Below are 288,358 nucleotides of genomic sequence, written 5' to 3' on the forward strand. Positions count from 1 at the left end.
AGTCAAAGCCCTTGCCAGGGCTCAGGACATGTCAATGGAACTGTCCCTCCTCACGCTTTGACATTTCAATGAGCCAAAATAATCAAACTCATTAAAGTATTCGAGCAACGAGAAAAAAAACGTTTCGGGGTGTGTGCGTTTTTGTGCGCACTGTTGTTTGGTTTCAACTGTGTAGAAAATTTGGGATTAAACAGATTGGATATCTCCTTCAGCACCTCCGCTGTCATGAAATAGAGTAAAAGCGAAGCAGATATGCCGCTGACATGCAACGGTGTTTCTGTCATTTAGCTGTCCGAGCTTTTTACCACCGCGACAGATGGTGCGGTCAGCTTGAAAACAACGCTGAAGGACACAACACCCGAAACGTCAGAGCGTCCCCGCCTCCGTCTATATTGACTTAGTGAGACGACCTCACGCTGGGCTCGTCTTATAACACCCAGCATCAACTCAATACGGCGTGTGTCTCTATTCCCCAGACCTCAACCCCGCACAGCACCCTCTCATCACACAGCACAGCACCGCCTCTCGTTAGGTTTACAACATAACATTTCTCAACACAGCACATGACGTGCCTCTCCGAGGAGACGCAATCGCCACCATCCCCGCTGGCCTCGAGGATGCTTCTTGCTTCGCTGTGTCAATTGAAGTCAGCAAAAATGACGTCGATCTCAAATTATGCACAGCACCCACCGCAGTCACCTTCAGCTGTGACTGTTCAGGTTAATCTGCAGTGCAGTATTTTCAAAGGCACCACCCTTTAACAGTAGTTGTGCAGGTGAAGTGTAGCACACTCAAATCAAATCAATGCGTTTTTTGTGTTGATGCCGGCTGACCCGAGAGTTACGGTTCAAGGTTGACTTTGATATCTCTTCAGGGATATTCTGTGGCTCCTAAAACAAGACACACAATCTAACAAATCACAGAAAAAAAGTGACGCTGATCTCACTTTTAACCGGTAGATCACCACCACCACTAGCCTGCCATCAGCCATCCTACTGACCAATAATATCACCCCAGCCCAACTATTTAGTGATGGGGCTGTGTATCCTGCCATCATTCATCATTTCATTCAATCAGGGAAATATGTCTTTTTTGGGATTTTGTAGGTTTTCAAAAAACAAAAATTACGTGTTTTTTCTTGTTTCCGACTTGAAATGGGTAATTTAATAAACAAGACAAACTGCAGCTTGCACAAGGATTCAAAAAAAGTTTGTAAAGTATGTTTTTAAATTGAAACGTATGTTTAATTTTATTAAGGAATTAAAAAAAAAGAATAGTCTAAAAAGTTAATCAGAGACAATAACCTGGTTTGTCAGTGATAACAGATGGACTGTAGCCTGCAATGAATGTAGGTTGCAAGTGCACGTAGGCCTAAATAATTCCAGCATAAAAACTAAATAAAATAATTTTTCATCTGTGATCCTGCGATGCACTATGAATAGTGTGAGCGGAGACTATAGCTGTGTCCCAATTGAGCGGCCGCATACTTCGAACATCTGGCTATTGTTTATTTAACAGTTTTTCTTCTTTCCCTAAACCAGTCTAGATCCATCAAGAAACACACTGTGGAGATCACCCAGATAATGTCCCACTTAAAGAAGACGCCAGGGACTCTCTTGTTGCCCTAATTGACACTTTGTTTTAAACAAGTATAATTAAGTTAGCCTTCAGATGTGATCAGACACAGGTCATACTGCTTTGTATTTAACTAAACACCAACTTGAGCCCGACCCTTTTGGAACAACTAGCACTGCTAACAACCCTCATATTTATACAAAGAACATGACTCTGGGTCATTTATGAGAGGCCTATATTAGGTTGACTCAGTCTTTGTCTCGCATAGCCAGACCTGTCTCCACAGCGTTGAGTCAGCGATAAAGAAAGGTTTTGCTCCACACATTCTGGTATGGGGGAAAATACTCTTTGGTTGGTTTGTTTTCATTTTGAAACCGGACGCTGTAGACGGCAGCAGTCTCGGTCTCTGCGCGAAGCAGCTGACCTCCAGCAGCCTGGAGCAGAAGCTCCAACCGGCTCGGATCACCTAAACCTCACAGATGATGTCATCAGGTCAGTAAGATCTTGGGGACATCGTATAGCTGAGATAAAAAAAGAATCGTACTTCATCTTCAATGGACAAAATGTTGAAACGTGAAAGTTCTTTAGATTTAAATCCAAACCTTTATGAATGCAGCAAGCGCACTAGAGATCACGGACGTCACAACATGCGATTGAAGGGGCAGTCAAGCTGACAGACAAATGAGCAGTAAGCCTCGCTGCTAAATAATTCCTACTTCATCATCATCATCATCATCATCATGATCACAGTGTGCACAATTTGGTTGCATAGTAACGGCAGGTGTGACAAAGAGCTCAACCTCCAAAGAAACTCGGATAAAAGAATGAAAGCAGCACATTTAGATACAATAGAACAGGACATGAAAGTAACTGCACCTCTAGACTTGACAGATACCACTGCATCGAAATCACTGAATGGCTTAAAAATTCCAATTTCAAGAGAGCTTTTCCCTTTGTCACCTGCTTGATTTAAACTTAATAGTAGAAATCCGTTTTGTCTTGAGTGTGGAAGTGTGTGGAAGCGCACACTTTCGCCAACGGAACATTTTCTGATGAAACGTATGGAAAATGGCACCTCAGCGGAGCGCCACACTTTGAATATGAATAATGTTTTGATTTCCCCAGCACAACATGAACTGAAGGGGATTGCAGTGTAACTACTTCAGCATCCATTAGCTTCTCCACAACACAGAGTATCAATTTAGAAATGCTTCTTTACAGCAAAGTGATATTATGAAGCTCTACTGTTCGCGGAATGCTGAGTCTATTCTCAGCTAAAAATGTTACGTTCGTTTTAACAGGCCAGTTAAGGCATCCAAGTCTTTGTGTGGAAATGTATATTGACGTGTTTATCCAATTAAAGGCTGGATTGGTAATCTTCTCTAAATACATTTAAATCAAACGCTCTGACAAAAATAAGAAAAGAAATTCAGTATCTGTGGCTGTAATTAGCCCGACCACTCATTACCGCAAGCTGCTAGCTGGACAGCTGTGAGTAGTAACAATAGCCATGTTCATTGTTGACGTTTGCTATGACGTGTTGAAGTTCATCATGATAAATGTGGGGGAGTGGCTTCGGAGGGAGGCCTGAATGGACTGGCTGTCGGTATTGCCGACTTTCTTGCGAGATTTAGCGACTTTTATTCCAAAAGAGATGGCAGCGCTGGGTTTTTTCATTTGGATTATTTAAAACAATGAAAAAGATGGTAACGCAAGGCTGGGATTATTTTTTTAAACAGCATAGTCTTGCCAGTTTCTCAGGAGTAACAACCCAAGCTTTAAGTGTATGAGAATAAAAGAAACATACACAGTAAGATGTTACTGACCTCAAATCATATAACTGTGAAAATGAAGTCATTTGTATCCATCCCACTGACGTGCTTCATTTAAGAAAGCATCCGCTTCTTCAGTCCACTCTACTGGGTGCACTTTTTAGTTCCCTGAGGGACCTTCCAAACACATACCGTTCTGCTCAGATGAATATGTACAGGTGTGACCGTATGCACTTGCCTTGACCCCTAGACACGCTCAAAGACAGATAAGTCCATTTTTTTCCCCACGCGTGGAATGTATTGGTTTTCACTCCAGAGCCCTGTACGTCTCAGAGTATCCCTTCAGCGATAAAAGGAGTGAGCCGCAGCTGGTGGAGGGGAGTGCAGATATTAGTCTCCATCAGACCACTGAGACAATGCCACTTATGAAGACCTATGTTGTTTAATATACATCACCAGCTTCATCGCTGAAAACGGGTCTCAGAAAGCACGAGGCGGCGCCTCAGGCAGCTCAAGGCCGGGCTAACCAAGAGGCAAGAGGAGAAATCGGCCAAGTCTTTTGAGGCCACCTCTGCTGCAACTGCTGGGACGTAGAAATGCGTTATTCTGGTCCAAAAAGCAACAACTTATGAAAGAATCTCCCACCTCTTCTACATTGCATCCTTTAACACTATTCTACATCCTTTAACACATTGCATGTTTCCTAGTTAAGAAAAATGTTAGAACTATTTTTGTATGTTTTAAATCTGCCCTTGAAAGTCTTGTGAAAGGAGATCTCCCTCTTATTTCTCACAATCGCGTCTCAAGAAACGATGAATTGTTCATCAATCATTAAGTGTTTTAGCGTGCCACATTATGCACTTCTGGTAAAGTAGTTCAGAGATTTCATCTTTCTCCTCTCTTGTCAAAGCTCAATTAAATAACGCCTTCAAGTTGTAATCAGTAAAGAAAGGAAAAAAAAACAACATGTCCTCTGAGGCCTTTCATTCATCAATTTAGAAGCGACAAGCAATTATTTATTATGGTTAACCTGTTCTATTTCATCCTTACTGACCGCCAGAGGCAGTGCTTAACACTGGATGTATCCCGTCTCGCGCATGCGCAGGTCGAATATTTATATCAACAAAGTCACGTGTGACCTCGGATGACCACCGTCATCTATAAGTTCCGGTGTCATCCTGAGCTCAGTCCTTTTTTTCTTCTCGCGTCGCAGGTTAGCTACCATGGTAGCTTAAACAAGGATGTGTCTACGATCAAGACATATTAGAGCTCGTCGCTGTAGCCTTGTGACTACCGGTCGGAGTTGCGGTTCTCTCGCCCTCCAAAGGCTGCGACGAGCTGTCCCTCTTCGGAGGGAACGGTGTGTTCGCCGTTCGGACATCGAGCCCCGGACTGGTGAACGCCCCTATCATCGGTCGTCACCAGTCTGATAAGGGTCAGCTAAGTCGTGATGACAGCAATCGGTAAGATCGATTAACGTTGTTTTCTATAACAGTTGTTTGTTCCACGGTTGGCAGAGCGCTTCCGCTCTAGTAATCGAGTGGCGCGCTAACGAGAGCGTAGAATTACGCTGTCGGCCCGCCCTTCACAGTGTTACGGCTATCACAGTTAGCAGAGTGTTCCGGCTCAGGCAAACTTTGTGAGACACTAGTCCGCATTGGCGTTGTGTACATGGAGATTTAATCTTTACATCTGACGTAATTCGCAGTTAGCAGTGTCTTCACTCAGGCTAACTTGGATGCTAGCTGGGACTGCGTCCATCAACTTTGTAAACCTTACGGCTGTCACAGTTAACAGAGCGTCCTCGCTCAGGTTAACTCAGTGGGAGACTAGCTAAACAAAGCTGATACTGGGACTGCGTCCATCAACTTTGTATCCTTACGGCTGTCACAGTTAACAGAGCGTCCTCGCTCAGGTTAACTCAGTGGAAAACTAGCTAAACAAAGCTGATACTGGGGCTGTAGCCATCAACTTTGTATCCTTACAGCTGTCACAGTTAACAGAGCGTCCTCGCTCAGGTTAACTCAGTGGAAAACTAGCTAAACAAAAGCTGATACTGGGACTGCGTCCATCAACTTTGTATCCTTACGGCTGTCACAGTTAACAGAGCGTCCTCGCTCAGGTTAACTCAGTGGAAAACTAGCTAAACAAAGCTGATACTGGGGCTGTAGCCATCAACTTTGTATCCTTACAGCTGTCACAGTTAACAGAGCGTCCTCGCTCAGGTTAACTCAGTGGAAAACTAGCTAAACAAAGCTGATACTGGGGCTGTAGCCATCAACTTTGTATCCTTACGGCTGTCACAGTTAACAGAGCGTCCCCGCTCAGGTTAACTCAGTGGAAAACTAGCTAAACAAAGCTGATACTGGGGCTGTAGCCATCAACTTTGTATCCTTACAGCTGTCACAGTTAACAGAGCGTCCTCGCTCAGGTTAACTCAGTGGGAAACTAGCTAAACAAAAGCTGATACTGGGACTGCGTCCATCAACTTTGTATCCTTACGGCTGTCACAGTTAACAGAGCTGTCACAGTTAACAGAGCGTCCTCGCTCAGGTTAACTCAGTGGGAAACTAGCTAAACAAAGCTGGTACTGGGGCTGTGGCCATCAACTTTGTAGCATTACAACGATCACAGTTAGCGGAATGTGCTCGCTCAGGCTAACTCGGTGAATGCTAGTTATACTGAATCAACATTGAGGTTGTGCCCATTGATGGTTTTTACGCATTACGGCTGTCGAGTTCGCTCCGGCTAACTAGACTAAGCTAATACTCGGTGTGTCCATTGATTGTTGTAAACATTATGGACATATCGGTAGCGGATATCAGTTAGCAGAGTGCCCTCGCTCAGGCTAACTGGTAGCACACCAAGAGTTACAGCACCTGTCCAAGTGGAGAGTGTCCTCGCACTGTAAGGACTGTGGTTTTTTTTTTGTCCGTTTTCACAGTAGCAGAGTGCTCTCGCTCAAGCTAACTGGTGGGGCACCAATATCTGCAGCAACTATCCGAGTGAAGAGTGTCCTCGCTCCCCTCTCACTATGAGGACTGTTTTCCTGACCTGTTCCACAGTGGCAGAGTGCTCTCGCTCAAGCTAACTGGTGGGACACCAATATCTGCAGCAGCTGTCTTAGGGAAGAGTGTCCTCGCTCCCCTCTCACTGTAAGGACTGTGTTCTTTTTGTCAGTTTTTCACAGTAGCAGAGTGCTCTCGCTCAAGCTAACTGGTGGGACACCAATATCTGCAGCAACTAGCTTAGTGAAGAGTGTCCTCGCTCCCCTCTCACTATAAGGACTTGCCTGGCCTGTTTCCACAGTGGCAGAGTGCTCTCGCTCAAGCTAACTGGTGGGACACCAATATCTGCAGCAATTAGTTTAGTGAAGAGTGTCCTCGCCCCTCTCACTATAAGGACTTTGCCTGACCTGTTTCCACAGTGGCAGAGTGCTCTCGCTCAAGCTAACTGGTGGGACACCAATATCGGCAGCAACTATCTTAGTGAAGAGTGGCCTCGCTCCCCTCTCACTGTACGGACTGTGTTCTGTTTTGTCCGTTTTTTACGGTAACAGAGTGCTCTCGCTCAAGCTAACTGGGGGGACACTAATATCTGCAGCAACTATCTTAGTGAAGAGAGTGGGCTTAGAGAGTGCCCTCGCCCCTCTCACTATAAGGACTTTGCCTGACCTGTTTCCACAGTTGCAGAGTGCTCTCGCTCAGGCTAACTGGTGGGTCACCAATATCCGCAGCGGCTGGCTAAGGGAAGAGTGTCCGAAGGATCACTCGCCACTGACTGCCCCCTGCCTGTTCTCTTAACATTCAGCAGAGCGCTCCCGCTCGGACTGATTTGGAATTCCGCATAAACTAGTGGGACAAGGGTTCCACCAGAATCGCGGCCATGTTAAACTCTCCCGGCTGTAGGACCTGTATAGCTCCTCTTCAGCCGGAGGACGGCCCTGACCTCTTGCCCTAGCAGGGAGAACCCAGGCAGGACCTGCGGCATCACGCCTTGAGCAGTAAGGTCTGCTAGGCTGGCCGAAGTGGAACACCTGATGCGGGAGGGCTACCTCCCCCTGTCAGGGCAGCTGAATCCAGACCAACCTACCCTGGTCATTTGTATGGCGCTTGCACGCCGGGCATACACAGCAGCTGGAACATCCACCTGTGAGTGCCTTCTTCAGGCACCTTCCCGCCCTCACCACCTTTTCTGTTCCTCCCTCCGAGGAATATCTGAGGGAGTTGCGTGCATGGTGGAGACACCAGGGCTCTCTCCCGCCTTACATCAGACCATGCAGGAGGTGGCAAATCTGGCCTTGCACGTATGCCAGCCAGTTAGACGACTATGGCGTCCATCAGTTTCCCCTGAGGAGACTCTGAGGCCCGATGCCAGGTGCCCTCGACCCAATGTCGGGTCAAAGATGACCTGCTATCCAGGGCTTAGGACACAGCAGCGCTGTGCACCGTATCGACAACTCCCTCTCCCACCTCATGCTTTCCCTCGCAGATTCTCTGCAGCGGGCTACTTCGACGCTTCTGCTCAGTGATGCTTCATTGCAGGCGTTTGCGCTCATATCGAGGGAACGTGGATGTATGATGTCCACCCTGGTTCAGACTCGCCGCCAGGTTTGGCTGGCGCAGTCACCCCTATCTGAGACATGTAGGAGGACCCTCCATACTGTCCCAGTGGAGCCTGGTGAGCTGTTCGAGTCAGCTGCTGTACAGGCGCTTCAGCGGACTGTTAGAGCTAGCCAGACCTGGCAGCAGTTCTCTGGTCTTTGCAGGGACATGCCTGCACCCCCAGACCTAGGGGTCCCACTTTTGGCCCACAAGGCCGTTTCTCAGCCTCCAGCTTACCCTAGTAGCGCAACAGGCCTCGGCGTCCTGCTGAGAGGCCGGACCGCTACCTATACAACCCTACTTACGTCCCCGTCCCCCCCGGCAGGGGTGCCAGGAGATGTCTCCAGGCCGGCTGTCAGGGTTCTTTCTCCCATCAGCGGATTTCCAAGGGAGAGTGGTTCACGTCTATCGACGCCTGTTCCCATGGTGCATCACCACAACTTTCAGTCCTGGGTGCTTCCATTCGGACTCTCCCATCTCCCCATGGGTGTCCACAGTGTGTTACTGCTGTCCTTTCCCCCTGCAATCGCAGGGCGTGAACATACTGCCGTACTTAGACGACTGGCTGACCTAGGCGCCGTCCCGGCTTCAGGCGCCACAGGACACTGCTCGCCTTCTCTCACGTGGCCCGGTAGGCCTCAAGGTGAACATGGAGAGGAGCTACCTGAGCCCTTCTCAGAGCATAACCTTCATTAGGGTGGCCCTATGAGGGCCTGTCTGTCGCCCCAGTGCGGATGGCTGAACAGCCTTCACTTGGATGCCAAGTGGCACAGATACAGGGCAATAATATTATCGAAACAGTGTCTATTCATCTATTCACTATCCCCATGGAGGGAGTGCATATCTGGCGAACAGTGTCCCAGGAACCGAGCCCCAGGGGCTCGGTTCCATTCCACCAGGAGATTGTCACAACAGTTACCTGCCTCTCAAGGCGGGTGCAGGGTGACAGAACGGGACAGCCTGGGGGCAGTTGTCTGCTGAAAGACCGCAGGTCCAGGTTCTAGAGCTAGCGCTCGAGCACTTTCTTCCATGTTGAAGGGAAAGCATGTGCTTGTCCGGTGGACAGCACCTCTGCTGTGATTTCCCATGAACTATCGATGGGGCACCAGATCTGCAGAAGTTGCTACGGGGATCACCGTGGCCTTCTGACTTGGGAGGCCCCTCGCCTGACCAGCCTGTGGGCAATGTACCCACCAGGAGAATGGAACAAGGTTGTGGTTTTCCTGTTCCGTTACAAGCCTCCACCGGGAGAGTGGCGGCTGCATCCAGACGTGTCGACCCACTGCCCCCACTGGGTCTCCCTGACGGAGAGGACCAGCCCTCTGGGTCAAGATGCCCTGGCTCACACGTGGCCAGAGGATCTTCTTTATGCCTTTCCACCAGTCCCTCTGCTTTTGCTATAAGCTTGTCAGAGTTCTTCCCCGACAGGAGGGATCTCCTGTCACAACTAGAGGGTCGGATTTGGCGTTCCAATCCCTGCCGCCTTCAATTAGGGGTCACGGGAGGGCCCGACCGGATGCTGAGTGGCTGCATAGAACCAGTCTGACGGACTATTCTGAATGCCAGTGCGCGGTCTACCTGCCTGCAGTACAAGAAACAGGTGGAAGCTGTTCTCCGACTAGTGTGCGGCTCAGAACAAGGTCCCAGTACAGCGCCCCGTGCCTGCTGTACTGAGTTTCTACAGTCTCTCCTGGATAAGGGCCGGTCTCCCCTGCATGGGACCTACCCTTGGTACTGGACAGCTTATGCTTGTCCTTTTGAACCCCTGGCACAGGCGGAGCCTAGATGGCTATCAGCAAGACGGTTTTCTCCTTGCTGTCAATTCAGCTCAATGTGGGGGCGAGCTGCATGCCCTATCAGTGGAAGAATCATGTCTGAGGTGGAACTCAGATGGCTTGGGTGTCACTTTCTGGCCTAAGGCAGTGTTTCTCCCAAGGGGGTGGATACGTTCACATATAAACCGGCCTATCCAGCTGGCAAAGTTGACCCCCCCCTCCCCCATCGGGAGAGGAGAGGTCAAGGCTGCTGTGCCCAGTGTGGGCCCTCAGAGCTTATATGGAAGCCACCGCCTGCATAGTCAGTTATGGTGAGCCTAAGAAGGGCTGTGCTCCTTTTTAAGAGAAAAAAGGAGAAACGGCACCTGTCCCACTGGATAGTGGAGGCCATTGCCGATACATACAAGGCGAGCGGCTGCGCTCGGCCATCCGGGGTGAAGGGTCACTACCAAGAGTGTCTCCACACCGAGGGCAAGCCTGAGTGGTGTGCCTGTGGGGGATACATGTGCGGCGGCCTCAGGGGCATCACCGAGCACATTCACCAAACACTACAGAGTTAACGTTGCCGACCCTCACCCACTGGGGAGGGTTCTTGGCCAATTTTCTCTGCCGGAGCTATAAGGGGTAGTTACTGTGCTTCCTCGTGACTCTTTTGGTATAAGTCATCCAGTGTTAAGCACTGCCTCTGGCGGTCAGTAAGGATGAAATAGAACGAAAGTTACGAACGTAACTACGGTTCTATGAATCCTGGATGACCGCCAGAGTTCTTGGTCACTCGGAATCCCGTGAACTCGCGAGAAGATTCCATAGGACTGAGCTCAGGATGACACCGGAACTTATAGATGACGGTGGTCATCCGAGGTCACACGTGACTTTGTTGATATAAATATTCGACCTGCGCATGCGCGAGACGGGATACATCCAGTGTTAAGCACTGCCTCTGGCGGTCATCCAGGATTCATAGAACCGTAGTTACGTTCGTAACTTTCGTTTTTACTGCTGAATCAGTTTTATATTCTGGATATAGCCTTCAAGCGAATATTTTAGCTCCTTCCGTCTGCTGCTATCTCCAAAAGAAAGTACTTTACTTTAATCACCGCTCTGTGTGAGCAGGCCGGCACTAATCAAACTATTTGCACAACCTGTGGTGGCCACCAATGTTATGTGATTGGTTTTGGATTGAATATTTTGCACACACGCATGGACACACAACTTCAAATGTAATACGGGTGACGTATTTGACAAAAGCCGAGAACATACCAAAGGTGAATATGTTTTACATACATATATATATATATATATAAATATATATATATATATATAAATATATATATAAATATATATATATATAGCTTAAGTTCAGCTGCTGCAGACGAGCTGCTCGAGGAGGAGTGAGAGCATCTCAGAATACAAATTTGAAGTGTTCTTGTCGCCTAACATTACCTGGATACACAAAGGTTAATAAATACACACACACAAGTTAACCACACTGTTTCACACACAGTTCAAACAAGACATTTCATGTTGTCAACTCTGTTTGTATTGCCGCAGGCTTGACTTCCTCTTTTTCTGCATTTGCAGCACCAGTCTCTTAACAGCCTACACACAGCTGCCGCAAAGCAATGCCGACCTCCAAAAATGCTCAGATCATGGGTTTCTAAAAAATATGATGAGCTTGAATAAGGAGCCGTTCTCCCCTGTAGCGGGTCTGTCCAGCCTCACAAGGTTTTTTCAATTTAGCAAGCTTGACTGGAAATCCTGTTCGTGTGGGTCGCAGGACCCCCAGCTCCTTATCTGTCTGCGAGAACAGACAGCAACAAGCAAGTGTGAGATCTGCTCTCTCTGATCACTACATCAGCTACGTACCCCGCTAGCTCAATATCTATCAAACATGTTGTGCATTGCATAAATACAGCCAAGGAGCAAGGCAGCTGGATTTTATTTTTTTGTTACATTTGGCCTACACTAAATTTACCTTTTAAACACTTCACTGGTGTTTATAGTACAGTATAAATAACATTTTATTCCCCTTCAAGGCAGAGTAAAAGCCAAATAAATAAATGACACAACTATTCATTTATTCAATTGTTTGTTTGATTCTTGTAAGAGTACTTGCTAATGAATGTTTATTTGACTATGTAGCACACCGCTGTGATTTCATCGCGAGAATCATTTTGCAAAGATATATTAATATGTGTGTGTGTGTGCGTGTGTGTGGTGTGAACACAGTATAGACTTCTCTGCATTGCGCTGCCGTTGTCACTTTGCCAGGCGGCCTGTGATGCCTTCAAAATGTCAGGGAAATCAGTTGTTATCTTGTCTTGTTATCTGTTGGCGAGATGCTCCTAATGGTCTATATTTAGTCACTCTCTTATGATCCCCGCTTGGTGATTCTTCAACAGTGACACACCGCCTCCGATGACTCACTGAGCAACAGACACCAGATATTATTAATGTTTTTACAAAAATAGTTACCCAGAAATAACAGCAGCAGCAGCAGCAGTAACCCATGGTTACAGCGATGACGTCGCCGGGCACCATTAAACTCTTCCACACTTCGTTCCCAAATTCCAATTAATCCGAGGCGACAACCTGATGTGTCAGAATGAATTGTCACTGAAGTTTTTTCCATTTATAAAACAACAACAACCAAAAAAAACCAAACACATTTTCAATTCCTTTGCAGCCACCCAACCCTGGAAATATAAGTCAACATGTTTTCTTGTCCGGTGGGAGATGTGCCTGACTGGCGTCCCCGGCTCATTTGAGAAATGTTACATCATCAGAATGGTTCAGCCCTTGAACTCTCTTTTGGTAATCTTGGGTAATAAGCGTGGGGAGCAAAGAAAAGGTTTTCAGAGGAGAGAAGCGGGGCCGTAATGAACCGGCTTCCTGCGGGGTAATAAAGGTCTGTGTCTAATGCCAAGGGCAGCCAGGCAAGCACGGAGACCATTACAGCTGATCGGGCTGGCTTACAGCTACCCCCCCTCCCCCAACGCCCGCTTTCGACTGCAGACGCAATTATCTTGCAAGACTGCAGCCGATATTTCCTTCTGGTGCCAAAGGGGAAGACATGTTGGAAATGTTATTTTTGCTGTGCAAAAGAACAGGCAGTGAGTGCACTCACCCCGGAGCATTTCTCCAGGACAGCAGGACAGAGGCGAGAGGCTGAGCAGGCAGACTGAACACAAAGAGACGGCGTACTTACGCCGGAAGCACTGGGTCTTGCTTTTCTCAGGTTGCTCTTGTTAAATAAGAGCACTGCAAAACTGTCACAACTAGTCCACCGTTGCAGATAACGGCTCTGTGGACACTCTAAAACTGCAATCTAAATGCATGGTTTCACCCCCTCCTTATTGTTACAGGATGTAAAATGAATCCTCGAGGCACCGCGCATTTCCCAAGCTGACAAATCACGAAACAGGAAACGCACCCCAACTTCTAATTTCTGGAACTTCTTTTTTCAAGGGGAGTCGTACTGAGATCTTTCAGCACAGAAGAAGAAGCTCCACGAACTCCGCATTTAATTCGACTTTTGACGGCTCACATACGTAGATGCTGTGTCGTATCTCACACTATTTGGAAGTGAGTCGTAACTGGCTGCCTGCTCAATAAAACCGTCCGAGTTTGGCAACAACAAGAAAAACCGAGATTTAAATGTAAGTCGACCGACTCATGGTTAAACATGAACGCATACGTTACATAATGCCGAGAAATGTAAAGGAAGGTCACACGGTGAAGTGTGTAAAGCCGTCCACTTCCTGACCTTGCCTGCGGCTTTACAGCAACGGGAGAAAAATAAAAGTGGAAGCTGAATAAAAATGGCAGAGGTTGATTTTTGAGGGATTGCAACACACTATAGCACTATTTCCCCCAAAACCAAACTGACTGTGAACCTGTAAATATATCGCACATATATCATCGCGCTATTTATTACAGAAGCTGAGGACAACTTTACAACATCTGCAGAGACACACTCTCTGTGTTATCTTACAGCCACTGAAAAACACACTGCAAACTGACGCTTTTCATTCCACTCACTGTAAGTACCACTCACACTTATGAACAGCGGAGGAGAGGCTTCTAAGACTCGATCCAGTATTATGCACTTGTAAAACAAAACAAACAAAAGGGCTTTAAAAAGAGATTCCATCATGTGCTGATGCTTGTTAGAAATAGTAACGTGATATTTCATCTTTTATCAAACAACTCCTCATCTTCATAAAAGAGCACTTCGTTGTGTTTGCCTGCTGATGCTTAAGACCACACGTTGGAAGGATGGAAACAACTTTCCTCTAAAATAACTCAGAGTCAATAGCACGCTCGGTGAGTGCGAGCTCTTTGATTCTTCGTAATTAAATGAGTGGCTTGAGAATGCGAAAATTCTTTCCAGCAGTTACAACATCAAAGCTGCCATACAATTAGGCTGTCCCCCAAATATCATCTATCATCTATCTATTACCGTGCCAACACCATCAGCTGATTTTTTTCATGGTTTGGATTCAGTTTAGGGGATGCATTGAGCAAGATATCAGGAAGAGATCTTTTTGATTGAGATGACTATATTTAATGCGGTTCAATGCGGGCGAGCTGCACAGAGGGGCGCGTCACAAGAGAACAAACACAAGAAATCATGATTCATCTTGTGATAGCACAACTCTTTGTCCGTTTGTATTGCATTTTAAATGGCATCACCGGGAAAGCTATTCAGAGGACCAAAATAAAATTGGAGGATTCGTTAGACAAATGCAGGACGTGCATTTACACAACTATTTCTGACGTCTTGAGAGAAATTTACACCTAAAACAACATGTAGTTATTTACCTATATAATACTAAGAAAATGCAGTAAACGGTGTGGTTTATGGAGATTTTGTGGGGAGGAAGTGCAACCAGAGGAGTCGCCTCCTGATGGCCATTAGAAAGAATGCAAGTTTAAAACACTTCCGCATTGACTTCACTTTTCAGAACCGATGTTTGCCGCCTGGTGTATCTGAAGGGGGATGACCAAATGTACCAAATTTCATAGCAATCCATCCAACAGTCAACCTCATGATCAAGATGACCAAAGTCATAGGATTCATCCTCCATGAATGTGGCAAGATCAGATTTAGATGCTGATGAGCAGTTTGAAACCGTGTAATGCAGCCTCTGCCATCGGTGTATGAATGTGTGTGTGAATGGGTGAATGTTGACACATATTGTAAAGCGCTTTAAGTGGTCAGAAGTCTAGAAAGGCACTTTATAAATGCAAGTCCATTTCAGAAAAGTCAGGGGATCGCAAAAGTCATTGTGCTTCATCCTCTGGGTACCATGCATGTCTTTACAAAATTCCATTGCAATGCATCCAGTAGCTGTTGAAATAGACAGTCTGTCGAGTGACTGGCATACTGACATGAACATCCCTTGGGCCATTCAGCTAGCATGGCTAAAAACAGCTTTGGTCATTTTTTTAGGCCCTTAAAATGGGCTTTGTTTGTACGCTACGCAATATGTCAGGTGCCAATGTGGATGTTCAAAACCAGTTTTGCTTGCCATAATCATTCCTCCTGTTCGTATTGGGCTTTAAAATATACCTTTCTAATGAGCTTCCAGTGTAAGTGACGGGGGACAGAATCCGCAGAGCTCACTTTGTGCAAAACACTTTTGAATGTTTATCTGAAGGTAATAAGACGTCTCAGTGGAAACTGAACTTTAAGCGAATAAACGACACGATTAAAAAGTATATTTCAATTCCACGACAGAAGTAGTTCAGCGAGGTGAAGAGAATTCCACTATGTGATTAATGCGAAAATTGCTCCAATCCTCCCGTTTCACACAGTCATGCAGTGCAGTCACCAGTAACCGAGAACCGTTTCTGATCTCTGTCCACTCACAGTAATGATCTCCCTGTGGCACAAGGACTGTGAATAGCAGCCGGCTGTAATCCGCAGTTTGTATCCACGAGTGATGTGCCAGCTGCCTTCATATGCAAGGCGACATACAGTAGCTGCTGACTCAGCCTCGCACTGCATTAAACTAATTATGTAAATTCAGTGTCTTGAGTTAAGCACTCTTTATGAGTCATCAGCGGCTCATTCAAATATCCAGAGCCAACAGATTTAACAAATTCAATCATTGTAATTCATTTTTGCCCTGTGAGAGAACTGACGCCGCTGTGACCTATATGTGAGCGGGATACAGGTATTAATAAGTTAATACAGCGAAATGATAGTAAGACGTATTGACCAGGAGATACTGGCGCTGATTGAAACTATGCCGGCTCGAAACAACCGGGTTATGATGCAATGTAGGGTTTATAGATTGCGTCCGACACTGGTCATGCAATATCGACTCACCCCAATAAAAGCGTACGCCTCAAAGAAAGAAACAGAGAAGAGAAGAGGGCCGAGCTAAGCAGGCTGACCTGGAGGTAACTTCTTCCTGGGGTGATAACCCGAGAAAGATGTCCATTAATCTTCATGCTGGCACTGGGTGAGGGTTTACAAGCACCTAACGGTATCTCTTTTTTGAAAGTGTTTAACACAAGGTAGCTCATTCCTTCCTACCAAGCGTTTCAATGTATCCAAAGCTGATTACAGAAACACGCAACATCTCCTTTTACATTATCCGTGACAGCAGATTTATTGTGGTCTACTCGCTTGTTGCAGTAAAGTCTGTGTTGTCTGAGAGTCATCCTGTGTGCTCAGTAGATAAACTGGTCCAAACAAACTACTGTGCCCTCCTTTGGGATGACTGATATTATTGCCTCTCTTAATGACTCCGGTAGTCTGCTCTTAGTGCGTGATTAAAGCAATAAAGGAGCGTGAGTGGGTTTTCAGCAAGCTCTCACTCTCAACTCTTCAATTACGGAAGCTAAAACCATGATGCTCCACGTACCCCTCCGAGGTCAGTTTTGCACGTGCAGGGGCGCCTCTAGCGGCCGTGGCAATTAGGTCGGGAGTAAAATAGGAAGTCAGGTGAGGTTTGGGGTGATGGATGGGTCAAACAAACACATAACTTTCACCCAGGAGGCTGCTGTTTGTGTCCTGAGTGAAACGAAAAGACAACGCTGATTTATTCTTACTTTTGTAACATTGTTAACTTACGTACGGAACTTAACTTACATAACAAACAAACTTATTTTAACCCAAACCATGATTTTTCAGGTTGTGGAAGTCAGTTGTAGTGGCCTACAATTGTCTTAATCAGCGCTCAGTTGTACTCAGCTCCACCCTCTCGTGTCACTCCTGGTTGCAGAAGAAACTAAATGCGACACCCAAAAACCAAGATGGCAAACTCAAGGCTTCAAAACCGTAGTCCACAGACCAAAGGGTGATGTCACAGTGACTACGTGCACTTTTATAGACAGGCTGTGTTCTACTGAGATGGGAGACAAAATATAAAGTCCTCGTTCTAAGCAAAAATGTATTCCAAAGTTTGCTGATCTTAATATGAGGCAAAAGAAGTTGGTATATTCAAATTTTCAGTCTTTTTAGTACAAAATTCAACCTTGATTTATCTAACTCAGACTGCTGAAGCCTCATGTTAACTTCACATAAGCTTTGGAAAGTATTTGGATTGGACTTTTTGCGCCATCCCTTTAGGAATGATCTCGTAATGGCTACTGAGCAGGAAGAATGACTGCGGCAACCAAAAACTCTTTCATTGAGCATATGGGAACCTGACTGTTGTTTCAAGACAGACATGACAATTTAACCTATACTTTAATTCGCTAAAGCTGCTATAGTTTATATTTTTATTTTAAAATAATGTATCAAATTACAACGTGAATCTTTCCATCCATCCATCCATCTGTAGTACATGCTCTGATGTATCTTACAGGCGTACAGGGAGAACCTGATGTGATGCGCAGACTAAGCAGTGATTTCTGGCTCCACACAAGAACATGTCTCACATGAGCAGTGATGCGGTTTTATAGCTCCCCTGGCACAGAGCGGAACATTTAAAAGGCACGGCTCAAATGAGCTTAGCACACTTTATTACCCGTCTGCAAACAGCTTAAGTGTCAAGCAGCACATCCTTGAGTGTGTAATGTTCACAGGCATCCTGAAAAATGAAGGCAATTAGCCCAGAGAAGCGCACATAGGTGGTACATCACCAAACAATGCAAAGCTCTTAGTCAAACTGAAGGCTGAACCATTACTGCACCATCGCCTACTAAAACCTGCACATAACACAATTCTTAATGCCTGTGCATTCAGCACCTGAGCTGATATTATGGGATTTAAGTCATTTCTGTGTGGTGATGAGTTGATCAGAGTAGAAATGTATCCACTATGCTACTAATTATGTTAATTACTTACTGCAACACAATAATTGCAGCATCATTACTGGTCCAACGCCATCCCCACGATGTATGTAATTACAAGTGTTATCTAATTATAATTGTTACAGTGAAGACAAACAGGTGAAAGATTTGTGTATGTCTTTGCTAGGGCAAAATGAGGATCATTTTCACAACACATTTCACTCATCATTTCTTCTTATTGTATGTGTTGTTATTTGATTTCTCTCACTATGTGTCAGGATTAGGGTCGCAAAAGGTCGGCACATTTCAGGTCAATTTACGGGATTGTCCAAGGGAAGTTAAACACGGGAAGTTCTCACAACTTACCATACCTTTTTAATAGTGCACTTATTTTGAGGGAAATACACATACAAAAATCAATACCAGCTTTTATGACATGTTTGGGTTAAAAATATGTCCATTTAATTTAATTGTAACATGCACTGCATTCAGCGGCCAATCTTCCATCACATATTTGCTCCCATAGCTGTGCCTACGGTGTGTGTGTGATAGAATCTGAATTGTAAGTCGCTTTGGATAAAAGTGTCTGCTAAATGAATATATTTTATATTTTCATAATGTTTTTTATCGTGAACCAGCAGATAGTAGCCGAAAGCTAAGTTTAGAACTTGTTAACACCTTCTGCTGTTGCTAGCTAGCTGTGACCGTGTGAGATGTAGCTTGATTTAGCATGCTAATGGCGGAGCTTTAATCGATATACCATCGATTCTTTATTGTAAAACATTTCTTCGACAAATGAGTTGTTTACTTTAAGCCCTAAGCTCGCACAGTTTACAATATAAGCTCACATTTTTAAAGTACCCTGCCCTCATTCGTTAACTTGCTAGCTAGCTAGCTAGCTAGCTAGCTAGCTAACACCAAATGACATATTTCACATTGTATGTATTTGACAAATGAATGGATTTATTCGGCACATTAATGGATTATGTCTGCTTATGATATTGTAAAAGGTTTGTTTCTATCTGCATATGACATGGATACAGCATGAGCAAATATCCCCTATCTTTTCATATATTCCCATTTTTTTCCCATTAAATCCCATGGAAAGTTTCCACCTTGAGTAGTCTCGTAATTTTTTTTCACCACTTGCTACAGAACTTTATCACTTTCAAATAAACTGTAGTCACAACAGGTGCCACATTCAGGTCACGATAGTCTGCGATCAGTTGGAACTGATTTTGTTGAAGAAAGATAAATGGTACAAATATGAACGTGAGTTTGACGAATGCTGTGGGAAATAAAAATAGTTGCAGTACAATGTACCATGGGCGTCCTGCTGTCAATCAATCCATTCCAGTGCTGCTGCCTGAGTGATTAGGGAATGTCCAAGTTGCCTCGAGGCGAAACATATACCGAAGCAGTCACAGCTCTGGGAGTGTTTGTGCAGTTAGTATTTGTCTCTAACAAGCAACGGAGGTCCCTTTTCCCCTTTGACAGTCCAGCTCACTTTCAAGTGTAGCAACTCATAACGGTGGAACTGTAAATAACCTAATCATCTAAATGTAATAAAAATTCATAATGTAAGATTTAACATAATGTATGAAAGTCATGAGGGCATAACATAATAACAGTTTTGTGAATAATGTAAGATATTATTACATAACGAGAAAATTTGACATTATAAACTAAACTAAAAAATTGAATAATGTCATAAATTCAGTGTATAGTGTAATAAATTCAGTGTATAGTGTAATAACTAAAAAAAGGATACTCTACTTGTTTTCTTAAAGCTCTATAGTTTTACATGACACAAGGGGAGTCCTCAATTTATAGCAACTGGACGTTGTCTGTTTGGTTATCCAGTGACCTGCACAAATGAGATGCTTTACAGAGATGATGGGGGATTTAAAATACTGGATTATTCTCAGCATGTGAAATAATTGTTCCATACATAATTATTCTAGTTACTTTAATATGCCGTTTCATTAGTCTTGCTCGCTCTCGACCCTCCCGCGCAACTGCGGAGATGGAACAGACAGTGTCTGATTTTTCCGCTCTTTTGATTGGTCACTAGCGCGTGGGGAGGGTCGAGCGAGCGCTTGTCACAAATTTGCAGGTCCGCGCATGTGCCAAGCTCACAGGAAGAATGCTAGGCTTTGAAGAATGCTAGGCAGGAAGAATGCTAGGCTTTGAAGAATGCTAGGCAGGAAGAATGCTAGGCTTTGAACAATGCTAGGCAGGAAGAATGCTAGGCTTTGAGCAATGCTAGGCAGGAAGAATGCTAGGCTTTGAACAATGCTAGGCAGGAAGAATGCTAGGCTTTGAACAATGCTAGGCAGGAAGAATGCTAGGCTTTGAAGACAATTTTCATCGTGGTCAAACAGTAGAATTCCGTCAGGTGATGCCGTTGGGCTCAGAAATACTTTTCCCCTTAGACTTATATTGTGAAAGAGATGTCTGTAAATCAACGGATCTATTTTTAAAAAATTTTAGCCAAATTGATTTCTTTCATGTACGAACATTTATATAGCCCTTATTCAAATCATTAGGTCCTGAAAGCTGAACCCGGAGTGTTTTTCTGTCGTCCGTGAAGGAGCCGGAGAATGGGGGATTGGGAGGTTCAAAGGGATGCGAGGGCGCTTGCTCTATTTTCTATGCTTTACTTTTTTCTTTTTTTTTAAAGACTCCACTATTACACTATGCACTGAATTTACTACATTATTCACCTTTATTGTTTTCTGAGTTTATAGTGCAATAATATGCACACACCTGTGCTCATGGTTTCATACTTTATAAGCTTTTAATTATTACATTATATGCAGTTTTTACATTATGAGTTGCTAGGTGATAAAAAATGTTGTGACCAACACAACTTTCAGTTCAAACTGTAAAGGTCATGAAGATGTCTTCCAGCCTCAAGTGATCACTTCTAAGATTCACGATGGCATTTTCATGTAGGGCATGTTCACCCGCACCAGCAAGGACAGCGACTCACCGACTCAAAGGTGATTTGTCAGAGCAAATTGAGTTTCAGCTGAGACTCGGCCCACTTCTTTCGTTCTCACAGCCTACAAGGAGCAACATATTCAACAACTTAAAGGAACAGTGAGTAACATTTAGGGGGAAGATATTGAATATAATATTCATAACTATGTTTTAATCAGTGTCTAATCACCCGAAACTAAGACTCGCTATGTTTTCCTTAGCTTTGAAAAAGCCATTTAGCGGGTCCTCTTCCACGGAGTCCGCCATATTTTATGTATTATAATTATAATATTATACTATTTAGTTATATCTAAATTATAAATAACTTCTAATACTGATCTGATTTGTTTAAAAAAATTCTATATACGTTTTCAAAAACAATTATTTATTCATGTAGAAGAACAGAGTATTGATAAGAGTAGTTCTTCTAGTTGTACTAAAATCCTAAAGATACCTATCCCTACCCGTAGGCCACCGTAGTTCTCCAACACGCTTGGAAAGGGTGGGTTAAGTTGAGGGGTATTTAGTTGGTTGCAACCTGCCACAAACCACTAGATGCCACAAAAACTTACACACTGTTCCTTTAAGAGTCAGTTTGTTCATTTGAACGTATCTATTTAGGGAAAGGGTTTGATCACACACAAGGTACAGTCCCCCCTAAGCCCTAAGCACTGAACCCTCATACATTCTAATTAACATTAGTGTGCTCAGCAAAAATGTGAGAATGCTATAGGGGTGCAATGGAACTCTTTATAGAGTTGGGGCAGCGCTTTCTGACATCACATGAGGTGGCGAGAGACCCCCTTAACTACTCTACTGACTTCACAGTGGGACACATCCTGCCTCAATATTCCTCTAGACTAATTTGGAACACGTATCAGTACCGAACCATGTGGCTGTTAAAGGTGTTTGTTTGTCTTTTGCGTGTTACATCCTAATCACTGTAAAGAATATATCTTATATTTAAGATGTTTTAGATTTGTGTCTCTTAGCCTTGAGGCAGCCAATGATTTGCATTCAGTCTGTTTGGTACAACAGTTGACACGTGTTTGACAAGCGTAGATAATCCGTCACGGTGAACGGGATGACGCCATCTTTTCACGAAGCACGACAGCACCAGTCGTTTCACGAAGTTTACAGCGAGGTGACAAACCTCTCTGCATCCACCCACACACAAGGTACCATCGCAATCATAAACTACCCTCATAAATGATATTGCTTTTTCTTTGTTTAACTGGTGGAACTCGGTGGAGCAATTATTCTAACTCTATAGCACCGCAAAGAGAGGGCTCAATATTAAGCTTGTTTGTGGAGGAAAGTTTGTTAAATTAGTATTATTCTAGATAAGGTGATGAGTACAGTATAGTGCTTACTATTATTGTTACGTTTTGGATTTATTTTACACCGCTCGTGCCGATGAATTGATGATTATGAGTGTGTGGTACTCGAAGGATACGGATTCATAGTGAAGAGAAACATTTGCATTTTTCTCACAGGTATTAAGGGACAGTCTTCTCGTACTTATTCGCTAAAAATCGGCCTATTCGGCACTCGATTAGGTCGTCTTCTGTTCCGTGCGTGAACTCGTTCAGATGCTCTTCACATTATTTTTACTCCCATGCTCCCCAACCCCCCTAAAAAAACATTTCTTTACACTTACGATTTACAAAGGTCATGTTTTCAAGTTGCAAATTCTGGAAATTGAAAAAAAAAAATGAAACCCCTTTATATTGTAATCATGAAGACAAAGGTCAACTAACTTTAAGTCCTTATTTCAACCCAAACCATTATCCTTGCCGTAACACAACCAAGCCATTCTTGTGCCTAAACCTAACCAAACCTCAGCAACAGAGTTATACATTTGTTTATGGTTATTACGGTTATGGTTGCGCGATATCACTGTGTGAAAATTCTTGGTGTAGGTGAGCACCACATCGATTGCTTACTACAATTTGGATTTCTTTGCCACAATATGACATTATAAAAAAAAATGTAAGCACCAGACAAACACCGATGACGTCCTGGAAGGGAGACAAAACATATTCCACAAATCGAAACACCCTGGTGTGTGACTGGCACTAATTTAAGGACTATCTGATTTGTGATACAATATTCAATTAGTGTACTTCCCCAGTGCAGCCCTTCACAGGTCTGCGTCTCTTAACCGCTTGGCTGCAATCTCTGGAGCAGGGGTCTCAAACCCGCGGGCCAAATCCGGCCCGCCACGTCATTTTATGTGGCCCGCGAATCCGCCAGCAAAAAGAAAAGTTTAAAAAAATTGAATTAAAAAATAAATAATTTAAAGTTAGACTTGATAATAAAAAACCCCACAGTCGAAATTATGAGATAGAAAGTCAAAATGATGAGATACTTAAACACAGTCACAGAAGCAGCTCTTTGGCTGGTTACTGTACACTTGAAATGGAAATGTATTGTGAGTACATTGAAGACTTTAAACGTGGCTTTAAAACACATGAAATACTTCACGTGGGATTGTGCAAACACACCCTTGAAAGGATTTTAAGCATTGAACAAAGTTATTGTAATAACTTGTGTTTGATATTTGTCTTTGTTATTTTCTTTAATAGTTTGATCTTTGATAGAGTAATGTGGGTTTCTTAACCCTAAATTAAAATGATTTAAGTTGTAATAACAGAAATGTGCTTAAATATATGTTTACATTTATATAACTGCATCTGCAATATTTTTACACTTGAATAAACAATAATGAAATGCAGAGACAGTTATTTATCAATATGTTCGGAGTAGTTACATTTACACAGTCTTACATTTACAACCGGCCCTTTGAGGGCGACCGTGATGCTGATGTGGCCCAGAGTGGAGATGAGTTTGAGACCCCTGCTCTGGAGAGAGCCTCAAGAGCAGCAATGATGTGTGGGAAAAGTACCTTCAGTGGGCTTACTCAGCATCCAATAATGTAACGACGAGAGCTCACCTCCATGTCCGTTGTATCCTGTATAGACTCCTATTTATCAACATTCTGAAAAACGCCATGGGGGGGGGGGGGTTAAGTGTGTGAGAAAATCCCTGCTATTAAGCTGATGTAGGAGGGCAGTGATGGTCATTTAATTCTGCTTAAATGACCCATAAGGGATCCAAGTGTATAAGCCATCATCTTGTTATGACCACTCTTATCCTCGAAGTCCAAAAGTGCATTACTTTGAGTGGGGCTGAAATCTCTCCCTTCGCTCCACTCCTTTGGGTCGACGCGTGATTACGAATCCATTCAATCATGTATGATATTTGATTTTCCAAAGACGCAGTTTCCACCGTTTACTGAGATTCTTATTTCCGCCTCAGATCTGACGTGTTTACTCCATATCGAGTGCAGACGAGTGGTCTGGTTCGAGCTAAAATATACCTCCTTTTTTTCTATTTACCGGATGGAAAACATCTGAAAAGCCGATTACCAGTTCAGTGGAAAATGATGATCATTACAGGCAATCAAGATGGGCTTGTTTGCATATTGCAGATAAGTTAAGCAGCTGTAATTACAGCAATGGTCACAGGGGCTTTTCTGCAGAGATTACATGCTATGGAAGAGGATGATTCCAACGTGGTTTGATGCTACAACTGTCGAGGGGCCGGTTCTCTTCTAGTTTCCTCTCATGTAAGATGCAGAACTTTAAAAAAAAAGTCTGCTGTTCAACACAATTTTTCATTAGTTTTAATCATATTGATGGAACCACTGTTAATACAACCAGCTACCACTGCTGCAAATGAAAAGCAGCAAAGACGAAGGTCAGAAGCTAAGAGCGTCTCTGTGACAAGCGTTCAGATTTGACTTCAAAGTGTAGACTGTGTGTAAGAAGTGGACGTCGTCGCCGTGACGTCGTACAACACCCAAGGTAGCCACGACCTAAAACATACCGGTTTATCATCTATTTTACTTAATTTGACTATAGTATATATTATTTAGTATTTTATTTTGAAAGGAACCACAACTTACTAAATGAACATCATGCTTTATTGAAGAAGACTTGAAACTATGATTGAGACCATAAACTCATGTTTACAATGTTTACAGAGGGAATAAATCAAGAGAGAAGTGGAGTCATTTTCCCATAGACGTCTGTACAATCACACTTCTTTTCACAACCAATGGAGTCGCCCCCTAATGGCCATTCCAACGAATATGCAGGTTTAAGGAACACCTTGCGTTGGGTTCACTTTTCAGACCCGCAGGTTGCCGCCTGCTTCAATAGTACTCCAAATCCCACCAGGCCAAAGGTCAGCGTGCATTGCTCAATTCTGTTAGTGTTTTTGGATTTACTTTTTTCATAGTTTTCTTCCAAATGATTTATTTGAACACATCATGACTGGGAAGATGTGTGTGATGTTTGATGCTGGAATGAAGACGTGATCTTCAGCTCAATTTTGTAAAATATAGTCTCAATCAGACTTTGTGCCCAATTTGCAGCTAAAGGGCCTAGTTTTATGACATCTAGGTGTCTAAACTTTCTACATAAGTTATTGTTAGCGAGCAGATCTGTTTAACCTGTCATCCACCTCGACTGTATTGTTATTAGTTGGATTTTAAATCTGGGTCAAAGCTGTATTTTTCCACATTATTTGTGTTGCTAAATTACTTTCTTTTAAAATAAGTATTTTACATTATCTTTATCCATAAATGGATACGTCATTTATTTTAACCGATATTTATTATCATGGACAAATAGTGACAATGTGCTCCTGTCGCGTTGTCCATATTTCTAACAGCTCTGTGCATCGCTTTCGCTCATCATTCACTGCAAAGGATCGTCATGGACGTGCCCGAACACAACAGAAAACAACAGCATGTGCAATTTTGTATTCTTATCCTCTCATGCGTGAGAAGAAGTATTCATCATTGAAGGTTCTATCGACAGACTGTGTAAGTGGTAGGTGTTAAATATTGTGATCCATGAAATCCTTTCAAAAGTGGCCACGCTTCACACTAAAGCTTTTGTGCAAGCCGATTAATAGTTAGTGTATAAGTTCTTTAACTTATTAAAACTGCATGAGACCAGCATGCGATCTGTCAGATTCTGCGGTATATACAAAGCAAGCAGTTCCATGAGATGTGCTGCGTGCAAAGCAGCGAACCCAGCACCCATCATGGGGTAATTACCAAACTGGAAAATCTCCACATTCTGCAGCTGTCTAACGAACACCGGCTCTGTGCTTTTCATATTCACAGCAGCGCTTTCTCTCCTCATATTGCACTGCTTACATAGCGTGCTTCAAAAAGCCGAGAAGGTGCGATATCAAACCACGCAATCCACACCTGGACAACTTTCTGCATTGTGATGTAGCACTTTTGTCGAGGCTGATCACAATAAGCCCCTTGGCTCTGGGAACAGGATCAAAAAGACAACAACACAACATCATAAAATATGTATTTGTTGATCAAGCCAAATCAAATCGTGTGATGTTGAAAACAAAGCCTGTGATGTCAAGAAGCGAAATAAAAAACTATCAGGTTAACTCGCATCTTACAGGTCGAACGTAGGTCATCTACCATCACTTTGCCCAGTGACCCTCATTTACTCATTTCCCCCCAAACGAGCAGGTGTTGCGTCTTAAAAGACACCGGGTAAGTGTCAAAGCAAAGCGTGCATATTTAATCTTAATGCGCCATATGCTGGAGAAGGACAGCTAAAATCAAGCTAATTACCAGGCAGAGGGATGCAGACTGTGTCCACGGGCGTATCATCCCGAGGGCTTTGTTCTCTAACAGTGAGGGAATGAATCCTACTTGGGTAAATACATTGATGATCGTCTACCTTCCACGATGCTATCATACAAGGACAAAGTCCAGCACATATTAAATTTGATACATTTTTCATCTTTTCAAATATATCTTTGTTTCTAGAAAAAGCGAACACAAAAGGTGTAATTGGAGACAATTCTTTTTGCGTGCTGATAATTATAGGTCAGCGCAGAAAGCAAGACAATGCACAGGCAAAAACAAACAGAAAAGCCTCCACTTGTAGTACTAGTACAAGAGTCAGGTGGGATGGCTCACTGCGGGGGAGAGAGGGAGCGCAGCCTTCATCACGTCCAGCTTGACGGGGCTCGCTCGTGAGGGTTTCATTTGGCTTCCTTTTCATTTATTTTTTGGTACCATGTTGGCGCAGGCTTTTTACCCAGGTGCCTCGGCTTCCTCCAAAGGTGTGTGAGATGGGCCCAGATGTTAAATAAGTGGCAGAACACTGAAGACATTAGAAACGGTTTAAAGCATGGAACATGTTTTTGATTCCAAGTATCAGCAGGCCCCTTTTTCCACCCCACCCCCCAAAAAAAGAAACGGGAAATCAAAAAAGAAAAACGTTGTGTATGGGATGGGCTGCGGCCGTGACACGCTCTTTTATTTGCCGGGCCTCTCTCACAGCATGCCACTGGGCGAGATGCCTCACAAGCTGTTTGCAGGCAATTAAGAATATAACAGCTAATACTTTACTGTTGCTCTCGTTGCAGCTCTATCAGCAGCGATATCTGGGGGAAATAAGATGCTTACTGTGTGAGAAATGGCGTGTCCCGGCGGGCGAGCTTCCACAACCACCACAATAGTCGGAAAGATAAGCCAGCGCAGCTTTAATTAGTCCAACAGAGGGAACCTTCAAGGGCTGCATCAGAGCCAAGAGCTGAATAAATACTCATAAATCTACAATAGAGAGACGTTAATTCCTTTTATTGTGATCTGCCCTGAGCTGAAGCGCTCCTCTACCGGAGCTCTGCGGCGCATGAGAGCCTCTTTTTTGATAAGCCGGATACACCTATTCAATTTTGCTGATTAAAGTCATATCAGGCAGCGCTGAATGATTACGAATGATTTACTCTCTGGTGGCTGGATGCTGTTAGGCAGCCTGAAGAAGTCGAGGCTGCTCCTCTCCATCACTCTGGAAGCCCCAGCAGAAGAGCCTTCATAAAAAGCAAAGTCACACCCCCGCCCCTCCCCCCTTCCCCCCTGTTTCTCAGTTCACACAGCGTGTTTTTTCGTGTTTGACCCCAAACTGAACACCTAAAGTTACCTCCCAATGTCAGGAGGTCTCGTGCATATATTTTAAATCATAATTGCACAATTAACAAGCTATACAATCCTTTTTTCGACTGTATATGCACCATTTTCTACTGTATATGCACCATTCGATATTATGCGTTTTAAAATGTGAGTGTATGGCTTTCTTTCATGTGATGATTTTAATGTAAAGTGTCTTTGAGAATTATGAAAAGCGGTCAATAAATAAATTGTATTGTTATTATTATTATTATTCAGGACAGACGCAGCCAACAGTGTCGCTGTTTTCTGTTTCTCAGAATCAAGGAAGGATCCTTTCCACGACTGAATTTCAAGGATGCTACGTGATCGCATCCCGCTGATCCAGTGTCGAGCATCCTTCAAATTCCACCCAGGACAGAGTACGTCATTCAGAGGATTTTCAAGGATGCACGTGTGTGTGTATCCTCCGTGCTCCTAAAACACCCACAGTCCTGTGGCCACGATGTATTCCCTACATTCTGTTTCTGCACAGATTTGCCAATCCAGCGGCGACATCTTCAGTCATATTAGATCTTCAAGGCTCTAATTTAAAAGTATGTTCCGACTTACGCCGCGCAGCGACAGACTCGTCCAGCATGCTATTAACATACACAGCAACATATTTTCACATCTAACTTGGCGATTTGAGGCTTTGTTTTCGACCAAACCCCAGATGGTGATTGTTGAAAGTAGAAAGACTCGGCTTCTTTCCACATCTAACTCTGTGAATTAGGGCTTTATTTCAACCAAACCTGAGTCGGTGATTGTAACTAACCGAGACAGTTTTGATGAGTATTTTTATCCAGTATGAATGAAGTGTGTTTTACTAAATGGGAGGTAAAATTGCTGTTTTTTCGATGGAGTCTGGTGGCTTTGAAGAAAGCATATTTATTATTTTGACCGTTCATAAATTATATGACTTTAAGATGTGTATACAGACACAACAATACATGGACATCAGGCGGCAGGTGACATTTTGACCAAAATCCTACTCTAATATTTTTGATACAATAACTTTGAATTAGACCATTTTTGAAACCCTAAGTTAAAAATGAATATTCTATCATATCTAAGAGAACAAATATCAAAGCGTCCATGTTTCAGAGTGCTGTAGTCTTTAGTTCCTGTGAAGGATGATAGTGTTTGATGAATGTGCACCATTGCTCTCTACTGTTTAAAAAAAATGAAATAAAGAATCACACCAGTGGCATCAGACACACAGTACAAGGCAAATAAAATATATAATGTACATATTTTACAATCTGAAATGTATTCAAAGGCTTTAGATCAGTGGTTCTCAACTGGTCTGGCTGCGGGACCCACCATCACCCCTTAATGACAAGCCGGGACCCACGACCCAAATTATATATATATATATATTAGGGGTGTAACAATACGCGTATTCGTATTAAACCGTTCAGTACGGTTCGGTACGCATGACGAACCGAATACGTTTGAATAAAAAATTTCTAATAAATACATTTCTCTGGCATTTATAGTTTTCTACTCTACCGAAACGTACCGAACCGTGGCTCCACTGTATCGTACCGAACCCAACCATGAATTTTGTGAACCGTTACACCCCTAATATATATATATATATATATATATATATATAATTTGGGTATATCTATATTCAAGACGTCTAGTAGTAGTAACGTCTCTGTGTAGTAAACAACTGTCAAATCAAATAAAGAAAGTACACATCAATTATATTTTAACAAATATTATTCTCATTTTTCGAATTTAACTGGATGGATTATAAATAATACATAGAAATACATGAATACATGTTCTTCTCATTTCAAGTAAAATAACGGCTGGATAAAAAAATTAATTACTGAACGAAATTCAATTTAGAAAACTTATTTTCACTGAATTGCCCTGCAGCTTTAAATTCAGTTGATTCAGGGTGAAGTGAAAAAGCCACAATATTTTATTTTTCGCATCTTCTGAAAAGAGAAATTAGTGTTTGAAGAATTCACCTCTATGAGTCTGTCCAGTCAGAGTCTAATGACTCTGGTCTCTTTGGACATTTCTCTCTTTTGGAGATCGTTCTATGATTTGACTTTCACATCTCACACTACAACAGTCCTGCTCTGCTCTCTATGTCCTCATCTCTCCCCGTGTGTCACGGTGTGTGTACATCTCACTCAAATCAGGAAAGTTGTCAGAATACTCATATATATATTCACGTGATGTGATTCACAACGCATTGGTCGGTGTTTTTCCTGCACCGCTGAACAAGTCCCGTAAATGCTGGAATAATTCCGCTGCATAAAAAAAATGCCCTTCAAAATAAAATCACAACTTGTGAAACGGGTCCGTGACCCACTTTTGGGTCGCGACCCACCAGTTGAGAATCACTGCTTTAGATAATTGGAAGTAGTGGGTGCCTACAACCTTTAGGAAGGGCTAGAGGCTTCAAATGTGTTTACTTCACCAGCATATACTTCAAAAGCTGGAGAACCCCCCCCCCCACACACACACACACACACACACACACACACACTAGTATCAGGTTAATTCTTTCCGCACCACTGTCTCTGCTACCCAGTAAGCCAAAGGTAATGATAAACTCACAAGACCCGGTATGCAAATTAGTCCACATAAATAAAACATTTAAAAACTGCGCCGAGCATTTTAAGACGTGGCGAGCGCAAACAGAGCCAAAACGTAATGCATTAAAAATTCAAAGCGAGGCCATTATTATTTGGTTTTAGTGAAACCTGTTGTTCATGGACTAAATGCATTATCAAGTTGAACTCTACCCCACTGCCTCTGGAAGCTGACAGATAGGATTGCTGCTCGTTGCTCTTTTCTTGCACCCACACCAGATGTGATGGATGATTGGCTGAAGACGCCCTCGAGTACAAAAAACACACCTGATCTCTAATCGAGAAACCCTCAGACCCGGGAGTTTTGTTTGGCTTCCTCATCATTCTGTTAATATCTCAGTCAGATTCGTTGATGAGAAAGACGGCGATGATATGTTAGGAGGACTCTCCTATGGTGAGACATGAAAAGATATCACACGCTGTAATGATCACAAATCTGAGCGAGTGCGGTAGGCTTGTGCTTTCCAAGACGATATCCAAAGCATGCATATTTAATGAGCATCACCTGCTCTGAAACACTCCCAGCATCGGGAGCTGATGCCGCTGATGCTTGATTTCATGCTGAAGACAGGTCAGAAGTTTATACAGAGATTTCCAGCCACATCACAATGTTGGTAGAGGTCACCTGCGACGGTAAGTGGCATGAATGATGGCACCACGACTGACGCGTTTTCTGTTTTCTGGCAGCTGTATGTAAAGAACCGCATGAGTCGAGGATGCACCTTCATGTAACAACGTTCTCCTGCCTACAAAGCAATGTGCACAAGCACCCCTCGGGGAAAATAACGAATCAAACCTTGAGAATGAAGTGCACGAATAAAGGGATTACAGCCAATCGTGTCAACACATATCATTCCGAACAGATCCCTGTGTAGAATGTCAGGGGACCAGATCAATGCCTGCTGGCATAACTGGAGCAAGGTCGCGGGTGAACAGAGGGGAGGGCGATGAAAGAGATGAGACCTGGGGTGTAGCATCTAGGATAGAACAGCAGATATCAGGGCAGGGGTCACTGGAACTTGGTCTCAGTGCACTGATGGCTGCTTCTTAAGCCTGGGTTGTACTCCCAAATGGACTTGTACAGGGACAACTGCGGATGCCACGGACTCAAAGTAGTTCTGCTTATACTGTGCACTTGGAGGACGGACGCCTTACCACATGTGCAGAAGATTTCTAGGCACCGCACACAGCCTACGTGTACACCCTCTGATGACGAAGTTACCAAGGACACTTGCGTACTTGCAGACACTGGGAGCATAACTTTTGACTTCATGGTGATACAATGAAGTTAGTTTAAATCTATCCAGATGTTTTTTAAGGGACAACTTGCGGGTTTGAGAGATCCATTATCTCAAAAGTAACTCGGAGCCGCACATCCGGAGGACGGCACAGCCATAGCACCCCAATTGGGCCAATCTCAAGTGGGGTCAACTTGCCACATCTTAAGGCAGGGTCATTAAGCTGAAACTAATGTATTTCAGATGCATGTCATAGTGGTGTTTTTTGCTGTTTTAATGGGGAATAGACTACTTGTGTTCATCGTCCAAAACCAAGCACTGAAGATATAGAGAAACTCATTCAGTCTGTGTGGTTGAGGAACATCACCTGGGATACAGGTGTAGCATCCACTTTTACAAAGCCGGCAAGGAAAAGTGTCGAGACCAAGGTAGTACTGGTGAAAGAATTTGTTCTTAGGTCTCGGGGCTGTATTTGTCACAAGCCTTATGCTGCGTTCACACCGGTCGCGTTGATTTTTTGACGCACTGCAAAAAAGCGTCCAACGCACTGCACAATCGCGTCCAACGCGTCGCCGGTCGTGTTCACACCAAACGCCGCAAAATCTCGTAGCGCCGGAGAGGGGGCGTGGTTTATCGTCCTGGAAGCCGTTCACCTGGCCGCCATTTCTTTCCGCTGTCAACCGTGAAAGGAATAAGGACAATTGCTGCTTTGTACGTGTTGTGGAAGTCCCTCAAACATCGGAATGCCAAACGCCGTCATGTCTGGTTCATAATATTGTTCAGAGGAGCTCCGTGGATTGTATCGAGCTGTATTCACTGTCTAGCAAGCCACCGGTCGCTGTTTACTACAGCTGTAGGAACACAACATATACTGATTTGGCTGTGATTCAACGGCAATAAACCGACAAAAAGGGACTCCGAAATAACTACATAATGATGCCGATTTGTACTTGTCTTCTCCGACAAAAAGGGACTCCGAAATAACTACGTAATGATACCGATTTGTAGGCTACTTGTCTTCTCAATGGAGCTCTGATGGATCGGTGCTAGGCTATGCTAACATCATAGCAGCTCCACCAGCACTCAATAACGTCACGTAGACGTAAATACGGCAGCGTCTATTCATTGTTTGTATCGTATGGTTTACACACACACATGTATACGCATAGTTTGGTCCGGTCTCTATTGATATGAGGTATCGTAGAGCTCTGGGTGAACACAGACGGCTACAGGATTTATTTCCTGATTCAACAACGGCAGGAAGCCAGTGATGACAGGGGGAGCAACTCAACGCTGATAGGCTATCGCGCCACAGCGTCACGCGATTATGTCGCTGAAGTTGAAAAATTTCAACTCGCGCGTTGGCGATTTTGCGGCGTCCAACGCGTCCACCGCGTCCACCGCACTGCAATAACGCGTCCAACGCGTCCACCGCACTGCAATAACACGTCCAACACGCCGCGCCATCGCAAAATCGCGGCGCGCCAGTCTCATCGCGTCTGTGCATAGACTTTGTATGTAATCTCGACGCGCGTCAAAAAATCAACGCGACCGGTGTGAACGCAGCATTACCGCTGTATCAGCTACTAACAGGCCACCGCATGATGCTGAATGTCTCCGGTTGCCATCAGCAACAACAGAAAAATCCCAATCTGAACCCACCGTCAACCCACTCCTTCCCCCACGGCGGCAATCCTCTTTTTGAGTCGCAAACCACGCACTGAGTTCGACGTTGGTTTCAGTTTATTTAGGTAGACGTAGACAGATGCTAAACCAAATAACTTCAGGGATGAGGGTTGTCATTGTCAGTCACAGTCCCAACTAAAGAGCTTCTCGCTATCAGCAGCATGCCACTCTCCTCTCTATTTCCTCCACTCTCTTCGATGTCTGCCTTCTGACAGGCTCATATCAGTTAAGACCTGCCTTCTTGACGTTTGGCAACCACTCAACAGGAGAAATGACAACCTGTGACCATGATAATAGGATGTTCCAGAGCAAGGGTGACTCCAGGTGCTGACTGAGGAAAAGGCTGACAGTTGTGTGCATTAGAACATTGGTGGTGCACGATCACACAATCTTATACTCCTCTCGGGCACATGATAATGCGCAACAGGTCCATAGCGAAACCCTTGGCAACACAGGTAGTATAATAGCGAGGATTGAAAACATACATAGCGGCCAGGTTATTCTTAACAGTGGGTTCTTTTCTAAGTCTGTCTGCTTTTGTCCTGTAGGAAGCCACTACAGAGGCAGTGTTTAGTCACGCAGTGAAATCAGTTCTTCACGACCAGGGCCTTCCGCTTGTATTCTTTCTAATGGCCATCAGGGGCCTCGTGTTGCAAAAAGGAGTCAGATTGTATGTAAGTCTATGAGAATGATCCTACTTTTCACTTGATTAATTACATCAGTAAACATTGTAAACATGAGTTTATGGTCTCAATCGCACATTTCAAGACTTCTTCACGACAGCATGATGTTCATTTCGTAAATTATGGTCCCATTTAGAGTAAAATAGACCATAAGGAGGAGTATGCTTTAGGGCGGGGCTACCTTGTGACTGACAGGTCGCTACCGCGGCGTTGTCCGGTCTGGGAGTTGTCGGTGTTCTCGTCTTACAGCTTTAACCCTTTCACAGTGTGTTTTCAATTAATCTATGTGAAATAAATTGTAAAATTTTGGTCGCCTAAAAAAATTTTTTTTTTTACCGTTCAGTTATACATAGCTCCACCCTCTCACGTCACTTCTGGTTGCAAAAAAACAAGAAGGCAACAGTCAAAGTCAAAGATGGAGACGGCAAAAATCCAGCACTCAGGGCTTCAAAACCGTAGTCCACAAAGCAATGGGTGACAGCACGGTGATTACAGTCAATGTTCATAACTAATGGACAGGTGCCAGATGTCAGAAGTCAATGAAAGCTTGCCGTGGAGTCAAAAGTTCACCTCGCTAACCTCAGACAAGTGATGTGGGGAGAAGACCCGGTGCACGACACTCCAATGTGACAGTGCCGAGTATATCCAATGCTTTTCCCAAAGCAAGACTGAAAATTAGCTAAATGCATCCCCGATAGTTGTCTCCATACACTTAGCTCGAATCAACACTGAATCCATTTACTGCGGAGGTGACAGTTACTTTGTGAATCTCATACGTGCCGCAGTGAGCACTTTGTTTAATCTACCGTGCACACACACTCCCTTGAGGTTTCCGCAGTCGAGATTAGAACAGCAGGCACTTTCGGTGGGTATGGCCGGGCTGCATCGTGCACGCAATGGGAACAAACACTGCTCATATCCACTTGCAGCATGCAATCCCCTCACCAAAGGGAGCAGTTGGCCGTGTTCACATTGGAAATGCATCGTCAGCTGTTTAACACGGCATCAACACAATTGATCGTGCACCAATGATAAAGAAACAATACTAATATCGTGGGGGGAGAGCATAACTACTTCAGTGAACCTCAAAAGGGTCATGGGGCTCAGAGCCATGACGTTTCCAGGCAGGATTTTGTTGTTGCGGGTTCCATGGGGAGAGTTGAAAGGATTGAATGGTTTCATTTGGACCTGGTCAGTCGTGCAGCTTGAGCCCCAGAGTACATTAGAAAATAGCTGAAGTGACACTCTTAGACAGGGCAAGGAGCTGCTTTGAGTGCCGTGTCTGCCCTGTAGTGCTTTTAACATGCCCCGTGGGTCCTTTGGGTTCATTAAGCAGTGTGGGGGTTTGTGTCAGAAGTCTCTCCGAAACCCGCTGTGACATGGGGAAAACGCCCTTGACCACGAGAAAAAATTTAACGAAAAGAAAAGAGCTACAGGTAATGCCAGGAGGAAACCCTGAAGGACACTTTCTCTGTAAGCCATTAAGTGAAAAGGCAGCCACAATATAAGCCTTGGGGAAGAGGGGAGGCAGAGTCCAAAACAATATTTTAAAACTATATATATATATGGTATTTAAAATGTGTTGCAAAAGAGTACTTTTTCTTTTGTAAAATAAAAACTTACAATCCCGTCTTTGAACAGTTTTACTTCTGATTTTAGTCATAGTCACACAAAGATATTTCTTTTAATGGCAGATTTTCTACTTCGGAACAAAACTCAGCACTTTTTCTATTTTTTTTAGATCCCGGGCTGTTGCTTCTTGCAACCCCAGTGTGTTGTAATGTGATTTAAGGTGATGATATGCAGAGGCGCCATCCTCGTCTGGCAGACGGGTGCTGCAGTGCGGTATGAAAGTGCTCCCTACGGCAGTGAGCACGTGTTGCTCCATAGCTGCTTCCAACTTAGAATTCACCGGAGATAGACTTAAGTCCGCTGGCAACATACAGAACGTCGCTGCCTTAGATACAAATGCTCTGTTCAATATCCGGGCTGAAATATGAGGAGGTTCTCTGAATCTATTTTTGAAGTTTTTAAAAAAGGCAGTCTGTAAGTGCACCTGAACATGCACTGATAGAGGTTTCAGTGTAAGAAACGTTTTCACAGGAAATGAGAGGAGTCGGGAAAAATGAGATTTGATACATTATATCCTCCTTTCAAGAGTTACAAAGCTGATCTTAGCTTTCCGTAAATCAGACATGGAATTTCTGTCTTGACGAAGGCTGATGGACAGTTGAAACACCAGGGACAGCGATGGAAAGAAGTCCAAAACTGTCCAATAAAAACGACACAGCTCAGATATTATATCTATTCATTGTTATACTTTCCCTTCCTTTTTCTTTTTAGAGATACTATTCTGGCAGCATCTAAGACAAGCTTTCTACACTGCGAGCCGATGTCTGATGTGTCACCCAGTGCACTAATGTGCACACGCTCACACATTGGTCTGTCCAACCCACAGAGGAAATTGTGCATCTGGATCAATTACAACCGTTGATGGAGATGGAAGCAGTGAAGTGCACCATCCTCTCAATCCAATGCAGTAATCAGTCATCTAGGTTGTTTTTTTTAACTACAGAGGAGGAACTCCTTTAACAAACCATCCCCTTCAGTTTCTCATCACATGGCGGAAATAACAAAGCAGTTAAAGCACTGAACCAAGAATTCCAAACCAATGGTTGCAAATGAAATGACACATTTGAATTTGTTGAAAGTTGCACAGAGTAAAGGATACAGGATGTATACAGAGGCATACACTTTCCTTACTTCTGCACAAAATTGGATACATAAGAACCGGCTTCTTTCTTATAAACAGCTTTTAACATTTAAAAAAAAATAACAGCAAATGGAGCCACCACAAAAAGCACCTGCATAACAGGGAGGACGTCCTAGCCAAAACCAAGGGGCGGCCCAGGGTCAGAGGAGATGCAGGGTTTAGCTCTCGTCTTTGAATGACTCATGCATTGCTCGATAAATACTGCAATGTACATAAACAAGTGATATATGGTTACCTGCTGTTACAGCGATGCTGGTGTTGTTTTCACCTTGTGAGTCATCTCGGGCACCTACTGTAGCAGGAACTACCACAGAGTTGTTTTTGAGTACTTTGGAATGTGTTAGGTTGTCTGTCTGTCTGTCTCTGGACAGATTTGGTCATCGTGATAGCGTCTGAACTGTGCAAGATGTAGTGCAAAACTTTACAGGTGTGTAATTGAGTTTTTTTTTTTTAAGTTCCAAGAAGAGTGTGGCCTGAGAAAGGGCGCTGGATGTAGGGTGGAAGGAACATTTTTTTACTTCATTAATATTATTTATATTAAACTGCAACAATTATGTATTGAATGTCTATTGTTATTCTTTTATTTGTTGGGAATTAAATGCATTGGGTTGTATTACCTTTTGTAAATAAACGGTCACATTCTGGCATATACCGTAAAAAATCACGGTAAAACCCAGTTGTCCTATACTATCACATACGGCAAAATACCGTAAAAGTAAATTATGGTAGCTTCACCGTAAAAAAACAGTAAATTATTGGCATCCCTGCTGCCAGTAAGTTACCGTTATTTCACGGTGAAATTGTTTAGAGTGTACCCTTCCATGATGAAGTTATCATTTAAACTTAAAGCATTTAAAGCACATTGGTTATTACATAGCTGTGATTGTGGTGAATATTCTGCAAATCTTTGGGGGCTTAAGCCTCATAAGTCCGGCCCTCCGGCCGCTGGATGCCTGAAATCAATATTGGATGTTCAATTTTCACTCTGTTTCCTTCTGAGCTATAGCAAACTGGTAGCCAGGTGCCAGGCAGAACCTGGCAGATGCTGGAGTCAAATATATGACTGTCGGACAAGCGCAGTCACAACTCATCACTTTTCACTTCTCTGGGAGAGACAGGTCACCCTGTGGTTATGACACAAACATGAATCCTCCTAACTCGAATGAAGCCATCCCAAACCGCATCGCCCTGTCGGCGGAAAAGTGCTCTGAAACGGATAACAATGCTTCGATCCACGGAGGTTGTTTTTACTTTCCTCCCCCACAAAAGAGGCCAGAGAAATATCTGAAGGAAACAAGGCTGCGCAACAAAAACAAAGAAATGCGGGTGACTTTGCATCGATGCAGTCTGCATTTTTAGAACAATCTCCCGAGCTGTCTGCCTGTCTGAGCATTTGCAGATAATTGGCATGTAAAAAAAAAGAAGTGCAGTGTGGTTCATCCATCCTACACGTCTTCAACGCTTGGCCGAATGCTTTTTTATTTTATTTGTCCACACCCTCATATTGGAGTACTCTGCCAGAGGGGATTGGCCGGGGATTGGTGCCTTGTCCGTCAATTGATCAGGAGCCCGACTCCGGCTTAGTGCGCCCTTGCTGGAAACCTCAAATGAGGCACGGCACAAACGCATTCATCTTCATCAGAAGAGCACGGGGATAAAGTATCGGGGAGTGTTTTGTGCAGCAGACGCAGGGAGGTGATCGCTATCGCACAATATCTGTGTCCACAATGGAGCTACATTGTAGGCCCCGTCGCCCGTACCTAAGTAAGTGTTTGCTCGTGAGATGTGCCCACCATGTTTTACCATTTGCACTTAATTTTACTATTTTGAGTTGTATTTTGAATACATTGCGATTATGAAAACTCGACTCCCTCGAGTCGAATCCCTCTTTTCTGCTGCGTCTCTTTGAAAAATCACCACTCCTCGAGAAGTCTTACTGACCGCGGTGAAAACACGTTGGACCTTTACGTTTCTGGCCTATGTTGAAATTGGAGACGTTTGCACGCTGTGTACCGGTCAATACCAAGGAATAAAACAGCCCCGGCAGATGGAGAAGCCTGGATTTATTCTGGCCAGTGTAATTTATTAAACTGTTACCCATGCCCATTTATCATAATCAACCAAAGGGTAGCAGGGCCAAAAGAGCTATTTAGAGCACCGCAGAGTTATGCCACTGCTGAGTCTGTTATAAGTTTGAGGAAGATTATATCAGGCAAGATTGGACCTCGGGGTACCATTGTTGGCACGAAATGCATCATTCATTACTTGAGACCTATAGCTTACAAAATTCATCCACAGGTTTACGCCGAGAGTAGACGGTGAATGATGAAAATGAATTTGGCCCGGGCGAGCTTTGAGGTAGCATGGCATCCAGCGGGCCAGATGTGGAGAACATATGGAGGTTTAACACTGATTTTTAAGTAACTGGGTGTAGAAACAAAAAAAGCTGCTTTGCGAGCCACTGAACATTTCAGTTGCACGTCATTTTCGTTGCATCCACGCGCCTTGAAAAACACTTAAGTTCAACTAAGAAAAATAAAAACAAAGATACTTTTTATCCGTGGCCGTAACAATATTCTGCGGGTGCTATATAATTGGCAACTGCTTGCTCTGGGCAGACTTTGGATCCCTACACTATTGATTACAAGTAACACCAGATGCCAGAGTTGGATGAGCGATGAGTGGCGAGAGGATGGGACTGATGAGTGCGCCATGAGGGGGTTGTTTATCTTTTGGCCAGGGAGTAGTGTGAAGACTCTCAAAACCTCCAAAAATCCATCAGAAGCTCGCCTCCCGAACAGACTACATGTTCATTAAAGCACATCAGGCCTGCGAGCGCCTTCCCATCAGAGGCGCTGCTTGATACTTGAATCGATGCAATTATTAAACACTTCTCAATGGCTCTTACGTTGAGAACCGGGCACAATGAAATGCTTTGATGAACAGCATGCAGATGACACATTGTTTTATTCAGAAGGAAAAAAAATGGTCAATCATTTGTTAACAATGCCTTATGAAAGCCACACTCAGGAGCGCATTCACGGATTTCAAGGCCGTTGATTTCCAGCTTATTTTCCAGGCACGTCGGCCGATACCACACGCAGCCAACGGCCGCTGCTGTGCTGGTGCCTCTTTAGATCTTCGGTACTTGGGCGATGTTTTGCCCCACTTACACGAGGCAGCTTTGTGAATCTAAAAAGGCTCCACAATGAAAACTCGTGCTGCAGTGGGTAGCAAAGCCTTTCCTCTGGGTCTGAATTAGTGTTCTTGGACTTGTACCCGGAGTCCCCCGCAGCCAAGAGGAGCCCCAGAGAAGTTTTTTTTTTTTCCTCTTTTCTTCTTTTGCCGCCTAACAGCCAGCAGAGGGGGGTGTGCTCCAGTCAGGAGGAGCATGTGAGTGTCAGCTGGTGGGGGTTTTTCACAGCAGCCACACCTTGGAATGAGACCGCTTACTGACAAAACCACAAAATACATTGATTTCAACATAAACATTGATTACATTTGCAACATATCTACTTGTATAGAGAAATGGACAAATATCTGTTGTCTCAACATGAAACACACCACTTCTACTTGTGTCGCAGGTTATAATAAGGATAATTCAATATTACATTACAGTCATTGAGCAGACGCTTTTACCCAAAGCGACTTACAATTCACATTCTATACACCGTAGGCATAGTCTTGCTCAAGGACACATCTAGATGTAACTGGCGGAGCCGGGGATCAAACTGCTGATTCTCTGATTGAAGGACGGCCCTGCTCTCCACTTAGCCACAGTCGCTCACTTTAACTCTGATTAACTTTAAAAAGCTCATGACAGAGATGAGCACGCCTGGCAGCTTGAGGCTAAAATCAGTCCTCGCCAGTATCTGCGATAGACTTTCCCAAAGTGTTCTACATTTTTTTTTACTTGTAGGCCTACTAGCTGTCACTTAGGAAACAAAACTGGAAAAACACACTACCTCTGTAGATCCAAGTGAACCGTCTCCCTCCTGCTCAGTGCAAAGGGCTAATATTTAGAGGGGGGGTTAAATGAAAAAAAAAACAGGATAAAGAAAGCCCTTCTGCAGGGCTTTATGAAATAGTCGGAGATGAATTATGCACATCCACTGGCTTTTGATATCCATCCCACAGGGCCTTTTCTCTTTTCATTAAAGCTCCTATTTTTTCAAAAAAAAAAAATTTTTTTTCAGAGAAATGGCAAAATCCTTCAGTTCAAATCAGTGCAAGATTAAACAGCGTATTGTGCGTATGTTTTTTTTTCTGAGGCTGATAGCCGGGGGGCTGAACACCAGTCTAATTTGGTAAGGCCAACGTGTTGAAGTGGCACTTTTGATATTATCACATTGAAAAAAAGACAGACGGGACCTCGAATCCATGCAATCCCATTGTAAACTGTAGAGTGTCTGACCACCTCGGACGGTTGTCTGACGCGTAAAACAACCTGGTTGTATTGATGTTAAGCTAAACCCGCCTGCGTCATTGTTAAACGCTGGCGTACTACAACTGCAACTGACATACTACAAAGAGCCAGATAGGCCATACAGGCCGGGGGGATGGGTCAAACCAGTGCAAAAATATAACTTACATTTAAGTCACGTAACTAAGGACAGTTTGTCTTTTGTGACAAACTTCCTGTGAAGATGGACGTTTAACAAAAATTAAAAATAGGACACTATGCATGTCCAACATCCTTAACTGACACTATAGGGGTACCCAGATCATCATAGTTTGAAGCGTATAGGTGTGACGAGTTGGGAGTGGGACGATGTTGCGTAAAACTCGTAGTGGGGGACTATTGTGTCTGGGTCTCAAATCCAAACCGGCTGGACTGGAACAAATAAACGTGAATAGTCTGGCAAATTCACTCTGATGATAAGTGGCTTTAAATAAATTATCTAAATATATCCAATCATCAAACATTAGAAATAAGTCCACCCACGCATGTTTGAGGACTAATACTTTGTGACTCTATGGTCCAACCATAACTTCCTGATGAAATTAGAAACCGTCTCATTTAAATGCTCAATGCAGCAGCAGTTGAAACAGTCCTCAATTGAGACCTCGTTGCAAACAAAGTATTTTCAAAAGTCCTTCTTTGGACACAGACATTCTCAAACGCACAGTGGCCCTGCTTTCTCAATCATAATACACAACTAACTCATAATGAATTAATGGTGTTGGACTTCAATGGACCGGCGATGCCTTCGTCTCACATCTCTCACAAAAGCAGATATCCAGCTCCGGTTGCATCCATTACAGCCGTGCACGTGACACCTTGTGCACCGAGAAAAAAGAAAAGACGTCGGGTTGTAATAACGATGGGACGCGGGTGCTCATCCATATTAGAAGAGTATTTAATGAACTCAGACCGTGGAGAAGACACTCCTTCTGCTCCCAGCACTCCGCTTTAGCTCCCGTACTGAGTCTATGCGCGGGGGGGGGGGGGGGGGGGGGGGGCCGCACATATCTTTTTACCAGCGTCGCCTCGAAGACACAAAAGACGGCGCTGCAAACGGAGATGTGCTCTGATAGCGGGAGAAGCCAGTCTTGAAGTCGTTGTTGTTTCCGCAGCCGTGCCCGCCCGCGAGGCAGACAGGCACCGACCGGTCCTATGGGAGACTCCGCGGGGATGCGCACGGAGTGAAAAAAGAAAAGAAAGGCGAGCGGCATTGTGACTGATCTACCGGGGGAAAAAAGCATAGGGTCTCGCGCGGCGAGTCATGTTTGCGCCGGCCGGAGCATCGACGCGGCGGCATCAAAGTTGAAGGAGACGTACGTTGTTTTGTTTTATTCACCGGGGCTGCACAGTCGCGACGCGTTCACACCAGCGCCGACCTTTAACTTGCAACACCCGCCCCTCTCCTAAAAAAAAGAAAAAAGAGGAGGACGCGCTGTCCGCGGTGCTGAAACAGAGCGACTTGGCCCATCATATATATAGTGCGGGAGAGGAAGACACTCTCACTTCGCACACCTGCTTTACGGAGCTCCGTGGGTTTTATCCAGCAGCTTCAGCGAGGTAAGTCCGACATGATGCGTTTGCTTCGCTATTTCAGTCTTGTCTCTCCGAGATATCGTGTTACAGCCTTTAAAAAAAAGACTCCACTCTTATCTGCTCGGGTGTCTTTGTGTACTGCCTTTGAATGCCTACATGTGTTTTATTTTGAAAGTTTGATCATATATTGACTACAGCCACACAGATACGGTATCTGTCACTGTTGGGCTTATTAATGCTACAGTAAAAGTATTGCTAAAGTACCCCCAGATGTCACAGAGTGCCTGTTGATTTCTCTCTTGCATTAAGTATTTTACGTTGCAAAATTTTCTGTTAGTGTCCATTCCGGTTTTTACTTCCTGCTTTCAAACCTTTTCACACTAAAGTTTTGGAATAAATACGCTTCTCCTCTTCTCCCTATTTTACTTATTGATGCTGTGCATCACATTTACCCCAGGCCATGGGGGCCATTGCACAATGGAGCATGTTATTGCCTGTGTACACTGACTGTTGTTGCGGAGTTTTCTGCGGCTGTTAAATCTGTTTCGCTCTCACACACACACACATCAAGATGTGACAAAAGGGCAGATTCTGGTTCAACGTCGCTGTGTGCATCACGCGGCCCGTTATGTGTGTGTGTTTACATTGTGCACAGTAAAGAACTCCCAGCAGTGAGGGAGCCAGCGGTTCGTGCCTCTCACTTTGCCGCCTGCAGGTACCTCATAACTTCTCTATGGCACAGCTCCTCCGCTATAGTGGATCCGAAATATCTATTCACGTTTCGTGTCTTCTTTTTTTTTTAAACAGAAATTATGTAACTGATGACAAAGCCCAGTCACCATTCCACTGTGCTTAATGGCTTGTTATTCTAGTTCTGTTTAGCAAAGATCAGGGCGGAGTCTGTGTGTTCTGTTGTTTGACGATGTGTCAAAAATAATTGGTGTGTTTCGCTATAGATTAAAATAAGGCCGCTGCACGCCAGCCAGCTTCAAGCAGGCATTTCGGGTTATGCCACTTTAAAGCTGCGACTGATTTTCGCTCCCGCATCTCGAACACGACCTTAAGCTTCGTAGTTACTTTAAAAAACTCTGGATGCTTCCAGGGTGTTGTCTAAAGTAATCTGAATACAAACTGAATACAAAATGAAATGTAGCTAAATGAATATTCAATGGGACTAAGGAGTGCTACTATGAGCCACTAAACAGTGTTGTAGTACCTCGAGATCGGGCTTTTTGAAGGTCCTGGTTTCGTCTCGGACAAAGACGACTCAGGATTTTAATTCAAGACCGGTCAAGACCACAACTGTGTGAAATCACTGAATTTCCTGTGCATCATTACTGTGATTGCTCATAGACCAGAAAGGGAAATCCCCACAACAAGAAAATTCACCTCTAGAATGGCTTTTGATGATTCTATCAAGACATTTGATATACAGTAAATATGACAATGAAAGATGCGAATGATTAGGAACATTCATTTGTTTCCCGTAAGTGTTTTTATGGGAATGTTGATCTTTCAGATCAATTCGAGGAGTGCCTATTGTTTGCACGCTCCACACTTCCTATCCTCAGTGTGTCATACAGTGCGGGAATCGCAATGTCTGGGTCTCATCTTCATACACTCTGGTGTCGGTGGTCTGGACTACAACACAGCCACTAACGCAACATTCCCTACTTGTTTTCCTTGTGCTTTTTCCAACCTGCTATACACGCATGTTGGTGGTCTGTTAATAAAGAACCGTTTGTTTAGATCTCAGACGGTGTTCTAATTGCAAGTACTTGCTTTAATTCACCACCCGTGTCTAGCTGAGAGGGAGCGTGGGAGTCATCAAAGCAGAACAAGGCCTCTGTTAAAGGTGGGACACTTGTGGCTGAATGGCTGGAGTTGCGATTCCTTTCAAAAGGCACGACTTCATCTCAAAAGGCACGTTTTCTTTGGTCTTTTGTATTGAAATCACTGTGGTATTCAGTCAATGAAGTCTGTCAGCACCAAACTCTGTGGGAGCCTTAAGAGCCTGTCGCTACAAAAGACCTGTTTGCCCATTGGTGGCTCAAATCCATCCTCGTCTCTGACAGCTTATATTAAAGGATGAAATAAATAAATATATATATATATCGAGCGAGAGTTAGAGGATCTAACAATATTGCATGCAGCACTCTTGAAAAGATTTTGCTCGTATGTGTAAATCTATAACCCGAACCCAAGGACAGACAAGAAAATCCTGAAAATTCACGCAGAATAAAGGACAAAGACAAACCTTCCGCGAGATCATCAAATGAAGCTGTTGTTGCTAAGTGAGGTTGCTCAATTGCTTTTAATCAATTTATCGTGCCGTCTTCCTCTGTCCAAGAGGGACAGGGGTGGCACAGGTGTCATCGAAGCAGAATGGGGGGGGGCACACAGCGGAGCTTTGACGCGTACAAATTGTGCTTGAAGATGCTGCGCAGCGTCCCGAGGAGGCTCAAGAAGCTAGCGGGGGGAACCAGCGGAGCGTGGGGGACATTGCACTCCAGATGGCCCTGGGAGGCCAGGGGAAGAGAGCCGGCCAAGCCCAGCTGGGAGTGAGGGAAGCTGGACTGCCGGTGTGTGTGTATGAGTGTGTGTGTGTGTGTACGTGATTGTGTGAGGGAGGCGGGATGAGGGCAAACAGGAGAGACAGAGAAAAGAGGTATGTCTGTGCGTGCTGAAGGAGGGATTGGGAGAGAACATGAGAGCGAATGAAACAGGCGCCTCTGTGTGTGTGTGTGCATGGAAGTAGTGAAAGGGAAAGTGTGGGAGGGAGAAGAAATAAAAGAGAAGATGAAGGAGCCTGTGTGCTTGTGTGTGTGTGAATTCGAAGGACTGACGGGGTTTGGAGACGCAGCAAATGAAAGAGAGAAAGAAACAGGCGAATGGTGTGTCTGTGTGTGGGTGGGAGAGAAAATTAAACTGGAAGAAGCCTGCATGTGTGTGTTGTGTGTGTGTGTGTGTGTGTGTGTGTGTGTGTGTGTGTGTGTGTGTGTGTGTGTGTGTGTGTGTGTGTGTGTGTGTGTGTGTGTGTGTGTGTGCGCGTGTGTGTATGTGTGATTGCAGAGAAAGCATTACTGGGAAAGAAAAGGCAGGAGGGACCAAAAAACAAAAAAGGGGAAGAGAAAAAAAGGTAACGAGTGTGTGTGTGTCCCTGGAAAGGGTAGTGTATGAGGGATGGGAGAAAAAATGAAATGAAAGAAACCGGTCGGGTAGGATGCTTGTGTGTGTGTGTGTGTGTGTGTGTGAGCGGGGTGCACACATGTGTGGGCGTATTGCTGACAGTGGTATTCGCTGATAGCATTAAGGAGCAAACATCTGCCTTTGGGACTACAGATGAAAAGTAGCCTTTTGGCTAACTCTGCCGCATTTTGCATAAATGTTTTTATTAATGTGCACTGTCCCGTTCAAATAAACCAATAAATAAATGAAAGCTGCACAGGAAAAAATAACATGTAGAAAACAAGTAAAATGGGGTACTAACTGAAAGAGAAATAGTGGTGCGATGTACTCACGTGCTCACACAGGGGCCGCGCGACCGAGTATACGCGCTTTAATGGCGCACCGTTTCGGGGGCGCGCGGCCTCCCGCCGCAAGCTCGGATACTCACTCCCCGCTCCGATTGAGAAGACATGCGTCGTATGTGGGACACTTTTTCGAGTCTTTTTGTAGATGACGTTCTCGTACTAAAAAAGCGAAGCCACCTGAGAACGAGCACCGAGCTCGCCGCGGCTTCACAGAGATGACTGACGCCGCGACGTTTCCGTTTGAGGGAAGGCCGCTGGAGAGACGCCGGCGATAGGGAAGCGCGCTTGTTTCATTGCGCCACGTCTGCTCTCTGATGGAATGGAGCATGATCTGCACTTTGATCACGATGAATTATTCCTATCCCCTGCTATAAATATGGTCTGTCTTCAGCACACAATCTCTCGCTCTCTCTCTACGTAAACCAGGAATCTGTGCTCGCCTCAGAGTAGCGTTCTCCTGAGTGTGTCACTGTGGGCACACTAGTGCTGCCGCTCCGGTTGTCTTCCTCACACTGTGAAGGAACAAGAAGTCCGACCTCAGTGGTAACCTTTTGTTCTGGAGAAGACTGATGAGACTCAATCAAATACAGTGATAGCAACTATTTTGTGCAAAAAACGCCATCGGCCCCATATAAGAAACAATAAAATAACTCTGTCTTAAAGGACTGGGTTGGTGTTAAACTGTATTTTCCCCCATTTACAACAAATCCCATGAACAGACCAAAACCAAAAATATGTTGGCCTGTCCGTCACTTCTTTCTGACCTCCCCTCTCTGTCTGTGTTATACCCGGAGAAGGTGTACATCTCCGATACCTTCATTGAGAATGCGTTGATCAACATAAAAACAAGCACAACTGAACAACCGTGTTCGTGATACGTCTGCTTCCACGGTAACTGGCTGTTGCAATTCCATTCTGTTGCAGTCCAGCACCAGTTATCGTTCATAGAAACATTGTATAATGTGTGACCCGTCCGGTGAATCGCAATTACATTTTAATGTTAAAGCATTTTGACACAAGACAACACTTTGGGGTTAGCAACAATGTTGGATTTAGCTGATACAGAAGTTGTTCGAGTGAAGTTTCGAACTTCCTGGAGGGCATTCTTGGGAGTGGTTGTAGAGAAGCTGAGTGTACTGGTTGTATTATGCATGCAGAGTGTGGAGGAGGTCATAGTGCACAACAGTCATCTGGACAAATGAATAAAAAGACTCCCTGATTGTTGTAACTTTAAATGTGAGTATTTGTGGGCTGCAGCTGAACTTTTTATTTATTATTGGCCATTTTTGTTTCTTTGTCTGTGTTTTGTCCTCTTGTCAGGTTAGTTCTATCATAACCAGTTGAAGCACTGGCTGCAGAGTGCAAAAAAATGTATTTATTGCTGCGTGATGTTGGTCCATGTGTATTTATTTATTGACAATAAATGCAATTTGTGCAATGTAACACAGTACATTTCAGGTAACTTAATTTTTGCTTTCATCCGAATACATTTTTGACCAGTAAAATGCCATTAAGGTAACTAGTTTTACTTGAGTATACTATTCTAGTACTCTTTCCATCGCTGGTCGAGTGTCACAGCAGATGAGTTGAAAAAATTAGGACCTATTTTACATTTCCAGATGATAGATATACCCGAACCTGATAGAGAGCAACATTTTCTTTCACCTGGCCAAATATTCACGCTCTTTTAGCTCTGTTTTTGGTCTCTATCAACTCCTGGGGGGGGGGGGAGCTGCTCTGCAATATGTTCAGTAACTAGTCTCCAACTGTTTCTGTCTGCGGTTTGCTGTGCAGGTAGAGTACAATACGTGCAATACTCCATTTCTCATATTGTCTTGTTTGAACAGAGATCGTCTTTCTTAAAGTTTTTGTTCACAAAACCTGCGGATTTAAATCAAATTCAAACAAAGGAAATGTACTTTTTAACTATTTTTAACCTGTAATATTCATACAAGACATTAACTCTGAAGTTGTTCTCTCCGCCAGGAGGATCAAGCGATTGGTCGTGTGTGTGCGTTTGTCCGTGAGTGAGTGTGCACCTCTGTGTCTGTCCGTGGCTAATCTCCCAATCTGCTGCAGCAAACTGCTTCATATTTTTGGGTGGCCAGTTATGGCTGCATGATCGAGGACCTCTCGTGTTTGCAGCGGCTCACACTTTCTCAAAACACCTTTTATAGCCAGTTTTATATACTGCCATTGAGTGCCTGCTGACTTCTCACTCTCTACTGTTCACCGGACCCCTGTCGGTAGAGTGATAACACAACTGAGTGCATCTCTGCATCTCTACAGTGACATTCAATTTCCGAAAACAAATGGATGACTAAAACGTTTAGCAAACATTACTCAAACAGAAGTATATTGTGCATGTATTAGGGACTGCCATACTGTGGGTGTAGATTTCAACAATTTCATAGGCTCCTGTCCTTTTAAAAGTATAAAGGGTTAACCGGTGAGGTCTGAGCATAGTTGGTGTGTTTATTTTAACGAGGAGTGAAGGAGTGAGATACGGGGGATATCTGACCTGATGATGTGTCAACCCTCAGGCTATAGCACGCATTGACAAGCTAGCCACGGCAATAACATCTCTGAGAGGAATAAACAGCAGAAGTCTAGCAGTTGATGCTTAATGATTCCAAACATCACACAATTGCAAATCGAGTCAACGATTTCACATCTACATTTTAAGAATAAAGTGAGCTAATCTGTGTTAACAAGAATGAATCAGACAGGTATCATTTTTGACGTTGGCCTTGGATCAGGAGTTGACTTAGTCTGGGTAATTAAGACATATTTGTATGTAAAATTTGCCACAGCATGTCCACATGTTGTTGTTTTTTGCATCATTTTCATCACTGATTGTCTTTAATAATTATTATCTTTAATTGTTGTTGGACAACAATGGAGCTCTATTGCCCAGAGGCTTTGGCTACACAGACAACAAATGTAAGGAGGATTGCATTTATGCTGTTTCTAGTGTTTTAATGTTATTAGTTTACTATAAGAAAAACAGAATATCTCCAACCTTATCATGAATGGCCACACCAGGCGGCAACCTACTGGTGTGAAAAGTGAAGCCAATGTAGAAGTGCCTTCAACTTGCATTCTTTCTACTCTGATTGCATAAACAAGACTGATTGTATGGAAGTCTATGAGGAAATGACCCTACTTCTCACTTAATTTATTCCCTCAGCAGACATTGTAAACAGGAGTTTATGGTCTCCATCGCTAGTTTCAAGTCTCCTTCAATACACCATGATGTTCATTTAGTACTTCAAATAGACCATAAAGCAGGGTGTGCTTTAGTTTTAGTTTTGTTTCAGTTCATGAAAGTTAATTATAACCTTTCAGTCTCAGATGCAGCATTCAGTTGCATGAGCTCCACTCTCTTGTGTCTGGTTGCAAAAATAAAACAAGATAAGTGACGGGCAAAAACCAAGATGGTGACAGACAAAATGCCAAACTTGAGGCTTCAAAAGCAGTCTACGTCCACTTCTTATGTGCAGTCTATGGTCAGACTCAACACCAATACTTATTAATGACAATGAAAAGTATAATGTATTATCAGGGTTGCAATATTTTTCCTTTTTGATACACTGTGTAGATTTGGTGATGTTCGGGGTGTTATGACTCATTACCTTATTGAAATACAAAACTGGGGAACGGACCCATAATTCATTGGAACGCCATCAAACCGGACCGAGCCAGCTGAGCTGGCATTGACTTTTTTGTTAATACATCATCTCTGATTCTCAGAGCTGACTACAAGCTCCTGACTGGCACCTCTGATGTGTCAGAAACAAACCCACAGTACAATTCTTCAGAGAACATGGACGCAGTGACAAAGCGAGGCTCCGGGCTGTGCTTTAGGATCAGATCAACAGAGACCGCATCTACATCTTTGTATATCAATGCATCCCACGGGGACGTGGCGTGCGCCTTTTCTTAACATCGCTGCTTGTGCCCGAGAGCTGATTTTAAATCCGGGAAAAAATTCCCAGCTCCATTTCGCACAGCGGCCTTTTACACATCGTCTCACACGGCCTCGCCCACACAAAGTGTGGTGCTATCAACCCATCACCTCTAATGGGAACAAAAGGTCACCCCTTAATTATTCATTCGGGATGTCAAACAATGCTTGCAGGCTGTTACTTAGGGTGGGGAGGGGAGACCCGCTGAATAATTCAGGTTTCAGGATTCTCTTTCCCCCGGAAAAAAAAAAGAGCGGCGCGGTGGTTCAGGTGTTTATGAGAGTCTCATCTCCATGCAGGAGCCCTCTGTCATTCCCGGGCTGACCTTGGCTGTCACTGCGGCGGCAACATGGGTGGCACTGAAGGTGGCGGGGACTCGTGTTCCTCCCGTATCTGCAGGCCTCCTTCACACAGGGAGAGTGAGTAGGAAGGACTGCAGGGAGCAGGCTGCTCCTTCTCTGAGTACCCCCCCGGGTCTGTTTACAGTACACCGTGTGCCACGCTGCGCAGGGCTGGTGCCAGTGTATGATGCTCTTCTTTCTTTTTTTGAAAGCAGATCCTTCCTTTACAATGACTTCCTCTGCGTTTCACTCAAGGTGTTTCTGTTTTTGTTCACTTGCGATGTCGGCCGCTCTTAAGCTGCTTTCTTAAAATGTGAAATAGGGTGTGTTTATTGCAGCCGAAGAGGCAAAAGCACATATTAATACTATTAAAGTGCTTTAAACTGAAGAATGCTGTAATGTGAGTCACTTCCCTGGAAGGATTAGAAGGGAGGATTCTGAGTAAGGAGAGAAAGTGGAAATGTTAATCCTGTTATGCGAGAGGCAGGAGGGGAAAGAGAGGGACGGATGAGATGGAGAAAGTGTGTAAGAGAGTGAGCGTGAAAGGGAGAGACACCAACCTAATGCCAACGCTACCATCTGTGAACAATAACATGCATGCACAGATACAGTCAGCCTCTGTCAAGCAACGCGTGGTCAAGCAGCAGCAGCCGAGGAAATCAAACCAGAGGCACGTTTGTCATTGCAGACGCAATCAACAGAATGACCCTGATCTTCCCGTAGACACTATCTTACTGCCATGTGTACTGTAGCACTCGGCGGAGGACACCATTTTTTTTTTGCTGTGACTGCTCTGCACGTACAACTGAAATTCAGCAATCGATAGTCATGAATAGAGGCGCTGAAGTCTTCAGCTGCATTAAAGGATATTTCAACTGGATCTGAATAGGCTTCATAGAACTGTCATAGAAATGAAATAAATGTATTTTGAAGACGGTTATGAATGGGAGAGTGAGTAACCTGTTCATGGGAAATGACTGAGGATCAAACTAATAAACCCTTGAACTTTTGCTAAGTCCCGCCCCTGATAGCAGACTTGTCAATCACGGCGTAGCATCGGCCAGCTCTGCCCAGGGTCCGACTACTGTCCTGATGTTCTCCGTAGACTCTCATGCAATCGTTTCAGATGTTCTTCATTTTCAGGCTGGTTTTGTGGATTTGGAGCTGGTCATGGTTAAATGTTGCTGAATAGTGATAGTTGTGGCCCGGACAGGTCGTAAGGAAACACACGTTTATAAAATGTTCCGTTTCTAATTAAAACCTTTTGACTATCGTACCTCCAAATATGTGCTCGAGTAACTTATCACTATCTACTGCTTTAGCCATTCAGGTACTACTAACTAAGGACTCGTTCCACACTCATTCCTCGGTTAACTACTCACAGTTCTGTAAAGTGTTACCAGACCACAAGAGAGACGAGAGAAAAGTTATTATACCCATGCCTGGCTTGACAATAAACAGGCATTGCCACCTCTAACAGTAAATCATGGCTTCGATTAAATGTGCGTACTAGCAGTCTGTCTGTGTGCCTGACATACAGTATCGTTGTTGCCGTAGCATTCTAGTGAAGACAATCAAAAAGCAAGTGACAGATTGGATGAAAATACCACGACTATAAATCATGATCACTGAGTGAAAAAAAAAGGTGTGTGCCAAGTCCGAAGTTTCAAATTAACAGTTGAATTTTTTCCTGGCACCTGGACTTCAGTTCAGTTCAGGATCCAGGCTGATGAATTGGGCGAGTAAAAAGTTATTTGGGGACGCCGATGCTCAAGGGGTCGGCTTGTGATGCCGGTGTTTCTTTGAGAGACGCTGCCCTTATTGCCACCGTACAACGCGCGGAGCAGTGACAACGATCGTTTATCTCGGAGCTGGAAAAAAATGGTCTCATCGGGGTGTCTCTTTAATAAAGTGAGTAGAATTGCCCCCAACGAAACAGGAGGGGTGAGTAGCAGTCTTTTTCTTTCAGGCTGACAATGTGACTGGCTCAGGGTCAGGTGCCTGGAAAACCCAAAACCAAGGACACGATCTCGCTCCACCGCGGGGCTCCAAAAACGTTAACTCCTCTGGATCCACACACGAACAGGTGCCCGGGTGTTGGTCGGTTACACCAGAGTGTAGCTGCCCAAGTTAATAACACTATTTATTTTAATTCTAAGCTTGTCAGTAACGACTTGGCAACACACTGGATGCAGTAGTGAGGTTTTAATATGAACAGTGGGTGGGATAATGGTTCCCTCATAGAGCAATCTGGCAAAAATGGCAATTAGAGAATCCGCGCCAGTCCAAGTTTTGAATTTAAGAGCTTTAAAATTGGTATATGGAAAGTAGACAAATACAATGGGCTGCTGATCCATAGAGTTGGTGGTCAATGAGCAAGAAAAGAATTCATGAAATTTGGAAAGACATGGTGACTAAATGCATCCTATTCTTTCATCAATGCTCCTCATTATGCAACAATGGCAATAATCGAAACGGATTGAAGTGGTGTCAATAACCGCTCAAAATAAGAAGCCACTATGGGGTCTAATAGCCAAAAACAAACAGTTTGACATACAGGTTGGACTGTAAATAGCACATACACAGTGCCATTGCAAAAAAACTGGTATAATATTCTATATGTATATCATGCACTACATTCACTATTGAACTAATTCATTAAATCAGGTTTCATTATTGTGGGTAAATTATTTAAATTGAGATTAGATGGAAATTCCTTTTAAACCCGTTAATATCACATCTCTGGTCATATTGTGCACATATTTAACATATCAAATATAATAATATATCAAATCATCTTTTCTTCCAGTAAAGCAAAATATGACCTGTTCTTCTGTGAGCTAGTTACAAACCAATTTCAACCAATAATGTCATGACATCCATCCATCAATCAATGTAGAGCCGCATTGTAGCTAAACTCTAAGCCTGCCCAAATATTGTGTTTCACTGGGGAATATACACAGCACAGAAGCGAAATACGCTGTAATCTCTTTCACTGGGACTTAAAACAAACAAAGAAGTTCCTAACAAACAATAATTATTTGTCACTTTAGGTCTTGTGTAATTTACCGTTAAGCTGTTGATCATTCAATCCCTGACTTTCCCTCTTTAGCAGAGTCAATACAAACACATCTACCTTGATTAGTATTTGATGTTTATTGTTAAGTGATCAATTTTGCGCCCCACCATAATTACATCCCCCCTCGTGAAAGAAAATGAATCCTGCTTTTTTTTCTTCTTATTTTTTTGGTTGTCTGCGTCTCCATATGATTAAACAAGAACCAGAGGCAGTGGGTCGCTCATTCAATTAGCATTTCATTTACAACATTTAATTACCCACAATCTCTGCCCCCTTTGACCCTGCAGGGAGCCTCGTATGACTAATGAGTGCACTTACCTGATTTCCTTGCCTGGGAAATCCCATCAGTGTATATTTCCAATCACCTGCTCACAGGAAGGAAGGCAGAATATATATGGTGACTGAAGATTAAAGGATTTATTTCTTTTTGGTGGACTTGTATGTATTTACCAGGGAAGAGGTTTCAAGCCTTGTATTGAAGGCTTCCAGCTGTTCACCTTTCTCCAGCCAGACACTTTGATCTTCCAAAAGCCCCGTGTTGCCACAAGTTGTCCAAATTCGTCCTGTGCACCTGTTGATCAATACGTGCATGGTGTTGGCACAGGCTCAAAAATGTGCTCTGGGCGATCTAGGTTGTAGTTACCTCAATCATGCAAAACAGGTCTGAAACTTTTCAGTCACCTCTATTGTCTCCCTTTAGAGTGCATGTATACTCCCTTAATAAGACCTTACATATAGGTCTTGAAACAGGCTGTCTCTAGCATTTGCACCGAATGATGCAATTAAAACTTCACCGCCATGCTTTCTTGCTTTTGGTTAGCTTGCAAACGGCTGACAGAGAAATTGCAAGCTTCTCAATTTTGCTTCATTGTGGAATGCTTCTCCTCCTTCAATTTTTAAGCTACAGAAACCGTTCAACTATTAAAATGTTCAGCTCTTTCACCAGAGGTCTGCTATGACTTTTTTTTATTTCTAACCTTTAAACTTTTTGAATTATTAAGCTTTTCAGCTCTCTCTCACAAATTATTTTTTCTCTCTCTCTCTCTCTCTCTGTTATGAATAAAACTCATGTTGAGGAGAAAACTCAGGTGAACAGACTTAGGTCGAGGCGTTTAGCTCAATTCAAGCAATAAGGCTTATTTGTAACAGAAGTATTATGTCCAGCAGTTAAACGTGCACGGACCTAGAAAGTTCACTCTGTAGGAGCGAATGAAAAGCTAAAAGGCGCTTAGACAGAGTGCGCATGCGGTGTTAAAGGTTCTTCTGATGGAAGCCTATTGGTTGAATACAAAGTAGGAGGTGGATCTGTTTTTTAGCATTCAGATGACCTGATGGAGCTCTTGCCAACTTCACCCACACTGGCTCAGTTCCGGGACCGCCTTCTCTGGAATGTCAGTGTGTCTGCATATTGTTAACACTTAAGGTGCCGGAAAAAGGGTGCAGTTCTAAGCTATTTCGAAGTCTCTGTGTGAATAGATAAAGAGAACTCTTCTCCTACTCTAAGATGGCAGTTTCTGCCCTAATCTGGTGGTTTAAGCAAGTGTTTCTTTCAGGGCCACTGTATCTGTTTCTATCGTGCGAACAGGCGACGGAATGCCCTGCTTGCAGTTTTTGACCTACTTACAGTGACCTCACAACTCCGCAATATAAGCTTACAAGTATAGCTCATATTATTTAACATTGAATGAATATATTTTTATTTACATCTCTCACAAATTCTTTCTTCTCTCTCTCTCGCTCACAAATTCTTTCTTCTCTCTCTCTCTCACAAATTCTTTCTTCTCTCTCTCTCTCACAAATTCTTTCTTCTCTCTCTCTCACACAAATTCTTTCTTCTCTCTCTCTCTCTCTCACAAATTCTTTCTTCTCTCTCTCTCACAAATTCTTTCTTCTCTCTCTCTCTCACAAATTATTTCTTCTCTCTCTCTCTCTCCTCACAAATGACTGAAGATTAAAGGATTTATTTCTTTTTGGTGGACTTGTATGTATTTACCAGGGAAGAGGTTTCAAGCCTTGTATTGAAGGCTTCCAGCTGTTCACCTTTCTCCAGCCAGACACTTTGATCTTCCAAAAGCCCCGTGTTGCCACAAGTTGTCCAAATTCGTCCTGTGCACCTGTTGATCAATACGTGCATGGTGTTGGCACAGTCTCAAAAATGTGCTCTGGGCGATCTAGGTTGTAGTTACCTCAATCATGCAAAACAGGTCTGAAACTTTTCAGTCACCTCTATTGTCTCCCTTTAGAGTGCATGTATACTCCCTTAATAAGACCTTACATATAGGTCTTGAAACAGGCTGTCTCTAGCATTTGCACCGAATGATGCAATTAAAACTTCACCACCATGCTTTCTTGCTTTTGGTTAGCTTGCAAACGGCTGACAGAGAAATTGCAAGCTTCTCAATTTTGCTTCATTGTGGAATGCTTCTCCTCCTTCAATTTTTAAGCTACAGAAACCGTTCAACTATTAAAATGTTCAGCTCTTTCACCAGAGGTCTGCTATGACTTTTTATATTTCTAACCTTTAAACTTTTTGAATTATTAAGCTTTTCAGCTCTCTCTCTCACAAATTATTTTCTCTCTCTCTCTCTCTCTCTCTCTCTCTCTCTGTTATGAATAAAACTCATGTTGAGGAGAAAACTCAGGTGAACAGACTTAGGTCGAGGCGTTTAGCTCAATTCAAGCAATAAGGCTTATTTGTAACAGAAGTATTATGTCCAGCAGTTAAACGTGCACGGACCTAGAAAGTTCACTCTGTAGGAGCGAATGAAAAGCTAAAAGGCGCTTAGACAGAGTGCGCATGCGGTGTTAAAGGTTCTTCTGATGGAAGCCTATTGGTTGAATACAAAGTAGGAGGTGGATCTGTTTTTTAGCATTCAGATGACCTGATAGAGCTCTTGCCAACTTCACCCACACTGGCTCAGTTCCGGGACCGCCTTCTCTGGAATGTCAGTGTGTCTCCATATTGTTAACACTTAAGGTGCCGGAAAAAGGGTGCAGTTCTAAGCTATTTCGAAGTCTCTGTGTGAATAGATAAAGAGAACTCTTCTCCTACTCTAAGATGGCAGTTTCTGCCCTAATCTGGTGGTTTAAGCAAGTGTTTCTTTCAGGGCCACTGTATCTGTTTCTATCGTGCGAACAGGCGACGGAATGCCCTGCTTGCAGTTTTTGACCTACTTACAGTGACCTCACAACTCCGCAATATAAGCTTACAAGTATAGCTCATATTATTTAACATTGAATGAATATATTTTTATTTACATTTCTCACAAATTCTTTCTTCTCTCTCTCTCTCTCTCTCACAAATTCTTTCTTCTCTCTCTCTCTCTCACAAATTCTTTCTTCTCTCTCTCTCACACAAATTCTTTCTTCTCTCTCTCTCTCAAAACTTCTTTCTTCTCTCTCTCTCTCACAAATTCTTTCTTCTCTCTCTCTCACAAATTCTTTCTTCTCTCTCTCTCTCACAAATTATTTCTTCTCTCTCTCTCTCTCCTCACAAATGACTGAAGATTAAAGGATTTATTTATTTTTGGTGGACTTGTATGTATTTACCAGGGAAGAGGTTTCAAGCCTTGTATTGAAGGCTTCCAGCTGTTCACCTTTCTCCAGCCAGACACTTTGATCTTCCAAAAGCCCCGTGTTGCCACAAGTTGTCCAAATTCGTCCTGTGCACCTGTTGATCAATACGTGCATGGTGTTGGCACAGGCTCAAAAATTTGCTCTGGGCTAGGTTGTAGTTACCTCAATCATGCAAAACAGGTCTGAAACTTTTCAGTCACCTCTATTGTCTCCCTTTAGAGTGCATGTATACTGCCTTAATAAGACCTTACATATAGGTCTTGAAACAGGCTGTCTCTAGCATTTGCACCGAATGATGCAATTAAAACTTCACCGCCATGCTTTCTTGCTTTTGGTTAGCTTGCAAACGGCTGACAGAGAAATTGCAAGCTTCTCAATTTTGCTTCATTGTGGAATGCTTCTCCTCCTTCAATTTTTAAGCTACAGAAGCCGTTCAACTATTAAAATGTTCAGCTCTTTCACCAGAGGTCTGCTATGACTTTTTATATTTCTAACCTTTAAACTTTTTGAATTATTAAGCTTTTCAGCTCTCTCTCACAAATTATTTTCTCTCTCTCTCTCACACAAATTCTTTCTTCTCTCTCTCTCTCTCTCTCTCTCTCTCACAAATTCTTTCTTCTCTCTCTCTCTCTCTCTCTCTCCTCACAAATTCTTTCCTGGACATTTAGCTATCTGCACATTATGAACTCTGGTGAATCAGTGTCAATTACTGATTATCTAGTTCACAATGGGGTTTCCTAAGCTGTGAAGAGTGTGTAGATGTTACATTTTACTTATTTAGCAGCTGACTAGCTAGCTAGCTAATGTTAGCTTGCTATTTACACCATGTTTTCATGCTAACGCTACACTGGTTACAGAAGTTGAGCGCAATAGTCGCCGTTTGGTCACTATTGTCAGAGTGTTAGTTTGACATATTGGGCGTCTGCTTTGACGTGCCAGAGCCTGCTAGCTGGCCTCGACATACGTGATTGGTCAGTGGGCTGTCGTGAACGAGCAGCGGGAGCTGCCGTGAGCCCCTCCGCCGCTCCAAAGCACACACAGGCGGGTACTCTCACAGAAGCCTCGCGCAGCACTCCCAGCTGCAGTCAGAGCAGAGAGGGACGCACACTCGGCGTATTCTCTGCAGTTAGTGTAATTATAGGTGTTGCCTTCATTTTTACACGAAACAAATAATAACCGTAGCTGTTTCAGCTGCAGGACAGCAGTGAAGGCCCAGGTAAAAAATGCACGGCCCGCCAGTCCTTAAACCAGGAGGAGAGCAGACGGCCGCTCCGGAGAAAGGAGGCGCTCGGTTTTTCCCTGGCTGACTTTGAGTATATACGGCCGTGACGGTTCGTCTCCGCAGCTGGTGGAGGCGGGGGGGAACGCAGGCTGTGTAATAAAGCTATCAGCGCATTACGAAATCTGATGAATCTGTGTGAAAGTTGTTACATTTTACTCATTTAGCGGGTGGCTAGACAGCTAGCTAAATTGGACGTGAGTGAGGCGAAGAGACCGCAGGGTGTAATTCTAGTCTCATTTGTGACAAACAGGAATGTCATCAAACTCAGCGCCCCGTATTGCTTTTTTCCATGCTACTGTAGCTGTGTTATAGTTGTCGAGGCCGCATCAACGTTTTCGTCATACGGAGGTGAGCATGGTTTGATCCCTCAGCCCCTTGCCCATCTTTTTTTTTTAATGATGCAGTGGGTGTACTTAGGCTCAGACCTGAGGGTGAAGTTACACTTGAAACAAAAATCATGGAGTTCATTACACTGTAGATGAATATATATGTTTGTCGGCTCCTTCAGTGACTTTTTGTTCTTTACTTTGCTCTCTTACAATTGGCATGCAAATAATGACCACCAACTAGAGTCACGTAGAGGAAACTACCACACATTGTAAACTTAATGGTCTCGGCATTAAAGTCTGTTGAAATCCACAACACTTATGCAACACAGTTAAAAATAAGTGAACCTGCCCACAGTTGTCTAATGACCTTCTGTTTACTTTGACAACAGTGGGCAGTATGGATCAACTGTAGGCAGAATGTGTTGCAGTATTTGTGGCCAAGTTCATTTTTCATCCCAATTTCCAACCAGAAGCACGCTCTGTGAAAGTGGCTTGCTGCCAGGTTGAAGAACTGTGTCTATCAGATTGGGAGAAACAGAATAAAAAGTTTGACATGAGCCATTATTTTTCATCCATGCTGTTTCTTGGAGAACTTAGCCAGCGGAATGAATTTCTTGCGCCTTGTTATGACGCACACCTGCTGCTCAGCGCATTAAGCAGTCGAATATTATTCTCTCGACATAAGTGCTTTGCTTTCAATATTAATGAAGGCTGGCTTTTAATATTTAAGATTAAGGATTGCGGTGTTAGTGTCCGAGTGTAAGTAAGCTCAGTGTTGATGTCTTCAAAATGACTGTGATAAGTAAACCCTTGTCCGTGCTGTTTAATATAAATAATGATCCATTTATGCAGCCATTAAAAATACACAACAGCATTCCGTTGCTGTTGATCAGCTCCTAATTAGATGTGAGTCAATTATGCTTTGGCAAAGTAAGCCTGGTATCAAAGCAGGTATTACACAGGGTTCAGCTGGGCGACATGGTGGGCCCATAGCCTGTGACGTCACCCATAGGTTTCTGAAGAGCTGTTGTGAAGTTCGAAGTAAGATGGTGCTCCGGCCATCACCATCTTAGCAGTGATGACACAGCCTGAATTCCCGGCTAATCTAAAAATGGGCAAAGAAGTGGTGCTGCCTAACTTTAAGCCTTAACATAATTAAAACATGTGAGTTGTATAAAAATTCAGCCCAAGTACAGTTGTCGTGAACGGGGATATTACCTGTACCAGGCTGTAAACGTGTTTATTTAAGCTGTAAAGTTGGGCATTTTAAGATGGGGGTCTATGGGGATTGACTCGTTTTTGGAGCCAGCCTCTAGTGGCCATCTAAGGAATGCAGTTTTCTGCACTTGCATTGGCTTCATTTCTCAGCAATTGTCACTTGGGCAAAACGTAAACACTCATTAAAAATAACTCTACTTTACTTTTACTGTAGTAGAGTCAACATCTTTATTTTCTGACCTTATCCAATCAAGGAACATTTTCTTGGTGAGGAAATGCTAAATATATTTACTAGCTGCACACTAGCTGTTAGCTGAGCCGTCGCCATGTTGAGAGCCGTGTGGAAGCAGTCTTAGATGTGCTCTGAATTTAGAATTTAGCCCCTTTAACTAACTACTTGCATCAACATAACTGAGTTTTTTTGTGCCAAAATCTAACCAAACCGTATCCCTAGCATTGCCAGATCATAAAACGGATTAATTTTCGACAGTGATGTATAACGTTTTAAAGACACAGACAAATTAAGTTGTTGTGCTAGATCAGAAAAAGCTTCTATGTGTCTTTTGATCTGGCGGACATGGACAAAAAAACAATGTTGTTTGATTTGGAGGGCTTTTTGGGCAGGCAGCAATTTGTTAAAATATATTTGCTGTTGTAAACTTGGCACACACAAACGTGTTTTCTTGGAGACGGGGTTGTCCTACAGAGAGTGAAGGCTCGCTTTAAGCACAGCCTTGCCTCCTCATTCATTCAGGTATACTGTACAGCCGATGTCCACAGCTGGGAGCTGCCCAAACGCTGACGCTCTTGGCATGTGAACAGTTACTCAGGGGTTTTCGTGGAGCATTACTCATTCCCTTTCCCTAGCCAAACTTTCCCAGTTGCTTCAGAAAATCAAACCGACACCTTCTTGATCACTACGGTGCTGTTGCTACCTGCCTGCTTGTTGTATGCTCTGTGATCCTCGCTCATGTTTGAACCTCTGACTTCACAAAAACCGGCGGTGGGCTCAGCACTGGTGTGGTGATGACAACGCGTCAGCAGAAGCTCCACTGTAGACTTCAGTGTTCAATACTTTACAGACATGTCAGCCAAATTGACAGGCATTTGTTTCAGTAGAACCCAAGATCAAACAGAAACCAGAAAGGCAGCGCATTTTAAAGAGTTTTGAAACAGCGTGCTTCATGGTCGGAGGAGTACATGTCCAAGCTCGGCAGGACGTTGGTTGGCGAATATTGCATAGCCTTAGTACGAAGCTGAAGAGAGCAAGTTACCGCAGACTTCCTGCGAGCGGAAATTTATACTCGGGGAGACGCGGCACTTCTTCCAACTTTACTCACTGAAAAATGTGTCAATCAACACCCGCTTCGGCACCCGCCTTGCTGAGACTCTGACGCTTCGAAGGCGGGTTCAATGACTGAGATCGACCAATAGGCTGACTTGGAGCCCCATAGACACACATGAACTGAGAAAATCCTATAAATGACAGCCAGAAACATACTCTGATGATGTTAGGAATCTCAAAATGACCACCCTCTCCACCACCTCCTGCAGGGACAGCGGAGCACTTTCTCCAACAGACTGATCCAGCTCCGCTTTCACAAGGAAAGATACAGGAGAACATTCCTGCCCACTGCTATAACACTTTACAATAAAACAGCTCTGGCCAGATCATCCTCCACATAACTACACACCGCTACACTGTTGTTTGCTTCATTGTATATACTGTGCATTTTTGTTTTATCTTATATATTCTATATTCTGATATTTAATTTTACACACTCTGTTATTCTATTGTATATATTGTGCATTTTTTAATACTTAATATTTTGGTTACTCTGTTACTTTGCTTTTTGGTGTGTCTTGCTGCTGTAACATACAAATTTCCCCCTATCTATCTGTCTATCTAGATGCTTTTCGGCCTCTTGAACAAGCAGTGTGTAGATCTTTTTCTGAGTCCCACTATTAAACATTTGTTAAAAATATCCTACTGTAACATCGCAACATGCAATATCATGTAGTTTAAAGAACAACAAAAAAACATCCATGCAAAAGTTTGCCTGCATCCATAATCTTTGATGTGATCCGCCGAGTTTTCATGTGTTGTGAAACAGTCTCTCATCCGAGAAACAGAAGGGAGGCTCTACAACTTGGAACAGAGGGATCATACCACTTTAACTGGTTTGGCCTTGATTTCCTCTGAAGACTCACTTTGTATTCACATCAACCACTTCAATATCTTTTTATTCCTCTTGCAGTGAAAAAACTCCCCTCTTGTTTATTGACAAAAAAAATCTAACTTTGATCCTTGGCTCATCTTTTATTTGATCCCTTGTCACACCGTCATATGTGATGACACAGTCGCCATCTAACAGTGTCTGGGAAGAGGTGCATAAAATAGATTGTAATCTGAAAGGGACGGTTCAGATCTTTAGCCGTGCTGGCACCATGGTCCAGAATTAAATATCTCAGCAACTACTGACTGGACTCCTGTTGTACAGACATTTGGGGTCCAGAGGACGAACACCACTGATTTTGGTGTACCCTTGACTTTTACTCCTGCACCACCAGGAGGCTGACATTTATGTGCTTTAGTGAAATATCTCAATAACTAATGAACGGATTGTCATGGAACCCGGTTTGGATATCCACGGTTCCCCATGATGTTAAATTCAAATGATTTAATGTTACGCCCCTTTTCATCTCGCCCAACCGGCAGGTCAAAGTTTTTACTCATAACGGTACAGTGAAAAGTTACATTTTTTTGTACTTTCACTTTTTTCAAAAATGTTTTTAACTCATACTATTACTTGAAAAACACATGATAAAAAAAATCACGTCAGAATCGAACAAAAGAAAATGAGATCCGCCCACACGGAGAACCATACCACTTTCTCACAATATTCTGACTTCTCAGAGAACACTGATGTGTGTTCTGAATGTGCGGGAGGTTCTCAACATCAGCAGGGATCTTGCTGAAACACTTCTGAGCTATTAACGTTTTATGAATCAATCAAAATGAATGAATGCAACACAGGTGCCACATGCACATTTAACGATGTTACTTCCCCTTACAAAAGACATAATAGAGGACGGAAGAGTAAAGCACGTAGAGGAGAGCCTTTCCCCCATTATATTCCATAATTAAGTACTAAAGAACTTTATTGATAACGGCCGGTCCGATTAATTAACAAAAAAAAATTGAAATAAACTACTGCAGTGGGCCAATGTCAATATTACAAAATAAGTTATGCATAATTAGTCTCACATATCACTTTATATATATATCGTACACTAATATATATAGTATATATATAGATATACATATATATATCTATATATATATATATATAGATATATATATATATATATACATGATATATTATTTCTGTATTTTCTGGTTAATTGGAAGGCAGGTCATAATTGCCAAATCTGTTGTATGCACTTCTGTCTGTTTGGACCTGTTTATTTAGGCCAAGTTATAATATAATTTATATAACATCATTAATGTATTACTTATCCGAATCTCCAAGATAACTTGTAGTGCAGTGGAGTAAGAGTACTGCATAAAGTAGCATAATGTAGAAAATACTCAAGTAAAGTAGCTTAAAAGTAGCAACTAAAGAGTAAATGTATTTCACTTTCAACCTCATGTCTTTAAAAGATGAATTAAGCCGTGTCATGCTTTAGTAGCGTATACATATGTACGATTTTGTCCTGCTTGAGATCTGCCTGTGACACTATTCTTCATAGATTTTGAATGAATGAATGAATGAATTTTATTTATATAGCGCTTTTCACAGACAGTACTATCACAAAGTGCTTAACAGAGCAGACATTTAAAAGCATAAAAAACACAATGTGACCCTAGGGTCAATAAATTATCTACACAAAGAAAATAAAAAAATTAAATAAAAAATAATAAAAAATGTAAAACATATTTTAAGAGCAGGTCTAGGACATGGGTTTACTTTTACACAAACGCCAGCCTAAACAGGTGGGTTTTGAGCTGGCTTTTAAAAGTATCCACAGTATCTGCGAGGCGTAGAGTTGCAGGCAGAGCATTCCAGAGCCTCGGGGCCACTGCCTCAAAGGCTCGGTCACCACGGCTCTTAAATCGTGTGCGTGGGACTGACAGAAGACCTAGAGCGTTTGACCTGAGAGTGCGGGCGGGTGAATAGGGGCGAAGTAGATCAGCTACATAAACCGGAGCCTGACCGTGAAGTGCTCTGTAAGTGATGGTGAGAATTTTGAAGTGTATCCGAGATGCTACAGGAAGCCAGTGGAGAGATCGGAGTACGGGGGTGATGTGAGACCGTCGATTTGTCCTGGTGAGTAATCTGGCGGCAGCATTTTGGATGACCTGCAGACGGTTAAGAGCAGATACACTGAGTGATGTGAAAAGTGAGTTGCAGTAGTCAATGCGTGAAGAGATAAATGTGTGTATGATCATTTCTAATTCAGGTGTTGATAATACAGATCTCAGTTTACTGATATTTCTTAGATGGAAGAAACATGACTTATTTTGCCAACCTAATCTCTTCTTCAAAGAAAAATCCCAAGATTCTGTTTGACAAAATTAGAGGAATTGTTTCACCACCTGTCTCCACTGTACCATGCTATTCTGTTGACGATTGCAACAAATTCCTGATCTATTTTAATGATAAGGTAACAGGTATTAGGTCTGGCATTCGGCCTGGGATCTGTTCGGCTACTTGTAGCTCCTCGCAATCTCCTGCTGTTATGGGCTCTTTCCAGCCTATCAGGTCCACGTTGTTGGTCCTGCAGGCGGCCTGGAGCCAGGTGTGGAGGCTGAGGACTCTGCTGAGCCGCTGTGATCCACGGCCGAGTGTTGGACTTGGACCACTGATAAAAACAGACAGTCCACAGCTGTTTAAAAAACTTAAAAGATATGTAAAATCCATCTTGGTCAACTCGGACTGGTGGAGGGCTGTGTCGTTAATTCCCACATGAACGATAATTCGCCGAATGGAAGACGGGAGGGCGCGCAGCAGGCCAGGCAGTGTCAGCAGGATGTCTGGAGCCGTTGCTCCGGGGAAGCAGTGTGTCTCCGCGTTGAAGAAACGGGTGTTCCTGATTATTGAGTCCCCGACTATCAGCGTCGTCGGGGCGAAGAGGGGACGAGGCGGCAACACTGCGCGTGCAATACGCGTGGATGGAGGCGAGGATTCAACCAGTGGTGGCGGAGCAGACAAGCAAGGACTGAGAGAACGGGCGACCGAAGCTCGCCGCGGTGCTGGTGTAAAGCACGGTATGGAGCAGCGTGTCCTGGGGCGAGAGGAGGGCTCAGGAATGACTGGCGTAGGGATGTCGGGGGACCCGGGGCTGTGGGTCCCCCGAGGCGGCAGCTAGGATGATGTAGGAAGCTGGGAGTCCGTAGTCAGAGGAGGGAACTCGTGCAGGGCAAGGGCGTCAAATCCATTCTTCAGCTGGACATCGAAGCCATGGGGTGTAGGAGATGTGCGTCTCCCTCTCCGGCTGCCGCGAGCACAGACCAGGGACCAGGGCTCGTGATGTGATGGAGTAGAGCTGACCAGGGCATTAAGCTTAGCTCCGAGCCGTAGCCAGGAGGCCTCAGGAGCTGCGACCGGAGGAGGTGCCGCGGCAGCAGGACTGGAAGCGATGGACTCATGCACGCGGTCGCTGGCTGTGTCAGTCTGTGATGGACCGAAAATGATGGTGTCCATGAGGCTCTCGGCATACTGGATCCTGTAGAGCGTGGATATTCTTCCCTCCAACTCTGTGATTTTATCCACCAGGCGGGCGCAGCTGACACAGTCGGATGGAGGGGTGAGTGAAGCCATAGCAGATCAATGCAAAAACAGTTCTAGTTATAAAAAAAGTTCTAAAAAAGTTCTAGTACGTGTTGGCTGACATCGTACTATTAGTAGATCAATTAAAACTAGAAAAAAGAGGGTGAAACAGACACTACGCACGTACTTGTTAGGCAAGTACAGCTTTCCGCCATCCGACCCGCCTTCCTCAGTGACTCCATGACTTCAGCTTTGGTGTGGTTGTAGAGTATCGCTGTGTTCGTAAAAAACGTAAAGATGAATGTTGTCTCTCAGTTCCAAAGTGTGCAACATCGCGCGAAAGCTCTGATTTTCAATGACTGAGTAGGGGCGCACATCCATGTCTAAAAAAGTTTCAATCTACTTGGTGATTCACTTCGCCATTTCCCGAGTCTGGCAGAAGAAGAAAGGCTTCCATTCGTTGGCTTTTAAGCAAGGGGGTGTTGGCCGGATCGTATCCATAATTGGCTGCAAAACTCGGCAAGTGTTTTGTTCAGAATGTAAACGAGACGCACGTGTATTACGTCTGTTGCGTTCAGGGGCAGCGGTAAGGCACGGACAGCCCGGTGTCACAGAATTGTTACAGAAGATCATAACGTTGAGAACTGAGCTTTAGATTTCCGATTATTGAGTTTTCTGCATTGAGTCATAATCGTTCAAGAGAGAATCACGATGCATCTAAGAATCGATCCCCCCCCCCCCCCTACGCCTGATGTGCATTCCATTCGTGTTATCACACTGACATTTAGCTCAAAGCCCTTCTGTCCTATACAGCCTCAAGGAGCTGCTATAGCGTGGCTGCAGACTCTCAAGAGTTGTTGAAGACATTCGGGTTTTTTCCGCGAAGGCATCTAAAGAATGACAATCACATGGAACACGGCGGCGGCAGGACAGGCGGACAATACAGGAAGGGCACCCTCATTGTATAGCCAGACACCACCATCAGTGCGAGCTAATGAACTGATCCGGAGCAGCAGACTTGGCGCGTACCGTGTCAGTGATTTTTGGAGAGCAGTGCAGTCGTCCGGGTCACGGTTACCAGCTGACTCAACAGAACACAAGTTGAGAAGGCTGCTGAGTACAGCTTTAAAATAAAGAGGGCGGTGTATTGTGCAAAAACAGAAAAAAACAACAACCTGCAATTGTGGCTCGTGTGAGCCGAAACGTGGAACGTGGCTGCTACCCTGCTTGGGATGAGTCCGGCCTTGAGGCGGACAGAGTGAAAAGGCAAATGGGAGCAAACGCCAGATGATGGGGGGGTCGTCACAGCTGTCCAGTCATTGCAGGGGCTTTTCTCCCGCTTACTTGAGCAATCACCAAACCACCTAACGACCCGGCTCCAGCGCCGCCAAAGCAAACAGAAGCTGTAGCCTGGTAGCGCTCGAGCCCACTTAATGAGGCTGGGCAGGAGAATTCCATGATAGTAATAATAAGCTTGTTTCTCTTTTTTTTTTTTAAACAGTCTGTTAGTCTGTCTAGTCTCCTCTGAGCGAGGAGGTACATACAAAACACTGACCAGGAGCAACATTGCAAGATGGTGAAATCAAATTTTGTATTGATTTTTTTCTCAGCGGTGTATTCAGCATGTCTTTTAACTCCCGCCAGCAACCAGACGTCAATAAAGAAGCTGTTACATTGTGAATATTTGTAGATGCTCTTAACTGTGAATGACATCTTTATTTCCGTCAACTCCTCCTTTGGTTGTTTCTTTTAAACATATTTGGTATTTTTGTTGTGCTTTAGCACATTTTGATGCAACTTGAATCTCGTCAATTGTCCTTTCACCACCAACGTCTGTGATGTAATGAAAAGGGTTTCAGACTGAGACGATGCCCGGCGTTCAAAGGTCGCACATGCACCGCAGTCTTAATCCAAAATGCTGACCTGAAAACTAAACTGCAGCAGACTTTGCAGCAGACAGAAGGATCATATCGATCCCAGCACCAGCTAATCAACGGCCGCGTCATGTCAAACCGCCCTTTAACAAAATGCCGACCGCCTGCTCCCTTAACTCCACGAGAAATTCTCGTCTCATGAAAGCAAATGCGTAGGAACCACAAAGTCCTGTACATTTGAGTTGAGATGAGCTGGCAAAATTGCTCAGTTGCAGGCACAAAACAACTTTCAAAAATCTTTTTGTCTCTTTTTTTCATGTTGTATAGTTTTACAGCATGTACTTACTTCATTATTTGCTGTCTAATTATTTGTTTTGGGATGCATTGGGTGTGAACTGGCACAGAACATTCTCTCTGCCTGTTCAAAATGAGGAACTTAGACTAACGGGAACGTGTTCTTCTGGCAATAAGACTGGCTAGTCTAGTTTAATAAAAAGAATTTAAAAAGCTGTGTTCCTCTTCCCCTAATCTTGTGAACCTTGGGCTTCTCCCGTTTAATTATACATTTTTAAATGTATTCATTTCGCACCAGATTTTCTCCAGTTGAGGGGAATGAGAATGAATATAAGCTACAAAATGTGACTTTTCACGATTGGTTGCCATTGTTTTTCATTTGTTATGGTCTGCCGAGCCGGAGAGGACTGTGTGGCAGTCTTCACTGCTATTTATTAAAGGACAAATAAATATTATACTAAACGTTATCGAAATACAAAATCAAAATGTCTCGAGTAGACAGTCACTGAATGGAACTGAGGTTCAAAGACTGAGACATATTGTTCTCTCAGTCCGTTGGCTCACTGAGTAAAACAGAAATACCATTAAAAACAATATTCCTTTGAAGTGCATTTCACCACAAATAAAATCAGCTTTTCAAACATCTGTTTTTTTTCCTGTGTCGTGGATCCTGCGTTGAACATACAGACTTTAAAGGGAGAGATATAATACACTCCCATTTCTCACGGATTCACCGCAGTCCACAAAATACATGTAAAAGATGAAACCCAACATGAAACTGAACGACTTTGAAATAACAAATAGGCTGGCAGCGGGGGTCTATGTCTTTTTACACTCAACTATTATTACTACTTTTTTGTCTGTATGTTTTATGTGCAGGCGTTGCATAAGAAAACAAAGTAAACGTTTTACAGATGGCGGGCATCAGAGACGGGGTTTACAGGGTTTCCAGCAGTAATACTAAAGCGTAGGGCTGGCGGTGATGGAGAAAATCAAATATCACAAAATCTTTCACCAAATACCTTGATTTTCCATGTTAAGATGACATTGTAGAGGTGAGATTTATGATGAGTAAGTTGGATGAGGGCAAATAATAGAACAGCTACAACAGACTGATAATTTCATCATTTGACTGTAATGCAGCCTTTAAAACCCGGAGAAGACCAGACTTGTGCCATATCACGATATCCAAAGTCTAAGACTGTGTCGAGGCTCATGTCATGATATCGATCACATCGATATATATCGCCCAGCCCTACTACAGTGTAAATGTTCTTTAAACTTGTTGCACGTTGGTACTGTGTCTCATCAAATTATCAATTCCTGGGATGCCCCATTAGTGTTACCTTGGTATGTACCGTGGTATCGGAACGCAGTGGAAGCCTCCGTGTGTGCTAGCTGTATCACCGCCATCTTGTTAGGATCCGAAACTAATACGAGTGTCCATGAGCAAGTAATTAGTGCTGAATTTATAGTTTCAACTCCAATTTGTTATCAAAGTCCAGACAAAAGAGGAACTGCATCGAAAGAGGGTAAGGTTGTTTTTCTGAAAAAATCTATCTCAATTTGTAACATAACTGACTAGTTTTGGTTTGAGAGATGAGAGAATAGCTTTAACACTCAACCAAGAGAGACTGAGATTATTGTCACGCAAAGGTATAAATATATATATATATTTTTAAATCAATATATTTCTCATATTTTTTCGGGAAAGTGATGGATGTGGCAGCGTTCTTTAGTCGTGTCACTTTTATAAGGCGATCCTGTGTTCACACCCTGAGACTCAACAACGGACAAACCGCAGAGGCAGAAACACAAAAGCAGCAAAGAAATGACGGGAAGAAATATGCCACAAAATCTCAGTTTGCAGGACAGAATCTGTTTTAAGTTTGTTTCTGCATCAGGACACATTTATTTGAAGGTTTTAATCCACAGGGATTTGGGAACAAAACTTTGAATTTAATCAGAAATTGTTCTTACTGGGCAAAGTTTAGAAACGCTTTCTTTGCTAGTTGGTGGAGACATGTACAGTATATGAACAGCACATCCGTATAAAGTGCCATCATTTTAATTTCCATTATTCTTTGATGTGCAATCTTTTAGGAGCTGCTACTCTTTTGCTGTTCAACTTAACAGCAGTTTACAACAAAGTTGACCGGCTCGAGTCCTTGAAGTGGTTCACCTTCTCTGAGATAAACTGAAAAAGATTGTCTGATGGTGATCATCTCTGACTCTCCTGGTAAAGTACGGAGTGCCCCAGGGGTCTATACTAGGACCAATCTTATTCTTGCTGTACTTTTTGTTCTTTTTTTTAATCATTATTTTGAGAATAACAGTCGCAGGATTATCCAATCTGCTTGTATTACTCAAGACTTATTTATCCATTAATTGCGACCCTGTCTCCTTAACCCGATCTCATGGCAAGGTGTATAAGTAGCACGACATTTCCCTCCATTTCAGAGTTTCTTGAGAGTGCATTTTAGGCTTTTCACATGTCATTTATATATATTTACGTTTATATATATATATATACGTACTTAACAGCACATGCTCACAGTGGAACAGTCGCAGTTATGGTTAGGCAACAAAACCACTTAGTTATGTTTTGGAAAAACATTATGGCTGGGCTTAAAATAATCAACAACTATCATGGCCTTCGAAAATGCATGAATATGAAAACAATTCACAGATGTTATTTGTATGTTGCATTCATTTTAATGTTTCAAATAATTGTTTGTTTGTGTTATATTGGTTTATACAGTATGTATAAATTATTCTGTCAACTTTTGTTCACGCGATTGCCTCTGTATGCTTGTCAATGAGATCTTGAATTCCACTTTTCCGTCTGTTTGCTTAATTTGCATTAAAAGCGCAAACGGACGAATAAGTCAAATGTCCACAGCGGCCCAACAGTAAGGAGGCTTGTGTGACGCACACTGAGTTTAACAGAATAAAGGAACCCAATATCTTGTACAAAACTAACGTGATGAAACTGTGGGTGAGACCTGGAAAAAGATCAAATGGAAGTGAAACCGTGGAATGATTTCCTGAGATACGGTTACGTTCTTTGGTTTTGTGCTGTCAGTATGAATGACACTGGGATGTAAAAGGTCGAACTCTGTTGAGTAAACAGAATGAAAGGATGGCCTCTTTAAACATTTCAGCTTCCCATCTTGCACTCAATGCTTTCACGAGGAAAGTTGTCGGAGGAAAACCGAGGGAACCGGATGGAAATCTCTTCCGTCCTCATTCATTTCATTTCTAAAAAATACGTAAACAAACATAAACTTTATGAAAAAGGCCGTCCTCTCGTAGCGTATAGTGTGAACCTGTAGCAGTAGCACCTGAGACGTCGTCGTGTCAGGTCGGCCAGAGAGAGCAGACTCCTGGTTACCACCTAAATTGGCACGGCAACTGCACCACGTGCACAGCCGGCATAAACAACCCAATTTACATCGACATGGTTGAAATGCATGCATACGTTCCCACGGAGCCGTTTCTTGTACAAACAAATAATGATGAGTTTTGCATAAAAGGCATTCTTGTCTCCGACTCTTTTTTCAGTTTCCCTGCATCAACTTTGCCCCATCTCTGTTGTTCGGAACGTGAAGATTAGAGAAGGAACAGAAAATGTGAAATATCTCGTCAGCCGGTATAAATCAAACAACACTTGTTATTAACTCCACTGAGCACATAGGGTACCAGGCCCTCGTTATGCAACAACCTGCATGGTTTCCCTTCAGAGCGATGTAAAAAAACATTCACAGGGGATTGAAAAGTTGTCAATGCAAAGCTGCGTGGATGGGTTTCGGGGTGGCCTAATGGTTTGACATCTCCATGACTAGTTTGATCCTCACAAAATGCAGAGTGCTGTTATGTTGCTCATTTCAATATGGGTTCCACTGCTCTGTCAGCCGAATTATTGTCTGTTCAATGGGGAAGTGTCATTTTAATGATATCCTACAGTGGCAGCCATTGACTGCATGCAACGAGCTTGAATTTATAGTGCAGGACAGGTTGTTGAGGACTAAATTGTCTCGTTATATACAAAGACAATTCTGACATTTGTATAGATTTGATAAAAACACTACAGAGACTGCCGTAACCTGAAATAACCGCTAAAGTTTCAGTGAGTTTGGAAGCATAACAACTTGTCTCTCTCTCAAAAAAAAAAAAAAGGTTGTCCCACCAAACCTGGCCTACTTGAAATGATGGTGGATCATCTGACTGGCATCAACATAACTGTCTTTTGAAGGCCATTGCGGTGCCAGTGGTATCATATGAATAATGAAATTGCAATAAATATCGTTGATACCTAACATGGCATGCTATCTTCCTAGAAAAGCGGCAAAATATTGTTTTGAAAATCGTCTTTCGCGAGGTCTGCAAGACCTCAGGGCCAAATGATTGCATCTGTAATAGGTAACCAGGTTACAGTTACCTGGTTGAGACTGTAATGCATCAGCAAACCCTGTTGAACTCCTGCTGTGGCTGTCTGCATTGATTAAAAGCCCAAAGTCATTAAATGCTTACCCAGAATGACTAGTTTTTAAAAACCTGTGGCGTATACGACATAAAAAAAGTATCCTCCATCATCCTCTCCTCACTTGTCTCTCTTAAAACACAAATACATTCATCCGCGCTTATTTTTGGCCGCTCTCCTCCGTGTTGTCTTTTTAATGTCTTTTGTGTCATCGTTTGTTACCTTGAGTATGCGGATGTTATAAGTCCTTCTGGATTTCTGGGTATTTGTTCTTCATGCCAGAAATCACGGCATGAAACATCTGCAGCCTATTTATAGCTTCTGGTTTTAGCAGAGGGTTAAATGTCAAAGTCAAGTTCTTGACATCGCTGAATCGGAGCCAATTTCATTTCCTGCACTGACAACCCATGCTTGGGTAGTCGCCGAACTCTATTTACATATTAACTTGAAGACAGATGCTACACGGTCTTTCTGCTGTGAGTCGGTCTGCGTTCATGCTAGTCCAACTGGATCTACGAGTCGGTCTGCTTTCATTCTAGTCCAACTGGAACTGTGTTTACCAAAACAACATCCTTACAAACACGACAGACTTCTTTATTTGGAGGAATTAGGCTTTGGCTAATCTCGTTTCTGTCTTGTTGCTGAGCAGCTTGAGTCAGACTTCACAGGTTTTCCCCTCTACTATAAATAGACAGAAGTGTTGGGTTTCAGTAAATAACAAACGCTCTTTTATCATGTCCTTCAGTGTCTACAACCTAAATTGAACCTGCTGTGAATGCGCACATTGAAACCCGGCTCGAAGCTGTGGAGTAAATACTATAATTAAGTTCATAATGATGGGATTCTATCTATTCAAGACAATATTGGATGATTTATTTTTTCCTGCTTTGATCTGAGACGACTGAGTTTGGACGGTCAATTTCATTGACAAAAGCCCCCATTTACAGGAACCAGTCCAGAGCAGCTATTTACCTACACTTACAGGCATTGGAGGAATAATTCAGATCATATTTAGCAGATCATATCCGCAAAGCCAGCCTTATTGTTTGTCCCAGGTCATCCATTTTAGATGGCTCCTCCCATCTCTATCTACAGACTACCTACATCACACTGATTCGCTCACTCCACATTTTCTTTTGTCTCGCTTCCCCTCCCTCTTCCCATTTCCCCTCCTTCCTTTGATTCTCTTCTCCAGAACTAATTACATCAGCAACTGACCGCGCCGCATCATGCTGGGGATGAAGTGGAAGATGGTGACGGACTCCCTGTGTGGACGGAGAAGGAGGCTGCCCTGCTACCTCTGGTTGCTCCTGCTGGCCGCCGCCGGAAGTCTGGTCCTCTTCATCCACCTGCAGGACCTGTCGGAGATCCTGCAGCAAGGCCCAGGTTGGTCTCGACAAAGTCGTCATTATTATTATCGTCAGTAATATTTTGACCTCTTTCCTTTTACATGAATGGTCTCAAAAGTATTTTTTACTTTGTCTGAACCTCTACGGTGTTGCCTTGCAATAACTTTTTACGTCACTAAGTATTACATTTATTGTCCCACACAATATTTCACGTTTCACAAAACGTTTTGCATCACCGCTGATCAATAGAGGAAAGCTGAGCTATATGACGATAACAGACGGAGCTAGTTCACGGAGCTAGTTGAGCTAGCTAGGGTGATGTGGCTGATCGAGACAGGCTGCAAACATCGGTTGCTAATGGTCGTGTCCACCGGGATCCATCCACTTACCAAATGAGTCAAAACCGTTCTCCTCATGAAGGGTGCCCGATGTGCTTCTGCTTGGCGCTCAGCATTATGGAGATTGGGGTTTAAGCAGCCGTGATGCTGGAGTGTCCTGAGCATGTAAAACTAAGCCGCTACAAGTCTCAGAAACAAGAGATCAGCCGCTTGCTTACGTGCCTCTTTTTGGCTCGTACTACACTCCTCCACCTAAGCGGGGGAAGGATTAGCTGCATGTTGCCGCGTTTGTCGGACGAGCCCCTCACTCACTTCACTTCACCTCGTCTTGAGTTCAGAAACTACAAGAAACACAATGAGGTTCACGTGAAAGGGCACTCTATCTGTCCATGTTCTCACCTATTCCAAATCAGTATGCTGGTGGCCTTGGAGCTGGCACTTCTGCTCACGTTACTCCTTCAGCTACAGTGGCGACAACTCTTCCAAGTCACCCTGCGTGAACACTTTTACTCGGCCGTGCATCAGAGAGCTCGTCATGTGTCATCGTGTGTGAAAACAAACTGTACAGTACGCTACTGCACGCAGTATAAACCTCTCTGTTGCACGTTCGTGAGCACTTTACATTTCTTTACAGTCAGTAATTAGAAAGTGGTGCTTTGACATTTAACATGCGCTATTCGGAACAGTCGTCTCCGTCAAGCCTCACCATGTGACATCCTGTAGTAGTTTGACTATGACGGGCAATCAGCGGAGGTGGGTTGTAACGAGATAGTTACTCCATTACATGTGCTCTTAGTCAGTATTTAGAGGAAATAGTACTTGTCAGAGTAGTTTTACTGCGGCATACTTTTTAAAGTGCTACTTGAGTATATTTTTAGCTTAAAAATCATTACTTTTACTCATGTTTAATTTGGATACATCCATCGTACTACTTTTATTTATTAATTATTTGAAGCATTCATAATCCGTGAAGAGGCAGCTGGTCCCAGGTCTGCTGGCGCCCTGTTGTCAGATGCCAGCCGCGCCTCCACAGGACTTTGTTCAAAGCAAGTTTCTGAACCGAGTCTTTAAATTCCGCTTCCTCTCACTCCCAAACACACGCACACAAAAAGAAAAACTGTAAAAGACTTGGAGACCCAGGACCACTATTCGTTTGTAACAAATAATTATTTGGTTCAAAATTGTCAATTGTTGAAAAGTCCTTGTTTTTCAGAATGATGTTGTTTCCCTATTTGGCTTCATTTTGTGTCACTGATACTTTAAATTAACACACGCATTATTTGATCACAGCGTTCGATAAAATAATGCGTGTGTGTATATATAAAAATAAATAAGCTATATAAATTCTGAAAATGAAATAGATAGCGACGGTTCATTGACGATTTCTTGCTCTTTTGATTACTTGCCATTGTTCAAGCGTGTAGTGCACGACGTGTCTTAGGATAAGTTTTGCAGCCGAAGCACATTCTTTTCTCTGTTTTATCTCGTCTGCCATATCGCTACTTGAATATCGGAGTAAGAATTCTAGTTTGCTAAATCATGCATGAGGCTGTGTGTGCTGTATACAGAACACAGTGGCCACACAGTCTTCCCAAGCCCCCCCCCCCTTGCTAAAGCGAGATGAGCAAGCAGTAACTTTGCCTTAAGCTATGGAGCTTCACCCTAGCAGAAGCTCATATCTAATAGAGCTGAGTTATAATACAATGGGTGTCAGCTTTTATCTGCCTCCTTCTCCTTCTCCAACTCTTTATTTGGCTCGCAGTGTGCTTGAGAGCTTTGTATCCCGCGGTTGATATGGCCTGCACTATGGTAGCTGAGAAACCCCCCCCCCCCCCCCCCCCCCCCAGATCTTTCCGAGGGAATTGTTTAAGAACAATTGGAGGAACAGCAGGGAGAAGAAACACCTGAAGAACAAGCAGTTTGGATAAATTGTCTGCACAAATTTACACCTCCGGGCCTTTTTTTCAGATGGGTACGGCAGTGAGGGTCGGCCCGCGTGTCACCTCCCACACCTCAACGCGGAGCGAGCCGTAAAGGGCGGCGAGGTTGTTGTGATAATAACGTGCCATTTGTTAAGTGCATTCAACAATAGCAGCCTATATTATCCTAAGTGCATACAGTTTAGTATTGCTGGCCTCCGCTGGCTCCGGCCCTGTGGTTGGAACCGGGCTCACACTACACACGAAACACACACTTTTTTTTTTTTTTAAACCTCATCTTGTGTTTTATTTAAATTGGTGTAAATACATTTTTTGTCGTACACAACAGTGTCATCTGTCTTCTGAGAGAGATGTTACACAAACCTTGAGCTGTGTTCGTCTATAGAAACTGTTTCCTGCTCTTCATGCACCCTGTTTTGTGTTTATTTTTCCCAACGTGTGTTCTGCAATTTTCGAATAAATAAATAAATTGGTTGCTCAACAGCGCAGCCTTCACAGGAGGAGCGTGTTGAAACATATTAGTTTAAAGGACAAAACAGAACTCGTCTGATGGCTCTCAGCGGAGAGCTTTACATACTCTGAATCTTAGGTCTTGTCCGTTAGTTATCCGTGTTGCAATTTGCAATTAAAAAGTGCTTTCCACAAAAGTGCACGGTTTGGCAATTTCTCAAACCGGTTGCCAATGGCAACTCAGCAACCCTTACCGTCGAGCCCAGGTGTGAACACAAAAATGAACTTCTGTGATTACAAGTCTCAGCAAATGCTGAAATGCAGATGCACATCACAGTGGAAGATTCCAGACAGCTGTGATTGGAGATAATATTCTCATAGAAGTATAAGAAGTGTTTCCTCATCGTGGCAGATTGTCCGAGCGGACCGGGCAACATATTGACATTCATTCAATATCGTGATATGAGACTTGATATTGTTTCAGATTTTGCATATCGTAACACAGCATTTGTGTTGTCTTTTCCTGGTTTTAAAGGCTGCGTTACAGTAAAATTATGCAATTTTCGGAACTTGCCCAACTTGTATTATCTGCTTTTACCCACTTAGTCATTAAATCCACATCGATGATAATTATTTTTCAAAAATCTCATTGTGTGAATATTTTGTAAATAATTGTGATATTAGATTTTCTCCATATCCAGCCTATCGCCTATTTTTCAAAGCAGAAATTCTTATTTAAAATCTTTAAAAACAGGTAGAATAGTAATGGATCAAATGAATGTGTAGCAGGTAAAAAATAATATACTTTGGACTAACATTCACCGAGCTCTGCAGCTGCTCGATGAGCAACCGTTTGCTAAGAAGGTCGTCATAATGCATCATGTAACTTAAGGTTTCTTGACTTTCTGTGTTTTCATTGTTCAATAGATGGTGTTAAAAGCAGAGAGCATGCCAGACACTTTTTGCTTTTCTTTCATGTCTATTCAGACTTAACTGACTGACTCAATGAATGAAGTTTGGAACTACGACAACGCTTCCTCCCTTTTGAATACCATGTTACACTTAGTCCCATGATACAGTCCAGTCAAATCGAGTTACTACGACTGCTGTAAGACGTAGCGGGAGGAGAATGAAAAGGTCCATATTGAGTGATGCAATATTTAGGCAGCATGCCATACGGCGAGCTGGCAGCTGCAGAGGAAGCGCGGTGTTCAATAAATCACTGAAGAATATATAGTATGAACTGTCGGAGGCATGCAGACAAAACATTGCACATGGAGGAGAGGTTGGCAGTTGGGAAATGCTGGGGAAAGCAAAGCGATGGAGATAAACAACATCTTTAAATGCACTGAGGGTTTTTTTGGGGGAGGGGGGCTGTGATCAAGCCATGGTTGTCCTATTTTCAAATACAGTTAATATAATTGAATCATGTAGCTCCCCCCTTCCGACTCCCCCTCCCCTCCACCTCTGTCCCAGGAAGCGTGCATATTGTTTCATGCTCGAAGGTAAAATTTGATCTCTCCGTCAGAGGTCCAGTAATCCCTTAAGCCTTGTCTGTTTGCAAAGTCCAATTTAGCCGTCTCTTAATGTAATTAAATTGTGCTGATGACCCTCGGAGCGGTGGAGCGGCACCGTATTTTCAAATGCAAATCCTCCACTGGATGTTTGTGACCGGGGGAGGGGGGGGGGGGGGGGGAACCCCTGCTTTTTTCCATTCTTTCATTTGTGTGCACAAAGCTCCTTTAACAAAGCCTGTTTCTGTTGTTCTGGCATCTATTCCTCCCAGAGCAGGATGATCATTGGAAAGCAATTCTTGGCAAAGCCAACTCCATCACAGTGGGTTTTTTTTTTCTTTTAACCAACCGTAAGTCCAATTTGCTCCCCGAAAACAAGAGGTATTACGCTCTTGAGCAAAAAAAAACACACCTCAAGTGACATTTTAAATCAGTGCAAGCTGAGCTTTTCCATCCTGCTCAGTGTTTGGGATCACATGACATCTGGCATAGGGCAACGGGCATCCCAGCAAGCATTATAGCGACCGCGGTTCCACATTCAGCTCTGCTTTCCCATGCTCATCCCAGGGAGCAGAGGGAAGCTCACCACGTGGCCTCTGGGATCCCCTGAGAAGGTAAAAAAAATAGAAAAACAAGACCATTCTCATGCGTGGGTATCAGGTGCCTGCGTCACCGTCTCTCTAGCTTCTTCCACTCTTGGGCCATGTCAATTGGATTTAAAACGGAGCCGCTCCGAGGCAAATGCAAGGTCATGTGGTTTCCCATTAACATTAATGTCCGGGGTTATGCCACTGGAGCCCTGCAACATAATCTGTTTTCCCTGCCATCTGATCCTCGCTCGCCAATGGCTCCTGTATGCCAATCTATACAAATAGATTTTATTTTTCATGTTCCTGCTCCAGCAGAGGTCAGTGTGTAAAAATACTCAGAAAAAGAAATGAAAAAGAGATGTTTTTCAACCAAGTGTTGGTTGAAAAACCATACCACATTGGAAGGTTTATTTTTCAGTTTATTTTTCGATATTGTCGGAGACCGGAGTCCAATTTGGAATGGGTGTTCAGCCGCAAATCACATTACTGCAGAGCTCTCCGCCGAACTGTTCCTTGCTCCCGAAAAAACCCAACTTCAAAACAGCTGTTCTTGCTCTACCCAGAAAACCATGAAATATGAAACGCAGATCCAAAAGCCGCCATACAGTACGAGAGGAAGGATGAGAGGTTGATTGAAAAAAAAAAAAAATGGTGATGTTGCTTTCAACTCGGCAGAGACGAAGATGCATCTTTTGAACCGCCGACAAGCAGACAGGGTTAGGACCCCAACCATAACGCCCTTTCCCACAACGCCACGCTGGGTAACATTTAAAAAACTCCAAAGGAAATAAAACAGAACAAGGCCAGTGGGGCAGGGCGGATCCAACAGCGAGGCAGATTTTTTGAAAATGTCTTTGAAGACCGTAATCACAGACGCTGCCTCTCCACGCTGTCAGTCAGTCCCGTGCTCCCACTGCAAGAACCCCAGCTGTTGCTCGATACACTATCTGAGGCTGTGAACACAAAAGGGGGTTCATCTTTAGGACGACAGTTTGAGATAAACACAGACAGTTGGGAAATCATAGACAGAACTACAAAGGCAAGAGTTCACGGTGGCATTCCTGAGCTGAATTCCAATTTTCTGCCCGTATCTGATCGTTTTGGATGACTGACCGTATCTATCTTGGGAGGGAGCCCCTGTACACAACAGCAATACAAACTAATTGTGATTTCCCCCCCAAAAAAAGACATCTGTAAAGATGTCACATCTGCTTTTGTGCTTTTCCAACTTAAATTGATTATCAGTTTGAGTGGGGCTTTGAGTTCTGACTGACCAGAGGCCCTGAAATGCCAACCGAGACGCAGCAACAATGCAGGTATTGTAGCCACGTTCCTCTGTAATTATTACGAACGGGTCGGTCTCGGCAGCACACAGCCATGCGGAGACTGATTAAATTCAGCACTTGCTCGATATTCTTGCTCGATATGACAATGTCCTGGCTGTCAGTGTCCCCAGTCGCTCTGCTATCAGCAGATTCTTCAGGCAGCAAGCGGCGTCCCGGTCCCACAGGAGCACCAATTAATCAGGACCGGACTGGTTATCAGAGACTGCTTAATAACGGCAACATGACTCGACTCACATGGAGCCAAAATGGACAACTCTGCTTTGTCCAACAAATGGTTTATGTTCGTTTCCTTTGTCTTATAAGCCCCAAAATGGTGAGATTTCTTAATGAATGAAGAAATGCAGCACAGAGAGTTGGATATATTGGTACTGTTGCTGGATAAAGTCTTCAGTCTATAATACATATATCATTGTACTGTATTGTTTAGGTATACTTTAAAAAAGCCATAGATTGTATATGCCGTCACGGTGATGTCACGGCAACCAAAAGTGACAAGAGAGTACAACCAAATTCTGAAAAAAGACATTTTTACTTTTTACTTTTTTTTGTAATGAAAACACACTGTGAGAGAGTTTGAATTCACTTTTCAGAACTGGAGGTTGCCAGCTGCCTTTTTGATTCTGCATCTGTTGAATTGTGTTATCTGCTGTTGAAAATTGGAAGCACCCAAGCACAAATTAAAATACAGTTAATTAATTTAGGCTTAATTTAATCTTGTGACAAAAGATACTATGTCCTACATCTCCCCATGGTAAAGTAGACAGACCAAAGTGATTAAGCAGACTGACCGTACAGGTAATCTCTTACCTTTCCTCTAATAATATGCACTCTCAGCCAATAGGAATGTTTACTTGTGTTTATAGAGTATTATGCCAAACCAATTGTTTCTGTAGGCTGAAATGTTGGTAGCAATATTTGAGCTTTCTGTAAAGTTGGTAGGGATCATCTACTCCAGTGATTTTCAACCTTTTTTGAGCCGCGGCACACTTTTTACATTTACAAAATCCTGGGGCACACCACCAACCAAAATGACACAAAAAGACACTAACACAGTACATATAATACATATAGTTAATAATATAGTTTCTAAATGTATTTGTACTCACTTAGTGTGAAACCTGGGCCTGTTTCGATGAACACAACATGGATATCCTGGCAGGAATGGTAGAAAGACACACACGAAGCTCTTCCTCAACAGCTCTCAGTCTCTCTCTGTTTTTAGTTTTTATCGCTGTCAAGCTTGAGAAGCTCAGCTCACACAGATATGTGGTTGAAAACGGGAGCAATGTCAAAATAGCTTTGTTGGCCAGAATGGGGAACTCCTTGGCAACAGCTAACCAAAAACTGTCCAAAGGAAGATTAGCAAAGTTTAGCTTTAAACCACGATCTTGTTTCAGTTCAATGAGTTCCTCTTGCTCCTTTAAAGTCATGTCCTTTCCAGCAACGGATGCTGAGCTGTATGGGTCCCTAACCCAGTCAAGGCATTCTGTGAAGGCTGAAGAGAAATAAAATGACAACTTCTCCTCCAGAGTTTTCAAATGTTTGCCAATCACCTCGCACATTGCAGCAGTGTTGCCATCCTGCAGTTTCTCGGTGAGTGGGAACATCTCAAGGTTGCCACGCTGCACATGTTGTTGCCAGAGCTGCACCTTTAAACGGAATCCGTTTATTTTGTCAGTGCTTGTAAGCAGGTTTTCATTTCGGCCTTGCATCCGTGTTCAGTTCATTCAGATGATGAAATATATCAGCCAGGTATGCCAGCTTTGCACACCACTGATCACTTGCAAGCAGCTTTGAGAAATCGGGCCTCTCGTCTGTCAGAAACACTTTAAGTTCCTCTCGGCGCTCATACACACGGGCCAGCACTTTGCCGCGCGACAGCCACCGGACCTCCGTGTGGAGCAATAACAATTTATGTTCCGCTCCCATTTCCTCACACAGAGTCGCAAATAAGCGAGATTTCAAAGGTCGCGTCTTCACAAAGTTCACTAAGCGCACAACATCATCCAACACAGGACCTAGATCTGCTGGTAAGGTCTTTGCAACGAGGGCCTCACGGTGCAAAAAACAGTGCGTAACAGTAACAGCTGGGTTTCTTTCTTTGACCCTACTTACGAAGCCTTTGATGCACCCGACCATGGCTGCGGCTCCATCAGTGCAGACACCTGTGCAGTTTTCCCACGTAAGCCCGCTTTTGTCAAGATATTCCGACGTGACCCGAAATATTTCATCTCCTGTTGATTTTTCTGGCAGTGCCTTGCAAAATAGGAAGTTTTCTCTAATGGCTTCTCCATCCACAAAACGCACGTTGGCCAAGAGCTGACAATGTCCACTAATATCCGTCGACTCATCAAGTTGCAAGGCAAATTTCTTACTGATGCGCATCTTTTCCAAAACAACAGTTTCTATGTCCGCAGACATGTCATCAATCATTCACAATGGCTTTACAAGCTGGCAGTATTAATGTTTCTGCCACGGTGTGGGACTTTTTTGTTTTAGCTACGAGTTCAGCAACAAGGTAGCTAGCTTTGAGGGCTCTCTCATTTACCTTTGTGGTTTTTCTCAAAACAGTTGCCTGTTTCTCATTGTTTGTACGTAAGCGTACAAAATAGTCCATCGACTTGTTTTGAACGGAAGGGTGTTTCGTTTGGAGATGGCGTTTAAGCTTGCTTGGCACTATGGCGCTATTGGATAGCTTCTCACCACACACCAAGCACAGCGGACTCGGTGCCGTTGCATCCCCGGTGAACGTAAATCCAAATGAAAGATAGCTTTCGCTGTATTGCCTCGAGCTCACCGTCTTGTCTTTTTTCTTTTGTCGACCACTCATACTTGGGCCTTCATCTGGGTCAGAATTTTGTCCAGGGCCCTGTTCGGCATTTGCATTTTCCCTTCTCAAAAACTTCTCCATCACTGTCACCTTTTTGTTTTTCATCACTGTCACTTGCTCGTCTTGCTTTGATCCCAAACTGTCACTGTCACGTGTCGCGCAGCACTAACTCTATTGTCTTTACAGGTATTTAAATCCCTCTGCTGCCACCCACTGCCATAGAAGAGTATTACATTATCTGCGACACTTTATTACAGCACAGACACCCGACAATGGTTAATTAGGTGATATTAGAAAATTTCCCACGGCACACCTGACGATCTCTCGCGGCACACCGGTTGAAAATCACTGATCTACTCTGCCTGTCTGCAGTCTGACATGAAGAAACTTTGTGTGTAGAATTCATCACACCAGGCAGCTCTGAAGCTGTATGATTTGTACAGTGTTTCTGCCTCAGTATGAGTCTGTTCATATCAAACATAGCGTACCTTTCAGAAAGCTTGGCTTCACCACTGCAAACACATCAGAAAAGCGAAGGAAAAAAAAGTCTTAAAGTATTCCCAACTAAAAAAAAAAGAAGATGTAAGTTTGATATTTGCAGCCATCTTCCAGTAGGTGCCGTAGACAGGAGGAGACATGCAAAGAGAGAGTGGGAGGACAGAGGGAGGTTATATAACCACAGTTCTCACCAAGGAGACATCTCGTGGCTTCAAAAGCAGAAAGCAGTGATAATAAACGCTGATGTCCAAGGCTGTCGTCCTCCCATGATGGAAAGATTACGCAAGATGGGTTATTGTTAGCACAAAAAAAAATGCTTATTTCATTACAGGTCAATTAGTATGTGAGAGTTAAGTGTCTCTCTGAGACACCCACGGCTCGAATCTACGATCAAAAGATATAGCCTGCTTCTACAGTCGAGTGAACTCATCATTGTGAACACTATGATGAGTTTTAGCAGTGCCTATCTGCACCTTTGAATGTTCTCCTTTATTTAATTATCTGTTCATAGACTAATGCCTTTGTGATTTCTGCGGCAAAATAATTCAAACGGCCTAAATGAGTCTCTCTACTGTGCCGTGAATGGACTGCCGCAGAAGAGCTTGGACCAAAAGCAGCTTTACGACCAGGTGGAAATGCAACAGAAGAAATTTCGAGTTTTCTTTACAGAACCGCTGCTTCTGGGACAGCGCCGATTCTTATGAAACATCTACACAGTCGTCTGTGTAGCTCGTTTGTCTGTGGCACGGTGTTTTCGTAGTAACTTCTGCCACAAGAGAAAAAGCTTCCTTATGATCGGTATAAGATACAGTATTGTTCAATTACCGCACCATTCTCCGCCCCTATTATGGCCGGGGGTATTATTCTGGGAGGGATTCCACATTATTGTTCACCATAAAGGACGAGCCGGGCCTTAGGAGCTGCGAGCCGTCTCTCCAGACTGAAGCCGGCGCGGCCATTATCAAATCAGACTTGAACCCATCCCCTCTCTGCCGGAGAGAGACGTGTTGAATGGATATCATTGTGCACTGCTGAGGCTTCCATCACTGTAATCCCTCTACAAAGTGCAGCCACTCTTAGAGGAAGATGAAAAGAGCAGGAGGGAGAGAGTGGCCTATTCGCAGCGTGCGTGTCACTGCAGAGGGCACACGGAGGGAAGTCGGTGGAATTCAGTGGCCCGAGCCGACGGCTCCTCGGCCCTACCCCGACCAGAAAAGAACAAAAGATTAAGCCCTCCTGCTATCCAGAGTGATAACAAGCTGTCAACTTCGAAAATGTAATCTGCTGACTCCGGGAGGAAGTGGCTGTGTCAGTGGAGTGGGGCCGCCCAGCTGATGCTTATCTCCCGAATGGCGTGCCGCTGGCAGATATACAAAAGCCACCTCAGTCTGCCACCAAACAAAGAGGTCGGAATCCATACCGCGCCAATTTCGAGACATATTTATACACGTATATATCCCCTCCAGACCTCGCCTCTCTCTCTCTCGCTCTCTGATGCAGGCCACAAATAAAAGGTGATGGGAATGATAAACGACATGAATGGAAGCCAAACAGACTGGAGATAATGAGGCATTGCCCCCGACAATGCTGACAAGTGATGGGAGGCTCCCCTCTGTCAACCTGTCTCCCGAGCCCTTCCACTCAGTCCGGGGCTTGGATTGTTAAACGAAAAAAAAAAAGCCATATTGCTGCCAGCACCAACTCCTAATGCACACTTCAGTGGACAGTGAGGCTGCGGTGTGGGAGCTGTCACCAAACTGCAGCCAGTGAATCAATCCAACCCGGGCATTATCCAGCCTTTTAACTAGGGGATCGCCATCCAGCTAATTCCCCCCGCACCCTCACTATCTCTCTGTCACCCCTCACCCCTTCCCCCGTTTGTTTCTCCCAAATGTTATAACTCCGAAATTGTTTTCAAATTACCCAACAGAGCTGCCAGATGGCTTTTAAAACATCATATTTGCTATTAATATTGACAAGACAGGTTTTTTTTGTATGTTCATGGGTTTTTTTGTGTCTCTAATAGCGTAAAGAATCCAATTTTATGGTCCATACAAAAAGTCACTTACAGTCTCAGTAGTTATGGCAGAGAAAGGGAATTAGTCACACAGGAGCTATTTCAGGCTGTTTACAATTTGATTTCAGACCAGAGCCAGAGGGTTTTCCCTTGTGGACTTGGGGCTATTGAGCCTGAAACACCAGTCATATGACATGAAACTCTTAGTTGTTTTCCGTGCAACCAACCGAGAGAGAAATGACTTTGACCAGCTGCTATTTTGGATACCCCAGAGTCACTCTGTGCCCAGAAGTACTGATTTATAATGGTGAAAAAAACCAAGACAACGGAACGAAGTTGTGAACATTTCTTTCCAACAGCAAATGGCGATACAGGAAGTACAAACAATGTATTACAGGTAGTTTAATTGTATGCATCATTTTGTGTGTTTCCCAACGAAATAATTCAACAAAACAGAGTCTACAGCCATGCTAGCGGCTTTGTGAGACTGTTTTGCTGTCAACAACATGCTAACGTGCTCACAATGACAATACTAACTTGCTGATGCGAAGCAGGTAGAATGTTTACCATGTTAACGCCTAACTTTTTTGTGTTAACATGCGTTAATTTGCTCATCAGAACTAAATGCAAAGTACAGACGTACGCGTATGGGAATCTTACAACTTGTGCAGGTATTTATGTCACAAAACCAAATGTTGGACACATTGACATTTTGATCTGATGATGGCGCTAGATGAAATGTCAGGGGGGCTTGTTTTTAGGAATGACTTCACTGGATACCATGAATGTCCAACAAATTTAATGGCAGTCAATTCTGTAGTTTTCAAATAATTTCAAAAACAACAACAAAATGTGTAAAAGTGAACAAAGTCGGCATAATTTATCCTCTGGGGACCATGAATGTCAACACCAAATTTCATGGCAGTCCATCCAATAGTTGTTGATAAGTTTCATTCTTGTAGAGGTACTCACAGACAGGCTGACATTGCTGTCCTACTTTTGCATATTCTTATGGTAATTTAAAATCGGACAAATGAAAAGTACTGAGTATTTTCAAGAACTTTAGTGCAAAATAATCAGATTAACGTAATTGTGTATCACATTATCTGATATATGTTTTCATTACGATATGATTCCATTTAAAGACGACAAATTATCGTCTTGAATTGAGGACATTTCAGTCATTTGGGAAATGGTACCAGTTTGATCAGTGTTGGGGATTAGGGTGGAGGGCCTCCCTTTTGTTTAGAGTACTTCTAACAACTCCTGCCTTGAGGTGTAATCCAGATCCCTTTGGCTGATCAAACAGTGACAGTGGTTGGAAACTATCTATGAGGTTGGCTTTGAACAAAAAAAGTAAATTTCCTGCCCTGTGGCTGGGTTACTGGTTTGGTAATGACCAGTGGCGGCTGGTGGAAAATGTTCTAGGTAGGGCCATCCTATTAATTTCAGCAAACATCCCAGTATGATTTAATGCAAAAAAAATGTAAGTATCAAACACGCATTATTACTTGGCAGTTCAACATTTAACATTTATTCCAACACAAAAAAAATCAGTAAATAACACTTATATAATATAATATAACATGTTCATTTATTGAGATGCCCCTATGGACCTTGTTATAGGAGGTAAAGATCAGGAGAAGTAAACATGAAGTGTAATTATGAATACTGATGTTAAATTAAGCTATGATGAGTTGTCACTGTTAATTTAACATCTATATTACATGTTGATGCCTCCATGACCAAGTTAAGCAGATGAGACTGAGGACAGCTATGTAGAATAAAAGATGTTCACTTTGTCTAATATGTAGCTTGACAGAGTTCTCATGTGTGTCCTGGTGTTCTCATGTTTCCTTACCTCCTCATCCCTCACTCCCGTAACTGTCCGTGCTGGATCCGTCCCCGTTGTTTTAAAAAGCTAAATAAATTATTAGCATGACGTCATCCAGCTAGCCAAACCTGTCTGGTGTACAGCTAGTACAGAAGCTCCGCATGTACTGCTTCCCTTTCCCACGAGTCTGCTGTCTGATTGTGAGGTCAGGCTGATCTGATATCAGCTCTTTGGCTGCAGAATCTCCGCCAAAGTTCTCCTCTCAAACGGGACTTGGAGGAGGAGTGCTCGCGCTGGCGCGGGCACCTGTAGAGACTTCTCCTGACGAGAACGCGCAGCTATGGGCCAGATCGTTCTGGCCCCAAGCTGAATCTATTTGAGGGCGCTGATTGGCTAAATTGTATGTCACTCATTTATATCTTGAATCAGCAATTGGCTAAACTGCTTCATAGACTCTTTTGGGCCAAAACGATTAGGCCCCCCAAGCTGTCAAGTTTTGTCTTGTTCCATTTTTTTTCTTCTTCAAATACATGCATCCTGGTGGTAGATTGACAGTGCACGGATACTTTTATTCAGCACCATCCAGCTTCCCTTTTAGCAGTGGTGTATAAAGTACTCAAAAGCCATACTTGAGTAAAAGTAAAGATACCTTTCTGGAAAACTACTCCAGTAAAAGTAAAAAGTCACCTATTAGAATACTACTTGAGTAAAAGTCTTAAAGTATCTGATATTTATTGTACTTAAGTACAAAAGTACTTTAGTATCAAAAGTAATTTTCTTCCTCAGCTCACTAACTCGCTAGCGATCCACTGGTGTTGGTCTTCGTCACCACCGTAGTTTGTTGCGGGAGTAGCAGGTGCTTCCATTTCTGCTTCCATCATGAAATCAGTCATCGTAGAGTGGAATTATACTCAGGTAGTCGCCCGCTAGCTTATAGCATGTAGCATCCTGGGCTTTGAGAGCACTTGTTTGCAATTGCGCATTAACGTGATTAACCAATGATTTAACTTGCTGCTAGGACCACTGATTCACCAAACCTGCTTGCTTGCAGTCTGTGTTCCACCACAGTCCCCAACGCTGCTCTCGTGATTCATTTTTTTCTCAAGATAGATTTGATTTTGTAGCGAGTAACGAAGGTTTCAGGGGAAATGTATCGGAATCAAAGTATCAGTTTTCTTTGCAAAATGTAGTGAAGTAAAAGTAAAAAGTCAACAGAAATATAAGTAGTAAAGTAAAGTACAGATACCCAAAAAAACTACTTAAGTACAGTAACGAAGTATTTCTACTTCGTTACTATACACCACTGCCTTTTAGGCACAATGAACGGAACGATTCTATCACTTCTCCAGTTTGGAGAAGTGATAGAATAAAACGTCGGGAAAAGTAAACGCTCTCTTCTCCTTAAAGAGAAGAGAGCGCTGCAGAGTTTTGTTGCGCTGGATGGATCCCAGAGGGATTGTTTGGATCTACATAAAAAATGTATTCTTCTAAATAAATACCATAGGGAGAAACAAGCTAAATTCAGCAGGTGACTTAAACCGGGGTAATGCTCGCCATTGTAATGCTTTGGACAGCTGAACATTACTATGTCTCAGGCATGTATGAATGAATTTATAGCGTAGTGTAGAATTTAATCCACTGATGCAGTGTATTGTACATTATCAGGTTGTGTTGTGCCGTCATCCTGAAGTAATCACTTTAAACTATAGTATTTTTTTGCGATAAAGATTGACGTTTGAAATTTTGCACTTGAAATAGCTTTTCTTGGCCGAGCTACTGAAAAGGAGATAATCCTCAACAGATGATCTAAACTCACATCCCTTTGTAATCAGCACCACTCTTTTCTTCTCGGTCTCCGCCGGCCGTTGCTTTTCTCTCTGACGAGCATGCAGAGGACATTAGCGGACGTCTCCCGTAAATTAATTCAGCTGTGACTTTGGAATCAAGTACCATACTGTATGATTACTTTCCCTACAGTATACATAGGTAGCACACCCAGTGGGGCACTTTGCTTCAGATCCCAGCCATTACATGGCGCAGTACATCTTCCCACCTCATCTCAGCTCCAAAGCGTTGTCCTTTTTTTAGCCAATGGCTTTCAGCAAATCCAATGAGAGGCCATTAACGTCAGTCCTGAGGACGTGGCACAACAACCTCAACCTCGTTTGTGACTCGATTGCCGCTGTCAGACGATGACCACATCTTTGATGTGGAGACTTTCATGAAAAGGAAAAAAGGAGTGCTTAATTCTCCGTTGACAGCCTGCATTCTTGGAAGTAAGCAATGTGTTTAAACTTGACGCAAAAATGAACCTCCATAACACTGGTCATCATTACTTGATCACGTCTGACATTTTTTTGAGGTAAAGAGAAATGGAGACATTTGTCGAGGGTTTTTTTGCGTTTTTATTCCTCTTTTTTTTCCTTTTTTCTTTTTGCCGTATACGCTACTGCATTTTAACACAGCTTTCACAGAAAATTGAAAAGCTTTCAGGCAGTTTGCAGCCTGTTTCCCTGAGTCAGAGGCATTTTTGCTCATTGTGTTTTATTGCATTAGATTGAGCCCATAACAGGTACAGGCCATTAAATTACTCCAAGACAAATTGAGCTGTTCACTACCCATTTCCAATTTTCTCAGAGGTTGGCACCAAAGAGAATTGGACACAGATCCCCGATATTTATGTGCTGATATCTCGGTAAGTCTTTGAGACATTTTGTCTTCCTCTACCATAAATCACAGGGCGGATTGTTTTATGAGTACTGGCTTAGGTAAGGCACAGGCCAAAAGACTTAACCTCCATATATATACAGGACTGTAAATGCTACTGTATCACAATGGGGGGATTTTGTCCACCTCCACTGGAACTGATACACTCACTGTAGCGTGTCTCACTGGCCCCGTATCTTCAGACAGTCCAGGCACAGAACCTCTCACGCCTCCATCTATTGATTATGAATCAGGCCACATTTCACGACAGAACATTTCCTCTTTGTTGCCAATTTCATTGTGGGTGTTTATGTGCAAAGAGGATTCCGGAGGTTCCATACCAAAAAACGGTAGGAGCGCTGTTAAGAAATAAGGCCACTTCAATAGAGGGATTTGCAGAGCCCACTCGGAGGTAGGAGGGAGCCTTTCAAAGCTGCCCTTTTTCTAAGGCTGTTTACCGCACTGTACTCCACACAGCGGCTGGTACCACTCAGCATGTTTCCCTACAGCCAGCAGAACCAACACTGCATTCAAAAACGTACGGCTCCATCAAAGACATGCCAAAGCCTGCTGCGTCTATTTATTGTTGACTGCTAAAATGAAAGAACAATAAAAGCTCCACAAAGCCCCCTTCGTTCTGACCAATAAGACTATTCACTTATTTATTTTAAACCGGAATGCAATCCACGCAGGGTGTGAAATACGTCTTTTCAGTTTTTACTTCCCGGTGGTTCGAAAAAAGATAACAAGTGCCTTTTCTTGACGTGATACCGTGGAAAATTAAAGATTCTGCGAACAGATCGATGTGGGCTTAAAGCTGACAAATACGTGCCCGGCTCTGTCTGTCCCATCATGGTACGGCTGACCCATCTATCAATTGAGTGTCAATCCTTCCTCCCAACAGAGGCACAGAGGGATGTGAGGCAGCATTAATTATGAGCCTTCAAGCTCCAAGGGACAGTTAATCTTTGTCATTTTGCTCCTGGAGACATTTGGATCTGCCACCAAGACTGGAGCCGGGTCAAAGCTCTTGACCCCTCGACGGCGAATAAGAATTCCACTCACGCGCGTGGAAGAAACCTATTCTGCTTTTTTGTAAATTTTCCACATACATCACCCTCCAGGCTATTTAAGTCTGGGCAGCAATGACTTCTTACACTGAAGTTTCCGTGATTTAAAGAAAAAAATTGATTTTATACGAACTCTGCGAAACTGAACTGAGCTATAGTTATTTTATTTCCAGCTTATTAAGAATCATGTTTCCAACTGAAGACACGGTTGGCCCAACATATCATTAATTGCACCGTTATGTCATTTTTATTATTATTTTGACAATTGAACGGATATTTCCATTCGTGAAAATCGTGCTTAAGAATTGAATTATTCCATTATTATCTAGCTAATTATCGCCACTTCTTCGATTGAATTTGTTAAGTCACAGCAACTAAATTGCCAGTCTAGTTGGACAGAATGAGTCTCCCCCTTCCTCTACCGATGCCACAGCAACACACGGAGGCTAGCGGGGGCCATCCCAGCCCAGGTGTACAGAGCTGATTGATTCTTACAGGCGAGCCAGGCAACAAAAGCACCACAGAAATTAAAAAAAAAGAAATAATTAAAAAAAAGCAGAGAGGAGGGAACATTTTGACAGAATTGGGGCATCGGCTCGATCATACCTTCTCAGTGCCCTTTTTGTGTGTGTTTAATATCTTCGGAGCAAGACAGGTTTCACCGCAATAAAAACGATGACGATAATATATACAAGCTTTTTTTTCATTTCTCAACTGCGCAGGTAGAGTCCAGCTATGCACACGAGGCAGGCCTTCACGGGGTGCACGTGTACGTCGTCTCCGCGCTGACAGCAGGCTGAGGGAGCAAAACCGTCTGTGTTAACAGCCTAAGCTGCACTGCAGTATGCAGGGTCACGGGCACAGGCGTAGGAAATATAAACAGGAGGTTCCAGCGCTGCTTAAGCTGTTAATTCTCTAAATGCCCTCACACAGGTTATATTCAAATACATGCCCCCCACGCTCCATCTTAGGCTTTGACAACGTGCCGCACCTCCTAAGATGCTGAATGGCGCTCTCGAGAGTATGCCGCCTAGACAGGCGGAGAGAAAGAGGGCCGACTCTCGAGCTGCTACAAAGATTTATGAGGCTCCCGTGGTCGGTGTCAGTTTCAGGGCATCCCTGCATGGAGACGAGCGTGGGATGTTTGAGGAAAGGGACCTGCAGCGCTGCGTCTACCGGTATGAGCTCGGTCCCTCTCATCTTTAAAAAAACAGGAAGATGCGGGGTTGGGGAGAGAGGCGGATCCTAGTGTTGGCAGTGAGGGTGTGCATGTGTGTATCTTTATGGGGGGGGGTTGATGGAGTGGTACTGTGCAGAGCTGGAACGAGGAGGGATGTGTTGACTGTGTAAAGTTCAAAGACGTCGTCAGCTTCATTTGTGGCGTCAGAGCGACTCGGCTCGGGGAAGAGCCCCAACAGCTGCTCCATCCGGACACCTAGCTTCTGCCGCTGTCGTTTCCAACGCCCCCAAGGAGGAGCACGGTGAGCTTACTACCACGCTGACAGACGCGGATGACACATGATGAATGGTTGTGTGGAGGGATTAGAGACTAAACATAATTCCTGCTTTAGTTCGGTTGGTGCATTGTACTTTATATCCAACTTTTGTATTTATTTGGCACATATTTGGCTACCTTCTGGTGGATGCCATTCAGCAGTTTAATCGCTAACTCTTTCACAAAAGCTTTTAGATTGTTTTTTTTCGAAGTATCTGGTATCTGTACTGTACAGATCTTTCCTGGAAAAATCCTGTGCCGCACAGAATTTCAATTATGTTTACAGATACAGTGGCAGATGCTTCATACGGTGAAGTAAAACACAGTAATGATGAGAAATGCCCTCCTCTATTATTTACATAAAACACATATTGTGTGGGCGGCTTCAACATTAGCCAAAAGAAAACTTCTTGATACTCAAGGATCAACATATGTTTCCAGGCTTGATCAAACAACAATAAATGTGTCAGCAGGCAGCAATTATATGTTGTCATTTACTTGCGGCTGCCAATTGTAATGCATATACTGTAATGACAAATAGGTATCACGTTGTATGTATGTTTGGGACAAGCTGTCAGTCCAGGACCATCACAGTATGATTGCTGGAAAATTGGTGCAAGCCGTGACCGCTCATCACCAAAAGTGTCACCAAAATTGACCTTACCCTTTGCTAAGCCCCGCCTCCCGCTGCTACTCCATCAAGATGTCAGAGCTACTGTGGAGCCCACACCGTCACTAATGGCACCCCCTGAATAAATATGATCAGTTTTTTTCCGGAAAAACAAAAAAGAAAATTCAGAGAGAAGCGGACAGAAGAGTCTAATGTGCGTTTGAAGGATATATCCAGCATGTCAAACTGATCCAGCAGTGAAAACAAGTTAAAAAGATAAAAATAGAAGCTAAAGATTACAGGTCACAGTGTAAAAGTGAACCACCACATCACCCGGAGATCGAGAAAAGAGCATCGAATTACTCACGCTAGTTCACTGAAATGCTAAAGTACTCCGCTACAGCTCCTGTCATGTTTGGAGTGACTCCATGCCAATCACCACATCAGAGAGATGATTACCAAGTTCAAATTTGAACAGCCGAGTAGGTAGGCTTTCCTGTTTACACTCTCTTTTAATTGGGGGCGTGGTGCCGTTCTGTAATACAGGTGACGACCGCGGGATAAGATATGCAAAGAGGCCTCCATTCTGGCTTCTCTGACAAATCACCTTGTGGAAGTAAAAGGCCTGAAGTAATGGAGTCATTATTTGTAAAAGTTATTCTTGACATATCCACTGACATTTTGCAAGTTTTAAAAATAAACCGTTTTTGAGAGATTTATTTTTGCTGAAAACTACATAATACATTGCATTGCAAGTGAGGCAAAATGTCCTATTAATTAAATACAAACAACAATGTTTAATTGCAATGCTTCAAAAGTAACTTGATGAATGCGTTGCTAAGAATGAATCAATACGAAACGTATAAAATGTATTTCATCACCTCACTCGGGCGCCACCTGAACAATACAGCACTTTATATTATTGAGCCCTACCTCATCCTATTCGTCACTGTCGACGGGGAGACAAAGCTATCTGCAACAGAGGATTGATCCTCTTGGTTCTCTGGCTTCTCCGTTTCAGTGTGATGCCAAAACATGAATACCTGGAGAAATAGCTGTCATTTGTTCACGTCTACATTTTTACAGAGAGATGAGAAGGCACTGCCTGTGGAACACAGTGGTCTGATAACACATTTCAACAATGTTGTTTTTTTGCCAGTGAAAAGCAGTCTTTGCAAATTACCGTTTAGTTTTCAGCGATTACATGAATTACCGTGTAGCGTAGCGACTCACGGTGTGATAATTGGACATGACAGATTGCTCTAGACCACTCAAGGGGCCCGGCTCCAGGTCCAGGACAGGAGGGCTCTGCAGCGGGTGCTTATCAGTGGTACCCATCGACCGGGCACCAGTGATATCGGTGAGGTGAGGTGCCTGCGCAGAGCCCAAAGGACATTAAAACCCACCCCGGCCACAGCCTGCTTACCCCGCCGCTGTGTCTTTAGTTGACTTCCTTGTTAATGACATTGTATGTGCAAAAAAAACCAATAAACTGCATATTGTTGTTTGCCGAGGACTGCCTTTTTGAAGCCTCGATTTCAGCATTTTCACCGTTGCCATCTTGGCTTTTTGCATCCAGAAGTGACACAAGAGGTTATAGTTCAGTACAACAAAACTCTGAAGTAGTCATTTTTAGGCAACCAAAATGTTTAAATTACATTTCATGAACTGAAAACAGTCTTCAGCCCAAAACACTGACAACTAGCCCCGCCTCAAAGCATACTCCACTTGATGGTCTATTTTACTTTAAATGGAACCATCATTTACTAAAACAGCATCATGCTGTATTGAAGAAGACTTGAAACTAGAGATTGAGACCATAAACTGTACTTCAACAAAGATCTGATTAAAACTGCACCTGCTCATTTAAAATGTTTACATTGCGTAAGAAGCAATAGAATGGGCTGCTCTACTTCAACGGTAGTCAGCAAAGCACTACACTGCCCACCATGTCATCCATCATCTGATGAGATGGACAATTTCAACTCCATTGTAAGTCAGATCATGGACAGCATTGCCCCCATCAGAGCTGAAGAGGCCACAAAACACAAAGGGGCTATTGGCCAATCTCCAACATTGAGTAACATCCTTGAAAAGGTTGCCAACAAACAACTGTGTGGACGCCGAACCCTCCTCAACCTGCGTGACGTGTGCCAGTCGGGTTTTAGAGTGAATCCACAGCACTGAAACGGCCCTTGTCAGAGTAGTCAATCATCCTAAAAACAACAGCGATGCAAACAAACGTTCTGTTCTAGTATTGTGTTGCCGCTTTCCCCGCTGTCGATCATGGCATTCTCCAAAATAGAAAAATCTAAAATAGCCACATTTATTTATCTCCATTCCATGATTCATTTTCTCCACAGTTAGTCACCGTCCTTTACATCAGGGTGGACGGGCACGCTGACCCAGCTTACATAAGTCCCATGTCTGACACAGTGTTTCTTCCTGGCAGCGGATGCGGGCGCTCCCCTGGTTCTCGTAGACATCTGCGCTGGCCAAAGTCCCGCGTCGTGTTCCTCCTCGTCTCATCTGTCCTCTTTTTATCCTCATGACACCGTTTTCTCTTGGCACCGAATACACACTCCGCCATCCAAGTGAAGTGAAAGTGCAAGTTCCTCCAGTTTTTAATGGGATCAAATCTTACTGTTCTTTTTTTCGCCCCAAAAAAACAACAGTAATTGTCTCAATCCGTACAGGTCTAAGGAGAGATGTCGGGCAGAGGGAGCGTGAAGAATGGGCTCATCTGAGTCTTCTCAGTGTAACCCCCCCCCCCCCCCCCCCCCCGGGGCCAGAGGGGTCAGCGGGCATCAATATCCCCCCTACCCCCCTTTAATTACTCACCTTATTAACACATGGCTCCTCTCACTCTATGGCGACCCGGCGGACGCCTCTCACAACACAACCTGATCGATTGGGCTCGCTCTTGTTCCGGCTGCTAACACTACTGGAGCAATCAGAGAGGACGGCCGGCCTGGAAGCGCGGGCCGCGTCAAGACAGTAGTCACTGCAGTCGCTAGAAGTACGTTTGCACAGTGAATTCTGTTCCTAACTTGGGACAAATACAATGTCTACACAATGTCTACAGGCTGATGTGATGTGAACACAAATACGTTCATTTCCTGTTGAAGATAATTCTCGGTTTCACTGGCGTCTCCACTTGGCTTCTTCGACTCGTACACAATAAAAAAAAACTGTCAAACTAAGTGGAAAGCAGAAAGCACATTTGTCCAGAACTGAGCGCAGGCACACACACACACATCCCTAATCCTAAAGTGGCAGATTGAACAGAAATAAAGTTTTGAATAATGCATAAACGCAAACCTCTTTCAGGGATCAGTAGCCTCTCTGCTGACCAGTGATAAATCACGGCCGCACTCAGTCCTTCTGAAGTTAGGAGGATGATAAGTAAGCAGAGCACAATGATAAATACTCATCCCTTCCATGGGAGACGGGGGGATTTCTGGATCCGCTTTGGTCTATCTTGACATCTGTGTTATTGATTCTTTCTTTTGTGCTGCTCTGGCTTAGGTTTTTAATTGGATCCATTCTCCTTCCTAGATTAGTACTATATGGATGCTTGAAATTATACTTTTGATTTATTTTCTTCCAGCAGCCTATTTTTGGTTTGTCTGTCTCTACGAAGCCGTATCTCAATGTGACGCAGAGGCACAGTTAACCCCGACGCTGTCTAAATCTGACCCAGAGGCTATAGCGGGCATAGTAGCATCTAATATTGGCACAGAGGCTTCTAATATAGTGACATATCACTTCCAGCCGGTTTGTTCCATTTATTTGATTCCTCTCCCTCGGAAAGAACCTATTGTGTTGGAGGCCTGGAGTTATTGCAGCCATTTGTTTGCTGGAGAGCGGCTTTATCGACAAGGCGCTGCAGTAGAATATGTTTTCTGAACACGACAGGCCGCTTCAGTCCTCTCCTCCGCTCTGTCGGAGGTTTGACGTGATTAATATTGTCATGGACAGTATTAATGAAAGTCTATTTTTAAACCCAAGACAAAAGCAGAGCTTTCGCTTGTGCAAAAAAAAAGAGCTTCAGCTTTGTGGCCCAATTAAGACATGATGAGTTTTTTCATGATTATTTTATGACTTTTGCACTAATTCCTCGAGTGTTCTCGTATTCTACTTTTGAAAGGGCACAGTGGTGAGACGTTCTTCCCGTGTGGCACCGCTTTGCCCTGATTCTCGGGCCGTTTGTGCTCTGCACATGTGATGATACGGTAGCGTCTGTCGGGATTAGCTGCTAATGCCTATACACCTATGTGTTGTTTCAGTAATCTGGACATTCATTCATGACTTGGCAAATAATTACGTGTTTGATTCATGCTGTCTGCTACGACACTGTAGTGAGTCTTCAGAGGCTTGATGAGGCGGAAATATAGAGAAATGTAATAAATACTATCCTGATGTCTGTAGTTGTGTGTGTGTGGTTCTAAAAGACAGCTCAACCCCTACTTTTACAATGTACAATTTAAATTACACACTATTACTACACTTACTATAATAGCAGCAACAGAGACCAGTAAAGCATGTTTATAAATGCTCATATGCAGACTTGGGTAGTATACGCACAGCAAAAGACAGTTTTAGGCCCTATGCATGATATTATCTGCTTTAAATCGACATACCGTAATGTATTCTGATAGCAGTTACTTGAAACTGAAAGTGAAAATGTTGCTTCAGAATTGGGAATTTACTAAGTTCACAGATATAAGATATATTAAAGGTGCTATCATAAAAGTAAACACAGTCGTGTTGAAGCTGGACACGATATTCAACTCGACATGACGTTAACAGACCATTTATCAGTTCCCCTCGGCCCGTGTCATCAGTGGCAGCCATCACTCTGTCACTCATCGTTACACATCATCATGTCCATCAGTCATTGGTGGCCATGATACTGGCATTCTTATTTACTTATTGCCTCCAATACCAGCATGACTATGATCAGTGCCTTTATGTGTCAGATATAGAGTGATTAAAACATCATAGCTCATTTGTTTAATCTGTACAAAAAGTCTTAAAACAACAAATCAGAGTTTTATGGGGGGGGGGGGGGGGGGGTTTATGTGCCGGACCAGTTGCCTGGCAACTGGAGAGAGCTCCAGGAAGTTACTCCAGGCGATATATTGCAAGCAGCTGTTTCACAATTAGATTTGCACATTGATTAAAAAAGATATTACGTGTTGATTGGTGGGATGTAGAGGCAAGCTTTATGCTCAGCTAACCATCTGTTGACTGCAGCCTTATATCTAATGGACGGATATGAGAGCAATATGGATCTCCTCATCCAACTCTGCACCGATAAGAATTTGAGAGGCTCCCCGAGTACCAAGGAAACGCATTTGGACATCTGACCTCTGACTGCACGCTGCAACAGCAACATGACGTCAATTAAGTCATTTGCGGTCCATGCATTTTTGTGTTCAAATTTACATATAGCCAAATTTGACTTTGAAGAAGCAGTACACTGCGATCCCCGGCTCACCGGCACGCGCTGAGCCGTGAGAGCGCCTGTGTATATTTTTAGTCCGTACAGCCGCCTCCGTACCAGTCGAACGGAGGCCGTCCTTTGGCATTGTGGTGGCGGCGCGCATGGCTTGTCAATTGTTAGGCTTCCGCCTTTGCTTTTGTGCTGCTTCATGAGCCTGATCGTGGAGAATCTTGTGAATTTTCCCTCATGAGAGTTTGACTGGGAGATTAGCCTGATATTGTGCTGTGACGGACAGACGAGCCTCCAGCACTTCATCATGTCTTAGCTTTCACCTTCTCAATTAATATCGGGCACCTATCTTGTATGTAAACTCGGTGAAGCGAGGGGGAAAAAAGCTATTTAAAAAAAACACACATTTGGTTAATGAGCGCTGAGTTTTTTGTTTTTTTCCCACAGCAGCACCGGGGAGCACGCACAGGAATAAATATGAACATCAGCATGCTCTGCTGCCGAGCGAAGAAGCTCCCTGTTTTTCGGCCGGTGGCGCCTCCATCCGCCATCGGATGTCTTGGGGGGAGTAAGAGAGAGGGAGTCATTATGAGGATCGTCTCCCCCAGCAGCGGGGTTGGGTCAGGAGTTGGATTAGCATTTTAATGAGAGGAGCACTGGAGAAGCGCGGCAGGGTGACCTATCAGGTGCCACTCGGAGTATGTAAATGATTAATTACAGGATCTCTCCGATGCGTCGGGATCGTCCACGTGTTGAGCAAACGAGGGGCCGGTCTGAACGCAAGTCCAGTATTCCACTGTATCACAGCAATGGAATGTGATGGTAATTAAGTGGGAATTAATGAGATTTCTCAAGGTAATATTTAAGAACACAGTCCGGTGAAAGCTGCTATTAAAGCACGCCACCGAGCCACGGGGGCCTGTTCGGCTCAAAGAAGACAGATTTTCATTGTTTCATCGCTTTTTAATGAAATCCTCATTATATGTATGTTGGCAACATCTTCTAGTCAGAGGTTTGATTTGCAGAAAAAATAAATAAAAAAAAGATGAGCAACCCTTGAGTTATGTGCAAATTAATGAAACCTTGATCGAGAACAAGCTGGTAAATGCATTACATACTGAAAGATGGTCTCTTAGTAACTCGAGTTCATTCTCTTCCTGTTAAAAAAAAAAAAAAGTAAAGCAAATGTGACATGACAGCAGTCTTACAATTTGTGGGCAATGATCATGATGCATATTACCCAGCCTCGGCTTTAAATATACCATTTAATTACATCCATTTGGAAATTAGTGCCGCCTTCCGATTAACCCTTTCCTGTGCAGGCAGGATTCCAGATTTGCATTTATAAAATGATCTAAAATATATTCTACAAGTTATTTTCTGTATATATACTGTACACCTATATATGTTTTTGTGAGATTATTATTTATACTATATAATGTATGACATTATTTATTATTACAAAGTCAAAAGACAAAAACAAAAGTGGAGTGTTAAACCGTGGTAACGCCAGCCATCTGCATTTTGTTGCTCCTACAGTAGTGTTATTACGGTAAGGAAAACAACTTCTATCTTTGACAAGCTTACACCAGAAACCAACCCTCACTACAAAGGCCCTCATACGCCTTGGTAGGTTTGCTCACCAGGTGTAGCCCTGATGCATTGTGGGTCCCCACTGGGGTTAGAAACGGGGCGTTCTCCTCACACAAGCTGTAATCTTCGGTGTAGGACGGAGAGCTGGACAGGTACTTTCAGGCCGGAGAGGAGGAGCATCACTGATGCAACCGAGCAGCAAGGTCATTTTGTTGATATGTGGTCCACGCAGTGTAATGTGAACCATTTAAAATGTCACGTACAGTAGATACAAGGATACACCTTTCTATTCTGTGTTCAGGGCAAAAGTACAACACTTCCCTCTGAGATGTGGAGTCGAAGTATTACTTACAATTATTATTAAAAACGGAAACACTCAAGTACCTGAAACTTGTAAATGTAGGCTACATCGTTCCATTCCGCCATTGAACCCTTCACACTGGTTAACCGCTGTTCTCACTCCGTTTCAGGCATGCTGCGCTAAATGCAGGAGTGAATTTCGAACACGAGCACTGCATACCTGTTCATTTCCCAAGATGCTAAATTACAAAACTATCTCAGTTTGAGATCATGTTTTTGTTTCTACAGCCAATTATCTCAATTATGCACACACACACACACTCACACCCGATCCAAGGCCGCCAGTGTAGCAGAACCTTGAACAAAGCTCAGGCTGGTAGTGTATACATCTAATTACCACCCAGGGACTGCGCTTAGTGGTTCATGGCATCCGAAACCCTGCCAGTCCCGCGCTCTCTTAATTACTCGAATTAAACTGCTGATTCTTTTTCTTTGCGGCGTTACCTCTGATTACTGAGAGAAAAAAAGCCAGTGGGAAACAAACTAATACACACACAGGATTTTAGCAAAGCATTGAAAGTAAAACCTTAAAAAAAAAAAAAGCCCTGGTTGCATAACCTAGTGGCCAACACGGAGCAAACGTTTGAACCGTAATATACCAATGCAGCATGCTGCATATTGATGATTGATGCGGCTCTCGTACCCATTTGAAAACAACATGAAAAGAATTCACATCTGGTGCCTTGAAGAAACATTCGCGGTATGTTTGATTGTACGTTGGAACCAAACAGTTGGTTTTGAAGTTAATGGTGTGTCAAATTGCTTCGTTTAGGCCACAAATTCAATTTGCTTTAATTTCGCACAATCAGTTCTCTTTGCCTCCGCTGCACCAGGTATTGTGGAAAAGTGCTGAACGAGGTGTAACAATTGATCTGCTCGGGGGTTAGTCCGATTGGATTTCCTCAAATAAAAGAAGCCTCCGAACTCAAAAGGTCTGAATTTCGGTTCCTGACAACTGCAGGAAGTTAAAAGTCATGTCTCTCTCAATGTATCACGTGGTGATATCCATACAGTATTGACCTTGAGCTGAATAAAGTGACGATAATACTAAATCCACGGGGCCTTGTCCCATGCCCCCCCCCCTTACTCGTTGGCAGTGGAGGCGATCGATAAGGTGTCACAAAAAAATAAAATTATAAGTGGGGGTATCTTTCACCTCTACACAGTCATTTCGACATTCCTCCAATATCAGGGATGTCATTTGTGGGGAATATAGATGACGGAGGATTTCTCGAGTCGGACTATCCCCTTACGCTCTCAAAGGATAATAAACTCGGGACAACAGGACATCTGGCAAAGTGGGGAATTATTTTATGCTTCGCTGTAAAAAGAGAACACATTGCTCGCTGGGGAAACAAGACCGGTGGGTGCCAAATCTCCTAATTAAATTCAGAGATTCCCATCATGCCATGAAAATGGCTCTTTCGATCAGCAGATTGGACCACAAAAAAAACGGTGTCTTTTTTAATGGAAGCGCACACTGTGGTCGTATTTCACTTAACGGGCCGATGTCAACAGATGTTATGTTATGGGCTCGTGCTGCCTCTTTTATTTTCCCTGGCTTTGTTTCCCGTTTAGCGCTCAAAGCTACACAAATCCCGCCGATAAGTAGCAACGGAAGCGGCTTCGTTCCTCAGCATGTATTTACTAAAGTCATTTGGAAAATTAAGTAAAAAGAAAAAAAAAGCCAGTTCTTTTGTTTGTTATGAAGCTAAAGACTTTCTCAGGAGAGAGGATTTCTGCGCCGCAGATAATGGTTTCCTCCTCGCAGCTCAGCAAATGAAAGGTTCCACACAGTGGAGTGTTATCCCTCCGTAATAGCAACAGAACCACTCTACCAGCCAATAATGAATGGGACAGATAATAACGTAACCAACGACATTATTCAAATGATCCCTCGGCAGTCGGAGCTGTGTGTAATGATGCTCTCCATTTGACAGTCTATGAAACTGCAACCATTTATTCCCAAGGCCCACAAAAATCCAGAAGTACATGACATGATTATTATTGTGCATGCCTCTCGTGTCACTGGGAGAGGACAAGGCCGTGCTCACTGCATGGCTCATAACCGCCCCCCCCCCAAAAAAAACCCTCATTCAGAATCTGAATCACTTTATGTGCTTACTGTCAATATGCAGTAATTCCTGATAGAAGTACATGCAGTAACAGATGAGAACAATGTGGGGAACTTTAACCAAATCAGTGAATGTATATCATACAGCTACCAAAGATTATGACAGCCATTACTGTAAGCCGCAGATAACATGTCACCCCAGCAGCTTGGTGATGGCAGTATATATATACTGTATATGTGTGTGTATATGTTAGAGTATACGTATTAAATATGCTTATCAGTGGTCCTGGTGCTCTTCTCTCGAAGTAAAACAGTCAATATTTAGATAATTGTCTACTGTCTGACTCTGAAAGCCCTTTGATGATGAAGCGTTTACAAAGTGGAAGTGAGGTTACTTTGATCGGCGTCGCTAGCTTCATCATCATTTACTGATCAACAAAAATGTGTTTTTACTGAGTTGTAATGATTTTTCCGGCGAGACGCAACCATTCGGATTTCCCAATATGTGATCAGTTTATCCAAATAACGCCTATTTGGAAAATTGATGCCAATGTTTTTGGAGCAGTGAGGGGTTGCTGGCTGACCGGCCGTGTACAAAAAGCACACGTCGACCTTTGTCCACGCTTCAGGCAGTGAGAGTAGTTACAAAAACACCGTCAACATGTGTTTCGTATTCCGATTCCAACCGGCAGGTGTACCGATATGCTTTGGTGCTCTTGTTGTTCCTCGTAGCGGAGCCATCTACACCTACAAATGTAAAAATGTCCTCTTAAGTGATATTTCAGGCCATTTTCACATCGTCCTGCTCATCAACGATGACGGATAGTACAGTAAAATCATCTAATATCATTCATTATTTACATCGCTACTCGAGCCAAAACGGAAGGGAGGAATACAACTGCATTCGCAATGAAAGAAAGAAAAGAAATAAACGTCTCCAGAAGCCACTTCTCCGTGAGGGCCATGTATAAAATACTATTTCCTGATAACACTAAGCCTAATATAAAAGTAGAAGCACTCCAATTAAAAGGGACTCTACCTGTGGCTGGGAGGCATGTTGCAGAGACCACGGCTTTGGCACAGGTGAGTGGAATGCTTAGCGGGGAAGACAGATGACGCAGCGGAAGACTGTCTGGGTCTCGCGGGCTGACTGCATTATCCAGTTTGGCCGCCCACTTGCAGGGGGGGGGGGAGTGACGGAACCAGCGGGGCAGATGGGACCAGAATCTGACTCATTTACCAAGGCCTTGGAGTTGCCAGTTGGCTTTTAGCCTGTGAACTGAGGCAGAAAATAACACCTTCTAAATAATGAAATAAGCCTTCGTTTAAGGAAAGATTCAGGCTCCGTGTTCTTTCACAAAAAAGCTGAAGGCCTTCGATGAGGATTATGTTGCCATGGCAGACGATCCCCACATGCGAGTGAGTGATGCTGCGCCCTATGAATATTGCTCTCTCTGCCTCCGTCTCTCTCCTCAGTCGTACGTCTTTGACACCGTTTCCTCTGGCAGGACCTGAATTGTTTTAATTTGCCGCACACAGAACAAGGAAAAGCGGTTGTTGCCGACACATTACGAGGCGGCTACAGAAAAACGGATTGGCACGAAGGACACAGCAAAACAGGACCGAGCGCATGCAACAGATGGGACATGTCGTGTGATAGCAGGCTGAACACACTGTGGGCATGACAAGTATACTGTAGGTTCAAAAGACAAAGATGTGCACGCATGTGGAGAACACTGGTAAATAAGATTTACACTGCGAGCGCTGTGGGGGCGGAAAACCCCATCAAACCATAACTTATCATGTTCCTCTCATTAGCCTTTTCTGCTGTGCGTTCCACTGTGTCTTCAGCAGCAGTCCAAAGAAAATGACACCTCATTACTATTCCGCCGTTTCGAGGGCCGCTTGCATAATTTTTTGCATACAAGCATACCGTGACTTAACAACAGAAGACGTCAAGTTGCAGCGGCGCGGCCCTCAAGATTCCTTTGTTTTGGCTAATAAACAGTCCCCCCCTCCCCCCTAAATAATGTTTCACAAGCATAATGTGATTCTAACGATCAAAAGGCGCTGAACTTCTACGGTTCCACGTCAACGGTTTGCAAACACGACTTTGAAGTACCTCCTCGATGCATTGGTGGGACGTAACTGTTTATAACTCAGGAGTGTAACTTAATACAGAGGCCATGCTATCAGCCTGTTGTCTACCCTGCACACAAACTCATCACTACATGGCGCCCACACCATCGGCCCTTCCTCCGTCAGTATCGGGTGTCCTGAAGTGCATTTGTCTGCATGTATCCCATTGTTTTGTTTTGCACCACTGCTCCTGCGTTACATAATGCCCCAACGTCCTGTTTCTTAAGGAATTACATCCAATTACTCAAGTTAAGTACCAATATCTTATGCCCTCTTACTCCAGACTCATTGCCATGTGAGACAGCCAACAAAGTGTTATGTGATGTTTGATTGCATGTCATTTTTCTATAAGTCATCGCTGCATGGCTTTTTTGGAAAGGTAAGACTCACTGGTTGGTAACAGACAGACTGTTTATAAGAAGTGGACGTAGTCATCGTGACATCACCCATTGGTTTGTGGACTGCCATTTTGAAGCCTCGAGGTCGCCGATTTCGCCGTTACCATGTTGATTTTTTTAGCAGCCAATGATTGGACGTTACCATATTTGGAATGCGGAGGCGTGATGTAGAGACGCTGGACACGGCTCTGGTAGCAGAAGCGACCTGTCGATCACAAAGTAGCCCCGCCCTAAAGCCTGCTCCTCTTTATGGTCTGTTTCACTCTAAATGGACCATCATTTATGAAATGATCATTCTGTATTGAAAAAGATTTTAAACCAGCGAATGAGGCCATAAACTCATGTTTACAATGTTTACTGAGGGGATAAATTAAGTGAGAAGTAGAGTCATTTTCTCATAGACTTCCATACAATCGGACTTCTTTTTGCAACAAGATGGCCAGTAGAAAAGAAGTCTTAAGACACTTCCGCATTGGTTTCACTCCGCAGAAGCAGAGGTTGCCACCCGGTAGCAGGCACAAAGTCCCTGTCAGAGCGGTTTTGGGCGGCGCGCCACATTCTCCCTCTGTGGACAGGCTAGGTGATTGGCCTCACAGCAGGACACTGTGGAAGACAACAGCAAAGGCAAACAAAAGTAGACAGCCGTTGGCTATTCTGTCAATGGAGCCAAACCAATTGCCAAGACAAGAGGGTTCTCTGAGATTACATCTTGGAACCTTAAGTTGTCACATGATGCAATACGGACACCGATGGCCCCCACATTGGTATTACTGTTTGACTGTGGACACTCAGAAACTGACCTCGTTGCTGCCTTTGAAGTGAGTGGAAGGTGACAGGATCATTTGGTCTTCTTACAATTGTAAGAAATAGACTCCATGTTTTCTTCATTTGGGCTCCTGGTCATCCCTTGCTCCTCGTCCTGGCTTACTTTTTTTGTAGTTATCTATTTATTTTCCCAGGTTGCGTCTGGTTTTGAGGAAATTGCAAAAGGCTAATCTCGTACTTTGATTGCAACTTTTTGTGTGGACTAAAGGGCCTCCACAGAGTATATTTTCCTGCTGAGCTTTAGACTTTATTTTTGCACTCCGTGGACTGAGCAGAGGACTCATTATGATAATTTGGAAAATGAACTGTGGGGGAGCCAATTTTGCACGACAGCTAGATAAAGAACAGTCTCTGTGTGTTTTAATGCAGTTGAAGTCAATGTTAGATGGTTCTTTTCACGGTTCAAAAACAATACGCGTATTCGTTTGGGTTGAATTTTGACTACCTTAAAATGGCCAAACCCGACTATGACTCACATCCTGACAAAAACAAATACAACGTTTGTGTGACAACATGAATGTGCAGTGTGTTACAAATGTAAGACTGAAGTAGCCACATTACTGATGAATCCATTGTTAAAGAAGATAAAAAACAGTTGCATGATTCTCTGAAATCCTTATTCAAGCCAATAAAATTACGCCGAATAACAAACGTATCAGTAAAGACTATAGAAAAGAGCTAAATACATCCAGATACAGTATAATTTAAGATATCAGTGGCAGATGGGAGGTTGTAGATGTACTAGAGGCCCCTACCGGCCGGGCGCCGGTTACAAGTAGTCAGTGAGGTGTCAATAAAAAAGGTGTTAGTGTGAGTCATTGCAACCACAAGGTCCTTAAGCATACAGCCATAACTAGCAACCCAAAATATGATGCAGTGTGCTGCAGCACAATGCGAAAGTATCTGTGGACAGACACAGAGCTCACTCACAAGCATGATCCTCCTGTTGGAGATAATAAAGAGAAAGAAGTTTATGATGGCAGCCACATGTGTATGCAGACAAACATCGCGCATGCATTCTATCCACCTCAAGTTGTTAATTTGACTTGAATATCCCTCTTTCAATGAATATTCCATGAACATTCCCCAGCGTCACACATCGCCAATGACAAAACAAATTGGCTTGTAGCACACAGCAGAAATTGGGGCTCTACAAACAAAGCGGGAGAATTATTATCTGAAATAAGAAGCACTTTGACAGGATCCCGCAGCAGAGGTCAGATGTCTCGGGTCTGAGGCTGATTGGATTATTCTGCTATTCAAGCAGAAGCGCTGCCTGACACACAAATGAAAAGTGGGAAAATCCAATGTGTAAGGCCAGATGAGATGCTAATAGAACAGAAGAATTGCCCTCGGAAGAAATTCAATGGGAGGCTACGCATATAAGATATTTTGAGACCGAGGGCAAGGCCGACGTCTAATGCCATCTCCGCTCAGCTGCTGTAAGAGGAGGACGAGACGAGAGAGTGAGATAATCACACAGCACGATCAGTTTTTATGTCGGCAATCATAGCCGCAATAATCCCTTCCCTATGCAAATGACTCTGCATGCTTGTAGCTTGCCAGTCGGCCTGCACCAGCCGCTGACCCAACGTCTTTGGACGTGGGCTCTTCCGTCGCCTTTGTCCACCGCACAAACCTGATCCTCCCACGAATATGTATTTTCCCGCCAAAACTGACACCACCGCACAAACCTGTGGTCCCCGCACCGAGGGGCCGATAAGCGGCTGTGAGCGGAGCCATATTCATAAGCAGGAAACCGCCGTTCCTTTCTCTAAATTAGCCTGTCAATCACAGCGCAGTCCCAAGACTCGACCCATTTCCCTCCGCTGCTGATTAATGGCATGAAGTGAGTTTATCAATGTGCCATATGCGGAACGCTATTCATTAACGTCATCTCCAGGATTCAGAAAAAAAGAGAAAAAAGGAAGCATGTCCTGCCTCACTATTTGCGACTGTCGTCGGCACAGCAACGGTGCTTGTTAGTATGCTAATGTAAATATGAGTTCAGCACACACCTACCATTTTCCAAGCAAGGCGTTATGAGACAGGCAAGTATCCCCTCCAGGTTGACATGCATCATGGGAGAGGCACGCCGGGAAGGGTGGCCATTAATCAAATCATCCGCAACTAAGGCAAACTTATTTTTATTTCTCGATTCGCAGAGTTCGAGCCCGGGGATTCACAGCTGGTTACATATGCAGTAACCCCCGGGGTGACTTCACGCACACCAGCTCTGCATACATTGATCAGGCCACATTTATTCGCCAATGTGCTGATTATTTTTACGGGACTTTCCCCACCGATGATTTATGACAACGCTCATGGAATATCTGCTGTGTGCATTCATCTTTTAATCGTTGCAATAAAAAAAGGGTTCTCAGCAGGTAATCCGTCACGGCTGACCATCCGCTTTCAAACGCATTTTCTTTACAAATTAGAACACGCATTCACATATTGTGGGAAGTTCATCAACCGCTCAATGAAATGTCAGTTTTAATTAGGCTAAAACGTTGCATCGATTTGGGGAGGAAATCGTTTTTTCTCAAACGCTGCAGAAACGATTCAGAGCTTTGGACCCGCAGATTGATGACTCATGAGGAGCAATGTGATTTCTATATTTCGTATAGAACGGCTGTCAGATTGCTTTTTGGATTCAATGCCGCTGCATTCACTTAATTCTATGACATAGATGTTTAATTTACCTGGTCAGCTATAGGTAATGTTGAGGATGTAACTCGAGTGAACAGACTGAGATCGAGGCGTTGAGCTCAATTCAAGCAATAACATTTATTTGTAACAGAAGTATTATGTCCAGCAGTTAAATGTGCACGGACCTAGCAAAGTTCACTCTGTAGGAGCGAATCAAAAGCTAAAAAGGCGTGCGTGTGTTTAGCTGTCAGCGGCCCGGTAGGAGCGCTGGGCATTTCCGCCCACACTGGCTCACGTCCTGGGACCGCCTTCTCTGGATCATCAGTGCGTATGCAAGTTGTTAACACTTAAGGTGCCGGAAAAAGGGTGCAGTTCTAAGCTATTTCGAAGTCTCTGTGTGAATAGATAAAGAGAACTCTTCTCCTACTCTAAGATGGCAGTTTCCACCCTAATCTGGTGGTTTAAGCAAGTGTTTCTTTCAGGGCCACTGTATCTGTTTCTATCGTGCAAACAGGCGACGGAATGCCCTGCTCGGAGTTTTTGACCTACTTACAGTGACCTCACAACTCCGCAATATTAGCTTACAAGTACAGCGCATATTATTTAACATTGAATGAATATATTTTATTGACAGTAACATCACTTTATCATAATGAGCGCTGTAGGAGAGAGGCGGGAACAGCGGCGGCTTTGCGCATGCGCGATTCATTTGCAGTCTGCACACGGAGAGTGTGGGTCTCCTCTTTCTGGAGCTGGGACTGCTGCGCGGGGGGCTTTCACGTCAGAGTCAAAACACCAGAAAAGTCTCCAACAACGGCAGAAAAAGTAGCTCGATTTGTCGCAAGTTGCTTTTGACAAAAAAAGTCGCCATGAGGGTTTGGAAAGTTGCCAGATACACAGCACATGATTTGACTTCATTCAGGGCAGTTTTAATGGGATAAATAACATTATCTCTCCTTTTATACATACATCAATGGTATATGTGTACATGCCAGTTGGAAACCAGTATCACCACAATGGCTTTTACATTATCAAGACAACTTTCAATATTTTTTTTTGATTATTGCACCTAATGTGTGCGTTAAGGTGGTTAGTATAGATTAAGAAATGGGTTTCTGGACCGGTTTGACTGAGTGACTGGTGTCTCAGGTTGTCGCTCTATTCCCCAAATATTGTTCCATTAACTGCCAAGATGGCATGAAGGAATAAGTATGAGCCAGCCTTCAAACATACAGAAACCATGAGGGTGACCAAAGCTCACGATGTGTCCGGAAAACAGTCCCGCTTTTTTTGGACTATTCGTCCTGCATGGAAGTAAAGACAAGTGTCCCGCATTGTAATAAACACATGCTTTATGAATAAGAAATGTGTGATATATTTGTCCATGAATCATTAATTCCTAATACGCTGTGCAAATCAGCCCGTGGCCTTCTCCGCTCTCTCAATGTCTCCTCTGCCAGCAGTGGGAGATTTGCCATGGTTACCGGGATTCTTTTATGTTCACATGTGGAGCTCTCTGTGCTCGTGAAACTGAGGTGTGAAGACGAGACACTTTTTGAAAACCGACACTGGACACATTTCGGTTGCAAGCTTTCGGTGCACACTTCTGTGTTACCGGGTGAAGGCGGGTGGCTCCATGGAGCAGAAACATCCTAACTGAGGCTCAGCCCCGCAGCCCTCAGTGATTCACAATGATGACCGAGACTCACCAAAGTCTAGTTTGTCCCGCCACAGTTTCCGGGGCGGACTGTCCTTATAAAGCGATCTGCTGAGATGTCGTTAACCTCCGAAACACGACCCCGTCCCGTTTACCATGCTTTGTGAGTTAGACTTTTTTTTGCAGCGTCATCACTATCGATATTTATACAACAAATGTGTTTCTGATGAAATGATTTACTAGAGCGCAGTGTAGAAATACTGTTACAAGTAAAATACCTGCATTCAAAAGGTAACTTAGGTAAATGTACGAAGGTTTTAGCATCAAAATATACTTAAGAGTGCAATAGTAAAAGTATACGCATTATGCAGAATGGTCCATCATTGGATTATAACCATTGATGAATTAATATGTTCATCAATTAAATCTTGCAGCTGGAAAAATGTCGGATTCTTTATATACTTCATTATTGAGCAAAATACTACATAATAGTTTCATAGTTGATTTCTATGTTCCTGACTTAGTTACATTCCACCACTGAACACGAGACAAAATTGTTAATAAGAGAACAAAGTTCTTCATCGATCCAGCCTCTTAATTTTGCTTTTAAAGTGCACCAGATTGATCCGTTTAACTTTAGGGTCCGAGGTCCACCCACCACAACATCCTGCAGGAAAAATTGGTCCCAGACTCACCCACATTTACCAACTATAACATATAATATTCATTATACGCCTTATGTTGCAGTTTTAAGAAACTTCTCTGGTTCTTTTTACTGAGAAGATTTTTATCAACTACTGGCCATACACTGGGGGAGATGCTCATTGTCAAATGGAATGTATGTAAAATTTAAAAAAGACAGTATTTTGTTGCAAGGTATCATATGCTGGTGTCACAGACCTGAGTTAACAGTGAATTGTTGAACACCAAAGAAAAAAGATATGATTAGAACACAGATGTTTTCTATCATAGCTCATCCAATTCAAAGACCTTACATTTGATTGTGTATTAGTGAATATTTACAGCACAGGTTTGCATATTGACCTCATCTGTTTAGTATCTATGAAATGCACCGCAGTAAGCCATTTTGTCCTACATTCGTCTTGAGATTACCCTACACATGTCAACTGGATTTCCTGCCGTTAATAAATCGAAGGAAATCAACAAAGGGTGATATCACAGACGTGTGAACATTTTCCTGAATCATATATTTTCTTCTACACACACACATGCACAGAATGTGAACACATACAACTTCAATGCAACTCTTACACAAGCAATCGAATCATCTGGATTTAACTGTGTTTAGTATAAAGGTCCAGATGTGCAGCCAAAGCAGACACCATCAGGGAGACATTCCACCCCATACATGACCCTATCAGCGAATCCCAATTTCTATTCTTCAACGAGAGATACAATTGGGAGAACCACGCGGGAAATCACATCAAATTACAGTTTTGTCCCCGGACTAACAGCGGTATATGTTCAGATATTGGTTCTATTACCATCTTGGAATTGCAGATTGGGATCTCTGGTGAATTCAGTGTCGGCAGCCAGTACTTCTTATTTAATTTGCATGTCAAATGAATAAGGAGTACCCCCCCCCCGTAACAGTTATTGAGTGGATTGACACATCTACTCTCTCTATGCCTGCACACAGGCTTATTACAATGCAGCGACGCCTAATGACACATTCTCAGTGTACAGTAATTAGAGCCCCTTCTGTATTGTAAAAAAGTATTTTGTGAACATGAAGTGCAAAAAAACCCCCTGAATGATTCAAGTCATCTGGGGATGAGAAAATGAAGGCGGCCATTGTTGGAGACACGTCTGTGCCTTTTCTTCGCAGTGAATGTTTGGGGGGCATGAAAAGCATGTTCACGCATAGTACTGCGTGTGTGTGGTCAGTCAGATGCTGTCTGTGTTTACCAGCAAAAGCGGTTTGCTCCCGCTTTTACGATGATGAAATGAGGCCTCTGAAAGAAGCAGTGCGAGAACATGATGGTGATAAATTTATCATCAAACAGGGTTTAGCGCTGGGCGGAATAAACATGAAGCACATTATCTCATGATGAAGATGTTGGGTCGACTGCCCATGAATACTGAGAGCTTCTTTTTTTCTTCTTTAGCTCAACGGAGGGCTTTGAGCTCTGGCTGGTGATTAAGTTGCAAATCGAGGGGAGGCAGCATGGGTGCAAACTGCCGGGAGGATAATAGCCTGTTGTTTCAGGGGGGTCAGGGAAAACAAATTATGCAAACTCCTCTTCTATATTGCTGCTCACTCTTTACCAATTCTGCTCAAGAGTTTACAAAAAATATGTTGTTTTTTTGTATTTGTTAACTTTCAAAATGTTGGGCAGGGTGCCATCTGGAGAGGAACTATGTGGGGAGAAGTGTCAAGTATAATTCATAGCTGTGGGTGGTGGGTGGGAGAGGAGTGTTGGGAAAGGGAGTTGATTCATCAATCTCCAAACGATGTGCCTTTTTTACTTCACAGCAGAACATTTGTGGCATGTGCCTGGCTTCCCGCTGCCTGGGGACACTTTTTGAATTTTTTTAAATTATGTTATATTCGCCGTCAGAGGTCAACCCAGGAGCCTAATATTTGGAGATCAGAATATGTTTAAAATGTGTTCCAACATTATTCCTTTAAAGACTAACTGCACAACATGTTTTAAGCTCTTAACTAAATGATGCACTGTGATAACACACCAATGCTGCTGTTGATATTGGCATTTCTTACCAAATTGGGGAAATTAAGCTAACGGCACATTCCAACATTTGGTGAATCAGTGCTAATGACATTACTGGTTGATCGCAAGGTGCTTACCTATGCTGAGACAAGAGCGTGTAGATGAAACATGAAGTTGGTTTAAGTAATTTAGCGGCTAGCTATTGAGCTAGCTAACGTTAGCTTGCTAATCTCCCCCATTTCTTCATGCTGACATTACACTGGTTACAGAAAATGAGAGGAAAGTGTGGCTGCTGGGTCGCTGCTCCCAACCGTTGGCAGACTACAGCCGGGAGGAGCTGATGGCCGCTCTACTCCTGGAGAAGTAGTATCCCAGCGGTGGGAAATAGAGGGACTCCGCGAGGGGTATTTCTTGTCTCATTTGTGGTTTGATGAATTCAGTGCCCCTTGCTATATCGATGTATTCTAAGCTACGAAACCACGCCCACAAATATGACGGCTACAGTCTCGCAGTCCCTTGACCACAATTTGTTTGTTTTTTTTGTTGCATTTTTCAAAATGATGCCGAAGGTGGACTTAGTTCCAGACCTGGCAGTGAAGTTTACACTTTAACGCTACCACAGAAAAAGCTCTGCCCCTCTGCTTGCCTCACCTTGAAGTCATTATCCAGCTCCAGCATTAAACAGTCCCCTGTTTGGGGACACTATGTCACACAGATAGGCCCTCCGCGCCACAGAGCTTATATAAGGCTTGCAACAACTCCGAGTTGAAACACGAACGGTGCCCGCGGAGCCAACAAGCTGCCGAAAGATGTTACAGCCGCTGCTCGGCGCCCCATTAAAACAACACTCTGAGCCCGGCTGTAACTCAACACTCCTCCAATGTCTCCACATTGACCCATTGCTGCTTTGATTGGGACTTTCTGTCAAGAACTTCCGCCATCAAAGTGGAGGAGGTTTATGAAGCCCAGCCAGAATGCTGTGTTTATTTTATGACAGGCATTTCAAATAAAAAAAAAAGGAAAAGAAAGAAGGAGAAGAAAACACAAGCAATATCATTAATTCCACCACATGGCCGGGAAATGCTGTCTTGTTTGTCTGCTGCGGTCGGTTCTGCAGTGCGTGGGGGTGTTGTTGAAGCTCTCCTTCATAGTTCAACATTGCTTATTTGATGCAACCCATTTAATTCAGGCAAACTTCCTCATGGACCACTGGACCGTTATTGCACCGCTGGGGGGGGGGGGGGGGCGCATCTAGCATATTATTACAGCCGGTAGAGTTTTGTACTATGTATGTGTAGCACTGACTCATTGGAATGGCCTGCCATTATGCATGAGAATCGGTGGAACGTGTATTAATATCCACAATAGGGAGAGATACCAATTAGGCCTTACTCTGATTGTAAGTGCGTGTGTTTTCATCTGGAGTGTAAATATTTTGTGTGTTCAGCAGTAAAGGTTATACACATCTGTTAAAGCCTTGTGCATTACTGCCAACTGGTGAGTATCAAGTATTCATATGCTGCTTTTTATCTTTATGTTTCATTACTTTCCCCGCCCGGTTTCTTTTGATGTGCCACCTGCCTGTTTTGCTGGAAAACAAGCCAGAACGCTATAGCACCATGCTGGACCAAACCACAAGATGGATTATATGAGTGGCAATGTCGTTGTTGTTTTTTCTCCATTTGTCCCAGCTCTTGTAGTTGCTCTTATTTTTCTTGCTTATGTGTAGCTACTGCTGTAAGATAAAGCTGTCAAAGCTTCTTTCATGATGCTTTATAAATTCCAAAATTCATAGTGTCTCCTGAAAGAAATTTGGATAATTAAGATTAACTCCTCCAGAAAATCTGCATAATTCCACATCACCTGTATCACACATGTTTTGCTTACAATAAATACAGATTTATCAGAGTAGTGTCAAGACAACCAACTGCGGACACAGTGCATTACAGTTGTCCTCTTGAAAGTAGTGGTTCAATTAAGATGGTAAACTAAGGCACAGGATGAACTCGGCAGATCTGTTCAACAGCATAGAGGTAGGGGCGTCTTATGTAGTGGCATCTTATTTTACCGTCCTTCTTGGCCACTTCTTGCAGGATGTAAAGGGTTCTGACTCGCCATGTCCAATTTACGTGCTCTTGCAGGCTATACTTTTCTTGTTAGCTGTCCAAAGATGAGGCTCGTAGCTCGTAGTTAAAAGTAGCTTTATTCCATGTAAAAAATAAACAAAACAATTTCCTTCGGTAATAACTGGAATACTAAAACACTGGCTATAACTAAAAAGTCTATAATCTGTAATCTAGAATCTGCGATTATAGACTTTTTAGTAAAGAATTGTTAAGAATACAAAATGGCTCTTACATCTTATTTCCTTCTGCTGTATCAACAAACTTGATTCAATGCCTGAGTGTATGGCAGTCTCAAGGTTCCTCTCCATGTCATTTCTGCTACGACAGCAGAGTTGTGGGCTTCCGCTTTCAGCTGAGCACCAACCTTGAGTGTGCAAAGGCCCAATCTCGCTTTTTAAAAATTTATTTAATCATCAATGTGGTCTTCAACCTTTATTAGAAAAACTACAAAACATGCACACTCTTAATCCTCTTTGGCAGAATACTCGCTCGATTCAGTCTTCTGCTGTTCACCATTGGCAGTGTTGATTTTTCCCGATGAAAACCATCAGCAAAGTTACCCTGAGGAACTTTTAACTGGTTATGAAACATACTCATATTTTAATGAGTCCAAGAATCCGAAGATGAGTCAGCATTTTTGACCTCCCGGTTCCCTCGTCTCGAAGCCAGTCGGTTTTTTGAAAGGGTTTTTGGTTAGATGCCTGAAATAATGTCTGTGGTTGACACACACGTAAGAGTTTTAAACGTTTTGTTCTATGAAATACAACACGTCAGTGACTGAAGGAAAGCTAACAAGTGGCCGAATGAGACTACAAAAATCCATCACGCCGACTCGTCTGCCTTTGTTTTGTATACTCGCACTCATACGTCCGTGTTCATAGCCCAACGTCAGCTTTTGACTTCTGGCGATTGCATTCACGCTTCAAAAATCATAAATGTGGTGTTCATTTATGAAGATTATTTACTGAACAAAACCTAAAGGGATCATGAACTTGTGTTAGCCACAAAGCTTATTTCCAACATCCATTGGAAAAATCCAATTATCTTTTTGTCAAGGGAAGCAGTGCGATGCTAACTTCCGGGGGTTGGTCAACAAAAATACGTCATTCCTGCATCACTCTATATGACCTATATGAGTAATGGAGACCATCAGCGAGAAGATTGACTATTTCTACATAGTTATCCATAATGCTTATCATCGGCGACACCAGATCAGAATGGGTCGGTAGATCCAGAACCAGGACTGCACGGGGCAGACTGTCAGACACCTGCTGCAGTAAAATTAGCGGTCTTATGAAGGGAATCTGGTGCTAGGAAACACCACCACTTTTGTCCACAGGGAGCTCCAAAATCCACACAAAATTAAAGTTTGTTGTAGTAGCTTTAATGTCAGGTGTAAATGAGATGATTCAGTGTTTTAAACCACAGCCTTTTAGACTTCTTACTTTTTAAAGTACGTGGAACCATTGTGCATACATTCAAATTATAAACAATTCAAAATAAGCTATTCGGTCTCATTGTATTTTGATTACAGTGATGTTTTTTCTTCCTAGCAATTGGAATGGATTATGGTCAACATCTTTTGCAGCTCCATTATTATAAATCTATTTCGTATTTGGTTGTTGCCAAGCCCTGTGTGTCACTATAATCACACCACTGTAGTGCAGTGGCAGAAATAAGACATTAGACGCCTGGCAGTTGTATTAATGTACATTAGGCAGATTTATTGTTCTCCATGAATGTGCTTATATGAACCAAACATCCATTTTGCATTTCCAATGAGTCATGCTTGATTAAATTCAATGTGTTGAAGAGAGTATTATTAAGCCAAGCGGGTATGTGAATTAATAAAAGTCAAATTCTTTTTTTTATTCAATATAAGTGTCAAGCTCTGTGTGTGGCAGGATATTGAAATCAATCAGGCTTTAATATAACGGGATCCTCCGCCTCTGACAGGGATCATCACGTCTGCGTCACATGTTGGCCTCTGATCCCGAGTCGTGTTTCCACGTGTTTGACACCAGAGCAGAAGCGCTGCATTGGAATATAGCTCCCTATCATTCTTAGGAACAGCGCCAGACAACAGGATTTGCTGTGGCTACTTAACGGACTGCTGTCACTGTTGATAGGAGTATATTGCCTTTAGCATCCTGCCACATCTGACAGAAACTCATTGGTATGACAGTGACAGATAATCCTTGGTTTTATTTGTACCTTTGTGGCAGCTTTATTGGGTCTATATCACCAGAGGTGACAAACTCATGAATTCCCCGTCAAACCTTTTGTTTCTATTTTTTAGGGGGAAACATAACTTTAAATCACACTGCCAATTCAGGTGTTAGAATTTATTTCAGCAAAAAATAAATTTGAGCAGCATGGAGACAAATGTGTGCACATAGTATGTGTTCAGTCATGGGCAAATGAGCTGTCCATACATTACATCACACAACAAACTGCATAAAATGTGTGGACATCAAATTCAAAAATCAAGCCTGTCGCAATGTCTGCATTTACATAAACCATTGACTGTAAATAAGAAGTGCATGTAGTCACCGTGACGTCACCCATTGATTTGTGTTCTGCCGGTTTTGAGGCCTTGAGTTCGAAATTTTGGCCATCGCCATCTCTTTTCTTCTGCAGCCAGTGAACGGAAGTGATCAGAGCGGCAGCAACCTTTCAACCACAAGCCCCGCCCTAAAGCATACCCTTCTTTACGATCTATTTGACTCTAAATGGGACCATAATTATTAAATTAACATCATGCCGTATTGAAGAAGACTTGAAACTAGTGATTGAGACTATAAACTCATATTTACAATGTTTACTGAGGGAATAAATCAAGTGAGAAGTAGAGTCATTTTCTCACAGACTTCCATACAACCGGACTTATTTAAGCAACCAGAGGAGTCGCCTTCTGTGGCCATTAGAAAGATGTTTAAGGAACTTCCACATTGGCTTCACTTTCATAACTGGAGGTTGATGCCTGATATATACGGCTGCATGCAGTAACACCAGACAACAACGATAACTGGTTTATTTCTGATGGTAATGAAAATAAACAGGGATTGGCACCGCTACCACTAAGTCGGCTGAGCTGGGCTTCTGAATGATCCTGCTGTTTCTACTGATATCAAACATCTGGATAGAGTTTGATTGGGTTTTTTCATTCTGATTAGTGCACGAGGTGCGTCAACCATGAATAGAGAAGGAACTGAGGTGTTACTACAGTATAGTTGTATTAGCGGTGACAGCATGCCTGTAATGTATACATGCCGATAACTAACTACCCCCTCCTTTAATGATTCCCGCCTCCGGCCAAATCATTATCAGTTGGTCCAGTTGCAAAGTCGCAGGTTGTAATCATCAGCCAATTTATATTTTAATGAGCGTGACATGAGATGGAAGTGTTGAATGGGCCGTGCTCATTGATGCTAAGCAGCGGCAGGCGGGGAACTTTTGAGTCCTATTAAAGGAAGTGGGAAAACAGCTAAGGCGTTCTGCTTGAGCGTGCACACACGGCCCGCTCAGTCACACTGTGTGGCTTCGATTCAAAAACGCAGCAGAAAGAGGCATAATTGTGTTTATTACTTTTCCCTGTGCAAAGTGAGCATGATCGATCCCAAAACTAGATGGCTTCGGTCCTGCACAGGATATGACACTCGGTTATATAGCACCTAATTATTTTTGCTGACTGATCTGGAGCCTGGCAACACTCACATAATGAGCTGCCCTTCTGCCCTGCCCCCCGGTTGGATTGTGAGGCTTCCCCGCAGTTGCAGTGCAGTAGTTAAACTGGGAGCCCATTTAAAAGTTGTGATCCCCCGTAAACTTTATCACCAAAAGATACAGTGTGACCAGCAAAAGTTGACATTTGTGCAAAGTTGCCATTGCCACCCAAGGGGAAGACGGGAGAAAAGATGTGAGGCCGATAATAAAGTGCAGCAAGTACTGTATAACTACTTCCTACCACTTTTCTTAAAGTGAAAGAAACTACACTTTTCAAAGCTCCTAAACGCCAAAAGGCCTCTCGCACAGGTGCTTTACATGGTTTGCCTCATTTGACCTGTTCTCAGGGCTCTATTATTAAGGATTATAAAAAATATAAAGGTAAAAGACATTCAATAGCAGAGCTCAATCAGTGGTGGATGAAGTATTAAGACCTTGTTACGTAAGTCAAAGTAGCAATACCAAACTATAAAAATAAGTCACTACGAAGTAAGTCGTGCATTCATCATTTTACTTAAGTAGAAGTGTTATTAACAAGATATAACTAAAGTATCGTAAGGACAGGACATTATACTTATTATCGGTGATATCTGCCAGACAGGTAACACCCCTGGTATTGGCTGTATTTAGCTGATCAGATCATCACCCAGAACCTGTCCGCATTATGCATCATACAAATACAGTTTCCTCGTCCTGTGTCTGCTGTAAGTTACATTCACTCAGTCAATTCTTGATCTGCAATAGCTGTCAAATAAATGTAGGAGCATTTTAAAAAGTACATATATTTGCCTCTGAACTGTAGTGGGGCTGAGGTATAAAGTAGCATTAAATGGAAACACTCAAATAAAGTATAACGAACTCAAAAGTATATTTAAGTACCATGCATTAGTACAAGTACTTAGTTGCTGAGCACAATGGAAGAAAGTCCACTCCAATACAAAGTTTGGTGACCGTATCAACTAGCCCAAATAGACAATATTCACAACAGACATTTTGACATGTTGAAGTAGCTAAAGTGCACCTTTAATGGCTGCATTTCATTTTGGTGAGCCGTTATCAGGGCCCTGGTATTGTGCACGCGGGCTCTCTGGGACACTTACCGGTAAATGGAACATTGTCACCAGTTTAAAAATGTGCCCTTCCTGCTATGACCTGTCAAAAATGTCTACCGCGAAAAAGGCCTGTCCAACCTGAACAGAGGTCAAACGTTCATTTTTCCAGCAGGTGCAACAAACATTTTCCCTGTAGGTCTTTAAAACTGTGAGTACAATATCAGTGATGTTATGTAGGCTTTACATGCAGTTGATGCAGAAGATGTTTTTTTTAAGTTTTTTATTCATATTACATTTGCTGTCCCCTTTGTTTAGATAAGATATAGGTGACTTGTATTATTTATTTTCCCTCCATGATTTCACTTGAAACAGTCATGTTCATTGTGCACAGTTCTTAAGAAAAAGAGAAACTACTCTTCGCCATCTTGGTTTCTGGCCGACTGTATTTTGGTATTTGCTCGTCACCATCTTGGTTTCTGGCCATTGCCATCTTGTTTTTTTGCTTGTTTTTTGGAATTAAGTACAATTGAAGATTAAGACATTTTTAGGAGACCAAAATGTTTCAATTAATGTGAACTCAAAACAAACTGTGAAAGGTTTAAAGTTGTAAGATTTCAATTAAGACAACTCCCAGACCGGACAACCCCGTGGTAGCCACCTGTCAATCATAAAGTAGCCACGCCCTCAAACATACCCTGCTTCATTGACTCCTTCACTCAAAATAGGACCAAAAATGTCTTTTTCTCATAGACTTTTCTACAATCTGACTTCATTTTGCAACCAGAGTCGCCTCCTGAAAGTTTAGGGCCTTTCCGCCTTGCCTTCACTTTTAAGACCCGTGGTTGGCACCTGCTTGCCAGTCAGCTTGTTGCAGTTAAAATGAATTACACCAAAAACCTCAAGCATGTGAACTTTTGCATTAATATAATTATAGAGCACGATCCTTCTATTAAACCTGAATGCACCACTATAAGCTATTATGCTAATTTCCACCCCTGGTGGGAACTTGCTGTGTAGCATAATATTTGCAATTTGATGGACACCTTCAATCCGAATGCGTCGCAGTAACACATCGCGGCGCACTATTCCGCCGTACGGGTTTGCATTTCAATTTAGTCCACCGCTCTGTGATCGACAGCTTATCTGACAACATCTGAATTGTCAGTCCCACCTGCGCTGCTGCCAGCAGTTCAAAGCAAACATTAATAAGTATCTGCAAATGGTATTTGAGCCAGCTCTGATCTGTTTTCATAAGACGGGACATCCATTACTACAACGCTCACATCTATAAGATTACATGTTTAAGACAAACCCACATTCATTTGCGGGTAATTATAGGATATAGATGGCCTGCTGTGTCTCATTAACCAATTTAAAAGATAATGATATTTGCCAGTATTTTTTGGCCTTACCTTGATTTACAGGGGGGTAACCATCAGCTGTTATTTTTCATGCATGCCATGAGGTATTTTATAATGTACAAATCCCATCAATCGCAACATTCCTGAGGTGCATTTTCAGGAACTCGCGTGTATTAACCCTCTGAACTCCGAGCAGTTTCGGGGCGTTTCTTTTCTCGAGTCACAGTTTACGCTCTGTGGCCTCATTTTTAACTGCAGCATTTAAGTCCTGCACCTCTATGGAACATAATCATGGCTAGAAGAAGATCAAACTCACACATGTCTCGTGTGCAGTGTAATAATGTCACAATGACATAAATCATAAAGAATGGAAAAAAACGTAGAAAAGTAGAATTTTCCATTTATTTTTTCTTTTAAAAATTGGAAAACCGTGGAATCTAGGTATTACATATTTTTCCGAATGCCCACAAGTGTTACCAGTGGTGTAAAAAAAAAAATAGAGGCTCCAGGTCCTATGTATATCGAACTATTGAATTTAATGTTTTACACAATCTAGTTTGTGCAAACTGTTTATGTGGGTCGAAATTTTAAATGGGGCATGTAGAATAAAGTGTTTTTGATGAAACATCACAATTTTAAGCTTTGATTTGGTTGCTTTTTCTGCTCTAATAAGCAACCGTGCCCACATTATTTTTTTCGGCAGTTTTACTTTAATAGCATTAGACAATAATGCTCTTGCCTGAAACATTCTGAATATAGTTCTTACCCTTCGGCTTTGCCTCTTCTCATTGAAAGCCTTCAGCGTCCACCCACTTGCCAAAAATATAAAGTGATAGTTCTATTTCAAAGACGATAATAGAGGAAGTTAATTATAGAAACAACCGCTGTCATCTGCATCATGTCTCAGGGCAGGATATGTATGTGCAAGAGGCTAAAAGTGCAGCCACCGCAAGTGAATTTCAGAATTTCAACAAGCCAGGCCATATTAAATGTAGATTAATTGCCAAGTTGAACACCTAATTTGATAAAATATGATTTCCCTAATGTTTTATTTAATACAGCTGTATAATTAATTAAATGCCCGGCAATTTAATATGCAGCAGCAATGCAGGCTGTCGAGACTAAATAGGATAATGACATGAAAGCTGTGCTAAAACAACGGCCTAGATTCATTCCCTCCTCATTGAGCTGATGTTGCCGCCGTTTCCGCGCGGACCAGAAAGAGCAAACGGACACATTTAATTGACGTGTCTCTCACGCGCCATCTGATAATACCAACGCCCCCCCTCTCAGCGTTCCCACATTGATTTTGGTCAATGTTGCCGTAAGCGAGGCCTCGAAGCAGAGCTGTGTAGTCGTGCTGGCAGGATCTGTGGGGCCGGGGGCAGCGCTCACACTGAGGCCCCCCCGGGGCTGATGGCTGTGGGCAAGAGCAGAGAAGATGCAGGCCGATTGGGCGGACACAGGGCTTGGGTCTTGCATTAATTAGCAAGTGGGGAGGTGGGCGATTGCTTTTAGGGAAGAGGAAGAGTCTGCAGGGATGGTCTTGAGATTGTCCTGAATGGGCCCCGGAGATTTCTCCGTTTCACGGCGAGCGGGGTTCAGTTGCCCCTCGCCTTTTATTGCGTCCAGCTGCCCGACACTGAGAGCACTGCGCCTACTGGGTGTCCTGTGTGCCGCGTTTTTAATGCATTTCGCTTGTTCCTCTGAAACTTGTCTTTCTCGACACACACACACACACACACGCGCGCAGAGAGTGAGAAAGAGAGGGAGAGGAGCAAACTCGTGTCCATGCACAAACACACCCACGCACTGATATAAGTATAGACAGAGGAATGCAGTGCTGTATGTAGTGATGCAGCACTATATGGAGCACAGCATTGCACACTATAGTCTACTTGTAGTATACGTCTTTGCAAATATGTGGAATAAAATGTTGCAGTTTATGTTTGTTAACTTTGTGAAACAATTATCGGCAGCATCGTTAGTCTTAATGCTTAAAGGAGTCGTTAGACATTTTGTGAAATGTGCATATTCACTCTTTGGTAGAGAGTTAAATGGGAGGATTGATATCGCTCTAATGTCTGTCAGTTATATATAAGAAGAAACAGAAGTCTTTGTGCTTAGCTTAGCTAAGCACAAAGACTGGAAACAGGTGGAAACAGCTAGCCCGGCCCTGTCCCAAAGTAACAAAGTCTGCCTACTGTACCAGCCCCTCACTGAGTTCACGAGTTAACCAAATAGGTCAGAGCAATGCTAGCTGTTTCCTCCTGTTTCCAGACTTTGTGCTGAGCTAAGCTAATAGCTAGTCCAGCTACATATTCACCATATGGATGTGAGAGTGGTATCAATCTACAGATATAACTCTTGTAAGAAAACACATCAGCACATTTCCCAAAATGTCATACTATTTATTTAAAATTCCAACATCACTCCTGTCATTCATCATAAATCTCACCTTTCAGCCCAGTCACCAGGAATTTCTTTAGTTTGGAATTGTGTGTTTCTGCAAACCAAACGCGTTAAAATGTGGACGTTTTTTCATTTGGCAAACGTTATTGAAAGTTAATTGACATGAAGGTTACGTGTTGTAATAAGTAGTATTAGAAGAGTATAACAAAGAGAAAGTCCACAAAGGTCAGGTGGAAATGCAGGTGGATAGTACACCACGCTTGTCATGTAAGAGAGTCCGCTAACTGGCTGTTGTTTATTCATGCTAGTTGCATTGCTACGGTAGTTACATTATTATTTGAACACAAACCATGACTTTTTTTCTAACCATAGCCAAGTAGTTTTGTTGCCTAAACCCAACCAATCGTTCACAACGTTAACCCTCGAGGCATTGTGCATTTCTGCACGTTTCTGTGGCTCAGAAGCATTCAGCGTGTCCCGTGGTTTGCAGAAACGTACAATAAAAAATGTTCTGCCGACTGGATTGCTCCTTTATAAACAACGCAAATATGAAGCAATTTAGTAAGTGAGTAATTTGACGGATATGTGAAATTTGTTACTAACTTTTTTCCCCTCTTTGTTTCCCCTTTCCCATCTCTTTATGTGCGGCCCCCAATCATCTGTTTACGCTGATGCCTGACAGGTAAGCACCATCTCAATTTCTACTGCGACTCTCAACGAAACATCGCAGTCATTAAATCAACAATACTGGCACGATACGAGCATTAAATGTGTTGAGTAAATTCAAGTCCTCATCAAACCGGCACTTGGATTCGTGCGTTGGAAATTTTTCCTACACAGTCACGCAAGCGTCACTTGAAATTACTGCAAAACTAAGTTGGCCACGAGTGCACACAGTGGTCCTAAAAGAGTCCCTCATTGTTTCCTCCAAGAGTTAAGTGATGCGAGTATTAGTGAAGCGCTTCCTCGCACAAGAGCCTTGTGATTCGGCTGCCCGCAGGCAGTTGTTGTTGGCGGACTTGAAAACAGCGATGAGTTTGAAAAACTGATTGCAAAAGAAATATGAAGCAGATTTTGGATGAGTTCCACAAGGTTGCTTGTTCACAGAGAGAGCGCATAATAGATATGCAAAGTACATCCCTATGCACAGTGCAGCATGGCAGAAAACATTTCAGCAGAGCTTGCATACTTGCATTTGTTTGAAGATATCAAGGCTATTGTTTTGCCCCTGGAGGAATTTGGCTTGCTGGAGGAGGGCATTTTTTTGTTTTCTATTTTGAGGCGGTTGCACAAGGCGTGTAATGAATCTGTTTATGAACAGCTACACGAAAGGAACCTTCGAGAATGAATGTTGTTGATGGGATTTGAAAGAATGCTTGGAAACCGTCGGCTGAGGGCTGTTTGTGTGAAGTAGATCGTTGACTCTCGCAGCATCAAAGGCGGTGATCAAGTTGTTGCTTGAATCTGACACTACAAGGGTCGGCTGTTATTTATTGTTCTTATCGACTGTATTGATGGGGATTAGCTGAGAGTAATCTGATCCACTTTGCATGCCGACAAGTCTGCAGCAGTCGCTAACCTGGAATCACTGATGTTATCGGTGCCTTGCACTTTTCAAGCCAAGCATACCGGACTGCAATCTTTGAGAGGCGTGCGATGAGGAAGCTAAATATTGACCGTCTCCGCTCAGAGGGGCAGTTTGAACGAAGACCTCCTGACCACAGCGTCAAGGTCCCTGAAATCCGCCGTGAAAATATGGTTTGCTCAGTATTGACTTTCTGACTTTCACATCTGAGGTTTGAAGGCCACATTTTCGTCCTCTCAAGGCGGAGGCTTTAAAAGACACGTTGTTGGCATGGTACCCGTGCTATAGCCGATCCTTGTGCCACTTTGGGTGAGCGTCGATGTAAAACCCTGGCTTGGTGGATTAGGGCAATAGGCCATTCGTTTAGACTCATGATGCACCCAGAGGGCTCCAGAGGGCTCAATGGTAATTTCTGGAACAACACAACCATCCCACTCAACACACACCCAGCCTCAACCGTACTAATCAGCACTGGGCTGCACTGCACCCCCCAGCTCAACTTTTCCAGATACAAATGATTTGCTCAATGTGACAGGAAACTGAACTACAGCGTATTGATACTTAAATGCTAGGAAGATAGCGCACCCAGCTACTCGGGGCTGCACTACGCATATTGTCCCAAACTGAAATAACCCCCTTTTTTTTACTCCAAAAAACAACCTATCACGTTCAGAAGAAATGTGTCAGATACTTAGCAGGGACAGGCCCTCTTCTTCTGTTCTTTTGATTCCCCCTCCATTCAACACGCTTTTCCGCGCCCCCAGCTTGTTTACTGCATTCGCAGCGCCGTCTTTGATTTTCGCAGTGCATCGGCGTGACACATCAACTGCCAGTGTATTGTCGGGATGGCTTGTTTGCTGCCGCTGCTGCGTCGAGACAGGCGGGCGGCGGTGGCGAGACTGCTCCCATCTCACACTCCCAACTTGAGCAGTCACCCCGCATTAATTGAACCCCGTACCACGAGCTTGTTGCCTCAAAAATACAGTCTGTGGAGATTTGTCAGGGTCGGCCTCCCACTGCTCAGAGACACACAGCCGGACCTGAATATAATCCTGCTCTCACCCGCACCCCACCTGATTGATGAACCAAGCTCATGCAGTGATTCAGTCATTCTGGTGTGTGTGTGTGTGTGCGTGCGTGCGTGCGTATGTGTATTCATGTGTATTCATGTGTGGGGCAGTGTACAGGCCGCTGATATGGAACTGAATGGAAGTACAGTGGCTCCTTGTGTTGAGGGATCGATGGCTGGTGACAGACTTGTGTCTTCATAAGGTTTTTAATGAAAGATAATATTTTGAATTGATTTGTACGCCGTTAGCAGACGTCCTGATGGAAGGATTTGATGAGGACAGACAATAAGATATAGCATTGAACTTTAATGGGCTACAGCATTGTTTTGTTTTTTTGGGGAAGTGGGTGAATTTGCAAGAAGTAGCAAAGCTTGTCCAGTGCATCATAGTGGAAAGGTTCAGAGGGCCTTCTGGTTCAAGGATTGGAGCACAGTAATTGATTTGCAGCCTTTAAAACATAGACTACCGGCATGTTACAAACTCTGGTTAAGTATTTATGACTGATTATCTGGCAATAGCAAAGCACTTTCCTACGCTGTGACAAGAGTGTGAAGATGAAGCGTTTAGTTAGCTGGCTAACGTTAGCTCGCTAATTCCGCCATGTTTTCATGCTACCGTTACACCGCTTACAGAAAATGAGCAGAACAGCGGGCTGGAAGTGAGGCGGAGGGACCGCGGGGTGTAATTCTGGTCTCATGTGTGGTCTAACAGTCAATTCATTCAGTGCCCCATCCCCATGTCGCTATTTTCCAAGCTGGGCGTGGTTTCATCTCTCAGCCCCTTCCCCACTTTTTGGCTTTAAAAAAATAATAATTGGGCAGTGACATACTAATAGTATACACAAAAAATATTCGCACTACCTTCATCAGAGTCAAAATGCACAAAGGCATTGTGTCAGCCTCGGTACTCAGTTGTCATTGGATAGTTTGTTGAATAGAAATTAAAATCTGTGGTTAAAGGATCGACGGTGGGAGTTGCCATAATCGCATTAGAAACACTCTATTCCTTCTCGTTTTATTCATGCGAAATTTTTAATTGATCCGCTTAAGAAAAGAAAATGCAGAAAATAACCAATGATTAACGGTTTTGTGAAAGAAATAATTGCACATTTATTTGTGGGACAGGCCATTACTGCATATCTTTGTGCTCGCTGGCTGATGCGTCCACCTTACTGCATACTGCTGCGATGTCTCAAAGACCCCATCAATGTGGAGCCAAATCCACGGCCTGGCTGTGACCTCATGAAGCAGTACAAGTCTGGGATAAATTGCTTCAATCTACCAGCCTTTTCAAACTGTAGTTAAGGTTTCTGGATCTCGGGCCCGCGGTCTCCTTTTGAGAAGGACGGCATTGGGAGGAAAGTAGTTCTGTAAGGCCTTGTTCCATTGACAGCTCAGTGGATTATAAACTACGTGTCTGAAATGTGTCACTCACAGGCGCTTGGCCTTGGATCTGTTCCCCGCTTAGACAGCAGCACAGAGAAGCCCTCTTTCCTTTGTTCTCCATTTCTCTCAAGGTAGCCAAATGCACTGCAGGATTTACTGACAGATGAGAAAGCCACTGCGCATATACATGTGTATGTATATATATGTATATAAAATGAAGAAAAAAATGACTGCATGTTTAGCACACAGTTCTTATAAAACCTTGGATATTCTACCAAAAACAAAGAGGTAAGCTTGCTAGTATTAATGTGTACGTTTGCTCACGTTAGATTGTTTGATGGTGAAGGAATGGATATGTTCAAGTTAACGCGTTAACCCAACGTTTGGATTTACAGCGAGTGAACTGACAATTACATTACGTTAACTATGAGGAGTCGAAGCTCTGCAACCATTCAAATCCTGTTACTAATGTTAACCGCTTATTTACTTACTTACCGGTACTCCTCTTCATATTAATGAAGTATTGTAAACCAACTTAGCTGCACAGTTAAAGGTGCGAGATCCAAGATTGGGAGCATTTTGATTGCTTCTCAACGGCTCTCAACATGGCCACGCTAGAACCGACAGCTCACAGCTAACGCTGCTGACGGAGCCAACAGTACAAACTCAACACACATGGTGACAGAGCTAACAGTGTGTACCTGAGGGGGGAGCAGTTTGAGAGCCCCGCATGTGATCACTGACTGAGTGACTTGCTACACATTTGTGATTACTTTTTTCTACTCAACAAGCAAAGTTGTGATACCAACGGCAGGAATGACACAGATTTGTTTTCCATTACTTTCCCGGCTCTTTAGCAGAGCCATCCACAAATCTCAGAAACTCAGACGTTTCTCCGGCCTCATAATTATGTGTTTGCGGCATCGATTATTTCTCCTGCTCTGCCTCAGCGCTGTCCTCCTACAGTGATCAAATAGCTGGAGGATAGACAACCACACGGGGCTCACTCACCGGCCAGAGGCAGCACAAAGCAGCCTGATTACCGACGCACAATACGGACGGCTCTGATGGAACCGTTGGCTTTGAAGTTGCTGAGAATCCCACGCATTATCATCCCACTCACTTTTTTTTTTTGCTTTACAACATCCTCCTTCCATCAAATATTTGTGTTCTTGGATATTAAATGAGGCTTCCAGACCTTTAGTCTCATTAAAAGAGGGGAAGTCAAGCTCCTTTCTGTTGCGGAATGTTTCAGTCAGACGCTTAAAAGTGACTTCACACTTGAGCTCATTAAAAAGAAAGAAAAAAATTAAATGAATTAGCTGTCCCCCCCAGCTTTGGTTACACTGATAATGGTATTAGTTTTCCGGAATGAGGGTTGTGGGCTTTGATTTACGCCTTGAGCAGGGTGCCGTGTTAGAAGTAGATGAGGAAATGGCCGAGACCTTTAAGATTTGCAGCATCTGTGGGGGTTTCTGTTCCGTCTTACACCTGATGACTGGCTCTTACGGTCACTGTGTCACATCAAAGGCTGAGAGAAATCCAATTCTTCGGGAGTACTGTACCAGAAGAGCAGCAGACGACAGCCGGCCGGGCTACTTGGCAGTGTTCTTTTATTTTGAAACACACACCTACAGTACGTCTGCTGGTTGAAAGTGACCTTTCATCTGTCTGTGTTGCTAAAATGCTTCCCTATAAGGTTTTATGTTCACTCATATATCATGCATTATGTGCATACATCCTCGACAGCAGTCTGTCTTCGAAACAGGCAATGCGAGGACTTTGAATGACGGCTGGAGCGGCTGTATTACATTATCAGACCCTATTGTCAGTAAGTAAGCTGGCAGATGAAACGGAATGGAGTGGGTCCCTAGACGGGGGGGGGGGATTGTTTTTGATGTGAAGACGGCACGATGCATGTAGGATTCAGAATACACTGTCCTTGTTTCCATCCATTGATGATGTCATTGTCTTGTTCATGACGCCGTGTGGTGCCGAGCCATCGGGCAGTTGTTAATAGCTCAGCGGTCAGCAATGAGCACAGGATGTGGAATATTACTGTTAATTGAGAAGCTGAAATGCTTAATGCTTAATGATTAATTTTTTATTGTGCAAAAAAAACACACTCGTCCCCATCTTGCTTTGAACTTTTAGCTTTGTGAAACAGAAGTTGTATTAACAAGAAAAGGTTGTTGAAAATACCATGATATAGATTCTAAAACACTGGACAGAATCTGCTTTGAAGGCTGTAAAACTAAATACGATATCGAGTTGAGTGTATAATGCCTGAAACACTTTCAATCAATTATGCAGCTTTTATTGTGCTTTACAATACATTTGGCTGCTTAAAATGAGTCATCTGTCGTGTTATAAGAGCAAAACAGCATGTCATGTAGTGGTTTTGTTCCCCCGAAACTGAACTGTGTGTGTCAAAAGTTACCCGTTTCATACCAGAGCGAGTATAAAGTTCCATTTCACAAAGGCAGCGGGAGTAAACAAACCTTTTCTTGAACTGCGGCTAACATCATTTCACAAAGCTCGTCTAAAAGCTTTAGCAGGCAGCGGGTTCTGAAACTGGAGTGGGCCCGTCACAGCACCTGGCGGGGCAAGGTCACCTCCTCTCTGGCCCTGTGTAGAATGCCAGTTGACAAGAGAGAGAGAGAAAAACACACCTTCCCTTCTCAGGCACTTTAAAGAGCAACCACTCAAAGTTTTAGAGGTCTTCTTTTGGATGACGCAACGCAGAGTAAATACTTTTGCACTCCATTCACTCCACGGGAACATTTATTTAGCCTGCGTGAGCACCCCTGGCCACATGCTCCGTCTTTATGCATCGTCGCTATGTTTCTATAATATTACATTAAAAACGCTGATGCAAGATAAATGATTTACAAAATAACGGAATGCTACACTGATAGCGACAAGATCATATTGATGATCAATGAAACGCTTTATGGCTTGCTTAACATGAGTGAGAATGAATTAGCGGTGAAATCACACGTTGTGGTGCGGTACACCTGAAAAGTGAGGTCCTGCCGCTCATCCTCACAGTGGATCAGTGGAGGGAAGGTATTCGTATGGAAGATAGCAACAGTGACATTTCCAGGTGGCTTCACCGGTGGAGGGAAGACAGCAAGGCTGAAGGATGTTTTAAGAACGCATTTGAATCGGTCTAATTTATATGGAGAGGGAAACACAGATTTTGCCTCTGAATTCTTCAGATTTCTTCAGATTTGAATTCTTCAGATTTTCGAGATGGCGATTGGTTTATCTTTTGAGTCGATCTCCCAGCGTCTCCCGCCACACTGGCATTAACTGCAGCAAAGCTATTTCCAACGTGCCAGACAGCTGTAAAGGGTGACTTTTTCTTGTTCTTTTTGTTGCAACATCAACTATTTATTGGAATTCTGTGCGGCACCTTCAAAATCAAAACCCCCGCCCCCACATGCTACCCATTATCCTTGAGGAAAGGAACAATGCACGGACTGGAACACAAATTCCAAAGAGAGGATGAATTGAGTCCATTTTTCTAACCTGGCAATTCATTTGTCATCCCTGCAGCCTGAGGAACACCTGCTACCTCCCAGGTCTCTGATTAAACAGGAGAGAATTAATAACAGGTGTCTGAGGAAGGGGCGGCTCTGCCTATTGAAAAAAAAAGAAAGGTCTCTGGGGAAGAAAGGCCAAGCAATAAGCCACATTCTGCAATTAGAGTGCCGGCGCAGTGGGTACCTTCAGCCGGAGTGTTTCTGCTGAGTCCCATCAGCCCCACCCAATACTCTTTGGCTGTAGAGGAATACGGTACGGCTAGACAGAGACAGAAGGAACTGTTGCAAATTTAAAGAGGAAATAGGAGGTTGCTTTGAATGAATACGGCCCTTGGATGCAGTCACAGCATTGTATTTTGCCACAAAGAGGAACCAGTTACATGTCTTTCCCAATAAATCTACATTAAAACTATGATTCATGCCTGTCGAAAACGTGCCCTTTAAATGCAACAGAGATGGGGGGAGAGAGGAAAAAAAGGCAGCTGGAGGTCATCGCTGGAAGCAGAGGTAACGAATTCAGGAGAATCTTTGATTACCCGTAATGTGGTTATAGGTAATGGTCACCTGTCTCAAAGGAGCCAAGCCACAGCTAAATTATATTTCAAATCCATTAAACCTCACCTCAGATCCGTGATTCGCTTCCAACGAGTGGCTACCCGGGGCAGCGGGTAATTGAATTTCAAACCAGAAGCCAGGAAAAGCAGATCGGCCCCTGAGCTGGAGTCCTCTGCATGAGGCGGCACACTGTTATGCATAAAGTCGTGATTTATTTGTGCCCGTCACGTCTTGTAATGGGGCTCCTCTCCGCCACGGAGAGGAGTAACCCTGTTAGTTGGAACAACACGTCTGCAGGGAAGAAATATATATTTGATTGTCTTTGACCAACAGACATGAGGAGTTATTAAATTTAGGCATTTTAACGGGACTCCAGCTGCAGAGGAAACTTGAACGGGACGGAGGGACATGCTTTATGACACGGACATCTGAACAAGGCGCTCTTCTGCCACGCTGTCATCGATCCGATTCATTTACCACACAGGTTGGGATCATCGGGCCCCGAGGATGATCACTTTATACATTTTAGCAGCTGCTACTTCCCATCATAACGCACCGCATCTTCAAACAACCTCAGATCAGTTATTGGATGAAGTAACAGATGAAAAATAGGTGATTGAAAAAAATAAATGAAATTAAAATGGAAGATCCTGTAATTGAGCCTGGTGACAGCCAGACTGGGCCGTAATCTTGATGTGTCTAATTGCTTACAGTGGGCTTAACTCTCAGGGCTGTGAATGGGATCATGCACTCGGGGAGGGGGGCTCGGGGGGGCATTGGTCTCCTATTTCCTCTTCGCTGTCGTCTCCTCTATTTCAAGACATCCCTCACTGCCGAGTCCAGACAGGCGACACCCAACTCGATAGCGGATCAATCATCACAGCAATTTACCAATTAGGGGCTCATTGAGCTCTATAAATAAACACATCACAGCCCTGCCGTGCTCTGCCGCTCCGGATGCAGCGTCTCTGAACTTACAGCGGGCGATCAGCGCGGGGCCAAGACGTCACATCGATCGGGAACAACAGGGATTCTGTTGCTTTCTCCTTAGTCGCCATGATGCAAACAGACTACAGGGCTGCGCGATGTGGCCTAAAAGGATTTTGTCACGGTATAGTTTTGAGGCACGACCGGTAACGGTATATATCACGGTATATTCTTTTTCCTAAAAAGTCAATATGAATGCTTTTGAAGGGGTAGAGGGAGCACTGGTATGGCAACGGGAGGGCATCAGTTCAACCGGATGTAAATCAAGGTCTAAAATTCTAAATCTTTTTGCTTTGTTATTGTGGTATTGAAGGAAACACACAACTCAAATCAAGAGGAAATTAATGTTTGTATTTTTATTCAAATATATGCTCTGAGTAACAACAAATCCTGGTATTAGATTACATTTGAATGATGTGTAATGCATAACACAAGCTGCTTCGAGCTAGTGTCAGCAAGTTGAACAGGACATAATTCCTTCCAATGTCTATTGCACGATGCTGTGAAAACATCTCATGCAAACAACTGGATTTATTCGAGTGTCTCGCCAAAATTCACATTTTACAAGACTAGATTTGAACATGTCATGATAGCAGTATAATTTACCTTCGCGCAATGCAACTGGATCAGTTATTTGTAACATGTACGCAAGGTGCATACAGTATATTCACTTAAATCCTAAATGATACTTTTTATTTTTACTTTTAGTACCTATACTGCAGCCCTTATACTAAGTATGTACTGTTGCATATAGTATGCATTCAATTGGGACATACTACTTCATCATAACATGGCACATTGAACTTTGACCCTCTTGCTCGTAACTCTGCAATGCAGAGGATTGTGGGTAAGAATGTCCTACTGCCAATGCACAGTAGGTTTTTGGCATCCTGCATGCGACATCCTTTGTATCGGGACATAAAAATTTTCTGGCATGCTTAACAATATGCTAGTATTTGTAATCGGAAAGCACAGCTGGTTTTAATTACTACAACATGCATAGTCTGTGGCTAATGAGTGCTTAACACGTGCCTATACAAAGCTTATGCCATCATTAAGGATGCAAGGGGTCCCCGGGGGTTTCTGATCAGTTTCAGCTTCACTACAACCTCACACAAACATTTCATGTTCTCAACTAAAAGTGGCAAACAACTCAGGTGACGTCTAAAAAGCGTTGGGGACCACCAGTGCTGAGATTTTCAAGACGCAATGTATAATTTATAGGTGAAAGAGAGGCTTTGTAATAATACAACAGCTCTTGGCATCATCGCCTCCGCTGACAGGCCGCATCCTGCTCTCAGCATCGATGCTGGAGCTGCTGCTGCTGCTGGTGGTGGTGGTGGTGCACAGCCTGACAGAGTTTTACCCCACCTGTCACCACGCAGAGAAAAAAACTTTAATTCCTGTCACTAGCTCTCGCCGAGAACCGCAAGCATTTTCGCGATAGCTGTCATATCACGGGGTTTCGGGGAGGGGGTGGTTGGTAAAATATCTGCAGATTTTCCCCTCACTTACCGCGGATGTCGGAGCCAGGATCGCTTCATTTAGCAAGCACAGCAACATTTACGTGGGGCTCGTCCTGGTGGTACGTAGGTGCAGAGACATGTCGGAACTCATACATGAAGCCCGATACATAGTGACGTATTACGTACTGTAATAAAGAAGACTCTGTAGGACTAGATATGTACATTAAGCACTCAAATGCATTGCTCTTAAGTGCAGCACACAGATATCAGAAGCAACCTGACCGATAACCTCGCCATTGAACGCGGCACGGTAATCCAAGCGGGCCACGCTGAGATGAGCGCTCTTCACAGCCATCAGGGAAATGGATGACTCTTTACTCCGAGTGGAAATCAGTGAATCCGGGTCATTGGGTTGAATAAAGCCACATCCCACCGCTCGGGAAGCTTTGCTGAGAGCCAGCTGTGAGCCAAAGTTGATTGCAGAAATTCTGGACAGCGACCACGTCATGATTCTCTCCCGGCTAAAAATGAAATCGCCCTAAAGTATGAATAGGGCATCCGGATTGTGCAAAAATCTTGCCGACACAACACATTGCAGCGTACGTACGGTCCTTCAACCATGGCACGGTGGCAAATGAGGGATTTTCTGCGGGGGGGGGGGGGGGGGGGAGAGAGAAGCACTAGAGTGGTGGCTTGAGTGGCAGAATGCTCCTAAAGCCCCAGCTAGTCCTAATGAGGCGGCTTGATGTAGCAACCAGGTCCACTGGGCGCTGGGAGGGACCAGATGTCGCTCGCACACTCGCACACTCCTTCCAGCACAGCCTGAATTCACCGCTCAGCCCATCTGCTGCTATCAAGTACAGTCAATATTTAGCCAGTGGGAAAAGGACAGGCACGCTCTGCACCTGGATCATTCCAGTGCCTCTGGTAAATTGGAGGTATTTATTTATTTTCCCCCTCTCTAAGCCTCTAACTATGAAAAAAAAGTATACAACCGCTCCTCAGCCCACACTCCGTGACCCCCTCTGACCGGGCCTCCTGATGTTTCGGCTCCCTTAACGGGTGCGTACTAATGAGCAGAAAATACAACACGTCTCGGCGCTCGATCGCGCCCGGGAACGCTTGAGTAAGCCCGGGCTGTGTGACTCAGCAGTGAATCACGGGTCACCGAGGCTCAAAAAAAAAAAAAAAAATGCCATGCGATATGCTGATTCTCGCCTGAAGATGAGACATTAACAAATTACATAAGGAGGAAAATTCGATTTTTTTCCATTTCCAACAGAGGGAGGTGTTCTCAGTTGGTCTCGGTGTGACAAGAGGGCCTCATCTCATTGAGCTTGGAGGCATCTGATCTGCAAGTGTGTTACCGAAGGCGGACGGGGAAAAGTGATAAGTAGTGACGTTTAGTGAGAGGTGCAAACTTTAAACCAGCAAGAGGCTTCCAAAAATTTGGAGTAGAAAGCTTCTAATTGCTATAATTGGGTCTGCTGCAATCTTAGCAATGTGACGAAAAACATGTGTGTGTGTATTTTCATATATATCTCAACCTTTTTTTTTTTTTCTCGGGACCAACTTCCGAAAAAATGACAAACCATCGCGACCCGACTCACATTAGGCCTTATCTATAAATCGTGAGATGAAATAATTTGTGCGTCATGGAATGTTCCCGACCATTTTTACTGCCATTTCCTCAATCACTTTATACGATCCTGAAAGGGTAAACCAGCCATTTTCAAAGAGATATACATTTGATGAATAGCAACTTTGTTATTTGCATGTACTTTTGAAAACCTTTACATGATAAGTACTTTATGCATGAGGCCAGTTAAATGCATTTAGCTGCACCATTCAGCAGATTAACAGAATGTATGGGAGCCTTCCATGTTAGATTCTATGTTGTAAGTACTGGCGGCTACAATTATCAGAGCAATACGAACATCCTCTGCGACTCACCTGTGGGTCCCGAACCCGTATCCCAGCATGCATCAGTAATAGGGTTGTAACAGTGTCTACCGTATTGAAAAAGTTAGTGTGCGAGTTAATGGTACAGACGCACATTCACCTACATTATGTATCAGTTATTAATATTAGTTGGTTATTAATACAAACATGCTACAGTGATGCTAACATGCTTCAGTTATATAACATTTTAAGTCTATTAAGGATCATAGTAACTGATAGTAACAATAATAATAACAAACATAACAATAACAAACATAACAATAATATGTATAAGTGAGTATTAATTAAGAAGTGTAATTATTAAATGATAACTAGTGGAATACCGTGATTCCATAATATTTTCTGAGACGGTAATCGAACCATGAAATTGTCAAACCGGTGCAGGCCTACTTGGTAAACACTGAGGATTTGGTTTCCTTGTCAGCAGGTAGCTTTTACAGCATTAAGAGCAACAGTATAGGACCCAACCATCAGAAGCCCCAGCTTTGGCAATTCATAACTGATCCCCTGCTGAACTTCACACGTGTATTGTGCTTCCCCCCCCCCCCCCCCCCCCGACTCCAGGGAAATCCGGGAAAACCGTGAGCTCATTCTCTGAGGAGCGAGCATGGTGAGCATGATGAAATAACAGTAAAACTGCTGTGCACTACCTACACAGTTCAAAGATGAAAACATGGAGGGCAGAAGTTGCTTTTCTGCTCGACTCAGGAAAACCCCGGCAAAAATGTTATTTGTGCATGGGTGCCGTGCATCTCTGCCAGCATTAGCTATTGAATGACTCCTTCTGGCTACGAGCGCCCCCCATTTGGGGGCAGAGCGAGACGGTTTAGCGAAGAGCGTGTTATAAAATGCACTTTTCAGAAACAAATATAATGACTGCTACACACATGCTACATACCGTCTTAACGAAGAACGTATGGGAAACAACGTCGTTTCATAAATTTTATACACTGCAAACACAATTATACATGAACTAATATCATATCTGGAAGATATCTAAAAGATTTGCCACAGTTTGCGAACTATGATCGCTGTATGGCTCTCTCATCACGAAGCATAGATCGCACATGGCGGATGAATACATGCAACAGCCTCGTGATTCGACCCGGAGACGAGCAGCGTCGTCGTAATAACACTCTTTCAAACCGTTCAAAAGTTATGGGTATATATGCCAACATCAGCCACAGGTCACGAGAAAAATTGGGTAAAAAAAAACAAAACTTACATTCTGATGGATTTGGAGATGAAAAATGGATTCATTCCACCGGATTTCGGCGCAGCTGTGTCCTCCATGTTGTGCTGTGTGTCTGTGAGTGAGATCAATCCGCTGGCCGAATGAATGACAAAATGGCAGGCGATTCTGTGAGGTGGACCAATCCATATAGGGAGGGGGGTTCGCCCAGCATTTTTCGATTTTTAGTCGGTAAACACCCGGATACGATCAAACACCCCCGCATGGCTCCCGTTGGACTATCCCACATCAAAAAAGGTGTTTCATGAGTAAATCGGCCGACCACAGGCCATACCAGGCTCACACACACACATTATGATTTATATATTTTTATGATTGACAGATATGACACTCATAACTGCTCAAAATTATTCCAAATGGTGTCAAACTGCTTTATTAGGATTATTGAACACCCTTAGTGATAAAGCAAGTGAATATATAGTTAATATGTAGTTATATAGTATAAAAATTTGAATAGAGCAGTGCAAAATCTGGTTCCGAAAATCTGAATTTTGCTTGAAATTCTGTACTCAGACCTCATTTATGCTGGCCTGCTAAGTAAAATGTGCTTGGACAGACCACAAACCTGTTGTGCTATGACACTGGAGTATTTTTAGGGTTCATTAGGCATTATTTAAAAAAAAAAGTTCAATAAAAGTGCTTTTTTTCAGCCGAACCTGGAACTTTTTTGAGTATGGGTATGCAATTTGCGAGCAGAGGCCTAAAAATTACTTATTTCCAAGAAACTTGAGAACATGTCTGGCACTACAAGATTGAAAGTGGTGCTTTTGTGTGATTCTTTGTGGAGAAATTCAGTTTTACGGATCTGTCGATTCAAAACAATGATTCTTTTTAGATTGATATCGACATTTGGGAAAACAAGTATTCTGCACCTTTCGCTGAAGACAGCAGGTACTTGAACATTAATGTACAATATAAAACACATGCTGCGGTTTTTTATGGACTGAAATTTCTGTTGCTTGTGTGTCACATCACACACATGTTACCCATGAGTAGAGGAGACAAAGACCAGGACGTTTTAATGGCTTGGTCGTACATGAATGGTAAAATGGGATGTTTTTGTCGAAAGATGTTCTTTAGAAAAGGGCCTCTTTCTTATCAAAACATCTGCCATTGAGGAGTATTTTGTTGTGCCATCATTATTTGTCAGTGGTGCCTCGTAGTCAATAGTTTCAGGGTTAAATCGAGGCGTGCGAGTAGAGCGCTGAGTCGTCTATCTGCTCTTACAGCTCTGGTGCCCTTCAATCCACACAAGACGAGTCCCCTCTCTACCTTTTTTAACACGGGGCTGATAAGGCGAGCAACCCTCGTAATCTCCCCCGATTCCCACGCTCCGCACATCACACACATCTTGTGTGGGGGTTCATTTCGGATCGGAGGCCCCAGTAGGGGGATTACTTCCCATCGTTTCAGCCGAATGCCTTCAGCGAAAGCGGGCACATTCTCCGCTTCCATCTGAATAAACACCTTCTGCCCCACGCGCCATGTTTACCGTCATAAACGCTTCCGTGTAATTGGTCCGATACAATGTTTATGAAAGTGCATTAGATGAAATTGAGTCGGTGTCTGAACCGACTGCTGCATAATTATTTATTTTCAATAGCTCCCATCAAGAGTTTTTTGTTGTAAGTGAAAAGTCAAGCGTGTCAGAATTGTTGCTGTTAACTACCCGTTTTGGTTTAAGGCTATAAAGAGACACAGAGAGTCAAGAAAATTGAGTAACAAACTATTTCGATTTTTTATATATTTGGTGAAATACTCAGTCATCTGCTTTGTGCTCAAACACCTGCAGATGCAGAGTATGGCGTTATTAATTTATCAACTGATGCAGAATGTAGAGCAATAAGCTCTGATCTATATTTCCGGTGAACAATGAGCCATCAGGGAGCATTCTTCTTCCCTCATTCTTTCATCAGCAGCCGCCTCCGTCTTCCATCTTCATCCCCAACTCCCCGCCTTTTAACCTAAATAGCCTTGAAGCAATCCTCCCTTTAAACGGCTTGTGACCTTTGGGTGATGCTGAGCCGCCATCAGAGCTAATAATAATATCTCGTTAAAGTACAGTAGCCAAGTAACATCCAGCTTCTAGAGCTGTGCCAGGAGGATTTACCCAACGCAGTTCTCCATTTGTCACATCCCAGCGTACACAACATGGCAGCAGACAATTTAGCTATAGCTATATTTGTTTTTCTCATTCATAATTATTCCAGCTGACTTCATCAGAGCTCGGGAGAAAAATAAAGCTTTCGTAACATATGTCGTTTGTTGGCACTTTCCAGGTAAACATCCACATCCTCAAAGTTTACATGAAAGTTTGCACATTTTTTGCTAGCTGTTGGCGGGTGTCTCTCACCTTGCATCCACTCCTTCTTGGACCCAGTAGCCAAGCAGCCTCCCACCAACAGATGTTGACGCCTGAGCCTGCACTGTGTGCACCGAGAGCTGCATTAATTCAGTAAAAAGGGATAAAAGATACCCGTGAAGAGGGCAGGGAGAGAAAAGAGAGGTGGCTTTGAAGCAGATGGTCTCTTATAGTGTGCATGCATCTGCATCTTGTGGAGTGGTGAAAAACAACAAAGTAAAGAGGGGGAGGCAAGAAAAGTTATCGCTGTTACTTGATGTCTTTTCTGCTCACATGGCTATTACACCCACTGATAACTTAATCATCAGCGCCAGGAGAGTCCTGCGATCGCTCGCATGTTTGCGTGCGTCCATCTGTGTCTGTGTGGTGGGTTTGGCTACCAGCTAACTGAACTACCGTTTACACACTGCTGCATACCTCTTGGCTGCTGCTCTGCCGCTCACTTTTATTGCTTTGGACAGTGTGTTTGGCTAACCGCTAACAGCTAACTACACTACTGTATACACACACACACACACACACACACACACACACACTAGTGCGTATCCTTTCGGCTGCTGCTCTGCTGCTCACTTTTATTGTTTAGGAGGTTGTGTTTCGTTAACTGCTAACAGCTAACTACACTACTGTACACACACTGCTGCATACCTCTTGGCTGCTGCTCTGCTGCTCACTTTCATTGTTTAGGAGGGTGTGTTTGGCTAACTGCTAACAGCTAACAGAGCTACCATTACACACTCTGCCGTACCGGCTCAGTTTTGTTGTTTAGGAGAGTGTGTTTGGCTAACCGCTAAGAACTAAAGGAACTACCAGTACCCGGGCAGACAGCTTGGTGGTTAATTTCGTTTTTGGCAAGATTGTATGACTTTGAGCCAAATGCCTGCATTTGTCACCAGTTGTTTTGAAGTTTGATTGAAGTGTGGTTCACGGTGCCTTACATGCCATTCGTTTCTGGACGGGGGGGTTAGCCAATTGTGGGCCGTGTTCATTCAATCACACAATACCACAGTGGTCGCTGCAGACACAGCTGGCGGAGATCTGCACTTTCCTGAGTGCACTTCTCTAGTTATGACTTCAATGACTTCAGATTATTATTTCAGACACTTTTGAGACCTTTTGTAGTTCCTGGCAAACTTTCTGATAAAGTTAAGTCAATAGGTCTTATGTTGATTGCTGCAGCATAAACTTACATAAGGTATCTTAAAGTACATACATTCACATTTTTTTCAGCTCTCCAGACTCTCACTCTTCACAAGAATGCCCATAAAAGCCCAACATCAGCAGGCATCAGTGATAGCAATGAAAGGAGCAAAATGCTTACTCTCTTTGTTACCAGAGGGCTGAAAGGAAACAACTCGGGGGTTCTGGAACATGTAACTCTCCAATGGAACTTTGGCATGTCATTGGTGACAATCAGGAATGAGTGAAAGATACACGACGAAAAGCTAATCTCAGCTTGATTGCTCCAAGAGCTTTTCTCTCAACCTAAAGAGGGACCCTGGGAAGATTGCATCAATCACATTTCATTCTGGTCTCAGATTACTTTGATATACAGCATGCGGTGCGGCCAATCCTATTACTCACAGCCACAAAGGACCACAGAGTGTTCTGTGCTCTTCACCAGCCCAGCGCTCTACACCCTTGTGGAAAATTATGATCCTGTGTGATGTCGTTAAGGTCAGGTTGCCTGTGTCGCACCTCTTGCCATTCAATTGCTTGTTTTGAATTTGGTCACGACTGGCCTTCCTCCGACCGTCGGCTCCCCCTCGAGTGCGCCACTCCAGAAGAGATCTCTCCGAGCGGTTAAGAGGCGAGTGCTAGTGGGCAGCCTATAGGGAAAATATGCTTTTAGTGCAGAATTAATCAATATGAAAGAATCGGGAGAGATGACACTGCTGTCCCATTTTTGACCGGCTCCATCCATGTGGCATTAGTTTAAGGTCAACTTCATCGCCAAGGCTCAGACAGCGCCATCGTCTTGGCGTTGGTGTTTTCACTCCCTGTAATTTCTGACGATCGATAGAAGCAGCCGGTGATCCGCAAAGCTCAAGGGGGCTGACTAGAGGTCTATTTATAGCAGCCGGTGTGTTTGCTCTGCACCGACACGCAATGCCATTGAAACCTTCAGGTGAAGAGCGAGTTCAGGCTTGTCAGAGGAACAGGTGGCGGGCGTTTAAGCACTCACTGATAAGATGGCGGCGCTAGGTTCGGCATTAGTGGTGTTGATGGCGGCGGCAGCAGGAGTGTAAAAACCTGAGTGGCGAAGTGAGGAAATGAGGTCAGCGGCGCTTCCACCACGAGCGCTTCCGAAAGTTTGTTTATGAGTCACGGCTGTGAGTTAATGCAAAGTGAATGGGGTGCATTGCAAGAAGAAATCCCAAACTGTAATTTGAAACTCACATGGTGCGGAAGAGCAAGTAATCAATTACAAGCAAAAAATAAATAAATTGGATGGGAGGCGAGGAAGGGACGGACAGCCGATGACATATTTATCAAGGGACAATCACCACCGAGGACTTTTTTTTTTTTTTCAGCTCGCTCACTGAGTGACAGATGGAGTGCTGCCTCTTTAACAGCTACCCTGGGTGATGGGTTTTTTAAGGAAACGGGACCACGCAGTACATTTGAGCTATTTGGGGGAGGAGACTTGTGTTTCAAAGCTGGGAGGAATGTGATGAAGAATTTATCTTTTACCTGAAATAATAAAACGGAGGAGGTTGAATTATGCATCTCATCCCAACGTGTGCATTTCTAACTAAGTCGGGATTGAAGATTGCAAAATAAAGCCTGTGAATCCAAGACAATGAGCCAATTCTCAGAGTGCACACCTTATTACCGCCATATTAATTACAGCACAGAAGCCACACACAGAATCCAATTTGGGCAATTTAAAAGAAAAAAGGGACATTTATTGGGCTTTCAGCTCAGCCCACAGTCTAATACTCGGATATTAGCTTCCTCACGGACCAAGCGCTTTAGCTCCTCGGGCTGTGCTTCCTTCCTGGAGATGTGATCGCCGCGGAGTGAGACACCGTGAGACGTGTTTGTTTTTTCGCGCCCCACAGTGCACGCTCCAAATGAATCACACCAATGTTTATTTAAAGAGATTAATTCCTTTTACAGTGTTTTATTCATCAGGTTTTTGAGGGCATCCTGGCTTATAATACAGCTTGTCATTTTCTCCAACTGACTGAATGAAGCACGGCTAAATTGTCCTGAATAATTCAGGCATGCTGGTAAATAAAAGAGCAGACAGCGCTGGCGTTTGCCTGGATGGAACGGACTGAAAGGGCTCTTCTGTCTCCAGGTGAGGAGTCTGCTCCACTTTTCAGAAGCGGGGATTCAAGAGAGAAAATGCACATTATTTAAGCTCGGAAACACCGGGCCGTCGTCCAACACAGGAAGCTACTGTAGGAGACGGAGGGAGGGAGGGAGGACGAGCAGTTGGCAGCTCATAGTCGGAGCCTGGAGTGGGAAACAAACAGTACCAGTGAACAGAAGGCAGGACTTCGGAGGAGGCGAAGGCTTCGAAGAGCAGGGCAGCTCAGCATCAGAGCGAATACAACCTGTGGTGTGGTATTCAAGACCTGGGGGCACAGATTAGAAAAGAAACGCCTCCGATATTATGGGGAATGTTCATGTTATTCTAGTTGCATTTTTTAGTTTGATATTTATTTTTTCTTCTTCACAACTGGCACCGACAACAATCCCCTGAGATAGGAAGCCAGTCTGACATGAACGTGTCTGTCTTTAACGAATAGCACAAAGGAAGGTTGAGCATGAAATACAAAACAGTGGTAATACAGTATGTCCTCCATTCAATCTTTGTAGAGATCATTTCTATGTTTGTCCGTTTGTACTGCGAGTGCTACAAAACCAGCACGCCCTCAGTGAAGTGTCTGGTGTGTTTTGGCAACTTTATAAACCGGCTCGAAGTGCATTACTTCTAATCACCCTGACAATATCCTGTCCCATGTGTTCCCCAAATGAATGTCTTTTGAGAATCTCTTGAGAATAAAAGTAATTTAAACTGGCGTAGGATCGGAGAGAGAATTCCATGTATTCACCTGCTCAACCTATGATCATATCTATGCATTCACAGATTCGCAGTCTAGGTTTCCTGAGCCCCGAGGTCCATGGCCTGTTAGCGCAACAACCTCGTGGGGTTTTCGTTTTGCTCGAATAATTCTGATAATAAATGAACTCTACATAGTAGCTGGACTATATACTATATATAGGGTAGCGTGGGAAAACACTGATGGCGTAATGGAAATGGCCAATGGTAACAGGGCAAAGATATGACTGTAGACAAGTGGGCTTCGATGTGATAATGGAGCTGGTAATCAAAACGAATGCAGGCTCACTGAGCCATCAGGATGTATTTCCTATGCACAGCGGGATGAGATATGATTGCCGGGTCTGTCATGACATGACAGGTCTTTTATAAGGCAACAGGCAGACGGAGGCATTGGATGGGGCTGTTTCTCCAAAGTGGATAATTGCCATTTGACACGGGTCCTATTTCACTGGGAGATGCTTCTTTGAATATCACATTTGTTACACAATAAGAGTCACACAAGTACCGAGGATACAGCAGAATTCCGTTCCCATCCAAATGTCATATGCGGTTTGTGAAAGGGTAAACTTATGACGGATTAGGGGAACAGGAGAGCGTGAATGCATGAGTTTATATTTCAGAAAGTCTCGCTTTGGATAATAACCCTTGTTAAAATAAAAACACTGAGTATTGATTAAGTTTGGCTGTAGTTTATTATTTAAATCCTGAGTTAGACACTAACTTTCTCTGTCGTTCTTCTTCAATGCTTTCCCAGGAATTAAATGGTCGTGACAACCAACACTTCCTGCTTCTTCTTAGTTGACAATTAGCGCTTTCGGAGCATTCCTGCCTCCCTCAGCTTCAAAGACTGGATCAAAGATGAAATCTATACCTTTAATCCTGTTTGCCCAGTCAAAACTACAATCAATTATGATCATAATAAATACGATCATACAAGGCTCTATACTAACTCCTCTACCTGATACTTATCACAAAGACCAGTTGGATGCCGACCAATTTAAAATGCTGTTTAAGTCACTGTGATGAAGTCCTATTCTGTTAAATATCACTTCCTCTTTCCCCGGATCCGAATTTATTTCTAAATGTTGAGCTGACTTCGTTATTGAAGTCGAAAAGAAAGCTTCCTTTTGTCTCACTGTTTCACTGCTGCCACTTTTCTATTGAGTTATACTCTGGAGCTCGGATTCACCTAATGCAATTTCAGGATCTATTGTGTCGCTGCAGAGCTTGTGTAAGCAAGATGGTCTCGGGATCTTGAGGCCTGAACAGAGTCAGAGCAGATTAAAAACACGTTTCAGAGCCATGAGCACTGCCAGCATTTCTACCTGTCCTATATCCCAAGATGACTTGACGATCACTTTAACCTCATAATTTTGCTGCCTGAAACTGATGTTAGTCAAGTAATTGGTCATTTTTTCGTTCCCTCTGACATCTAACGGCGTTTCTTGTGCCAGAACCTGCAGAGCTGGAATGGGGGTTGACTTCACTGCTCCACAGCACAGTTTTTGAGGCAGGGCCATAAACCACAGTACAGGGATGAAGCACACACCGAATCAACGCGACACACAGAGGCTTAATCACCTCGTGATGTTTAGAAGTGTCTGACCCTTTTACACAACTGTATTACAATGTCTGTCCAAGTTCACTTAGAACCTCAAGACTCTCTCCGAACATCTTCCGTACATTTCACTCATGTCAGAGATCATTTTTTGTTCCGGTAAAGAATGGAGCCTTGCAGTCGGTCAGGCCATCCATGCATATTGCCTTTAGTGAATCTCATAAATCGCATTTTTCGCAAACTTTTGTTTGTTTGTTTGAAATCAGGAGGATCATGCGGTCTTGTGTGTACATCTGTAAGCGAGTGTTTGCTTCTGTGTCTGTCTTGGTTTTTTGCAACCAGAAAGTTGCCGGAAAGAGAGGGTGAAGCTAACTACAATCCAATGCTGAACACAACACTTTTAGGTGATTGGAAATTTTACAATTAACATTTATGAACTGAAAACCCTGTGAAAGGGTTAAAGATATATGAAGAATACATGAACAACCTCACAGATGGGACAACGCCGTGGTAACAACCTGTCAAGCCAAAGGCAGCCCCGCCCTAAAGCATATGCTGCTTTATGGTCTAAACAAGTAAACGGAACATCATTTACTAAATGATCATCGTGTTGTGTTGAAGAAGACTTGATACTAGCGGTTTACAATATTTACTGAGGTAATAAATCAAGTGAGAAGTAGAGTCACTTTCTCAAAGACTTTACTTCTACCTTCCCAGACACTCTGGCCATGCCCACATTTATCAAAGAGACGTAGCAGGTGATGTAAAAGTCTAAATACCCTTTAGCCAGGACAATCATCAGAAGCGGCAGAGATCCGATGGAATAAGGAAATTAAGAGTAAATTAACATTCTGACTGAATTTATGCTAAAACATTGATGTCTGGTACCAACACACCCAGCTATTGATTCCAGTTTTACCCAGTTCTTCAAAAGAATCAAACATCACCAGAAGAGAATTGCTTTCTAAAAGGCCGTCCCCTCAAGCCCTCAAACCAAAGTTATGTGAGGTAAAGGTATTCTGGTTCTTATTTCTGCCTGCAAACACCCTCTCCTGAAATCTGGAGTAAGCTCAGAGGAGCTCTCATTTCATTAGCAGCGGGGTTCTGTGAGCATCCCCAGTATAATACGGGCTTTGCAGTCTCCACCGTCTCCCCCCCCTCCCCAGGAGAATCCAGAGTGGCTGTGCCGAAAGTCAGGAAATGAATCACCATCTCTCACTCTAATCCCTTCAACCACCTTTTTCGCGTGAGAGACTATGGCGTCTCTCGTCTTCATGTGGGGGGAAAAGCACATGCACAGCGCATTGTCTGCACGATTCTTCGTTGCTTGTAAACGTGCAGCACTGGATCAGGCTTCGTCAGCGTCTTCCACGGACGCCACCCCTCCAACGGAACCCTTTCAGAGCCCCCAGAGGCAGTCACCCACCATTATCTCGCCTAATCACGGAACACGCCGCTGTCTCCCATTAACGGGCCGGCGGCGCTAGGCGGTATCTGGGATGCGAGTCGGGCGGCAACGCTTTGCTGAGCACCTTATTGGCCCCATCACTGCGGAGAACTGTTTATTGTTCTGTTGTGTGATCTAATGAGATATCCCGCCTGGTGGTCGCCGCGTGAGGACAAGGAGCCGCTCCTGATGCTGAGATGAGCAACGCTGGAGAGAGAAACGACACAGGCCACCTCCGCTGTGGCAGAGCACGATGATAGCTCTCTTTCTTCAGCCCTGTTATCATTATAGATGAGACTGAGCCGGGGCTGAAACGATTCCTCGAGTAACTATTACTTAAAATCACCGGTGCAAATTCTCTGCACCAAGGTTTCGTTTAATGATCTGTTTAGCTTGCTAGCACTAGCTCTAAGCGGCTTATAATGCACAATTACAACTTCTAAATATCAAATCAAAAACACAATAATTTATTACCTAGTAACTTGAATTGTGTATTTACATTCAAATAACTACAACCGAGGACAAAAAGTGAAAGGATAACATTTAGAATGTTTGACGTGTTTACCCTGACTTTAGGACGTTAGAAATAGTTTTACAGGATGGTGGTGGAAAAAAGTTTGCTGGAGACTTGAAACCTAGAAAGAAATATCGGACATAAATCCACTAAATTAGTATTTAGTATATTAGTTTTGACAGATAATATAGTCCTATGCAATTTCTGCATTACATGTGTTGACAAATGTTGACTTTTCAAAAAAAAAAACTGTCTAATTTTCTCTTTTGTATTTTTACTACTGCTCCTTAATAAAGCAAAAGCATTTTATGATTACTCGATTAATAAAGCGAATAATCAGTAGATTACTTGATTATCAAACTAAAATAAGCAATAGCTGCAGCCCTACACTGAAACCTTTGGTGGTCTGATATGCACAGATTCTGTACATCCTTACCAGTGTAGTAACGAAGTAGAAATACTTTGTTACTGTACTTAAGTTGTTTTTTTAGATATCTGTACTTTACTATTTATATTTCTGTTGACTTTTACTTTTACTTCACTACATTTTGCAAAGAAAACTGATACTTTTACTCCGATACATTTCCCCTGAAACCTTCGTTACTCGCTACAAAATCAAATCTATCTTGAGAAAAAAAACTGAATCATGAGAGCAGCGTCGGGGGACTGTGGTGGAACACAGACTGCAAGCAAGAAGGTTTGGCGAATCAGTGGTCCTAGCTTACAAGTTAAATCATTGGTTAATCACGTTAAAGTGCTCTCAAAGCCGCGGTGTTTTGATTCCCAGTGATGCCCAGGATGCTAGCTCGCGAGAGACTAACGCCACCACACCATAGGATTGACAGGAGCCACGAGAGCGCAGCATTACGATTTGAACCGCCTCGGAGTTGCATGCAAGTGTGTAGCAAGTGGGGCTCGCTAAAGTTGTTATGATGGTAGCAGTCGCCCAATTGCAGATTCAGCTTGAGCAAAACCTTTGCCTATTGTGTTCAAATCAGGCCCACAGGAGTTTACAAGGCAGGTGTCCTTTCTCTAAACACTGACCTGATGCATCAAGTGGATATGTTTTGCTGAACATAATATTATGCATTGGCCCTCTACATCCTCTAGTCGGAATGAGCATACTTATAAACGCACTGTTACAACTCCTTCATCGTGTCATATTGCTTTTCAGAGAATTATGATGATAAGTTCACAGTCGATGCAAAAGTATACTTATGTATATATTATGTTGAACATTGTTGCTCCTGGATGGATCACAGCCAACCCAATTATTGTCAACACAGCTCCATGTCCTTGGTCATGGTGCCACAGCACTTAAAAGAATAAACTTCATCATTCTCACAATTCTGACCCTTTGCTTTTTTATTAACAGCATTTACTTGTACTTTTACTTTCAATACTTAAGTACATTTAATATCAGAAAATTACTTTTGATACTTAAGTACAATAAATATCAGATACTTTAAGACTTTTACTCAAGTAGTCTTCTAATAGGTGACTTTTACTGGAGTCATTTTCCAGTAAGGTATCTTTACTTTTACTCAAGTATGGCTTTTGGGTACTTTATACACCACTGATCCTTACATAAGTAACAGTGAGCCCATGTTGATCCCATCCCCAGATAATAGCATCTTTTTACTTTGCAGGGAAAACATTGGCTTTGCTAAAACAGACAATGACAACGACATTTTACACAGTTGTTTGCAAACTAGTGATTTCAAATATTTCATTATCCAAAGTAAAAGTAGTTCACAAAATGCCGAGCTTTAGGGGCAATTAATTACGTCTTTTGTGAACAGAGTCAGCATGCTGAACTCTGTATGCAACGAATGATTGTTCAGATTAATACATTAGTTGTTTCGTCTAAAAAATGTCAGAAAATGGTGCCCAAAATCCATGATGTCGTAAAAAGTATTTTTTTTGTCCACAACTCCAAATCTGTCAGTTTACTATCATAGAGGATTTTAGTCAAACCCATTTGTCGAAATGTATCGATTGCAATTGATTAAATAGTGGACAACTGATCGATTAATCGATACATCGTTGCAGCTCTATACTGAATTTGAAATACTAAAAGAAGTTACAAATAATTGAATAGTACGTACATTTCTGTTGGCGTACTCTCCTAGTATGTTTTCCTTTTCTCACTGCATCGATACCACAGCGGCTGGGCAGTACTTGGGATTATGTAGAGAACTGATCTCCTCTGATTGATTTACGCTGTGAATTCCATGCGATACCTGCATGTCTGGATATGCTGCAGAAGCACAATAAACTGAAAATGGTTTACCATCGCATTTCAATTCTTTCAAATCACTTTATTTATTTTTAAAATCTCGTCCTACGTATGGGTCTCCAGTTTGAGTGGACCTCAGCACAATGCTTGCCATAAATAAAACTGAATCCAATGGAATCCAAAATGTATACACAGTTTATAATGCACTGCTGCTACTTTACTGATTCATGACACTGATGACAACCGATATGTTGATTTAGTTCACAAAGTATGTGCGCTTGTAGAGAGTGTGTTTGTATTGAACATAGGACTGTTCCCTGTCAGCCCTACTTTTTATTTCTGGCATTGATATGCTTTAGCTAGTCCCTGACCGTCAATAATTGAAATGTACTCTCCAAAAACTTCCTTCCCAAACATCTCTTCATAAGGCACGCCGTGGCAATATGCACTGTGGCGGAGGGAAGGGAGAGTGTCGGGATGTTTTCTGTCTCCCTCCGAACTCAGAAATCCATAGTAAAAGTGGAAGAATCGACTGTAGTATCCATTTTGCTGCTGAAACCTAGAAACCTAACTCAAACCACAGAGACACTTCAGCCTTCTCTTCATGAAGTGCCGTTTAATGGTAAAAGAACCCGTCTTGCATGTAGACACCAGAGAAAAGCAAGAACTCTATGAAATACTTATTTTTTATCTTCAAGTGTCCCTTTAATACTTAATACTACTTTTCCAAAGTTTCTCTCTCATCAACAAAAGCGCTACCACTTTGGTTACAATGCAGTAGAAACAGTATTTGATCCGAGACAGCTCAAGCAACAGTCTGACCAGACTCTCATTGTACAAGTAGAAAAAAGTTTCAGTTTCTTCAATTGAAAACAGGAACTAGGATCCAATTCATTGGCCAAAAAAAACATTATTTTGAGTTGTTTTTTATCCAACGATGAGTCACCAAAACTGAGAGTAAGGATACGTCGTCCACACACGGCGACAACTGCGTGTGCGAGCGCTGACAAGTCGTACTATCGCAGGTTGTTCTCATCCAGCATTCATAGCTATACCGACGAAAAATAATAAGCTGTGATTTGTAGACATCCCACAAAATCAATTTGTATGTAAATAATCAACCTTATCGCAAAAGCCCACATCGGGCTTGGTGGTGGATGTGTCGAACAAAAACCGTGACCCCTGTGTGAAACGAGTCAACGTTGGTTTTTTTTGTCACGTAACTTACTCACTTCAGTAACTGAACTCTTACGTCTGTATTTTAACCCAAACCGTGATCTTTTCGTGAACCTAACTAAGTTGTATCCTGTGAAGACTGAAGTTCATATAGAAAAAACTTGATGCATGTAACAACTGGAAATTGACACGTGTTGCTGAACCTTTGTCGGAAAAGTTTTTTGCGAATATCATACAAACCGCTGTATACATTTTTAAAAAAATCATTACGTTAATTTTGTCGGTAAGAGAAACGCAGACTTTTGTTTTTGTTGACTTTGCCGCTGTCCGATCTGGCGGTCTGTGTGCACAGTATGTACGTGCATGAATGTGATCATCACACACACACACACACACACACACACACCCCCTGGTTGTTCGGCCATGGATCATTTTAGAAAATGAAGGTGAGTGAAGCGAGGTGAACGAGAGACCAGACAAAATCTGTGAAAGCCTCTGAAGCTGTTCAGTCACAGACGATGCTCTGATCCAACAGTTAAACGAAAATCGAAATGTCGCCACCCCCCACCCCTAAACACACACGAGTACTCTCAATCTAACCCCCCGCCATTCCCAAACAGATGCACACTTTTAAAATGTTGACATTACAAACCACAGACTGAGCAGTCAGTCGTGCTCCGGGCTCAACCCTCAGTAAAAAACAGTTTTACCACAAACCAGTAGAATGTAAATATTACTGATGTAAATAGTCTTGATGAGGAATTAAAATCCCATTACGTCAAGGGTTGTTGACCTTCCCTCTGTTTGGGAAAACTATTCAAGCAGTGAAGTCATAAAGCTATTATGCTAAACCGCCTCCCTGTCATTTTCAAGCGAGATTAAACTGCAGATATGAATCCTTACCCACCCTTTTGGATACAAAAAAAAACAGAAAGTTCCTCATATCGTTGCAATTAAATTATTATTCAACAGTGTCACTTGATGCACTACATCTACATTTGCCTTCACCGACCGTAAGTTGCAGGGAGCCGTGTCAGACAGAGAGATAAAAATGAATCCTGCTGTGGATATTAAATTATAAGGATATTAAAACAGCTCTTCAGGGGGATATGAGGTAGCGTCTATGAACCAGAGGATCTTAATAACAATAAAATATTGCTGTGGATATTCATAATAAAAACGGCATGATCTTTTCGCACTGCTTTCTTTCTTTCATTTTGAGAAATATTTATTGGTTTCTGGCAAACCGCGGCTCAATGAAGTGGCATTTGGAAGCCGAGCCTGTCTTCTTTCATTCAGCCATCCAATTTACATATGAAGAATGGCCGTCTTCCCAACTCCACAGTGCTCGGTGACATTAATCCCTCTGTGCAGCGTGTTTCTCTTAATATGGGGCACCCCTGCCTGACATTACAATCTTGACATGAAGAGGTCATCATTATTATTATGTCAAAAACAATGACTAAACAGTGGTGAAATGTCCAAAAGCATGCTTCTTTGATGCATCTTAGACCAATCGCGACAACGCTGTGAATAAACACATGGGACGCGTTAACGGAATTTACTGCTGCTCAACCCCAAAAGGTTTGTCGTTAAAGAACTTATAATTAAACTGAGACATATGGAGTCATTACAAGTTAAGGTGTGTACTGGTCCACATGTAGGCAGCAGTTCTGAATAGTTTTAAAACACCTTGACAACACCTGCTGTATGTTCTGTATATGGGTGTGTGTGTGTGTGTGTGTGTGTGTGTGTGTGTGTGTGTGTGTGTGTGTGTGTGTGTGTGTGTGTGTGTGTGTGTGTGTGTGTGTGTGTGTGTGTGTGTGTGTGTGTGTGTGTGTGTGAGTGAGACAATGGGAAGGACTCTTGACTGCAGGGTTCAACGAACTTCTAAAAGTGGCAACCAGGCCTCAGCTTTTGTTTGCCCAAACTGAAAATATGACACTTTTTAATCCCCTTATACTGGGAGTAACTAAGATACTATGCAGTCATACGTCAGCTGGAAAATTAACAGTGCTCGTCTAGCCCCGAGGTTCTGTAGGATGTGCTGCCATGAACTAGTGAACTTAATGTCTCACTTATATCGGGGGCGTTGTACGTGCTTTGCACTCTGATTTTGCATCCTAAACTAACATACTAAAATAACTGCACGGTTTTGTGTTTTCTTTCCACTTGGTTTTCACTGTCAGATACTTTGTGATGTTAATTTTGGAAAGTGGTCAATAAACTGGCTCTATGAGTCTGTTATTTGTGCATTATTGTTGCACCCAGCAGGCTATGTAAAGAGCGTCACGTGTATTGGATAACTAAGTGTAGACAAGCAGGAGACTTGACACACATGTTGCAAAAGAAGTGGAAATCGTCATATAGGAGCATTTTACATACATTTGTGATATATTCTAGGCAACAGTACGTTGTGTATCCTCAGTATTCTGGTTTTGTTTTGAGGAAAGTGCATTTATAAAATCAAGATCTACCACCGCTGCTGCCACATTAGTTGTCAGCCCTTTATCTGATCCCTTAATATGTGTGACCCGTAGGGACTATGTTTGTCTTGCCAGCTTTTTACGGTTTCCCTCCAACTTTGTTTTGTTTCTCTCCATAAAGCCCCGCTGATGTCTCGATAAATAGCAGTCTCGCAGCTTTGGGAAATCACACACAGATAGGATCAATTTCTTTTCTGTGACTGAGCGTGAGGCAGACTCTCGTGTCATTTGTCAAGCAGGGCAGCATCCATCGATTGGTCGGACGTGTGCAGCCGCACCGTGGCAGCTTTTTCAAAGGTTCACTCGGAGCCCACTTTGCCAGGACAGGTCTGCCGACGGGCCTGTGCCAAAGTACTTTCATTAGAATCAGCCTCACTGCTCCTCTTTCATGTATTTTGCGTATCACTTCTGGGTTGCAATAGCATACTATGTGAAGTCAGTTTTCAGCAGTGCAAGGCAAACAAATCTCTAAAAACCCTTCATTAGGCAAAACTATGAATATGTTCATCATCGGACAGAACAGACGTGTTCCAACCAGCAACTAGTATTTATTGTGTTTGTGAACTTGTGAACAAAGTTAACAATGACAACAGGGCTTTGGAGAAAGAAACCAGGTGATATTTGGGCTGGACTACATTGACTGAAATGTTCAATAAGATCGGAAGACAAAAAAAAGACTTAAATGTCCGTTTTCATTGGCTAAAACTACTGTAAAAATGGTTTTAGATCAAACTAAAATGCCTAGACTTTCTGTTAATTAAAGCTTGACTAAATATGATTTCAAAAAAATCTACGAATGACATGACTAAGACTGAATAAAAAAATGCTGACATATGACCACGACACTGTAAACTACGACTACCGCTGCTACTACTTCCTTCAGTAAAAACAGAGCTACAAAAACAGTGAGTACTTACGTCTGCTAACAAGTTCACCGTGTCAACTTAAAAGACGATATGTCAATGCTGTGTTCACAAAGTGTTTGTAAAAAGATGAGAGAAAAGAGAGTATTGTATGTGTACTCTCTTAATCTCTTTAACTTAATAAGATACTGGTGTATATTTGCTGTGGAGGTGCATGCTGTCCCAAATAACTCGTGAACATACAGATACAAAGGATGTGATCAAAAGCTACTGCTTGCAATGTAGTGCCATCACTTCACAGTTGTATGAGCCACAAGCATGTACATAGAGCACATGGATCTATTTTGGGCGACAGTCTATTTTTTTTCTCTTTTCCAATCAAAGCTTATTTAAGTATACGTTTGTAATACCAGCTTTTCATTTTATTGTTCTTGGTGTTATCTCCTTTGTAATTGTCTCCTGCTCCTTAAATGTGTGTGTGTGTGTGTGAGTGAGTGAGTGAGTGAGTGAGTGAGTGAGAGAGAGAGAGAGAGAGAGAGAGAGAGTGGGTGTGTGTGTGTGTGTGTGTGGTGAAGGCGAGAGTGTACACTGACCTTTGCCTGATGGATTGTTTTCCCCCAAATAAAGACATAAAGGAGGTGGAGGGAGAGTGTGTGTGTGTGTGTGTCCTGTAGAAAAGAAGGGGGTTCTTGGAGTACCTAGAGATGAGCTTCTGCTCTGCCATGTAATTATGTACTCCTCTTTCACCTCCTCTCCAACACCCCCACCCTTTTTTTGATTTTTTTCCCTCAGCTCTCATTCTGCAGCAGCTCCCAGCTGAGCCGCAGGTGGTGGCAATCTCTGTCGCTCCCATTGCTCCCTCTGACTGTATACACACACAGAGCGAGCTGCAGGGCTGCTGCCCAATAACACAGGCTTTACCTCTCAGACAGCACTACCACACTCACACGCCTGCAGGAACAGTGCACACAGAGACACAATAACACACACACGCACAATATCACATGCGCAAAAGGCTCTCGCACATATTGCTTAAACACGGGCACACTTGCACACACATAAACAAAGACACACGCTCATCGGTTTGTATTGTTGTTCTGTGTAATATCAGACTGGTTTTCATATCGTGATCAGACCATTAACCTCCATCCTCTTCATCACAAAACAAGATTTTGATGTACAAACACATCCATCTCCGGCTAGATCTCTGCACAGACACAAGTGTTCCATCCATACCGTGTGAAACAACCTTCATTCAGTTTACCAAAAATATGATTCTGGTGACAAAGCTTGTTTTCTATGGTTCACATGGTCCGATCGTATAGTTCTGTAATTAAGAGTTTTAAAAAGTGGTTATGTAAAAACATTTAAACATTACTTTTGAAAAGTCCGTGTCTGTCCTTGGCGCGACTATCGCATCACGTTCCGTTCAACATTTTCATCTCATCTTTATTCCCCGATATCTAAATCATATCCACAACTAGGGCTGTGCCGAATTGCAAAAGCTTAATTTATGACATTTTCATTTTCATCATTAATAACTTACAGACACTCTTTCTTCCTTGTTTCTCCGTCACTCTCTCAAACAAACACAGCGAGCGACGCGGTGCTCAGTCCCCAATCCAAAAGTCTTAAATTTATTGAAAGAAGATGTAGACTTCAGAAAAAGCTGATCTTCTCTGCTCATAGCTCTGAATAGCATTTACGGCTAACTGGCTAATAGCTATTCAGAGCTATGAGCAACAACAGTTATTGCCTCATTGCTTTTCGTTTTGTAGCCGTGAGAGACCTTAGTCTGTAATGCAAGTATGTCTGCATGAAAAGATGTACAAAGATATATTATATATTCGCTAATGCTAATCGCGGTTAGCATTTCCCCATTGGCCGTCATGTTAAAATTAGCTTAGAAGCTAGCGAGTCGGACATGTACTGTTAAAAGCATCTTGCCGTTCAACCTTTTTTGTTAGCAGTCCTAGTGAGAGGTAGGTCAAAGGTACTTCATCCATATTGTAGCGACCCTGTCAGTAACAGCTGGTAGCAGAGGGGTTGCTGGTAGCAACTGTTCTGTGTCGGGAGCTAGGAAATGTTGTGTTAGTTGTTGTTGTGGCGGAGAAAAGCTACGGAAAACGCTGTATATAAAGCACACCGGACTATAAGCAGACGCCTCAAAGCGTGGGGTAAAAAGTAGCGGCTTATAGTCCGAAAAGTACGGTAGTTTGCATGCAGTTTCATCACACCGGTTTTAATTTACATGCATTTTCCTCATCCCTAAATTCATCTCTTCATTTTTGGATGCCTCCGACGACACATGGCATATTTTCTTTATGTATAGGATAAATGGTTTGATATAGAATGTGCTGGTGAGAAAACGTGGCTCGGCTTTCTTCAAAAGAGCTACATTTCAATCATATAATCTTTTAATTAATCAAGTCACAAATCTAATCACAGGACAATACATTTCTAATTCCCATGCTTTTTTAAAAATGTTTAATTAACACTGCATGCATCTTCGTCAGATCCGTTTCTAATTTGAGAGCACATTCATCACCACCACATGACAGTGTCCACACCGTTAACTCGACAGGAAGCGCTGTGGTTTCTCTTCTCATGGGAACTTAAGTTATCAACTCTTTCTTTCTCTATTTCTTGATCTCACACACACACACACACACACACACACACACACACACACACACACACACGGTATCAGCTCTTTATGTAGGGGGTTCATTGTATACGGTGGCCTTTGGTTTTGCTAATGCAGGGGATTTCTCCCCATGAAAACACTGTCATCCGTCTCCCGCTCGCAGTGTGTGTGTGTGTGTGTGTGTGTGTGGGGGGGGGGGGGGGGGATTTATCGCGCTCACTGGGCGTCAACACACTAAGAACAGATGCAGTGTTTTAAGAGATAACACGGCGGAATAAGATGGAACATTCAGATGAGCTGCATGTGAAATAAATTGCGTGCTATTGGAGTAACCCCGGAGCTAAGAAACAGTATTTAAATCAGCTCTGCCGTAGGTTTGTTTTTGGCCTGACCGGGTCGAAGTGAAGCGAGGTTCTGCACACGGGATTCTTAGCGTGCCTCCGTTCTGTCAGCGGAGCCTTTGCACACTTTACACACGCAAACCTACACGTTTCCCCCTCTGCCTCCCATCAATCTCGTCCGTCAGCCCAATGCTAATATTTGCTCTCAGTAGTTCCATTGAAAGTCTACATGTGCAGAGAGGATCAGCTCAATTAATTTCTTAAAAAGCCAGATTCTCTTTGGTGAATGCTTCAACTTCGTGGCCTTTCATCCATATTAAGAGAAACCTGGATTTCATAGCTGTGTGCATTTCTAGAACAATTACACAGAGAAGTAGACACAAAATAGTTGTATACATTTGTATCACCACAGCAACACGTCGTCATGTTTCGTTTTGCCGTCCTGCCACCTCTGTTGGAACTGTCCGTCTGCAGCTGCCTGACTCCACGTGAAGGCAGCATACCAGCGGATGCTTCGTCCCCGTGCAGCTTAAATCAAACGGCCGAGAAAGCGCCTCACTTTTGCTGACTTATGAGAACTATCGATCGAGCGGTGCCGGTCCAAGCCCTGACCCTCGCCTTTAATCACTTAATCAAGTTTCCTCGATGAGCGATGTTGACACAGACGTCTCAGACAGACCCGAGGGGGGGGGGACGTGGGAGAATGCGGGAAGATGCATTTTGCAAAAGCCAATACACGCTGACAATACTAATTGAAGTACCCACATGCTCCCGACTGTTGTGGGGAGAGGCAGCATCCTCCTGCGCCCACCGCCAGGCCCCAACCGTGAAGCCTTTCAGCCTCACGGTCATTACAGCCCCTCTGTGTGTGGTGATGCCTGCAGCTTCCCTTTATTGATGGGAATGTTTATGAATATTTTAAGGCCCTTTTCAACTTGGCTTAAGAGGCAAACAGGGAAACAGTGGCCTTTGCGGGTGGCATTTATCCGGCTGCAGCACAATATGCTCCTCTCCTTAACAGCCCTTCATAACAGCTGTGTGGATCCCTTTCTGTGGCGAAATGTCAGCATCACCCAAAGGCCCGTCCACCTCCCTCCTCCCCCCACCGCCGCCCCTCTACAAGGGTGTAAAACTCACATCTTCCCCTCCCTTCTTCATATCCCTTCCATCGATTTAATGCGAATGATTTCTCCAAGAAATCAGACAGAGATGGGAGGAGGCGAGTCCAGAATTATTGCACCGCTGACTCATCTGACAGCAGATGGCCTCCTTTTGAGGTCCGTGTAAGGGTTGTGAAAGAGAGGCGAGTGGAGAAATGGGAAAGAAAAGATGACCGGAGAGATGCAGCGGGGGTTCTCGCTGCCAGGTCGAGGCCATTCGCCTTCATCACCGAGCTCACTGCCTCTCTCTCTCACACCAGTTGCTTTGGAGTCAGCCCAGCTCCAAACGCCTTCGGTGGAAGGCGTTTTTTTTGTTTACCAGTACTCGGAGGGTTGCAGGATATGTGCTCTGAAAGTGAGTCTCTCTCACTTTCCACGTGTCGCGGAGAGATTCAGTCACCGTAGTGCAAGCAGTGTTATTTGGAGTTTTGTGTCCTCGCATATATTTCACCAAAGGGGTCAGAGTTAATCCCTCTGTGGGTTCAGGTTTTCATTCACTGCCACTTCAACCGAGATGGAAGAAAAGATAAAAAATCTGCAGCCTGCCCCGTCATCTCGCTCCACAAACTCACCCGTGTCACTCCTCCCACACGGCTCCTTCTGGCCGTTTCCATCAAACTCTGCCGTTGGCGAAACACAGCGATTGTGATTCTGGCGATTTAGGAGCTGGAGCTTATTTCCTTGCTGCACAAGCAGAGAGTTGCTCAGAGCTAGCACAAATGACTGTAATGAAAATGGGACACTGGAGACATCAGGATGGGTTTCTGCGGCTCACATGGCTGTCTCCCCAAAAGAAAAAAATGAATAATAAGATAGTGATTCATTTTGTTCAAAACCACGGACAACAAAAAGCTGTCCGTCAACTCGGAGACGGCTTGCCAATATTAATATCGTCGCCTTATCTGCCTCGCGTTTTTCGACAGTGGAGCAAAGAGAAAAAAAAGCTGATGGTGTGTTCAGTGTCTTTTGATCGAAACACATCCTGTCCAACTCTGCTCCCCACGGGATAAGACTCCAGTTTTGCACTTGATACGAAGCCAAAACTTACTCTAGATGGATACAGACTATTTTTACCAGGATTTGCAGAGAAGTCACTCAGAATACAGCGAGTGAAATATCACAAAAAAAAAAACCAGGAGCGAATCACGAGCATGCAAGAAGTCATTAGGTGAGGTCGTCTCCATTGACAACTCGTTCCCAACTCTGCAGATTGTATTTCTCCCCCTGTCTTATCTCAACTTTGGCATCCCTCACTTTAGTTGCAGAGGAACTTCTGGCTCCTCTCGTTTCCTTCACATTACGAGCTCATCCCTGGATGCCGGGGACGGAGCCGCCTCTCAGGAGCCAATCTCCCCCCTTTCCGATTGCTAAGTTATGGGAGCGAAAGGAAATTGGAACTCGATGTGAGAAAGCTGACAAATGAGGAGAGCGTCTCCCCACAGCGCCGTTTGTCACAGGCTGAAACGTCTGAATGTGTGTGTGCCGCCGTAATGAATGACGCCTCCCAGGTTTCATTTGCTATTCTGCTTAATTAGCAGATGTCCAGTCACCTCTAATAATTGCTGGCTGTGGATTGTTGGGCCTCGGTATGACAGGAGAGCACCCTGTGGACCGGTGCTCAACACACACTGAAGGTGAGCTAACGGCTATTCGCTTACGCTTGGTCTCGATAGGGAACTGGTTCACGTCATTCAGCCCAGCAGACGCGCTCGCGTTAGCACTAACGGGAGATACTGTGGCTCGTTAGGATGCCGCTGCTGTAGCTCTCGCTGTGGGTGGATGTATCATGTGCCTTCACCACTGACAAACTGTCACTGTCAAACACTCAGCGAGTGCGAAGAGTGTTACATGGTCCTATTACAGCACAGTTGCTACGGTTCCTCTCATATGCCGGCATATTCAGGCAGCCATTAACCCTCGGGGACCAACATGGACACGTTTTTGTGGATCTAGAGGGAGATAGCAGGTTAACAGTAGATGCCACATGGAAGTGGTGTACATCATCTGAAAACTGTAAAACCTGAAGATCAATTAGAGTAGTTGTTATAGTCATGAATCACAAAAAATAACAATAATAACTCATCAATTAAAATAAATTGTGAAAGTGTCAAAGGGCTTAGCCGTAGCACATTATGATGGAAGTATATGACGGCCACGCTCACTTATGTCTCATAAGTTGTTGCAGCAACTTTTTGGCGTTAATACCATTTATTACAGAGATTTTGTCTGAAATTTTACATATTTTTTACCGCTCAAGAATTTATAAAAAAAGTAAAAAAAATCCCTCAAATACCACATTAAGACAAGACATTGAGGAACACCATAGAAAAAGTCATGCTTTGAGATTTCTGCAAGAACAGCATTTGATAGAGATTGAATGGCCCTTCTGTTCTGGAAACTGCTCAGAAACCCCGTCATCAACAATAGATCTAGTAGAATACATTCATCCTCTGAATGTCCGAGGTCTGTAGTTGTAAAGTTTCATTAAGCTGTGATTATCCTAGAGGTCACAGCAGGTCATTTTACACAGTGACTTTGGGCTTTTCAGTCCTATTCAATTCATGCAATTCTAAGACAGTTTGGGGATCCAGATATGCAGAAATATTCAAATGGACCTATTTTGAAATATATTCTACATGCAAAGAAAGTAATATCACCACATTCATTCAGATGTCTTGAGGTGAGAGGTAAAGGAACCCCTTCAAACATCTCCAAATTTGAACCTAACTTTGGAGCATTACGCAATCCTGCGGATGAACTGCACACATCTCATGTAAACCACCGTATCTGGAACATATCTTGCCGCAGCATCTCCATCACCTGCGCACATGCAGAGACACGGTGCACTAAAATAGAAGTGGCAACAACTAGCTCTTTGTAATTTGTCACAACGCAATCCTTCGGGCACTCACAGTGTTGTGCTGTGTGTGACAGTTGCATGAATAGCGAGTTTGTTGACGGGCCTGGCTCGGATGCAGTTTGACGGCTGCCGTCTGGTTCTGTAGCATAAACATCAGCTTGTACAACGGGTGTGCATATCCAACACATGAGGAAATACATATCATGGACGCCAGTATTTCTAATTGCTCATCATTTTTGTCACTTCATATTTGCATTCACGTGACCTCTGAATTCGGGAATACATTCTCTGTAGCATGATATAGCACAGTAGCTTTTCCACAAATAGAAAACCATCTCATCTATAACTCTACTATAATCCATAACTGTGAAAGGTAGGCTTTGCTGCTGAGCATAAAAGCCATTAACTTCTCATTACAGGTCAACTCTCACCACTTTCACGAAGCCCATTTGGTGTAAACATCGCGGCGTTTCACGCAATCCCGGTCAATGTTTTCATCGGAAACGTTTGATACAGGAGCAGTCCGCCGGGCGAGACATCCTGACAACGCAGGATGTGCCGTTAGATATTCAAATGAGGCAGCTTGTGTTAGATCAAAGTGCCATAACCTTCAAAACGATGGAAACACTCAAAGGCAGGCACTCGTTCCGTGCCGTTCAGGCGGCGCACTGTGGACTTCCTGCCTCCTGGTTTGGATTGGATGTGTAACCAGGTAGAGATGGAAGAGGGTTGCGATGGCTTGACTGAAAGGTGTGAATTTTGGAACTGGGAGATTTAAGGCGAGGAGAGGAAGGTTTATTTGTACAGCGCCTTCCAACAAGTGTGACAGCTGACAGAACAACTTTCTGTGGAACCATTGAGAAGATTAATGGCGGATATTATAGCCGTATCATACTTCGGCTATTTAACTTCCTCCAACTATAAAGATGGCCCATGAGTCATTACATCACGACAGTATTGCTGCTGTCTGACGGCCATTATTGTAACTTGGCCGCCATTGTCCTTCATATGGAGACTGTGATTGTACAGACTGTAGACTGTGCTGCTCTTTTCCCGTTATAAACTCCCTTCCTTTCCTTCCTGGCATTAATGTAGCGCAATATTATTTTGGTGGAACGGTTGAGCGTGTCATTTATTCATTACCTGGCCAATCCCCGCCAGGATGAGCCCCAGGGCCGCCGGGCGTGCCCACAAGCCGAGGCTATAATAAGATTTTAAGTGTCCGTCATTAATAATGCTGCGCTGACATGATGCGAGGCTGATCTGTCCTGGTATATGGGTTTTGCGGGTCGCCGTCTTTAGGGTGGCTGGCGAGGCCGTTTACTCCCTCCTCTCTCTAAATCGGGGAGCGATCGGCGGTTTGCTTTTCCGGCTTTCAGCGGCTGCGAGTCCCCGGCCAGTCTGTCGATCACCTGTCTGACAGCTCATCTTCCTGGTAGCATGATGTCACGCTCACTCTGTTGTTCACTTAAGGCCGCCATGGACAGCTCACTATTATAGGCTGATGCTCCAGACAGATTAATGGCTTAAGTAGTGCAAGGAGATGCTTCCCGATGCACAGGCATGGGGTGGATTCTGATGTTCAATCCCGGCAGTTTGTTTCGTCTCACAGAAACCCCTTTTACACGGCTTTCTGTTGCACCATTACTCTGCATTAAAAAGGTACAGAGGTAGAATGAGGGGACCGAGCTGATCCGCTGCTGAACCAACAGCAAAAGTAATCACAGAGCCAAGCCGAAGTGTGATAAGGGACGGACAGCACGGCGGAACCGGAGTGAAGTTTTGATGACGTGTGATTTGTGCGGATCAAACACCAGGGGAATTCATGGGGGAAAAAAGGAGCGCTAACAGCAACCGAGAATGGCAGCAAATTGGGGCTAGAAATGAGCACCTCGACACTCAGTTCACCCGGCATTATTGTTTAGGATGTTATACGGCGCTTCTGTGATTAACGCCACGCCTCCTTGCTCACGTGATGCAGGCGTGCCATCTGAAATCACGCGCTGGGGTGGAAATATGGCGCTGCCGTTTGGTTTACTGTTAAAAAGAAAAGCTGGCGAAACGTCCAATCTTCTTGCGTGATCTGCGCGAAAAAGCTAGAGAGTGAACCTAAATGTTGTATCAAAAAATTTACAAATTTAAAACTTCACTTTCAGTTACTTGCTTGTAAGTAATCCGTCAAAGATTCCATCCAAGGCAACCCGCAAATTTTAACCAAATTTCCAGGTTGAAAAGATTTTAAAAAATTGATAAATATTACGAATTATTTAGACATGGGCACGTCAAGATCAAAAATCAACAAAAATCAGTTGATCTAATGTTCTGTTGTGGCATGAGTTTGAAATGGAAAACTGAAAATGTTAAAGCGTCAGAGCGTGTTAAAGACAAGAGTTTCCGAGACATTTACATTCATATTTTACGATTTGGCTTTTCCAAATGCATTTTGAAGGAGTTGGTTTGGAGTTGCTACATCCCTGCAGAGACATTGTCAGGCAGTGGTAAAGATGAATATGGGCGGATAAAAGACAAGTTTGCTGGTCCTTTTCCCGATTGTGGTTGGATTCGTGAAACACTTAGTAAAAGGGCCAACAAAAAAAATTTAATTTACAATTTCTCTCAAAGTCTATTTGCTGTTGCAAATTAGTAGTTTGTAAAAAGAGTTTCTCGGAGACGAGGTTACAAGATCACAGCTGTGTTCCCGGTATTCTCTAAATGCGAAAATATGAGAGGAGGATGAAGCATAAGCATCGGGACGCGCAGTCAAAGAACAGATGTGACTGATACCAGATCAGCATGTGGTTAGCAGGCATTCCATACCTGAATGACTGATGATGAATAATTATCATGAGGGGGCTGCAGAGGGCGTCTCAAGTCTACCCACTTCTCTTCTTGTTTTTATTGCATTGTCATATTTGGGTCACATACTGCTCTGCTGCGCTCCACTGGTATTCTGTTTCGGTTTCTCTTCTTATTATCCGTTTCTCCCACTGCACCCCTTGGTGTCTCACCCCCCCCCCCTCTCTTTACTCTGTTCTTCATATCTTTCCATCTAGTCTCTTTGTTGTCGTTCTTTTGGTGCCCCACGTATGGCCCACCAAGGGTTTCTGTTCTTGGCTGTTGACGTATCACAGAAACTGAAGGACTGGTACACTTGTTAGGAGCCCATTGTTGGCCGCTGAGTTCAAAGTGAGCCAGATTCAATAACACGGCTCTCCCGGAGAGCCGGGCGCTCTGGCAATGCACCGTCGGCCAAACTCCCGCTCGGCCGGAGCCCCTCATCAGTTGAACCCGCTTTTCATGCAACATCAGAGCTGTCAGTCCGTCGAATCTGCTGAGGGTAAAAAAACGGCAAAGTTCTGCAACGCACAACACCGTACAAAAACAAGACAACAAGACTATGAAAAAAGCAAGCAGCCACAGCGGAGGGCTAAGAACAGCTACTTTCACTGATGCTGTGCAATGATAGAACAAGCTTAAAGTTTTAGGTCAGCAACATCAAACAGCCAGCAGGCACAATGATGGCGCTGAGGGGGGAAGCTACAGTTTTAACCCAAGATGGCTGGGCGTGGAGCTGAAGCGTACACTTTCTGCAACACACAGTAATGCAAACTGAATCTCGGCTGCCAGCAGAGCTGCCGTCGTCCTCTATTCACCAGCAAATAAGCTTCTCTAAAGCTGCTGGGAAGTGAAAGAAAACTCCATCCTCAAAACAGTCCACTGTTGTCTCATGGAGAGATATTTTGTGCTGCAATTTGTCTTTCTTTGCTGAACCTCCACGTGCCTCAACATAGATGGATGACAACAAAACGGCAGTCCCCGTACAACTGACCCTTCGCTAAGTCCCGCCCCTCTGATGTAGACTGGCTAATCATAGCGTCTATCCGACAACTATCCGGCTCTCATTGCTTTAATTTTTTCAGCTGGTTCTGAGGATTTCAAGCTAGTTATGGTTAAACGTTGTGTAATGGTGATACACGTCACTCGGAGAGGTTTGAAGGAGCTCTACGTTTCTAAAACGTTACGTTTCTGCGTAATAAACGGTGGAGCTAACATTAGCAGAGTACGTCAGCACAACCCTAACTAGCATGAACACGTGTATGCTACGCCAGCTACTGATAGTGTACTGAATGTCTACACATGCTGCTTTTTCTTTTGAATGATTGTAACAGTGAATAGAGACCTACCTGGCTTTGCAGGAACAGGATCTTTTTAATCTGTTGAACTGCTGAATCGGTTTGATATCCTGGATTTGTCCTTTAAAATGCAAATTGTAGACACTTCTGTCTGCTGCTCGCTTTGTTTTTTCCGAAGATTAAATAATATTTTTTCAAGGAACTGCAAAGGAGGGAAAATGCAGCAATTCATACTTTTTGCATGAATACAATATTTAGAGCAGAAAATACAGTTTAGCTACACATGATCTGTTTACCACAGTTAAAGAAACGCTCCGTCACCACTACTACTGCAGCAAAATCAACAGTATTTAACATTGGATCATGAATTACAGTTAATTGTCACATTTAATATTCCTCTAACTCTTGCTGTTTCCAGTGTATGAGATATTCAAGAGAATGTTTTTGTAGTTAGGGGGTAAACAATCTTACAAAGACTACACAAAGCATATGAATGACTCAGGCTTGGAGGGCGGCGTTTGAGACCCACTGTCGTATTGTTACATGTGTGAACTGAGAGCAGCCACTTCTCTCTCTCTTCCACTTGAAGTAACTGGATAACAAGTGCTACAATCATTTGCCATTCAGATTCTTTTGTGCTTAATTTTTACCTTTGGTCTCTGCTGATCTTGAGACGGTAATCTCACTACACGTAGTCTCTGGACGAGCGATGTGCAAACAATAAAACAAACAGGGAAAATAATTGAAAGGGAAATCTGTTTCATATTCAAAACATCGACCCCCAAACTCTTTGTGCTTCCATCTCGTGTCTCATTAAAGTTACTGTGAGGAACCTTTAACTTGTGAAACAATTTTACACTCAATCTGAGCTGCAGATTTTAGCGAGACCATGAGCGAGAACATTACGACATAGTTATTGTTAATGACGGTCAATTGTGCCACCGGGTCTGCTCGAAATCAGAGGAACTCATATGTTCATCAGCTACGAAGCTACGCTACGATTGGCCAGCCTTCGTTCAAGGGCGGGACTTAGCGAAGGGTCAATTACCCAGTTTAAATTGTAATCCTTTACAGGAGTTGTGCCTGAAAGAAGTAATCACATCCCCACAGGACTTTTCCCTCAGGTGGACACAGCTGTCAGAAAGTCCTGTTGTTGTTCTTTTTTTGGTTCCTTTCCATCACATCTGTCTCTCTTCTCTCCCTCAATGTATTTTTCAGAGAGCTTTGCTTTCTTCCTTTCTTTCCCTCATCTGATTTCCCTCTTCTTTTTTTCCTTCTCTGACAAGATATACGTTTGCCCTTCCACCCTCGTTCTCACACACACACACACACACACACACACACACACACACACACACACGCCTCGATGCACACATCCCCTTCTCTCCGTCTGTCCGTCTTATCTGGATCTCTACCAGCTCGGCAGTTCTGGCCCGTTGCATGCCCTCCCCGGGGGAACACAGCTGAACGGAGAGAAAAGAGTAGCACCACCTAAAGCCCAGCCTCCTTAGCCTTATCACACGCACACCACCAGAAATGTATGGAGTTATAAATGAGCACGAGTGTTCTTGCAACTTGACGAAATTGCAATTCTCGTGGGCGGGTTTCTCGGTGAATCGCAGTTTTATCAGCATCTGAAATTGCATTATTTTTTTCAACGACGTGCGCTTTTGAACGGAGCCATTTCAACAAACTGGCCTTGCAGAAATGTCACGGAGTATATCCTCCTTGTAAAGGTTTTTTAGTGAAGTGCTGCTTGGCAAATTCAGAAAGACCGTGGCAAGCAAGGTATCACGAAAAAGGTTTTACGCATTCAGTACCTGCAAATAAAGAGAGACTACAAGTATTTGTTAATGAACACATCTCGTTGTGAAAGAGCCTCTCATTGGATGACACTGAACTTGTTCATGGAAATAAAAAAGTTAAAAAGTGGCATACTATTTATACAAAGTATGATGTAGAATTGAGTATGTCGTGCGTTCACACTGCATAGTATGTGGAGTCTGTGCACATGAGAAAAGTCCGGGTGCGTACTAGACTAGTATGCAGCGTTAGCTTACTGGACGGACTCAACAGACTTAAAAATACATTGCGGCTCTTCAGACGTTTAAGAAATGAACCGCTGGATGAAATCATTACGAATGAACGGGAGTGACGTTGAGGTACAGTTAGGAGGAAAGGCGCCGGAGCGGGAAAATATTCAATTGAGTTGAAAAGTTGATTTGCAATTTGAAATAAACATTTTTATTGGTTCAACGGTAGCTCGGACCGGTAACATTACGATCGATACGGTCACGTGATGCAGAGAAGATGTGCTGCTTGAGAATACTTTAGTGCGGAAAGTCTGCTGGTAATGGCATACTTCACTGTTAATTTACTAGGAGGTATGCAGTACATACTGATTAGGTATTAAGTACGCAGTACATCTGCATACGATTTGGAACACAACCTCATTTGTTGGACTTTCGTCTCAATATAAAACTCATGGTGTTAAACTATCGCTGCAACTAACAGATTATTTTCTCGATTAATCGATTAGTTTTTACTCTGTAAAATGTCAGAACATGGTCAGTGTTTCTTAAAGCCCAAAATGACTTCCTCAAAAAATGTCACGCTTATGATTTTTGAATAATTTCCGAAAACATCATTGAGGAAATATTTGTTGTTTTTGTGAGTGGACAATAGCTGAACTGGACTTTCAAAAGTGTGACATTTGTCTATAGGAAAGCATTAATGAATATTTTCTTGGGATTAAAGTTTTTCCTGTACAAATACTACCTAATTACGTGGTACTTTATGGGGAACATCCGAGAATATGTAGTAACATTATGAGGAAATTACAGACCCATAAAATAAAGCATTGCTCTTTTGGGTTCAGAAGGAGGACAAGGAAATAATAATTTTCCATTCTGCAATAAAATGACAGTTACTTACTGCCAAGCATAAATAAAACATGCAATGCCATGCTCCCGGAGCCCAGTAAGTGATCTATCTTTTTTTTAAATCAGCTTGAATAGTCTTAATGGAGGCTTTGTTACTGCTTATCAAACGCAGTGCTTAACAAGGCATTACCACGGCTACAGCAATCATAGCAGACAATCTGCCCGCTATCAGGAGCCTGCAGGGCAAACACTTAACTCAAGTGTGTACTCCAAGCGTGAGCACAAGCAAACATACGCACGCACCTGTACGCTATACGCGCGCACACCGGGGCAGCAGCGGTGGGCGGTCCCTGGCGAGGCAGAAACACACTGATGGATAATGACAGGGAATGACAGGGTTTGACAGCAGGAGAGTGAGCTGAGTCACTCCGGGCACACAGGCAATGAATAAAAGAACGGGAGTGCTATCTAAATATCCCTCGCTGACTGGATTCCCTTTGATACCATACTATTCCTGCCGGTCTCCCTTGTAATCCTGCTCATTACTCTGCACTGTCCCTCTTATTGTGAGACTGGCAGGAGCAGCCGGCATGAGAGCAGAACGGGAGGGACAGAAACGCGTCATCACTGGCTCTCCTGGCAGCACAAAGAGGCTTTAAACAGCAGTTGTGCATTGTCTAGTTCAGGGGTGGGCACACTTTTTGGCTCGGGGGCCACATTGAGTTTTAAAATTTGACAGACGGGCCGGGCCAGTAGCAGATGAATGGAGTGTTTGTGTGAACTAATATAAATTACAAGTAAAATCCATGACCTAAAAAGTAACTTGCATTTAATTTCAGTGGGAACAGTGTTGTTGGTCACCCTTTTTAACCAGTGCGTCAACGTTTGGTGTCAGTTTGGTTGTGGCAATTCTCAGAACAGATCTGAGGTGTTCATCAGTTAACTGGGATCTTACACGGTATTTTTTTATTGCATAAATGCATATTTTATCATGCACTTACTTATCAAGCACTCATTTTTGACACAGAGTTTTTAGTGTAAAGGTTAATGACTGGTCTGTTTAGCAGTTTGATTCTTTGACGGGATCATACAAATATTTAACTGTCACATCTAAGATTATCAGAGCTGTGCTCTGTAAAGTCTTTCCTCGTCTCTCCTCCGAATACCCTTATTTTATTGGTTAAACTGCATCACGTGACATGATTTACAACGCATTGGTCTGTGTTTTTCCTGCACAGCTGCACAAAGTGCCGTAAATGCTGGAAAGGAGCGTGAATAACTCCGCTGTATAAAGCAAAGGCCACTGAAAACGGGTCCGTGACGAACCACCAGTTGAGAATCACTGGTCTGCAGGATCATGACGAGCGGTGAACAGCTGTTTGTGTGGCGTGTCTTCCGTCTCTTCCCGTTTCCTTCGCCTACATTCCCCTGGGTCCTAAGCCCCTCCCTGTACAGCTTCTTATCACCCTCTTTGCACCAACGTACATTTATAACAAATACCACGCATATTACGGTAATCAGCGTTGCATATGTGTCAAACTATCGGTGCATCTCCGGTCTGTCTTTGTTCATCCTGCATCGCTCTGTTCTGTTCTTTGATGTAACGTTACTGGAGCGACGGAGCCTCTCCCAGCTGTTAGCAGACCGTTGTGCTAGCGAGCGAGCTGTGCCCAGCATGCAGTTCGGTGGTGAAATTGTATAAATGTACAATTATTAGTGTTACAAATTGTTTGTGTCACAGACTGTTGTGTGCTGTGGTGTTTTTCTCTGTTAAAGAGCGTTAGTTGTGGGTTGTTAATTGTTGTGTTATAAAGTTATGACCATGACTCAATACATATAAGACAACTAGCGCTGACAGTGGCAAAGAATACGTTCAGCTGCCTGTTGAAAGCAGACAGCAGTTGTTTCAGCTATGCACCGGTATAATGGTGTGTGAAGAATTCATATCTTACCGGAAATAAAAAAAATGGTATACTGCCCAGCCCTAGTCTTTATTATAGTTTGGGCAATTTTGTACCAATATCTGAAGGGCCGGATTAAAAGGCCCAACGGGCCGTATCCGTAGTTTGCCTATGCCTGGTCTAGATGATTACTTGAGCATTCTTCTCTCATTGTAAACCTCTCTTTGGTCGACACCAGGCGGCAACCTCCGGATCTGACAAGTGAAGTCAATGCGGAAGTGTCCTAATGGCCATCAAGTGGCGACTGTTCCGGTTTAAAAAAGAAGTCAGATTGTATAGACGTCTGTGAGAAAATTACTCTACTTTTCACTTGATTTATTACCTCAGTAAACATTGTAAACATGAGTTTGTGGTCTCAATCTCTAGTTTCAAGTCTTCTGCAATACAGCATGTGTTCATTTTACAAATTATGATCCATTTAGAGTAAAATAGACCATAAAGCAGAGTATGTTTTAGGGCGCGGCTACCTTTTGATTGACAGGGTGCCTCTACTTCCCTCCTCCGCAGTTCAAATATGGTAACTTCTGTTCCCTGGTTGCAAAAAGCCAAGATGGCAATGGGAAAAATGCCAAACTCAAGGTCACAACACTGCAGTCCACAAACCAATGGGTGACATCACGACGAATACGTCCACTTCTTATATACAGTCTATCGCGACACGCAAGCTCTGCTGTATGAATAGGTCTCAGCGTCTCATCGGCAGCCACTATTGATCAAGTTGTACGAAGGCTCTAGTGCTGCTGAAATGTCTGTAATGTTTTTGTTGTTTTACTGTAGGAGCTGCGAGTCTGCTCTGTGAAAGGAAGCAATAAGAAAGTTCTGTGAAACCTGCCGGTCATGACACGTTACTGCTTTGGGATTTTGGTTAGTGCCGTTTTGACAGGCGATGAAAACTCGCCGTTTCACTTCTTGCATCGGCTGATAACAAGATTGGCCCTCTGAAAAAATATCAGTGTGAAAGCCGCCAGTCATATCATCCCATTGTCTTTTGGATGCGTCTGCCCCGCCGAGTTGGGCACCGTCAGCGAGCTTCCAGCTCTGGCCAGCACTGGCTTGTTGTTCACAAGGCCGCGGTTTGGCCGAATTCATCGTTTGCATTGCTCCGGTCTGCTCTCCCGGAGCCTCAGACACAAACAGCTCTGACAAAAAAAGGCCAGATGTCTAGTTTGTCTGATTAACCCACTACTTCTTTGGCTAGACAACTAGTGAAATCTATTCCGGGAATCTGACTTCCATTGTCTCCCCCCCCCCCCCCCCCCCATTCCAACCGGATGCGTTAAATGTTCTCCACATCGGTGTCACATTGACACGTAAATGCTATTCCAATTATTCTGCACCTTCTCTGCTAGCTGTCAAATTACCAGCGCTGGGAGCGGAGCATGGCCCTCGCTGCATCTCTCTGCCATTTTCCCTGACAGGGAGAAGAAAGGAGCCGGAGATAGCAGAACGAGGGAGGGCTCGGGGCTCAATGAGCACTTTAAATGCTGGAGTCAGGTAATCAGACAGACTCGGTGAGACTAGAGGAGAACTGTGGGATTGAAGACTTTTTAGCCTCGGATGGTTTTCACATGATTTTCCAGGCAAGACTGTATTTTACGAATACCTGACCAGGTGTTTCACATAGGACAAAAGAAAAAAAAGGGTTGCAAAATGAATTCATGCTTCCCAAAAAACAGGTTTTGTTTCGCGTTTTTAAAACAGCGGGCTGCAATAAGCAGCATGTGGCTGCTAACATTGGTTCCATTGACAGGCAAAGCAAATCAGAGTGCAAAATGTCTTCGGGGAGAAAAAAGCAGAAAACCTGTGAGATTGCAGAATTTTGCAGCAGATTTCAAATATTTCTGGTCATATTAACAGTCAGTATTGTCAGGTTGATGTTTTTTTCCCCACAATAAGCAGAGGAACGGGCTGGCAGTCAGCAGCGTGTACGCTTCAGCAAAAACAAAACTGTTTCTAAAATGACACCTCAGGTCTAGGGACCTTGGGGCAACAGCCACCTGACATGTGTACGAGTTATTTCAGGCATAAGGGAGTGTCAGTCAATGCGACAGCCCTTTGCAGAAATCAAACACACACACCTCTCATTAGCACAGAGCTGTAGAGGGGTTGAGTAAGTGCTGCTGTGTTCAGACGTTCTCACTTCACTGCCTGTCAGAGCCCTGTGGGATGAGAGGCTTCTGTAAAGTCAAATAACAAAAGTGTCTGAGAAGGAAACGTTTACAGATTTATATTTTTATTTTATATTTCCAGCGTTATTAGCAGAGCTGAAGACACCTGCCGCAGTCACAGGAGTTGTAATGGCACAGATTGTTGTAGGTGTGTTGCAGTGTTTACTGTTATGTGCTATTTTTATCGTTTCGCTGGTTATCCAGAACGGAGCAGAGCGCACACTCACAAGGCGAGCGGAAATTATAGTTTGGAAACTGGAGGCCAGAGGTCATGAGCAGGAGAGTGGGGCAGAGTGGAAGGGAGAGAAGAGATAAGACACTTAGGGGAGGATGGGATAAAAGAATCGTCATCTGGAGTTGGTGGGGTAATGATAATGGAGGGAATGCAGGGGAAAACAGAGGTGAGACCGGAGGTGAGCGAGAGGAAAACAGGAAAGTGCTTAAAGCTAATAAGGAGTTGATGTGCAGGCCTGGAATGGTCCTGTTTGTGCGGAGGGTTGGAGCCCAGAGGTGAGCTAGCAGCCATGTTAAGAATGCAAGACGTCACGGCCACTCACTGACAAGACAAATAAGGATGCTCGCAGGAGAGTACGTCCGGCTCTTCCCAACTCACGGGGCTCTTCTCGTTTCTCGATTTTTGTGCCTACTCGCCTTCTCCGGCATGGGACCCGGAAAAGGATCTCAGGGCTCCGTCATGAAGGAAGTCCCAATTCCTTAAAATGTGTCTCGCAGAGCGAGGAAGGCTTGCCGAAAGAGCTTTAAGGAGAGTAGACCGGTGTATCCTCTTTTCGACATCCGTGTCGAGTAAGTGACACACATCTGGAATAATCTCATGAGCATGGCCGGAGCAGGACTCATAAATTGCAGTTATTCAAGATGATCAAATGCGTGATCAAACTTTCTGCATTCACCTTCTGTGTCGCGCCTCAGAAGGAAATGTTCTAAACGCATTCCTTCGTGACATTTCACCTTGATATCACGGATGTCTTCATCTTGAATGTAGGCTGCATCCAATTCAGGTGCTATAATCGTGACATGTTTACAAGTGCAAACAGCAGCTAACGTCAAATTAGTATATCAACCAGAACATTCAGCACTAATTTGCTGTATTTCATGTTGTCATGTAGTGTGCAATTGCCCACCAGGTAGTCTGCAAATGTCATACCAAGAGAAGGAAAATAATACTTTGTAGTGACAGATAGGAATGAGTGTTGAATGAGTCAGTCAGTCATATATATATATATATATATATATATATATATATATATAATACTTCACTCTTTATTTTGTAGTGCTTTCCTCAGACATTTGTCGTGCTTCACGACTGATGTTTATATTTTAGATGCAAGTTATATATACACACGATATACATATATATATACATATATACATATATATATACATATATATATACACACACACATATATACATATATACACATACATATATATACACATACATATACACATATATATATATATATATACATATATATATATATACACATACATATATATACACATACATATATATACACATACATATATATACATATATATATACATATATATATATATACACATATATATACACATATATATACACATATATATACACATATATATATATACACATATATATACACATATATACACATATATATACACTTATATACACACATATATATATATATATATATATATACACATACATACATACATACATATATATATATATATACATACATACATACATACATATATATATATATACACATATATATACACACATACAGCTTGCGTCTCCCATGGGTGGGACTAAGACGGGAGGAGAGGAGGCAAGGACAGGACTGGAGGAAGTAGAAACTGGGAAATGTGAAAGGCCGATAATATGCGTTTGCTTATGACAGCTCATCAATCTCAGCTATTTACACGTCAGCGTTTCACAACCGCAATCATCTATTTGTGTGAGCTGGATTAGAGGGTTGCATGTCATTTTTAGAAGCTCTATGTGTGTTATCTCAGAGGATTGTTCATACAGGATTACGGAACCTTGTGATTTCACTCTCTCTAAATGAGCGCAGCCACTAAAAAAAACACACACAACAAACCAAAAAGTCATTGCTAAACCGCAGGGGAGACGCTGCGGCTCCTTATTACTGAGATGATAGTTGTTCAGTTTGTCAAAGTGTCTGCTAGCTGCCAAAAAGGTATCACGGTGAATGTCATTCACAACTCCAGAACACCATTGTTTCGTTTTGTTTTTCTCAAATTAAAAAGGCAATTTGCTTCTTAAGAAAGTTAACTTTCGAAACTCATTAAAATTGTCGGTGGGTACAATTTTTACTGTGTCGGAATTCTGTATGTCTCTTTATTAAAAGTATATGACTGGTCATAATGAAATACACCGTGAGCAAAAAGATAATATAGGCCAGGATGCTTCAGTGATTTGTCAAAACTACAGAGATTCTCATCGGCTTTCTCATAATTACCACCATATTTTATTGAATGGTAAATGGACTGTACTTGTATAGCGCCTTTAGTCATCCGACCACTCAACGCTCTTTAACACTACATGTCATTCTCCCATTCACACACTAATGGTCGGGGCGACCATGCAAGGTACCACCTGCCCATCAGGACTATCCAACATTTACACCCATTCATACACCAAAAGCAACTTTGGGTTAAGTGTCTTGCCCAAGGACACAACAACACGGACTAGCGGAGCCGGGGATCGAACCGCCGATCTTCTGATTGAAGGACAACCCTGATCTACCAGTGAGACAGTCGCCCTAAAGGCTTGATTTATTTCCTTTCTTCACTGAACACAAACTCCATCTTCCTCCTTTCAGTAGCAGTTCGGCAACAAACGTCGAGCCTCACACGACTGTGTCCGAACAAACAATAACCGTATCAATTATTGTTGTTCACAATTATTATCGTTTCATGAATTAGAGGAATATGGGTAGCGATAGACCGGCTCAGAGTGCAGACGCTTTGGTATTCAGACGAGGTCCCCGTGCTTTACTCACATGTCTGGACTCATCAGTCGCTGCTGTAAACGGCGGTGCTCTGACAGGGAAAACAAGGGGCTGTGTAGGTGGACGTGGAGCTAACTCAAAAGAAAGGCCCGGGTAAACAGTGACAGGGCCAATTCCAGTTCCCACTCTCACAGCAAATAGAGGAGATCAGGGGAGCACGGTGGCTTAACGAAGACGCAGAACAGCATCTGATCGCGGCACGCCAGTGTACCAACAGGTCGCAATAAAAAGAGATTTGCCGTTGACTTTGATCTAGAAGAAATAAAGAATTAGAGGGGGGGCAACTAATTTATTGTGTCCTAAAGCCAGTGCACTACGCCTTAAATTACTTTGTAAAAAAGAAGAAGAAAGCACAACGGCTCAAGTAAAAGCAGAGAGGTCACTTTCAAATCAAAGACAAAATATGGTGGATAACGAAAATGTAGTTTTTCTACCCGTTTTAGCTAATTCCGGTCAAATCCAATAGTCTAAACGCAGACCCTCATTTCAGCACCGGCAGCTGTCCACGGCCCGACAGTGTAAGGAGTCAGCCGGTGTGTCCACGCCACAGTAGAGCGAGGAGCAGTCAGTCACAGTTGCTATCGATAGGAGTGGGCAGCGCAATCAGGGGGACAACTGGATGTCATTCGTGTGTTTCATTTCAGTCATCTGAACACTTTGTGGAGCAGAGTAGACGGAGGACACGGCCCTGGGTGCGCTGGTGTTGATGACTGGGAGGGGGCGAGTGTGTTGTCAATCCTTACTGGTCTGTTGCTGAAACCTACAATAATTGACTTGGAGCTCGGAAATCGATGAAGAGCAGTCTGGCGTGGTTACTGTGACTGTCTTGGTCTTACAGGAGTGATTGCACTTCGAGTCAATTCTAATTATACAGCCCAATATCACAAATTTGCCTCAGGAGACTTTACGATCCGTACAGCGTGCGACACCCTCTACCCTTAGACAGTCAAAAAACAAATCTCAATGATTCAGGAGTCAGCATGCAACTCTCCTGATTAACCACAAACAGCGAGTGGAGGCTAAAGAGGCCGTTCAACTGTAACGTCGAAGCGTTTTCAATTTGCTCCTGCTCTGATTCGCACCTCGAGGCTCATGGGTATTGTAGCGTTTCGGCCCGTCCGCCACACCACAATAAAAGGACAATGCATGATTTCTCATAAAATAACATGAGGGTGATCACTCTGAGGAGGGCACTGGCCTAAATGTTTGTGCATGTTACACAAATATATGAAGAGAGAGACTCATCTGAAGTGCCAATATAGCTTGAGTAGATTCCTGAAACATGGCCAATAAAGAACCACTTGGTTTTGGGCCCAATTAATCCTGTGGAGGGTCAGATTTGGGATTATGGTATAAATACAGTAAACGTCATGGAACTCTCTTTTTCACAGTCTCCATCCTTCTATTTCACTGCCTACTTCGTTCACACAGTTGTCCGAAAAGTTGGTGAGAGCCGCGCCTCTCTTCCCAGTGTGTCTATAGATACATGAAAGCGCATCGCTCCTCTCATGTCATCAGCGGCTGTTTATCTAGCGGTGCCTGTAAATTCCAGGACAACATACAGCAGCTCCCTCCGCCTGCAGAAAATGTCAGGCTTTTATCCAGAAAACGACTTTACAAACTCTCCGCTCGCTGCTTGCACTTTTTCGGGATCCCACTGGCCTGCCCTTGTCACTGGCAAAGACTGAGGGAGTGGTTCACACACGGGGCAGCACTGCAGTGTGTACTCGCCGAGGTCAAGAGCTCTGCAGCATCTGAATAAGATATGTGCCAATTAAAGCCTCCTGCACCTCGTCTCGGCCGGGATAATTCACTTAACCCCGGGCTCGCAGCTGACAGGTAGCATTTGTTTACACGTCGCTCCTCATGCAAGCTGCCAGGCCCCGTCCTCTACGCGGTATCAAAACAAGCCAACTCCCACCACATGCTCTCTCTCTCTCTCTCTCTCTCTCTCTCTCTCTCTCTCTCTCTCTCTCTCTCTCTCTCTCTCTCTCTCTCTCTCTCTCTCTCTCTCTCTCTCTCTCTCTCTCTCTCTCTCTCTCTCTCTCTCTCTCTCTCTCTCTCTTCTCTCTCTCTCTCTGTTTCCATGGAAATCTGCTGTGAGAAGTCTGTGCATCTCCTAACCTTGAACGTACCAGGGTAGCGTCGGCTGTGAGAATGTATTCTTGTCAAAATGAATTGTCGGTGTTGTCACAGTTAATTATTTCCCCTCCTGCTGGGTTCAGCGCCCGGCGTTCCCAGCAGGAGGAAAGAATTTGAAGATGGAACAGAAAAAGAAGCCCAAGATTGGTGCAAATTAAAATATGAGGCGGATTATTACAGCCTACGTTATTGCCTCACGGAAGCAGTTTCTCTCCATCATTAAATGCACTTTCCCTTTTTTATTACTATACGGCCATTTAAAGGGGAAAAAAAACCATTACCTCAGTTTCATCATTTTATCTTTTCTGCAAATCGCCTTTCGAACAATATTTTTAATTATATCCTAACTAAAACATTTAATCCAGTTAATATACACACCGCTTCGTAATGTAACATCCTTAACCAATACACAAACTCATACGCGGGAGTGGTGTTATGATGAAAGTGACGATGCATGAGCAGAGCAGCTGCGCTGCCTCAGAGCAGGGAAGAGGAATGCTCTGAAAACAGCGCAATCGTGTTAATGCACCAGCCGTCTCCTACAGTGCCCAGTATTTCATCTCACCGGATGTTGATACAGTCTTTGTATGCCTGGCCTGAGCTAAGCAACAGACAATTACGAGCCAAAAGCATGTGTTATTTATGGTGCATTGATTTAACGTGGCCAGTGATTGGAAGTAGCGCGCTCAGTTTCATTTGAATTCAAACTAATGATCCCTGGCGACTTACTAGTCTTCCCAACATTTGACCTTATGTGGGGGAGCCTACACACATGGTGTTGTGGACCCGAATGTAATATATAGATTTCACTAATAACTCTATCCTGGTGTGCACCCTCGGAGGGGTCAATGTCATGATGGGGTTTGTTTGGGGGGGGGGGGGGCCGCAAATAGGTTAATACACACCTCTGGTAACACCTCACGTCCTCACACAGTAACAGTCAACTACTCGCACCCTCTTTCACTGCATCAATGTACTATACAAGTCATGGTACCACTTCAACACGGGTAGCTTCATTACCTACAATGTAAAAGGAGCACAATCATCTCTGGCCTTTACTGATGAGCACAAGCAACTAAAGCCACATTGACAAAGTCCAAAGGAATCAAACTTACTCCATGAAGTCTGTAATTAATTTCACCCTGTGCTTGAAACCAACACAGACTAATAAGGTGTCAACAGGACACAGAGCAGGAAACAGAAATGTCAAATGAATACACGAGGTATCACCACGCACCAACAATGAATTGGTTTTGTGATCCGGCCTGAGAAGAAAACCTTTCAGCTGTGACGCTTTACGACCTTTAGGTGGCATGTCTTCTGATGCCAGTTGCTTGCTCGCGGCCATGCGCTAGATAATATTATCTAAATATATTTGTTATTATTACTATGAAGCTATATCGATGTGATTATGTCAGCAGCATTCTAATTTTGTATTCGGTCAAGGTGGAGCTAATTTGAGTATCATATTTAATAAGATGATCATATGTTTCTGATGCATGATGTTAATCTGCCATGTAAGTAGTGATTATAACAGTCAGATGAATGTAGCCGGGTTAAAAAGTGCTTTAGTTCCTTGGGAAATTAAGTGGAGTAAAGGTACAAACCAGCACGAAACGAAGTACTTAAGTAAAGTACAAGTACCTAAAGATTGTGGGGGAACCTGTAGCTTTGGGCTTAGGATGCTGACCACGAACCCCAATGTTGGACCGTTATATCACTATCTCATTTCCTGTCATCCCTCTGCTGTAATAAAATGCCGAAGACATTCTGAAAGTACAGTACTTGAGTAAGTAAGCACTTGTACGTCGTTCCCATCCACCACCGGGCACTGGACGTAAATAGTGATGTGCAGAATTGTCCAATGTTGACTTACTTCCTCAGCTCCTGGGCTGAAGTCATGACCCTGTGGAACTGACTCCTTGGGGCTCTTGATTGGACAGCAGTCATTTGCAGCGTTTCACACGTAGTACGTAAAACCTGAATGAATCAAATTAGAGCACAGGCCTGGAGGCATTAATCTCTTCTAATGTTAAATCCTACTGATTGATTCTGGTGTGGCGCCATGGTTCCTATTGCTGAAACAAGTGGGAACGACGTGCTTCTCCGTGTCAGGTCGGTTGTTTTCGTTCACAGGACATCGTAATTGCTCGGATTTAAGATGTGCTGTTGATTCATTCTCGGCCAAACCGCTGCTTTGAGCTGTGGACACTTAAGAATTCCTTACAGCTTCAAACACAAGACAGCCCTCAGATGATTATACACAGATTTCAGATCGCCCGTGTGTGGTCTTCAGAGAGCGTCTGCGAGCACCCCTTCATTCTCGATTCCTCCCCCATCGCCTCCTCCTCCCCAGCACCTGCTCTCTCCGTCCGAGTCCTGGAGGATTCCAGCGCTGACTGAATCGTTGTTTTATCGCCACAACAAGTTAAAACATCAATGGAGGCAGAGCTTAAAACCTAATACCTCTGTTCTCTCCTCTGATAAACCACCCCGGCGTGCCAGAGCCCTCTATTCCCACACAGAGTCAAGTGGAGGAGGAGCGTGTGGTTTTGTTGGGTAGAGAGGGGAGTGCAGCTGGTTGGGGTCACGGCGGCTCGGTGTGCTGAATGACTAATGGAAGCTTTATGGCGGTGCAGCACTCGTTTGAATCCTGGGCTGGAGGAGGACACGCCTCGTCTGGCTTCCGGCTCCCCTCCTGGCCCCCCAGTCTCCGGTTAGAACCAGGCATTTAACGAGTTCTCCCCGCAACACAAGGGCCACAATCCTTCACGTAATAAGCTCATTATTTCACATTGTTTTTGTCCTTTGCTCCTTCTCGGCGGCGGTGGCAGGGAAGAGGGTGTTTGATGTGTTTCTCTGTCAGAGAGGGTCTTTGAGAGGGAAGGATGATAATGGATCCGCTAATGATGTGGCCCTTGCTTACATGGTTCCTTGCGGTGACGCTGGGTCGTCTGCATGAATATTCAGAGGCTCCGTCCCGGATAGAGAGGTGGCAATCGAGGTTACTTTGGAGGACAAACAGGGGGTGCTTTCAAATCGGCTTCAGTCATCAGCAAAATGACAGCGAGGTACCTTAGCATCAGAGCGGAACTGTTCAGAGGCCCTCTTTGAAACTACGGTTTGAGAAGTGGGTTTTTATTTTCGTACGAGTTTACCAGATCCCTTTAGAGCGTCTGAAAGAAGACACCAGAGTTTGACATTAAGTGTCTGGGGATGAAAACAGCTTCAGCTTTATTGGTTGACTGTTTTCTTGCCATTACCCAATTCCCCCCTTTGGTGCATTTATCCTGAAACGCTCCATTAGTGCTGCAGAGAATCCGTTTTTGTGTGAATGCTACAGTATGAAGGGCTGCACCTAACGGTTATTTTCATTGTCAATTATTTTCTTGATTAATAGACGAGTCATAGATTAGTCTATAAAATGACACCGTCAAATATCTTTTTTTATTATCATAGAGTAAAGAATTCCTATGAAAGAGGCTAGGATCACAGAATTACGACTTTGTTTTCTGAAAAGAAACTGATTAAACGAGTATCTAAATATTTGGCAACTAATTTAATAGTTGATAACGAACTGATTAATCATTGCAGCTCTATATAGTATACAGTAACCACACATCAGTATACAGTATGAACCTCTAATGCCTCTCAACCAACTTCCAAATTACACCTTGCAAGAAGCATGATGACGCACTATGAGATTATATACAAAAGGAGCTTCCGTAAAGACGTGGGTTTATTCCGTACCAACTACATCTCTATGTGGAACCACGCCGACCAATATTCTGCATCTTACAGGAAGAAACCTCCGTGCAGCAGTAAAAATCAATAGCAGAGTTATACTGAGTGGAATTGACTGAGTGTGAAATTGCAATCAAACGGCAACCATTACCCTCGCCCAAATAGATACTACAGAGATAAATGATGTTTACAAATCCCCCCCTGAAACTCTGTTTACACTGTTATGTTACTTGTTTCAGTTGTGCTCTTATCATGGAAAAATGTTCCTCTCGTGAAATGTAATTTTGGCTCCCTACTTGAGAGAGCGATGCATTTTCAGAGCCAGAATTCGCTCATTGTTTGCGAGCGATGGTTCAGCAGAGATTTATCAAATCAAGAGGAGACATGTCAGATTCTAAACAACTTCAACAAATTGCTGAACGGGACCACCGAGTATCCAATGTGCTCAGTTCAATGCCGATTTGACCTTGTTTCCTGTTTCTCAAAACCTTTGCAGAACGAACGCTAGAAATAAATGTTGAATATCTAACCAAATACATGTTTTCCAGTCCTGAATTCTGTCAGTGGTTCAGCAGACTGGCACAATAATGGGTTTCAAATGCTGCCTGAAGGTGCGACATGGAATGGGAAAGTGCGAAAATGATGACACCAACAGCTGTGACAAACCTGTAACAACAGTCAGACGAAACACCTCCTGGAAGGAACAATTAAACCGTTGGAGATTTCAATTACTACCTCAATGGGCTTTTCGAGATCAATAACCGAGCGTGTATCTTGACTCGGCGGTCATGGCCATGGGGGGGGGGGGGGGGGGCTCGTACCTCACCATCAGTTTAGAGCAGCGGACGCCGTTGCTGTTGTGGACGCGTTTCCCTGGCGATGGCACCTGTGTGTGTTGGGATGAATAATAATTTAGTTTCCCCTGTGATGCTGTAAACTGATGGTGAGGTATCAAAAGATGCTCATCCTACATGACCTTTCATTAGGGGTTATGAGATCAAATAAGCACAGCGGCACCCAGACAAGATTACAAAATGTCACGCGCCGCCTCCTTGGCCCGTGCCCGTTCGTATTTTCCTTCCTCCGCTTCTTAAGCCGGTGTGTCGTTCAGGGAGAATGAAGACGAGGAAAGGATTCAACGCGCTGAGCCGGGCGGCGAACGCCGGGCTCTCCGGAGCATGCTACTCTAAATCAACACTGCATCTGGGTAACGCGTTTTATTCCCTCCCAACCGAGGCGTGTTTAAGTGCGAGATGGGGCTCTGCAGATCTCATCACTTAGGAAAGGTTGTGGCCCGCATCTACAGCCCCCACCGGCATCCCCCCTCGTGCAGGTTCCTATCACTTCCACCCTCAAATTGGAAGTGACAGGCCACTCAAGCAGAGGTGTCTTCTCTTGCCCCCCCCTCCGATCAGCAGCCATGCAGCTCCACTCAGAGCTGTCAGCCTGATTATATATCAGGAGGATGGAGAGGAGGGAAAGGTGGGGGGACCTTAGGAAAGGAGCTGTCCAGCTGGAGACAGACCGCTAAACACGTCGTCTGTCCGGCTGCCGCACATCTGCCAATGCACGTACCACCTGTCCCCGAGACTGCCACAAAACCAATCTGTACGTCTCCATCACTCTCCTGCGGTCCTCGAGAAACTCAGCAGACCTCTTCCCTCAGTCTTTCCTCTGGCTTTGCAAAACTACAACTCTGGTTCTCTTTGCTGGCTTCTGTCTGTCTTGCTCCCTTTCTTCTTTTTTTTTTTCTTCCACTGTCTCATCCTCAGTGCTTGCTACAGGGAGCGCAACTCATTTACCAACTTTTCATGCTTGTGCCAGCTCATTACACAGATACCTGTCGTCCCTCGGTTAGACTAGTAGAGCGGCGGTGGTTTTCCTGGGGATCAAAAGTAGTCCGCTAAGTGATAGGAAGCGTTCAATTATTGGGAGCCTCTGATGTGTCGAAGGCGCATAACTCTCATATGCAAGGACAGGGGAAAAAATAAACATGTTTACTTAAAGGCTGATTTCTGTGTCTCTTTTCTCTCTCTCTCCCCAGGCGTGAAGCTTAGAAGCACTCCACGGCAGTCCAGAGAGGTACGTGTTTACTCCGTTTCTCCCAAAACATAGATCCCAACTGTTATCTACTGCTGAAAAAAAGGGTGGTGGGGGGGGGGGGGGGGGGGGTTGTCAGCCTTGTTCCTCTCAGCGTACAGAGTAAACGGTCCCAGTCGAATCAGGCCTCGGTTCCTCACGGCGTGATCACACCTTACTTCTTCCACAGTAGAAGATTCCTTTCTTGTATTCACCTTTCTGGTTAGTTTGCATCCATTTCGGATGAATGGCGAACCAGCATTTATAAACACACAAGTCGAACGGATTTATAGGAGGCACATTTTTTCCATAAGGGTTTTTGAAACATCATTTGTGGACATGCAAATTTAGCATTTTGAAGCCAGCTCCTGTGTTTTTGGACGGTAATTTGCTCAAGAATGGAATTGTTCTGATGTGCCCGAGCAAACCTCAATCAAGCAAAAACGGCAGAGGGTGAAATGTGTCCTTAATTGCCACAAATTAGCATTACAAAGTCACGGATAGCTTCAAGGTTCAGATGAGATCAGAGGAGAGAGAGAGCCACATCGTGTTTGACTCCGAGCCGATCCGGGAACTAGGTTTCTATGTCGGCGCTGGCAGTGCTGTGTCTGCTCTCGGCTGACCCCCCGCTCGCTCATCTCTGCTGTGATCGGCGGCACCAATGAGAGACCTGCATCGGCGCGAACCCCCGACGAACGTGACGTCTGGCGTGTTAGGTTGCTGCTCCGTGCTCGCCTTGCACATTAAAAACAGACAGGGAGGAGCCTCCACCTCCTTTTTTCTCTCCCCCACCTTCCCTTCCAGATGCCCCTGCAGAGGAAAGAATATGGCCAGGAGGGGGGATGAGCCAAGATTCATGATGGTCTCATCACCTTGACTGTTGTAAAATTAAAATTATACATCCAGTCCATTGGCTTTATGATGCCATTATGGCGTTTAATTGAAATAAAATGTCAAAATGCATAATGGCCTTGGGCATCATCTGATGGTAATCAGGCAGTAGATGATTCTAATTTACATTTCCCATTAGGTGTTCATAAGACATTTCTTTGGTATTGCATACCAGTTTATTGATAGGTCGTGGAAGGTATTGGGAAGTGTGTGACATTTACCTGTAACAAAGTTAGACCTTTGTTTGAGGTGTGGTGAAACAGCACCATCAAGTGGCCTGTGTGAATAGTGAAGACAGTACGAGGTGTTCAATGTGGCTGCTTCTGATAATTCAGCCCACATTCACCACCAAGTAGTAATCCTGTGTTCTTGCTTCTTGTTCTTTGTTATACAGACTCTTTCCACGCAGGGCAGAGAGAGGGTCAAATCTGACAATTATCAGGACCAAGCCGAAGCCATCTTGTCCAGCCCGATCCCTCCGATGCAGTTCCCGCACTTTGAGGAGAGTAAACAGATGCCCACCCCTGGGTCCCAGGAGCAGAGCAGACAGGCGTCCTCCCCACGCGAACTGCTGAAAACAAGTCCCCCAGTCCGCCACTCCAACAATAATGATTCCTCTTCTTCTACGTCCTCCTCCTTGGCTGTCTCCCCTTCTGCCTCTGGCTCCTTCATCCCCGACGGGTGGAAAAATCTCGGTGACATTCAGATAGCACGGCGGCAACTGATGAAGGAGATGTGCGCCAAGTACAAAAGCAGCATCACCAAGACCGTCACGGCTTATCACTTGAGAAACTTCTTCGTGGAGGACAAGTACAAGTTGATCTACTGCCAGGTGCCCAAGGCGGGCTGCTCCAACTGGAAGAGGACCCTGATCGTGCTGTCGGGCCTGGCCCCCGACGCTCAGAGCATTCAGCACAACAAGGCCCACGATATCCACTTTGTCAGGGAGCTTCACACCTTCGACCAAAAGGAAATCATGCACCGTCTGGAGACCTACACCAAAGTCATGTTCGTCCGAGAGCCCATGGAGAGAATGGTGTCGGCTTACAGGGACAAGCTTGAGAATCCTAACAAATACTACCACAAGACGTTCGGAAAACCCATCATCTCAAAGTACAGGGCGAACCCGTCCCCAGAGGCCCTGGAGACGGGCGACGGGGTCACGTTCAAGGAGTTCGTCCAGTACATGCTGGATGTCCACCGGCCCATAGGAATAGACATCCACTGGGACCAGGCGAACAACCTCTGCAGCCCTTGTCTCATAGACTACAACTACATCGGAAAGTTCGAGAACATGGAGGAGGAGTCCAACTTTCTCCTGCGATTGATTGGCGCTCCGCCCAACGTCACGCTGCCCAGTTTTAAAGACAGGAACCCGGACGACAAGAGAACCTCTGTGAACATCACAGAAAAATACTTTTCACAGGTCAGCACGCTGGAGAGACAGCGAATCTATGACTTCTACTACACGGACTACCTGATGTTCAACTACACCAAGCCTTTCAAGGATTTATATTGACCGACTCCGATCAACTCTTGAAACACAAGTCACATTCCACGTCTGCATCGCTACCATGACAGAAATTTTGACATAAAGAGACTATAATCACATGCTCACATGGATTTGCCTCGAAGCAGAGACATCGGCGAGACTAAACAGTCTTCTTGATTCCGCAAAAGCTGCTTTTTTATGCATAGATTTCTACCAGATTATCTTCATTTTCAAACAACTACTGTATGTGATAAATATATATCAGATACTCTAAATTGTCCTAAAATCAAAGTTATTTATTCACTACTAGCACATGGTGAGGTTGAAATTATAAATGTGCTTCTTAAAAAAAGAAGTTTATTATTGTTCAGCAGGCTTTAAATCATGCCTTACTGTGAGTCAAATGGGATTTGGACAGTGGCAGCTGGTGGAAAATGTTCTAGGTAGGGCCATCCTATCAATTTCAGCAAACATCCCAATATGATTTAATGCAAAAAAAATTTAAGACGAAAACGTCAAACACGCATTATTACTTGGCAGTTCAATATTTAACATGTATTCCAACACGAAAAAAATCAGTAAATAACACTTCTATAATATAATATAATATAACATAACATGTTCATTTATTGAGATGCCCCTATGAACCTTGTTATAGGAGGTAAAGATCAGGAGAAGTAAACATGAAGTGTAATTATGAATACTGATGTTAAATTAAGCTATGATGAGTTCACTGTTAATTTAACATCTCTATTACATGTTGATGCCTCCATGACCAAGTTAAGCAGATGAGACTGAGGACAACTATGTAGAAGAAAAGATGTTCACTTTGTCTAATATGTAGCTTGACAGAGTTCTCATGTGTGTTCTGGTGTACTCATGTTTCCTTACCTCCTCATCCCTCACTCCCTACCCTGGTGTTCTCATGTTTCCTTACCTCCTCATCCCTCACTCCCTACCCTGGTGTTCTCATGTTTCCTTGCCTCCTCATCCCTCACTCCCTACCCTGGTGTTCTCATGTTTCCTTACCTCCTCATCCCTCACTCCCTACCCTGGTGTTCTCATGTTTCCTTACCTCCTCATCCCTCACTCCCGTAACTGTCCGTGCTGGATCCGTCCCCGTTGTTTTAAAAAGCTAAATAAATTATTAGCATGACGTCATCCAGCTAGCCAAACCTGTCTGGTGTACAGCTATACAGAAGCTTCGCATGTACTGCTTCCCTTTCCCGCGAGTCTGCTTGTGAGGTCAGGCTGATCTGATATCAGCTCTTTGGCTGCAGAATCTCCGCCAAAGTTCTCCTCTCAAACGGGACTTGGAGGAGTGCTCGCCTGTAGAGACTTCTCCTGACGAGAACGCGCAGCTATGGGCCAGATCGTTCTGGCCCATAGCTGAATCTATTTGAGGGCGCTGATTGGCTCAATTGTATGTCACTCATTTATATCTTGAATCAGCAATTGGCTAAACTGCTTCGTAGACCCGTCTCTTTTGGGCCAAAACGATTAGGCCCCCCAAGCTGCGCGTTCTCAGAGTGTTGTGCACACAGACAGAGAGCACGAGCAGGAAAAGCATATATTTTGCGCAGATATCATATTTTACACACATTACTGGGTACATTCCATAGTTCAAAAACACAAATATTGACAATTTGTATAATTTATGATTATTATAATTTTTTCCTTTTTTGTGTGGCTCATGGTGGGGCCATGCCCCATGGCCCTCTATTGACCAGCCGCCACTGGATTTGGAAATGCATTTTATGATTTTATTCAACATAGGCGCCACAATGGGTGCAATTTAATAGTTTCTAATCGTATTCCTGAAGTCAGCAGTGATTTAGTAGCCCCTATGACCTGCCCTCTAGAATAATGATACCAAAAGATTTATGAATATAGGTGCTTTGGTTCACCTCAGATTAAGATCTGAGTAATGATCACCGCAGTGTCGTGCAATTTGTTCATTCGGACTGGCTGCAATTTAAATATTGATTAATTCGGTATACCTCTATGTATCAATGCATACTAATAGATATTTAATGTAAATGGTTTTATTGAACATGAACCGTAACACGATGAAACACTATAAATAGTAGAAATCTTTAAAAATGTGTCAAGTGCTGCCCACTCAGAAGCTGTGTGCGCCTATTGTAGCAATTTTTTGTACTTCTAACTTTTGTCGGATAGCTTTGTGCTTTGGTCTAACACATACATGTGATGTAGGTCCCGCATCACTGTAGAGGTACTTTACTTGGGTGGCTGTTGTTAAATGCAGGATATCCAGATACAGAACCGTCTATTGGTGTTACAGACTTTCTGATCATTCACTTTATAGAGTCAGACAGCGTCGGCAAGCAAATGGATCAAAATCAAAGGTTAAAAAAAACCACAGAAACAGATGTTTGGACTTGGTTTCATGACTGTCTAAAAATGTATGATTTGGACTTTCTTTTTAAAAAAGAAAAGAGCGCGTCCAAACTTATCACCCTATCTCACTAAACACCTACTGAACAGCTATCACGTACAAATCTCACACTGTCAGTAACTCCACATTCTGTATGTATCACATCTACTCTAAACCACCATATAGGCTTTCCCCCCCTGACACTACTGTGTACAATTGTACAATGGGCATTCAGATGCCTATCTATTTTTCTATGTATTTCTAATATATATATATATATATATATATATATATATATATATATATTCTGTGCTTATGGTGAAGGTATGTTGATTTCCTTTTTGGTGTCATATGTTGTTCTTTCAGTAATAACGCTGTAGTTGTCACGTAACAGAAGAGTTTCTTTCCAAAATACAGAAAATATCCTTATACCTAAACTGTTTGGTCTGTCACTATGATAATAGACCCTGTACAGATGAGCTGCATTCAACCTTGTTACCCATCCTGGCTGTTAGTAACCCCAGTGTGTGTGTGTGTGGTTCTGAAAGAGATATCTGGATGTTTTACAATCTTTTTTTTTTCCTGCTTTCAGAAACATATACAGACATTGCTAAAAGACACAAAGGGAAAGTACAGTTTCCTATTTGTAACATTTACAGACTGCTTTATTCCCAACACAACCCCCAGCTGGCACTAAAGTCAGACAACCTTGTTATTTTTCTGAATTACTTCCTGAAGCAGGTCGGGTCACATGTAAATTGCAACAGTGGAAACTCCACAACAACAAAAAGAATTGGCAATTCTGGGATGCTGAGCGCTCAAATCTTTACATTCAGGCTCGGTTCCAACCCTTTCGAAGATTGGACATGTCTATACAATAGGATTTATTGTTAAAGGTAAAAAAAAAAAAAACAGAACCATTCATCAGATGATCATGTACTGTACATTTCCAAAGTTGTATTGAGTGAATAGAAACCTAATGTATGCTTTCTCCAAATGAAAGTTGAGTTCAAATCTTCTTGGTTCACAGTTAAAGCTTCTTGTACAGTGAGTGCGATGTTAAAGTGACTACATATGATGACTAGCACACCAAAATGTTGGATGCAAATGAGTACATGTGGGGGGGTCACATTTACACAAATACCTTGAATGAACAGTATACAGAGTAAAACTACCGGTAACTTAAATCAAGATAGCAAGTCTGGCTAAGTGGGTAGCAGTATATTTTTTTATGAGGGCACGATGCGAAGATGAACTAACCTATGGCTCGTCTCCTATGAAGCCGCAGTGTCACGATTCAGCTTTACGCTTTGCAGCTCACTGGAAATGTGTGATATAAAGAGTCGTATTAGCCTGTGAGGGAGGGGACATTTCTATCATTTAAATCTATACACAGTATAATCAACTTTTCAAGACCTTTAACACTTTTGGTGGTAGTACCCTTTACGCGGTGATGGTGATCGTATGAACTTGTCAGTACACTGTGTTGGCTTTTGCAATTCCAAAATCTAATTTTGTAGTCAGATTCTATGTAGGTAAAGCAGATATCTGGCCAAAAACAGCTACCGCATTATGATGAGTATTACTGCCCTGCCCCCCAGCTAATAAAGATCTTGGGATGTGGGTGTTCGGACAGATTTATCAAAAGCGTAACTACAGTAACAAGTGAATGTATAACTGTTTATTGTTGGTGCAAAAGTGTATAAAATATGATCTTAAGCCCTTTGCCTTATTTTACACTGCCAATCAAATGGTGTATTTCAGGAAGACATTCTTCAGGTTATTATTTCTGACTGATGAGTGTCTACTAATAAATTGTCTTCAGCATTTTCAATGGTATATGTGCTGTTCTTTCCTTTTTTCGTTTTCCTTGCAGTTGCCTTGTCAGTTTGATTGTCTCTTGTCCGACGTGGTTTCTGATGATTGAATAATCCGTTAACGAGCTCCGGGACGAGAATGAGTGGTACGAGGCTTTACTTTCGCTCATTGTTGATCTGCAGATTTGTATTTGTGCCTTTTTTCATTTTGTTTTTGAAGGCAGTATTTTTTGTAATACCTGCTGGTCAACACGGTATTCATGAGCTGCGAACAAATGTCCCACAACACAAACAGAAAAATATGGAAACGAGAAAGACTATATCAGTGATCACAGAGAGAAGGAGGAAACAAGCTAGGAGCTTAGAGAGGACGCTGCTAACACGTGTTGCTGTTTTTTGTGTGAAGACAAAGTCGGAAACAAATGGAAATTCATTTAAAGTCAGTTACCAATAAATACTGGAGTTTATACACATTTTAAAGTGAATTTCATGCTTCAGAGATGCGAGCTACTCCGGCAAAAGTAGACCATGACGACAGCGGATCGTGAGACGATGTTCCGGACACACGCGGCCGTGACGGAGCCAGAACGCGGTGCCGCCGGATCCTGTGTACACTGAGCATGATCCAGGCTAATAATGCACGTCGTGCGAGTGCGTCTGTTGTGCCTTTAAACAGGGGGAATAGTAAGGGGTGTAGAAAAGGATGATCTGTCTCGAGTCTCACATTTCAAACAATGCGTACGAAAGCCATACATGAGTGCAACATTGTAACATTACTAGCTTATATGCTAACAACGACAGAGTAAACGCTACATTATACACGTAGAGTAAACTCTACGGCTGGACCCATTGACTGTATAAAATATGGATGTTGTCTCTGTGACGTCACCCACAGGTTTCTGGAGAGAAAGTTTAAAGGGACATTTGAAAAGCTGTAGGAACTAGCTGCCTCAATGAAACTTCTCAAAACAAAGTCTGCGGATTGTCTCGAGTGACTTGTCGTGATTTCTGGAAAGAGTTTTTAAATGTAGTTTTTTTTGGCACTTTGAGCAACACAGGTCGAGTGCCATATAGTCCCATTACAATCAAGAGACACCCCTACGCTCGATATCTCCAACACAAGGCAACTCACGCCAAAACATTCTACTCTGATAAATAGCACAACAGGTCAGAGGGAAAATATGCATTTTTGATTTTAAGGATCAACATCTCAAACAATATACTATTGCAAAATGAATTTCTCCAATTATCAATCACTGATCAATTGGACAACAAAATCATATATATGTTAGTCGACTACGAATGTCATTGGTCGAGTACAGCCCTAGTCATTACCTTAAACAGGGGGAATAGCAAGGGAGAGGTATGAAGAGGACACACAACTTCACCTTCACTCGTCTGGGTGAGGAAGAGGAGCGCGACCCCCTGCTGGAGCCCCGTGGCATCAGATCAAAACGCACAATTAACACACACACACACACACACACACACACACACACACACAGATCTGTATCACCCATCTATTAGTCCGTTCCGCTGGCTGCATGGTCTCAGTGACCAGTACTAATCCACATGTAACATCTAGAATGCACATGTCCTGAAAATACAGTATTAACCAAGACAAGAGAATCCTTTGTGTCACATGACTACAACACCTGTCCAGACTCATTTTCAGCCTTTATTTAACCTTCACTGAGAGCATGTTATTATTCAGCACAGACCTGATATGCATGCATAGAGCTATTCAGTACAACCACAGCATGCTTCTGTTGGCCAGGATTCTTTACAGGGTTGAAATGGAAGTTATAAAGCTCCACAGACTGTCAAATGAAAAGAAATCAGGGGTCAGTAGCAGTGCGCTGCTTATAGCTCATTCGTCCTCAGCAACTGGTCAACATCAAAAGATATCAGAGAGGGAGAACAGAGCAGAGCCCTGTACCAAATGTTGACCAGCTTTCAAAAACTGTTTGCTGCCAAGACACCGGTTTCCATTTCACTTCACAAAAAAATGAAAGAGAAAAGAAACCCTTTCTTTATGCTCTCATACCTTTATGTGTCATCAGCCTGTGATGTTCACCATGCGGGGGGGAGTTTTTTGAAGATTGTATTTTTGGATGCACCCGGTGCCTTCAGTCTGCCTCGCCTGCTTCTACTTCATGTTGTGGTTTCCTACATTTCTCAGGATGGCCTTTGAAGAATCCCAGAGAATTACCTTCTTCGATCCAGCTGTTGCTTTTATGTGAGGGAGGAAAGAGATACGACAACAGCAATGAATAACTATATTCATAGAATATAGACGTTAGCCCTTTTAATCTAGCTGCACGCCAGTTTAGCTTGTCGTATTAGCATCTCGGTATTTTACCTTATTCCCTTAAAACAGGTCCGCCAGCATAGCGTCGTCTTTTTTAACAACATGACTGCAAAAGTACTTGACTCATAACTTTACACATCGTCTCCAGGGATTCACAACACACTTCATTCTTACACCGAGGTATGTGCAGAAACAAAGAGGCAGAAAACTTTGTGTCGAGCTCAACTGCAGGAATTTTTCCTGCAGAAGTTGCCACTTGGGGTTTTCATGGTGCCTAGTAGAGCACAAAGCACAACGGAATTGGAATTTACTTCATACAAAATGAAAAAGATTAAAAGGTTTGTTATTTTTACTTAATTTTTAGCGACTAAACTGATCCATAGCTCCCTGATGACTTTTTAACCATTATCTACGTCCCACATTTTCAATCCTTCACATTTGCTCGTTAATACGCACGTGAACGCAACGCAAGCCAGTGTGGATCTTTTTTTTTTTTTTTAACCCTTCAAGTTCGGTCACATGTTTGGCCCAGAGGGATGTCTGGATCCACTCTGTGCCACGCAGCGTTGGAATTCACAGGTTGTAGTCCCCGAGGGTTTGTGTCCTCACATCACCTCGCAAACACACACATCTGGAAATAAGTGTCTACGCACCGGTTCATGTCTGGAAGTGAAACTTCTCAGGTTGAGATCTAAGTGCTTTTCAAATTGCTGCTTCTATTCCTTTTCATACCGTACGCTGTCTGTTCTGAGAGAAGTGATTTGCTTCTTTTCCATTCTGTGATTAGATCAGAGTATCGTACCTGAACGTTTATTGTTTGCATGATTCTCGCACGCCCTACCTACATTTTCTGGGGTTTTTTTAAAAAGGGAGAAAAATCTGTCATGGCAGCTTTTTTTTGTCACACTAGAGTTTTGATAAACTAAACTTACATTGTTTTAACAAGAACAAATCGCATTCTTAATGCTTTTGTTGCGCTGGCAAAACAAAATCCACGTGTGTGTGTGTGTGTGTGTGTGTGGATTATGTCTATGCTCGTGTGGCAGATGAAGATTGCAGCGCAAATTGATCACTCTATAGAGTTGCAAATTTGATGAAATGCTCAAGGCTGATTTCCGCAACAGCTCTTGTATAACTCATGAGAGCACTATTGTGGGGTAAAACTGTGAAGGAAACAAAAGCCATCCATTTACCTCATTAGTGTGCGTGGAGAATCTTGACGTGCTTTGAAGAGGACGTGCTGGTGTAGCGAAATCAGCTTCAGGGCCCGAAAAGCAGACATTCAAGGCAGGCAACCAAACATCTTCCCAGAGTGATAAACAACCTCGCCTTGGTCGGGAGGATGGTGAAAAAAGAAATGAGAGATGTTGCTCCATTTTTCAAGTACTGCTATTATAGTTTCCTCAGTTAATCTTCATGTTTGCCTTCAAGCCGGCATTAACGTGGCTGATGACAGGTTTCTGCTGATTCTCTGACAATGACGCTCTATCGAAAAATATAAAGACTCAGCTGCTTACACACACTAGCGTCGTCTACAATGGCAGGAAAGAAACTGCCATCTATGCCGTTAGCAGAACTATTTCAGAAGTCGAGTCTTCGGTTCATTGGGGCGACATTTGAGAGGAAAATACACGACTTCTCCAATTCACGCGCACGGCGAGTTAATTCTCCCCCGCTTTGGCGTGAAACCCTTTTTGGCGACGTGTCTCTCAGTGATATGAACCTCATTAAAATGATTTGCCGGAGCTCTGCTATTAAGCAAGCAAAGCTAAATGGCGAGTGGGAAATGGTTTTGGAGGAAAGGCTTAAAGTTCCGTGGAGGACGTGTTGCTTCCCCGAAACAATCTCGTCTGGTTAACTGGCCTTGCCCCGTTTTCATCGACACGCTGCCAGAAACAAGCACTTATGTGTCATTTGGTAGGACGGGGCCAGCGATGAGGTGGGGAGAATGGCTTCAGAGAAATAAAATCTCAATCTGCCTATTATTTCTTTCTTTTTTCCCCCTGATGTGCTCCGGCAGGAACTTCCAATGCCATAAATTGCTTCCACTGTTCGTATTTCATTGCTAGAAAATGGGACGCTGAGGTTCAGACGGAAACGTTAAGGAATAATTTAAATTCACTTTTACTCGCAATTCAGATGGGTGTCTCAGGGGCAAACCTTTTACAAAATGCAGTTATGTTTCGGAAACCTCCACCAGGTCAAAGAACATGTTTAGGCTAAAAATACCAACAAATATCCACCCCAGTGTTTCCTCATTTATTCTGCAGCGGAGCAACGCTGTGAGTCCATTAAGAGGCAGGTGTCTGTGGTTAGTTCACATGTCTGTAATAACCGCATGACAATAGAGTGTCAGTTATCTAAACTGCTGAAGTCAGTTGAAAAAGTGAGGATAACGTTGTCGGTGGAATAACGGTTACAAACTCGTAAGTGAGCGACACGCTAACGTGCTGACGTACTCTGTGTTTGTAGCTGAAGCTCGGACAGAGTATCCTGTTAAAACAGATCCTAATTGTTCTCTGTGAAGTTTGCTGGAAGTGATGTCATAGTCCCAGTGTGTTTTATGTGGAGTGAGCCCTGCGCCAGCCTTTGATTGATTTGTTATGCAGTTAACACACCAGTCATAATTTAATTTAAATAAAAACTCAACTCCTTGCATTTGAAAAGGAAAAGACATTAGGCAGTTTAAAGTTATACACAGGCATGGGACAATATAAAAACCTCATGCCGCGACTTTCCTGGCCAAAATAATTATCCCGATAATCATCAAAATATGCTTAAAACTCTTAAAATGGCACTAAAATATACTGGAATCACTTTGAATTGCAACAAATATTTGTGTTGCATCACAGACATGTTTTTTTTTAGTGAACATCGTTTAGTGATAAAACAAACCATCTTAAATAAGGTAATCATAAATCATAAGGTCCCCTGTACAACTAAAGGAGAAATAAAACAGACTTTTCTCACCTGAAAGGCTTTTTAAAGTCACTCACGACAATATTCACGATTATGAAGATTCACCACAATCAACTCCTGTGAATGTTTTCGACCCCGATAGGGCGGTAAAATCCTATATCGTCCCATCCCTAGTTTCAAATTGTACTTTATTGGTCATACGTAGGTTAACACAGGGTCAACGATGCAATGAAATATATTGGATGCCAATTTATCGTCTCAGCAATAAAAAACTATTTGAAAAACGAGTCGCAATTAGTCATACAAAGATAAAATCAGGTAAAACGACAATAAGATGTCTATGACTCTATGTCAAGAAGACAGGATGACATGAGTAAAATATAAGATTTAACATTGAATACGTTTATGAAAAAGGAGGTTTGTGTGTAAAAGTGACAGTTTATCCAACAGTATTACAACAATGTCATGAGAAAAAAGAATGACGTATGGAGTTGAGAATGGAATAAGAAAAGTAAATAAACTATAGCTCTATATTCACGTGGATGAAAAAGCAGATGTGTGTGCGAGTAACAAGGGTATTGCACACATGACATGTAGCAGTCCAGGCTTAACAGCAGCAGTCACGTCGATCATGTGAATGTCGGAAAGTAACCGACATAATGAAGAGCAGTCAACCTCGGGGAAACACTCCTGTTTCTGTTGAGAAGGCTGGAAAAGCCCTGCTGTGTGTTGTCTCACACTGTGGACATACCGCACACCGCCACACGATGGCAGTGCTGCATGTAAAAATGTTACAGACACAACATTGGTTTTGCGTTTGGGAGAACAATGCACATGTATGTGCTGTTCCCCAATGTGCTGCCGCCACCTGTCGCGCTTCTGTTTTGACACTTAAAGACCCATGAAAGCCACCGCGAGTCTGCCCGTTAAGCTGCTATTGACATGAATTATGCAGCAGCTCTGATGAACTCCAATCAATGAGATCTATAACAAAGCCGGTCACACAAGCTGCTGTGGGCAGAGCGCTGATTCAACCTCGGGGCTATATCGCTACCTGAGTGACACAAACTGCTTTTTTTCATATTTATAACCCCTTTTATTTATACATCCCCCTAAACTCTAATGGCAGCATATTGTGGATGTGTTCTTAATGTAAAAACACATCGGGGGGGTTGTGGCAAACATCTGGGTGGTGATGCTGATGGACGGGAGGAGGAAGGAGGTACGCACAGATGAGAATGTTAAGAGCAGACCAGGAAATGAAAAGACATACCTCATAGATTCAGTAAAGCATAAAAAAACTTTTCGCGTTTAGTGACAATGACCTTTGACCACCAAATTCTAATTAGTTCAACATTGAACAGCAAGTGGACGTTTGTGCCAAATTTGAAGACATTCGCTCAACGTGTGAGACAGGGGAGGTACGGCCAACATCAAAATCACGATATAGGTCATTTCACATCTCATTGATATATATATATATATATATAATCAATGAGATGTGAAATGACCTATATCGTGATTTATATATATATATATATATATATATATATATATATATATCACGATATATAGAGCTTGTGCGAACCAAATATTATTGGATTAGACTCCGCCTTTAAATATGCCTATAGTTTATCATAATAATAATAAAACCATTTAAATGACGGGTAATAATTGATTTTGACGGAATTTGTACAAACCTGTCCGTCAACATGACAAACAACGAGAAATTCTAGGGCAACAACTGCGACAGTGGCCTTGACCTTTGACCTCCAAAATCAAATCAGTTCATCCTTGGGTCCAGGTGGACCTTTGTGCCAAGTTTGAAGAAATGTACTCACGGTGTTCCTGAGCTATTGCGTGTGTATGGACAGACAACCCGAAACTAGAAATCAATAAAAAAAGGCCCACATCCATAAGTCTTTAATCTGGAGTAGCCTCCAACTCACACAAACAGTAACGCTGCATGTTGGGTATCCACCATATTCACAGAACTAATAATAGTAATACACATTTGTCATTTCTTTCATTGGCATGAGAACAAGGTGCGTTAGCGCTTGCAGTCGATTGGTGTTGCGGCGTTTGGTTGCTTGACAAAGGCTTCCAACACTGAGCACAGCATTCCAATGTTGAACAGCAGCGTTGCCAACCTCCTTGGCTGAGCAAGACGACATCACACAAGTTTGTAATTCAGTCTGTTTCATGTGTCAAAGGGCAGAGACTTGTTTGCATTTGAATAGCAAGAACAATAGCAGTTTGCCTCCCAAAAGCTTGAACAGCCAAGATGTTAAAATTCTCCACCATGGTCTTAAAAAAAACAAAAAAAAAAAAAGAACTTGTTGTCGTTTGCTTTCGAGTATCTGTGTTGCCAAGGCCAGTGAGAAACCCACCGAAGATCTCTGTATTTGGCTGCAGTGTCTGAAACTCAATGAGGAGACAATTGCAGAAAGAAGATGTCTAGAAAGTGTTTTGTTACACTGCAGAGAGCACATAACTCCATGAATACATCGTAAGTAAGGCCTCAAACCGCCCAAACCAACCCAAGTCCTCCTAGTGTTGATAACACAGCTGTAGCACCACGATCTCCTTCCCTTATTCCCCGCCCCAGACAGCTTTGCTTCTCAAACAGCAACGACACAGATAGGAGGAAAAGCGCTGTGTGCACTCGGATCCCTTGCCGGTTTCAAACAGCTTGGCTTCTTTATCAATAAAAAGGTGCGTCGCACATCAGAGCACGCATCAACCTCTCAAGCTTTATTGACTTCGGTGCAACTCTCAGAGCATCGACAATATTGAAAGCGTTTTTTTTAACATTCTCCTCTTTTTACCTCGTTGCTGGCAGCTCTGAAACCCCCCCCCCCACACACACACAAAAAGGCAGCCACTTTTTCTCTCCACCGCTCCTTTTCAATGAATCATCCCCCCCTTCGCTCCCGCCGTGTTCTGAACTGTGTCTTCCCTTCGTCAAGCAGCGTGAGCGATGGAAGTGACAGAGGAGACACCTGCCCTGAACCATTGCTGACAGAGAGAGGGAGGGGAAAAAAGAAGGAGAGGGGTGGAGAGGAGGGAGGCGCGCTGCCTGATGGGAGAAAACGCGCAGCGAGGCAACAAACTTGCAGGGACTATCACTTATAGTGACAGGCCAGGAGGTGCCGTGCTATTAGCAGGCCGCGGGAGAGGCTCCGAGCGAGCGGCCCCGTCCCACCCACGATGGATGGGCCTCTCTCTCGGGACTAAATTAATACTGGGAGTGGAGTGAATTGCTTTTGGAACAATGTCCTCCTAAGGAGCTAATCAGACAGGAGTTATCTAGGATTGCCTGTAGGCTGGCTGGCTCTGTGGCCGCCCCGGCGGAAGGCAGGTGCACCACGGCGACTCGCAGCAGCTCGCTCCCGAGCAGGACCCGGCGGTGGTGGTGGTGGTGGTGGTGGTGGTGGTCATTAGACTCTGGTGGCGGAGCAAAAGCAAAGACTCAAAAGTTTCCAAGGAGAGAGTCTTCCTGGATATACGAATAGTAAAGCAACATGATCAGGTTTTAAACTCAGCTCTAATGGCAAAATGAATGTTGACTTATCAATATTTGTTTAAAATTGTATCAAAACAAAAAATGACTGAACTAATTTCGACATATTTGGGGTGGGGCGGGAAATGAATATGGCGTAGCATCCGGATGTTAGCATCCGGATGTTTTGTGTGACAATATTGTATCGATACACGAACGCCAAGATTATTTTATTGTATCAAGATATATTAGTAATACAATTATGAATGTCGCGATTAAACGATCAACGGTGGTTATTGAAGTCAGTTTCATAACCATGAGAATTGTTAAAAAGCTACGATATTCATTGTGACACGTTTGTGTGTGCTGCAAAACATCCTCCTGCGTGAGTCACGTAACACGCGTGTGCGCAACGGTTTGTTTCGTGTGTTTGAGAGTCGTGAAGAGTAGATATTAGAGAGAGAATTATGACCTAATTTACTTCCCATCACTAGCGCAAAGCAACTTATAACACATCAGTAAAATGAATGATGCTAAGATTTTTTTTTATAATTAAAAAGTAAAATCTGTTATTTCCGAATCATTTGACTTGTGTGTTTTTCTGCAAATCACCACGATAGATGACTTAAACAAAGTAAAAGGAAATAGTTGATAAATATTTTAGTTAGAAGTCAGGGCCACTTCACTAAACATGCAAACTAAATGAACAAAAGCAACAATGTTGCTGAAGCTGATTAATTCAACCAAAAGACCACAACATACCTCACGAGCCACCACTGACAACTCGAATAGTTTTGTGCATCAGACTTTCATACAGCCAGTACACTGCGTTAGACACTGTAGCAGCTACGCCACTGGACCCGCCGCTAGAACCGTGTCATGGTTGGGGATCTGTCCATTCAGTCAGCAATAACGTGCAGTAAAACAAAATGTTTGGGAAGGCAGTGACCTATCAATGTGGTGTATGGGTATGTCTACATGGATAGATGTAGTCTGCATTAGTTAGGCAGACATACGACACAACAATGGAGTTTGTTCACTCCAACAAAAGCCACAAACAAGCATTAGGCGTATCGCGATTTGGATTCTAAATCAAAAATGTATCAAATGTGCTTTCAATTTCGGCCTTTCAAAGTCTTTTGAGGGGGGGGGGGGGGGGGGGGGGGGGGGAATAAAAACTTCCAAAAGACGACACAGCATAGCCAACCGGTAACCTGCAAGTGCACTTTTCGGGACACCGTAGCCCTGAAGCCTGCTTCCCTGAAGTTACCGGTGTGGTGCTTCATTGAAGGGAAAAACTACAGTTCGTAGGTTGCAGAAGATTTAGAGATTGCTGAAGCCTATTAAATCAAAAAAATCAAAGCTTCGCGTTAAAATCGAAAGTCAAATCGAATCGTGGATTCGTAGAATAGTGACACCCCAAATAACCACACACACCGAGCGTCTGGAGACGGCGCACCAGGATAAAGAAATAAAAAAAGAGAAATATTGGTGTACAGTAGAATATCATCAGACAACATACACAAAGCCGATACAAGGGTTAGAAAAAGTACATAATACCGAATGCCGCATTTTACATTCAAAGCTTCTATTGAGGTCTTTGATTGAAGCTTTGAATGTCTGTCATTATATTTCATGATGTCATCACCCCAAACATATGGGCAAAATATGATTTTGTGTCATTGTGGGTACGTGAATGTAATTTGTGGCGTTTTGCTGCTGGACCGCGTCTTTGTGTGTTGTTTTTTTGAACAACACAAATGTGGATTGAAGCAGAAAATTGTCAAAACATAAAAATTGGAAATGATTACATCCATCTTTGTACAGCAAGTATGGATGCTGGGATTCCACGGGTGCAGCTGCTGTTCTGTAAATTATCACAAAATATAAATGAAGCTTCAAACTATTCAGTACAGCCCTATATGTGTGTTTGTTTATCTAGCTAGATATATATGTTTATTATATTTCTTAAAGGAGGCCCTTACTATATTTGTAGATGAAGTCCTCCTTGTTGGATGTGGTCTGTTGCAGTTTGTCTCAAGTCTCTTCTATTCAATGGAACTATGAGCCAAAGATGAAAGCCTGTCCTCTTCCATTCCGTTACAGCTGCAGGTCTGCATGTGCTCTCTCCACACATGTAGGTGGTAGAAGGTATCGTTAAGACCAGCATCAAAAGTGTAGTGGCCTCTCTTACAGTCTCCTGCAGATCATCTGTCAAAAAAAAAAAAAAAAGAAGCTGTAATTCGGAATTCATTCAATTTCTGGCAACATGTGTAACACTTCAACAAAATTTGCTGCGTGGTCGGTAGAGCTAGCTACTGCTCTCATCGTTTCTAGCTATCTCTTGCTAACAGGTGCAGTGGTGTATAAAGTACTCAAAAGCCTTACTTGAGTAAAAGTAAAGATACCTTTCTGGAAAACTACTCCAGTAAAAGTAAAAAGTCACCTATTAGAATACTACTTGAGTAAAAGTCTTAAAGTATCTGATATTTATTGTACTTCAGTACAAAAGTACTTTAGTATCAAAAGTACTTTAGTATCAAAAGTAATTTTCTGACATTAAATGTACATCATAACCTGTTCATTGAAAGTAAAAGTACAAGTAAATGCTGTTAATAAAAAAGCAAAGGGTCAGAATTGTGAGAATGATGAAGTTTATTCTTTTAAGTGCTGTGGCACCATGACCAAGGACATGGAGCTGTGTTGAACATAATTGGGTTGGCTGTGATCCATCCAGGAGCAACAATGTTCAACATAATATATTGTACATAAGTATACTTTTGCATCTACTATGAACTTATCATAATTCTCCGAAAAGCAATATGACACTGAAGGAGTTGTAACAGTGCGTTTATAAGTATGCTCATTAGACTAGAGGATGTAGAGGACAAATGCATAATATTATGTTCAGCAAAAAATATCCACTTGATGCATCAGGTCAGTGTTTAGAGAAAGGACACCTGCCTTGTAAACTCCTATGGGCCTGATTTGAACACAGACAAAGGTTTTGCTCAAGCTGAATCTGCAATTGGGCGACTGCTACCATCATAACTCCATCTGATCATCCACAACATGACTCAAACATCAAAACATGATCAATACTAAAGCAGCACCGAAAGTAACAACCCAGTCATTACTTGAAACTGAAAAATGTCCTGTTCATCTTCAAAATTGCGAGAATTCAGTCTCGCTCTTTTTGGGCTGAAGACTCGTCCTGCGATGCTAAATAGCCTTTCACAGACCGCTGAGGCAGGTAGAGGTGTGTTCAGCGTCACACACAGCTGCGAAGGATTTCCCTAATGCTAACGCTAACACTAATGCTAACGCTGTGCTCTCTCGGCTCCCGTCAATCCCATGGTGTGGTGGCTAGCTATAGCTAACGTTAGCCAACTAGTGCTGTACAACTGTCAACACTTCCTCAGCTCACTAACTCGCTAGCGATTCACTGGTGTTGGTCTTCGTCACCACCGTAGTTTGTTGCGGGAGTAGCAGGTGCTTCCATTTCTGCTTCCATCATGAAATCAGTCATCGTAGAGTGGAATTATACTCATGTAGTCGCCCGCTAGCTTATAGCATGTAGCATCCTGGGCATCACTGGGAATCAAAACGCCGCGGCTTTGAGAGCACTTGTTTGCAATTGCGCATTAACGTGATTAACCAATGATTTAACTTGCTGCTAGGACCACTGATTCACCAAACCTGCTGGCTTGCAGTCTGTGTTCCACCACAGTCCCCAACGCTGCTCTCATGATTCATTTTTTTCTCAAGATAGATTTGATTTTGTAGCGAGTAACGAAGGTTTCAGGGGAAATGTATCGGAGTAAAAGTATCAGTTTTATTTGCAAAATGTAGTGAAGTAAAAGTAAAAAGTCAACAGAAATATAAGTAGTAAAGTAAAGTACAGATACCCAAAAAAAACTACTTAAGTACAGTAACGAAGTATTTCTACTTCGTTACTATACACCACTGAACAGGTGTCATATCAATGAGGCTTTTTTGTTTGTTTTACATTTCCCTGTTTTCTCTTACCTTTGCATTGCGCGCGCTGATATGGAGCCTGCGCTGCTCATCCAGGGCTCTTTTTAACCAAGAAACATCCATGCTGACCGCCAGCGTTAAGCTAGCCGCTAACTATTACTGCGTACAGCACCGGGTGGCGCCGAGCCGTAGCGAGAGGTATGTCACGTGACGTGAGGCAGGGTCGTCACAGGTGAGCGTTCAACCGACTACTGCATGCGCAACGCTGCAGACAGGTGCGTTCAGGAACGGTGGTAAAATGAGGGTACTACACGATTCTGACTAGGTTTTCTGAAGTATGTGTAATCCAGAGGCAAACTATGAACAATGAAAATTTAAAAATTAAACATATAAATACAATTGTGAGGTTCCTCCTGAGTGCCACAGTCTAACGTGTGGCTGACGTGCATGGCACGTGGATCCGATGGTGGTCAGTGAAGATGTTCCTCAATACTGAGAGTGAATTTACTCTCACTACCAAGATCGTTTGGAGGCTGAAGCTGTGGTCCACTGATGGTCACACTCGTTTTACGAACCGAAGACGGGGCGACGCTTCCAATTCAAAAGACGTATTTTAATTTGGGTTGTTTGAATTGCATTTTACGTGAAGCCACTTTTCTTATCACCAACCATACATTACTATTAGCTAAAAGCTCCCAACCTTTGACCTCGCGGGTCAGCTTTAATCTTGCAGTTATGTGTGGAAGATTTGATGGTTGTCTTACTTCCTCCTAAATTAGGATGCTTAATCAAGTATACCTCACAACTGTCTTTATCTGTTTAACACATCTCTCTGGTGAAGTCGAGGGCCGTAAACCCAAAACAATAATATGAAAGACACTAAAACTGTGCAAGGGAACTCCAGTCCAGTTTAATCCAATGATTATTGCAATTTCAACTGTTGACCCATTTAGGATTTTTGAATTGAAGAAACCAAAGTAGCATGTGGCATGCTCGGAATTAAAGCTTACGTGTTTAACACACCCACACCACTGAACAGTAAAACAAATACAACATCAAAGAGAGGGGACAGACACAGCAAGCAGAGGAAACTTTTGAGTCGTAGATATATACTCCCAGAGAAACCAAAGGAGAACCAAACATCTCGTGGCTGACGGCGCTTTGCCACTCGTCTGCACAGTGACTTCACAGAAGTGGAGTAATGCTCCATTTCAGAGGTATAAACTGACAGGATGAGGTCAGAGCTGAAGCAGAGGGGAAAACAACGCTGAGACACACACACACGCGCGAGTGAACCACAATGATGTGTGAGAGAATAAACTCTCTGGTTGCATGTACAATGGAAACCCTGTGTTACTTATGGCCACTTAACACAGTGTTGGTGAAAGAGAGCAATGTCCGTGGGGCTGTGGCTTCTCAGCCAACGTCAGGCCGACCCCGGGAAAGACGGGTGCCTCTGGCGAGCCCCAGCCTCGGCTCCGTCTTACCCTCTGGAGGACGGCAAACACACTCAGAGTGCGATTCACTGCGCAGAACAGATACACCACAGGTTAACAGGGCCACAGCGCCACATCCAAAATAAAAACCGAGATGCTCTGGCTCTCATGTGGAAATGATGCAGATAAATGCTACTTTTAGGAAGTGGTACTGTATCATGTCAACCATTGGTACGCAACATCAGTATTAAGCCACTGATGGAAGAAGTACAACAACCTAAAAATACTACATTACGAGTAAAAGTCTTGCATTCAAACAAAAAAGACAGAATGATTATCATCAGCAAAATGTACTTTAACACACAAAAAATGAAAAGCCTGTGTTACTGATATGCTTCTATACGTTGCATTCTTGGTTGCCTTAGAAAACCTAAGGTCTGACACAAAAATGTATCGTATATTATTGCTCTAATCTTTGGTGGAACTGCCAGCAACTCATAAACGTCTCACTACTTTTTATGAGGGATAATAAACCCCAAAAAAGTAAACCACCAGCATAATATTTAACAAAGTCTTGTCTCTTAGAAACCGAGCTATATTGACACGTTGATATTGTCATGTTTTTATCTGTAACATTTTAATGTGAAAAGTAGCAATTAACCACAGGTGTCAGATGAATGGAGTGCAGCAAAAAGTAAAATATTTCCCTCTGAAATGTAGTTGAGCTGAAGTATAAAGTAGCAATTAAGGCTCAGTGTGCAGGATTTATGGGGATTTATTGTCATGAACGGAATATTTCTACAGTAGCCCAGAACGGACAAACCAAACCCTCTAGTGAGAGCCTTTGCTGTTTTTATGTTTCCATAATTAATAAAAGCCACCATAGTTCCTGCTTGGCAAGGTGGGAGTGACCGGGGGATGTTCAGTTGGTTGCAATCTGCAACCTCACCACTAGATGTCATTAATCTTCACACTGCCCCTTTAAAAGTGGAAACACTCATTGGAAAGTATAGAGCTTGAATAATACTTAGTTACTTGCCTCCATTGTATTTAGCTGGTACTTGTATCCATTAAGCAGCAGAGAATGCCTTTAACAAAGACATTCCACAATTAAGTACAAGTGAAAGCTTGTCAGTGAAATTCTGCACGGCATGGTTTAAACTGTTGTTAAATTAAAGCTGTTTGAAACAAAAGTCTATCATCCCTCCATATGGTCTGAGTTTGGAGAATATTTTACCCCTCATTGTTCTGTTTACTGTGAAAGAAGTCAAACTCAAAGGACATGATGACACGCGAAACTGCGTCATTCTCTGTGTGGCTGTCACGAAAAAAAAGTCTCTGAAAACTGGATTTTTGGGGTGGGATGGGATTGCATGTTGTGACCACAAAATGTCATCAGCCAGCAGCCTCAGTCGCTATCAGGCAGTCTGCTGCGCTGAGCACTCTCCTGTAGCCCTGGGCGCTGGCCACACTCGCTGGCACCCCCCCCCCCCCCCCTCGCCTCTTCCTTCTCTCCCGCTCTCCTCCTTCTCTCCGTCTCTCTTTTACCAGGGTGCAGTGACCCTCCCCCCCCCACAGTGTCAGTGCGGAGGCCTCAGTGTTGACAAAGCAGCAGGCCTTCAGAAGACACATCAAACCCCATCCCTCCTCTGCGCTGTTAGGGAGCTCAGTGCACAACAAAAGGACAGGGACTCCGGTTTCAGTCTCGGGCCATTACGAGACTCAATAGCACGGCCACGGAAACAGAAACGGGGCCCTTGAGAGACGCCGAGCGCATCACGGGGTTGCGAACACGAGCCGGATCAGCTCGAAACCGCTCGAGACGAGTTCCGTGTTTCTTTCTGGCGACGAAGGCGACAGCGTTGTGACGGATGATTGTGAATATGAAGCATAAGTCAAGGCTGCGAGTTGATGCCATCGTGACACATGCACTCTAATGAGGACTGTGGCTGCGCCAGGGACTTTCCCCCCCAAGGCTCGTTCAGCAGGAGGAATGGTATGTGATGCATACCAGATGTGATTGGAGACATCACACTGTTCATGTTGTTACTGCTAACCAAATAGTAGCAGCAACGAAAAGCGAGACCGTTTTTAGTTTTTTTTCCTCTCTGTTCACACATTCAAAGCATGATGCTGGATGTGTGTAAGACTGGTTTGAGCCAGAAGCACAATCACACTTTATTTTTTGACTGTTTCAGAGTATTGCACTTAGCAGAAGTGGCTGGTTTGGAGAGTTTGGTGACGGATACGACAATGGGTATCTATCGCTCCTTCCTCCCTGACCAAACACAAAATGCTTAAAGGTCCCATATTGTAAAAAGGTAGATTTATTTTTTAACATAAAGCAGGTCGAAGTGCTAAAAATACTGTGAAGGTATCAAAACGCTCAATCCATGGAGAAACACACATTCAGACACCGTACTGTGCCTTTAAACATGTTCTAGGAGAAACCCAAAATACAAGTACCTATGAGTACGATATGGCCCCTTTAATTTCTTGGCATTTTGTCATTTTTATCCTTCATACATCAAAATTGAACCTTTTGCCCACAAACATTCATTCGGTGGCAGTCGCCTCCAAACACGAGGGAGGCCTCTACTACCTGAAGACCTTTATTCACAGATACCAAGCGGTTACTGACAGCTTGTATATATTCTGTGATTAGCGCTTCGGACCACATGATGGCAGCAAAAGAGATTCTTTAGCCAAATCTCAACTACTGGTTCAGATTTTAGTGTTCTCAAATCAATAGTCACACTGTCACCATAGACTGTATAAAAGGCTGTCACTCGGTTACACTTTGATTTACCCTCTTTCACTCATATCTGTGCAGAACGTAGATCTTAGGGCAGTCGATCCTAACCTGTGGTTGGAGACTCTCGTCAAGAACTTTAAGGTTTATGTTTCTCTGACGGGATGTGAGTGGGTAAAGGGAGAATTCTGCTACACCACATTCTGTTAATTTGTTCAGATATGGCTCTTATCTTTGTTTTTTTTCTTATAAAATACTGATGTACCCCCCTCAAGCCTATAGTTTATTAACTATAAGTAAAGCAAATATTTTCACAACTGTAATTACAAGTCCTGTATTGAAGGTTTTACTTCAGTAAAATGCAGAAATATCAATAGTCAAGGTGAGACACTGCGGGCCGAAACATTGTTTTTCATGTACTGCTCAATTTTGAGACATCCAAAATACATTGTTTATTTTGCAACTTTGTCTTCGTAAATTTCACCTTAGTTTTCCAAAAGTTAGCGGCAGATAATGCATCATTTGCATATTTAAACATAACATTTCAGAAACTTGATTCCCAAAAAGTAAATGTAAGTTATCAACTGGGGAAGTTTCATCGGGGTATCGATGAGTTGTTGTTGTTTTTCAAAAACCCATTCACCTGCAGTGTTTCCCCTTAAATGTCTTAAAGGTATCACAAATAAAAAATATTTCATGAAGGATAACTGGCCCCTCTGGGTGTTATATCATTACATATCATACTGGATTGTATAAACTATTACTATAGCTGGTTGAGACGGAGCTCATTTAAAAGATTAAACTACACATTTAAAGTGTTAAACCACCGATAGACAATCTAAAATTGCATCATATTTCATTTGAATTGTAAAATAACTACAGATGACGCACAGTGAAGTAAAAGTTATCTGGTAGACAGCATAAAGTCAAATGAAATGGAAACTCCAAGTACTAAGCACATACATTTGTACGTAAGTACAGTAGTTGCTTTCCACTACTGCATACCGGCACACAAACTGTGACTAAAGGTCTACAGCATTTTGAAGATGTGAAAGTCAAATGTCAGGTTTTAATGTGCGCTAAACGTGAATAATCAGATTGATAACGTGACAGCACCGGGGGGGGGGGGGGCAGAAGCACACAGAGAGCACGCGCTCTCTTTGTGCTCGGCTTTTCCCGGAAAACTTAATTGCTGGCATGAAGCACTTGAGGGAATTCTACGCCGTGCTTGTTAGGTGTTTGTGTGCAACGCAACCCCACGCGTTCTATTAATAAACTGACACCCTCTTACCCCCCCCCCCCCCCCTCTCTCAGCGATAACGAACAATAAGTGTCGCTGCTGCACCTCAGACGCACGCCAACATCAAGCGGAATGTCAGATGGCTGGGAGAGCGGGAGCGATTGACAGCAGCCTGGGCCTCCACGAGGCATGCGAAATCACTGAGAGCGAGTTCTGAATGTTCTTTTCAAACTTTCTCCACGCGCCGGAGCAGGAGTGACGGGGAAACGCTTGGGCGAGACTCTCCGAATGACCGCGTTTAGAAAAAGGGCGGTTGAGCCTGTGTTGAGTGTACTGTACAGTGTTACAGGTGACCTGGGTTATGTGGATTGCAGGAGGCTACGCTAATAATAGCTAATATATATCATCATGAAACTTCCCCAATTGATTACTTACATTCAGACAATCATTTTTTTGTATTACAAGATGTCTGTTAAAATATGCAAATTCGGCATTTTCTTTTCAATATGTGCTAATTTGCATCGGTTTCCAGAACATAAATCTGAACGTTGGATGAAGCCACTTCCAAAATTGTTTCATTTTGTTGACATATTAGAGTGAAAGGTTCTTAATGTGGGGATTTTGGATATCTCTTTGTATCGCTCCACATCACAGCCTTTAAGCAAATCGATTTTCTCCATGTCTTTAGGAATAAAATGTATGATATATGAACAAACTCTGTAATAACATTCAGAATACAGACAGCAATGAAACTGGAAGGTTTGGTATATGTAAAGGCTGATGATGTGGAGATTTCTGCCTCAGACTCTGAGGGAAAACTAATTTTGAGAAAATGTTTTTTAAAGACATGTTTTGTAAAATTACATGAATGTAGAAGACACTACAGGTGAATAAAAGTAACTCATAGATTTCATCATGAAACTTCCCCAATTGATGACTGACATTGAGACCATTTTGTTTTGTTTTCTGTTCTGTGTAAAGTTGCAAATGCGACATTATATGATGCTTACTTTTGGTGAAATAGGAGAATCAGACACAAATCTACAAAGTAGTAAAATAAACACTTAAATGTGTAGTGTGGATGATTTCTTTCCACTAGTCTGACAGAAGACGTGTTGTGGAAGCAAAATAGCCCAAAATCTCAAAATTGATCAGTGCATGAAAAACAATGTTTTATGAAAGATTAGAATGAAACAGTATGTCACACACATATATTTATGTGTAACCACAAACAATGGCAACGAACGCCGGTACATGTTTTTAAGAACATTTTGCCCCAGGTGTGAACTAAACATTTAACCCATCAATAAGTGCATCCATTCGGTGTGATGGTTTATGTGGCTGCTAACCAGCAGATGGTACTATGTCCCATCTCCCTGTGATCCAGCATCTCACATAGAAAAAGCAGACGGTACTGATTTGTCACTAGTGCGGGACCCCGAACGATCTGTGTTTCCCCAAAAGACTTTGATTCAGTTCAACAAGTCGCCGCTTTTGAGTCGGATTGAGTGTGGCAAAAATAATACTGCAGCGTGGACTGTGACTGAGAGAAAGATGACTTCATAATCTGTCAAAGTACACTCAAAAAAACGATTCAAGCCCTTCTTAAAGGTGACACATTTAAATCGTGTTTGATTAATTGAAATATATCAAGTTAAAAAATGAACACATTTATATTTAATGGGTCTAACATAAAATGCATGAATACTTTCATTTATTAGATTTATTTGGGTTAGATGGTGTGTATCAACTCAAAATAAATGTGTTTGGTTGGGGGACTACCCCTTGCGCATGTACCAGATCACGTGCTCTCAGTCGTCTTTCCCCCCTTTCCGACTGCAGCAAGATTCAAACCGACCGTCCATTCTTTGGTAAGTAACTTTATATATTTTGTTGTAGTAGTTTAGAATGTACCTCGTTGTCAATCAAGGCTTCCATTCTGTAATAATGACCACAATGTGTGGAACAGACGTGATAACTTAGCCACACGACTGTTCCGTTTTTAATAAGATCGAAGGCACACAGGCTAGCTGGCAGGCTAGCTAGCAAGCTAGGTAGCCAACGTGGTTTGCATTATAGAGCAGACCAGAGATCAGGGTACTGTCATTAATACGGCTTGGACGCAGCGCCGAAGGCTTCCTTATGAACTGTCTGTTTGCACTAAAAAACAGTAGGAGAGCAGTTAAACGAGCAGACTACGGTCTCCCCCTTTCCAGCGCCATAATGTCGGCAGGCAGAGCAGGCCGCAGAAGGCCACTCTCTAGTGGGCGTTCAGTTGTAGTGGGTTTAGCCACGTTTTCTTCACTGAAAAATGTTTAATATGAATAAATCATGAGCTCATAAAACCGCTGAATTCCTCTCACTCGCGCGGGCACCTGATGCATGAACACACGGAAGTCAGCGGTGTTTTATCGCAGCAGCCATAGAAATAGAACGAGCGTAGAACGGACATTCCCATTCAAACCGATGTAACGGGATCAGAGCAGCGGCAGTTTGTACGTGTACCGTCGTCATTGTGAAGAACTGATCGATGTAGCGGGCTAACTTTTCTGTTATACTACGGTCAATGCGCAGTGTTGAGCACTATTTTCTTTTGAACTAGTAAAACGACCAAGACAAACATCGATGTCCGTTCTACTCATTGTATTTCTATGACCTTACACTGTGTGAACGCAGGCAGGAGTGCGAATGAGTTTTCAAGGCAAACTGTTTGATATTTTATTAAAATGACGGTCTTAATCTTATTTAACACGCTTGCATGATTTGATTTCTGTTGTATGTAGCTTTAGTGTTGCTGTAAAAGGTGAATTGCTAGTCTATTCTAAATGGTAACATTATATCTGCGAGTGCTCCAAAGCACTTTTGACTTGACTTTGTTTTATGTGAACTTTGGATTATTCCAGCCTTTCCCTCCACTAATATATTTATCTCATCTTTTGCAGTTTGATCAGCATTACCAAGCTTCTTGAGGCAACCTCCTAATGATAGCACGTAATAGGTTATATGCTCGATGCGAGCTGATCTCTCATTGTTATTTGTTCAGTTTGATATGTACTAATTATCTTTATTCTCTTTAGGACTCTGCATGTGGCAGTGTAAAGAATGCAGTTTGGAACTAGCTAGCAGGTATTTCTTGTTGCATGGGCATTGTAGGGGCAGTTATCGCTATACATGTCCATACATTGCCCATGTACATTCAATACATGGAGTAAGCTTCTAAATCACACATGCTGAACTGCACATTCAACCAGAGATTGTGGAGCAGAGGCCCCTTCCCTGTTCCAGCAAAGTTAAGTAAGTAAATGTGTGTTTCTATGTGTTTACCATTTTGATGATTAATGGCTTCACAATCGCAATTTGAATCTAATAATCCCACATAATGTGATAGTAATTATAATAAACAAGTAACAAACAGCTGTATTTTGTTTGTTATTCAGGTCAATGCAGAGTTCCTGCTGATCACCACCAAACTATTTCAATCAAAGTTCATGTCACAGCTGGACCTCTTCTCAGACTCCCTGATACAGGGCTTAAAGAGCAAAGGAGGTGTGAAGGAGAAAAGGTCAAGGATGTCCTGACCATCAATGATTTGGTTAGTACATATGTATACAATATTAGTTTCACTGTATTGGGGTGGTTATTGTAATATTTTCTTGTCCATATCTGCTTTTTTAAAAACATGTGATGAATAGTAAATGGCCTGCTTTTATTCTGCTTTCATCCAGAACTTTTAGTGTGATGACATCAACACCAAAAGGGAGTGCATCTGAGAAGCCTGTCATCTACCTCAATGAAGATCCAGACTCTTTATCAATCTGGTAAGTTTATCGCAATATGTTTCCCATGTAGCGTCAAAGTGTTACCCACATATATATATATATATATATATATATATATATATATATATACATATTTGTGGATTAACTTAACACAAGTTTTCTGTGTTTGTGTTGTTATCAGGCTTCCGCCGCTGAGGATGCAGTGAGGGACATCGCATTCACTGTCATAAGGATTTACATGATCCAAAGAGATTGGGAGCCAGAGGACGTGGGACTTGATCAACTGCATTAAAGTCCTGAACAACGTAGACGGTGTCATCATGGCGTTCATCATGCTTTGGGCTAATTTGTGCCCTTAATCTAAGCTTTCCAGACAACTTCAAGTACATCTTTGAGCTTCTCCAGAAGGTCATAATGAATTTGGATGGGCACAAGCTGAATTCTAAGATACAGGAGCTGAAAATCAAGATGTTTGCACAAGAGGTGAACACTAAGTGACAAAGCCAAAGAATCTTATCAGATCTTTTGGATGTTTTCTACTTTCATCTAACGCCCAGTCAACGACAATCCATGACCTCATGGATGTTTTCCTGGTTCTGACATTTTGAAAAAATTGACTAAGCTGCACAGAGGCAAGCCAGAGACTGTAAATTACGGAACTTTTACATGTCACTGCAAGCTGGTTAAGTGTTTACCCGCAGAAAGTTTTGCCCAATTCACCTCCACATCCTAACTCGAGTGTTATTACTCTCTAACGTCAACTTGCACGTCCATTTTCCTCGTTGTCTGATTGAATGACTCTCTACTCGAGTTGAAATGGACCCTAACACGGTTCAATACGCTGTAACTTCCATTGACTATGAGTATCCTTGTTATTTATAATCTATAAGTTTTAGTTTGTGGATGTTTTGTGATTTTACTGTTGTAGCCCAAAAGTGGTCCGAGTTGCCTGTTTCTGCACATGATAACACATCATCGGCTATTCTTCAGTGTAAAGGAGTCCTTTTGTACTACCATCTGTACTGGTAGGAAAGAAAACAGCTGTATTGCTCTTGACAAACCAAAGTAGTGGGAATTTAGCACTTGCAATAGTGGTTGTACATATCGATTGCAGGAAGTTTTGTGCTTTTTGGAAATGATAGTTTCTGGTGAATGACTACACTGCAGTGCAATGATAGTCCCTGTTTGGAGAGCAGTGCATAGCCTCCACCCTCATGGCGTCTTTGTTTGTGGCGCCAAGGGATTTGGGATAGCTTGGTATTTATTTGTCACCAGTTGTGGAGCTGTTACAAGACTACTGTTTTAATATTTAAAAACGATGAAAGATGCACTGTATAGATCATTTTGGAATTTTTTTGCTATCCTTTTCTGATCAGTGTTTTTGTAAAAAAAAGCAAATTATATTTAAAAAATGAAATGCAGGCTCTAGAATCATGGATGTTCAGATTTGTACCATATTTAATGTATTTAAGCATTTTCAATAAAAAACACTTGAACTAGGTTTTGTCTCGTGTCTTAATTGGGGGTCAAATTAAAAAAAAGTTTTTTACCTGATTAATTCATTTCCAATGAATTGTACTATATTGAGTTGGACTAACACAAATCAATTTCATTTCATGAATGGTATTTTTTTATTTAGGTTGTATTTGATAAAATTGAGTCGGACTAACTCAATTTAATTATAGTGCATGGATGTTTTTAGTTCAAGTTAGGTTTAACTATATTTCCTCGGTGGAAAACCTGCCCACAATTTAATTGAGTTCATCCAATGAATTATTTTTTTGAGTGTAACACGTGATGTCTGAAGGAGACTGATTCTCCCCCTGTTCCTCGCAGTTTCATCAGTTTTATCGAAGCTTAAATGTCTTGACTTAAAATGAAGTCAAATCTATATTGTTTTGATTTTCACAGTTTAGGAAGAGAGTGTGTGTGTGTGTGTGTGTGTGTGTGTGTGTGTGTGTGTGTGTGTGTGTGTGTGTGTGTGTGTGTGTGTGTGTGTGTGTGTGTGCATCGGGGAGGCCAATAATCTCACTACTGGGGTCAAAATGTCACAGTCAGATCTACATTTTCTCCCCTGAAAAAACAAAACACAAGTAACCTTGTTTCGATTTCGAGTGTCCTTTCACCTGCTGATGCCGGTCAGTGGGGGGGGCGATGTTTGGATCTGCAATGAAACCTCAGAGCCTCATGCAAATCCTTCAAGATGACCTACTTCTTCCCCTTTCGACACAGACACTCCGCTAAAATCCATAAATTAAGGAAATTAACCGATGGGGGCCCCGGGGCCACTTTGTAAGCTATTTAAATCTTTAAATTTACAACATCCCTGCATACTTCATGTAATTGAACTAACTCCGGGCTTGTTTCCTTCAATGAGAGGCAAAAAATAAAAATCCCCCTCCGGTTTGTACCTCTGGAAACAACAAATCTGTGCCAGAGGGAGAGGGGGGGGGGGGGGGGGGGATGCTCTGAGGTCTGTCTAATTACGAAGACTTGGCCCGCTGCGAGGAAGGAGAGAAGAGGCAGCACATACTCCCAGTAGTCCTGCTGTCACATCACCAGCATGACTGGTTTGTTTCCTGTCTCATGTCGAGCTCACAGTCCTGTAAGAGTCAACAGAGATCTGATGGGAGGTTTAGATAGCAGACTGAAAATAGGACAAGAACAAATCATCTTTTTCTTTTCTTTTCATCTGGATGACAAACAATATAGAAGAGTTCTCCAAAAAAAATAAAAAATAAAAGTGAGACTATTGTGTTTCCTGTGGACCAATAACAACTTCCTACACTGGTTGGCGCCAAATATCAAGAAACACGAGCGCTGCAGCTCCGTCAGGATGCCGGTACAGAGTAATTACCGGGCCTCAATGTTGCATCAATTATTCACAGTTATTTACCCGCAAATAAACAAACATGCAAATAAATAAATAATTGTGTCTTTGGCGTGAGCACCTGCTTGACTCCCCCCACCCCCTCTAAATTCGCTCGGTGCCAAGATTTGGCGCACGCGCAGCACTTTTAGTATCTTTGGAAAATAGCAATAATCATGTAAAATCGTATCCCCCCCACCAAAAAAAACACACACACACACAAAAAAAACAAAATAAAAGTCTGCAGGCTGCCTGCTTTCATTGCAGAGTGAATAGTGAAGGGGGGGGGGGGGGAGAGATATCTCCATCTAAGCCCCCGCGCTATAATTGAAATGGCGCATTTGGCTGCAGGCGGGTTGTGAGGGCTGCTCTCTCCGCAGCGGCGCGCATGCATGTCCGCAGACGTCATTTGATTTTTAATGGCCTGCAGGAAATTTGGCGTTCCCACTCCAGACATTGAGGCGAGAGAGGGAGAGACAGCGACAGAGAGAGAGGGAGAGAGGGGGAGAAAGAAAAGATCACTGCATGAAAAAAAAAATTGGTTCGAGGATATCTCTTCATTTTCCCCATATATACAGATATATATTTTTTTGTACTGGGACTTTATCAACAAGTTACACCGCGCCTTTATTGTACGGAGTGCGGGACTGTACGCTGCAGCCCCGCATGGCGTGCAACTTTACATTCGGGATGGAGACCGGGACGTGGGCCCACTAGCTGGAACCGCCTGGGGAACTGTTACATCAGACGGAATGAGAATGATTCAAATCTGCTTTTGGCCGCTCTAAACCCATTGAGCGACAGTTTGCCCGTTTCCGACCCCCCCCTACCCCTACTCCTCCTCAAAAAAAATCACAACTTCACACCATTAAGGGGAATGGTTCTACTTTAGCCGGGGAAGAAGAAGAAGAAGAAGAAGAAGAAGAAGAAGAAGAAGAAGAAGAAGAAGAAGAAGAAGAAGAAGAAGAAGAAGAAGAAGAAGAAGAAGAAGAAATAGATAAGTTATTATATCTGTGCAGTCATACTTTTCTGGAATAGGGGTGGTGGTGTTGGGGGGGGGGGGGGTGGATGTATCACGTTTTTTTTTCTTTCCTTGAGAAAATTGCCTGGGCGAGAGAGAGAGTGGAGTTGAGCTAATTGTAACCTAATCCCATGGCCCAGAGGCGGTCGCGCAGCCCGGAGCAGGATTTTTCTCTTTTCGAGCTCCGCTCTGTTATTTAGAGACGGATTATTGGCTTTCTTCTTCTCATAACAAACCACAGGGGCAGTTTCGTTTAGGCAAAAAAAAAGCAAGAGAAGAATCCGAAATACGAAGAAGGATTCCAAACAAGAGCACATCTTTTTCTTTTCTTTTTTTTTGGTCCTCTCTCTTATCTCACGCTTATCCAAATAAGAGCAGCGCAGAGGAAGGAGATCGTCTCATCCATGTACAAGGTAAGGACGTTTCACTGCGCGCTTTGGTACAAAAAAAGGAGCTCGGCGAAAGGACAGGTCGGAGACCAGCCGCGCTACATTGAGTCCCCCCTTCTTTTTTTAAAGCCACAGAGACACACTCTGCGAGCCAGTCCGTCCCGTCCACAGCCCACAGTGTCTTTTTAAAGGGCAGTTTTGTGTGTTGTTGGGAGTGGAGGGGGTTGGGGGTGTGGGGGGGTGGGTGGGGTGGGTGGGGAAGATACACAGCGAAGACTCGGCTCTTCCCGTGCGGCCAGTATCTATAGGTCGGTGCCGGAGCCGGATGGCGCCGGTGTAGTTGTGCCAACGAAACTCGGGCGCGTTTCTCTGGAGAAAGAAAGATCTGAAACATCTTGTTTGTACGCGGGCAGCAGCTGCAGGGACCGATCCCTCCGGCACGGACATCCTCTGGACTCCCTACGATGTTTGAAACGGTAGGGTGAGAACATTTCTAAAAGATATTACAGAATCCAATGCTGTGTTTTTTTATTGTGTGTATTTTTGTACGCACAGTGCAGTTTGCGAAGAGTAGAGAGTCGAACTGGCGCTAAAGAGCAGCGCGGACACCTTCTCCATCTTTTACAGACTGGACACTTTGACACGAGTGGGATTTTTTTATTGTTATTGTTATTTTTTCAAGCGGGTGATGGATTACACGTGTCGGGATTATATGGTTTTAATTTGTACAGCGGGGGGGGATACGACGCCATGTTGAGCATTAAAGGGCAGCTCGCCGGCTTTTCGCGTGGACTGTGCTATATTGTATCGGATTGTTCCATTATTCCGACGTGTCCGTCCCGTGGATATTCGAATAGATATCGGGCATTATTTCGTTCTTGCGTGGGGTGTGAAAGCGGCTACGACGCTCGGACAGGACCGGGAGGGGAAAGGTGATGCTGCCCTTACAGCTGCTGTGATTTCTTTTTTTTATGGTGTGTGTGTATCCCCCATACACATTAAGAGATTAAGATAAACGGAATTAAATGATTGCTTTTGCGAGAGAGGAGCCTTATTTATGGGTCTATTTATTTCCGTTTGTTCCACGTTCACGTAGCCTACATCGTAATTGCATTGGTTCATTGATTGGTTGGTGGAGAGAGAGACATACAGGGAGAGAGAGAGAGAGAGAGAGAGAGAGACCGGTAGTGGGACAGCCCGGTACCTAAACTTCTTAAGTATTTTCCAAGTTTTAGTTTTTTTTCTCCTTTCCTTCTCCTGGGATTTTGTCCTCCTGTAATCGTATTAAACGAACATGATGCTGCTGTAATCCGGGCTACACCCTGAGAAAAATAAAGCTCCGGTCTCATTTTTGTGCCCAACGGCGAGCCAAAGGGGCCTCGCGGCCTCCGCTGCACCAGGCATGGCAGTCAAATACAACAACTGGAGGATCAATCACGTTGATGTAGCCTACTGTGTCGGGGCGAAACGATGTGATCTCGGTGTGTTTCGAACCCACACGTGTACTGTGGGAGCCCCGAGTATCAGTTTAAAGTTAAAGCAGAGGTCTGCGTCTCGACCCAAAAACCCGGAGGGTAACAGAGGAACGACGGAATGTGACCTTTAGCGATCACGAGGGCGACGTAAAAACAGTGATTTACTCCATGACTTCATAACAGACTTCACAGCCTGAGGTCAGGTGGTTTACCTGTCGTGAGATAAACAACAGACGACGACATGTTAGCGAATTCGAACTATTTAATGGAATATTGCTGCGGCCGATCGAACTCAGAGCCGAATCTGATCGAGTTCGTGAGCTTTTCGTTGTGATTGTTTCCACATCCTCCTGACACTCTGTCACCACGCATGTGGACCCGGATACTTGTGTGTACCGGTGTGTGTGTGGGGGGGGGCAGCTTCCGTTTGTCCGCGCGTGCAGTTGTAAAGTTATCACTATCGGTAGTTACATGACAAGCATCACCTTAATCATTAGTTTTGGATGTGTGTGCGCGCGTGGAGAGAATACACCCCCCCCCCCCCGTGTTTTCCTCGCTCTCAGATTGGTGGTTGGTGCGTCTGGGCGCATCACGTCTCACACATAAGGCGACCTTTAATTAGAATATTGCAGCAGCAGTTTGTTTTATTCCCCTGGAGGCTGACACCTAGCATTCCTCCCTCTCCCTCTCTCTCTCTCTCTGCCTCTCTATCTGTCCATCTATCTCTCTCTCCCCCCCCTCTCTCTCTCTCTCTGCCTCTCTATCTGTCCATCTATCTCTCTCGCTCTCCCTCTCTCTCCCTCCCCCGGTTCTCTAATAAGCATCATCCCATCCTCGCCTCCGGTGCTGCATGAAAAAGATGCAAACATAGTACATAATTAGAGCGGTGGCAATAATTTCCCGGCTAAATATGCGACCAGAGAGACGTGGAAGTGATCTGATGCCGCTCCGAGAGGATCCGATCTAGTTCCCCCGGTGTAAGGGTATCACTGTGCCGCCGCCGCCGCTGCTGCTGCCGTTTGTTGATCTGGCTCTGCCCCCACCCACCCCACCACCCCACCACCCCTACCACGTATCCCATGGCTTTTTTCTACACTTGCTTTCAGGAGGGAAGAAGCATGTCACGGCTGTCTCTGACCCGGTCCCCGGTCTCTCCTCTGGCCTGCCAGGGGATCCCCCTGCCGGCTCAGCTGACCAAGTCGAACGCCCCGGTGCACATCGACGTCGGGGGACACATGTACACCAGCAGCCTGGCGACCCTCACCAAGTACCCGGACTCGAGGTAAGACTCGTTCCCTTTGGCCGTCAGCGACGATGGAGTTGGTTAAATCGATTGAGATCGTTTGTCTTATTTACCGGACGTGTTTAGGAGTGAGTGGATTTGCATATTGTTGAAGAAGTCTTCATCATGCAAAAAAAAAAGTCTTGATAAATCTGCGAGTAGATTTCAATCATTTATGTCTCTATTTAACAGCTTTATTTTGCATTTTTTGTCAGTGAATCAATGGTTTTGTTTGTTTGTCCTTATTAAGGCTTTGTGCTGTTAACGAGTCATGTACATACCTGACAACTGCTCTGTCAACTGCTATACCATTCAATCGCAGAAGCTACCGGTTTGATATCTTTTCAAACCACGTGGGGACACTGTCATTATTTTTAAACTCTCACGGATTTTAAAACGATGAATTTGATTGCTTTTGTTGGTTTCACTCGTGATTATTTTAATTGTTTGATAAATACCTCCAAGGCTTTTAAAAAAAAAAATCTACTTTCACACAGCAGTTGTATTTTTGAAATCCAGCTGCTGTCAAGCTGTCAGGTGCAGATGCTTTCACATGTTTAAATTCAGATTATTGCGAATTTAAACATTCCTGCTGCGCACACAGCACTGCTTTTTCTTGTTGCTCAGTGTAGATCAGGGTGCTGTTAGGAAAGGAAAGACAAATCGGATGAAAATCAAGCTCATTTTCGTGTTACATATTAAGTTTTTTCCTTGACTATTTTAGAACCGGCGGTTACCACCATCAGATGTTCTTCACAGTCATTATTAGTGTTCAAACACAGGGGCTTATTCTCATAACATGCATCCAATACAGGGTGTATCAGTTTCGTTCCATTTCACGATACAACATAATCATTGTATTTGTTCTAACCCACATGGCTTGTATTGCAGTCAGACTTTGAGACGTCGACACCTAAAAGCTGAGTGTTTGTGTGGACGGTAACAGAAAGGGACTCCTGCTCTCTCTGGTGCTCTCTCACAGCAAACATGGGCTTTTATTGATTTTGATGCCCATTGTAGGACTTAGTCATGATGATTCAGATTGTGTAAGAGCGGTTGGTAATCCGCCCTCCCACTTTGTTTCACGCATTTAGCTCCATAGCTGATAAAGTATCTCTGTTCTCCGCAGATTTTTACCTACTTATTCCCTCCAATGCAACGTCGTCGTTTGCCACGTTGCGCAGTCTTCAATCCTGCGTCAGCTGACAGGGTCCCATGTGGGCCAAGGTAAACACTCGCCGGGTTGTTGGCAAAGCTGCCGAAATTGGCCACAGGAAACAATCCCCGTAATCCCCCTGATGATACAGAGTCTTGATCATCACAGAGGCCGCTGACAGGAAATCCCTGACACGTCTCCTTTTATTCCTGACTTGTAACATGAAGAATGAAGCTCATCCCAGACGAGGGCCTTTTATTGTTTGCGTGACGAAGGCGCTGTTGTCGTTGTAACGTCAGGTCTGTCCAGGAGCAACAGCGACAGGAAGGTCTTTTTGAATCCGATGTGCTCATGTCATTCGGAGCTGAATGGTTCTGAAGCTGTTGGAGCAAAAACTGTGAACGGAGGTTTTTAATTGGCTTTAAAGCTGTTTTTGATACAAAGTGTATCTTTTTTTACATTGTCGCAATAATCATTGAGCCAAGTTTAATTGTGACAGCACATCAACATTTTATTCCGTAATTCTATTCCATCAATAACGCACGTAGAAAAATATGAAAAAACATTGTTCTCTCATAATTAGGACGTTGTAATAATATGTGAGAGCACCATACAAGAAGGCTTCCATCCACAACTGAGTTGAAATTATTAACTCCACCAACCCTCCAACAATTTTGTTCATCAGCAGTAAACTTGAAAAGAAGGCAGGGAGTGCGAGCCAATCAGTGGCAGAGTAGGGCGGGTCTTTGTGGGAAAAAAGGAGGGTGTGGGAAAAACAAACAAACAAATTTAACTACCGCAAATAACATAACGGGAAATGGCCATGAAAGATGTCATTCGGATGAGAAGAAAACTCTCTTACATACTTATTGCCAGTGTGCCATTGGTTGAGCCAGGCGTGCTGCAAATTGCATAGCCCTGCTTTAAAGCACGTTGTTTAAAATCATCTGTGTTTTCTTTTAAAATTTGTACTTTGGGCATTGTTATTTTTGATTCCTCTTATATATTTCTTTTTCATGCCCCCGTGCACGTTACAAAGAGTTTATTCATAGAGGGGGTGTGTGGGTGGACACGCAGGGCACCATGCAAATGGGGCACAGAGTCGTGTCAGAGCACCCAAACAGTGTTTTTACACTGAGAGTAAAGACCGGAAACCAGTGTGAGTGTTGGTTCTAGTGCTCTTTTCCTCTCTTCTCGCTCTCTTTCACACATGCTCCTTTGCTCCCTCTCCTTCCTTCTGTGTCTGTCTCACTCTGGATCTCACACACACACACACACACACACACACACATGCAGGCACTCTCTGCCTCTCTCTCTCTCTCTCTCGCTCTCTCTCTCTCTCTCTTTCTCCCAGCCTCCTCAGTGTACAGTTGGCCTCGGGGCTCCACTTTCCACAGGATCCAGTGGAAGGAGGGGGGGGGGGCCTTTTTGTGTGAATTAGGATAATGGCTGACAGCAGAAAGCAAAAACAATTACGCCGGAGTAGAGATAAAACACAGCGTTTCGGCCACGTCCCGCTCGAGCGGCACGCGTCACGGCAAATAAAACAAAAAAAAAACACAAGAAACGTGACGGCCAGCAGAGACCGGGTTCAAGAGTTTAGAGTTGATGATCACTTTTAATAGATTGGGCCCTGAATAATGCAGCATGCCAAGAGAAAGTTAGTCTAGTAAGTAATGTGCGGCCATTCATCTTCCTCTGCGCGGGCCATATTAAGGGACAAGGGGTCATGAAACATTGATGCACGCTCTGTGTAGCTCTCAGAGAGGACGGCCTCAGCAGTCACTTGAACAGAAGCTGAGGAAATGAAGGGGGAATGTTCCAGAGACGAGGAAACTATTTTGAAAGGACTTCTGGACATTTTTCCCTCTTTGAGGACGGCAGATCCGAACTGGCTTCGTGCTCTTTCGGTGTCGCAGAAATCCCCATAAATTAACATGGCAAACATTGTCTGGTAATTTACAGTTGGCACTTGCTATATTTCCTTTCATTTTTATTCCATTTCATTGTTAGGCCTCGAGTGTTCTTTCTTTTTTTTGTTGCTTCTTTAAAGAGACTACATGGCACTAACACATCGCGGGCGTGATCTGAAGTAAAAAATGAGCTGTTTGATAAGACTTTTAGTTTTAATCACTGAACATGAAATAATAATAAGAGTTAATTGTTGCTGTAGCGCAGGAGGAGTCAAAGTTATGAAGCTCCAAAACAGCAGATGAAATGTTTTCCCAAGCTGCAGTGAGTGTGAGAGTCAGTGACAGTCAATATGCACATCGAGGACCCACGAAGGCAAATATTGGGCCTACATGATGAGGACCATGTGCTGTTTTACAGAAATGTGGAAAGGTATTAAGAGCGTCACAGGAGCCTGATTTAAGTCAGCACAATAAAAAAAAAATTAAAAAAAATGTGTTCCTCGTTTTGAAACTTTGGCCTCACTTGGCACCGCTGGGGTGGGAGATCTGAGCTGTTCCTGTCCTTGATAACCTCCCACACCCACCACTCTCCCTCCCTCTCCCTGACTCTCCCTTCACTCTGTATTTCGGTCATTTTTTCTTTTCTTTTCTTCTCCTCTCCATCTCGCTCTGCTCTCGTGTTCTGTTTCTGTCTCTGCCCCTTTTCCTTCCTTTTTTTCGTCCCTCTTTACTCGTGTTCTCTGTGTTTTTCTCATTTGGGTTCTTTGTCTAGCTTTCCACATCTTTCGACCCCGTAATTCAGCTTGTCCGTTTGAGAGTCTTCTCTCTTAATTTCTCCATGCACCCGCCCCCCCCTCACACACACACACACACACACACACACACACACACACACACACACACACACACACACACACTTTTCTCTCTCCCTACCTGTTACACCCCCCCCCCACCCACCGCCACTCCAATTCAGGGATTTAACTGAAAGGGGGGGGAAGAAAACTGAGAAGACCAACAGAGAAAGAGAGCGAGAGAGAGCGTGAAGGGAGTGGAAGAGAGGGAAAGAAAAAGAAAAACAGGCAGCATTTTAATTGCTTTTTAAAAAAGTGGAGATGAAAAACAGAGTTAGCCTGGAGGGGTATGGTGAAATTCTAGCTGGAAGAATTGCAAGACCATATGAGAAAGGAACACCGCGGGCAAAACAGGGAGATGAGTATTGGTTTTTTATAAAGCATTTTGCATCGATTTCCAGAGAGAAAAGCGAGTAAGGGAGAGGGATGGAGACGGAAGGAGGGAAAGAAAGGGAGAAAAAGGATGGCGTGAGGGGGGGGGGGAAAGAGAACCATCTTTGCTCTGCTTCTTCACACAAGTCAAGTCAAAGAGAAAGAGACGCGGTGGCTTCAGTGCGTCCGGCCGACACATCGCGTGTGTGTGTGTGTGTGTGTGTGTGTGGGGGGGGGGTCACTAGATACAACCGTTAAAACACGAGCTCACGCGCTTTTGACGAAGTTGAGGCTTTTTATTAAATTGGGAGAACAAAGCCAGCCCTGCTGTTTGATCACTGCTCTACAATAGAGTTGAACAAAGCCAGTGCTCATGGAGGCAACTGGGCGTACCGATGCTTATTGGCAGGCTTTTGATTTCTTTTTTCCCGATTTTCGTACAACTTTTCACTTTCGAACCAAGAAGCTGTTACTGCATCGAAGAAAAGCTCATCCCATCGAAACGGTGACAACAACAAGCACGAGTTGTGCAGCAACGCGACGCAACTTATTCCCACCGACAAAGGCCTTCCAGCGTTCTCTGCCGAGGGAGACAGAAGTTCTGTTTCGGAACGACTCCCCAAATTCAAAGCTTAATTCGGAGATGCAAAGATTCAGGCTTCGGGAGAACAGAAGTTTTGCGAACATTTGAAAGCACTTGAACAAACTACATCCTCAATGTTCTAGAGATGCTAAAAAGGCTTTTAATGATTGAGTTGGGGTGTTAGCATATGCAAATACAGAAATAGATAGAGATTATTAGATCAGTCTGAGAGAGAGCGAGACCTCCAGGTAAGCGCCAAGAAATTTATATCTGTCCAAGGGTATCTCCAGGCATGATGAAAGTTTAAAGATAACAGCAGTTCCCACTCTTTGATTTGATGAGCTCCAACATAGTTCAACCAAACCATGAATTCAGCAGCAGCCGAGCGGAGGGGGTTAAATGTGGGAAGCCACAGCCAGCAACAAGTGTCTGTCACAATGTTTTTAAAAGGTTAAATGCAAACATACTGTGTGATTAGCTTTTAACGAGTTATTGCTGTAATAGGAAACGATGATTTCAGGTTTCAGGTGATATTATTTTTATCCTTTCAGCTTTTATTTTCTCTCTTTTTTCCCCTCTGTCTTAAAATGTGAATCTTTGATTGGAGAACCAAAAATGCAACATGTTGTCCATGAAGACAAATGATGCGTGAGTCACGTTTCCCTGGCAACAAATGCACATTTTCAAAGGCCAATATGTTGATTTCATTTTCAGCGAGGAGGCCCATGTTTCACTGAAATATATATCCGGGTTTAGAATCATGGATGGCAACAGAGTATGTTGGAAATGTAGTTTAATTTAATAGTGCCTACAGTGCGGTAGGGGTGCAGCAAGTCCTCTCACATTCAGGACAAAGTCGGGTAAAATACACTTTTTCCACACGTCCTCCTCACAGAAGTATGTGGACCTCCACCGTTTTTTGTTTTTTTTACCTCTGTTTCAACCCCCGACAGATGGAATAATAGAGCTGTAATGCCACATTCATCCAATTCATTTCTGTAAGTACAAGCAGCGAGCGTGTGTGTTGTCGTAATCTCTCCGCAGAAGGGACACTTCAAACAAGTCTGGAATGGAGGAAACGGTGCCTTAAGCCCCTTGTTTCAACCTGGGATGCTAATGCATTTCAAGCTTAGTGCTAATAAAATTGAAAAATAAATGGAGGGTAATTGTTTCATGCATTTGAAGGGAGCTGGCTCACTCTGTTTTTCTGTCTGCGTGTGTGTATTTCAATTTCCAGAATCAGTCGTCTGTTCAACGGCACCGAGCCCATCGTGTTGGACAGCTTGAAGCAGCACTACTTCATAGATCGGGACGGCGAGATATTCCGCTACATTCTCAGCTTCCTCAGGACCAGCAAACTGCTGCTTCCAGATGACTTCAAGGTACACATCCGCACCGCGCTGGTTTGTTCGGACTTGCCGGCGCCATCAGTTCGAAAAACCTTTCCAGATTTCAGATTTATGCCAAGATAATACACCGAAGTGTGAATATGTGTATTCATTATGTTTACCGCCCTGTTTTCACAATAGACCTGATACCCCAACAGAGCCTAACGCAGACTCACCTGCATAAGCAATAATTAGGAAACCTTTTTCTTTTTGTGGGAGTGGAAAAAAAGGAAATATGGAGCAGAGAGGTGTAATGCTAGCTGGCTAACCGTAGCACGGTGATGTGATATGTGTACCAAAGCCCTGAGCTGTTGTTCTTCACTCAGAGTGGTTTCCACAGAGGTGAGCCCAGGTGAAATAGCCTGTGCGCCCCTCTGTTACCCCTGTTACCTCTGATGACCGACTCCCAGTCAGAAAGGAAGTCTGGCTGACAGTGACAGGGACTCACCTGGAGAGCTGCGGCTGTGTCGGTTGATGGTTGCAGTTTGATACAAACTAATATTCTCTGCGTCCATGTCCACATCTAAGGCCGCACACAACTTGCTCCTGTTTGAGCATCCGCATGAAAGAACTCCACTGAAACAGTATATTATGTCCGTTATCGCACAATGTTAAATGATCCGAAGCACATGGCAACAAACCAAATTGTGTCAGGCCTAGTATCAACTAATGCGCTGGAGGGTGAACTGCAGAATTCCCCAACCTGACTTGCCAGATGCTCCACGGGACGATCTGAGAAGCCGTCATTGGAAACAGTTTGGAGAAGGCCAGTCACTTTTTGAAAAATACCAAAAAACGTCTTTCCCATAGAGAAAAGCCTTCAGTGTCGTTCTTTGCTCTTCTTTCGGTCAAAAACAAAACAATGAGCTGAAAGACCCCGAATGATCGCTAAGTTTCACCCGACAAGTATCCACACAACCGTATAACCTGTACGAGGGAACAAGGCGAGGCCGAGCCATCCGGAGCCAGGGGCAAAAACTCTGCGGGCCTCACGCGTAGTCTGAACCAGAGCCAAACCCCAGACAACAGAACACAGCATGAAAGCGTATTTTTCAGCAAAATAGATGGCCTGACTCAGTGCCGATTAGTTTTTCCCCTTCTTATTCCCGGCTTTCCCTCTACCCCCGCCCTCCTATTCCTGTGAAGTCTTGACAGTCCAATCAGGTTGAAGAGAACGCATTGGATTTCATTGTTTCAACTCATTATGATCCTCTGTCGCATAAGCCCTTGTTGATCTACATACCTTTTCAATTTGCGTGGAGCCGGGGAAGAAGGAAAAGGAAAAAAATGCAAATAGCGCGAGGCGGAATTGAGCATGTCCTTATCTGAACACAATCAGGCTTGCCGTCGCCCCGAGGGCCGGGTCTGTTCTGCTGCTGGCAGCCACCGCGCTGTGTGTTTTGCTAAATCAATGTGAAAGTCTGAGCAGAATAGGGGAAAGAAATGTTTCCAGCCCACGTCAGAGGAGCAAAAATATTCTCCATTAAAATCCGCCCCTCATCTCGTTATTCAAACCGCAATTAATCACAAGAGTGTAAGCAATGCTCAGTCATCGAGGGCAAGCTTATGGACCGTTAAGAGTCGGTTTTACTCGGGCCTTTGGTGTCGTGCTTTAAATCAATAATGCTTTGTTTCTTTAGGTATTTAGTGCGTGCAAATAATAGGAACGAGCTTGTGTTGTCATTTGTTTTGTGGGTGCTGTGTATTAGATGGGAATCGGATATGTTTTCCGTCGGTGGCGTGTTTAATCAGCAGCTACTTGTGTGGGCTTCAGTCCTCCGACTCCCTCATCGTGACAGTTCTTCGTCCTTTTCTCCATCTTCCTCTCTGTCTCCGTCCGCCCTCTCTGTCTCTCTCGCTCTCCCTCCCTCTGTCCTTCCCCGAGACATTGCCTTGCCGGCGGGCGATCAGGTCGGATCATTATTTTGAAGCTCAAACGGGTTGTCTGGACACGGGGATCGGAGGGATGAATCGACACGCAGAGCTGGCAGCGGCTCCAGCAGTCTGGACGGGAGCCTCCCTCTCATCCTCACCTCGGCGCTTGGGGTCGCTCTGTTGTTCTCTGCGCCCGCTCGGGATGACTAAAAGTGCCTCGCAGACAGACCCCTGTTAAAAACATATCCATCCGCGGCTTCAGACCTGTGAAGGCTGAGGAGCCACACTTTGATACAGAGAGCTGCCCGAAGGGGGGGGGGGGGGGGGGGGGGGGCGTCTCAGGATGAGTTTTGTCAGCTGCAGCAAGAGGGCCGGGAGAGGAAAAAAAGACAGGGAGACAGAAGGGGGGAAAAAGCCCCCCCCCCCCCCCCCCCCCCCACACACACACACTTCTTTCGCGTTCTGAAATCTTAAAATATTAGACCGTCAGCTTAAGATGTGTTGCGTCAACGCACGTCCAGATGGAGTTACATGTGCATGGGCGTCTCAGATGAAGGCGCAGTTTAGATGATGGGGTGAAACCGGCGAGGGAGAATTTTCAAGGCTAAAGCGTCTGACAGAAGCAGCGGGGTTAATGAATATGCTGTTTGCTGCCACGCTCCGGCAGTGCTGAGAGGGGGGGGGGAAAGATAAGAAAATTCTCTTTTTAGATCAGGGCTCAACGCCCACAGCTAGCAATGATGCAGACCATACGAAACATATGTCGGTTCCGCAGTACAGAACAGACAGTGCCGCACTTTTTCAAGGACGTTTAGACTCGGCGCCGTCGCGAGTGAACCTCCGTCTGCATCCATCGGTGGTTCGACAGCGTCCGTGCACTGAAACGAGCTACAGCCGGGAGGGAAACGCCATGTCAGAATAAAAGTTCATCAACTAAGAGTGAATAAAGCTGTCATTCTTTGTCACTTAGAAACACTAATCAGAACACAGATTTATTCATTGCTACTTGTTTAGCAGAGATATTTGCAGCGTTTACGTGCGGCCCAATTCAATCTTGTTCTAATAGGAGCGTAACACCGAGGCCACGAGCCTCATTGACATAAAACTCCCTCCATATCAGGAAGACAGTAGCATGCTCCTTGGTCTTGATGATTGTCCTCGTGTTCACATATCTTCTTCCTCACCTCCTCGTCGGCCTCCATTAGCGGAAAAACCGTCTGCCTCCCTGTGTTTTCTTTCTACGGCGGCGAATGATAGTGCCATCTGGTCTTGTGGGAAATTAGAGGCGAGAGCGCCGGGGCGAATGGCCCCTGGCGAGCCCTGCCCAGGAGGCAGAGGCAGGCAATCTGCTGCAGACTGTCTGCACACAGGAATGCACCATCTCACTTCACTGGAGCCCCACCGAGGGCCGTCCTGGAGTCGGCTCGCTGCAACATGCTAAAGGCTAGCGCGGCTCTGCCAAGAGCTACCGTGGAGGAGAGCTGCAGCATGGCTGTGCTTTGTTTATTGAGCGTGTTGTCCTGCTGGTCGGAAAGCCATCTCTCCCGAGCTTTGTTTATTGTTCTCCTTTCCTGAAGATGTCTTACGTGGGGGAAGTGAGATGCTGAACTCTACTCTGCTCTTCATTAAGAGCAACAAACACAGGGACGAGGTCAGGGTGGATGCATGTGTAAAACATTCGACTTTTGTCCAGGACACCGCTGTTAGGGTCCCATGTGTAACCAGAAGTCACAACGTTGAGTTATTTGTCACGTTACGTTATCAACCACAGCGTTGTCCGTGTTTTCGTCTGCAACTTTAACCCTTTCACAGTGTGTTTTCAGTTCATGGAAGTTATTTCTAACCTTTTTGTTTGTCTAAAAAGCATTCGGATGTACTTAGCTCCACCCTCTAGTGTTAATACTTCAAACCAAGGCAGCCAACAACCACGATGCCGATGGCCAAAATGCCAAACAAGGCTTCCAAACCGTAGTCATGTAAGATCCGTACTTCTGTAACTCCGCTTCCGTGGTTATTTTAACCCAAACCACAAAAAGAAAACGCGCAAAAAATGAATAACCTTTTGTAAGATATGATGCGAACCATTGCTCGTCGATACGTTGCACCATGAGGGCACTTACACCGCTGACTACAAGTATATGGGTCAACAACATGGTGCCTCCTCAGTAATGGCTCTTTGTAACAAGCAGTGAGGCCAAAGGACACTGGTGGTATCAGACTCGCATATAAGTGTTTCCTAAAGAATTCTAGACATTGTTGGACACCTTGAACATATTCATCATGTTATCATAGTTATCTGTTGCTCCGTTCATGAATGTCAGTACCACACGGTTGGCGTTTCACTGCTCTATAAGGGTCAAAGTGCAGATGCAGCCAGAACAGCACTGGGGCCACGGGAACCGCCCAGACTCACTGCACTCATCTGCCTGTACAGGACTTCCACCTGCTGTACGAGGAGGCGCGCTACTACCAACTGATGCCCATGATCAAGGAGCTGGAGCGCTGGAAGCAGGAGCGCGAGCAGCGGCGAATGGCGCAGCCCTGCGACTGCCTGGTGGTCCGCGTCACACCCGACCTGGGCGAGAGGATCGCCCTGAGCGGCGAGAAGGTCCTCATCGAGGAGATCTTCCCGGAGACGGGAGACGTCATGTGTAACTCGGTCAACGCCGGATGGAACCAGGACCCGACGCACGTCATCCGCTTCCCCCTCAATGGCTACTGCAGGCTCAACTCTGTCCAGGTAACACACACTCTCTTTGCCGTCGTTCTCTCGCTCTCTGCATGTGGCACATTTAACTCATACAGTACTAGACAACTCATGCCAAACTAATCTAGTTGTAACATTTGAGAACAGCACTAATCTTTTCATATGAGTGATAGAAGCAACCCGGCTGTAAGTATTTCTGTTGGTGGGGTGTTTCCTGATGTATGAATTAAAATTGTGAATTATAATATCACCTAAAAAAGAAAAAAAAACAGCTAATATGTTATTGCGAGACACTACAGGCAAAACATTGTTTTTCATGCACTGGTCAATTTTGAGATTTTGGGCTGATTTGCCTCCATAACTTGTCTTTTTTCAGACTATTGGAAAGAAGACATGTTTATTTTGCTACTTTGTCTATTTGTATCTGTAGGTTTCTACTAAATTCACCAAAAGTTACCTTTAGATAATGCCTCATTTGCATGTTTAAACATAACATTTAAAAAAACTTGTAATACAAAAAGTAATTGTCTTCATGTAAGTAATGCATTGGGATAGTTTAATGGTGAAATCTTTTTGTTATTTGTTGTTTTTTACCCTATTCACCAGTAGTGTCTTTAAAATGTATGTCATTTTACAATACATTTTGCAAGACATAGAATGTTCTCTAAAAATGAGTTTCTTCTCAGACTCTGAGCCACAAATCTCCACTTCAGTAACACTTACATACACCAAACTTCCCACTTTCTATATTCTGAGGGTTCTGTACTCAGGGGTTTGTTCTTATGTCATTCACAACCTGATTTATACATTTTATTTCTAAAAAGAAATATGACGACAAGGTGAAACAACAATTTTGAACCTGGCTTTATCCAACGTTCAGATTTGTATTCTGGAAATGTATGCAGAGCAAACCATTTTTCACCACCACCCTTCAACACTTTCATGACACCTGGCTGCCATTTGTACTGTACAACCAGAGACCTTGGCGGCGACTGAACTGCTCCACTGAGTTTTACCTGCCTACCATAGCGTACAGATGTCCGTTTGCAGATTTTTATTTTCAGGTCTTTTCAGGTATTTCTTCTCTTCATTGCTTAAGAGCCAGAATTCCACCGTTCCACTTTGCTCTGAGGCAGTTGGCGTGATTTGTGGCCCTTTGTACTGCGTTTTGCCACAGTGGAGATAATAGCTCGTTGTCAGTAACAGAGATAATAGCCTCTCTGATGGAGCTACAGTCAGTTGGTCGAGAGATTTCCATTGGTAATGGTGGGCGTGCAGAGTGTGTGAAGTTTTTCATTCTCTCTCCCAAGTGTCTTTTGCATGATGTGAGATCTGAGCTTGTCCTTTAGTAGTACCGTAGTGTGACTGCTCATTGCTTTACTGCAGGCCTACTGTATGTTATTCTCAAGCAGGTAGCCTGACTTAGATCCCCTTGGGTTGACCACGGAGCGCAGTAAAGCAGCAAAACGTCCAAAAGCAACTTCAGAAAAACTAGTTTTTGCAGTTGTGTTACTCAGAGAAGGTCCGCGAGGGGGGAAACATAACAACCTCACACCACGGGGCTCGATGTAACACACTCCGGTGCCCACAGCTACGAACGGGCCGACACATAAGATGAGCCTCCCCCACCTCCACGCCGCTCCCTTCGGCACCCAGAGGGAGCGTCTCCCAGGCAGGCTAGCGCGCTCTGACACCTCCACCTCCCTCCTGCTGGCGTGTGAGAGACCACCTCCAGGGAAGGAGAGCCTGAGCGAGCAGGACAAAGCACGGACTGCGGCCATGCTTTTCCTGCAGAAAAAAAAATGAAGAGGAATGGAAAGTGTGTGTGTGTGGGGGGGGGGGGGGGGAATAATATGCATAATTTACGCTTTACTCCTTTTTAAGACACAGCTCCTATTTTTTTTTTATTTCAAAAAAAGACTCCAATATAACACCGCTCGAGGCGATTGAAACACACGTATTGCATTTTTTAATACCATACTTACAATTTCTCAAACAGCCTAAACCGGTTTATACTTCTTTTATAGATTTTTAAATGACTTGCAATATAATTAATTGGCCGCATCAACTAACACAACACTTTCCCACTCTGTTTACCAGTGAGACTGGTTACGGGATGTGAGCGAGTCGCACTAACGTGGTGTGAAAGAAGGTTTTATTTTTATGGCTTGGTTTTTTTCTTCAATCAGGCCGCTCCTCTGAAGGCGAGGTGAGCCGAAAATTGCCCGTCTCATTGAGTCGATGTAGATGAGGACGCGGGGAGCAGATGGAGGTGTTCTTTCGTTGTAAGGGGAGATGCTTCTCAACAGCTCCCTCATTCTGTCCTCCCTCATTGTTGCGTGAAGGTATGAGAAGGTTGGGAAAGTGATCCTCGTCTCACCCGCCAGACAATGAGCCTCTGATCCTATTTCAGCCCTGGACCCCGACCAACCGCACCCTGCCCGTAGAGGAAGAATTAAAGAGGTGGCCGGGGGGGGGGGGGGGGGAGGACAACGAGAAGGAGATGGACATGTGACAACTTTTAAAAACGTGCTCTGTTTTGAGTTTTCATTAGAGAAATCAGTGTCGGCTCAAGCGGGTTCATTGAACTAAAGGTACTGTTGCTGTCCGGCCCAGGGCTGGAAAAACCGCCAGACCTTGTGATACTTTGGTCACAATGAGACAACATGACGTCTCTCAATGCAGCAACCCACTTTATTTCTCCACTTTTTATTCACTTAAACGCCGAAGGTCAGAAAACGTGGTTATACTTCACAGTAAAATATCTCATTCAATTACTCAGTGATATTCAAGGGCTCCTTAGGCTGATACATTATTGTATCATCTTCTATTTATAGTTAGTTTAGTACTTTATCGATACTAACTGTTTGCATCAGAAAGAAAATCTTGGGAGGGAAAGTTTTACGATATTAGTGTACGCTGTAAAGTCAGCCCCCCCCCCCCCCCCTTCAGTGCTTCATCGTGTGTATTCAAATGTGAGAGAGCGAGGATGAACAACTCCACCGTGGCGAGTGCTTCTCCATGACGTCATGACTGGAATTTAGGGAATTAATGCGAACCACCTGCGCTGTGATGTAGATCCAGCGGGGAGAAACGGAGAGCAGCAAAAGGCACTTAACGGAGGGAAAACATTTAGCCAAAGAGCCACAGAGGTGTACACACACACACACACACACACACACACACACACACACACACACACACACACACGGAGCTGGGGCCCAGCTGCTCAATACATCACTGTGATGAAGCACTCAGATCAGAGCGGAGCCGATCCGTCCTTCATCAATGTGACAACGGCGGCGGCCGTAGAGAATCCCCCCCTCCCCCCTTTGCTGCCCAGGCGGCAAACGCAACGCGTCGCAACACTCTCTTACATGTCACACCGCCACTCCATCAATCCTGCGCCTGGGTGGAAAGAGAGAGCACCGCTCAGCAGAGCAGACAAGGCCACACAAACACCTCCGCTGTGCTCCTCAGAGGCCCGAGCGGCAGAGCAAGACATTAACACCGCTTGCGGTTCTCTCTGTACAGCCTGTGTGGGCTGTGAGGCCCCAACAGGCAGCCGATTAACCTGCAGTACGGTGGGGGTAAAGACGGGACGACAGGCCCGCTGACAGTTTCAGCAGTTGGCGCCAGAAATATTGTTTCTGCTGGATGCAGCTTGGTTCGGGAGTGGAAAGTAGATCTTTGTAAGAGTGACTCTGGCTGCAGCCAACTGGAGACGAGAGATACACCTGGAGGACAAAAGTTTTATATTTATAGTTATGGCACATCAAATATCAGTGGTGGAAGAGGTATTCAGGGCCGTTAAGTACAAGTAGCAATTCTGCGACAAGTAAGTCTTGTCTTCAAATTTATTGGAACGTCAGGTGAACGCACCGGATTCAAACACAACACAGAGAGGAGTGAGATCCCAAAAAACAGGTGCAGTACACCAGCACGTTGTCATTCCCACTCACATACCGACGCTTCGTCAGACTCTTTAACGTGCGCACGGTCGCAGTGGACATTTGGTTAATGCTGGGAATTCAAAGAAACACTTGCTTAGGTTTATGCAACAAAGTAAGGTTTAGGAGAAAAATCACAATTGGGCTTATAATAACTACGTCAACTTAGGTTAAGGCAAGAAAACCACGTTATTAGGTTGAGTCAACAACAACACTTTTTATGTTTACGAAACTAAACTACTTTACCATGTTGAGGCAACAAAACCACTTTATTTAGGTTTAGGCAACAAAACCACTTTATGTTTAGGTTTAGGCAACAAAACCACTTTATGTTTAGGTTTAGGCCTGAACACAGTTCTTCTGGTTGAAAGTCCTGTATTTGTTTGATCCATTTTACTCCTCTCCCACCCACCATTCTTGGGCTTTTTTTGGTCTTTCTACTAAAGCCTGGTGGGCCTCATACTGAAGTTAAAGGGTGCCTTATGTGTTGATATCAGACAAAGCGTACAAAGGCATTTTGACGCCCTGGGAATGAGAACAGGCTGGGCACATGTCAGTTCTCATTCCCAGTTCAGAAACTGGCCAAGCTATCTAAAAACACTAAGCAAAGGCAGACTGTAAATACACAAAAGAAAGGGCTAAAGCACGCCACGAATACTCAAGGAGACAAGGCTGAGACGGCAACTTAAAAGGCTGCACAGACAAAGGAGAGCACACAGACTAAATACACAATGAAACGAGGGAGAACACGAGGGACAGGCGAAAACAATCAGGGCGGGGCAGACAATCACACAGGTGGGAAACACACAGGGGAAGGAAGTGAAGTATGTGAAAAGAGAGACAAAGGTGAGCATGCCAAAATAAAACAGGAGATAATAACTGAGGGCAAACAACAAGGAAAAAATAACCTGAGAGGAGAGCGGGACATGACACTTTAGTAAAAACACAAATGTATTATCAACAAACTGCTTAAAGTACTCATAATTACTCATAATTAAGAATGTCCCTTAGTGTTAATTCATGTTATATTATTGTATCATTATTATACATATACATTTAAGGTGATTGGTTGGTGTTCAGAAGAAAGAAAATAGTTCCTATGAAGCTGCTCGCAACAAGGTCTGTGGATTATCTCGAGTAACCGGGTCATGGTTTCTGGAAAGTTGGTTTAATGTGTTCAAAGGAAGCTCAAATAAAAAAAATGTGGGCGCTTTGTACAACACAAGCCGTCTTGTCCCATTATATGGGAGCGAAGGCAGACATCTGTACGGCCGATATCTCTATCAAGAACCACATGTGTTTTTGATTTAGGCGTTAACTGTCCCTTCAGGTGCAGGCACCTTAAAAACTGTGTCCAGTACTTGAGTGTATGTATTTTGTTTCTTCCACCACTGGCAACCGTAGTTTTCGCACCACGAAGCCAGAAACCACAGACGAATAACTGAAAGGTTACTGAACGAGTCCGATGGTGTGAGATCCTCCATCCTCACAAGCGTCTTCACTGTTCACTCCACTGTACTTACGTTACACTCGGGTCACTAAATTACCGTGTAAAGACACTTTAAATCAAAGTGTCCTTTTCTAACGGTGAGCTCAGTCTCGTCGGCTCCACAAACGCATCCAATTGATGAATGTGCCGCAAATGCAATCAGAATACATTACGGTGTGAAGACTGTTATTTTTGGTCGCTTGTGATTCCTCCAAAAAGCTGGCAGATGGCTCGGAGAATTAGAAGGAGTCGGAGCTTCTCGGCTGCTTTACGCCAGATGCTTGCGATAAGCGGAGGACGCGATGCAGAGACTGCGGTTAGCAGCTCCTTGTCACATATTAAAGACCGTGCATAGTTAAACAAAAGCGACCCCCCCCCCTGTGAGCGCGGCCCCCATCTCAAGTGTGTGTGTGTGTGTGTGAAACGTGTCAATCAAACCTGAGCCCCGCGCCGTGAGGAGCGAGCGTATCCCGGCACCTCCTGAGAGAGGTGATGCGAGAGCGCGCGTGCACTCCGGTGGCCATCAATATTACATGGTGCTCCGGTTTCCAGCCCGGAGACTCATCCACTTTGATTCCCGCCCGCCATCTTGGGCTGCGTTTGGAGACACGCGGTGCTGCTGGGAGGTTAGAGGAGCGAGGCGGATGCAGCCCCGCTCACAATCCCCCCCGCTTGCGACCCCAGATTGAGCGGCAGCTCAGTGAGACGGTTGCGTGCCGAATGTGTTTTTTGGGGGCAGATCCCTGTGCAGCCAAGTCAACCCCGTAACAGTGAGAAGGGCTGATTGTGTTTCAAATGTAGGAGGATCACTGGGGGATGAAGAGAGAGCTTTCATTTGGCTCTCTGCTGCGATCACTCGCAGGACAAAGAGGCTGAGAAGAAGTGCTCAAGTTCTGGGTAGACGTTGCAAACTTTGGTAAAGTTTTTGCCGTACCCCTTCCGTATTCACTTTTCCCGTGTTGGTAACAATATGATATTGGCATACCTCAAGCATAGTCGGAGCAACTCCGCAACTCTGGGAAGGGGAGGAATAATTAGCCGCAATTCCATTTCGCGGGAAATCACCAATGCTCGGAATGAAAGTTTGCCACGGTTCCGCCCGAGTGAGGCGGGAAAGTGAGCGGAGAAAATCAGTGCGAGTTCAACATGAGCTGGGATCTGAGCGCCTGCGGCCCCAAGTGTGTTGTGCTGCTGATCTGAGCCACCAGGACATGTTTTAGCTTGTTAAGAGGGTGCTTTACTCTCTGTTGTCAGCTGGGATTGATTTCAGGACATTGTCCCGTGGACATTGAAACCTTTTTGCTGGGATACATCGTAATTATTCAGTGTATTGTTTATCCCCCCCGTGGCACTAATTCACTGTGTCAAACTGGATGTGAACATTTTTTTTTCCTTCTTTCATGACTTCTTATAGTCATTACAGTATCCTTGAATCAGTTACGACTGTCTGTAATAATATCCTGAAGTCTTTTGTGTCGCCGTGCATTAATGATAAAATTGTTTTCAGACTATCTTTATTGATCAGGCCATGCTCCTCTGTGACCAAATCCATCGCCGAACATGACGGTCCCACACGCGTTAAGAGATGATGGGGGGGGGGGATGCAATGTGATGCAACGATCAAAGACGGCTGTGTAATATCATTTCCATAATCGTTAGGCTTCTCCGTCGTCTGTCATGGATTCGGGAGTGTTTGATGCTTGGGCAGGTCTCTTAATTAGCCGTCCTCACCATCAGCTGTCTGCCGCCCCTTCTGTCTCCCAAATTGTGGAGTTTGTCGTTGCCGTCGAATGGCCAGAAGACAAAAAACAGGAGGAGGCGAGGGCTAACTTTTCCAAGTAGTCATTTCTGCTTACAAGCAGCATGTCGGCCCCGCAGTTTAACGAGGACGTGGGGTGTGGGTTCAGGTCTGCTCAACAAGTCTGTGAGTGAGTGTGAATGCGCGTGTTGTAATTTGCATTTGTAAGTTTGCCTTCTATCGTTCACATATCATCTGCGCTTGTGTGTTTGTGCATGGGATTTATCCGCTCTAATCCCCAGTTGGGACGGGGGAGGCTGCAGCCCTTTCGACCCCAGGAGGCCTAAACGCCCCAATTTCTTCGCCCTCCGACGGGGCCCTCGGTTCTATAATTAGAGAGGTCATTCTGCGCCATGAGTGGCTGTGTTAGTGTGTGTGTGTGTGTGGGTGTGTGGGTGTGGGCATCTGAAGAAACTGATCTATTTTGTGTGAACTTCTCTCGCTCTGTATCTGGCAGGAGGGGATAGCCCTCGGCGAGACCTTTCATTTCCATGCACTGCGCACTCCATTAAAAAGGACGGGGGAATGAGTAAATACACAGCACTCCTCGCACTGGGATTTAGATACACCCCCTCCTAAAAAAATAACAAAAAAAATCCCACAAGGATTACAGCAGACGAGGAGAGGAAAAAGGGGGATCTTGGAGTTCACATGTTTGCGTCTGAGCGTGTCTGCATTCTGGACTCGACGGCTAACCTGTCTCAGGCTCTCAGCTGCAACACGTCCTCACACGGATCGCCCGCAACTCCCCATCCTCATTCCCCGCACGTCGCTCTTCCTCCTTTTCGCTCACGGACCTCGCTTCTCCTCTCACCCCGGCCTCATTACTCAAATTAGGAGCTCCAGTAATCACCGCGCTGAGCCCCCTGAACACACCTCGCTCGCACTCCTGCTCTCCTCATCCCTTTGAGCTCATGCCCCTCGGTTCAGTAGCCCATCCAGCACATGAATCCACGGCGGCATGAATATTGCAGAGGTGGTGTTGATGTCGAAGTGCCCCCTGGTTTTATCCCATCACTACTTTAATGACACACGGTGTATGTTGTGACTGATAAAAGAGCTGAGGTTGATGTGATGATGGATGGCTGTTACAAAGTGGTACCTATCCAATACTTACTTATGTTTGCTGCTGATGACAATTTATTGCACCAGAAACCTGTAAAGTCCTGGTAATGAGATACCACGATACTTTCCTATAAGTCATCGTTATCTTTGTGGTGGACAGTCTGATTTCAAGTGCATAAGTAAGCTATTTATCACACCGAAAATGTACTTTTATTTAAATGGAAAGGTTAGGCGTTTTGAGAAATAGGCTCATTCACTTTCTTGCAGAGAGTTGGACGAGAAGATTGATACCACGATCATGTATCATGAATATGAAGCTACCGCCCGCAGCCGGCTAACTTAGGTTAGCCCAAACACTGGGAAACAGCTAGCTTGGCTCTGTTGCGAGCAAGTTCCACCTACCAGCACCTCTACAGGTCACTATTTAACACATTGTATCTTGTTTGTTTCAGTTGTACAAAAAGTAAAGTGTAAGAAAGACAAATTGCCACTTTACTGGGAATTAGCTAAAGTAGCTATTTACCTTTGTGAAACTACGTTAGCCGGCAGCTGGCTTTAGCTCCACGTTTAGCAACAGACACAAGAGTGGTATCAATCTTCTCCAATAACCGCCTTTCCTAAAATAATTATCTTTACAAGAGTATGAAACCCGTATCTCTATCAGTAATACTTCTCAGTTCAATTTAGCTCTATTGACATTGTCTCAATTATTAATGGCCGTTTTTTTACCTTCCCTCCTCTCTGTCCCCGTCTGTCGTCAGGTCCTGGAGCGTCTTTTCCAGAAAGGCTTCAGCGTGGTGGCGTCTTGCGGAGGCGGCGTGGACTCATCCCAGTTCAGCGAGTACGTGTTGTGTCGCGAGGACCGGCGGAGTCTCTCCCTCAACACGCCCATCAGGATAAAACAGGAACCGCTGGACTAGAGCATCCTGGGAGAGGGACTGCCAACCCTACCAACACTCCTCATGTCTTCCCACACCACCCCGACCCTAACTACCCCCCCCCCCCACTACCCCAAGACCACAACCACCCCCAACATACCGAAGTATTAGTGGAGGCTTGTTAACCTCGCCGCCTCTGCGGAACTCTTAAGAGGAATGTAGTACCAAACAACGGAGGGGAAAAAAAGAAAAGTGTCAGCAGCAAAAGTTTTTGATGATGTGAAATGGCGGCCGAAGAATCTGGGACTGTGATGAAAACAACGACGACGACTCGACTCACGCAGCTCACTTGAACCATTTTAGCACCATGACTGGTTGATTTCTTTCCCTGTAATTCTTATAACAAAGGTGTTCTGACCCTTTTTGGAGTAACACAACTGCCCCCTCCTCCCAACACACACACACACGCACACACACACACACACACACACCACCCTTCTTCCCCTCCGTCAGTGGTGTGTCATCCGGTTCTGTCTCGGTATGAGTTCCCATGTCTGGTCTGCTGTGGGACAAGAAAGCTTTGGCAGACAGGATGCTGTTAAGGATGACAGGAAGAGGACATAATCCCATCTAGTCCCCCAAAAGGCCCCAAATCCCCACGACCCTCCAACCCCCCCCCCCCCCCCCCCCCACTCCACACAGGCCTCGCTGCAGACGACGGGGCACCTCGCCGAAAAACAGCATCGTTCGCCAAACTGATTGTTTATTACAATTTTCATTGTTGTTACTAAAGTATGTTCTTCTTGCTCCTTTTGCTGTTCTTATCATGACACGGTGTAAACAATTATTATTAATAGGATTATTTTTAATGTCTCTTTCCCTTTCTCCAATATGAAGGATGTATGAACGTTGTATTCATTAGGCTTTGAGAGCTTGCGAAGGGAGCGTTTCTTGGCAGGAGCGGCAGAAACTCGGATGCCCGCAGGCTATGTGGCTAAAGCGATCTGGCTGGCAACACATTCGGAGCCGGAAAAAGTCCCATTGTTCAAACAGGGATGGAAGAGAACCTGGATCTTACACAAAAAAATGTGACGATCAAATGTGTAGCACACATGCAAAAAAAGTGCTCTGGAATTCCTGCTTATTAGCTCTAAAACATATCTCGGGTCTCTGATCGGATTCTCTCTCGTGGACACAAACCTTTCCTCTTATTTGGCAGAAATTTCAAGAAAGTCCTTCATTTGAAATCCAGGTTGAAGTTGCACAAGCTCTAAGCGTATTGCGGTTTTGTCGAGTTAGAATGTTAAAGGCTTAATGACCAACGTGGATGTTTACCAGTGTGTCTCGTGACCCACGAGGGGACATACTCTAAATGCTCAAATGTTTGTTTGCACTTAAAACGTTTTGTACGGAGCTGGCCTGCCCCCGTTTTCACCCAACACTCGTTTGAACCCAGTCAAGCTGTTTTATCGTCTCATGTTTCACCAAAACGCTGAAAACAAGCGAAAGTTACAACAGAACAAATACTGTAGGTACCAAAGGGGAGAAGGTGCCTATTTCGTGAATAGTACGAACATAAGGGTGTCATCTCTTCTCACAGTTTATAGCTTAAAAAAAAGACACGATGCAGTAAAAAAAAAAAAACCTGTATGAAGGGCACAACATTCGTTCCTCCGGGGCCTCCAGTCTGCTCAGTTTTGTTGAGAGGAGCTCACAGTACCTCCAGACAAAGTTTGAGAGGCAAAGTCTCTGCTTGTTTCAATATTGTCACTTCTAAGCCCAGATTACTCCGACGGTTCTTCACATATGGCAGAACCCGACGTGAACCGTACTCCCGGCGTCGGCGCCTCCTTCACAAAGAGGCGAGTGGGCGGCATTTACTCTCTCCCGCTCCCATTCTCTCGGCCTCATTCTCAAACATTTCTGGAGCAAAGACAGAAATACAAGAAAGGCCAAGTTTTCATGCTTTATATTTGTGTGTAACTTACAGATGCTGTTTCTTCCATTTTGAAAGGCCGACAAAAAGAAAAAAAGAGAAGTCCATTCTGATCTTTGTGAGCGCTGGCGTTTGTTTGAGTTAAACTGCGGTTGTTTTAAAAAAAACACGAGTTGTTCAATTAAAAATGGGCGGTAGCTCATCCGACCACGCTGTCCTAATATCTGCTCTCTCCGGGTGGCCGCTGATTGAACAGGCCTGTTGAGTGGATAAAGATGAGCTCGGTGCACGTGCAGCTCCCAGTCCAGAGCCCCCCCCCCCCCCCCCCGGGGGTCTCGTTCACAATCAAGCCCGTCTTCTGACCTGCCGGTGGCCTGCGCCTTTGCATCCAGTCGCCTCAAAGGGAATGGTCAACCATGTGCTGAGGCATGTCGGGCTCTTCACAGCGCTCCTCGCCCCCCTCCCTTCCTTCGTCTCCCTGAAGGCTCCCAGCTCAGCGGTGCCACAGTAGAAACTCGGGTTGCACCCCCCCCCCCCTGCTCCAACGCCCCCCCGCTGCTGTGTCATCCCCATGCCCTGGTCTTTCAACAAAACACAAACCACACACTGCAACAGACCCAAACTGATGAGTCAAAGTTACTGCACAGCCAGGCGACTTGACTCTGCTGCTGGTCTTTGATGCAGTCGGTATGAGGTGTGGAAATTCCTCTGGGTTGGTTCTTGAGCAAACAGGGGTTAGACAATAAAAATAAATCTGCGTTGTGCTACAACCATACGTATGCAGCTATTACCTTCTTTTTCAGGGAGGAAGGAAGGAAGGCGTAGTTTCTGACTGAGGTGGCAGTTGGAGATCACAGAATGGACGTTACAGTAAAGGGGGTCACGCACATTCGAATAAAAACATGAACGGCCGTTCACACCTATGCGTAAAGTGATAAAAAGGAACAAAATGTGCAGCTTTGGGCTTCTGTCTGCAATAAGCAAACCTGGGACGCCACGTCGCGACTCGGCCTTTTAAGCGAAAGGTTAGGTACAAAACGTCGACGGACCCGTCGGGACTGGGAACTTCATAGGCATGTCCACACATGCCCCCCACCCCCTCTTCAGAGAAAGTGCTGGTCAGCGTTTCGGCCAGCTCACACAAGGCATTCACTCCACCTCTGAGGCGGGTCAGCTGTACAGTTATTGTACATTGAATTACCAGGACTCTGGGTTTTACTGCACCCTCGTGTTTTTAAGAGACCTCTTAGTCCTCCTCACGTTAAAAAAAAAGAATTCAAAGCGTTGCATTGTGTACATATGGATTCAAACGTTTCAAAAGGGTATAATAAGGTGCAAATGTATATTATTTAAAGTGTTTAAAAACAATTAGATTGTGGTATTAAAGGGCATGTGTTCATTTGCAGTGTCTCCATTTGACTTTTCTTGCATATTTGCGATAATAAAAGGATGTACTGATGTATATCTGACGTGTGTCTCATTGCTCTATCAGGCAACAGCTCGCTCTTGCTTTTGCTATTACTATTTTTTTACGAAGTGGCAAGGTCGTCCACAGGGCTGACTCCGGATCGGCGGTCCACGGCTCCGGAGGGACTGAGGAACAGGCAGAGGTCTTGAAAAAAAAACAATACGCTCCCAAACTCCAATATTTTGCACCGAGTTAAACAGTTTGGTCTTTTCAAAAATGCTTCTACTTAATTAGCAGCAGAAACCTAGAGGGACTTTTCATAGTTGAGCAGCAGCGCTTGACTCAGTTTGTACTTAGCATGTGCGATGTTAGAAATGGAAATGAAGCTGAATTAGTGGTTGACTTTAGTAAAATGTTCCTGCAAAAAAAAAAAAAAAAACACAGCATCTTATTTTTCCTTCTAAAGAGTAAGGAATGAAGGGAGGGAAACATATTGCCGGGTTATTGAGTCATTTTAGAGTGAAATTTACATATCTTTTAATTCCTGTTAAGACTCCAGTCGTACAGGAATATTCATGTGCGTATGCTGTTGGAGTAAAACAAAGGAACAAATGGACAAAGTCAGCATCTGCTCAGTTTAGTAAACAGCGTATTTATTCCTTCACAAAATAGGTACAAATACATAAGTATTGTTTTTTTTCACACAAACAGAAAATTTTCAAGATATATACAAGAGTTTACCAAAAATAACGTGGTTCTAATAAACACATAGTTCTGTAAACAATATTTACAAATCACCCTTACATTGAAATGCCATTTCCCCCATCTGTTTACATCAGTAATATTGTCCTAATATTTTGGCTAAAAAGCTATAGTAGTAGAAATGTCCTCCTCTGAAACCATAAAAATCACTGATAAAATCATTTGAAATCACTGCAGTAGATATTGTTGTGCTTGTTTTTAAAACATGGTGTTTGGAGATAAAATTTCTGAAAATGTGTAAAGCGTAAAAGCCAATCCCAAAATAAAACGAAATAAAATGTATTCATTGTTAAAAATAACTGTCATTTGACAGGAAGTAGGCAATTTCGTTTACGACTTAAAAGACTCATTTCTCTGCTATTATACAGTGACAGCTTTCAGTCGTCAGGTAAAATAGATGTAAAAAAAAGTGCTGTCAAAATGTACAATGCACAACAGTTGTTCCAAATGTCACCAATATTTAAATACATTTCAATATGACAAGAAAAGCTGCATAGAGGGCAAGATATTTAGTTAAATAGAAAAAAAGACATAAACAAAATACATGAAGGACAGTCGTACACAATACAATTAGGATTTGTAGAAAAAAAAGAATCTAAATAACAAGGCGACATGTAAAGAGCAGGCGTTTTTGTCCCATACTTCTCTTCAATACAAATACAAAGACAGAAACAAGATGGGAAAATGAAGTAGAAGTACATTTTAGGTTGAAATCAACTGCTTCCTTCTACAGTTAAACTTGACGTTACAGCTGCGATATTCAATTTGGGATGACAATACAAACAGGTAAGTGCTTTTTTTTATCATTCAGTCATTACCTAAGTAGGTTAGGGGGCTAACGGGGGCTCCGGGGCCCAACAGCTCAACTGAAAAGAGCTGAAACATTTCCTTTTAAAACGTCATTAATGTGCAGATTGGACAGCGAGAGTGAAAAGGTGAAGGAATGTTTGGATCCGAGGTTTCACTCTCCCCACTCACCGCCCCGCCCACAATATATCAACCGAAACCGACCACGGAGGTTTTTGAAGAGGTGAGCGTGATGGCACGCGACGTACAAACATCTAGTCATAAAAACAATGTTCACAGTATGCGTGGGTAAAAAAGAAAGAAATAAATACTGACAAGGGTGACCAATCAGAAACTGGCTTCAGTTGTTTTTGTTTGGTGGCCTTTGCAGAAAGGTCACGGGGATTGACGGGTGAATAGAATAAACCGTCTGATTCGGACTCATTCGAATCACGCCGTTTTACAAAACACTGCAATGACGCGTGGGTTATTCCTTTTCCTACAAAGCGATAAAAATATACATGCTGTCAAATAATTCCATAAGAACTATTTACACGTACAGTGGGGGATGTTAATCGTGATGCTGTTATTTGGAATCCTAATGTTTCAAAACGATGTCCTCGGTGCAGAAATCGCTCGTTTACTGAGTTCAGCTAAACTACATTCATTGAACTGGTTCAACAAATAGCTCGCGGAGAGCACACATCGCAGGCTGCGTACACAGTTCTCTCACGTTGAGGTTTGTTCATTGAAGCTATACTGCAAACGACGTCAAATAAATAGATGCCCGACACACGTGGAACGAGCTGTGGGTCACTAAAACCACTTTGTTCCTTCAACACAAAGAATTCCGATGTGGCCTTTAAACTCAACGATCTGCCTACACACCGTGAACCTAAGACGGAGAAGACACGGAACAACGGTTTTATTTTTGTACGCTTTTTTTTGTTGTCTCTCTTTCTCTCTCTCTCAATCTCTTCTTCGTAAAAGTTACATCAAATGTCACTACAGTACATATGGAGACACAGAACTGAAACATTAGACCTGATCTGAAGGCACGTGGCTGGGAAGGAGGAGGAGGAGGAGGCTGAGCGGAGTGGAGGCTACTTGAGCAGGGCGCGGTAGAGGAGGAGGGAGTGGGCGGTCTCTCTCTCCTGCTCCATGTAGAAAATGATGTCCCTGAGGTTGACGCGGGTGATGCGCTGGCGCGAGTACTGCCGCGATGAGGTGGACGGGCTGGAGGAGCTGGCCGGGGAGCCCGCCGAGCTGCCTGAAACCTGGAGAGAGGGGAGGGGTCAAAACGGTGAGAAGGGGGGGGTACTTCACCCTGGTTCCTTAACATCTCAGTCAAGTTGATAGTTTTCAATGAGTAATATGGCCTTTAAATATAGCATGACAACCTATATTCAGTTTCCAACAGCACACCCAGGTAGCCATCGTGAACGGTGATGTTGTCAATGGCTGAGCTCACCAACAGAAAAGGCACCGCTTCTAAAAAGTGAAACCGCACCAACAAAAAGTGCGAGGGAAAAGACTTAAAACTGGGCGACAACACATGTGAAGTTTAGAGCAGTGGAAATTCCTCCATTTTCAAAAAATTGCATCATGGTTTTTTATCAACAAATATTACAAGAGTTGACAACATTTCTAGCCATGCATGGGGCAAAGCAACAATTAGCCGTGCCAGTGGCTGAACAACATCGGATGGATCGCCGTGAAATCTTGTAGAAACGTTCGTGTTCCCCAGAGGATAAATCGGAAGTTAAAAAATACCTGCAAAACTGTGTGCTAATTATCATGTTAGCATGCTAACAAGCAAAACTAAGGTGGTGAGCAAGGAAATTATACAAAACATTGCACCTGCTTAGCATTAGTATGTTAGCACCGTCACCTTGAGCATGTTAGCATGCTGATGTTAGAATGTAGCCCAAGTGTACCGACTTCATTGAGGAAGTCCCTTTATGTATCAGGTTTGGGTTTCATGAACTTTACTTTCTCCTTCACAGATGTGTGTTTGTCTCTTTCAGGCAATTAGTCCTCACTGTGCCTTGAGTGAACGTAAAAAGTCTTTGAGGTGCAGTCGAGGGGATAGTTTTGCTGGTTAAACATAGTAACTGTTCAGAAAATAAGCAACGCTATGTTTCCCATTTCTCATAAGTGAAGTAATCGCTGAATGGCTAACACATTGACGGTATCAATGGTAAGGAATGCAAAGTATATACCTCCAATTACGAAAAGTAATCCCTCTTGCAGAGACTGAATGAGATCAAACAGATACTCTAACGACGTCCAGATCTTTAGCTTCACGTTGGAATTCTTTTTTTTGGTCAACTAGCTGAACACGAGGCAGAGAAAAACATTGGCAACGCGCTCAGGGAAACGTACATTTTTACAAAAGCGTGTCCTTTGGCTCTTTACATCGCCCTGGATATGAACACATTCCCCCTTCTAAAGGAGCAACGCTGCTGACACGGAGCCCTCGTTGTTTGTATTTGAGCCAGGAAAAATGAGAACGACCCTGTATACAGAGGGCCGATACAAATCAAGGGCTGCATTTACATTTGGAAATGAGAAACACTGATACACGAATCCAGCAAGTGCCCACTCGAGCCCAGGCAGAGAGAAATAAGACAGACGTTTCAGTCGGGAACACCCTCTCACAATTACCTTGATTGCAGCAGTCTGTAAACACACGGCACAGACAGGCCTTAATTGCAAACATATGATGGGCATGGGTTTACAAGAACCAAGCCAAAGTCCCTCCAGCACCGCCCTCCCCCCATGGGCTTGTCTTTGTGTGCACTTGTATGACAGTGTTTGGTTTGGTTTCCCTCAGTACATTCTCTGACCCCTGGAGGCTGGATGATGAGTGACGGTTGCCAGGCCGCCCAACTTACCTCAACCACATCAGGGCCCAGTCTGGCCATCAGAGCGCTCGGCCCGGCCAGTTGGCGAACTGACGCCCCCTGTTTTTGCCTCTCACACGTAGCTGCTGCTTGTGTTAGCATTAGCGAGACTCTGTAGCAACTGCGACACATGGGCCAACCGATAGATGTGCTGTATTCAGAGTTCGAAAAGGTATTTAGGGCTTACGAATGGTAATATTAACAGCGATGAGCAGCTTTGGCCATGTAGTGACACAAACGCCAGAGAGGCTCTCGTAGTAGAGTCGCTAGACGAGCTACAACACAGGTACCCAGACAGTGACTCCACCTAAGGGCCATGAATAGTCAAAGGTCCATCAGACTCCCTGTCTTTCTAGTGGGGACACGGGGAGTCTGAGGCATTATCTTACGGTAGCTTTTGGTGAAATTAAGAGACATCTACAGACGCAAATCGACGAAGTAGTACAATAAACATCTGAATGTGTATTTAGGATGTTTTTTCCCACGAGTCAGGAAGCAAAATAGTCCAAAAATAGTCCTCAAAATTGCCCAGTACATGAAAAATAAAAGGTTTTTGCCTGTTGCGTCTCACCTTAACTGATGATATTTCTGCATTTTGCTGAAGTAAAACTTACATTGCAGGACTGACTGGAGTATTTCTAGATTTTGCTATTGCTACTTTTGCTAATGTGAAGAATATATACAAGTATGCCTATAAGTTGTGAGCGGTACAACCCATAATGAAAACACAATTGATTTTCCTATATACTGTAGTTAATAAACTATAGCCTTAGTCATTCTATGCAGGGAAGCAGGGAAATGTATACGCATGGAAATAAAAACAAGACAATAAAGAAATTTCGTCCTTTGTGTCTGGTGGAAGTACCTCCAGTTACTCAGACCAACCAGTCCAGCCAGAGCTCTGGGGATATGTCAAATATATGTATGTTTATGAATACATATTCATCATGGAAATGCAACTGAAATGCAAAGCCGTTTTTGTGTGTAGTATGAAACTAAAAGATATGTTACTAGCAGAATCCGGAAACATATTTCAACAAAAAGGGTTACAGAATATGTTGGGAATGTGTGGAGATCGTCATGTTGGGAATGTGTGGAGATCGTCATGTTGGGAATGTGTGGAGATCGTCATGTTGGGAATGTGTGGAGATCGTCATGTTGGGAATGTGTGGAGATCGTCATGGGCTGATGTCAGATTCCAGGCATGAATTATCCTCCCAGTCTGACACTGGTCTCTGGTCAGTAATGCTGACCAGTAATGCTGAGATGCTGGGAGGGCCGCGGGTTGAAGCAACGCCAGCTCCCCCTCCCCCACCACCACCACCAGACCCTCACTTAGGGGAGCGACCCCAGCCTAATCAGGCCAATCATGGCCGACCACATGTGAAAGATGGGCCTGCCTGCTGCCATGCCAATTACTGCCACTCACCCGGCGACGGGGCCACAGATTTCACCAATCAAAGCCATCCATCCACCTGGACGGATGGGCAGCAGTAGCCACGGGCGGTCGGTGCTGGGGTGGTGCTGCAGACTCGGTGGTTTATGGTGGGTGGGTGGGGGGTGGTGTAGACAGTGAGCATAGCCAGATATCGCCGTTTCAGGTAGTGTGCCACGGCTCCCAGAATGCCTCATTCCCTTCACGGACAGCGTCAGCCCTCAGTGATCCCGATACAGGCGGAAAGGTCAGCGCTCCTCCAGGAATTGCCTCTCCTCTCCGTCTTTATATGCCCTCCACATGCCAGCAACCCCAACACAGATATGTTGTTGTATCATATCTATGGAGACCGATGCCTCTCGCCAGCACACGCAGGAGATCATGTTGAGGAAGAGGAGGAGGAGGAGGAGCGGGGATGGGAGGGGTGAAACATCGACGCTGAACAAAGCAGATGGCTGAGTGTCAGTTAAAAGGGAAAAGGGAGACATCAACAACCGTGCTTTCCCCGTCGCCAGCAATTACACAGCAATTGTGTCTGAAATCCGATGAGAAACAAAATGGCAGGCTTTGTAAGGTCACAGTGGATGAAGAGGGTTTTTCCCTCTTCATCCACTGGGAAGAGGAGAGAAACAGCAGCAGAGCAGAGCAGAGGGCGAGAGAGAGAGCGAGAGAGAGAGAGAGAGAGAGAGAGAGAGAGAGAGAGAGAGAGAGAGAGAGAAAAACTGAAAGAATCTGCTTGGCCAAGAAAGATCCATGAGGCAAAAAACAGCATCTGTCATTTTATCTGTGATGGGCGCTTGGAGGCATTATGTCATATGACATATCCATCGTACAGAACGCGCAGGGATACTTCGATACATCTCTTCAGACATTTGACTTGTTTGGAGCAGGGGACAGAGAGAAAAACAGAGCGAGAGAGCAGTGGATAGAACCCGAGGAGAGGAGAGGAAGAGGAAGAGGAGAGGAGTAATAAGGCCTCTTTACGGGCTCTGGTCTTCAGCCACATTCTGTTGACATACATGACAACATGCCAATGGGCCAGACACATTACTTTACACTATTTACCACACATACATACACACACATACAATCTACTGGAATTTCAACAATTACGATGAATAATGATGATTTATAGATGCTCCAACCATGTGTTAAGAGGACTGGAGTCATAATATAAGCAGCTTCGATCATTATGATGGTAGTTATTAAAATAGTTAGATGTAAATGTTACCACTGCTTGCATTTAAATTTGCTTGAATTTCTACAGTGATTAATAGGCTACTCGGTGACATTGGGTTTGGGGGCCCCTCCCACCCAAAACAATATGTGAAGGTTTTTTTAATTCAAATTATGCAACTTCCTATTATTTTGGACCATCATTATTACTTTAGATAATACAGAAAATATTAAATATTCACAAACAAAAAATGGTCATGACGAACAATTATTGCACAAAAAAAAGTGAGTTCCGGCCCAGGTTCTCCACGTTTACGTAAAACGCACAAGTATATCGTTATTCTGTATTATCCTTATTGTCTAAAATCCCATGAAAAGTCCAAAACTACAATGCCTACATGTTCCTCCTGAAGATAATACTCTACACACATACTCGACCATTGTCAATGTGCTAAAATTCTATACGTCTGTGACACTCAGAGCTGCAGAGAAAATCTGATTCTCTTCATAGAAGGACAAAATCAGTGGGTCACACTTTGGTGTTCTCGGCCCGCCGATGACCAGCAACTCTCACCTTGAGCTTAAGAGGACCAGAATTAATTCCCGTTTTGCTAAATCTACTTTTGATTAATAATGTATGTTTTCGCCGTCTCTCTCTCTCTCGCTCTCTCTCTCTCTCTCTCTCTCTCTCTCTCTGTGCTTTTGACTCCGTCTCCAATTGTGCAGCGGCAGCAGCGATGCTTGTAGGTGTCTTGAGGAATTTACATTCGGTCCTTTTATTGTTGGGGGCGGTGGTGGGGTTCTTGCTAATCCGTGGCTTTGAACCCTGAGTGGCACCTGTGCCTTCATGCCGGAGCCAATATTGGATTTGGCCCGGGTCACACCTCAGGGCGGTGGGTTAATGGCCCACTTGCCAGGCTCACGGAGCTGCTCGGCCCCGCACAGGCCAACCTGCTGTCTCAGCAATCCGCCACCTCACAGCAGAGGTTGCAGATGGCGGCACGGTAAGAGGAAATACACATACACACACACGTACTGTATGTACCGGTACGTGACGACACCCCGGCTAACACACGCCGCTAACTAAAACTGGAGGGGAAACATTGCTCAGCATTCATGTTGGGGGATAAAGACTAGCCCCGTGTTGGTTGAGAAACAGATAAGCTGTTCATGATGCAACATTACTCTTTTGTTGTTCTTACTTTGATGCCGAAAAATCCGTTTAAACTCTGAAGTCTACGCTCCAGGCAAGGAGGCCATATATAGCACAACAGAGACAGACTGTTGACAAGCTAAACAAAGAAGTGAAGCAAAAGTTGAACCAGGTGGTGTTTTTTTTATTTCACAAGTTAAAGCCGGGGTGGAAATTAGCAGCAGCCACAAGTCAAACACTGATGATTTTTTTTGTGTGATGCTGGCCACCGTGGCAGGTAGCCAGCCATGATTTGGCGGTCCAGTTTTTGTTTGCTCAGTGCAATTTACCCTTTGCTAAGCCCCGCCCCCCACTGCTACCATGGAGCCCACACTGTCACTAACTGCACTCACTGAAGACATATCTGATTTCAGAGAATCAGAAATAAGGGTCTATAACATGAGTTAAAATAATATATCCAGAATATTCAACTGATTCAGCAGCAAAAACAGGTTAAAAAGAAAGATAAGCTCAAGCTACGTGATCACAGCGTAAAAGTGAACCACCACATCACCTGGAGATCGAGGCAGAACACAATGAAATTAAGGAACACAGTTCCTGTAAAGCCGGGTGGGTCTTTAGTCATTGTTACAATCAATACAAGGCAACAGCAGCATGTTTATACATTCAGTACACCTTCAGTAGCTAGCGTAGCATAGACGTGCTCGTTAATGATGTGCTAACGTGCTCTGCTAATGTTAGCTCCGCATGTTTTTACGTAGAAACGTAACATTTTAGAAACATAGATGTCCTTCCAACCTCTCCAGGTCGGGGTGTAAATAACCATTTAACCATTAACCGACAATAAGTGATTAATGCTATCAGTTAAATGGCATTTTAAAAATAGAAAAAGCAAAAGAAACCTCGGAGAATTGGCTATTCACATGAAGGAAAAAATTGCGCCGGAGTTGTTGCTAACTTTAGGGCTAACACCCCCCCCCCCCCCCTTCACTTTAATCAGCAGGTGGCAAGCAAGACTCGGGAACTTGTGTCTTGAGGAGTTGTGGCATTTACTCAATGACAAATAAACTCTACACACACTGTACTAAGTTCACCACTATAACCTCACTGCTGACTTCATACTCATCATCACTCTCTCTCTTCCTCCACTAGACCCTCGCTAATGTTACACCGGGATTGCAATACACTGCTGGAGACCCTGACAGAGCATGCCAGCTAAATAAATTGATGCTGTGGAGACTTACGGGAAAGAGTTAACAGACGTCGGCTGATTCATTCTGGCTGCTAACTCTCTCGGACGAGTGAACTGGGGACTGAGTCGCCCGTTTTGCACTGCAGCTGGTGATAAATGACCGATTTGACCCTTTTTATGCATCGACCGGGACTAGCTCGAAATCCACAAAAAACAGCCTGAAAAGGAAAATCTGAAACAACCGCATGAGAGCCGTTGGAGCGGAGCCGGATACGTGCTGATTCTCGATGGAGCTGGTTGATGCTACGCTAAGATTAGCCAGTCTACTTTCGAGGGGCAGGACTCAGCGAAGGGTCAAACCACTTCATAGGCTGGTAGGGCCTTTAAAGTGGCTTGCAGGAACTCCTGAACGGACTGACGAGTTCCCGTGCCGGTTCACCGACGAACTAACAGAAGAGCTGGCTGTTTGTTTGGCTGACTGGCTGTGGGCCCGACTGACTCATTTACTGACTGAAGGACCGACTGACTGGTTGACTGACTGGTTGACTGACTCCGCGCCAGCAAGCAAAGCTTTCGCACATGTTCTTCTCCACGCCACATTTCAGCCAGAGGAACGCCGCCCCGTCACCGCGCGGTGTGTTTACAGCGCGGTGCCCAGCCGTGGGACTGCAGCCCCTGCTTCAATCTCCAACACTCGGGCCCCCCGAGAAAACTCGTTCTCCTACGGCCTGCCATTAATCGGCAACTGAGACTTTCTCTCTACGCCTCTCTTCTTTCTCGCTCCCCGTACGCCTACAGACATGCTGGATGAGGCCATTTTGAAAGAGTTAACAGATGTCGGCTGATTCGCCCCCCGGGCCTTTCTGACATCGCCCGAGTGATGTATTTGATGTGGAGTTTATTCAGCTCCAATAAACGTATAAAGAATTAGAATAATAATTCACAGATGTACATGCGCAGATTATATGCTGGAGCCTCTCTTTGAAGCAAAACGAGGCGGGTAAGATTAGCAGAACCAGGGGAGAGGATGAAAAGGGCTTTTTGGTTCAGCCCCACTGATAATCAGCGGGGTCAGGACGGACTAATGCCGCGGCTTTACGTCCGACACAGACGGCCTTTGTTCCCGTCGCAGGTTCCTTCTCTGCTCAAGCAAGAGGCTGCCATTGTCACTGTGCTTTAAAAAAACAAACAGCTGGAGCAGAGTGAATCACCATTTGCGATATCTGTTTTTTCTGGTTTCATGCGTGCTTTTGCTCATCTGTCATGTTGTGAACGACAGAGGGAAATAAAGGCAGGAACACAAAGGGATGAGAGTGAGCTCTCGCATTCTGATCACGGCAGAAAAACAAAACAAATGAGGAAATCACTTTCAAAACAAACAACTTCCATTTGCTTCACAGCTAAAGGACAACAAATCTCAAAAATGGCCAGTTGCAGAGTATCTTAATGCCCACATAAACCATAAAAACAGCTCCACAGCTCCATGGCAATGCATAGCAACCGTGCAGAATTTTCAGTCAAGGAGAAAGAAGGCAAAAAAATAAAAAAACACCTTATTACTTCTAACTCCTGCAAGCCATTTTGGTCTCCAAAGGTTTTAGAGCGCCGCAGGCCATGTGTCTGCAGTGTTTCGGGAAATGACTTGCCTTCGCACGAACACTGCTATGTTCTGCAGCACTGCTGCCCCCAGCATCCCCGCTCAATTTCTGTTTAACCCCTTCCTGCCTTCCCCTCACACTGACTCACTGCAACAGAGAGCTCACACCCAGCACAATGCTGTCACATTGTTCAGCCCGCCGCAAAAAACCGAGGAAAGAGCAGAGCAGCTTTCTTTTTTTGGGGGGGGGGGTTTCGCGAGCTAACACGTTAACGCCACGTCCAATTTTGGCTACTTAAGCACATGATCTTAACAAATGGCGCAAGGTCACACCGGGGCAGAGGGAAGATGGAAGCAAGGAGCCCCCCCCCCCCCCCTCATCCCTTCATTCCACGAGATCCGCCGCGAAGCGCGACGCCGTTTGCACACTTGAGTGTGTATCAACGGGCGGATTAAATCTGCAAACTCGTTGACACAACACATAATTAAAACATCTCGCTCGGGGTCAGGAATTTTCTAATTAGTAGTGAACTGACAAAGCTGCAATTCCATCGCCCTGAGTTTCAAAGTCCACAGGTTACTGCCGAGATGAAAGCCGACCCCGGGGCGCTGTTTCTGCAGGGGCTGCTCGCGCAGTTCCTCAGAAGACAAGTCGCAGGGTCACCGACCTAAACAGCGCAACCCGGAACCTGCCTCCCAAACAAAAGAACTGCAAACTTTTTCCTGCATGCAACCCCCCCCCCCCCCCCCCCCAACACCCCTCTCTCTCTCTTCCTCTTTCCTTTTCAACCTGAGAGAAACAAAAGATTGTGTGAAGAGAACCAGATGAAGAAACCATAACATTGTTTTTTAAAATCTGTTAAATGAAAATGCTCTGAGCCTGGGCTAGCTGAACAACGTGTCTAACACTACAAAGGCTTTCTTAGCTGGGTCTTTGTAGCCTCAGTTGGCAGCACTGGCACAGGATTGCAGGAGGGTAATAACACCGTGTTCACATATTGGTTATTACTATCTATTATATGAATAAAAGCTCTGTTGTCTGGTACAGACGGACGCTAATGTAACAATGACGACACACACATCGTTTGTGACGTGCAGATCAGCTTTATTCGTCTGCAGATCATGAGCCAATCAATCCGCCAAAACGATGCATTCAATGTCTCTTCCTCCCTGGTGTTTTTCCGTGGGGAGAGCAAAAGCAGCAGGGAGACATGGCCGACAGCGCTCCCGCTAACCTGGACAATTAACTCAGGCCAAGTATTCTTTGGCTGCACGAAGTATCAGAAGTTAGAACTTTTTTTCCCCTCACATTAAATATTCAAGTCGTTTCATTTATAAAATGAACCCAATTAGAGTTAAAATGGGAGAAGTGTAATGAGTCTCAAGTCAGAATGCTTGTCTTCAGAACTGTTTTCGCTAATGAGCCCTTGTTGGTTTTTTTTTCTTTTGCACACTTTACTTTCAGTGGTGTGGCACTGTCATTTCTGCCCGCTTTTGAATTTTGAATCCAAGTTGAATGGGAGGGTGGTGACTGAGTTAATAACCACGGCACCGGGTGTTTTTACTCTGGGAGAAGTCGCCCAAATGAGGCTCGTGGTCCGCCCCTTTTGATGTCTGTGTCGGGAAAAATGTTCCAAATAGGAACAACCAGTTAACAAAAAAAAACATCAGTTTCCGAGTGGTATCGAAACGTAAATGACCACACTGAGGTGTGTGTGTGTGTGTGTGTGTGTGTGTGTGTGTGTGTGTGTGTGTGTGGGGGGGAGGGGGGGTCCTGAAACATGGCCTAATTTAGGGAGAAGAGCAGGCTAGCAGAATAGCACGGCACTGAACACCACCGACTCAAGGAGGAGACCGGGGGGGGCGAAAGGCAGCGCCGCGTATCCCGACGCTCATGCAGACATGTGCCGAACCGTCACATATAAATCCTCACATGAGCAGTGACACATTTCACTTACAAGGAGAGGAAAGCACCACACGGTAGATTTGCAGAGGGAGGCGATAAAGTAGCACAATTGGGGGTTTTTTTCCCACCGCCCCGAATCGCTCCTTGATCTCAACATTGACATAAACGGGGGGCCGTTTTTTAACATCGTTTAGCCATCGCAGGCTCCGTTTTCCAGCGCCGCCGTCGCAGGTCCCCCGTGCACCTGACGGAGCGGAGGAAGGCGGCTGTCTGAAGAAGCAGGTCTGATTAAAATCCAGGCTCTACTGGGGAAAGAGTAGAGAGCTTCATGTTTTATATAGATGGCCCAGAAAGAACGAACCCATAACAACGAATAATGGCAGGCAGCATCACACATTTTGGACTCAGCTAAAGAGCTTCTCATTACACTTTTTCTCTGGCGTTTCTTTCTGGAGGCCTCGTTCCTCCCATCAGGCTCCTCTTCCACAGGCCCAGAAGGCTTCCTTCCTACCTGCACAGCATTTTGGCAACCTGCTTTATTATACCACATACAACAGCATCATTTCCCAGGCAAGTTGTGTGTGTGTGTGTGTCTGTGTGTGCATAGAAACGCTTATCAACATATTGACTTGCTTTAAATCCACACCCTTGTCTGCCATAATAATTACACATCTTGTAAAAGGAAAGCGCTCAATTCTCTTCCTGCACCTGAGGCGGGCGGCTGCAGGACTCGCCCGCCGGCGCCCGGCAAACACGCCCCCCCGGCGCCGCCTGGTATCCGAACTGCTTCGGCACACAGCCGCAGACGTCGCCTTCCGCAGTGCAGCGGCGGCTTTCTGCTGAGGCTTCGACGGAACAGAGAGCGCCCAACGGGAGAGGTGTTGCGAGGTATTGCGGGGAACAAAGCAGTTGGGATAGGACCGACAGGTAACAAAGACAGAGGGGGGAGGTTTTATAGTTGTCAACAAGTCAGACCACACACACATACAACAAAGCAGGAGTGTGTAGGTCAGCCCAGGAGGTACGTTTACATCGTGCGGCTCTCTGGACCTCGTTGCATGCGTTTATAAAAATGGCTCCAAAAAGGCCAGCCAAACCGCATCCATCGCTCAGAGCCGCCACGTGATCATGTGTAATGGGAACAATGAGGCCGTATCCAGCGACTCACAACTCTCCCAAAGTTCTATCAGTGGAGGGGCGTTCATTAGTCCCCCAAAAAATACATAATTTATGCAATCTGAAAAATACATGTGATCATGAATCAAAGTGGGAATGAGAGACACAGAAACATCGAGGTTCTCGGGCGATGCAAGTTCTTTTGTTTCGGAGGGGGGGCGCATGGGCGGCTGTCCTCGCAAAACACGGTCGACAGCAGCATCGCTGTTCTGCTGCGTGGAGACAAGAGCCCTTCTTACAATTCTGTTTCCTACTATCCATGCATTAAACTGTCACATAAATATGTTATATTGTTTAATTCCACAAAATATGTAGTGGACAGTTCAGGGAACTTGGGAGACATTACATGACTGACACCCCACCACTGGGAGCGCACACACGCACACACACACACACACACACACACACACACACACACACACACACACACACACACACACACACACACACACACACACACACACACACACACACACACACACACACACACACACACACACAAGCAGCACCGGAGCCAATAGCCTTCATCCTGTCTCCGTTCAGGACATAACGTTCACGTCGACGACAACGTCTCAATTCTGCCGAGGTTATTTGTCAAAAAACGCCCGACTTTTACAGTTAATTGGCCTCCCTAATTAGCACAGGATGTCTAATTCCCATCGCAGTCAGTGTGCTAAATGGTGAAAGCTTTAGCAGGCGGATGCCGTTCCCTCTTTTTTTTTCGGTTCGGAGCTCGGAAAGAGTCCCCCCCCCCCCCCGTGCGCGCGAGGCGAGCTACATTGTACATTACACACCCAATGATCGATTCTAAATCTTAATTAGGGGGTTGACAAACAAGCAAGGGGACTTAATGAACTGTGCGCCTTGTCAAACAGCTGGCTGATTGTATTTATTGAGATATATGTTCAATTTAATGATTCGGGCAATTAACCGCGGAACCCCGTTTGTATTCTCTGAGGGACACAAAGGGGGCCGTGGGAGGCGAGCACCGGGGCCACAGACCTAATGGAAAGCAGCTGACGGATATTTGTCGGGCCTTGTGCTCGGGAATAAAGATGTCACATGAATGTCGCTCCCCTGTGTGCTTCAATCCCAGTCGTTTACAGCAGCTCCTGGTTTACACCGCTCTGGTGCTTTCAGGCTCCCTCTGCTTTGCCGGGACCTCATCCCATTTAATGATCCGAGATGGCTCGAAAAAACCCACAGAAAAAAAACACAATACAGAAACATAACAGAAGACATCTAAAAGTGGGCACAGCCTTTATTATCCGCTGTTTTTTTTGTTTTTTTCACGCCCATCCATTTCTAACTTTATTTTTTTCCTTTTCTAAATTGGTCAAATGGAAAAGCAGCGAAAAGCGAGAAGAGAAAAAAAATTAAGCCGAGCTGAAAAGTGCGACTTGGATTTAATATTTTATAATTGCCAAGGGACATTCTAAGATCAATGAATTTTTGCCCGGGACGCACATCAGAAAGAGATGTACTTCAGTCTTTTTAGGGAACATTGGTCTATTTAATTCCAGTGTCTGATGCGTGTGAAATATGCCTTCCATGGCCTCCTTCTTCTTCCCCCGGCACTGCTGCGGGCAGACATTACCAGTTTTAATGGGCCGCCATGAGAAGAGGCAAGCCAGCCAATAACCCATCCTCACTAATGGATCGCCTTGTTTGTTCTCCTTCACCATTTTCCGAAGCAAATTTTAGATGCTTGTTTTTTTCCTTTCTCCGTTACGAGAGAAAATAGAGGACACTGTATCGCAACGATATTTTAGCACGAAACAATCACAAGAATTCATTTACATGTGGAGTTGAGTAGCTGGTGTTTGTTCCAGGACGTGAGGGGTCTTTCGAGTGTAACTGGGAGCCAGAACAGGGCCTCTCCCAGTGGGAGCCTAAGGGAAAAAGGAGCTTCTGGGTGTTGGAGAGAAAAGCTTAGAGTGGAACAAAGGGGGCAGTTAACAGCGGCTGTTTTTAGGGGTTGGAATGATCAACTCACTGAACAATATATTCACTTGTTTTCCCTCAAAGGTCCAAAACGTCCTCGTGACTTATCAAATCAAATATTCATTTGAAATCAAAATTATCGCCAAACAACAAGGTTGCCATCTGTTGCGAGTGTTTCAACGATATCTGATGATGATATCTAACAAAAAGATACTCCTCGTTTCTCGTGGCAATTTCCACCCGTTACATGCATATGGACCTTTTTCAAAGAAACTTCTGTCTTCACAGACCTCTCAGTTAGGTTTAGGCCACAAAACCACTTGGTTAAGTTGAGGAAAAGCTCATCGCTTGAATTAAAATAACTGCGAAAGTGCCGTTACAGAAGTACGCAAGTTACGTGACGAAAACAATCATCAGTGATTTCTTAAAATCACTAAAAGATGGCTGTTTGTTGGATGAGACCAAACCTGGGTGGTTAAATACTTTTGATAAACATCAATCATGTATTTTTCCATCATACATGATCATTGAAATATTCGCTACATTTGTTGGATGGGTGACCTTTGCACTGCAGACTTTTTTTGGGGGTAAAACAATTTCACTTTGCATCACTTAAACACACCATGTTCAACCTTCCACCATTGTTACATTGAAATATCAAGGTTTCACTACCAATGACATTCCTGCATACATTATTCAAGACATCAAGGTTATTCGTGAAGAGAATCAGCTGCTGAACAAACTGTGAGTAAAACTGCTAGAGAGCTATGATGCAGTAAACATAACGATGGAGAGCCTTGGGTCATGGGTTTGCAGTCGAAAGCTGCTGCTTACAGGATGCATAATGAAAAGTCCTGAATCAGATTTTGGAAACTCAAACCACCCTCAATGTTGGCATTTCTGCCGTCTAGTTGTAGTATTCTGCCTACTCCGTACATATAACCACCTCCCCTCCGCCCTCCTTGGCATTCTTCTGCCCCCCCCACCCACTGCCAGCACCTAATGAAAGATCCTTTCCAGCTCTTTTTCCTTTCTTTCCCCAGGCTCAAACCTTGACAGCTGACAATGGAGCTGACATGAAACTTATAGTCAAGGGGAAAACAAACTTAAACACACAGCGACAAGAAGCCGCGCTGCTCTCTGGTAATGCCACGGTGGCGTTCTGCACGCAGCAATCAGGGTTAAATCTAACGGCGTCACAGGAGGTCCTATAAAAAATATATATTCTAAATAAGTGAAAGAACGACAGTAAGTCACACAAAGACGGGGTTTTTAAGTGAGCCATAACAGAAAGAACTCTCCGGGCTCTCTCTGGGCTTCCGCCACGCAACTTTCAGAGGCTACGTGTTGACAACTTCATTAGCAGCGCCCGCGCTCAGCAACTCTCAAGTCGTTCAACGGCATCGTCACGTGTTTAGGACGCCGATGGTTGGAGGCCCAGAGTTCCCATCTCCTCCAGGGTGGAGGGAAGCTCAAGCGGGCGGGCGAAGCAGCGACTTTTTTTTTTTTTTGCAGATCCCTGTGAGCGGCGAAGGCGTAGGACGAGGAGAGTGGGTTTGCGCGGCATAGCGCAGCGTGGGGGCCCGAGATGTTGGGCCGTCCCCCATGTCCCCGGCCAGCAGGCTAGCTAGAGAGCCAGCCATTATCGGCTCGCCTCCATAGCAGCGAGGCGGAGCGGAGGGGGGAGGCAGCGAACTTCATTCTTCAGAAATTTAATTATATCAAGATTAACAAGGGAGGTAATTAATTTCTTTAAGATGGGTATCTCTTAAGTGCCTGGGGCTCAACTTTGTTGTCAAAACTGTATATTTAACCATTATTTCAGGGCAAGGTTTTCCAGGCAGAAACGAGGGGGATACTACTACTTTGAATATGGATATGTAATATGGATATATAGAAGGCTCTTATCTAAATACGGAGATTACAGTGTTCACACCAATGTGTGCATTCACGTGCATATATACATATGAGGTCCATTTTGGAATTTTATTATTTTAGTTGAGATTTTTTTCGCTTAGACTGAGCACAGTCTGAAGTATCACAGATGCGAAGCAATCTATGCGATAGGTGAATTCTCTATTTTCTTCTATGATCTGTTGGTACGTGTGGGAGTCCTCTCTCTGTCGCTGAGAATGTTTAATTACTGTCTTATTTCTTTAAGTGTGACTAACTAGAAAATCTAACCTAAATGAGTGGTGGAACATGGACAGCTCATGTGTGTGTGTGTGTGTGTGTGACTGATCTTTGAGGCTCTTTAAGCCTCTTTCCATGAATGAATACATTAAAGGCCCGTGATGCTGAGTCAAGTTGACAGTCACCGTATATTCCACACCGAACAGACAATCGTGGCTGCCGTGTCATCTCCTCCGCTCTCCCATTCTGTACGTATTTGGGTTCATGTGCAGAGAGCCAGACACCAATATGTCAGAGAGTAAATTATTCGTTCTTTTTTTTTACGCCTCGCATCTACTTTTACATGGAACATCCTGAGGAACATCAGTTCACACATACACACATAAACTGGCTGGTTAACAGAACATTGGCAGTGGAACAAACAGGAGATTCTTTTAAATACAAACATGCTGAATTATATCCCATGGAGATTTTAATATAAAAGGTAAACAATGTGGAAGTATGGTGTTGCGTGTAAATAAAACATCTAAACAAAAAAGCTGACCATTGTCTTTATTAGAAAAACATGTTTGTTTTTTTGCCGTGCTAGCAGCGTGGCTCCATGGATGGCAATGTCTGTTGCTCTGTCTTCCACTTTGGTCCACACTGAAATATCTCAAAAACAACTACTACTGGACGAATCAATCAGTGTGCTCCAGGTGGCAACCCCTGGGTAGTGCCTTGAACTTGCATTCTTTCTAATGGCCACCAGGGGGCGACTCCTCTGGTTTTATAGAAGTCTATGAGAAAATGACTCTACTTCACTACTAATTGATGTATTCCCTCAGTAAACATTGTAAATATGAGGTTACGGTCTCAATCTCTAGTTTCAAGTCTTCTTCAACGCAACATGATGTTCATTTAATAAATTATGGTCCCATTCAGAGTCAGCAGGGTATGGTTTAGGGCGGGGCTACCTTGCGTTTAACAGGTCGCTGCCACAGCGTTGGGCGTCTGGGAGTTGTGTTTTCGTCTTAGAACTTGAACCTTTTCAAAAACACGTGTTTTCAGTGCGTGAAAGCTAATTGTAACATTTTGGTCTAAAAATGTCTTGGTCAGCATACGGTTGTACTTGGTTCCACCCTCTTGTGTTACTTCTGGTTGCAAAAAAAACAAGATGGCCGAAATGGCAAACTTGATCCATCAAAACAGCAGTCCACAAACCAATACGTGACTTCGGGCATTTTCCTCGTATAACATTTTCATCAGTTTCAACTTTACTTTGTGTCTAAATTACCAAATGGTAACATGCTAAATTTAGATAGTGAACATTAAACCTGCTGAACATTGTCAGGATAGTCAGTGTGAGCATGTTAGCATTCTGACATTAGCATTTAACTCAAAGCACTGTTGTGGCAAGCAGTACAGCCTTACAGAGCTGCTAGTGTGGCTGTAGTGTTGTTTACACTAGAAACTATACTATTCATGGAGACAGCTGTTAGGAAGTTGCTGTTTTTTGCAGTTTTAGATTTGATTTACTTCTTTATTGAACTGATATTTGTTATGTATCATAAATATGCGTAACAGTGTAGATTGTAGTAGCAGTAAATGAAGATAATATATAATATTAATGTATTATAATTGTAATGTTCAGTTAAAACCCTAAGTATTTCAGGTCATATGTATCTATGACATCTGTTTCATATTTTGTGCATTTCATAATAGAACTAAATGGGAATGGATACATGTATAACGACAGAGCAAATGTATTCATCTTTTCATGCTAATGCTAAAGCTTCATTTTAAATGCTTTAACCCACAGATCACAGTGCAATGACCACTGGTGGGTACCGCTATGCTCTGCACTGTGCAGGGGAAGGGAAAGTTGGCAAAGTGCACCTCGCTGAAGCTTGAAGAACGCATGGCATCCGGCCAAGGAGCCCCTGTAACCATACCGAAGACTCAACTCTGTCTCCTTTGTGTCCTCGCTGGAAACACAGAATCGCCTTGAGACGCAAAGTCAAACTAATGTTACAATCTTCTTGACATTATGAAACCAATAGCAGCCTCTCTGTGCCCTCTTTAATCATATTTGTGTGGTATGTAGAGCAGGGGAACCCACACAGGAATGCTTCTGCATCATGCTAAAGTCATCGCATTCATATTTACTTCCCACTCTGCATCACTTCAGTGATTAAGTAAGAATATGAAATCAACGGCTAATCTGGGGTTAATGTCAATGCACCCAGTGGATTTGAGAGAAGCCTCCATATTGTTCGAGCAAAAGTGGAGCTCAACGAGAAAACTAACACACAAACAAAAAGGTCAGGTTGGCTGTCTGGTCCACTGAAAATCCCCACTGTGTGTTTGATTTGAACATGGAGAGAAGCAAAAGGAAAGTAGGAAGGAGGCATGTTGTGGTAGTAAAAACAGCAGTACTGTTTACTGCACCAACAGGCAGACAAGACTTTTAAAACCAAACACTATCCCCAGCAGATCTGTGGAAAAAGATGGGGGGAAAAGATGGAAAGGAAGAAGAGTCGAGGAGGAGGAGCAAGTGGTTTTCCTCCCCGCTGTCCCTTCTGCTAGCATTGACTTGGCCAGTCTCTCTCTTAACCAAACAGCCTGGTTGGTCCTAGTCCTCTGAGTCCGCACCCCCCCCCCCCCCTCTCCCTGTCTACCCTCTACCCGCTCCGGAACCCTCACGCTCTGCGAGTTTCCTATTTGAAGACCTGGCCGTTTCACTCCCGGGCGGCATACTGGAAGGGAGGGAAGGACGTGGGAGAAAGGGAGACGAGGCGAGGCGCTAGAGAGAGAGAGAGAGAGAGAGAGAGAAAGAAGGACAGAGGGGAGGTTGGCGGGGAGAAGGCAAAGGGAGAGACACCCGAGCACTCCCGAGTTGGGATTGATTTACTTCATTAACCGAGATTACAAGTTTAACTTACAAACCAGAGGTCAAAATTTCTCATTAACAAGGGGACCGTGGAGAACCTCGGGGCCTGGAGACCACTCTTATTACTGACTACACATTTCAATCTGTCTTTGATGTTCCATGTCTGCCTTTCTACCCCCCCCCCCACCTCCCTTCTTTTCCCCCTCCTATTTTTTGGCAGCGAGGTTGATTTTAATTGTAGCTATAGAACAGAGCATAGTTTGCCTGTAAGCCAGCCTCCACATCTGTAGTGAGTGCAGCTTTAGTGATATTGGGTGCAGTCCATAGCTCGGGGCTAATTTTAATGGTCCCCCCCCCACCACCACCACCACCCTCCCTTCTTCATTGGAGACTCAGATTGTTTTCCACGTGATTCCTGTTAATTTAGCTGGAGGAAAGGGCATCAGTTTTCCTTGTGCTTTTCCCCCCTCTCTTCTCTCTCCCCATGCCTCTCACTCTATTGCCTCACTCCTTCTTTCTGATCTACAGCCTCAAAGAAAGAAGGTGAAATGAATTAAAATGGAAAAAAAGACACCGCACTCGCTATTAGAAACCGCTCGCCTACCTTTGTCCCTTGCGTTGCGCCTGCCGGTCGAGACAGATAGGAGAGGAAAGGTGGCGTGGCTGTACAAACTGGGGCGATTTCTGCAGATATTGTTGCCTCTGCGTCAAACAAACAAAGCTCTGGCTTTGATGTGATCAATGGCCTGAGTGCCGGGATGATAACTCTGAGCTCGTAAATGTGTCATGGATGTTTTCGGAGCGCTGAGCGTGTTTGACACTGCGGGATACCGCGCGTTGCGGCACATTCTACATCGCGGCTAACAATCGGATGTACCATAGGAGTCTCTATCTGTCTTAATGAACAGAAGCCACGTTTAGTCGAGACGGACCGAAATGGGAGGACAGGAGATCATAACACGGCAAAAATCGATGAGGGGGGAAATGAAACAGCAAAGTGTTCAAATCATGTTAAATGTGTGAAAGGACAGAGTACAGAGGGTGTGGTGGAATAATCATCATCTCTATTTGACAAGACTGTCTATCTCCAGTACAATGACCTGAAATCCATTTTCACCTCTTCTCTGTGCAATATACAAATACTGATGTGGCTACAGAGGAGCTTAGAGATGAACATGGGCCGTCTATGGAGAAGCTGCAGCACTGTATAGCTGCAAAATACATCGAAAGAATGAGAGGAAAAGCAGCTTCTAGCAGCGATAAACATTGTGTGAGTGGTGCCGAACAAGAAAACATGAACAAGAAACTAAGACATCCTTTTTCAACTTATCCTTTCCTATGATACCTTACGAAAAGTCACTCCTTACTTTTAATGTGTTTTCCTACGAAAGTCCAGCGACACGTCAAATTCCACTCGTCTTCAAAGGACACAAGAGTAAGGTTAGACACAAAAGTACTTGGTTTAATTTAGCAATAGATCGCAAAATAATTCGTTAGGTTTAGGAATAGATCGCGAAATACTTCGTTAGATTTAGGAAAAGATCGTGAGTACTTAAGATAGGTTTAGGCAACAAAAGTACTTCGGTTTTCGGAAAAGATCGTGAAATACGTAGTTAGGTTTAGGCAACAAAACTACTTAGTTAGGTTGAGGAAAAGATCGTGAAATACGTAGTTAGGTTTAGGAAAAGATCGTGGAATACTTAGTTAGGTTGAGGAAAAGATCGTGGAATACTTAGTTAGGTTGAGGAAAAGAGCGTGGAATACTTAGTTAGGTTGAGGAAAAGATCATGAAATACGTAGTTAGGTTTAGGAAAAGAGCATGAAATACGTAGTTAGGTTGAGGAAAAGATCATGAAATACGTAGTTAGGTTGAGGAAAAGATCATGAAATACGTAGTTAGGTTTAGGAAAAGAGCATGAAATACGTAGTTAGGTTGAGGAAAAGATTGTGGAATACTTAGTTAGGTTTCTGCAAGTAAACTACTCAGGTTGAGGAAAATATCGTCTTTTTGGTTAAAATAACACAACGTTGACTTCTCGTTTTACACGGGGAAGGAACAGCAGTCTCCCGGCTGACATATCTTTGGATGTTGGAGCCATCATACTCTCCTCCCGCCGGCCCTGTGCGGGCTTTTGCGTTCAAAACACTTCCTCGCTCATGATGACGTGCATAACATTAGAAATGATTTCAAGGCATACCTACGAATTACAACGCATTATTATTCTTCTGGATGAGACCAGCCTGGCTTTTTTTTCCCAATAGCTCAACCCTTTTAGTATTGGCGTCCACAATCTGCAAGCTGATGTTTTGAGGGCATGATCACGTTGCCATTCTCCTTCATCTGCCCTCTGTCACTGCACTTCACCCCTCCAACTTCTTCAAGGTGGCTCACCCTTTGACTCTTGTGCTGAACTTCAAAAAGCCTGTGTGTGCTGATTGGAAGGGGTTGGGCTGTGGGACTATGGAGCTGGAGGGGGGCTTTCGGTGTGTGCAGGGGCCCCTGCCTGTGCAGTGACCCACCGCTGGGGCCACAGCAGGCCCTCTTCCAGCCAGCAGCCCCAGCCATTGGCTCCATGGAACTAATCCACCCTGCGGAGCCCTGTAAGGCCCCCTTTGTTCCCTCCTGCAGACTAGATCAGGCTGGAGACAGACACGCACGGTCTTGACTGGCTATCGGTTTCACAGCCCGTGGCGATCCACATCCAGGCTCAGGCCCCAGCGCCGGCCAAGCCACCATCAAATTAAAGGTGGGAGAATGGGGGGAGAGGGCTGGGGGGGAGGGTTGCGGGGGAAGGGTGCGAAATTGTGTCACCTGAATTCCGTCACAGTCCGAAATCACGGCGGAAAGGTGGTCTGGTGTGGAGGAGGACAAGCGGGAGGAGAGGAGGATTTCAACAGGAGCTCTGCCTCTCAGTGAATAGAGAGGGATCTCAACAAGGCCATTATCTGGCTCCTAATTTGAGCTCTGGCGCAGCACTGAAGGGCTGCCTTTGTCTGGGATTAATGCGGAAAGCTCAGGATGCGATGTCAGAGGGAAATAATCAGCATGGGCCCTTCATAACGTTGGCTGCTTGTGCTCCTGGCCAGGGCCCCCCGGCTCATTTCTGTGGAGATGAAATCTATGACAAGCCCCTCAGTGAAGCTAAGAGCAGGCAACAGTCCAGTAACACCCACAGGCCTCCAGGCATCCTGTGACCCCCTTAGAAAAGTCACATTCACTTTGCTCTGGAGAAGGGAAAGAGAACGCCGCGGGTGCTTCCAGCCCATGTGAAATGAAGAAATGTGAGGAGGTGAAAACGAAGTGAAAATAAGTTAAGATTCCTCCTCTGCCCCCTCTGCGATCACTCCGGAGGAGGGGCACGCTGTGTCTTCACTTCATTATGCCCCTCTAATTAAACATGAACAGGACATTTGAAGAAGAAGAAAAAGGGATAGAATAGAGAAAAAGGACAACAACTCAAGCATAATGTATATTCATGTTTATGTTGTATAACTGCATTTGGGAGAGCAGTTTGAGAAAGCAGCTTTTTTTTTTTTTTTTTGTTGAAAGCAGCATAAGGTCGCGGGCTAATACCCATCAGGGTAAAACATTCTGAAAGAGGTTTCCACTGCACTCAAGGACCAGAAGTAATGCTTTTATTTTGTTATTTATGCTTTTTTTACCGAGTGCATTGCGATGCTCCTCTGCAGCATATCGCTGCTAAGCGAAGGATGAGAAGATGCAACTCGATAAGCAGGTTATTAAAATGACCAATTAACATTCAAAATTCCGGCTTATTTTAAATTCATCATATTTACAGATGAATGTGTGGAATTTAAATGTTTTTTTTTCGCCCTGCCGCCTCAAGGAAAATGCGACTTGGTGCAGCAACTGTGCATGACTTCATGTATGGCTTTGTGCTGGAGAAATACGATACTCAAGCCACTGCTTTTCCTCAAACAGTAGACGGCTCTTTACAATGCCGCCGTTCGGCTTAATTAAGAACAGACCAGGCAAGTCACATGGGAGTAGGTCACCACGCTCCATACGCAGATATTTCCGATCATCACCAACTTCATTAGTTATTAGACAGATTCCTAAACTTGAGGATCCTTTAAGAGGATGTGTTGGTTTGGGAATACAATGGTCCACAAAACTTAAGCCTTGGGGGAAGGGAGGCCAACAAAGAACCAAAACAAACCCGCTCCCTGGTGCCTCCAGAAAGGTATCGGCTGTTTCAGATTCGTTCATCTTCACCCATTTTGTAGATGACTACACATGGGAACAATGGTTCAGAGGGCTGCACGCCGTGTCGCCAGCACAACAGTGCACTACACAGCTCCCGCACCAAACAACCCCAGTTGTGGATACACAGAATCAGCTCCACTCTGTGGCGAATATGAACGGCAGAAATGGAACCGAATTCTCACTTGGAGATTGGAGATCTGTGGCCACCCGGCAAAATATAAACATAAACGCGTTTGAAATGAAATGAAGGCGAGGCATCACTTCATATCATCTGAGTTGTTATTATTCATTTGAATAATTTCACTTGGTAATAGTTTAATGGAGGATGATAGTAACCAACCACTGTGGCGTCTTATTATAATTCACGGTGTAGCAGCTCATGCACTTTATCCCAAAATGTTTCTCTATTTTCTCTTGGCTGAGCTGGTATCTAATATGGCTTGTTCTATATCTTACTTGGGTTCTTAAAACTAGCTCGCGTAATCTGGAAAAACTAGCAAGAGTACGCTAGATCATCCGATCAAACAACCAAGCCCGCTGTCGCCAACTCTTTTCCAATGAAGGTAGCTAGCAGCACTAGATCCAAAAGTTAGCGAATCTGGCAAGAAAGTCACCAAGTCAGCAACACTGACAGGCTGTCCCTTCAGGCCTCCCTCCAAAGCAACTCCCCCAAATTTATCACAGTGAACATAAACAAAGAACATGGCTGTTGTCAGTACTCACAGCTGACAAGCCAGCAGCTTGCGGAAGACTGATGACGAGCAATGACTGCACGGGGCAGAATACGTGAAGGCAGGCAGGAAGTCCGCCCAATCTTTACATTCATGTTGAATGAAATCATTGCACGGCCAAATTACAGTCCTGCGACAGCCATAGATACTAGGTTTTTTCTTTTTTTTTGTCAGAGGATTTGATTATTGATTCTAACATCACCAAGCCTGCCTTTAAATTACAAATTGCTCTTTTCCCCCTATCGTATCCATTTATCTAAACCAGGTGGCAACCTCCGGGTCTCAAGAGTGAAACCAATGTGAAAGTGCCTTAAACTTGCAGTCTTCTCACTTATCACCTCAGTTAACATTGTAAACATAAGTTTATGGTTTCAGTGGCTAGTTTATTAAATACAGCATGATGTTAATTAGAAAATGACGGTCCCATTTACAGTAATATATAAGATAAAGCAGGCAATTCTTTAGGGGCGTGGCTACCTCGTGAATGAAATGTCGCCAACACAGCATTGTCCGGTCTGGGAGTTTGTTTTTGTCTTACAACTTGACCCCTTCCACAGTGTGTTTTCAGTTTGTGAAAGTTAATTGAAACGTTTTGATCACTAAAAATGTCTTATTCAGCGTCTGCTTGAGCTTTACCCTCTTGTGTCCTTCTGGTTGCAGAAAGTCAAGATGACGACGGCCAAAATGCCAAACTCGAGGCTTAAAAACAGGAGTGTTCTCTATTCTCCGGCTTCTGATTTGAACTTCTGGTCTGACACAGACTCAATCAATCAACCAATGACCAGTTATTTATTTAGTTACCATTATTGTTAGAGTACAGGAACAAATATATCATTGTGTAGTTACAGTTATCATTCTTATCCTCTCACACGTTTATTTGAGTTAACATTCGAGCCTCTAACATGTCAAACTCTCAGTGTTTACTACTTGACAACTGAATAGCCAGCCAAAGAGAAAACTGCTAGAGAGGTCAGGATCACAGTCCCTCGGGGAGTTTTAATTGTATTTCCAACTTCCATGTCTTCTTATGTATTCTGACATCTTGACTTCATTTCAAATAAATGATATAACTTGAAAGAATTAGGAGCTTAAATTGTGGGTCCACCTCTAAAATATGTTTTTTACAAGTATTATTTTGAAACAGGCAGAAAGCTAGAGTAGGTAAAACAAGAGTTGCACATAAAGTAAGCTAAACTATCAGGGAGGCTTGGGAAACAACGAAACAAAAAGCAGACTGGTTGTATATTTGGGCAGCCAGCAAATCTGACTGTGGTTTTGCCTCATCTCCAACTACAATACCACAACCTATTGTAGATCATTGATTAATTGTCCTAGGGGCTATGTCGGTCACTGTACGTCAGGGACTCTTTCAGACCACCACAAACCTTGACCTACAGACGCTTGACAAGTCTGGAGGATTCTGTGTAAAGTGACTGAAGCTCAGCACAGTTATTAGATTGAGGAGAATATCCTGCATTAAAAAACAAAAGTGTCTTTGCTTAAGCTGCCGGAATTGGAAACCACTGCTCTACCGGCAGTAATGGATTTATATTCCTTATTCACCGACTAAGAGAAAGATATTCAGTGACTCATTGTTTTGGCATATCCAGCAACCCTCCATGTTTGAACTTAGTACAGTCAGCGATGACATGGCCATGGAAATTACCATTGAAAGCTGTCTACACAAAAAATACACTGCAAGACAGAAAAGCTGAGAAACGCAATATATTGGATTGCAGTATTCTTTGGAGGAAGCCCAGTTGGTAGGTTGTCATTGACTTTATTGTTATAGCATAAGCAGCAGGGTGGTAAGACAGCCAGGCCAATATGTCATCGTCACAGATGCGCTGAAGAAAAACTGTCAGAAAAGATTTCCACAAACGTCAACGGTGAAACTGGTGTCATCGAGTCAACGTTAGCAACTAGATCTGGACCAACGCAGCCATCGAGTGAGTCTCCTTCTGCTTACCTCGGTCCCTGATGGGGTTGTCCCCGGTGAATCCACTTTACGCTTCTTGCGGGGTCCAATGGCTGCTAGTGCTGTGAGGTTGGCGTCTCGCTGCCTCATCTGCGCCAGTTCCTGTTGCTGCATCTGGTGAAGACGACACAAACGGTTAGAAAATACCCTCTGCGCTCTATGCGGTGTGTATGGCACAAGCATCTGTTTGGGTTAGTGAGTACGTCGGGTGTAAGTTATCGACACCCAACGCCAACCCGACAAATTCAAGAGCACTCGAAACAGGAAGTGAATTTTCCACCAATATTTACAATCCTTGATTAATGTACAAATCTATAATATGTCCGGTCTGTGGTGGCTTTTGTAGATTACAATGCCTCAGTCTGCACGAACCAAATACGTAACAAACATTCACAGCAAACATCTGTGATACTGAACTGCCATAAGCGCCATTTTTTTACTTGGTCGTACTGATGGTACCTAACTCCAAGACACTGCTTTCTTGTTCCGTACACGATAATAACATGAAGCTGCACAATAACATTTACTTGTAGACACACGGGTAACTTTTAGGATATCCAGATTTTAAGCGCATTTGCCACCAAAACGGTCACATTTTAGAGCTCTGCAATGCTAGAAAGAATAAGCAATGAGACAAGAGCAGGATCAAAAGCAGAAGTCGAAACATCCCTCTTCTTCCCTCTATCTGTCCGTCCGTGTATTGTATAACCTCTCCTGAGCCAAACAAAATGGAAGCCTGTTGTCAGCCATTAACAGAGCTTCTGTCAAAGATCGAGAGTGTGTGTGTGTGTGTGTGTGTGTGTGTGTGTGTGTGTGTGTGCAGTCACACGGTCCCATTGTGATTTTTGCAGTTTGCGATATATAAAGGGGGAGTTTGTGGGGAGGCACCGCCTGAGGTAATGTCATGTCTGGCCGCCGGGCAGACGGGGCAGACGGGGGGGGGGGGGGGGGGGGTGAACCAAGCGTCGCTGCGAGCTGCCCTTTCTATTGGGTGGATGTGTGAGGGCCGGGGCCATGGCACAGAGGGTGTCAGCACTCCCTCCAACATGCAAACACGGTATACACACACACACACACACATACGCGCGTGCCTATCAATCTTGGCCACAGCACAGGGAATGCCTACCCACCAGCTTGCCTACGTGGGTGCCCGCCGGGGGAGAGAGAGAGAGAGAGAGAGAGAGAGAGAGAGAGAGAGAGAGAGAGAGAGAGAGACCCGGGTTGAAGCAAACAGGGACAATCAATGTGCGCTTTCATGTCTTTCATGTTATTTTTTATGTTATCTCTCAGCAAGTGTGCGCCGGGCACTGGGGTTTGTGAGAGGCACGTGTGTTGTCTGATCGGTGGGGGGGGAGAAAATTGCATGTTACTTTCAGATGGCGCTCGGTTAAAAGGTTGCTTTGGCGTATGAAGTCTGATCTAAAATGAGCATGCAGTTGCCTCTGATGTTTTTTTCTCTCTAAAAAAAAATAAAATAAAACCCCCCGGCGAGGCATGCCCTTTAGGGTGTTGCCACTTCACATTTAGCACGACGGAACTGTTGAAAGATTCAAACACGCTGACGACACAAAGTAAGGGGGGGGGGGGGGGGGGGGCTGAACGTCTGAAAAACGTCGTTCATGTGTCATGTTCATGTGATTTTGAAAGCGGATGGTGGTGAAACTGCATGAACTGTAGCTAAAACAAATACTCGTTAGTGGCAGTGGTACATGAGGCGATTTGAGTTGGGAATCGGGCTCTCAACACCACTATGTGAATGGAGACAGAAGCTGATGCGGCTAACAGGGTGGAGATGACTATTTCCCCCTGTCCACATGGCAAATGTAGCATCAATGCTAACCTTATTAAGCTTTGCCACAAACAACACACAAATCTCTCCAGGCCTGACCTTAAAGCAGAGTGAGCTAAGAGAGAGAGAGCAGGAGAGAGAGAGAGAGAGAGAGAGAGAGAGAGAGAGAGAGAGCGAGAGAGAGAGAGAGAGAGAGAGAGAGAGAGAGAGAGAGAGAGAGAGAGAGAGAGAGAGAGAGAGAGAGAGAGAGAGAGAGGAGAGCGAGAGAGAGAGAGAGAGAGAGAGAGCGAGAGAGAGAGAGAGAGAGAGAGGTCCGCTATCTCCCTGATGGCACCAGGATGCCGGCATCTCTGCCTGGCAGTTGGCACCAGGCATGGCCTCCCGGCAACTGCCTGCGTTCTCAGATTTATGACTGTATGATAAATGACGACTTCATTTCGCCATCTGCAACCCTCCCAGTCTGCGTTTCCAGTCGTAAAAACGGCCAGCCGTGACACCGGGGAGACTGATTTCTGATTTCAATCTGGTACCGCTGCGCCGAGTCTACCTTTCCCTTTTTTTTTTTGTTTAATGGCCGCCGACTGATACGAGCCAGATTTGGGCCGGGGCTTTGATGGATTTCGTTTTTCCCTTCAGGGCCTTGTTTTGAGCTGCATTTAATTCAAACATGTACATAAAAGTATGTTCGTCGAGGCACACACAGGTGTACGAGTGCTATGAAGTAGTAGCAGTAGCCATGAAGGAATGTGGGCACCTTGAAAAACTGTTTCCAGTCCTTCCTCATCAACTGTCCTGAGCTCTAAAGGGTTTGTTGAGATTTAGGCAAGATTATCTCCCTACCTTCTAGACCAAAATGTCGACAACGCAAATCCAAAATCCGTAAAGGTCACTGCAGAGATTCATCCCTGACTGGAGGAGTAACCGGCTGGCGGAGTGCATACATTTGCCAGGTCCGATCAATGGTACCGCATAAATATCTGCCGTTCCGAAGTCGCTTAAATACCAGTGCTTCCAGTCTGCCCGCATGCCCTTTCAAAGCAGGGAACTGGAACTTGTAAAGTCAAATTATTAGCAAAGGTCAGAAGATGTAGAACATTTGGTGAGACGCCCGACAGAATCAATCTGCAGCTTTTCAAGAAAATTTCAGAGGATTGATGCAAAAAAAAAAAAAACTGCCGGGTGACGATGTTGCGATCGGCGTGGGGGTAAATTGGAAATATGTTCAATTTCAGGGGGAAACACTCGTCGCGGTTGCTCAACAGATGTCGAACGCTCTGCTAAGTGCACATCAGCTGACACTATGGCGGTGCAAACACTGAAGCTTTGAATCTGATATTAATCAGATCAGGCTATGTTCTCATCAAGGCTCTCCTAAAATGCACTGAACATTTGATTACAGCTATAAAAAAAAAGACACTGTTGGATGAAGCTTTGACACACAAACTCTCCAGAAGACGTAAAAGCTCTCCTTTGAGACTAAATGGCATCACCCACTGTTTAATGACGGTAGAATTACCCACAACCCACCCCAAAAATAAAACAAATCTTTTCATTCTATGAATCTGAGTTAAATATGCTTGACAAATCCAGACTCCAGACCCTGGGTATCAAATTGCATGTATTCATCAGATTGCTCGTGTCTTCCAAAATCACATAAGACCTCGAGTTTGAGGGCGGTGGACGTTAATGTTTATCAGTAGCGCAGACGGCAAATGAAGAGCCAAATGTCAAATGAAAGCTAAATAATGTATTAATATATTCGTGATATTTTCAGTACCGAGCTTCTTTTTTTTTGGGGGGGGGGGGCTTGTTGTTATTTACATGCATAAATTGGGCCGAAAGTGTGCAATTGAAATTGATCCTTTTGGCTCTCACTGTTTATTTGTTTAGTTGCCCGTTTCCCTTGACATTTTTAAAGGTCTATAATAGATCTGTAAAAAATGTCCATCAAGACCAAAATGAGACATTGCGCACAACAAAGACGAGCGCGACTCCCGATGATGCAAAAATGTCCAAAGGACGGCAAGAACGGAGTGAAAAGGAGGATGAGCTGCAGGAGCCATGATGGCCAACCTGCCGTTCTTCATCTCTGCTGCCTTTTAACAAAGGCTTTTCTCTCCATCTTCCCTCCCTCCTTCCCTCCCGGCCTGAGGGGCTGCTCGCGGCCCCCCAGACGCTTACAGACAGATGTCCTTGGTAGAGCAGAACACGCTCTGCTTGACGTCACGCGCGTGCAGCCACGGGGCTGTGAAGGAAGCTACGGGGCTGTCTGCCCTGCAAAGACCACGCCATCAAAGCCAGACCGTGGCTTTTGAGTTGGTCTGTTTCTCCTCCCCGCTCCCTTTAGAAAAGCTCTGGACCAACAGCACACAGCAGGGAGCCTCTCAGTGTATATATAGACTTAACATATGCCACTTTTATTCGTGAATGCTTCCCCCCCCCCACACCCTAAAGAGCCGGGGTAGAGCGCATACATTTTAAACAAGGGTGGCTGTCTTAAGCTTCACTCTAATCTCCTATCACGGCTCTAACCTTTTGCACTGCACGGCTATAGGTCGATCTATCGTGTATAATGGAAAGAGTTAATTGGAGTATGTTGACAAGAATGAAGCTGAATCTTAATGAACACCTAAAACATTTAAAAAGAACCGGTTATGGTCGATGGCATGGTGAGGCTCCTCAAGAGACACATCGGACTTATATATTATATAAACCATCCTATATCTTGTTAAAGGTGCTGGTGTAGATGTTGGTTAAATGCATTACAACTGGGTTGATACACAATACTGCTATGTAAATGTATCGTATTACAAATGGTCAAAAAATAACCAAGAAACTTTGCTTCATTTGTTCTTGGAAACAAAACTGTCTGAATAAAGTGAGACTGCACCATGATCTTAGTTTGATACACAGCCTCAAACTAACTGGTCGATATAAACACGAATACAATGTTAAGTTCAAAAGTTCAAAGTTCAAAGTTTGCTTTATTGTCAATTCCACAATGTACTGAACATACACGGGAGTTGAAAAGACGTTTCTCTCTAGTCCAACATAAACACATAAAGTGAATACAGTGCAATATATTAAAAAACATTAAAAAACATTTAGACAATAAATATATATAATGAGAGAAAAACAAACAAAAAAAAGTTATCAATCTGTATTTAGCAGCAGTTGGACATGGGGAGTCTTAAAAGAGAGGAGGGAGAGATTTCAGAGAGTTCAGCTTCCTAACAGCCTGGTGGACGAAGCTGTTTGAGAGTCTGGTGGTGCGAGCACGGAGGCTCCGGTATCTTCTCCCAGAGGGCAGGAGGCTGAAGTGTGAGGGGTGGCTGGAGTAGAGCACAATCATGGTGACTTTGCGGGTGAGGCGAGTGTCATATATGTCCTGCAGGGAGGGGAGTGTGGCACCAATGATCCTTCCAGCTGTGTTCACTATGCGCTGCAGGGCTTTCCTGTTGTGGTCAGTGCAGCTTCCGCCCCACACGGTGATGCAGTTTGTCAGGATGCTCTCAATGGTGCCTCGGTAAAAGGTGCACATGATGGGTGGTGGTGTTCTTGCCTTCTTCAGTTTGCGGAGAAAGTAGAGGCGCCTCTGGGCTTTCTTTGCCAGTGATGTTGTGTTGGCTAAGTTAACACCAATTAGAATGCAGTGTCATAGAAAGGCTCGGTGAACATCTATCAACTCGTTGGCTTGAATTACAAAGTTTTGTCTGATGTCAGTGATATAAGAGACACAGGGAGCAGGACAGACGATTTCAGTACCATTGGACATTGGCATCCCAACAGCTATAAATCTGTAAGTCAAAGCTGTAAGTCAGCTTCAATGTCAGGTGGCCGTCAAAACGACTTCTTATCTACTGTAGAGTACGTTCATCTGGGCTGTAATCACAGCAACGCTGGCTCGAGCCCAACCGGGACCTGTATGGCATGTCGTCTCCCCTCATTCACTGCCACCTCTCTTGCAAACAAAAGAAAATGTTGCCCAGAAATTGTACCTTCTAATATCACAAATATAAAATATTCATTTGGGCCGAATGCAGCCTGTTCACATAGACATGAGCAGATGAAAAAATGTACGTCACGCAAGGCCTGAAGCTATGCCAACGCACACATTTTTTTTTTATGATTTCAACTATTTTTAATAAAACTATAAATCAGACCAAAACCAAAACTAGTAACTCTGTAGGAGAGTTTAATATTTGATTCGTTTTATCCTTGCTAGCAGCATGGCTCTAGGAATGGCAACATCGGCCTGTTGGTAGTTCCACCGCTTTGGTCCCCAATGAAATGTCTCATCAGCTGTTGAATGGATTTCCAAGAAATTTTGCATTCACGGTACCCAGAGGATAGACCCTCATGACTTTGATGGTCCCATGACGTTTGCTCTCGCGCCTCTGTGAGGGTCACATTCATGATGAATGAAATGTCTCGTCAACAACTGGATGGGATTGTCACGATGACATTTTGTACACAGACATTCTTGCTCCCCTCAGGATGTTTTTGTAACTTTGCGTACTTCTGACTTTTCTATCGAGCTCCATCATCATGTCATAATTTCAATGTGTCCAATGCTTTTGTTTATGACTAAATGCACGCAAAGCTAATGACATTCCCATTAGCCTCAACTGTTTATTGGTGATTAGTTATCATGCCAACATGCTCAACAAAGACACTTATATTTCAAATGCCGCTATCCAAACACACCGTCTTGTGTGTGAGACTCCCTCTGCTTCACGTGTGTGTGTGTGTGTGTGGACATTTCACGTCTGCGTCGTCCGATGCATGTCTTTAATGCGTGGATCTCGTTCACCTGACGCACACGTGGCCGACATTACGCGAACATCTGGGAGCTGCGTCTCGAGGCCCTTTCTTCATGTGAAGTGCCTGGCAGTTAGCTTGCCGCGGGGAGAAGCGGCAGTTGCGATGAACGAATCAGGATTCACTTCTCCATCTGCGCTCAGGCACCACAAAGAGACGGGCTCAGCCCTGACCTGCTAATGTGGGCACGTCTTGGTTTCGGAACTATGACTTCGTCGACGGAGCTCTGTAATTATTACATGTGGCAGCGTTCTCTCAAGATCAAATATTGAATGTTGATTCAATATATGATAACCTACAGTGTGCATCATGTGTGCATGATGAGTTGTGCCGTGAGCTGTCATGTCTAATTGCCCAAATAGGTATTGAATATATACAGTCTATATTTATGCAATATGTACATTTAAGTCGTATGCATAGAATCTGCACATTACGCCATTTAATGCCACTTGTACCAGTATGTATTGACGCTTACAATGACCTTTACTATACTGATCAGATGCAACACTTAAAATAATTTGCGTTTGCACTATTGTGCTGCTACCAAGCTTGTTAAATAACGAGACAATAAATCCGATCATGCGCATTAAAGATGCAAAAAAATAATAACAATGTGTTTGAAATTCTGTTTCATCGTCGTCCTTTTGAACGCACACAAATCCCCTTAAATATTCAAGTGAATCTGTTTGTGGTTATATTATTTTACCGATGCAGATGAATTCAAAATACATGCACGGGCTAATAGTCTCGGCTCAGAGTGTCCTCTGAAGCTGAGCAGTATGTCAGAAGTGTTTCCAGGGCCAAGGACCAATTATTCAGGGCCCTCGGCCGTCCCTGCAGCTAAGGTCATTATGTGGGTGTCACTACCCCACGGCTCCTCTTCATCTGCAACTTATTTGCAGGAATTAAACCGCGAAGAGGGGGGGGGGGGAGACTGTGTGATAAATTGAAAGTGTCCAAAAGACTCGACGCCTTTCCGTTGGAGGATCATTTTTATAAATAATAACATTTGCGCTGCACATTTTGCCAGGGAACAGTGTTTAACGAAGAAGCCAGAAGTCGGTGTTAAGCAGATTCTGACGGCCTTACACCGGGAGAGAGAGGTGATCATTAAAAATACTGCTTATCTAAGGGGAAATTTCCTACTTTAAATGTTCTCTCGCTTTGTCTCATTCCACGCTGGCGTGCTTCGTCTAGCAGTCTCTTCTCTCTTTCTATCGCTCTCTCTTTTTTTCTTCTTTTACATTTAGATTCGCCGCTCGTCACCTTCTATTGATCACGCCTAATTTGCATCCAGGAGAAGATGGGAACTCGGATATTCACACTCCGAGAGAGGGACGATCTCGATGATTTATTCATTTCCAAATCAAAAAAAAGAAAGGAGCGAAAAAAGGTAGATGAGAAGGGGAATCTTCATAGGCAGCGGGGCGACTAGCAGGCTCTGAGGCTGGGCTCCTCTTCCCCACGCCGCCCCCGGGCACGTGGTGTGCAAGTCCTCCTAATTAACAAGGTGAATCATGCTGCTGCTCTCTAATTAGCCAACATGACAATCTAATGGAAACATGCAGGCCCGAGCTGGCACACTTAGCATCACCTCGCAGAGACCCCCGTTACTGTCCTTCCCGCGTGAGTTTGGCAAAAAAAAAAAAAAAAGACAGATTTTTGAAATGGAAAAAAGGTGGAGCGGCGCGGTGGAGAGGGGAGTGTGTTTTAGGGCGAGGTCAGAAGGGGGAAGTCAGCTGGTACGGGTGTGTTTTTTTTCTTCTTCTTCTTCCGCTCCTCCCAGCCTCAGTGCGAGCGCGGTGTGGTGTTTGTTGCCTAATTGAAACGTGTCCTGCCTCCCTCTCACTTACATCCCAGGCACAGGAGGCTGGCACCTCGCCACCAGCGTAGCTCAGCACGTCCAATTCCCCCGTCGCTCGAGTCCCAAGGAGTGCTCTGGCGCACAAAGAGAAAAGTCAACCTACAGGCTTGTACAGCGAGGAGATGAGTCGCTATCTCCCTCTGAGGCAAAAAAAAAGAAAAATAATCTCCTTTTTTTTGTTGTTTTCCTTCTCATTACAGCACTTTGTAATATTCGAAAACACACAGGAACACCAAAGGTACTTTTAAAGCCCGCTTCTGTTTTTTTTTTGTTTTTTTTTCATCTCGTAACATGTCTCGAGGTGAAGAAGAACTGAAGTTACTACCGGCAACAAAGCAACAAATAAAAAATAGGGTTACGGTGTGCTATTTAGTAGCCCGCACATCTTTGGGACCCAGAAAACAGACCCGTCTTATGTGATAATTAAATCATCCACATCAACTTTGTATGATCTTTCAAAGAAAGAAAGTACACCTGCTAAAGGAATGCATAACCCAGTTTGTGAGAAGGAAACAGGCACACTGAGGTGTTGCGTATCTGCCTAGAAGACTAGAATACATCAACTCCGAATTGGGAAGAGAGAGAGTACGGAGGAGGGTTGCGGGGGCCTTTATTTTGCCCCGGGGGCCTGCCTGCTTGAGGTGGGGGGGGGGGGGGGGGGGGCTGCCTCTTTGAGCAGAGCAGTTTGCGGAGGGCCAGAGGACGAGAGCCTGTGAGCCGGCAGATGTTACTGGCCCTAATGAAAAACTAAGGGGCCGCTACATTGTCCTCTGACACACGAGAGCCTCTCCTCTCTGGCTGAAGGGGCTTATTCGGCGTGGGCGGATTCCCATCTCTCCGTGTGACCTGGTCACTTTGTGGAGGATGCCGGGGCCCAATCAAGAACACACGTTAAGGTCCCGGCTGAGCAAAGGCTTAACATAAATGAGCATAAACGCGGCTCGCTTTGACCACGGTTGTGCATAAGTCACTTGAGTATCGGTCTAATTTGATTCATGGATTCCAACATATATGTTCGTGCTGTACAGCGAGGCAGGAACGAATAACTGTCGGCTTTTAATTGGAGCCACGCAAGGCTCAGAGTTGAGCTGAGGTCGGAATTCATTTCGGTATAGGTTTAAGACATTTCAAGCAGTGCCGGCACTTCGAAACGGGCGAAAGCAAATCCCTCGATGCCCAGAAAGGAAACATGTTTGAGGAAAATAAAGCTTTGAGATTTCCACAGCTTGTGGTTTCCCTCGGACTAAAAAAAGGAAGGCCACAGTTTACGACGGCCGGGTCCTTAACAGCTCAGAATTAACAATGCTATACGGTGGACATGCTTTAGCAGCCTGGCCAGATTCCGGCCAGGTGTGGTAGCCAATTTGTCTTCCCCCCCGACCCTCCATCTTCCCTCGTCTCTCTTTGCCCCGTCCCTGCTCCGCTCCTCTTCTCCAGTTCACTCGTTTTCCCCCCGTTGTCCAGTTGCGCCTGCAGACGCGGTTGCGATGATGAATCTGTGGCTGCAGTGTGTCTGTGTGTCTGACATCGTGATGTATCTCCACCGGCCTTAACTCACTCTCGATCTCTCTCTGCCTCTCCCCCCTCAAGTCTCCTTTCCCCCTCCATCTCTTTGTCTCCGTCTCTCTGTCTCCTTCCCTCCCTCACTCTCTATGATTAGGCATCGCCCGGCCTCCTGCCCCGCTGATGGAACAGACAGAACACAGACTTACCACCGCTGCCGAAGACGACAAACAACACACAGGAACTGGGCGCCACCATTTGCCCATTGATTTTCACTGGGGGGCATTTTTTTTTTAAATCGCCCATCTGACCTTTAGGCCAAATGGTTGTGAATTGAAGGAAACCGGGTGGCTGGACCGTTCTGCCTCTCTCTCACGCAAAAAAAAAACAACCTCCGCCAGCGTCTATGGGACCAGCCTGCTCTGCTGGTGACGAGGCTGTGGGCGAAGCTGCCGGTGCAAATTCACATACGCAATTACTAAGACTAAAATCCTGAAGCCCTTCGAGTGACAACTGGACAAAAAAAGCATTGTGGTATTTCTGATATCGTAATTAAGTTTATACTAGACCAGGTCCAGAAGACAGACCATGGAATCAATGGTTTTATCCCCTTGGGAGCATGAATCAACTGTGTGACCTTCATTTGCCTGCAATATTGTGAGGTATGCTCTATGTTCTGTGTGTCCACGCGTTTGGCCTGAGGCTGGCACCAGCAGAAGGCTCATGGATTGACCATAATATAAAGGTTCCATCCGCTGGGGAGCATGAATGTCCCTAGTGAATGTCGTGGCATTCTGACTATTTTTATATGTCGTTTCCAAGTGAACATTTTGGCCTGATTGTTGCACTAAGATGATCAATGACAAGATGACAAAAAAACGTTTGGGGAGCATGAACACTAAATACAGTATATATCTATATATATAGATATATATAGACTATAGTTCAACCAAATGGATCTCATCCAAACCTGCCCTTATTGTCACCGTCAAAAATACAAAAGATGATAATTCCGAGAGAATATGCGCAATGCTAAGTTAACTGAAGCACACCTATGATGTGGCCCTGTGAGAAGATGCTCCACCGGCGCTTTCTCACCTCTTTTCGTAGAGTTCGTCCTTCCTATAAGGCTTGAAATGTTGCACGTTGTACATATTGTAAAGCCCTTTGGGGCACATTTGAGAGTTTGGGCTGTGTAAATTGACTTGACTTGACCAGATATTCAACCTGTGCGTGACCATTCTTACCATTTCCCTTGTTCATGGATTAATATCCGGTCTACACCTGCCCTTTTTCTGCCTGTTTCGACACTTGGTTCAGGTACATAACACGCTGTAATTCCATCTCTCCTAAATGATGATTGTTTGGTGGTGGTGTTTATTTTGTGTGTGTGATCAGGGGGGCTGACTCCACTGCCCGAGCTCGGGCTCATTATCCTGATGAAATTTTGCACAGAAGCGTGAGCTGCCGACAGACTCCGCTAGTGACACAAACAGCAAATTCAGGTGATGGAAACCGGAGAGGCACGGGGACTGAGAAACAACGGCCATTAGGCAACAAAAGAAAGAAAAGAAAGAGGTGAGGGAGGGTGAAAGAGGGGTGTGTGTGTGTGTGTGTAGGGGAGGGGTCGGGAGTCTTCCTCGCCTCTCTCTAGCGGGAGAAAGCATTACATAAAGTGACGATTTCCAAACTACCTTCTTAAAATTCCAGAAGCAAATGAGAAGCTTGTGGGCGCACGCCGTGTCTCCTGGCGCTAATCTGGCCGCATCCAGATGACGAGCGGACTGCCACTGAGCGGGGAGGAGATCCGCTTTGATCACACGGCCCCTGGGGGGGGCCAACCTATCGCGCTGCCTATTACGCTGCCTCATTTGCATGTGTGGGGCTTATGGGTAGGCTGAGACGTAGTGCGAATGTTCTAAAACTACAGCAGGGCTCTCTGTTGCTAGAAAGAAAAGAAATGTCCAGGAGAGGTGCGTGTTGGGGGGGGGAGAGAGAGACGGGAGCGGCGCCAGGTAGCCAGAGGTGAGAGAAGGTCCACTTGTCACTCGAAGGTCACGAGTTCAAAACAGCAGACTGGGCTTAAAAAAGTCCTTGAAAACGTGATACTTCAAACAACAATACTGAGTTGCCCTTGAGCAAGGCATTTGCAGCATGAATGGCCAACATAAACAGATAGTCGCTGCACCGTCAGGTGGTGGCATTGTAGAAGTGTGTTCGTGAGAAAAGTGCATACATGCTCAGTAAACTTTACCCGGATGAATAAAAAGGGATATTTTTGAAAAGAGCAACTTAGAAACCACGTCTTTAAGTTCTACATCAACAACAACAACAACAACAGGTGAATGTTTCATCCTCCCGCCTCCTCGCTCCGCTACGGAAGCTCAAGACAATCCTCTTGATCTTCGTCAGCACGCCGAGGACTGAGAGCACCCAGTGAAGTTACTCCGGAGTAAAACAAAGGGCAAATAAATAAATAAATCAAACGCAAACTTCCACTGTGACAGAACCGCTGCGTAAACAACATTAACCAACCACCAACAGGAGAGCGGTCTACTTTCCGGGGTCCGCTGGGAATTCCCCAGTAAGGAGGATACGGCGGCGCACCACTTCGGTAAAACAACCTCCCAATTTGGAACGCGACGTGTTCTGCCTCGACCGCTTACTCAAAGAGGGGAAACGACTCTTTTTATTCCTTTGAGGCAGTAAAAGTTAAAGTGGAGCGTGAATCGGTACGTCTGAAACACTCGTTCACTTTGCTTTTTATGGCCTCGCTGAGCTAATGTTGCAAATTTGACTCTTTTTCCAAAGAGACGTAAAAGAACAGGGTTTTTAGAAGTCACAAAAAGTAAGTAAAGACAGATATTGTAAAACAAAATAGCATTGACAAATATGTTTAACAGAAAGGGTTAGGGCGAAGAATAAACCTGCAAAGGCTTCTACATTCACCACTGAATATCTGTCCACTGACCGTATTCATTGACCAAAAACAGGAGGAGCTCAATGAGTCAAACATTGAAATGAGTGCGAGATGAAGAAGCTGAGACGGACGAAGAAAAGCAAATCATTTTAGGGGGGCGGGCGTACGAAGTGGAAGGTGTCTTTTGCGCACAGAAAATCGCTCGGGCATCAATCGGCGCAAGTGATTCCTCAAACCTCTTTTTTTAAGTCTGACTTTACATGGCATTACATATGTAGCGATGCATGAAAAATGTATGTAAGGGAGTCGGGAGGGGGGGAAATGTCAAGGGTAATGATCTCCGCGGCAGCTTACCTCCTTGGCTTTCTGTTTCAGTCGAGCTTGCTCTGGGTCCTCTTGCCTGGAGCGACTCTGAGGAGTAAAAGAAAGAAAGGGGGGGGGGGGACACAGGTTAACAGCTGTTTTTTAAAAAGGAGCCCACATCCCCCTTCCTTCGCCGCTTCATCTGTTGCTGCGGCAAAAAATAGTGCAAAACGGGGACAGGATATGGAGGTGTCAAGGACATCGTATTTGAATTCAGAGAAGTGCAATGGAGCGCCTTCCCCCGGGGGGGGGGGCGCTGGCCTTTAAACCCCGCTCCAAATCCATCCCTAAATAAGCCGCTGGAGGGGGATTCTAATCAAAAGAGGTTATTAAAAATTCTGCAGGAGCCAGCACACTCTCTCACACACACACACACACACACACACACACACAAACACACACACACACACACACACACACACACACACACACACACACACACACACACACACACACACACACACACACACACACACACACACACACACACAGGGGGCAAAGGATGTTGGTGAGTATCAGTGGCAGCGTGTGTGTGTGTACGTGTGTCACTGTGTGGCTATCTGTCGCTGTGTGTGTGTGTGTGTGTGTGTGTGTGTGTGTGTGTGTGTGTGTGCGCGTGTCCCTGGCGTAACAACACAGCACTTCTATTTTAATCAGCAGCCGAGATCTGGGCGAACGTGCTTGTCCCTGGGAATCCTTCACCACGCGGCCAAATGTACACGTACGGCTGACCACTGCGGGCGGTGCGGTAGAATATGGTACTGCACGCTAACTGATGTTTACTTTCTTTGGAGGCGGGTGGGGGGGGGGGATTGGGTGTGGGGTCTGGATATAATCTGTGTCGTTTAAGTGTCAGGTCCACGAATAACCGTTGACATTTTAGGTGCAATTATATAATTCCCTTATTGTCCAGTATGTTTAATTCTCTTTTTCTAATCCACTGGCACATTTCAGAAGCTATATTATGTAAGCAGACGTCAAAGACAAAACAATAATTGGATGTATTTTACGGTACATAGAGTATTAATATCTATTCCGATGCTAAATCAATCAAAATGTGAGTGCCGGGCCAGGCCCCCCCCCCCCCCCCCCCCTTTCCTCTCCTCATAGCCTTCCTGCTAATTGGCTTTAAATATATCAGGCGGTTCACGTACTGGCCGGTATCGCAAGTAAGACTAATGCGTTTGCCCTCCGGTCGGACCGGAGCATCCCCCAAAGACTTGAGTCATATTCTAAGTGGACGGCGCAGAGTGGAGGGGAGGGCTTGTTGTGAGGAGGAGGAGGAGGAGGAGGAGGAGAGGGGATTATTTCAGCGGGGCTTCTTGTTCAGGAGGTCAAATTAGCGGGCGCTCGAGCAGGAGGGGTGGGGGTGCAGATGGACTGTTTACAAAGGGCAGCGGTGCCACTGGCGTGCTTTACATCTCCTCTGTCAGCTGCCCTGGTTTCCACACTTACAGGAGAGAGCGGATGGGGAGACGAGGAGCGGCTGCTGGACGCTTACGTTCGTTGGCTTTTTGGAAAGAAAAAACGAACAAAACTCCAATTCAGCGTTTTACAGTATACGACCGATCTGTGATGTCGATCATATTCCACAAGTCATTTTGACAAGTTTCACTTCGTTGCCTGTAAGACTCTTTTTTTCTTTCTTTTTTTAAAGGCCCCCACAGGGTGTATTTGTTTCTTTTAGCTGTGCGGTGGTGTGTGGAAAGTTTATATTCTGTCAATATATTCTCCCAAATGGGAGAAGCTTCTATTCCGATCGCTCCTCGTACAGCAGTCTCTGTTTATTTGTCATCGTGGTTTTCTCTCGTTTGCGTGAACATTTTTTACTGAGAGCGGAAGATACAAATATCCACCAAATAGCCAATAATCAATAGCAAGCGGTGCTTTACACCTGGTTTCTTTTTTCTTCTTTAAATAGGATAGTAGTGTGAGGAAAAAGGCGAGACGAGCCACTAATGCAATGTGTCGTCTGGCTTCATAACATCATGGCGTTTTGAGGTTTATGATGTGTTCAGTGATGGATGTCTCCCTCTATATACTGGTCTTCAGTGGAGAGTGAGAATAAAAAACCTCTTTTGACCTTTAAAAAGTCTTTTAAAAGGACAAAATGCCAAAGAAGACATTTATTGTTTGACACTTATCATTGTGAATAAGAAACATATATAAAGGATAATAAGTAACAGTGTTTTAAAATAGATTCCCCCTGTTTCCATTAAATCATTCTGTGACATTGACCGATAAATATACTTGTGTCCACACAGAAACACTCGTGTCTAAGTGTGTAATATTTTGTACAATGTTGTAGAAAAAAAAAAAGAAGAAAGAGTTGCTCTCTAAACTTCTGCTCGAACTGAAACGCCATGGCAACGGGCGGCAAAAAAAAAACCCGCGGACACGGCTCAGAGGTGAAGTCAAACTCTCCTCGCCGATGCTCGCGCAGTCCAGAGAGCCCCGGGGCGAGCCCTTCCAACAGGAGCGTGGCCAAATCTGCAGGAGCTCCGCACGAAACCGGTTAATGAAGAGAACTGCTCGCTGTAGAACTGAACACACGACGTCACGACTCATTTTCTTAACAACACACTTCACACAGTGGCCTTTTTCCTGCTGAGGCAATGTCTTTTTAAAAAAAATATTTTTTTTACAGACAGGTCGTGAGGTTTGGTGGCCGGCGTTCATCAACCAGATGATTTTCTAATATCCTGGACCGGAGCGTAATAATGCAATTAGGACGGTGAGGTGTGCTGCAATGAGAATCTTTACTGTGGGACATTTGCTCCATTCAAAATTAATTAAATTAACCTAGCTTTCTGCTAATGTCGCACCGCCGGGCATTTTCATTTGCAAAAGATTCTCTCTCTCTCTCTCTCTCTATCTTTTTTTTTTTTTTTTTAGGTCAGTGGTGATCTTTTTATATTTGAAGACGTTTTTTGTTTATTTTTTTCACTGATAAACAGACGAATAGTTTGACGGGTAACAATTCAAGGTCCCTGTTGGAAATAACTATAGTTTTGAATACTTTCAGCTGAAAGAGACACTCTGCAGCAAGTTGTCGTGTTTTTTTCAAAGGACAGAAGGTCACTTCAGAGTTTGTCCTTTAATAAAAGGACATGAAATAAACCAAACCAACTGCACGTATTCCTAAAGGACTATACCAGACAAAAACCACACCATAGTCATTACATTACTGCTGATCATTTAAAACAACCAAATGTTTTTCACAGTGCATGCAATTGAATTGTATTTACTCTGTGGAGTTACGTGTCACCACTTCTTCACCTACTGAAGTAGCCTTCTACCTACTCGTACAACAGCTAATCCAAACGTGTGTGTCGATTAATACGGGATGTGAACCCTTGCTCCATTATTCCAGGTGGCTCGAATTATTCTCTGCTTTGCCAGCGATGGAGGTCTTAGCGACTGGTAACTGGTGAACTGTTGGCCGACGATGAGATGGCCCGTAGTTATGATTGTGTTTGAAGCCCTCTCTGTGTCACAGCTGTGATGAAATGCACTCTACTCCGTCCAAAGGCCAGAAACCAAAGCAGTGCGAATGATGCATCTGTTGTATTTTATTTTATTATTTTACAGGAAAGGAAATCATAATGTGTCTTGTTGCTTAAAGTTGTGAACAACTTTATAAATATATATATTTAGTTGATGATATAATTGTTTTATATATATGTATATATGGAGTTGATTACAACTTTAAGCAATAAGACTTATTATGATTTCCTTTCCTGAAACAAATAATACAAATCTTTGATTTTTGCGAGCTCTTTGATACTCAACTTGTTATCTCTGTCGTATATATTTGTGCTGTGTCTGAAGACGAGCCCTACATCAAGCAGTGGATTCATCATTATGAGGCTTTTTTTTGACACCGGACTGACATCGGACACGACACCGGACGTTCAGGGCAACACATGTAGTTGTGTACGAACGGGGATGATGGAAGGAAAAACAAGCTGGCTCCTCCTGACGCTCTGCACTCTTTTAAACTAATGCTCTGTTTCACCTGAGCTGTCAAGGCTTGTGATGGACGGGTGTTGTGCAGCTTGGACATGGGTGTGTGTGTGTGTGTGTGTGTGTGTGTGTGAGGGTTGTGTGGTGTACGCCCTGTGTCTGGTGAGGAAGAGCCGGGACAGAGGAGCCCTGGGGTCGGGAGCCTGGGAGGACGCAGTGAGGTCACTTCATCCACTGGTGTCACACTCTAATTCATCTGTCAGAGCTTCATACACACACACACACACACACACACACACACACACACACACACACACACACACACACACACACACACACACACACACACACACACAGTGAGGTGACAACAACTTACTTTCGCTGCTTTCAACAGGATCTCCCTCTCCTGCTCGTCCTTCCTCTGCTTCTCCATTCTCTCCAGCTGCTCGAAGAAGCGCAGCTGAGAGCGAACGTCTGCCGACTGCTCGTAGCACTCGTCGTCCTGACAAGGAGATGGAGAGGAAATCAGTTGGGGAAAGAAAAATTGAAATGGGCACGGGGCCCATTCAGCGGCTGCTTTCTCAGTCCTCAGTCCATCGATACGTGATTGATTATCTCAAAACTGTAAATAGATTACCAGAACATCTATTTCACCAAAAGCAGAGTGTGGTAGTAGAATC

At 44.0% G+C, this 288,358-nt stretch overlaps 3 protein-coding genes and 1 long non-coding RNA gene across 6 annotated transcripts in view; 3 read left to right on the forward strand and 1 right to left on the reverse strand.

The window, feature by feature from the left end:
- Positions 1-42,954: 42,954 nt before the first annotated feature.
- Positions 42,955-185,967, forward strand: LOC306787041 (carbohydrate sulfotransferase 8-like; the record flags this gene model as incomplete). The annotated part of the gene is made up of 4 exons (XM_079282041.1): positions 42,955-43,023; positions 73,946-74,136; positions 183,523-183,560; positions 184,843-185,967. The coding sequence occupies exons 2-4, from the start codon at positions 73,980-73,982 to the stop codon at positions 185,965-185,967; spliced, it is 1,320 nt and encodes a 439-aa protein (XP_079138167.1). The 5' UTR covers positions 42,955-43,023; positions 73,946-73,979.
- Positions 185,968-210,118: 24,151 nt separating this feature from the next.
- LOC306793356 lies at positions 210,119-213,520 on the forward strand. The gene is made up of 5 exons (XR_013772878.1): positions 210,119-210,164; positions 211,371-211,587; positions 211,731-211,885; positions 212,019-212,111; positions 212,254-213,520. It is a non-coding gene; the product is annotated as an uncharacterized lncRNA (long non-coding RNA).
- A 1,910-nt stretch (positions 213,521-215,430) lies between these two features.
- On the forward strand, positions 215,431-242,528 carry kctd15b (potassium channel tetramerization domain containing 15b; the record flags this gene model as incomplete). 3 transcript variants are annotated; one of them, XM_079289771.1, is made up of 5 exons in its annotated part: positions 215,431-216,375; positions 218,933-219,108; positions 225,221-225,365; positions 229,681-229,986; positions 239,017-242,528. In XM_079289771.1, the coding sequence occupies 5 exons, from the start codon at positions 216,367-216,369 to the stop codon at positions 239,173-239,175; spliced, it is 795 nt and encodes a 264-aa protein (XP_079145897.1). In that variant the 3' UTR covers positions 239,176-242,528. The 3 variants fall into 3 exon arrangements, with proteins under 3 accessions (XP_079145897.1, XP_079145896.1, XP_079145895.1); XM_079289770.1 differs by lacking the exon at positions 215,431-216,375 and adding an exon at positions 216,655-216,827; XM_079289769.1 differs by lacking the exon at positions 215,431-216,375 and having other exon boundaries at positions 218,906-219,108.
- A 1,855-nt stretch (positions 242,529-244,383) lies between these two features.
- Positions 244,384-288,358, reverse strand: part of LOC306786746 (transcription initiation factor TFIID subunit 4) — a gene marked incomplete at its 5' end in the record, with an annotated part of 76,388 nt that continues 32,413 nt past the window's right edge. The window contains 4 exons of the mRNA XM_079281592.1: positions 244,384-245,302; positions 270,444-270,566; positions 283,704-283,760; positions 288,055-288,180. Of these exons, the coding sequence (XP_079137718.1) occupies positions 245,129-245,302; positions 270,444-270,566; positions 283,704-283,760; positions 288,055-288,180 (480 nt within the window). The 3' untranslated portion in view covers positions 244,384-245,128. The remainder of the gene's footprint in view (positions 245,303-270,443; positions 270,567-283,703; positions 283,761-288,054; positions 288,181-288,358) is intronic.

The sequence above is a fragment of the Melanostigma gelatinosum genome, assembly GCF_949748355.1.
Source record: "Melanostigma gelatinosum genome assembly, chromosome: 2".
In the NCBI taxonomy this organism is placed as follows: domain Eukaryota; kingdom Metazoa; phylum Chordata; class Actinopteri; order Perciformes; family Zoarcidae; genus Melanostigma; species Melanostigma gelatinosum.